The sequence below is a fragment of the Rousettus aegyptiacus genome, unplaced genomic scaffold (genome assembly GCF_014176215.1).
Source record: "Rousettus aegyptiacus isolate mRouAeg1 unplaced genomic scaffold, mRouAeg1.p scaffold_m13_p_12, whole genome shotgun sequence".
NCBI classification, from domain to species: Eukaryota; Metazoa; Chordata; class Mammalia; order Chiroptera; family Pteropodidae; genus Rousettus; species Rousettus aegyptiacus.
In genome coordinates, this window is record NW_023416287.1 from 8,401,494 (window position 1) to 8,637,800 (window position 236,307).

General features: G+C 41.3%; 5 protein-coding genes, 2 long non-coding RNA genes, 3 other non-coding genes and 6 pseudogenes across 18 annotated transcripts; 7 read left to right on the plus strand and 9 right to left on the minus strand.

The window, feature by feature from the left end:
* The first annotated feature begins 1,097 nt into the window (after window positions 1-1,097).
* Window positions 1,098-1,216, plus strand: LOC118610539 (annotated as a pseudogene).
* Window positions 1,217-2,198: 982 nt separating this feature from the next.
* LOC107510325 lies at window positions 2,199-5,596 on the minus strand. 3 transcript variants are annotated; one of them, XR_001596784.2, is made up of 5 exons: window positions 5,463-5,596; window positions 5,031-5,140; window positions 3,560-3,624; window positions 3,115-3,194; window positions 2,199-2,330 (listed from the first exon to the last, which is right to left on the minus strand). It is a non-coding gene; the product is annotated as an uncharacterized LOC107510325 (long non-coding RNA). The 3 variants fall into 3 exon arrangements; XR_004953560.1 differs by having other exon boundaries at window positions 2,199-3,194; XR_004953561.1 differs by having other exon boundaries at window positions 2,199-3,194; window positions 3,560-3,638.
* On the minus strand, window positions 3,330-3,422 carry LOC118610187. The gene has a single exon (XR_004953840.1). It is a non-coding gene; the product is annotated as a small nucleolar SNORD12/SNORD106 (small nucleolar RNA).
* Window positions 3,700-3,790, minus strand: LOC118610186. The gene has a single exon (XR_004953839.1). It is a non-coding gene; the product is annotated as a small nucleolar SNORD12/SNORD106 (small nucleolar RNA).
* LOC118610185 lies at window positions 5,214-5,304 on the minus strand. The gene has a single exon (XR_004953838.1). It is a non-coding gene; the product is annotated as a small nucleolar SNORD12/SNORD106 (small nucleolar RNA).
* Window positions 5,597-5,754: 158 nt separating the features above from the next.
* On the plus strand, window positions 5,755-29,600 carry ZNFX1 (zinc finger NFX1-type containing 1). Its single transcript, XM_016143722.2, has 14 exons — window positions 5,755-6,141; window positions 8,228-8,342; window positions 10,440-12,248; window positions 16,407-16,538; window positions 17,903-18,051; window positions 18,672-18,821; window positions 19,861-19,975; window positions 21,225-21,475; window positions 22,652-22,791; window positions 23,461-23,615; window positions 23,992-24,137; window positions 24,950-25,060; window positions 25,369-25,464; window positions 26,123-29,600. The coding sequence occupies exons 2-14, from the start codon at window positions 8,282-8,284 to the stop codon at window positions 28,562-28,564; spliced, it is 5,757 nt and encodes a 1,918-aa protein (XP_015999208.2). The 5' UTR covers window positions 5,755-6,141; window positions 8,228-8,281; the 3' UTR covers window positions 28,565-29,600.
* LOC118610390 lies at window positions 20,753-20,871 on the plus strand (annotated as a pseudogene).
* A 936-nt stretch (window positions 29,601-30,536) lies between the features above and the next one.
* On the minus strand, window positions 30,537-47,046 carry DDX27 (DEAD-box helicase 27). Its single transcript, XM_016143723.2, has 21 exons — window positions 46,892-47,046; window positions 45,131-45,277; window positions 43,562-43,621; window positions 43,142-43,307; window positions 42,553-42,599; window positions 42,334-42,420; window positions 41,555-41,660; window positions 40,871-41,044; window positions 40,063-40,213; window positions 38,421-38,520; window positions 38,137-38,278; window positions 37,123-37,276; window positions 36,207-36,288; window positions 35,929-36,106; window positions 34,477-34,583; window positions 34,165-34,267; window positions 32,786-32,880; window positions 32,567-32,690; window positions 31,955-32,042; window positions 31,265-31,339; window positions 30,537-30,977 (listed from the first exon to the last, which is right to left on the minus strand). Exons 1-21 carry the CDS (start codon window positions 46,979-46,981, stop codon window positions 30,959-30,961), a joined length of 2,295 nt encoding a protein of 764 aa, XP_015999209.2. The 5' UTR covers window positions 46,982-47,046; the 3' UTR covers window positions 30,537-30,958.
* Window positions 47,047-47,239: 193 nt separating this feature from the next.
* STAU1 (staufen double-stranded RNA binding protein 1) lies at window positions 47,240-99,056 on the plus strand. Of its 6 annotated transcripts, XM_016143721.2 has the most exons (16): window positions 53,394-53,601; window positions 62,499-62,570; window positions 68,494-68,781; window positions 70,386-70,510; window positions 73,564-73,723; window positions 75,614-75,752; window positions 76,720-76,885; window positions 86,257-86,355; window positions 90,121-90,351; window positions 91,447-91,590; window positions 93,399-93,545; window positions 94,775-94,850; window positions 95,078-95,397; window positions 95,996-96,118; window positions 96,875-96,960; window positions 97,491-99,056. In XM_016143721.2, exons 3-16 carry the CDS (start codon window positions 68,577-68,579, stop codon window positions 97,504-97,506), a joined length of 2,037 nt encoding a protein of 678 aa, XP_015999207.2. In that variant the 5' UTR covers window positions 53,394-53,601; window positions 62,499-62,570; window positions 68,494-68,576; the 3' UTR covers window positions 97,507-99,056. The 6 variants fall into 6 exon arrangements, with proteins under 6 accessions (XP_015999204.1, XP_015999207.2, XP_015999198.1 ...); XM_016143712.2 differs by lacking the exons at window positions 70,386-70,510; window positions 73,564-73,723 and having other exon boundaries at window positions 53,397-53,601; XM_016143714.2 differs by lacking the exons at window positions 70,386-70,510; window positions 73,564-73,723 and having other exon boundaries at window positions 53,397-53,601; window positions 90,139-90,351.
* Window positions 99,057-100,960: 1,904 nt separating this feature from the next.
* Window positions 100,961-110,214, plus strand: LOC118609980. The gene is made up of 2 exons (XR_004953562.1): window positions 100,961-104,288; window positions 109,389-110,214. It is a non-coding gene; the product is annotated as an uncharacterized LOC118609980 (long non-coding RNA).
* On the minus strand, window positions 105,553-105,671 carry LOC118610213 (annotated as a pseudogene).
* CSE1L (chromosome segregation 1 like) lies at window positions 110,194-145,439 on the minus strand. Its single transcript, XM_016143711.2, has 25 exons — window positions 145,316-145,439; window positions 136,721-136,816; window positions 133,893-134,035; window positions 132,076-132,177; window positions 131,855-132,000; window positions 131,413-131,503; window positions 129,775-129,882; window positions 128,302-128,394; window positions 126,321-126,488; window positions 126,080-126,209; window positions 124,935-125,000; window positions 124,363-124,565; window positions 123,868-123,952; window positions 122,617-122,678; window positions 119,493-119,629; window positions 118,311-118,414; window positions 116,416-116,513; window positions 115,083-115,233; window positions 114,734-114,942; window positions 114,245-114,342; window positions 114,064-114,149; window positions 113,642-113,723; window positions 112,273-112,419; window positions 111,291-111,522; window positions 110,194-110,619 (listed from the first exon to the last, which is right to left on the minus strand). The coding sequence occupies exons 2-25, from the start codon at window positions 136,803-136,805 to the stop codon at window positions 110,530-110,532; spliced, it is 2,916 nt and encodes a 971-aa protein (XP_015999197.1). The 5' UTR covers window positions 136,806-136,816; window positions 145,316-145,439; the 3' UTR covers window positions 110,194-110,529.
* A 7,217-nt stretch (window positions 145,440-152,656) lies between these two features.
* On the minus strand, window positions 152,657-152,775 carry LOC118610136 (annotated as a pseudogene).
* A 1,260-nt stretch (window positions 152,776-154,035) lies between these two features.
* ARFGEF2 (ADP ribosylation factor guanine nucleotide exchange factor 2) lies at window positions 154,036-235,847 on the minus strand. Of its 2 annotated transcripts, none has more exons than XM_016143710.2 (39): window positions 235,553-235,847; window positions 220,577-220,607; window positions 219,823-219,946; window positions 212,607-212,753; window positions 211,309-211,488; window positions 210,714-210,948; window positions 206,506-206,574; window positions 204,936-205,087; window positions 202,494-202,624; window positions 200,992-201,226; window positions 200,353-200,452; window positions 199,462-199,601; window positions 198,230-198,338; window positions 197,465-197,648; window positions 195,684-195,795; window positions 194,994-195,199; window positions 192,350-192,434; window positions 192,078-192,249; window positions 191,318-191,469; window positions 190,154-190,282; window positions 189,021-189,179; window positions 186,922-187,069; window positions 185,651-185,750; window positions 183,719-183,759; window positions 183,457-183,626; window positions 179,816-179,967; window positions 177,319-177,491; window positions 175,229-175,389; window positions 173,711-173,841; window positions 173,452-173,581; window positions 170,270-170,405; window positions 169,439-169,577; window positions 169,280-169,334; window positions 168,127-168,241; window positions 165,174-165,304; window positions 161,036-161,204; window positions 159,938-160,076; window positions 158,222-158,339; window positions 154,036-157,698 (listed from the first exon to the last, which is right to left on the minus strand). In XM_016143710.2, the coding sequence occupies exons 1-39, from the start codon at window positions 235,671-235,673 to the stop codon at window positions 157,522-157,524; spliced, it is 5,358 nt and encodes a 1,785-aa protein (XP_015999196.2). In that variant the 5' UTR covers window positions 235,674-235,847; the 3' UTR covers window positions 154,036-157,521. The 2 variants fall into 2 exon arrangements, with proteins under 2 accessions (XP_015999196.2, XP_036085199.1); XM_036229306.1 differs by having other exon boundaries at window positions 204,936-205,084; window positions 235,553-235,826.
* On the plus strand, window positions 162,627-163,396 carry LOC107510311 (annotated as a pseudogene).
* On the plus strand, window positions 166,329-166,457 carry LOC118610641 (annotated as a pseudogene).
* Window positions 235,848-236,307: the final 460 nt, after the last annotated feature.

Consider the following 236,307-nt stretch of genomic DNA (forward strand, 5'->3'; position numbering starts at 1 on the left):
GGTCTTTACTGAGCATCTTTATTGAGTTTTCATGCTAGATATTTTTCATACTTATCCAGTGAAGCATCTTTATGAGTTCCATTTTGCAGTTAAGAAAACTCAGGCAAGGAAAGATTACATGATTTCCCAAAGGTCACACAGCTGGGAAGTGATTGATCCCAGGATGCCAATCCACGTGAGTTTTGTATACCGGGGACTGATTCTCACACACGCAATGCCCTTTTCCCTAGCAACACTCTGGTTCCCATGGCTTTTCCTGCAACTTTTCTTAGCTGGAAAATCTGAACAGAGCATGGTTTTGTATTTTAGTATTAGCTGTTTTCGTTTCTAAATATCACATAATTTTTATAACACACATTTTTATGTTCTGAAACATAAAAGTCAAAATCTAATAAACTCACAATAAAAATCAGAGACCAGCTCAAAGATTAGTTATTTGAGTGAAATTCTTCTACATATGTCATGGAAAGTTACCTTCTTCTAATGTTGTATTGGGTACTGCTTCTTCTGTATTACCAGAGTTTATTGCTGCCCTTGAACATTTTTTAAGTTGCAGTAAAATATGCACTACATAAAATGTACTATCTTAACATTTTTAAGTGTGTAGTTCAGTAGTGTTAAGTTATGCAACCAATCTCCAGAACTTTCTTACATTGCAGAAGTGAAACTCTATACCCATTAAACAACTCCCCATTTTCTTATTCCCCCAGCCCCAAACACCCTTGTACTTTGTTTCTGAGTTTGACTAACTCTAGGTACCTCGTGTAAGTGGAATCAAACATTTTTTTGTCCTTTTGTGACTGGCTTATTTTAAGGATAATGTCTTCAAGGCTATCCAGTGTAGCATGTTTTAGAATTTCTCAGGCTCCATTGCTACAGGATCCGGAAAGCTCACCCACCTGCAATGTCCATGTCCAGCTGCCTTCCCCTTCCTAGCCTAGCCTCAGAGTGGAGGCTTTCCCCACAGGCTGGAGAAATGTGTGCCCACAGCACCTCCTGCAGACAAGCCCTGGAAGGGACCCCAGCTCCACCTTGTGTGGTCACATTAGGAGTGAGACAGGCAAAATCTAGAAAAAAGGTAGATTAAGAGAAAAGCCTATGGTGGCCATGCCACTCTGAACAGGCCAGATCCCGCCTGATCTCGGAAGCTAAGCAGGGCCAGGCCTGGTTAGTACTTGGATGGGAGACCACCTAGGAAGACCAGGTGCTGTAGGCAAAAAAAAAAAAAAAAAGGGGGGATTGTAAACCAGCAAAGTCCTTGCAACCTGTGAGGTCAACCAAGGGTTGTCTTGCCTAAAAAAAAAAAAGCATTTGAGGTCCATACTCCTTTATTACTCTTCGAAACATCCCCATAAGGTGGATATCATTGTATTTTTTTTGAATTGAAGCTAAGATACGAATCACTTGTCCAGTCACATAGCTAATAGAACAGCAGAGCCAGGATTCAAACTCAAGACTCAAGTCTGATTGAGTCCACATTTTTAGTGTTTTTACAATTATTGTACAGCAAAACTGACTTTTTGTAATCTTTCAGTCTGAGTTGCTATATGTACTAGTTGGTTCCTTTGCATTAATACTTAGCCCACGCCAAGTGTTACACTAAGCATTTTGACATAGCTCATTTGATCCTCACAGCAACCCCTAGAGTAAGGTAATGTTAAGCCCATTGTATAGATGGAGTTCTGAAGCCAAGAAATGGCGGAAGTCACAAGCTGCCTGCCAGGAGCCAGGACTAATGCCAGGCTTGGAGCCATTTGTAACTGTTCCTAGCCAAGGAGGTGAAGGGGAAACAATACCAGCCCTGGCTGGAATTCTGGAACGGTCTGTGGGTCCCACCTTTAACCACAACTTCCCAGAAATGCTTCATTTACACAGCTAGTAAGGGTCTGAAGCCTAGAAATTAGGGACCCGATATTAAGTTCAAATCCCTTCTCATCACTTCCAAGGCATGTGACCTCAAGTAAATCACTAATCCTTGTTTTCTTATCTATACAATGTGATAGTAATGAACAATGTTGAAGTAGTTATCACACTTCAGTGATGAACTAAACACTCAATGAGCATTTTCCCATCTCAACGTGAAGAATGTTTTCTCTCTGGATATGAATCATCCCTACTCCTGGAGTTTAACCTCTGTAGACATTTGTTACTTATTATCCATGTTCAGTGTTTATGTTCAATGACCAAATTCAAGAGCATTTTACTTAAAGGATTCTTTATTTTCCTTCTCCAGATAGAAAAGCTACAGTTTTATTATGCTTTCTTAGGAAAAAACAGGGTCAATCTTTTTCAAGAGATCTTCTATTCCAATGCCACTGGTGAAAAAAATCCTTAAAAAGAAAAAAGGTAGATTACAATCAGCACTTCATTCTGATATTAAAGTACGATTTGCCTGGAATATGGTAGCATCTGGTTAAAACTTCAGAAACTACACGATGGATATTCAATTACCAAGCCAAAAAGACTTACAATCTCAAAACAAGCTGTGTTTTACACCCCACTGAAGCCTGTATGTTCTATCTATAATGTTAAAATGTTCAACCTCAATCTAAATCCTAATTACAGGAAAAAGTCAAGAGCAGACAAATCTAGAGGCACAAAGGTGTCTGTTGTTTCTAAAGGGACATTAACACCAATGCAATGTATAAGAGACGGGATGTTTGAATATGAAGTGGATAAGCAGAAATTAGGAAAATATTCTTAGCTGTTTAAGGGTCAGTTATGTGGCAGAACAGTTTAGGGATCAAGGGTCACGAAAGCAACTTTTAAATAACAAAAACTATTCATTTATATAGACAAACATTATAAATTTAGGGTAATGAGTAGTTTTTGACAAGCTGAAAGGATAAAGTGGGTATTGCTCTGTTCAAAAAATGGGAGCAGAAATTGTAGACAATCTTTTTCTCTTTCTTGTAAGACCTAGTAGTAGCAATAGGTCAACTGTCTCCTGTTGAGGACTTAATTCTCCCTTCCTGTTTTATATGCCCAATTTGGAACTAGATCCCCAGATTACTGCCAAGTGGTCAAACACATCACCTCTCTACCCTGTGCACATTCAATAATAATTTTATTAGGAGTTTGACACCGGGATAAAACCATTCGCAGAAACCTCACCTGTTACAGGATAGACTGAACCAAGCCAAGGGGTTGATCAGGCTGCATCAACCTACTTATTGGCTCCCAGGACTCCCAACCTGTAGGAAGTTAACAGATGAAGCCAAGATAAATTATCTGAATGCTAAGAAAACAAGCTAACAAATGAAAAAACAAACACAAAAAATCCACTTAGAATGCGGTCTGTTAATGGTAAACAAAACATTATTTCTGGGGCCAATGCATCAGACAAAAACTGGCTAGTGGTTTAGTTAGATCAACAGGGTCGATCTGATGGGGAAAAAAGTTATGTCATCAGCTGCGATGGCCGTATTTGAATCAGAAAATAGAGCACAAGGGAGATAATCCCATATTTAAAAGCAAAGCAGTTACTACCTTCTCCATTCTCCAGACCCTGTCTATTCAGCCACGCAGGCATGGGCACTCAGACATGTACATCACTTACCAATCCTCTGCCACTCCTGGATTCATCCTGCTTCCTTCAAAGGCTGCTTTTCGCCAACAGTAAACCTGAGAAGAAAACACTGAAACATAAGCTCCAATTAACTAGATGCTCAAAGAATGAGGGGACAAGGAACTGCTCAAGCTGGCATATCAGACAGAAACTGGCTTAGAGAAGTTAGATCAACATGGTCGATCTGTCGGGGAAAAAAGTTCAGTCATCACATATGCCAGTAGGAAGCTCTTGTCCTCTAAAGAGCCCTGAACCAAGAATGAGATCTGGTTGGTCTGTTTCTATTCACTCAATTTTCAAGCACTTCTCGGTCCTGTTTGTTGGCAATAAGAAAATAGCAGCTAAGACCAATATCTCTGCTTTATGCCTGGCAAGGGCTGTGGGGAAACGTTCATGGAAACGAGAAGTGACCACAGGGTTCTGGTCGAAGTGTAGGTTACATTTTAATATAAGATGTTACCACTAAAAATCTTGGACAGCGAAGTTTAAGGAAAACATGTCCCCAAGAAGTCCTGGACTTGAGAATGAGTTAGGAACATGGGAATTAATTTGAGTGACTAGGTCAACAGAAATACACAATTGACATTCCTTTTAAAAAATGCTATCACATTATCCATCCATTTCAACATTTCCATGCACAAGAAAGCTGTTTTATCAAGGTGCTTTGAAAGGCATTTGACAACACCTATTCACTTTGTGAAAGAAGAGGGTTATGGAATAAACCTGACAAGCTCAGAGGGCCACGTGGCAGGCCTAACAGGCTGAGTAACAAAGATAGTGGTTAGTCCTGTCCCAGACCTATGGCTTCCTTAGCAAAGGTCAATCTTTAAATTAGCCGTCCATTGTTCTTATGCATCTAGAATAACAAATCTTTGAATATCAGAGTAATTTTCCAACCCTAAAAGGCACAACTGCTGGCACCAGAGACCCTCGTGACTTGCATACCCTCTTTGCTATGTTAAACTATCCTGCACCTATCAATGTAAAAGAATGTTTCTCCATCTTGCCTTTTATCCAATCCTAGATTTCCCCGACTTCCTTCATCTACCACCAATGGATTTCATGTACCCTCCTTGTCTTCTTTGATTCCAATATATAAAATAAGCTGCAAAACTGTCTTTCTCTGGAGCATTTTCTCAATCTGTTGAGATTTTGCTTCCAGGCATATAGTTGTCAGTTTGGCTCAAAGAAATTTATAAAAATTTTCTACAGGTCTGGACATGTATCTTTTCATTGATGATTGCATTTTAGTAAATTATTTCTCTTAAACCTATTTCACCAGCAACATAAGTCTAATAGGTACATTTTTGGGAATTATAATAAAACGAAGCAACCAGAACACTTCAAAGAATACCTAATATCTAAACAATGCTTAATACAAATTAGCTACCATTAAGTTCGCCTAGCAAAGACGATCCTCAGAGCATGGGTTTCTACAATAGGTCAGGAGACGAATGCTTACCCCAGAGGTCACGATATCGAAGGTTTTAGATGTCTACACGGGGTTCCCTTTAAGGCCCAGCAACGATCCTCTCTTTCAAGATCCATTCTGTGCCCTGTGATCGCGCTAACCTGCGAACCAACGAAGAAGGCATCAATCACCATCTTCCCACGGTCGAAAATGAACGTGGCCGCGCCTCTGGAGGCCGGTATATCAGAACTAACTGGCAAGTATTCAAAGATGTCGGCATGGTCGATATGATGGGGAAAAAAGTGAAGTCATCATTTACACCAGCCAAGGACGCCTTAGGTCTGTACACGAGGCGTGGTTTTCCAGCTCTGACTTCCCTCGGGCCTATGAGGGTCAGAGTAAGGAGCCACGTGCAGGGGCGATGGCAAAGAAGGTAAGAGAGGATCAGAGATCTCGAATAGAAAACAGTAGGCCTCAACTCACCGTACACAGTAGTAGCCCCAGGTTCCCAGGGCGGAACGGCATCGGATGAACAACGGGAACGATACCAAACCGAGCACAACGCGCAGCAGACGCAAAAGAACGACCAGACCCCGGGACCTTCCTTATATAACCATAGAGAACTCTTGCGCCTGCGCACTGGGCCCGAGGCGTTTCCGGTCCCGCGGCGCCTCGCGGGAAAGGTAGTCTGCGAGGCGATCCAATGGTCGTCAAGGCCGCTCTGGCCCCGCCCCTTCCCCGTACACACTGGGCTTCCCGGGCTCGTCGGCCTCGCCGCCATGTCGCGCTTCACACGCATTAAGGAGCCCGCAGGGTCCCCCCGCCTTCGGGGCCGGCTGAGGCCTGCCGCAGCCTTGGGTGCTGTTACCCACTTCCCGCGGTCCCCTCCCCTCAGCCGCGCCCGCTCGAGCCCGCCGCGGGGAGCGGAGGCGACGCCCGCCCGCGCGTCCGCCCGCCCCGGCCTGAGGGCGTAGGCGCCGGCTGTGCCAGGGCCCCTCCCTCTCTTCGCCCCGCCGCGCTCGCCCGCCGGGCTCCTCCCTCCGCCCTGTGTTTGCGGGGAAGGGAAACCGAAAGTGCGCGGCGGCGGGCGGAGCCGCGGAACTGTTTGGGTTCGGACCCCAGTCCTTGTTGGCGGCGGCGACGAGAGGACGCGCCGGTGCCGGTGAGTGACCTCCGGCCCCGCACCTGCTCCTGCCCCCGCGACCCCCAGCGCGCACTGCCCCGCTACTTGCCTGTGCCGGCGTTTCTGCCCCCGCGCCCGGCTCGGCGACCCCGCCACCTCCTCAGCGCTTCCGTCACCCCCTACCGCCCCATCACCTCCTCAGTGCCCCCATTATCCACCCGAGAACCCCTGTCCCCTCTCCTCAGTGCCACCGTTCTCCCCTGACCCTCCGTAAGCGTTCCTGTCACTCCTCACTGCCGGCCACCTCCATCCCCCGCCTCTGCCCCACCGCTGTCGCCCCCTTCACCTTCTCTGCCCCCAGCGCCTCTGTTAGCCACCTAGAGTCCTCTGTCTACACTCCTACCTCCGGCTTCATCATCCAGCTCTCCCCCGCCCCCTTCCCCCACCTCTGCGCTCACTTTCTGCCACAGCCACCCCCTTCATCTTTCTCTGTCCTCACCTCGTTCATCCCCCAGCTTCTACGAAGCAGCCTGAGCACCTAGACTTCCCATCTCTGTTTTCCAGGTCTCCCACCACTTCAGCAAGCACCCCAAGCTGTCTCAGCCCCCTCCTTCCTGAGGCCCCAGACCTCTTCAGCTGTCTCCTGCTCGCCCTGTCACTCCCCACTTCAGCCTTGCCCTGTACATTCTTCATGCCACCGCACAGCCCTGGCTCTTCCTTGGCCCTATAATAGTTCCACCGCAACCCGGTGGGCTCCTGGGTGCCAGAGACTCTTCCAGTCTTTCTTATGCCCTCTCAGGACCCTGGAGACTTCCCCCTGAAACCCAGCTGTGGCTTCTTGTTTCAGTCTCTTTCATCCCACCCTGGTAATTACCATTCTCCTATAATTTGTCCTATAATTTGATCCCTACATCAGCTTGACTGTCACTGATTTTCTTTTTCCTGCCCTTTAGACCTCGATTCCCAAAGAAACCCACTTTAGCTTGCTTTTTCATAGCATTTCCTGTTCTCTACTCTTCCCTTGCCTTTTTTTTTCTTGTTTCTTTTATCCCAGAATATTTCTGAGTTTCTCTTCTAGTGTGTTTCAACAAGAGGAAGTAAGAATTTTCCCCTCAGATAATTTTTTAATTGAAAAAAAAAAAAACCACGTAAATATTGAACCTGTACCATGTGAGCTGAGTTTGATATGATGAAGGCGATTCACCAAAAATATTGCTAGGAGGAAGGGGTCTCCTTTTTCTGATGAGGATAAAAGCTACTCTTTATATAATGCCAAATCTATTCACAGTTTCCAACCATGAATATTTAAAAACTCAATGAGAGGGACCGTCTCAAAAATCCCCATGCTGAGGACTCAGAGTCCTCATTTTTTCCCTAGCCACAGCCCACGTGATGTGTATGAGGTGGATTGAGAAGTTCTCTTAACAGGGCTTCCTCTTCCTTTTATATAGGTTGACTGTCAAAAATCATTAAGGTAAAAGAAACAAGAGAAGAGCTGCAGATTTCTAACTGGTTAAAGAAAAAACATACCATAAATGCTAAGTCTCCTGGTTACTGAAACATAGTTTCTTTTTCCTGATTCAGTAGAGTGGAAGACTTAATCAGTTTGGCTGTAATCCAAAGGGTAGGATAAGGGATAACTGCTCACTAATTATTACAAACTATGGAGTATGATAAGCTATAGAATACTATATAATATAAATACTAAACAGGCTAGTGGGTACTTTTGGCTTAACAAAAAATGTACTTCTCTCTGTCCTGGCAACAATATTTGTTTTATAGAAGAGGAAAACGAAACCTAGCAACTGATTAAGTAACTTGGCTAAAGGCATAAACCAAACAGTAGTTTTGAATAGGCATTAATGATATTCCCTTTACCCTGAGAAAGTGCAAGGATAAAGAAAAGCGGGGAATTTGATCCCTTGAAATCACCTAATTTGTAAATTTAATGTTTTATAATTGGGCGTTCACAGTTGAACACTTGTGTCCATAATTAAAATCTATGTTTAACTCTTAGTTAACAGATCATTAAAACAGAGGCTAAAGGATTGGCTTGATGCTGTTTTAGTTTTTTTTCTGCTAGATGCTATATTTCAAGGCCATTAATAACTCTCAACCTGTGCAGATTTTCAGGTAACTGGAAGTAGTGTGAGTGTGGAATAAATCAGGTGACTCTCAGATGGAGGGCAGAAGACCCTGTCCGGATGCCAGGCCCAGGAATCCCCATACCAACCACAGAGGTGAGCAAGGTTTTCTAACTAATGGAAAGAAAATTGAGTTCCTTATGAATGAGCAGGCCCATCTAAGATTGACTATGTCTCTTAAGTAAACAATGGCTTATTCCTTATCTATAACACAAATGACTAAAACACAGACAGCACTCTCCTTTCCCTAAGAGAGTTGATGAATGGGTGCAGTTCACTTTAACAAAGACAGTGATGAGGTGTCAGAAGTGGAAACTGGTTTAGAGCAGCACTATCCAGTAAAAACATAATGCAAGCCAAAAATGTAATTTAAAATTTTCTAGTAGCATTGTTTAAAAAAAGCAAAAACAAAAAAGTGAAATCCATTTAATTTAATAAAATTTAATAATTTAGTACTTATCAAAGCCAGTATAACCAAATAACATCACTTTGTTATAATTGAATATAGTATTTTATTATAGTACTTTAATAATTTTAATATTTTTATTTACCCCTAGATATGCAAATATTATTTTAAGATGTTACCAGTGTAAAGTTTTTTTAATGAGATATTTAACTTTTTTGGTATTAAGCCTTCAAAAAACTTAGGTTATGTTATACATCTTAATTCAGAGTAGCCACATTTAAGATGCTTAATAGCCACACATAGTTGGTAGCTGTGTATTTGATAGCATGCGTTTAGAGTCCTAGCCACCAAAGGAAAGTTAGTTCTAAAAGTATTACTCTATTGTAGTGATTGTTCTGTTTGCTCGGAACTTTCTAAAACAAAACCAAATGGATTCTTGCTTTTCCCTAAGTTGGCAATGTGTCATTTGAGTTTTAGCTGTGGAACAAATGAGAAGGAACTGTACAATTTTATGAGCTGTGTGAATATTGAAAGAATGAGAAACAATACAATTTTCCACTCTTCCAAAACATCTAGCCTTATAATCAGACCAAAATATTAAAAGCAGGACTTTTTCTGATATCTTGGGAATTTGAAAAGTAAATATGAAAGTAACAGTTATAAAAATTTAAGATTCAGTAGCACAGTGTTTGTATTTTACTGGATATATGTTGCAACATTAAAATCTCTACAAAGTGCAAAACAAGGAAAAACGTACATAAATGGATTTAGCATCTGATGTCATGAAGTGGAACGATCACCTTGAATATGATGTGCATTTGAAACGCATAACATTTTTTATCATCAAATCATTGTGTACCGTCAATATTTTTTGTTTGTTTTTAAGTTCCCCTAGTCATTCTGCAAAGTTGGATCAGCTCCAGAATCAGTTTTAGAGGAAAGGAAAGTGAAAAAAATTGGACTTGAATATGTTGGCCAAAGTCACTTATGAAATGTGTGGTAGTTCAAGGAAGACAAGTTTGGCTTCATTTTCTATGTGAACTGGGTTTGTCACCTCCCTCTCCCCACACCTTCTCTTCTTAGGGTTGGTGGTAGATAAATACCATGTAAATAGACTTGTGCTGCAGAAAGGAGGAAAGTTTGAGTTTCGTTTTTCAATTTCCTAAATCAGAGTTTGAGTTTCATTTTTAAGTTTCCTTCACAGTCTTAGTTAGCTCAAAAACATCTTAGTAAAGGAAGCCCCACCTTTCCCTTTGCCATTTGATACTGGGCAAAGTTTAAGAAGCATTTCTCTTTATAAATGTTTAATTTTTACAACCCCAATACTGAGACTTAGAGAAATTATGCAACTTGGTGAGGAAGTGCCCATGTCAAGACTTGAAATAGGTCTGTTTGGCTCTGAAACTGATGTGCTAACTGTTGTTTGGTACTGGCAAGAAACTAGAAGAAGCAAGCTGATCTTTTTGATCCTCTGAAATAATCCCAGCCTGTGAGGATTAAATGATATACTGCAAATGTTTATCCTCTAGCATATAAGAGCCGGTCAGCAAATGTTTATTCCTTTTCCCTTTGCACTCTCTGAAAAAACAATATTTTAATAGTATGTATGGCAACATAATAATCTATTTTACATTTGTTAAATGACTTGGTAGAAAACCTTTTTTTTCTCCAAATAAAACCTAACCTCCTTAATTGTTTTTGGAAAATGAGAGCATGTTCATTGTTGTCCTACTAGATTTCCTTGCACCTTGATTTTTGTGCTCACCCAGTCTTCCCATTGTGTTTAGGGCCTATGGATGGAGAATTACCCCCAAGAGCTAGAAATCAGGCCAATAATCCACCAGCCAATGCTCTCAGAGGAGGAACCAATGAGCCCAGAAGGTTTCCTAGAGCCAACCACCCCCCTATTCCTTCCCGGCAAAGAGAAGAGAGGTTTGCAGCCATGGGTAGGAACCCACATCAGGAAAGGAGGAACCATGAAAGGCACGGCCATGATGAACCTAGAGGCCAAAGACATGGTCAGGAGAATGATACCAGGCGGAGAAATGGCAACCAGGAGGAAAGGAACCGCAGACCTCCGTGGCCTGATGAAAACTTCCAACAGTGGCGGACCCCCCACCAGAAGCCTGCAGAACAGCCACAGCAAGTGAAGAGACTGGGTTATAAGTTTCTGGAAAGTCTTCTGCAGAAAGACCCCTCCGAGGTGGTCATCACACTTGCCACAAGTTTAGGGCTAAAGGAACTCCTGTCTCATTCTTATATGAAATCCAACTTTCTTGAGCTCATTTGCCAGGTTCTTCGGAAGGCTTGCAGTTCCAGAATGGACCGCCAGAGTGTTCTCCATGTCCTGGGCATATTGAAGAACTCACAATTCCTCAAAGTCTGCCTCCCAGCTTATGTTGTACAGATGGTCACTGAACCTGTCCCTGAAATTCGAAACCGATATCCAGAACACATTAGTAACATCATCTCCCTCCTCCAAGACCTTGTAAGCGTCTTCCCTGCCAGCTCTGTGCAAGAAACTTCCATGCTCATTTCTCTCCTGCCAGCTTCTCTTAATGCTTTGAGAGCCTCTGGGGTTGACATAGAGGAGGAGACAGAGAGGAACCTGGAAAAGGTGCAGACCATCATCGAACATCTGCAGGAAAAGAGGCGAGAGGGCACTTTAAGAGTGGACACCTATACTCTAGTACAGCCTAAAGCAGAAGACCATGTTGAGAGCTACCGGACCATGCCCATTTACCCTACCTACAATGAAGTGCACTTGGATGAGAAACCATTCCTTCGCCCCAACATCATTTCTGGAAAATATGAGAGCACTGCAATTTATCTGGATACCCACTTCCGACTCCTGCGAGAAGATTTTGTCAGACCCCTACGAGAAGGCATTTTGGAACTTCTCCAAAGCTTTGAGGACCAAGGCCTGAGGAAGAGAAAGTTTGATGACATCCGAATCTACTTCGATACCAGGATTATTACTCCCATGTGTTCATCATCAGGCATTGTCTATAAGGTGCAGTTTGACACAAAACCACTGAAGTTTGTTCGCTGGCAGAATTCCAAGCGATTGCTCTATGGGTCCTTAGTGTGCATGTCCAAGGACAATTTCGAGACATTTCTTTTTGCCACTGTGTCTAATCGGGAGCAGGAAGATCTCTGCCGAGGAATTGTTCAACTCTGCTTCAATGAGCAGAGCCAACAACTGCTAGCAGAGGTCCAGCCCTCTGATTCTTTCCTCATGGTGGAGACAACTGCATACTTTGAGGCCTATAGGCATGTCCTAGAAGGACTCCAGGAGATCCAGGAGGAAGATGTTCCCTTCCAGAGGAACATTGTGGACTGTGACTCTTATGTGAGGGAGCCAAGATACTTGTTAATGGGGGGCAGATACGATTTTACTCCCTTAATAAAGAATCCCACTGCCACCAGGAAATCTCTGAAGACTCCCGAGGGCTTGAGACGTCCCAAAGTTAATGTCTTAGACCCTAGCCAGTGGCCCTCCAAAGAAGCCCTGAACCTGGATGACTCTCAGATGGAAGCTTTGCAGTTTGCTCTCACAAGGGAACTGGCTATTATTCAAGGACCTCCTGGAACAGGTAAGAGAATTTTTCAGAGCACATGGTATCAGCACTATAAGATGGGCACTCTAGGTTTCTAGAATGTCTCGATTAGAAACATTCCCCTGAAATAGATCTCAAACTTGTTTATATATAAAGTAGCTGCATATGGTGATTTTCCAGTGGGGACCCATTAGTATGCATAGTAATAAACCCAAATCACAAGGTTAGAAAAGACTGCTAAGGGTCCAACTTTTAAAGATGCATTACCTTTGTTCCATAAGAGGCTATATTAATTTGATTGACTTCATATTACTTTAAATAAGTAATAACAAGTACAGCAGGTACTCGAATAACATCATTTCATTTAACATCATTTTGTCATAACATTGATGAGAAAAACAAATCACTTCCCAGCCAGGGCCACTGTCTGTGTGGAGTTTGCATGGTCTCCTCATGTCTTTGTAAGTTTTCTCCGGGGGCTCCAGTTTCTTCCCGCATCCTAAAGATGTGCACATGAGATTCATTGGCATGTCTGCATTGTCCCAGTCTGAACGTGTATGTTTGCAAGCACGTGTGTGCGTGTGTGTGTGCGTGTGAGCGTGCCATGCAGTGGAAGGACATCCTGTCCCGGATGGGTACCTGTCTTGCACCCTGAACTGCCAGGTTTGGCTCCTGCCACCTGCAACCTGAACTGGAATAAGCGAGTTGGAAGAGAATTCTCTTGTTTTTATTACTCTTTCTTAAATTTACATATAGCTCACATTTATTTCAAAGTTTAATATTAGAAGTGTTTGGGGTCTTTATTTAGAAGCTTGGTGATGTTTTTGTGACCTGAAATATGCTATAGGAACTTTTATTTTTATCAGTTAGCTTATGGTCAAATTGGTATTATATGTCGTTTTGTTTGAGTCTCAGTTTCCAAGAACCTATCAACAACATTAAATGAGGATTTACTGTATGTAATAATAACACTATGTGCCAAGTACTAGGTTGCATGCTTAACATATGCTTAACTTGTTGCATCCTCATAGCAACTCCATGAAGTAAAAACCGTTCCATTTTACAGATGAAAAAACTAAGGCAAAGAGAGGTTGAATAATATATTGAAGTTTACACAGATGTTAAGTGACATACCTAGGACTTGAACTCAGGCAGTCTGGCTCTAGAGTCCTGGTTCCCCTATCTATTACACTCTACTGGATTATCATGGAAATATACCTCCCTACCCCCTTTTCCTCATATGCCACTCTCTAATCCTACTCTGAGGTGATAACAACTATTAGTAATTTGATGTGTATCTTTCCAGATGTTCTCCACAGTTGGCACTGAACTTTGTGTCTGTATGTGTATTTATATACACACATACACACTCTATTTTTTTTAATAACAAAAATGGGATCACACTTATATATACGGGTCTGTAATTTATTTACGTATATACAAAAACAACATGTTACGGACATTTTCACATTCTGTACACCACAGTCACATTTAGAAATGTATCTCACTTCTAATTATGCTTGCATTCACTCTGGGGTTTGAATATACCTTTTTTTTTTTTTTTTGTATTACAGTGCTGTAATAAGTATTCATCTATATCTGTGTTTACCTCTGGGTACTCTGCTTATTATTTCATAATTCTTTTCCTAAAGTGGAAATTCACATTAATTAGTTACCGTAGGTACTGTTAAATTACCCTCCCTAAAGGATATACAAAAAAACCAAACAGAAATGGGAAGAGGTCTCTTTAAAAGACACTGATAAAGTAATGGCAGCTCATGATAAAAAATTAATGTAACAGTTGGAAAGTTCTTTCTGATAAGAAACATCTGTACAATGGAAAAATATACATAATTAAAGTAGTGTTTTGAGGGCTTAAAAAAAAAGGTACCAATTCGTACTCCCACCAAGAAGGAATTAGTTTTCCCATTTTTAAAAATATCCTTTCCAGCATTATTGTATGTTATCAGTCCTTCTTGCTGATCAGCAGTGTTTGCTGATAGGAGGTAAAAATTTTTGGCTTATTAATTTTAATTTTATGTTTTAGTAAGAGTTCACATTTTTTAAATCCCTGTTGACCTCCTCCTACCGTCCTACTCAGTTTCCTTCTCTAAAGCAAACAATGTTATTATCTTCCTATATGTTCTTTTAGAGATAGTGGAATGAATATTTAAGCAAATGCATACTTATATTTCTTTCTGCCCACTTTTCTTGACCCACTATGCTAAAAACAGTCTTCTGCATGTTGTTTGTTCACTTGTAAAATATCTTGGTGACCATTTTATGTTGGTACATAAGTAGTGTCGCACTCTTGTTTACATGACTATACTATATTCCATTGTGTGGGTAGTTCATAATCTCTCTAACCAGTTCCCTGTAGAAATATTTACTACTACAAGTAATGTTTCAGTGAATAGCCTTGTTTATGAATCATTTCGCACACAAACAGAATATAACTGGAAGAGAATTCTTAAGTGATTCATAATTTTAATAGATATTGCCAAATTGCCCTCTGGAAATGTATGTCACAGTGGTTAATTTCTGTTTCTTTAAGAATAAAATTATTGTTTCTTGTATTTTTTAACTATTTATATTACTGCTTTTGTGGATTGCCATTTTAAATTTGTCCCTATTTCTGTTGAATGGCTTGTCTTATGGATTTGTAGGAATTTTTTGTATAGTCAAAATATTTATATTGCAAATAATTTTTCCTAATGTTATGACTTGAATCGGGACTCTTTAGTTCCAAGCATAGTAATCATTTCAGGCTAACTTAAGCCACACACACAGAGTTACTAGGAAAGAGCCTGCCTTTAGAGTATAAGAGAGAAGTAGCAAAGGGGGTCATTTTGAGGTCGAAATCCTAAAAAGTATTCATTCTAAGGGGAAGGAAGCAGTGGGAAGCGATAAATGTTGAATTACAAAGATTTTCTTTCCTCCTAAGGTTCTCTTTATCTATTTAGTTCTTCAAACTAGAAACCTACAAGTTATCCTTTTGTACTCCCCACCCCAGTCAAACCATTTTCAAGTTCACTTCTGAAATTTCTCCCCAGTCTAACTACTTATCTCACCTATACTACTGGAACCAGGGCTCAGTCTTCACTCATCTGGGAAGGATGGTAGGAACCTTTCAACTAGTACATTCCTACTCTCTCTTGCCCTCTCTTACTCAATTGTCACTTCTTCGGGGAAGCCTCTTTTCACCTCAGTGACTAGGCCAGAATCCCAATGATATGTTTTCTTGGTACTGTGTATTTCTCATTTCCCACATTTGTTTTTACATTTATTTGTATGGTTATCCTTCTGTAAGTTTCTGAGGTCCATGAAGATAAGAACCATGACTGTTTTGCTCACTATTTTATTTCTTGCACCTAAACTAGTGCCTGATACCTGTTAGGTACTAAATACATGTCAGTTGTGGTGGGATATGAGGGTTGCGGGGAGGGGAGGAGAAAATCGTTACTTACCATGATATACTGAAATCTTTTATTTTCTTGTATTGCTTCTTCACTCAGCCTTGAGATTTTTGAGAACAGTGGCTGCCTCAGCCCGACTGTAAAAATTTAGCTGTTCGTAGACTTAATTAATTATTAACATATGCTAATGAGCCCATAACTCTAATTCCAGTGTTAATTTCTATGAGTTTTCCCTTCCTAACACAAAGGCAAGTCTACTGTGGAATATTAAAAATCATTTCTAAATAATTTACAACATGAGACTGGAAACAAAATTATATGTCTATTAGTAGAGAATTGGCTAAATAAAATATATCTACAACTGTGAAAAACAAAGAGAGGATGCTTTTTATATATTTATAGAGAACTACCTCTAAGGTACATTATGAAAAAACAAAGATGTAAAACTGAAAATAGTTTGCTACTATTTATATCAAAAAGAAAGGAGAAAAGCTCGAAAAAGACTGTATGTTTGTATTTCTTTTTCTATACAAAGAATGACTGTCTCTGGAAAGTTACACAAGAAACTGGTAATATCGGTTGCTTCTAAGATAGGAACTGAGTGGCTGGAGCAGAGAAAAGCTAGAGGGCTTTTCATAATACACTCATTTGTGCTTCTTGGATTTTAAACCATTTCAGTGTGTCACTTTAAAACTTAAAAAAATAATTTGCTATAATTAATTACTCCTTTTAGTAAGTCTCTTAAGTTTTTTAACTATCCGTTTTTCTTGTTTTCTAGGCAAAACCTATGTGGGTCTAAAAATTGTTCAGGCCCTTCTAACCAATGAGCCCGTTTGGCAAATCAACCTGCAGCAGTTCCCCATCTTGGTTGTGTGTTATACTAATCATGCTTTGGACCAGTTTCTGGAAGGTAATGTCTGTAGGCAAAATTGTTTTCTATCAAGACATTTGTAGTTAAACCATCAGCAATTTCAGAAGCTTCCTATTGTTCTTTGATAAAGCCCATAGTCCTAACTATGACCTGTAAGGCTGTGTGTTGTCTGCTCCAGCCTAACTATGAACCTCATCTCCCTCTTCTCTTGTTCTCCCTAACTCTAACAACACAGAGTATGTTCAATTCATTGCATTTCTTCAGCTTCTCCCTAGGCCCATGCTGTTCCCCCTACCAAAATGTACTTTTTCTAACTCTCTCCATCTTGACCCCATCCAGCCTGGCTGGCTCCAAATCATTCTTAGGTGTCTTTCTTCATGTGGACTTTTCCTATTGCCCCCAGACAAGGTTAAGTCTCCATTTGTATTTTTTCTTCAGAGGTTTAGTACCTATATAACAGTTTAGTTTTACGTGGCTCTACTCTAGACTGTAAACACCATGAGGGTCAGTTTTGTTTCTTGCTATATTCACAAATCCTGGCACATACTGGGCATGGAAAAAATACTGCTTGTGTTAATGCATTAATAAGTATATGTTCTTCCTTTTGCTTAGAATATTATTTTCCATTCTTTTATTTTTTTTCAATTATAGTTGACATATAATACCCATTCTTCTATATCCTCCTTTCACCTAGATTAAATCTTCCTTATTCTTAGAGTCTCAGTTTAAATATTAGATCTTCGAGAATTAGATTCCCACCCATACAAACTAGGTAAGGTCCCCTGTTACATACCTACAGCATCATGTACTTACAGTACTTCACTGCACTTTCACTATTATGATAAATTATTATAATGTATATTCTCTGTCAGCCTGTGTGACATGAGAACAAATTAGAAGCTGAGCATGTTTTCACTGCTATATCTTCAGAACCTAGCAAGTGCCTGGCACATAATAAGTAATCAGTAAATATATACATATGTAGAGTGAATAATAGAGACCATTTACTAAGAGCTTACTTTGTTCCAGGCCTTACCTTGGAGCTATAAAGATATTCTGGTTTATACAGTCTCGAGCCCTATAAGGAAAGTATTACTGTCTTCAAATCACAGATGAAGAAACAGGCTCAAGAATTTGCCCTAGGTTACATAGCAGTAAGTTATAGAGCCAGTAAGTTGGGTCCCTAATTGTCTGATTTTAAAGCCTGTACTCTTAAGCATGATATTTTACTGCTCCACAGGTCACATCAAATCTGGGGCTCATTAATGAGGTAAATTTTCTGTAAGCATCAGTTTGTTCCCTAAGGGACCAACTTAGATAATACCCCAAACACGTATAGCTCTTACCTGAGAGAATCCAGCATAGCTCTTCTCAACTCTGCTGTACTCCACTTCATTCCACAGGCATCTACAAGTGTCAGAAGACCAGCATCGTGCGGGTAGGTGGAAGGAGCAATAGTGAAATCCTGAAGCAGTTCACTCTGAGAGAGCTAAGGAACAAGCGGGAATTCCGCCGAAACCTCCCCATGCACCTCCGAAGGGCCTACATGAGTGTAAGTCCCAGCTTGGGATATCTTAGATAGCTCAAGGGGGAGCTGAACAAGATAACATTGGCTTTATGAGTAGATAGTCCAAGGCGGATCGGGAGGCTCCAAAAAGCTATGAAGGACCTAGGTTCATTCCAACATTATTTTCTGCTCATCCCATGGTGTGACCTTTGCCCTCATAATCCAAGGTGGAGAAAGGACCAAAAAGGTCATATTGCCCCCTCCCACCCCTATCCAGGACCTTGAGGCTACTTCCTCCAAGCCACAAACAGCACTTTGTCTTAAGTTTACTGACCAGGGAAATATCTTTAGCTAGGCAGCACTGTGCCCAACTAAAGCTGTGAGTTGTTACTGAGGAAAATAGAGAGGTCTCCTTGGCCTTCTTTCTGTTGTGTTGTTTCCTCCTTTTCTTGCTGATTGGTAGGGGTCTTTTAGACATTTTAGATAATAACCCTTTGGTCTTAAGACCAGAGTAATGTGATTTGAGAAATTGGTTTTTTCACTGGTCTGTTTATTTACTCTCCTGTCTTGTTATTTCTGTCTGAGTTTCATTTTCCCTCAAGACAGGGAGTGAGTTTGGGGGATAATGATACATCCCCCATCATTTCTTTCCCTCTTCTTGGCAGATCGTGACACAGATGAAGGAGTCAGAGCAAGAGCTGCACGAAGGGGCCCAGACTCTGGAGTGCAGCATGCGTGGCGTGTTACAGGAGCAGCACCTGCAGAAGTACATTTCCCCCCAGCACTGGAAAAGCCTGATGAATGGATCGATACAGGTAGGGGTCATTCTGAGGGACGCAAGCATCTCTCTTGCTTTAAGTATTTGGAAGGAGCCTCCAGCAGAAGCAGCAGTCCAAAGCATTAGCTGTTAGGTGATCTGCCATCATGTTAAAAGTTCCTTTTCAGAGGAGAGGTAGCTGATATACTAGTCAAGAAAAGACTCTGGAGCCAGACTTCTGGGTTTGAATCTTGGTTTTGCTCTGGCCAGGTTACTTAATTTTTCTGTGTCTTTCCTCTTTTATAAAGTGGGGATAATAACATAAAGGTGAACCATATGAAATTGCCAATATTTGTAAATTTGACTTGCAAAAATGGCAGTTTCTTACAGATCAACTTAATTCTTACAAGATTATTATTTGGACAAACAATATTTATAAACCTCTTAATAAGTGTGCTATAAGAGCTTATTAAGTGAAATGATATAATAAGACAGCCTAGCCCATACAGAGAGCCTAGGGGGTAACAGACCTAAGTCATGCAGACTGGTTATGTATCTTGAGCCAGTGTGATTCTCAGGTTCCTCAGCTGTCACATAAAGAATAATACTAATGCCTGCCTTCAAAAGCTATTATGAGAAGTAACTGGCACAATCTCTGTGAAGTGGCTGTCCAGGAACCCAGTGAAATGGTAGCTCTGTTCTCGGTGGGTGAGTGAATTCTAGGGTTATAAACACAAAAGCCTAAAGGGGTCAATCGGGTCCTGTAAATGACTGACATAGGCTATATGTGAGACGTTGGAAAGTAGAGAGGACGGTGGCAAACTGGAAAAGGGGTGGCAGGAACCCATTCCCAGCCTTTTGTTGCTATGCAGGAATATAGGCGTGTTGCTGCCATAACTCCTGATTTTGTCAAGAGAAGCAGGAAGTTTTTATTTTTAAAAGTCTGTGCAAGTCTTGTTAAATGATCCCATTGCCCAAGGGTTGCCAATTTGCAGCCTCTAAATTTTAAGGGAATTACTTTTGAAGCAGGAAAGGAGACCTTTCCTTTACACTGACTATCATAGACTTCCCATGACTTATAATTCTTCCTTCCTCAGGATAGCGAATGGGTTTGCTTCCAGGGCTGGAAGCATTTCATGATGCTGGAGTGGCTGGGTCTGGGTGTCGGTTCTTTCACCCAAAGTGTTGCTTCAGCGGGACCTGAAAATAAAGGTAAGAAGTGCATGTCTTCCTAGAAGCACATTTTAAGGTGTAATATGATAAAGACCAGAAGAGCAAGACTTAAAAGTAATGCCCAGGACATGTAAAGAGTTGTAATCAGAAAAGACAAATAGCTTAACAGGAAAATAGATGAAAGAGTTTTAACAGGTACACCACAAAATAAGAAATCCTATTGGTCAATAAACATATGAAAAGTGCTCATTTGAAACTAGAGGAATTAAAACCACAATGAGATACTATTATGCACCCACCAGATTAGCAAAAGTTTTAGAGTAGTATATAACCCTGCGTTAATAAGAAAGTGGAGTAGTGGGAACTGTGATATAATGTGATCGGGAATATTAATTGGCACAGTCACTTCATGATAATTGGAAGACAACTCAAAATGCAAAATTTGTACAATGCATAGATCAGTTATAGACTATTCAGATAATGAAATATTGTACAACAGTGAAAAGGAATGACTTATAGGATATATGGCAACATGTGAACCTCAAAAACGTGCTGAATGAAAAAGGCAAGTTATAGGAAAGTTTATACAGCGTGATTCTAGTTATATAGAGCTCAAAAAAGTCAAGCCTAAAAAATTTGTTGTTTAGAGTTATATACACGTTATATATTTGGTAAAGTTATTTTTTTAAGGGAGGAAAGAGTAATATAAAATTCAGATTAGAAGGGCTCACAGGGACTTAAAAAAAATTGGTAATTTTCTGCCTCTTAAGTTGGATATTCATTTTATATATTTTTATTTTTTAAATTGTACATTTAGCCAATGGCCATTCTACCCTGAACAAGCCCGATCCCATCTGATCTTGGAAGCTACTCAGGGTCGGGCCTGGTTAGTACTTGGATAGGAGACCATCTAGGAAGACCAGGTGCTGTAGGTGTAAAAATTAAAGGATTGTAAACTGACAGGGCCCTTGCAATCTATGAGGTCAACCAAGGGTTGCCTTGCCTAAAAAATAAAAAAACTGCACATTTACATTGTATATTCTTCTCTGTAGTTGTGTTTTTGACATGAGTAAAACCTTCGAAAGACATAGTTGTATAATTTTTTAAAACGTGACAAAAAAGTATATAAGGAAACCTGTCTTCTCATTCTTCTCAGTGTCCCTCCCTAGAGGTAACCACGTAAACCTCCTTGAGCATGTCTTCATCCATCTCAGCTCTTGTAGGTGCCGTCTTCCATCTTATGGCTTCAAGAGTTTCCATCCCTGTCCTGTGTGTTTTCCTCTCTTAGCTCAGGCAGAAGGGGAAGAGGAGGAGGAAGAAGGGGAAGAGGAGGGTTCACTGATTGAGATCGCAGAGGAAGCCGACCTGATTCAAGCAGACCGGGTGATTGAGGAGGAAGAGGTGGTGAGGCCACAGAGGCGGAAGAAGGAAGAGAATGGAGCTGTTCAGGAATTGGCTAACGTGCTTCTGGCCATGAGGCTAGACAACTATGGCTCTGGGACAGCAGCTGGACAGGAACAAGCCGCAGGAGAGTGGGAGGTAAACTCACTTTCTTATGGCTCCTGAAGACCTTAACAGAATGAGGAACAGAAGTTCAGTTATTACTGCCTAGAGGGTGAGGATAGACTCCTGAAATAGGTTTAGGAGCATCTGTTCTAACCAGAACTACAGCCACTTTTTTCCACCTACTTCTGTTGCAGCATATTCACCTCATTCTCATAATTAGCTGAATTTACCTATTTTATGCTGAAACTCTAATATAAGATGGGTCTGATTCCCAAGAGCATAAAAAATACAGCCCTTAGAGGAGACTTGGCAAGAAATGCCAACTTAGATAGAAAGCAGGTATGCAGATGCTACTCTTGAACTTTCAGAGAAATACAGCACATGGCTCAAATCAAACGCTTGTGGTCTCTGTGCTTGGTGCTTCCATAGATGTTATCTTTTAATAAACTAGAAACTAAAAACTAAATCTACAAGCGAGTCTATGAACATGCTTTAAGATTTCAGAGGATTCAAGTAAAATGGAATGAAACAAGCCATATAGGCAGATGGAATACTTCATTCACCCTGGAATTCGATATTTCTCTTAAAGCCAGAATCACGAATGTCTAGATGTCTGCATATGGACTTCCATCTGCTTCTGCCTTTGGTAGAACCCAGTGGTCCTCAGAATTTACCATGTATTACTATGACAATAGAGGACTGGATACTCAAAATAACATTTTCTGAACTTCACTGTTAACGTAAGGGGCTTTCAAGGACAACTTTGGATGTAGTTTTCACTAGTCCGATGGCTTCGAACCTGATATCTTAGTTCAGTTTAACATCATTATATTTGATGGGTAGGTCATGATCCCATTAGTGCTTTCTGTGTATTTATTCCTTCAGTCAATCCAGCTACCCCCTGAAGAGGCACTATTACTATTTCCCATTTATAAAAGGGATGCTGAGGCTCATAGAGGTTCAATAACTAACTCTAGGTTCCACAACTAATAAGAAGTAGGTGGAGCTTTGATTCTGGGGAAACCAGCTCCAAGGCCCTCACTTAGTCATTATGCAATGTAATATTTGTTGAGAGAATGTGAGACACTTAAAGAACTTCATAAGAAGTGGCAGCCTCTTTTTCTATGTGCTGTGACCCTCCCATCTCAGGCTTAGAACAGGGCCTACTTCTGCTCCGATGGTGACCCTGGCTGGTATTGATTTCTACAGACCCAGCGTAACCAGAAAAAGAAAATGAAGAAGAAAGTGAAGGTTGAGCTTCGCAAACTAAACGCCATGACTGAGGCTGAGGCCAATAAAATCCAGGATGTTTGGCAGCTGGATCTGAATTCTCGCTGGCAGCTTTATAGGTACTGTACCCAACCCCCACCTCTTCTAGCCAACCCATGTAATTTCCCCAGGGGGTTCTTTTTCTGTTCCTAGAATATAACCCCCAGATCTACAACAATGTTAACTAATGATTGATTGAGCACCCCTACTTAGCTGAGCGTTGGGGACACAGTCATGAGATAGAAGACACTTAGTTCTACCCTCAGAGAGTTTAGTCCATTCAAAGAGACAAATTTGTTAATTCCACAAATAAAAATACTAAGAAGAGAAAGAACAAGAAGTGCTAATAACGTTAACGTGGGATCTGAGCTGATCTGAGGTATCCAGGAAAGTGACATTAGAGGAATGACCTGAAAGAGGAGTAGGTATTACCAAGGCTAGCAGGGGAAAGGGAACAGAAGAGAGAGCGGGGATCACAGTGGGTAAAGGCCTTGAGATGGGAGAGAACGTATCTGTTTGAGAAAATTCAAAGAAGGCAGCTAGCATGGCTGTGGTTCAGAGGAATGGAAATTCAGGTTGGAGAGGTGTGCAGGGCCTCATAGGGCTACAGTGAGGAGCGAGGATTTTCTTTGAAGGGTATCAAAAGCCATCGGAAGGTTTTATAGCAGAATAAGTGACAGGATCTGTTTTACTTGTAAAACAAGACTAGAAAATTAGACTTCCTCAACTTGTTTCTTCACATTCTTTAGGCTGTGGCTGCAGATGTACCAGGCCGACACCCGCCGAAAGATCCTTAGCTATGAGCGCCAGTACCACACATCAGCAGAGAGAATGGCTGAGCTGAGACTCCAGGAAGACCTGCACATTTTGAAAGATGCCCAGGTCGTCGGAATGACAACCACAGGTAAGAAAACATGGGGAAATTTACCTGCTCCAGCCATTCACTCCAGATGCCAAACTCCTATCAAATTAGGACAGGAAAGAAAAGCAACTTCAGTAGGTTAGAGGAAAATACCATGAAAAGCTATTGAAAGTAAGCAAGTATACTTAGAGAACGATTGATGAAATTCACTCACTTACTGGTGCATTTGGGACCTCAGCAATGACCAACATGGGCAAGATGCTCTGGAGATGATCCAGCAGCACTTGTTCTTTTATTCAGTAGTCAGCACAGCCCTGGATGGGTGCGAGGGTCAGTTGTCCCAGACTCAGAAGCCCAGAGGCACAGTGGCTTTAGTGCATCATCTCAGAGGAGCCTCTTTCTTCTCTCTTGACTCAAGGTGCTGCCAAATACCGCCAGATTCTGCAGAAGGTGGAGCCTCGTATTGTTATTGTGGAAGAGGCAGCTGAAGTCCTTGAGGCCCACACCATTGCCACATTGAGCAAGGCTTGCCAGCACCTCATTCTGATTGGGGACCACCAGCAGGTAAGGCAGGAGCCCCTGTAAGATAGGCTTGCTCCCTGGATAAGGTGGAATCAATCAGGAAGACCCTGGCCTCTCTGCTTCAGCAGTCCTCAAGTCTGTTAGTGGCTTTCTGTGATCCTCTTTCCCTCACCTCTCACATTCAATCTAAGAGTAGGTGCTCTTAGATGTGGGGTGTATTTTTGAAGTGGCATCGTTCATTTTATCTGTTCTCTTTGCTTTTTTATCCACTGTGGCCTTTTAAGTGGACTGTTACCACAGCATGTTCTCTGTCCCCTTGCTTTCATTTTTGCCAGCCTCTAATCTATTCTTTATAAAGGAGGCAAAGTGGCTTAAAAAAAAGTAAATCAAATCATGTCACTCCCCAGCTTAAAACTCTTTGGTTTCCCATTTCACTTAAAATAAAAATTAAGCTTTTCAAAGTGGCTTACAGTATTCTTAGGCTTCAGCCTGCTTCTCTGACTTTACCTCATACTACCATCTTACTTGCTCACTGTTCCCACCCCGTCCTTGCTGTTCCCTCTCATGGCTGACTTCAAATGACTGGCAGCTGCTTCTATGCTGCCATCAACTCAGATGTCACTGTTCAGAGAGGGCTATCTGAAGAACTTTCTCACCTAGGCACTCTCTCACATCATCTTTATTTCTTGCCCTCGTGGCCCTTGTTACTCTTTTTCCTTATGCCGGGCAGCACCTATACCAGTGCCTGGCACGTAGAGAGCACTTGAAAAACATTTGATGGGTGGGGGGATAGATGGATGGTTGGATAAAATATGTTTTCAATGGAGAATCAACAGCTATGTTTCTCTTCTCAGCTGCGCCCCAGTGCCAACGTGTATGATCTGGCCAAGAATTTCAACCTTGAGGTGTCCCTCTTTGAACGGCTGGTGAAAGTAAACATTCCCTTTGTTCGTCTGAATTACCAGGTGAGAAGCTGGGCCTCTGTTGTTAAGAATGTGTGGGGGAAGGCTCCTGGGAACCTGCCAGTTGATGCAAGCAAGTTCTCATAAAAAGAAAACTGGTTTAGTAATGAAATAACTCTGATGTCAGACTTATTTTCTTTTTTAAGGTACCCCAAGATCAGCCTGGGTTGAGTTTGTGTTGATGAAGGAGCTATTTACATACTGCTCTTTTCTCCCTATTATTTTCAAATGTTACCTCCCCAGCAACCTAATGTTTAGAAAACTGCCCATTTATTCTCTGCCTATGTTTCTAATGACATGTCTTGTTTCAGCATCGCATGCGTCCTGAAATTGCCCGGCTTTTGACGCCCCACATATACCAGGATCTGGAGAATCATCCATCCGTTCTCAAATATGAGAAGATTAAGGTGAGTCTGCCTTACCTGATTGTTCTCTGCTGTTCCTAGTAACCCAGGTGGCTGCATTTTCCTCAGAATTAAAAACAGCTTTCTGAAGGGAGTAGAGCCAGCCTTTTCAAAAGCTGTTATTAAGAGGAGGAATAGTACAGAATTTGAGAATATAGACCTGGGTTTTTGAATCTCAGCCAGTTAGTATCTGTGTAATATTTTGGCAAGTTACATACAAATTCTGAGTGTTAGAGTCTTATTCTGTACATTGAGAGTAATGGTTGCTGCCTCATCACATTATTGTATTGAAGGAGATTATGAGAAGCAGAGTCAGCACAGTAGAGTAGTGCTCATAAGTTGGCCGTTCTCTCATCATCATCCTCATAATGGATGCTTATTCCCTGGACTATAATGGTTGGATTGTGGATGGCTGTTTTAAGTGTTAATATCAGACAAGTATCTTGAAAACTGAAATAAATTCTTTACCCACTTCATTATTTTCCAGTGCCCCAAAACAAACACATGGTGACTAACTCTAGAATTAAAGATTGTGGTACAGAGTATATAAGAAAGCCTTCTAAGGTCCCTTTTTGGAACAGGGTCAGTGGCCAACACACATGAAGGTAGAAAAAACTGCCATGAGTGAACCTTCTAACACGTCACTTCTTTTCCTTTCCAGGGGGTCTCTTCTAACCTTTTCTTTGTAGAACACAACTTTCCTGAACAGGAAATCCAAGAAGGCAAAAGCCACCAGAACCAGCATGAGGCTCGCTTTGTGGTGGAGCTGTGCAAGTATTTCCTGTGCCAGGAATACCTGCCCTCCCAGATCACCATCCTCACTACCTACACTGGGCAGCTGTTCTGCCTGCGCAAATTCATGCCAGCTAAGACATTTGCTGGTGTCAAGGTCCACGTGGTGGACAAATACCAAGGAGAGGAGAATGACATCATCATCCTCTCACTAGTGCGGAGCAATCAGGAAGGGAAAGTGGGTTTTCTCCAGATACCCAACCGCATCTGTGTGGCCTTGTCCCGCGCCAAGAAAGGGATGTACTGCATCGGAAACATGCAGATGCTGGCCAAGGTGCCCTTGTGGAGCAAGATCATCCATACTCTTCGAGAGAACAATCAGATAGGCCAGACACTCCGGCTATGTTGCCAGAACCACCCTGATACACACACTTTAGTATCCAAAGCATCTGACTTCCAAAAAGTGCCCGAAGGAGGCTGCAGCCTACCCTGTGAGTTCCGCCTGGGCTGTGGGCATGTCTGCACCCGTGCCTGTCACCCCTATGATTCCTCGCACAAGGAGTTCCAGTGCATGAAGCCATGCCAGAAGGTCATCTGCCAAGAAGGGCATCGGTGCCCCCGTGTTTGCTTCGAGGAATGTCAGCCTTGTCAGGTGAAGGTACCCAAAATCATTCTTCGGTGCGGGCATGAACAAAAGGTCCCTTGTTCCATGCCTGAGTCAGATTTCTGCTGCCAAGAGCCTTGCCCCAAGATCCTGAAATGTGGGCACAGATGCAGCCACCTATGTGGTGAGGACTGTGCGCGGTTGTGTTCAGCAATGGTTACTGTGAAACTCAAGTGTGGCCACAACCAACAGGTGAAGTGCGGTAATGTGGAAGACCTCAAGTATGACTTGCCAGTCAAGTGCACCACCAAGTGTGGCACCATCTTGGACTGTGGGCATCCTTGCCCCGGCTCTTGTGACAGCTGCTTTGAAGGGCGCTTTCATGAGCGCTGTCAGCAGCCCTGCAAGCGTCTGCTCATCTGTTCACACAAGTGCCAGGAGCCATGCATCGGCGAGTGCCCTCCCTGCCAGCTCACCTGTCAGAACCGCTGTGTCCACAGCCAGTGCAAGAAGAAGTGTGGAGAACTGTGCAGCCCCTGCGTGGAACCCTGTGTTTGGCGCTGCCCGCATTACCGGTGCACCAAACTCTGCTCTGAATCTTGCAACCGACCCCCATGCTACGTGCCTTGTACTAAACTACTGGCTTGTGGCCACCCCTGCATTGGTTTGTGTGGGGAGCCGTGCCCCAAGAAGTGCCGTGTCTGCCACCAAGAAGAAGTCACCCAAATCTTCTTTGGCTTTGAGGATGAACCTGATGCCCGCTTTGTGCAGCTAGAAGACTGCAATCATTTCTTTGAGGTGCAAGCCCTGGACCGCTACATGAATGAGCAGAAAGATGATGAAGTTGCTATCAGATTGAAGGTCTGCCCTATCTGCCAAGTGCCCATCCGCAAAAACCTGAGGTATGGAGCCAGCATCAAAAAGCGGCTCGAAGAAATTGAAATCATCAAGGAAAAGATCCAGGGCTCAGCAGGGGAAATCGCAACCAGCCAGGAACAACTTAAGACCCTGCTGGCGGGGAAGAGCCTCCTCTTCCAGCTGCTTCCTCAAGACTTCATGATGTTGCAGGAGAAGCTGGCCCAGAAAAATCTGTCAGTGAAGGACCTGGGCCTTGTTGAAAATTACATCAACTTCTATGACCACTTGGCTGGACTCTGGGATTCCCTGAAAAAGCTGCATGTCTCAGAGCAAATGAGCGTGAGTCCTCGACTAGACCAGGTCAGTGAGTGGCTAGCCAAGAAACGTTTGAGCTTCACCAGTCAGGAATTGGATGACCTTCAAAGTGAAATCCGGAGACTCACTTACCTGCTGAACCTCCTGACCCGCTGCAAGATGGCAGAGAGGAGAGTGAGTGGTCGCATAGCAGAAGAGGTCTGCAGTGTTCGAAAGATCCTTGAGAGAACATGTAAATTCACCCAGGAGGATGAACAGCTTGTGAAGGAAAAAATGGAAGCCCTGAAAACCACCCTTCCATGCTCTGGCTTGGGCATCTCAGAGGAAGAGCGAGTACAGATCATTAAAGCCATCAACCTTCCTCGTGGCCACTGGTTCAAGTGCCGCAATGGCCACATCTATGCGATTGGTGATTGCGGAGGAGCCATGCAGAGGAGCACATGTCCCGAGTGTAAGGAGGTGATTGGGGGTATAAATCATACTCTGGAAAGGAGCAACGAGCTTGCCCCTGAGATGGATGGAGCCCAGCACGCTGCCTGGTCTGACACGGCCAACAACATGATGAACTTTGAAGAGATACAAAGGATGATGTAGGAAGATGGCACCCTGCTGCCTTTTGCCCCAGCTACCGTATGGCTGGAGTCGGCTCCCTGATGAAGGAACCGATGTTTGTTTTTTATTGCCCTTTAGTCTCAGCACCTCTTTTAAGAATCTACTGTTAAGGCTGGCCTACATTTGTTTCTAGATTGACCCCTGCGCTAGAGTAAGCACTTTACCTCCTCAGCCAAGAGCAGAATTAACAATAGTTCTCTTTTTCTTTCCTGCAAGTTAGTGGGCAGACTCCCTGGAGCATGTTTGGGGCACCTACCTAGGGCTATGTAATGCCATCTCTGGGTCCTGATTTGGTCAGATGTTTTTTTCCTGCAGTGCTCCAGGGGCACAGAGTGTGAGCTCAGTGGAGTAGACTCATGCTAACTGCCGGGCCCTAACTTGCAGACTAACTCTCATTCTGATAAAACAGGCTCAGAGGAGTTGTTTATAAACTGCTTATCTTTTTAAGGAGCACAAGAATCCTTCTTGCCCTTCTCCTGGGGCGCCCTCACTCCAGGAGATGGAGGCATGTAATGACAAAGACTTCACTGACTGTGACCCAGTTACATATGAGAAAAGTGTGACTACCCACAGCTGGTGGCTTATGCAAGAGGCCCTGGCTAACTAAGGAGTGATCCCTATACCCTTTCCTGTGACTTGCACTTTGGGATGCTGGAGGTTTCTTTGCCTACAGTAGGAAAGGTTCAGTAGCAGTTCTGGCTCCCAGGGTCCCTGAATGGAACTAAACTCAACATTTGGTACCAGCAGCACACTGTCTATTGCAGCTTTTGCCTGGGCAGGGTTAGCATGCCAGCAGCTTCTGCAGGCCCAGACCCGTGCCAGAAGCCAGCCCCTCAGGCCCGCTGCCTGCGTATATATTCCCTCAGTGTTCCCTAGAACAGACACTTAGGCATCTCAGGTCTTTCTAATGTTGGCAAGAAAAACGTCCCTTTCCTATGTATGCATTTCTTTTTTTGTCTTTACTATGCACTTTAGCCTATAAAGCCAATTAATAAAAACAGTGATTGAGAAAATTCAATCAGTCCATGTTTGTTCTCGACTGTTAAAAGCAACTCACGCAGCTTGAGGATGGGAATGAAGGTACTGCCTTCAAAGCCATTCATTTGTGATTTGGGTTTTTTTATGTAGCTGGTGAGTCATTTTTACTCATGGTAAAAATTTTTTTAACCTGTACAAAAGGGTGTATATTAGAAGTTTCCTTCCCCAGAGGCAACACTAAGAGCTTCATGAGCCCAACCATACATAATCTATGCATGTGCATTATATAGCCCTTAAGAAAACACAGTTCTGCATTTGGCTTTTTTAGCCTAGTGACCTAGCTTGGGGATCTTTCTGTAGGACTGTACAAACAGGAAGTCTGAACCACATTCCATCATGCAGGTGTGCCACTACCTATTGAATTAGAACTTTCTGTTGGTAACTGTTAGGGGTAGCCAAAATGAAAAGCTTTGCGCACACTCTTCAGTATGGAGTATGTGTTACTAGTAAGATTACATAATTTTTTAGTTTGGGGAGAGAGGTCTATGTGCTCTGTGAAATTATGACTTAAACTACAAACAGTTTTCTCAAGGGGTGTCCCCTAGCTTTCATGTAATTCTCAAAGAGACTTGTGATTCAGAAAAGGATAAGAACCACCATTGTACAGGGTGAAAGCCGGGTGGGGTTTTTTTGTTTGTTTGTTTTTTTTGCACCAAGGAACTAATTTATCTGGGGACTCCTGTCCCTTTTGAGCTTCCATCTCTCCAGTAGCACTTCTACACCATAGTTAAGAGTTAGGGATGGCTTTCAGGTAGACCCTGGTTTCAAAAACCTGAATTTCAACTGTATACTGGAAAGTTACTCCATCTCTCCAAGCCTCTGTTTATCTGCAAAGTGGGGACAATGGTACCTGTCTCACAAGGGTGTAGTGAACTGAATGAGGCAGTGTTAAGTATACAGAATGTCTGGTACACCATTGGTGCTCAATAAATGACAACTTTTAGTTCTAGGACATTAACAGAAGAGAACTTCTAGTAAGAATTCCCTCCACATCCAGCTTCTCTACAAGCACAAAGGTACATTCCAAATAATGTGTCAGTGCCAAGCCTAACAGACGGAGCAGACTGCTACAGAGGGAAGAGACAGGAATAAAATTCACAATCAATTGGTTTCTTCCCCTACCCCCAAAAATACTTCTTCCATTTGGTATATTCTTTATGTGAAAGCTAATCAGCAGGAGGGGGCCTTGACTTTTTTCCTTTTTTTTTTTTAATGTACAAATGACAAAGTTAAACTTTTTTTTTTTTTTTTTAAATAGAGAAAAAAATCAAGCCAGGATGACTTCTCACAAGGACAGGATCTAAGAGCCTCCCCATGAACTTCTTTAGGCCACCATGGCTACTTCCTTCTCTTGTACCTATTAAGAAAATCAGAGGGGGTCAAATATATGGTGATGGAAGAACAGACTTTGGGTGGTGAGCACACAAAGCAATATACAGAAATATGTTATAGAGCCACACACCTGAAATTTATCTAGGTTGTTAAACAGTGTTAACTCTAATAAATTTTAAAAGTTTTTAAAAGCAGCAGACTAAAAGACCAATCTGCAAGACCAGAAAGAGGAAGGAGAAGCTCTTTTCCCATGAAAGGTTTCTTCTCCAATTCCAAAGTCAACCTCTGGCCCTCCAAAACCATAAACATTACCTGGATTTAGATTTAAAGTTTCCTCCTCGTCTCTGGTGGGGCAAGCCCAACTGTTTCCTTTCTTCAAAGGAGGGGCTGTGGGTGAGAGAAATGAGATGATGCTGAAACAGCAAACTGTTGGAAAAATGGGCAAAGCCTCAGCCCCACCTGCCCCAGCTCCCACACGCAGCAGCAGCATCAATGGATGCATCATGTTCAGGTCCCAAGGTTCTAAGCCTGTGTGTTTCCACCTGATGATATGGGTTTGTGGAAGCCAGGGCCCAGCTTTAAAACAAGACTGAAGAGGCCCTCCCCTCATGTCTATAACAAAACCACTTGGGAAGTGTAGTCTATCCACACCCCAACACACGCCCAGGGAACTGGAGAGAGCAGGGGTGGACAACACATTCCTAAAAGCAAACCAGGATCCTTTGGGGTTACATCACACTCCTGAGGGAAAGCTCTATTTCTGAACCCAAAATGTGCCATCTCACTGCCAAGGCAGGAGGGCCTCGCCACCTCTCTCCTCCTGTCCTCACTCGGGAATTCACAGGCTGGTGGTGGGGAGAGGGGGGGTGGGGGGTGGGCATAGGAATTCTTGGAATTATATATTATAAAGCTATAGGTATATGAGAATTGGGAGTGGGGAAGGAAGAGAATCACAGCTTTCATCAAATTTCCAAGAGCTCCATGATGACTTAAAACCCCTACCCAGCTCGATACTGTTTCAAGGCCTTCTTGCTCGTGTTGGTGAGTTCTTCATCAAATACTGATTTCTTCACCTGTTTTTGCTTCTTGGCTGTGCACAGAAAGAATAGGTTAGATATGTCCTCTTTGGCCCAAGCTCCTAAATTCCCTTAGGCTCAGGGAAATGGTTATAAGTTCAGTGGATGCTCTGGCCTGGTGATTTATTGACATGGAGGTGAGACATCAGATCCTTGCAGAAAAGGAATAATCAGAAGTACCAGGTGTGAAGTAACCACTCCAAAGAATGACTGCAGAGTCCAAACTGAAATGGACCACTTGTATGTGAAATGAATCGAAGACCGTCCTCACTTCATTCTTGTTTCTCCAAGTAGTGGTGTCAAGGACTTAGGCTCCAGAGTCACAAAGGCCTGGGTTCAAATTCTAGCTATTCCCACTAAATGCAGGGTCCCTTCACCACGTTGATCCAATAAAGGTATAGCTGTACATACTAGTACATACTTATTACTCAAAAAATGTGCACTATTATCGTCACCCCTCCAATTTTCTCCCTGACCACAAGCACGGGTTTTCGGGAGAACCTTCCTACCCACTTCTATGGGCTCACTGTATGCCTACCAGGGCCTCTCGCGGGCTCGTCCTCAGGCATTGCTCTGGCCCGCTTGGCTCTGCGATTCCTCTTCGCCAGCCGCTCAGCAAACATCTGTGCCTTGAGGATTTCGAACTGGGACCTCTCCTCTGCCTAGGGAGAGAATGACATGTAAGTATTGTAAAGCCTAGGCAGCCCTAACCCATTCCACCGGGCAGGGACCCAATGCCAAAGGGGAGGCCACTCACTGTCATCTCCCCCTTTTTCTTGGCATCCTTCATAAACTTCTTCCTTTTTTTCTTTCCTCTTAAGGCCAGGTCAAACTCCTGCAGAGCCTTAGCAACTGGGATGACAAGAGAGTGTAAGATCTTAGGTATCACTTAATAACTTTTATTAAGCTTACAATAAGAAGTGCACATATTTTAAACTAGTAACTAGGAGCTTAGAATGAGAAGCAGCAGTCACTTCCTAACCTGGTGGTTATCTCCACCTCTTGATTAATCCATTTCAGACATTCATTATCTATTTCCTATTGTGAAAGATGAGGATTTAGTTAACTTATGCCCCTGCACACCTTCCCACACTACAATTATAATTCTATTTTTAATACAGAAATTTAACATACACCCTAATTGTTTCGTGCCATCATATATAAGCAGTATTTCTTAAATTTCTGGTAGAACCTCTTTGGAGGGTAATTTTGTAATCTAACAAAATAATAAATACATGTACCCCTGACCTACAATTCTACCTTTAGGTATTTATCCTGTTAATCAAATATATTTGCTTAATTGTGAAGGGCATCTGTACAAAGTTATTTATTATATAACTTGTTTATGATAGCAAAAGATTAGAAACAACCTCATTGTCCCTCAACAGAAGATAAATTATAATCTACCCATAGCATGGAAGACCACATGGCCATATTCAAAAAGGAAAGAAAAAATAAGGCAGCAATATATACACCTATATAAAAAGATCTCCAAGTCATACAATTGATTTTTTAAAAAGCAAGGTACAGGACAATGTAAATTCATTTGTATTTTTTTTTTAAAGGGAGGAAAGGAATATATAAAAATATCTTGACTTGCTTTTTATTTAATTGTGGCAAAATACATAACATAAAATTTGCCATTTTACCCATTCTTAAGTACAATCAGCAGCATTAATTATATTCACAATATTGGACAACCATTACCATTATCTGTTTCTAAAACTTTTTCATCACCCCAAACAGAAGCTCTGTTTCCTGCCCTAACCTCTGGTAATCACTATTCTATTTTCCGTTCCTATGAATTTACCTATTTAGGGACCTCATAGAAGCAGAATCTTAAATATTTGTCCTTTAGTGTCTGGATTACTTCACTCAGCATGTTTTCACGGTTCACCCTTGCGGCATGCACCAGAACTTCATTATGGCTGAAGAATATTTCATTGTAGGTACACGTTTTGTGTCCCCATTCATCTACTGATGGACATGGGCAGCTTTCACCCTTTTTTGAATAATGCTTCAATTGAACACTATTTGAGTGCCTGTTTTCAATTCTTTTGGGTATTGACCTTAGAGTGGAATTGCTGGGTCCTATGAGTTCTATGTTTAGCTTTTTGAGGAACCTCCCCAACATACTTTTTTCCTTCTTCCTCTCTTCTTTGGTCTGGAACCAGCTCCTCTCAGGCTCGTGGTTTGATGCCTCCTTCCCCTTCTCCAGGAGCCGCTTCGCTGTGTTGATCTGTGGAGACGGCAATAGGGTGCCTGCCATGAAACCTACATCTGACAGTATATAACATGGCAGCTGCGAGAAGCCACTGACGGCAAATTCTTGGGGGCTCTGATGCTATGTGTGGCAGATACAGCATTTCAGAAGGGTTGACCCAGCAGGTGCTGACGCAGCGTGCCCACTGAGCGGCGCTGCACGCAGAGGCCTCCTCATGGCCTCACCTGGGCTTCGGACTGTTGCATCTCTTTTTCCTCGGCCTCTAGTTGCAGAACTGCATACACATCTTTCTCCATTTTCTCAATCTTGTCCCGGAATTTGAGGATGACATCTCGAGGGAAGAGAACAAAAAAAAGATTTTAAAATAAGGGTGAACACTCTATTGCTGATGAGAATAATGTAGATATATCTTGTGACATAGAAAAAATTTTTTAATGTGTTACTTCTCTGCTTAACAGCCGCCCCCCTACCCCCACCCCACACACACACGAAAGGTTTCCTGTTGCTCTCAGAATAGATTCCAAATTCCTAAGCATGGCCCCTGCCCACCTCTCTGACCTTCTATCTCCTCCTGCTCACCATGCCCTGGGTCCTCTGGCCTTCCTTCCCTTTTACTCGCACACCAAGTCTGTTCCTGCCTCACAGGTTTTGTCCTGGTTTTCTCTGCTTAGCACACTCCATCCCCAGACCGCTCATGGCTGCCTCATTCTTGGTATCCAGGACTCATCTCATCTGTTCAGAGGCCTTTCCTGAACAGTTTTCCTAAAGTAGGCACCTCTCCTCCTGTAGTTCTCGGTCACATCTCCTGTTAGCTTATTCATTATGTCTTTCTCCTGCCAGAGAATCAGATATTTTGTGTCCTGCTGTGTCCCCAATATTTATTCTATTCTCTATTCTATTCTATTCTATTCTATTCTATTCTATTCTATTCTATATGTACTATATAGAGAGAATTTATTAGAATCTGCATTTATTCTATAATAGAATAAATAGCACCAGGCACACAGTAATACTCGATAATTGCTTGCTGATTGAATGAATTAAATGACAATGAAACAAATGAAAGAAAAAGACATATAGGAATGGAGAAAGTCAGAAAAAATATGCACCTAGATATTGACAGTGGATAGTTCCGCGACATACAATTACATTTTTGCTCTTATTTTATTTACTAATTTCCAACACTGAATATGTGTTATTTTTGTAACTTAGAAAATAATTTTTTAAAAGGGTGTGCTTTATAATGACTCCTACAGATAAGAATAAAAGGAATGGAAGATACCCAAAAAGAATGAGTGCTGACCTCCTCCCCACACTGTGCCCCTCAAGGATCGGGGGGCTGGGTGAGGGGGAAAGGGAATTAGTGGGGATTTTACCCCAAGAAGAGCCCTTCTCCTCCCAAAGATTGGAAAATACCTATGAATGAGGCACTTGGGGCACAAGTTTATCATTACTCCGTTTTACACACAGAGACTGAAACACAGAGAGGCGAAGTGAGACCTGCCCAGGGTCACTTAACAAGGAAGTAGCAGAGTGAGGTTTCAAATCTGGCTCCTGACTGCAAGGCGCCTGCTCTCATCCACTACCTTTGCCCCTGCCTCATCCCATGGGGAATGATCCTGGACCCCGCCCCACCTCCCCAAACGGCCCTAGCTGCTGCAGCGGTGCCTGCTCACCTTGAGGAAGTATCCGGGCCTTCACAGGGGCCTTGGCAGCTTTCACGATCTCCTTCAGCATCTTCCGCTCCTCTTCTCCCACTAGAGAGACCGAGCGCCCAGCCCTGCCGGCACGTGCTGTTCGCCCCACCCGGTGGACGTAATGCTTGATGGTGTTGGGCATTGTGAAGTTGATTACCTAGAAGGCCAAAGCTGAGCATCAGTCAAACCTGGGAGCTGGGGGAAAAGCAGGCAAAAAGACTCCCACCAAAAGTGCAAGGAAGATGGAGCCTGCTCACTGTTTTGACCCCCTCAATGTCAAGTCCACGGGCTGCAACATCTGTGGCCACCAGGATGTCAATCTGTTCATCCTTAAAGCGCCTGGAAAGAGTCACAAAGAGATGTTCATTCAGATTCCCAGCCCGATGTTCTGCCGGAGTCTGAGGCGGCAGAAAGAACACAAATCCGTTTGGAGTCAAGGCGCAGCTGTCACAGCAGTGACATATCCTAAATGTCACCCATCGGCATTTACACTCCTCCCTGAACAATCCATAAAGGGGAGCAAACGTCATTTTGTGTACATCACCTCAGGCAGTAATTCCTATACGAAAGTCTGGGAACCACAGAGCTAGGCTATCAAAGTAGCACTGGCAAATGTCTTAACATTCAAAACAGCCTTTCTTTAAAAAACGACTCTCAGCTGCCTGCGACAGAGACAGGCGGAGAGTTCCAAAGGGTTCCTCTTTGCCTCCCAGGCTAATTCCATTCTGTGAGAATTAAACAAGGAATCACACGGAAAAGCACAGTGCACAGGACCTGGCAAAGTAAATGGTCAAGAAACAGTGGCTAACTGTGATTCTAAGTGTCGTTCTTTCAGACCAGGTTTGTCCAATGCTCCGGAAAAGCTGTAGGGAACAGAATGTGTGCTGACTGTTCCCAAGTCAGAATTTCCAAGCCACTCCACGGCTCCCACACGCAAGTCCTGGGCACAAGTACCCTCTTCTGCGAGACTACGAAGTCCGGCTTCTGACTGCACCTGAGACAGGACCTTCCGAGGCTTAGACTAAACGCTCTGTGGGGAACTGGGCTACCTGTGTCCACTGCTGTTGCTCTAACGCAACCCCTGGGCGGTACTTTCCCTCTCAAATGGAGAGAGGCCTGTGTGACCTGCCTGAGAAGGTGGGGTGGGAGCCCGGCCCCGACCCCAAACTTTACCGGAGGGCCTCCAGCCGCTGTGTCTGTGACAGGTTGCCATGGAGCTCACCCACCTGCAGCCCCATGAGCCCCAGGAGGATGTGCATGCGGTGGGCCTGCTTCTTGGTCTGGGTGAACAGCATCACGTGGTCAGTGAAGGTTCTTGTCAACAGAGCTGGCAGGGAGAAAAGAGTGAGCCGACAGCCACTTCCAAAACATACTCCCTCCTCGCCTGAGAAGCACTGCTGCGCCTGGCACTGAGAAGAAAGGTGAGGTCTCTGCCCGTGAAGCTCATATTCCAGGGCACAGACAGAGAGGCTGACCGACTCCCAACGGTGATAAATGCTGCGAGACTGCAGGGAGGATGGGAAGGTAGCTTCAAGGCTGGCCTCTCTCACAGGCTGAATGACAAGGCAGGCTCAACCAGATTTGGGGGGAGATTCCAGGCACGGGAAAGAGCAAACAGAAATGCAGGACAAGCTTGGTAGGTTTTAGAAAGTGAAGGCCAAGTTTGGCTAGAGTGCCATTGGCCAAAGGCAACAATGCAGGCAGGGGCCAGTCCCAGAGGGTCTCACAGGACTCGCTAGGGCACCTGGATTTTAGTCTAAAAGCAAAAGAAGAAACCAGAGGGCTTTAAATGAGGAAATAACAGGGGCAAATGGTCGTGTGTAAACAACTGTTTTAAATGATCTGCAGCATGGAGAAAGCATTACCAAGGCACAAGGGCGGAAGGAGCGTGGCCAAGCGGCTGCTGCAATAATCCAGGCAAAGGTGGTGGCCTGAACGAAGGGCCAGAGGGGCAGGTGCGGGGACGTGGTGAGTTCAGCAGAATATAAAGAGGACTGGATGGTGGGAGAGGGGTAAGGCGATGAAAAAAAGGGAGAAGGGACTCAGTGAAAGTGGTGGAGTGGATGAACGGGGAGACGAGATGGAAGAGGCGCCAGGGTGAAACCCGAGAGCTTCGGTGTGGCCCCCAGGAAGCCAAGGGACTCGAGGACCCCACCCTGCCCAGCCCTGCCCTGGGCTTCCTTCCACCTGCCACGATGGCCTCCCGGTCCCCTTCTCGATTCGGCCGGATCCGAATGAACTCCTGCCGCAGGAATGGGGCCACATCCGTGTTGCTGTTCACAAATATCCGGACAGGGTTCTTCAAAGATACAGAAGCCAGATCTTTGACCTGCCAGGCACAAAGACAGGCATGCTCATCAGCCTGCCAAGAGGCAAGCTGTGCTGGCCCCAGGCCACACCTTCTGGCCCAGCCCGGGGTTCTCTGCACTGCCTCTCCATTCACCCCGCCGAGGAGAAACCCCACGGCCCACCTCATCTGTCATCGTGGCTGAGAAGAGCATAGTCTGGCGGTGGTGGGAACACATTCGGATGATCTCCTTCATCTGCTCCTCAAAGTACTCATCCAGCATCCTGGCGAGCAGGGAAGGGAAGGAATCAAGGGAAAAGCCTACGCTCACTTCTGTCACAGTGAAGGGCAGAAAACATCAGACAGGCAAGGGTTTGATGTTGTCGCAGGTTAGGTTTCAGGCTCATTTATTAACTTATTTTATTAGCATTAACATTGTCATTTTACCCTTTCAACAGGATTCACTAAGAGTTATCATTTGGCCACATTCGCTTCATCCCTTTTTTTTTGGCTGAACTATGTGCAAATGAGTTGCAGACATCACAACACCCTACCCCTCCCCCTCGAAATATTTCAGCACGTTCCCTAAGAACAATGACCTTCTCCTACATAACCACAATGTCATTATCACTCGAAGCATTTTAAGTGTTTGAATACCTAAACTACAGTTCATATTTGAATTTTCCTAATTGTCCCCCAAATATCATTTTATAGGTTTTTATTTTTTTAGTACAGGAAGCAAAGTTCCTGTGTTGCATTTGGTGGTCATGTCTCTTTAGTCTCCTTGAATCTAGGAAAGTCCCCTGACCCCGTTCACACTCTAGATTTATCTAATTATTTCCCAGTGACCAGATTTAGTAAGTCATTGCTGGGAGAAAGTGCAGGGGCACACTTCTCTTTCACTCCATCAGGAGACACAGATCGTCATTTTATTTCAGCGCCGCTGATGTGCATTTGATCACGTGGTTAAAGTGGTACCTGCCAGCTCTCTCCACTGGTAAGGAACCTCTCTTCCTCTTTGTAGGTAATAATAATTGGTGAGATAACTTTGATTCCAGGTTTTTTCAACTGACCCAGTCCTTCATCAATTTCTCTACCTATTTCAGGCTCCAGTTGAGAATCAGTTATCACATTTAATTGTTGTGTCTTCTTAAATCTGAAACTTCTATAGCCTTTCCTGGTCTTCTGACACACTGACATGTTTGAAGAATACAATTCCCTTCCCCTTTAAAACCTAAACCAGATCATGTCCCCTTGGCTTAGAATGATCTCCTTTATTTCCTTCAGCCTCAAGAATGGTTCGTTTGCTCTTGGTGAGTCAGTGAATTGGTTATTCAACACTCAATGAGCACCTGCTAGATTCTAGACCTGGCCCTGAGCACTGGGATGGGGCAGCAAGTGACAGGAAGGCGGGCCATCACAAATGTGACATTCCAGGCAAGAGGAGGGACACACCAGCATTCGGGTAACGATGTAGGAGGCAAAGGCCTCTCAGGAAAGGGACAACTGGAGCAGAAACCCGAGGAGGTAAAGGAAGTCAATTCAAGCTGTGGGAATGGCAAATGCAGAAGCCCATACTGGACAAATGCTGACGGGATTCACCGATGGATGTCTCGTAGGCTGTGAAAACGAGGAGATAAGAATGATGCTAAGAACTTTGGCCTGAACGACTGAAAGGAAGGTGTTGCCATTCACTGAGCAGAAAAAGAGCAGGACAATCTGGGCTGAGGATGGGCAAAGGCCCACACGTGAGCAGTTGAACTGGTAATAATAATACAGGGTGGCAGGCTCCTGCCTGGGTCTGGGCCCCACCATATCAGGTGTACCTGTCAGCCTCATCCAGGATGAGCACCTCGATGCTACTCAGGTGAAAGGAAGGGCAGTTGTGGAGGTGATCGATGAGTCGGCCCGGGGTGGCGATGAGGACGTCAGGCGCTGCCCGAAGAGCTGCTTCCTGAGACTTCACGTCCAGGCCGCCTGCAGAGAACAGAGCCCACCAGGCGGCCAGTTCAGTCAGTTACCAGGACTGACTGAGCCCTGCCACCTGCCAGGTCTCACGCCAGATGCAGAGGGAACAGCAGCGAATAAAACTGACTAAGGCTCTGCTGGTGGATTTTACACTATGTTTGGAAAGACGGATTGTTTAATTACAACTGTGCTAAGTGCAAAAATCAAAAAGATGATGACACGAATGCACTTCAGAATAGGACAATTCAAGCATCTAAGAACTGAGAGAAGCAGCTGCAAAACTGATGTCTTTCTACATCACTTTGGACTTCCCATTGCACAGGGAGAGTAAAGTAAAAGCTAGATAACCCCACTGCACAACATCGTCAGAAAAATTCTGCCCCAAATAATATTCGATTCATTATTCATGCAAAGCAGGAATTACATCCTAAATTTATTTAGGACCCAGAAAACTTTTTCCTATAATTTTGAAGTTTCATTCTACGAGACGAGTTAAGTCTCAATCACTCCCACCGCTATCTGCTATGAAAACACATCATCCAGTTTTTAAGTGGATTCAATTGAACAGGCTTTCGTGGTACCCACCACCCTCAGATGGTGGGGCATACCCATCTTCCACCACGTCATAGTCTCTCAGTGGCTGGCAGCCCTCAGCCAGACACTCACCCACGGCCAGGCAGGTAGTGATGTTGCAGAACTGGGCCAGCTGCTTGGTGACGGAGTGTACCTGGATGCCCAGTTCTCGGGTGGGAACCAGCACCAGCACGCGAGTTACAGGAGCCTGGCGCGGTTTGTAGATTAGACGCTCCAAGACGGGCAGTGCAAAAGCAGCAGTTTTACCTGGAGGCAAGGACAGGGAGAAAGCAAGGAGGAGAACTTCAGTCACTTCAAGGTCTGGGTTTTCACCTGAGCACAGAAATATGTACAACAGTCATGGGTCACAGGTTGCAGGGGGTCTGGTGAAGGTCATTTTCACTTAAAACTATCAGGATATCTGTGACCATGACTTCCTGTCTCTGCCATGATAGGCCCCCTTGATAGGAGTAAAAATTTTATAAAAGGAATGTTCAATGCAATGTTCTCTATTAGTGCAGTAAATTATACAGTAGAAATAGTCATGTAATAAAATACTATGCAACCATTTTAAAAGAGTAAAGACCGTTTCGAGAAATAAAAAATACATAGTAAGTTTTTAAAAAAGAGTTACTTAACAGAATATATAGTCTTATTACATTTAAAATTATACTTGTGTATTTACCACAGTAGCCTTTTTGTAGTCAACCCAGAGGCTGTTCTAAGTTGAACATCCTCCTTTTGCGTCCCTTCTCCCCAAGTCTCTATCCTTTTTACCTGTCCCAGTGGCTGCACAGGCACAGATGTCCTTCCCCAACAGCCCCACAGGTATGCACGCCTTCTGAATGGGGGTGGGCTGCTTGAAGTTCATGGCTGTAATGGCCTGAACACAAAGGAGAGGGTTAGGCAGAGAGAGACAGAGTGTGTCAGCGTGAAACAAACCACGTTTCCAAACTAGAGGTAACTACGGAAATCCCTCCCAGTCATCTGATCCACTTTTATTGTGTGTGAGGCCGTGTTCTAGGCAGAGGATACGGCAGTGAAGGAAAGAGATAAAAGCCCCGCCCTCAGGAATCTTACAATCTGGGAGAAAAACCACAGACCAGAAACAAACACATGCCCCATGGAGACGGATGCTAAGGGGAAAACTCCAGCAGTCGAAGCGGCTGGGGAAGGCGGAGGGAGGGAGGGAGTGCAATTTACAGTGGGCTTGTCGTATCATTGAGCAGGGGACACTGAGTGAAAGTCTGGAAGAGGGGAGGAGCAGATTTCTGGAAGAATCTTCCAGATGAGGGGAACGGCGAGTGCAAAGGCCCTGAGGAAGAGGGTGCCTGACCTGTTTGAGGGCCGGTGAGGAGGACAGTGTGGCCAGAGCAGAATGAGTGTGAACAGATCAGCAGAAGGGACCAGAAGAGGCGGGGCTTTACTAGGCAAGATAGAACTTTTTGTTTAAGAGGGTTCTCTCGCAGCTGTGTGGACAACGGAGTTTAGGAGGACAAAGAGCCCAGTTTTGGGGTGACTGCAATAATCGCATAGTTGCCAAAAGAAGCCACTACCTTCAGAAGAGGACGAGAAAGGTTCATATCCTGGAAGGAAAGGTTTTCATCATACTGGGATGCATCTTCAAAAAACCCTCCTGCTTCCTACACCAGAAAATCAAGACAGAATTCAGTGAAAACAAAAACAAAAACAAAGGCCCAAGAAAACAATATGACCTTGAAATCCTTTCAGGTTGCAAAAACAAGCTGCACACTGTTTTCTAAGCCCATGCTCACCTGTCCTTTCTTCTTCTTCTTCTTCCGCTCCTTTACTTTGAGTGTATCTACGGAGAGAAACATAATCAGGGCTCGAACTTATTGAACATTTACAACCTGCTAGACACTGTCCTCACTAAATCCACACAACAACCTGAGGGAGTGACTGTCATTAGCCTCATTTCAGAGATGATGTCACTGCGTGGCAGAGCAGGTAAGTAATTCACCTGAAGTCAGACAGGAAGCAAACCCACTGAGTTCCAGAGGCCAGGCTCCAGACCACTATGCTATCAAATGATGCTTTAGCACTCATTTCTGTAAGAAATACCTATGGAGCACCCACTACGTGGTTAGACCTATCGCCTCAAATAGATTTTGAGTTCCAGAAAGGCTGGCAGCTGTTGAGAGGCTGGAAACGAGGAAAAGAGTACAGTCTGCCTACAAAGTACACCCTGACAAAATCCCAAGAAAAAAAAAGCTAAGAGAAAGTTCGACATGCAGATATTAGATTTATGCTCTGTTTAAAAACGCACAGGAAATCCTACAGAGTCAGGAACAACATGTGCCAATTTCCTGTTGCCGTTTCTGATGGCGCCACTGCATCACCTACCTGCTTTGGTAAGGATGTTCTCATCAGCTGATGAGTACTCAGTCTCTGATTCTTCATCTTCTGAGCCTTCCTCATCTTTCCCTTCAAGGTCTTCCTGCTCCTCCGGTTCAGAACCCTCCTTTGCTTCTTTCTCCTTCTCTGACTTCCCAGACTTGGCTTCTTTATCCTGGAAAGAAAAATTATAATAAAGCAAGGCACCTACCAACTTTGAGAAACCCCAGAACCTATGAAGAACAGTATTATGTTCTCTAGCCTGGGCAGAACGCTGTGTGGATTCTGAGTGAATATTAACAGACACACGGAGAAGCCTGCCTGCACCGGCTGCACTTTAGCTCAGGCTTGAAGAGAAACGGTGGAGTCGTGTTGAGCGTAAAGCTGCGGGCTTAACTGCAAAGAGAAGGAACTGCTCTGGTTTCTCACCTCTGTTTTCCTCTTCTTTCGAACTTTCTCAATCTTCTCATCTAATGTAGTCGCTGCCCTCTGCAGATAAAAATAAAAAGATGAAAAGAATATACCTACGGGCAAAGTTTCTCTAAGGGCTGGGTCTCAGACGTTAATATAGAAAAAGGTTGTCTGTCCAGATTAATCAATCTGTAGATTATTCACAACCAAAAGATATTAAAATAAGTGGTCTATTTGTGTAAAAGCTATAAATTACCTGGAACCAATAAAAACATCTACATTTTGGAAGGTGTTTACTATTTAGAATGATACAATTACCAAACAATGTCACATTATATGTGAATATTACTTAGAAAAACTCTTTCCCTTAGCAGACATAACTTAGCTTATTAATTAAAATGCTGAAATCTGATCAAATTCAGGTAATGCTGGATAGCGCTAAAACTTTAGAAAGGGTAAGTAATGGCAGGTCCCCTTTATGCATCCTCAAAACACCCTAAAATGCTATGGCACTTACCATGATTACTGGTAACTGTTATTACTTGTCTAGTTATTTTCTATCAAGCTAGACTATAAGCTTTATAAGATCAAGTTTTTTGTTACATTGGGTCCATGTGAATAGAATAGGAAAAAAAATCCTCTTTTTCAGATGACCTTGAAAAGACAACACTGTTTTATTTCAATCAGAACAAGTTCCAGCAGGGTCTGAATTAAACTGCTCTGAGGAGGCAATATTTCTTTTTGAAGTACATGAAACAGAAAATAATTTTCATGCATTTTCTGGCCTGTTAACCATATTTAAAGAAAAACATGGGATCTTGGCAAATAAGCAGATGACAATGACATCTGTGGCAGCTCTGGCTGTGCTTGCTGTGTAGGTACCAGTGACCCTAAACATGAGGTCATATGAAATTACCTGGCAAATGACAGAATGACAATATCTGTGAAGAGTCTAGCTATCAAAAATACCACTACGAAGGGTGTTTGCTAGATTGTTCTCTGTTATAAAAGTTTCTAATATTCGAAACAAGGAGTGAACACCTAAAAAAGAGACCCTTTTTAACATAGCTATGTCCATTTTTCTTAAGTCAAGCAATTTACGTGTGATCTTTGATATTCCTAAACCATCGAACCAATATTATCAGGTTTCCTCTAAGACTTTTTTTTCACATTGTAATATTTATAAAATCAAGAAAAGGTGTCTCTTATTCTATACACTGAAGTTAGTGTGAGTTCACAACCCCCTCATCCAGGAAAAACTATCATAGACTTTTTCATGAAGGAATAAAATATTTCTGATACTTTTAAATATCATCTGCAGATCAATGAATGTGTTTGTAACTAAAGTCCACCACAAAACCATTTTGCAACATTTTATACTTGTTTGGTTTCAATCAAGACTGTGGATTTTTTGTGACCACTCCCCCTTATCCCATCAAAACTATATCACATAATTCCGAAGGAGTTCCAGTATCTGCCGAATGTAAGCAGATGGCAAAAGACAGTGAGGTCAGGATTAGAACCCGTAACCCATTGTTCAACCTTAAAAGCCCAAGGCCTGGAACTGCCTATCAGTGTCGGTCTTACCTTCTTCTTGAGCTGGCTCATGACATCAGCCATGGCCCAGCTGCCATCGTACATCCCCTCCTTCTCAGTGAAAAGAAAGTCAGGGTTGAAATCGGCATTACGGGTCTTCTGCAAGGCTTTCTGCTTTCTGCCCAGCACGATGGGCCCCTGAGAAGAGGGAGAAGAAGGGTGATTATGGAAGTAAGATGGAAGAACGCCATAAAAGGAAGAAGAAAATGAGGGTGCCGAATAAGAGAAAAATCTACACAGCAAAAATTGACAGAAGACAATAAGAAACTGACCAACCTACATTTGTTATGGGAGATTTTAACATACCGCTCTCAGTAACTGATTAAGCAGACAAAAAAGAGTAAGTCTGTAGGAGATTTGAACAGCACAATTAATAGGCTTCATTCCAATGAATATATAAAGAACACTGCACCTACCATTAAAAAAAATGAACATTCTTTCTGAGTATACCTGAAATAGTTGCAAAAACTGATCACATAGTGAGTCTTTAAGCAAATCTTCAATAAATTTCAAGAAAAATCAATAATATATACACTCTGTTCTCTGACCACAATTCAATTAAATTAGAAACCAATAATAAAAGGATAACTTTTAAAACCTATACATTTGAAAATTGGAAAGGAAGGAGAACTGATTGGCTGAACTATGGCTTCAGGAGAATAGGTTGAGAAGAAAAAACCTTGAGAACTAAGAAATGCTATGCTGACTTTTTCCCCCTCTACTTGAGTTAAACAATTCAAGTAGGATTTTGACCTAAACTTCATCATTAGTAATGATTATTTATCATTTCTCGGGTACCTAGTTTAACTATTGATACTTGCATAGCACTGCATACTTGAAGTTTTGCATTATCATTTGCCATGTTTGCGTCGGTCCTTTATTTGTGTTTTCCATTCAAGACTTTAAAAGATCATTCTGGCTGCTAAGTGGAGAATACACTAAAGAGGGCCAAGAGAAAGAGTTAGAGACCAGGTATGTTAGTACTGCAGGTGTCAAGGCACAGGATGGCAGTGACCTGGACTAAGATGGAAGCAGTGTGGATGGAAAGGGGGGCAGAAGCTTGAGAGATTTCTGACCTCGCTTTCAGAGCACTGGAGGGGAGTGAGGAGGAAGAAGCTGTCAAGGATAACTCTGAGCATTCTGGCTTGAGATGGTGCAAGTTATGGGACATCCTAATGGAGGTGTCAGTCATCAGGTGAGGTCACGGAGGGGAAAACTCCTGGCTGGATCTTTGAAGGGTGAGCACCTTTTTCATGACACTAATCCCTTTTTAATTGCTATGCTGATTAATGTCTGTCCCCCCACCCTCCATCCTAACATAAGCTTCAGGAGAGTGGTGTCCTTGCCCAGACTGTTCACTGCTATGTCTCGAATGCTTACTACTAGGTGTAGCACATGTAAGTATTGAATACTGGCATAACGAACAAATGGATGACCAAGGTTCCTTAAGCAGGAACCAGGAGCGGCTTCACCTCTGGAACTCTATGACACAGGACCTGGATTAAGCACCATCTCAGTGACTTGACAGAGCTCACCAAGACGAAACGCAATGGCACTGGCACTGGGCGGAAAAGCTAGAGGCAAGCAAACTGCGAAAGATCTTGGGGTCCCGGTGAGAGGCTCTTCTAGGGACACAAGCCAGCCTGGCTCTGGGATGCTGAGGATTTGGGGGCAGAGGAATCTCGGGGATGGGAAGCAGTCAAGGAAACCCGACTGCCAGCCGCTGCGCCCCCAACCCGGATCCGTTCGTACCTCTTCCTCATCTCCGGAGTCAGACTCGGGCTCCACTGGCACCTCGTCATCTTCGCCTATAGTTCCGATGAAACCCAGCTCCTCAAGCATGTTGCCCAAGCAATTACTTCCGGAAATCAGCACCGCGCGCAGGCCAACCTTGCTTTTCCGCGACGCTCTCGTCGTCACTGCTGACATCACTTCCGCTTTGCGGAAGCCCCGGCGGAGCAACCGCGCCCGAACTCTTCGAGTGCGCATGCGGCAACGTGGGGCGTGGCTTCGCGAGTCGAAGTCGAGGGGCGGGGATTTGTTTCAGTCAAATTCCATTGTCTGGTGTTCAGAAAGCAGTGGAACGTTGGAGGATGTTTGCGAGTTGCGAAGAAGTCTAAAGAGGTGCGTGGATAAGCTCTGTCTGTGTATGTTTATGTACAAGAAACCGTGGAAGACAACGCAATAAACGGTTAGCAATGGTTGACTCTGAGGGGTAGAATAAGTGATTTTTATTTTCTTAGATTTTTTTCCCCCCACAGTAAACATTTATTTTTATAAAAAAGACAAATTTATATAAAAATTAAAAATGAGAATACTTAACACTATGGAACATTTACCATGTGCCAAGAATTGATGTAAGTTCTTTTACATGTATTAAGTAATTTAATCCTCACAACAGCCTAAGCAGAAGGTACCATTACTATCATCATTTTATAAAGGAGGACACTGAGTCACAGAGGGGTCCTAAGGTCACAGAGCCAGTTAATAACAGAGCCAAGATTATAACCCAGGCCGTGGCTCCAGGATCCTTAGGAAAGTGGGTCTTAGGCTTGCCAAGAACTTTCCTTCTCATTTCTGCTACGGAAATACTACGTACTCTTAAATGCAGCCTTTGATTATTTCCCCTAGGCAACTTTTCCTAAACAACACCTCCTATATGAAGCCCCCCTAGATTGCCCATCCTTCTTCATTGCTCCTCCATATCAACACTTTTACTTGCAGAAGAATTGTAGTTGTACCACAAGAGTAGGTTCCGTTTTTTTTTTTTAAAGGGATCATTTTAAAATATACAACTCAGTGGCATTTAATTACATTCACAATGTCGTGCAATCATCACTGCTCTATGTTTACAAAACTTTTTAATGGGCTCAAACAGAAACTGTACCGATTAAGCAGTAACCCCCCATTTTCTCACCCCAGTCTTTGGTAAGTTCTTATCTACTTAACTGTCCCTATGAATTTGCCTATTTTAGACATTTCATATAAGTTGAAATATACGACGTTTGTCCTTTTGTGTCTGGCTTATTTTACTTAGCACAGTGTTTTCAAAGTTCATGTGGTAAGATGTATTAGAACTTCATTATCCATTCTTTTGTTGATGAACACGAGCTGTCTCCCACCTTTTGGCTATTGTGAACAATGCTGCAACGAACATTGGCATACAAGGATATATTTGAGTCCCTGTTTTCATTTCTTTTGGGTATATACCTAAGAGTGAAATTGCTGGGGAATATGAAAATTCTATTGCTTCGCTTTTTGAGAAACCACCAAACTGTTTTACACCGTGGCTGCACCATTTTACATTCCCACTAGTAATGTATGAAGGTTCCAGTTTCTCCACATCCTTACTGATACCTCTTATTTTCTATCTTGGTTTTTTTGTTTTTTGTTTTTTTTTTTTTTAATTATAGCCTTAGACCTCTTTTAATGGCAGTTATGGTGGTGGCCAGTTTCATACCCTCGCATCAGATGCAGCCTTGTGAATGAAGAACGCCTACTGCCACTTCATTGAGTATTATTTCCTAGACCAGGATTTCTCTACCTCTGGCGCCACCACCTAGTTCAGGTCACCCTCTTCTCTCAACTGGACATCTGCAATAACTCTACCCTTGCCTCTCTTCAGTCCATTCTCCACACAACAGAGAGATCTTTTAAAAACCCAAATCGTATTGCCTTGGTCCCCTGCTGAAACATTACAATACACTTAGAGTAAAATCCTGACTCCTTCATGTTGGCAGTTTTTTCTAGTCCCTCCCCACTCCAACAGCTTCTGCTGCTACTGTCCGCCTTGTTTCCTACACTCCAGCCATACTGGCTTCTTCCTATTACATGAGACAATCTCCTGCCTTAAGACGTTTGCATTGACTGTTCTCTCTGCCTGGAATGCTGTTCTCTCCACTCGATTAATGTCTGGCTCTTTCCCATCCTCAGGTTTCAGCTCAGATGGCACCTCTTTGGAGAATCCTCTGACCACCCTATAAACCGGCAGTGCCCATCCTGCAGTCTCTATCTCATTCTGCTTTTATTTCCGTTATAGCACTCAGCACTCTGAAAACATTATATTTCTTTATTTGGTGAACTCGTTTATAGTCTGACTAGATGTGAGCTCCAGGAAGGTGTGGGTCATGTCTGTCTTTTTCACTGCTGTATTCCTACTGCTTGGCAGATAGTAGGCATTAGTAAACATGAAGTGAATAAACGAGTGAATGTCCTTATGTGTTTTTAAAATTGTTTTTAGATGTATGTCAAGTCCACATGTCAGTGTTTGCTCAATTCAAATAGATTTCATATCAGCTCTGACTCCCTCCATCCTTACCTGAGCCCTGGAGGACAGGAACCATGTCCAACCCATCCTTGGAGGAGTACTGTAAGTGCACTGTCTATAGTGAAGGACCAGCACTTAAAAATTTCAATCCATTGCAGACTGGTACTTTTGTAAAATATAGTAAAAACGTGGCGATGTCAGTTTGCTAGAAAACTTTCTGAAAACTTATTCTCAATTTCTATAGTTATTTGTCCTGAGCAGGTAATAAACAGTTTACAAATGGGTACCAGTTGCAGTCCACATATAGTTAGTGGGTCTTCTACACTTCAGGGTCATAAAGGATTTTCCTAGGGTTTTTTTCAGTATTTTTATGGTTTCCTTCTTTCCATTTAAATTCTTGATCTATTTGGAATTTTTCCAGGGATAAGATATGAAGTATGGATTTAACTTTGTTTTTTTTTTTTTTATTCCATAGAGGCTACATAGTTGTCTCAAACCATTTATTGAATGAAATCCATTTTATCTTCGGTGATTTGGTATACCTGTTTATTGAATGCCAAGTGCCAACATGTGTTTTTTGAAATTTTTCTTGTCTTCCTCTGATTTGTGGAATTAGACACTAGTACCTAACAGTTTTAATTAGTAAGGCTTTATAGTACATTTACTACTTGATCAGGCATGTTCAGTAATGTTTTCTGTTAATGTTTCCATAAGAATTTTAGACATGGCTCATCTAATTCCAAAACAAAATCCTGTTTATTTTTCTATTGGGCTCTCATCAAATGTCTTAATGATACAGAGTCTTGCTAGGCAAGAACATAGCTTATATTTCTATTTGTTCAAGACTTTCTGTGTCCTTCTGTAGAATTAAAGTTTTTTCTTCACATAGATTATACATTGTTATTATAAAGTTTATGCTTATGAAATTTTTTATGACTTTGTAAATGGGGTCTTCCATTATATCTTCTAAATGTTGTCACCCTAAGATTCTGAAATAGCCTTAGGAGAGCAGTCTGTCTCAAATAATCTTGAGAATTACTCATCTAGACTAGCAAGTAGTTCTCAACCTTATTTTCCCTTGCAACACACAGTATAGGTAACTTTGATATGCACCAATCAATCCAACAGGGATTCAGCAGCTGATGGAAATTTATGTGTACCAGGCACTGTGTTATGGACAGGAGATACCAGAGTGACCAGGATAGCCTGTATGTCTGCCCTCACGGAAAATGATCACGGAGTCCTAGCCAAACAGAGCAACTCAGTAAATAATTGAATATAAGGATGCAAAGTTGTGCTAAGGGGCTGTGAGAACAAAGATAATTCATCAGGTATTAACGTCCATTAACATCCACACCCAAGGCTTCAGTGACCTCTCAGGTGATACTCACACCCGTGTCTCTTTCCTTGCATTTCCTCTGAGATCTAGACCTGCCATTTCCGCTCCCTCATAAGGAGGTAAAGTCTAATTCCCCTGCCCTTGGATCTGTACAGGCTGTGTCTTGCTTATAGCCAATGAACTACAGTGGACGTGGCTCTAGGTGACGTCCAAGACTAAGTCACATAAGGCAGTTCAGTGTGACTCTGCCTTGCTCTCTGGGATACTTACTCGTGAAGCCTTCAGCTGTCATTCCAAGGCAGCTTAAGTATTATTTAACTATTCTGATTCACAGTTAGAGGGCCCCAAGGCTGGCATGCTGTGAGAAACTCAAAGTAGCCCATGCATAGACCATGTTGATAGGCCCGAAGTCTTCATGAAGAGAGAGCAGCCCAGTCAGCGCCCAGGTGCTTTATCTGCCACTGGTCCAACTCCACATTATAGAGACCCCAGGTTAGAAGGACTTAGCCAAATTCTTTCCAGGTTCCTGACCCACATATCTATGACATTATAAAATGATTGTTGTTCTTTTAAGCCATGAAATTTGGGAGTGATTTTTTTTTTTTTTGTAACAATAGTAACTGGAACCTGGACCATGTGCTGTCCTGCCACAGGATTTTGTACATTCTTTCCCTCTACTTGGAATGCTTCCTACACCCTTTCGCCTGGTTACCACCTTCAGACCCTTTGGATCTTTGATAAACTACGATTCTTCAGGTTGCTGTGTCCCTAAACCCTGAAACTAGGGTTTCATAATACCCCATTAACACTCACTGTACCCTTCCTTCCTGTAGTTATCACAGTTGCATTTGGAGATTATCTTTCTTTAGGAAGAAAATGTAACTAACTTAAGATGCCTCTTAAGTTAGTTACACTAAATTCTGTGTTTTCCTTCCCATAAGATGAGTTATATGTATTTGTAATTAGGAATGGGAACATGCAAAGCTCATAAAAGCCCTGTGAGAAGTTGATTTTTATCTAAAAATTATACTTGTTATTTAATGTATCTATTAAAAAATAGAAAAAGAAATGAGCTATCAGCCCACTAAAAGACATGGAGGAAGCTTAAATGCATATTACTAAGTGAAAGAAGCCAATCTGAAAAGACTACATACTGCCCCATTCTACATATATGACGTTCTGGAAAAGGCAAACCTATGGAGATAGTAAGATCAGTGGTTGGGGGAGGGAGAACAGTGCTGTAGGGATGATCACCCCAGAATGACAGGTGATCAGTCACTAATAGGAACAGAGAGTTGCATGGGTTGAACAGAGCATCACACTTAGGACAGCACAATGCTAAAGAGAGTACTAGCACTTTTCAGATGTGGAGTATGAGACAGGGCATCAAACTCTAGGAATTCTCATGACCACTGGGTAAGACAGGAAATTGTTGTTTCTATTTAACTAAGGAGATAAACAGAGGCCTGGCTGTATTGAGATCCAAGTCATAGAATAAAATCCAAAGTCTGGATTAGAAAAAAGAGGAATTACACTGCCTCCTGATGTAGGGAATAAGGGAAGAAAGACTGGACATCATAGGCCCATCACTTGAGTCTCCATGGGTGGTAGTAAAATGGGGCAGGACACCTCTTTTTACCTTTATTCCTTTGAAGACATTAGACAATCTCTTCAAAGCAGGGCCCTAGCTTTGGATTTAGGCAAACCAATGAGTGTGTGATCCAGACTGCTCACAGGTTAGAAAAAAAAAATCATCTTCATCAGAGGGCTGGACAATATCTGAATGTTGCTTAGTACTTTCTTGGACTAAGACACCAAAACACATTGAAAGTCCCTTGTATTTGGTTTCCTGAAATTCAGTTTCCTTTTATTTTCAAGAAGCAAAGTAAGGAGGCTTGGTCCAGAAGAGTCCTTTGTGTCTGGGGCAGGGTCCCAAAGCATTGTTTGGAGAGGTCCCTTCAGTCACAGCATTTCATATTATAAATTTATGCAAATTAAACTATTTCTTTGGAAAGCTTGAGCAATAAATTGAAATTTAGAGACAGAGAAAATAAACTTTGAACAGTGGTGAAGCAGTTCCAGTGTAAGCAGGCGAGAGGAGGCCAGGGCATCTTGTTGCCTTTTAACTCGCTGTAACAGTTACAGATTTTATTTGTTTGTGTTTAGGTCCACTAAGAACCTAAGTTCCACGAGGGCAGGGATTTTTGTCTCTTTTCCACCACAGCCTCAGCTCTTGGAGTAGTGCTTTGCACGTAGCAGGTGTTTAATAAACATTTAGGGACGGCGGAATTGAAGGAAAGAGTAAAAAGAGAAACCGAGGCAGGAGAAGGACGAAGAGGAAAACCAGAAAAACTGACGGGGTGAAGAAAGAAAAAAGGCCTAGCTCCTCTTCGCGCGGACCCCACACCTCCCAGCCGAACTACAACTCCCAGCATGCCCGAAGGCCCAGGGCAGGCCTAAGCTCAAGTGGACCAGGCCCCAGCCTGCTAGGTTCCCGGCGCGCCTTGCGAGCGCAGGCGCTGCTGCAGCGCCTGTTGGGACTTGTAGTCCAGGATGCTGGTGGGGGCTGGGGCGGGGCATGGAGGCTGGCGGGGGCTGGGGGCGGGCACAGGCCCCTCCCCCGTCACTTCCTGCGGGGCTGCGGGCGCCAGAGCGGCTCTTCAGCGTTTGCGCCGGCAGCGGCCGCGTCAGATTCGGCTCGGTCTTCCTCTGACCCCCGGCCCGGCGGCGCCCGCCTTCTTTGAGGCCACTCCGCCTCTTCCCTCCCGCCGTCCCTTCCCCCTCGCCCTTCCTCCTTCCCTTCTTCGCCGCCGCCCAGGACCGCCGGCCGGGGGACGAGCTCCGGGCAGCAGCCAGGTGAGGCGGCCAGACCGGGCCTGGCGGGGCCCGCGCGGGCGCCGCGGCCGCGGGGCGGTGGGCGGCGGGTGGGGCCTAGGCCTCGGTGGGCCCGCGCGCCCTGCCTCCTTCCCCGGGCCTCACCCCCGCCCCTGGGGCCTTCCCAGAGGAGGCGGGTCCTCCTGCGCCCCCAGTGTCGGGGCGCCCCACGGCCTGGACCCCAGTCCATCCACCCCCAGAAACAGGTGCCACGCCGCTTTTCCTCATTCCTCCTCGCGCGCCGGGATGCCGAAGTTATTCCCGGGGCGGGGGCGGAGGGTCCCCGCTTCAAGTCCTTGAAGCCCGGAGCACCTAAATTTCTTCAGCTGGGTCTGTAGCATGGTAGTTAGGAACACCGCCCAGGTGTCCAGCGTGGGTACAAATAACAGCTATGACCCCTTGGGCAAGTCACTTAAACTCTTTGTGTCTTGATTGGAAAGGGGTGAATGCCATCCCTGCCTCTTAAAGCTGTTATGGTTCAGTGAATTGGGGCGCGTAAAACGCTTATCAGAGAGTGCCAGACCCACAGCATGTCCCAATAAACAGTCTACATAATTTATTAGCGTGATGTTAAGGTACAACAGGGTGGGTAGAGTGGACGGAAGTTGACCCGTCTCCCCATTTGGGCTTCCTTAGAGGCAGGAATGCTGAGCGTGCCCACCGTCGGCGCCGGTTTATTGTTTTGGGTTGTTAATATCAGAGAAGGGTGTACGTTTAATTGGGACACTGTAAGTAGGTAATCTGTAAAACATAGTTACTGTTATTTCTGTCTCCGCTGAGCCAGCTGCAAGATTTTCACCAGCTCTTTCAGTATGGTCAACCTTTTCATTTTTCCTATCCGACTTCTTGTTGTCATTTCATTTCTGGGCACGTTGCTGGCAGAAGCTTTTCTTGAATTCAGCAAACCTTTCTGGAGCACTTGGTGTGTGTCATGCTCAGGAGGGGGGCGTACGGAGCTGGAAAATGTCTGTTTTTTTCTTGCGCTGCATCTCTGACTTCTAACTTTTTTTTTTTTTCACTGCAGCTGCTTTAATTCCCTCCGTCCCTGTTGGCCGACTTTCCTTTTAAGCCCTTGCCCCACCTCCGTGTCGCAGTATTGCTTATGTGGAAGTTTTCTTCTGTTCCGGGGAAGATGTGTTCTTCAGTCTGTTCTGCCTCTGTTCTCTGGCTGTGGGGACGTTTTTAAGGTCACTCTTCCCTTTTGCTTGTAGCTTTAATTGTTTAGAGGGTGGTGGAAAGAGAGTTGTTAGACCAGTTTTTTGGTTGATTTCAGGCCTTCAAAAATCAGTGTGCTTACCAAATGTAAATTGCATTGCTGCTTGTCGAAGTAAAACTGAAAATACAGTTAGATTGTAGAGGGAACAGTTTCAGGTGTCCTAGGGACAGGTGGGATTTTTAAAACTGCAAATTGATTTAAGGATACACCTGAGTTTCTCTAGTTCTGTATTTGGTCGTATAGGTGTAACCTTCATTAAGGAATTGCAGCTCATGGAGGTTCAAATTTACAGATGAGTAACGAGTGTGTGTTCACGCTACTGAGTGATCCTCCTGTACATTGGATTGTTTTCGGTAGTAAATTCTTGACTGAACTGAAACTATTTTGATTTATACCCACCTTAATAACACGCATGATGCAAAGTGGCCTCCTTGTTACTGACATTTTCCTAGAATTTTCTGACACATATAGTCTTACCATCCTTTCTAGTTTAAAATCTTTGACTCTTTAAAAAAACACTTAAGCAAACTATACAAGCAACAGAAGACAGAATTGTCTTCTGCCATATTGAAAATTATAGGGAAATGTTTTAATATTGGTATATATAACCCAATTTTTAAAAGCTTTATTATGGAAAACATACAAAAGTCAAATAGTACAGAGAATCCCCACGTATTGGTCACTTAGCTTTGACAATTATTAACTCATAGCCCGGGTCACTCTGTTTCATATAATACTGTCTCCCCCCAAACTGGGTTATTTTGAAATAAATCCTAAACATCATATAATTTTACCAGATTGCCTCAGACTTTTATTCTGTCACAAAATTTACTTTGATTAGAATTACAGTTCTCGTTTTGTTTGTTGGGCTTATTATCTCTTTTACATGAGTACTACATGGCAGGAAAAAATGAGCAACCGAATTAGCTCTTGATTCAGTGCTTACCTCCCTCAAAGTCATATCCAAAATACTTCCTGGCTTCTTTGTGTGCAAAAGCAGCAGTTCTTGAGCTATTAGTATCTATAATTGAAAAACAATAAGAAATATGGATCCTAAACCTGTTTTGGTAGACATCTACCTGTTAAACCATTTTTAATGGAGAATAACTTTGTGTCAAAGTTAAACAACAGTTAATAATTCATAATGAAACTTTCAAAGTTTCTTTACAGTCCTGTGTATTGCTGTTACCTTACGTTAAGAACTAAACAAAGAATATTTGATTTCAAAACTCTGTGGTAGAATTATTTTCCAAAGACTACCTTCCCATTGGCTGTATTTACAAATTTAGGACGTATGAATGCACAGCATAGATGTTTATGTTTTTCTTGTCTAAAAGGAGATCTTTCCTACAATGGAAGTTGACAGGAATATATTTTCATTATTACTTAATTTTCACATTTCTGGTCATGAACAGTTTTCTAGCTTTTAGATCTGTAATACTGTATTTTCAGTTGCATAGGTTTATTTTTGAGCTTGATCAGGTACAGTGAAAGTGTATGTTTTAGTTATTAAAACCTGGGAGATGGGGAAGGGATATGCATACCTCTTAAAATTAACTTAGGAGGGAAAAAAACAATTTGGTGTCTAAGAAAGGACACAAAATGTACTTTATTTAAAAAAAAAAAATGCCTAGTGCTTCCCAGTAGGCTTAAAGTAAAACTTTTAAGTATTTGAAATTATTACCATAAATACAATTTGTTCAGACTAAATTGCTCTCTTTTAAGATTCAGCCAGAAAGTTCATTTAAATACAGATTATCTTAAGTTTGGAAATGAGCATGAGTATTAGAACTCCCCCACCTCCCCACCCCATTCTGAAGTCCAGTCGTTAACATTATTCTGGGTGTAATCATTAAACTTGGGGCTGTCCTGAGTCACTTCATGCTGAATCTCTCCCCAGTGAAAACAGTGAGGAAGGTATTTAACAAAGGAGGTACAGAGTGCGTCTCAGCTTGTAGAGCAACTTTCTCTGATGTTCTTTTACTGGATAAAGCGAGAATGAAATTTATTGGCATAAAGGTGAAACTTTCATGAAAAAAGATATGTTTTTGTAGGATGTCATAAGTCAGTTCCAGGGCCTTGTTTTTATGAACCTCTAAACTGGATCATCTAATTCGTTGTCCTACTTAGTGACACAGAATTGCTCAATTTAGGGAAATGTAAACTTTCAAGTGAGAGCTTTGGGGGTTGCTTTCTTTCTCTCAGAATGGAATTTTGGAGACTTCAGAAGTGTTTAGAGAATTTTGTGACAGATTTTGTTTCACATTAGACCTGTGACAGGTTGTTTTAAATTAACTTCTGGTGATGGGAAACCTTTGTGGTGAAAATCCTTCTGAGCTTTCCCTTAAATAAAATGTCATCAAAATCAAGGCTATAGCATTTGTGCTATTGCCAAAAATATAATTTACAAGGTAGAGCTTTAACTATATGTGAAGACATGTTGGTTGCTATGGTTGGTTTTACCCAACATTATGAAAAATTTCAAATATATAACAAAGTTTAAAGACTTTTATCATACACTTTTATATCTACCACCTGTCCTCTGCCATTAACATTTTTTACTACACTTGTTTTATCACATGTCTATTCTGTCTCTCTTCATTAATCCATTTTATTTTCAATACATTTCAAAGTAAATTGCAACACCATATTAAATACTTAAGCATGTGTATCTACCACAGTTAATAATTTTAAATTGAGACAGTTCTGTATGGTGGTATTCCAAAATCTTTAAAAGCCAAGAGCTTTGTTGATTTTTGTTTTCAATTTTGCTTCGACTCCAGAACTCTTTGCTTTTTAAAGGAAATTGTTTAATGAATTTTTCACTCCAAGGTGTGAATATCGATAAATCAAGTATTGCAAAGCTTGAATAATGTTGACCATATTTTTGTTCTCACTTATTAAGGAGATAATAGGATAATACATAGCTAGGTCGATCTCAACAAATGCCACCAGATAGATGGCTTGGATATCTGTTTTGCCCACAACTTAATGCTCCAAACTAAAAAACCTTATCAAAGAATATTATTATTTAAAAAATGTTAAAATGGTGAAATTATTGCAGATAGCTTAATTTATTTTAAAAATGTTTACGTTCTCATGATAGTGAATAAAGTTGTTGTGAAATTGATTTATGTCACCAGGTAAGTAGAGGTAGAAATAAATTCTTTGTAAACAATTTTCCGGAATTACATACATTCATTTATTTGTTAAAGGAGTATATTCAGGGGGCTCCCTCACAGTGTTTATTGAAAGCAAAAGTAGGGGGAAGGCAGATAGGGATAAAAGGCAGTCAAACATGGTAACAAGGAAATTTAACTTTGTGTGGTGAACACCCATAATGGAGTATACATATGACATTGAACACTTGAAACTTATTTAATTTTATTAACCAGTGTCACCCCAATAATTTAAAAACAAAAATAGAAAAATTTATCCAAGAAAGTATTTGTTTTTGATTAAAATTAGTCTTTTAAATATTAAATTTGTGGCTCATCTGCTTCTCTTAAATCCGGAATATAATTTAGAAGTGTGACGAATTTGTGAGTTTATAATAGTAATGGAAACAAAACAGGCCATTTTATTATAATACGACACAGAGGTCATAATTGTCCTTGGGGTTTTTTGTTTTTTGTTTTTGTTTTTTTTGGTCATGTCTACCAGACTACAAAGTCTAAGAAAATCTATTTAAGTGCCTTACGGTCTTTCCTCTAAATTACAATGATTGCTCATCACATTGATGTTGCTTTAGAACTGGTTGCCCATTGAGTGCGTTGATTTTAGTCAGCTTGTTCTCTCTTCTCATTTAAAAAAATTTTTTTACAAGTGGTATGTAGCTATAAGTTTATGTTTATAGATATTTATGTGACTGAGCACAAGATTAGTGAATTTGCTGGATAATATTTGCTACTATTTATTGAGCTCTTACCATGTGCCAGGTTAGAATTACAGGGTGAGGGTTGTTTGATGCAGGAAAGGAATCTGAAATGTCACATCGAATTTAACATAAAAGCTGCAGTTCATTGAGCTCTTTCTTTGCTCCAAGGGTTAAAGTAGACGATTGGTGTTGTATTTCTGATACTTGTAAAGGTTTGCAGAGGAAGGGCCATAATAGCTGAGACTACTGAGGTTTGTCTGTGAGGCCAGGTAACTGGCATGGGGTCCTGAGCCGTTGAACCACACTTTATCTCTAATTATGCTCATGTGCTTTTTGTTTAGGAAAATTTGTTCCCCTATTCTCCCACCCACCACAGCTAGGATGAATTTTGTTCACTAGAATTTTAGACCAATTTGGAAAAAAAAAAGTCTGGTTCAGTAATTCAGTTTTTAAAAATAAAACCTCTTTGTCATTCCCATGAAATAGTTTGAAGATTTACAGTTTATTTTTGTTTGCTGTAATAGATTGATGCAGTCAAATTAAACTAAAACTTCTAAGCTGATTCAAAGGTTGGGGGTGGTGCTTAGAAGTAAATGGGGAAGGACAGTGTTTCAGTAACCTTTGTGTTGAAGGAGGCTCTCGTTCATGCTGTAATCTTTCATGAAGTGTGTTAAAAATGGTTTATTAACTGCAGACAAGATTGTTTCCAAGAAAATTAATATAATTTAGAATTACGGTATTCTGCTTTATTTGTAAAGAGTTAGCTGAGCTTTAATTAACTTTATAGAGTTGTGTGGTTGTTGCTCTCTTTACTTTCCAGTCATTGCTGGAAACATCTATTTTCTAGCTCACAGTATTGGGAATATTTAATATAACTTTTTGTTTGGTATTGAACTGCCTGCTGAACAATTTATTTTCTTTGAATCAATGGTCTCCTGAATAAGAAGCCTTTAGTTCTCTCCCAAAGCAGTAATCTCTTGCGGCTAGTCTGAAAAGCCTAGATCAATGAAATTAAATGTGCCTTTGGATTTGGGGTTTTAGTGAGATGATGTGTTAGTTTCCATTCTGTGTTTAACCTTAATTGAGGCGACCTTATAGTCCGTAATGGCGTATGTCTTATTAAGCAATAAAAGGTGTTGGAAATGTGTCTTTTCTGGGAATGAAATGAGCTGATAATGCTTCTTAAGTTAGTAACATATTGGCTCTCCTCAGGCATGAGCTTTATGATCTGACCAGATTTTGTCTGATTTTCTTACATTTTTGCTTTTTTGAAGTCCTTGCTTTCTATAGATTAAAATTAACTGAGGCATGAATTTTCTACACTTGCAGATTCCACCCTCATACAAATAGGGCCATTGTCTGCTGATGACATTGTGATTTTGTCCAAAATGCTAGGCAGTCCTTTCCTCTGTCAGAAAAAAAATAATTTATACATAATGATAAGTCTGACTTTGCTTGGAGGCTTATGTTCTTTGTAACGCAGTTTAACGAACCCACTCATTGGGGCTTTATGGCCTTTTACCTAAATGACAGTCAAATGCAGTTAGGTAAATAAGTTTCCTTTTGGTTGTAGTTGAGTGAACCTTTACAACCTGGAACATTTAAAGTGTGACGGCTTTTAGGTAGTAGTTTGCCTATCAACTGAGTATTTATCAATTTAAGCACCAAACATAAAAAAGAATAAAGTAAAAAAAAAATTTTTGGGGGGGGGATAAGTTTTTAAGTTTGCTACATTTTTCTCTTAGTGTGTTTATAACATGGTTTATTAATTTTATGACAGGTACCATTTGCCCTAAGAAAGTGATGTTTAACAGCTAACGTTGGTGTGACATATTACAGCTTACAAGCATTTCATCTACATTACCAGTTAATTCACTCAAGTATCGTATGATTATCATTTTATTAATCGTCTGAAATTGGTCGTGGTCACCCCATTTAATACAGTAAAAGGTTGAAGCCTACAAGTGTGACTTGGCTGGGGTTTATTCACCTGAGCACCAAGGTCGTGACCCCAACTCAGATCCACAATCAAGAATTTTATCCACCACACCCAGACAGCCATGTGCTAGCTGGTTGGCCCTTACTCTAACTCAACATTTTGCAGCTAAGCTCTTTGATGTTCTTTTTGTCTTCCGTAGTTATGAAGTGATATATGTTATAACTGATTTGTTACTACTAATTAAAATGCCACTGTGAATTATTTAAATTTGTGTTGGGTTTAGGGTTATTCCTGTTCAAATGTGAATCCCGTAAGGACAGAGACTACAACTTATTTGTGTGCTCCTCTTTCCCCTGTGCCTAGAATAGTGCCTACAAATAATAGGTGTTCAATAATTATTTTGAGTGAATAAAGTTTTCTTGAGTGGGAAAAAAGAAAGGAAATTTGGCTTAACCCAGTCTTTTTACTTTGCTTCTGCTTGGAGTAAGTACTGTATACATATACTGGTAATAACCATGATGGTTTTGGATTATTATTTTAAAATGGTCGGAGGATTTCAAAAAATGTTTACTCATGGAAGTGTGAATATGTATGTGACTCTCAGCTGTCACTTGTGTAAAGATGTTTGAAATCCTAATGGTTGCAGACTGCTGTTTTTTTTTCCCCTTCCCCTTTTTACTTTGAGTTGTTGACGGTTGTTTCTTACTGTTGTCATGTATTTGTCTGCCATGAGCAGATCTTTTTTTTTTTCCAATCTAATTCTTTAACTTCTGGTTTGGGCTAGAAAACCGCATACCCAAACCTACCATAATTGTTCAGCATAGATAGGTTTGAATTGAGGGAAGTCCATTGGTAAAAGGCTTGCTTGGGTTCTGATGTGTGATCTTAGACATCTGTTTGGGCTGCACAGAGGCTTTTTTTCAGTTCCCTTTTATGCTTGTCTTTTCAATGGGTGAGATTATGGAACAAAGGGTTCTAGATTGGAAGGTTGTTAGTCTAGTACATTGTTTACAAAAAGAACTTGAGTTGTTAAAATCTAGTACATTGTTTACAAAAAGAACTTGAGTTGTTAAAATACCAGAGGATGAATTAGAGCCCATGATTTTCTAGAATCATTTGGACAGTGATCAGCTACTTTTTATTGTTTATTAAGTCACAGTAGCAGTGAGAAATTGAAATGAGCAAAATTTATGTTGTAAAAAAGCAAATAGCATCTCAAGGTAAGGAAATCTATTTGCTACTGACTGCTAGCATTTAAAAAAGGAGACCCTCTAGGTGAACCAGACCTGAGAGTTGGAGAATTAAACTTTTATGCCACTTGAAATCCAGTTCTAATGAATGATTATGATTTGGATTTATTAGAGGTAATGTGCTTTTTCATATTTTGCAATTTAATGTAAGAATATTTATGTACAGAGTGCCTTTTGGTAAAATTTCCTGTGTAATTGTATTTGCATCACCAAGCACATGGCAAGGACATTTACCAATAAAATATTTAGCCAATAGTTAAAAGTTTAAAGATTAGGCTTGTGTAATCAGGCAGTATTTGATGTCCATTTCTTTTCTTTTTTTTTAATTCTTAGGTATCCATCACAGCTCTCTTACTAGGATGTAATTGAGACTGGAAAAGAAAATTTCTGCTGTCTCTTATGTTCGTGTTTCTGCAAAGTACTCTTTATCTAGTTCCCAGGCAGTCTTGTTTTTTGTAGATGCCGTAGTATGCTGCTTCAAGCCGTGACATCATGTTTTCAGAAAGTTCTTTACTTGTAAATTTTAGGTTTCACCAAACTTTAGCAATATGTATCTTCATTTTCAGAAAAAGTAAATTATTATTTCTTATTTTCCAGGAGTTTTCTAACCACATAACCTCTCAGACCTGAACCAAAACAACATTGTTCCTGGAGCACCTCTTTTTTAAGGTACACCTAATTTGACACTGTAATTTCAGGGCTGTTCATAATCTATAATATTTTTAAATTTTACAGTGATCGTGTGGAAAATGACTCTTACATTTGGCTGTAATATTAAAGAAAAGAGATTTTATACAGTTTGGATTTCTTTTTACTCTTGAGATTTAGTTAGAAAGTAATTAAATACAGGTAAATTGTTGGCAAGAATGTAAAACCCGCCAGCCAGCACTGCCCTATACTTTAAATGTAGAGACATGAAAATTGACCACTAAAGTTATTATTAACATCACTTTGTCAGTAAGCATCTTGGTCATAGAAACTTATAGTTGGCCTTTGATTTCTCAGACTGTTTATGTTAAACTTGGTTTTCAAACTTGTGGAAATAATTCAACGTTGTTTTCTGTCATGAGATAGGGTTATGATCAAGTTTCGTTTGCCACTGGTTGCTTGTGATCATTTAGACCAAAAATATTCCTAGGATTTTACAGTCTTTATCAGGCACCGAAAAATACACTACAGGCATTGACACTGCTTTGTGTTTTTTAGTCCTTTCCCTCTAAGAGCTGAAAGCACATGATACTGTATCTCTGAAGTAGTAATTAGTGGACAGTTAACCCAGCTTTCTTTGGGAATGAGGAAGTTGAAGCATAAGGAAATTAGAAAAGTTGTACAAAGCTCAGTGAATGGATTTACACTTATCACACTGAATCTGTGTAATAGTTTTATTTTCAAAGATCCGAATAACTTACCAAGCCTCAGGATTCCTTAAGTGTTTTATCTTTCAGATTGGTATGACTGAGGCTTTGTCAAATATCTTATTACAAAGTGATTTGGGGAAACTGAGGCACTGGGCAGTGAATTGCCAAGAATTGGATATACAGTTGCTATCTGAATTGGGAGTAGAACTGAAAGCCACAAGTTTGGTCTGATTTAACATTGTTGGTTGCTACTTAGCAGCAAGGCTGGTTTCTTAGAAACTGGGTCTTGGCACTGGTTGTTTTGCATGAAGATGATGGTAAATTCAGGCGTGTTTCTGGGTAGATGGCACATGGTTACAGACTACGATTTCCCTTTTCTGAAAGGAAAAGCCCGTTAACTGTCGCTCCCTTCTTATTCAAGAATATGTCACACAGTACTACTCTTAAAAATCTCTGGCTTATCTTGAATTCATTCTGGTTGGTTTAAAACATTTTTCTGTGTGTTTATAAGTTTAGATTTTAAAAATACTTTCGTATTTACAAAAATAATATGTTTGAGCATGGTTATTTGTAAGAATTTCTTGAAGAGGGAAGTTCGATAAGGTTTGAAAGCTAGAAAAGAAATTAAGGTTTGTAGCTTATTAGACTGAGAGGTAAATGTTTTTTTCACTTTAGTACACAGTGTGGTGTGATGGTATTTCTAAGATGAACAATTAATAATGAATTCTCTTAGGAAGTGTTTCTTTAAATGGACCACCCAATGGGTACATTTGTGTGGAAAGAAAAGCCTCCATTGCCCAGTTGGCACTGGGCCAAGTGTGAGACAGGGGCCACATTCACTCGTTTGTATTGGATGCAAAGGTCTTGAACAGCCTGGGTTGTTTCCAGGCATTATTTCTGGCTGATTTGATTGTCTTGTAAGTGATTGTGCCTCCTCAGGGCTGTCTGTCCTGTGTCTTTTCTCTCGAGCACCAAGCACATAGTGGTCTTTTTTCCCCCCTTCTTTTAAGTAGTTTGGTCATATTTCTTTTAAAGAACATTTTAGTATTGGATATTACTTGCTTGACATTGTCTTTTTGGAAATGATTATGTAGGATGATAGTGACTGCCATGTTTCTATACTTGTGGGTGCCTTGTTTACAGGAGTTTGGATAATCATTGGAGTCAATGAATAGCTGTTTCCAGGGGACAGGGGATGGCGGGAGGTGGCGGGGAGTGAGTTTACTTAGAGAAAACATACAACCACATTGCAACTAGGAAAATGTATCAGAAAAGGATCTGGCAAGTAACTGTTGAGTGTAAAGGTATTTTAGGACTATTATAGGAAAAGTGGTTTATTCCTTAACTTTTTTGTTGTTGTTGGCAATCTTTGAGAGCAGAGCCTCAAACTAAAGAAAACAGATGAATAGATTTACAGTTGGTTGCTTAAAGATCTCTCTGTCTTTGAAGAAAATATTTAACAAATAGAGTCTCACTGGAGAATGTACAGTCTGCCATGTAAGGGTTTGCATGTAATTAATACTTAATAAATTTTTATTGAATATTGAATAGATATATCTTAAAATTGCTGTTGATATTGCTAATGCTTTCTCATGGGAAGGAACTGGAGTACTCCTTTGTATCTGTGTACCATACTACATAAGATTTAATGAAGGGCTTTGATTGCATGGGAGAGATTTAGTGAAGTGTTTATGGCTATCTTAAAATCTTGTCCAGTTTTGGGATGACTCCTTTTCTTTCTTTTTTTTTAAGCACTTCTTGTCTGGAAACATCACTTATTAGATGGCAAATGATATGTCAAATATGCAAAAGTATACTTACTTCATTATAAATTATGGGTTAATCCACTTAAAAATTAGATACAAAAAATGATTTTTTTCCCATAATTGCTGAAGTAGTTGTTTCATTCTACAGTAATTTAAGTCTGTTAGTTGAAAGTGAGTCAGACTAAGGAGTACTGCAAATAGTCGTCTAAACTATTGCTACAAGGGTCTGCCTTCTCGTGTATGGTCTAGTCTTGGTAAATTCACTGCTGAGTGAGGAATATGCATTTTGTACCTAATCACTTTTTAGTACATCATGTATAATTTTTAAAAATGTTTTTGTAGAGTTCATGTGCCCATATTCCTCTTCTCTACAACCCATTAAAAAGTACTTGGCACTTGTAAAATGGAAGATGTCAGCCAAGGTGAGACTTTTTTTAAAAAAAAGTTTTTTCGTGTCACCAAGCCAAAGTTAGAACCCTGGAGGGGTGGGGGAGACTTGGAATTAGGAGTTTTTCAAAAAAGAGGTACCCATAATTCTGTCACTCCTGTTGGTGTTGTAGTGCTATGTACTCCATAAATTTAGGATTTGAGAATAAGGTGAATGTTTTCCTAAGTTGCTGTCTAAAGCTCTTCAAATAGGAAAAAACCATGGCCCCCATCTGTGCTGGAGGCAGGAGGCAGAGAAATAGCAGGACACAGGCCTAACAGTCAGAGGTGTTTCCAGTGCTCGGGAAAACTGAGGAGCCTTTGTTTCACACTTTCGACCTAACTTTACTTTGTGTAAAATATTATTCTATAAGAAGACTCCAACAAAGCATTTTGATCTCTCTCTTCAGTCCCTAATTTATCTGGTGGAAAATAATCCTTAAAGGTAAGTTTAAAGGAAAAAAACAATTTCAGTTAAGGATTTAATCTTCAGGACAAAGTACTTTTGAGCAATAGGTTCTAAATTTATACAGAAGTAATAACTCCAAAATTCCATAATTCCCCTGAACGTTGCTGTGAACTGTATAAATAGCAGTAGTGAAAAGCCTTATTTGTTCTTTGAGTTATGTGGGTAAACAACATATTTACCCCTGTCCGTAACTGTGATTGCTGCCTGCCTTCTCTTTGGGAGAGGAGCATCTGTTTGGGTAAATACTAAGCATCAGTTTTTTAGAGTCTTTTGAGATGAAAAGATTTTCTTTTCCTGTCTAAGAATATAAGCTACTTGTTATATTAGTAAGACTTTATTTTGTGGGTTAGTATATGCTGGAAACAACATCTCTGGCCCCTCTCTCCATTAGATACTAGTAGGTCCTCCTACTTGCCAGTCGTGACAACCAAGTAATGTTTCCAGACATGGTCACATGCCCTTGGGGAGCCAAATTACCCCCCTTTAAAATACTGCTTTAGATTCCCTTTTCAGGCCTAAGGATACACAGAAGTGTTAAATACCAAATGACTAAAAATATATTAGCAGATGAGTATTGTTCATTGACTTTTACTATTGGTCATGTTGTTGGAAATTAAAAATTTGTAAACAGCCTTGTTAGGAGGATTTAGCACTTTTTTATTTGTAGTTTCGAACTGCTTGTTTCAACCAATTTTTATAAAGACATAACTCCTCCAGGTGAACTTGCAGTTAACATTTTTTGGGGACAGTCTTAATTAAAAGCCTGTTCCCTTTCTCCACTTCCAGAAAACCTATGCATTTACGTCTCTGATGGAAATACTGGCTGTGGGCCTGCCCGTAGACTGCCTTAGCCAAAAAGATCCCTGTGGGGCCCCCTCCCTTTCTAAATTTAGTTCATTCATTCAGTCTCAGACTCTCAGAGCCACCCAGGGCGGAGTCGAGTTGCTCCTTCTGGGATACAGGCAAACTCTGAAACAAACACTTTGCTTTGGCTATTTTTTGACCTGTGACCTGTGATTGGTATCCTGAAGTTGTGAGTACACTGTAAATGACTTTTTTTCTTCTTTTGGTAGAAAAATGCCCTCAAGGCCACACTTAGAAAGAGGAAAGGGGTGAGTAAAAGCAGGAGGGAGAAGATTGAGAGGGAAATATTTCTATTTTGGCAACTGAAGGAAATGAAAGCAAGGAAACAAGGTCATAGCTGACTTTAAACGGTTCTGGACTTGTTTTCTGGACACTGGCAGCTCGTCTGGGAAGACCATTATCTAGATCTTCAGCGGAGCTCTGTTATTTTGCTCCGATTCCAAGAGTAAACAAGGAACCTCTGCAGTATCGGGCGATTTTGTTGAATAGGGAAATGTTTATGCCTCTATGATCCAACGTTGTATTTCAGCTGGGGTTTTGCTTTGTTGTGAGTTTTGCGGTCCTGTTTTTGCTCTCAGCAAGAGAGAATAATGTGCCAGGACTCTTCAAGTAACTTAATTGCTTTGGTCATTCATCTCTTTCTAGAAGTCCAACTTTCATTAAAAATTGTTTTGAGACTTGTATAAGGTTAGAATGACAGACGATTACTCTCATAAAAGTTCTAATTTGTTAGCTTGCTTGTTTCTTTTTGGTTGGCTATTTCTGTTCTTTGTTGCTACTGGTTATTTTTGAGTACTTTTGCCTTCAGTATTTTCAGCTTTTTGAAGGATGGGCATGAAAATGAGCAGAATTATCCTTAATTTTTGACTTGTGGAGAAATTGAAATGTAATATTTAGAAATAATGCCTTTGGAGCTTACAAGCCGCAGTAAACCAATTTTCTCTGCTTTCCAGGTTCTACCCCCACCAGCCACAGCAATAAAATTGTCAGTCTGAAATTCGTTCCTCTCTCATACATCTTCTTCACTCTTCCTTTTAATAGTACAAATACTATAGTATAGTCTTTGCTAGTCAGATAATTTCTCAGCATCGAGAGCAGTGATGTGGGTGCAACAGTTTTCTGGTTTGGGGTCCGTAACTAAATGAGATCATCTCAGACCTCTAAGAAAACCATTATAAGGGAAAAAAACAAGTGAGAAATTCTTCAGTCAACTTAAAGGAAAGTTCTAAAGGTGCCACTCTGAGCACCAGGCGCTTAAATAGAAACCGTGTTTACATTCGCTTACTAATGATGTTACAACCCAGTTTGCTTTCAGCTGCTTATAATTCTGAGGCTAGAAGCCTTTACCATATTCCATATACTATGGAAAAACTGCTCCGTATTTTTAAATTTGCATTTTGAATATAAGCTGCAGTTTGTAATTCTTAATATTCAACAATAAATATTACACTTTACTGATTTCTTCATAAAATGAACATGCAGAGCATGTGGGTGTTGTAAGTCATTTAAAAACACTGTGAGCAAGTCACAGGGCCAGGAACCTTACTGTATACCAAGGATAAACGCAGTTTTGATACATCAACATAGCTACATGCTAATTCGGGCTATTTTCATACTTGAGTAGGTGACACCAATTTTGACTGAATATTGGCAATTACATATCTCCTCTATAATTTACCTTTTTATTTTCTTTCCCTTACAACTTTTAGGTAGAACTTTAGACTTCATAGCACTGAATTAACCTGCACTGAAAGCTGTTTACCTGCACTTGTCACTTTTGTTCAAAGTGACCATGTCTCAAGTTCAAGTGCACGTTCAGAACCCATCTGTTGCTCTCTCAGGGAGCCAAATATTGAACAAGAACCAGCCTCTCCTCTCACAGCCTTTGATGAGTATTCCTTCTACTGCTAGCTCTCTGCCCTCTGAAAATGCAGGTAGACCTATTCAAAACTCTGCTTTACCCTCTGCATCTATTACATCCACCAGTGCAGCTGCAGGTAAGCGTATGAATCCAAGTGTCTTCTGTTTCAAATGTTTTCTCAGCCTGTTTTCCAAATTGATAAGTAGATTGCAGATGTAGAGAGCTCTCATATTCACTTTCAAGAAGCAGACGAAAGATTAGCACTCAAGCTTCTTTATCCCAGATATCAAACACTTGGTTGTGTATTGGGTTGATGGAGCCCTTAGTTGATAGCATTTCAAAGTGTGAAAAAGAGAGGTGAAAACTAAACTATGAAGACATGTCTATTATAAAGTGATGGCTGGCAGAGAGAATTGAAAAATAAATACCACTTTGGATATTTATCGTTATATGGGAAAATTCTGCTTTTAAAATTATTTCCCAGAATGGACAAAGAACACTTACAGTTGTAAGCCCCCTTTTTGTATGTAAGATTTTATCCCAAGCAGGGGGCAGCCAGATTTATTGGCAAGCAAAAGAGTGCATTAACATTCTTTAATTGTTATTTTGAATAAGTTTCAGTTGTAGAGTTTCCAAAGGTAGTTCAGAGGTCATATTGAGTACTAATTAGAGATTTAACAAAGAAACAGATTTTTTAAAAGGAAATAAGTTTTAGGAGCATTCAAGTCTGATTATTAGGAAACTAGAAATGAACTAAATCTGCTCATTGATTAGAAAAGACTTTGAAACACCAGAATAAAACTAAAAACAGTATTCTGCTCCCCACCCCCAAGTAGCAAAACCAGTTAAATGGAGTGTAGCCTGGGTGTCTCCATGCCAGAGTCACCTTACAAGAAATTCCTCTCAGCCCCTTATATTTGACAATTTCCCTTTAATCTCATTTCCTTTACTTCGTAAATCTGTTTTTAGAGTGTTAGCTTGTCCCATTTTCAGCCGCATGGCTTTATCACACTTCCTCTAGACTTCTTTGGACTGGCTCACCAGGTAGCAGTCTTGACTGGTCATCGTCTCTAGAGCTTCCCTTTTCCCCACATTTGTCATTTGAGATTGTCTTAAAAGCCAGTGGCGCTATTTCAGTTCTCTGGGATTTATTGCTTTTTCTTCTAATGTGTTCTTATAGCCACATCCTATTGACTTTGTAAAACTCCTGCCCATGAAGGCTATTTTATTTTACTTCTATAATTTTCAGAAATAGTTAAGGTCTGAGGATGGCAGCCTCTGGAGGACTCACAGGAATGAGAAGTGTGTGGAAAACGACAGTCATTGTTTGAGAAATGGGATTGGCATGTTGAGTTTGTGAAATAACGAACAGGGTAGAGCTGACAGCTGTTGTGGTAACCAGTGTGTCTCTGCTCAGAAGATCTTGTTATTCCCTTGGTCGGTTATAATAGCATTGCTTCATCCGCTTTCAGATCTTGCTTGCCTGCTGTGGTTTAGTTATTATCCTGACTTCTACTCTCTCTATTAAAGACACCCTCTCCTAGGTTACCTGGCCTCATCTGGTTCAGAAAAGAGCCCAGCTGTCTTCAGGCATGTTCCCCCAGTGTGGTTTGAAGTTTCGCATCACCGCTGCTCTGTATCCTTAGACCTTTAGTTTTTCCCTCTTTTTTCATATCCCTGGGAGAGCAGCAGTCTGCATACCGCTAGTTGACTTCAATGGTCTTATATATTATTTTTCAGTTCCTTCTAACATGGCACACCCCAAAGAGAAAACCCCAATGTGTCTTGTGAATGAGTTAGCCCGTTTCAGCAAGATTCAGCCTGAGTATAAGCTTTTGCGTGAGCAAGGTCCAGCTCACTGTAAGGTAAATATTGTCCATACTGCTCGTGCACATATAACCCACCAGCAATGTTTTCTGTCTTTTTATACTATTGCAAGTGGTGTCGCTATTCAAAACACATATTTTCAAACTCCTGAAGTTGTCTTAAAGAGATGCAAAAGTATAGATTTTTGGCGAGTTGCTGCTTTTTTCATCTTTGTAGAATAGGTCAAATTAAAGATATGCTTTTATATGGAATATTTGGCTTTTAAAGCTTCAGTTGGTATGTCATGGTTTAGGATTCTGAATAGAGATAATTCCCAAGCAACGGTGAATGATTTCCTATGAGTTTCCCAGGCTCTGGGCCTCCTGACTACACCCTGTCTCTAGTTCCTTTCCTGCTTGTTTGCACATGCACCTTAGACATGGCAGGGAGAGAGGTGAACGGGAAATTATTTTTGCCACTTTTAGCAATCAGATAAAGGGTTTGAAGATGAGAGGTAGAAGTCAGTCTCAGAATGTTTTAGATTGTTTCTGGTGTCAATTATATTTGTCATTCCTCTTACCTTAGAGAATGAAAGACTGACTGTAATTTGAATTTTCACTATTTATTATTCAGTTTTTTATGCTCGTTCAATATCAGTGCTAATGTACATCTTGAAACATAAGTGTTTGCATATCTGGCTTTGTCTTTTGCAGGTGTACTATGAAAAGATATGAGAAAAAAGGAATTTGTCCTCTATTTCTGATCTTAGCCTTACAGATACATAATATAATTAAGGTTGAGTTGTCTCTTTATGCCTCATTTTTCTTGATATGCAAACCTCAAGCCTCAAATGATACCAAGTTTCTCTTTTCATTTGACTAAAAGAAACATGAGCCACTGTCATAAATAGGCACCATAGTGTAGCTCGGTTAGGTGGATTGGCCTTTGGATTCAGACAGATCTGGGTTTGAATCCTGGCTTCTAATAGCTATGTGACCTTGGGCAGATTACTACCTTTTTTGAACCCCAGGTTCCTCATTTATAAAATGAGGATAATAATACCTACCAAATAGGTCTATTGTGAATATTCAGTAAGAAGAATATATGTTAAAGTCTGGAGCACAATGCCTGGCATTTAGTAAATGCTTAAGAAATGGTAGCTATTATTATTAAGCGTTTAAGAATTATGCATTTAAGAAAAACAGGAATTTCCCACTCACATGAAGCTAGTTTTAACATTATTCTAAAGCATAATTTGAAATGTTTCTTTACTTTTAGGAGACAATTAGTCATTTTTTATAACTGTTTTGTTCCTTCTGCAGGATTTTTTTTTTTGCAGAGCTTAACTTTGGGATTCCGTTCATTAACCGTACTGATATTTTTAAAATGTGTACTTTGTCACTTTAGTACTTTAGGTAATATGGCTATGTGTTCCATCTATAACTGCATTTTTTTTTTTAACCTGCTATGTGTTCCATCTATAACTGCATTTTTTTTTTTAACCTGCAAGTCATTCAAAGAGGAAAAGTTATTCCCTTCTAGGTGACTGTTAGACTATTTAAAAAGTCAGAGGTCTGGTGGACTTCTAATTCTATCCAAACCGGGATTCTAACCTCACTACCAGCCCTCCACACAGAAAGCAGCAGAGCGTAAAAGCGCCGGATGGGGAAAGTCTTGGAGAACGGCAAGACTGTTAATGAAATTAACTCTGAATTATTTTTTTATTATTATTTCTAGCATTTTCCCCTTCAGTGTCTTTTCACGAAAGGATCATGAGCATGGCCCAGGGGCCGCACGGCACTGCAGGCTTCTGCTCTTTGACCTCTCAGGCTGGGCAAGGTTTTGAGTTCATGCTGTTGGTGATTAGATGAGTAACTTTGTGAACTGCAGCATAAATACAGGAGACACCCTATGTTTCAGAGGGGATGAGAAAGTCTTTAAGTCTTTCTAGTAGAAGCTGAGCACTAAGGGAATCCTGAAGTTAAGACCTATAAGAAAAATCAGCTATAAAGACAAGTCACCTCCATCCCTTAGGCACCAAATTTAAATGACCTAAACATAGTGAAATCAACATTTCTCATGTAAATTATTCTAAATGAAATAAAGTCATATTCAGTGATAAAATCAGAAAAATAAAAACTCTAAAGTAGTGAGCCTCAAATTTTGGAGCGCATCAGGATCACTTTGGGAGCTTATTAAAGTTACACATACTTAGACGCCCTGTGTGTTAGTCGAAAACCCTGGGCATGTGTATCTTACCTGGCTTCCTCAGTTATTCTTCAGATGCACTCGAAAGTTAACAAATCACTGTACTGTGATGGGTTACGGTTTTTTTTACAGGGTATTCTGTACTGATTAATATTAACATAACCTAATTTTAAGAATGGAGTGGAGGTACCTTAATACTTAAAATGGGGGTAACAAAAGCTTGCCATCATTAGCATTTGTTGAGAACAAAATTAGTTAGCTGTTTTGGATTTTAGAATGGAGTTCAGCAACGTTTTTTAGACCTTTTCTTGCTGCGTATCTGATTTTCTTCTGAAAGTGGAGGCAGCGTCTGAACAGTGCAGTCTTGGGAAAGTGCAAGGCGGCATTTTAGAACCTGGCCGAGATTCCGAAATTTATTCAAGTGTTTGTCCTTCTGGGGTTACATTTTCAGACAAGAGTCCACAAACACATTACAACATCAAAACAAATATTGTCTTAATTCGTATGATGTACTGCTATATGCCTAAATAAAGTGTGCTAAATTTCTTCCTTGAGAAGTAATTGGAAGACAGTTTCTATTTGGTGACTTCCGAATAATCAGTGTCTAATGTTTTAATATATAAGAAAACATTTGTACTTACCTCTGTACTTACCTCCATCTTGTAAAGCATTTTTTCATGGAATGCTATGCATTTTTAGTCAATCACACACACACACACACACACACACACGTACACACGTATATTTGTGTTTATAAAAACAACAAAAGGGATAAAGGGTTAAATTACCAATATAATGACCAGGCCTTTTTAATTATGACCATAAAATATGTTCAAGCCCCAAGTGGCATATTACAGTTAACATCAGGTTTTATGAATTGAGAGCTCACAATTTTCATTTGTAGGTGTCTACAAAAGTACAGCTAACACTCGGAGATCAGCACTGGGAAGCTGAAGGAACTAGTATTAAAAAAGCCCAACACACAGCTGCTGCCAAAGCTTTGGAAGGAACAAAATTTCCTAAACCCATAGTCCACCCTTTTTGTAGCGAAGGAAGGAATCCAGGTATTATGCGTGGGCCAAGACAGGTTCCTTTCAAAAGCGTGTCTAGAGGTACCCGTGTAGTATGTACGTGAATTCTTTCTTAACCGACTTGATTTTGAAAGCACAGATTCTGCACTACCAGTGGCAAATGCGTATCCTTATTTTACAGCAGTGGTTCCCAACCTGTGATCTCTCGATTCCTGACCTTCTAGATAGGTGGTCATGGGAGGTGGGTGGCTATCCCAGACGATTTCTAAGATTTCAGAAAAGCTTAATGAAAACGCGTTTTTTTTCTCTTAATAAGGTTATACAGATTGCCAAAAATGTAGGTTTTTAGCTGTAATCGGTTTGACTCAGTGTGGTAATGTTGATTATCACACATTGATCAGAAATTCTGATTGTCAGTTATATGTCTCCTAGTCTTTAAAAAGAATGAGAAAAAGAACTTAAATATTTATTACTTAAATACAAATCAGTAGATAATATCTCTTCAAACAAGGGAATCAGATGAGGAGAATACTAATAAAGAAGAAGAGTGTCTGCTGAAAGGTTGGGAACCACTGACCCGGTGGCCTGGGGTAGGTGGCTGTTTTAACAGAGTTACCCCTCAGGTGTTAAGTCCCAGGCCTTTTGTATCTGGGAAGACCTCGGTCACTCTTTCTTGTTGCTTTTGATTTCTTTGTGGTATTTTGTCGTCAAATTCATTCTCTACTGCAGGTAAATTTTATGGGTCTTAAAGTGATTCGGGTTATATTTTAAATGCAACTATGTGAATTCTGTAAAATAATTCTGATGTTAGGTAGAGAGACATTGGTTACTCATGTGATCCTCTGATTTTGCAAACCCAGAGGTATTCTGATAAATAAATTTGATTTATGCACTAAATTTAGACCAGTTGTACAGAACCAAGTCATTTTTATTTTCCTTCATCTACTTCTTAAAGAGGCATTTTAAAGTAGGTTTTTGCATGCATTTAAATTGAACTTTGCCATCGCTAGTGTTGTTCTGTGTTTGATATGAAAGTGGGGTTTTTTTAAATATGATTGTGCGCCGATACTAATCTTTCCAGGCTCTTTATCTTTTTAAATGGTTTTTACAGGTTTATGAATTGGATGAACTTCGAGGGGAAAAATGGAAAATTAAAAACGTGTATTTTCTAAAGTTGATAATATTGAGATAACCCAAGATATACTTGCTCTTGTTGTATGTGGAAACAACTCATTTTCTTAACGAATATCACTATAGGTCAAATCTTATCGTAAATACTGAGAATGGAAATATCTGAATATCTTGTGGGTCTGTACTTCTCTAGATAGAATTTAGTTGCCCTCCTTCTCAGTGATTATCCACCTGTCTTCGTAGCAATCCTGTTGTATTGTAGTATTTTTTAATGGGGCGAGAGTTGTGTCCCTCAAGCTTAGCACAGTGCTTTGCATCCAGTTAGTACTTAATAAATGCATTGTTCTATGAAACCGTACAGATCTACTACTCAGTGTAAGCCAATAACTCAGTAAGTCAGTACAACCAAACTTATATCAGTTCAGTATTTCCAAACAATGAAATGATTTGGGCAGTCACCTGGGATTTTTTAATCATGGAAGTTGACATGTATTGGAACTTGTTTCTGACAATTAGAATATATGGCTTTCACCAATAACGTTTTGTGTTAAATCGCTGCTCCCTCTACTAGCCTTTGCAGTATATTTTGTGCTGTTGACTGTTTTAGTATCTAGAAATCATTGCAGATTCTTGGATTTCCTGAACTGACGCCTAGCAGTGCAGTACTTAGATCCTTTCATGAAGTACATCATGAATCCAGTTAGTAGAAAGCATACTGTTCTTTTTGGTTTTAGTGACTGTCATTGTCATGTCAGAAAGAAAACAGTTCTTTGTGTTAATTCTGTGTTGCAGACAGCATAACCCCTACTGTAGAACTAAATGCACTGTGCATGAAACTTGGAAAAAAACCAATGTATAAACCCGTTGATCCTTACTCTCGGATGCAGTCCACCTATAACTACAACATGCGAGGAGGTGCTTATCCCCCAAGGTATGTGTGTGTTTTAAATACAGGTAAAAATATATCTAATCTTTTACATTGAATGATAAAATTTATAGATCGTGGAACACATGACGATTTGGTCATCTTTGGCCTGCCACATGCTGAAGTCATTCTTCATTGTGTTGATGTCTTTGGAATGTGTCTTGATGCTCTTTTGTTTCTCGTCGTTGAAAGGGCCTGAGCACGTCCTCACCAGCAGTATGGCTTATGCTCTCAAGCAGTCTGGTTAAAGATTGCCCTTGTAACTGCTTTGTGTAACCGAGTCGTATTTAAATATGATTCCCGCAACACCATGATTCTCAGCATCTATAGATTTCCTGACAATTATCTACTGGGTGCTTTTTGACATTTAAACTTATGTGCTTTGTTAATAGCCTTGGCGTACAGGTGCAGTAAAATATTAATTGAAACTTGAAAATGCCATCTGTTAAAAATCTCCTGCCTTCAGTCATAAGACATTAGTGGGTAGACTGATTGATGATCAGAATGGAAGTCTTCATTTCCCAGCCCTATTTGAGTCCGGAGTGCGGGGATTGGGGGGGCACCAAAGCCATTTTAAAATACAAACTCTGAAGTGGAAGAAACTGGCATCTGCCAAGCTGTAGGCTGTTGGAATTTCCAGAAATGAGGGTCTGTTCCAAAAGTTTTCCATATAGAAATTCCCAGCCTTTTCTGGAGATACACAAGTGTGAATCTTTATGAGAAAGTAGAGCAAGTTAAGTTTTCTGTCTCAGCTAAAGCCTCATCCATTTTAGATTTTGTAAATACTGTGTGGCAGTTGTAATCCAGAGTAAATCTTGAAACCTCTGGATATACCAATGAGGACCCGTCATTGGCAGGCAAACCTGGCGCAGTTTGAGCCTATAATGAAGGAAATACCTGGAACTTTCCAGAGAATGTATGGGTGACTTACCAGTCTGAGACTATAATTTTTCTCACCCCCTTTTATTTTTAGGTACTTTTACCCATTTCCAGTACCACCCTTACTTTATCAAGTTGAACTTTCCGTGGGAGGACAGCAATTTAACGGGAAAGGAAAGACGAGACAGGCTGCAAAACACGACGCTGCTGCGAAGGCTTTGAGGATCCTGCAGAATGAGCCCCCGCCCGAGAGGCTGGAGGTGAGGAGAGAGCAGAGCCGAGGCCCCTGACACGGTGGGCGGAGCGGGAGGGCGGCGCGTGAAAGACGTCATCTCAACTGCTTTTTCTAAGAAGATGCACTGAGAGTTGTCCATAATTTTTGTTATTTGACAGTTTACAGGGTTTTATCCCTGTAGCTTTCTCGTCTTTTTTCTCCCTTTTTAAAAACCTTCTCAGCAACAAAGTCAGATGCTTTCTTTTTCATTCTATGGCATAGTTTTGAGTGAACATATTAGGAAGATTGTGACTCAGTTGAGATGCGAAGAACATGCATCAATGAGTTCTTTAGCACCAAGATTATGTTTGTCAGGATCTGCTGTGATTTACGGTACCAGGTTAGAGAATTTTCTGAACCCATTTATGACCAGCCACCCTTTATTATATCGAAGTGTCAGTTCTCTATTGCTGCATAATAAACCATCACAAAACTTAGCAGCTTTAACACCTACAGGCGTTTATTTTGTTCACGCATCTGCAGTTTAGGCAGGGCTTGGCAGGGAGAGCTTGTCTCTGCTCCACATAGCTTTGGATGAGGCAGCTCTGCAGGGGGCTGGAGGATCCACTTTCAAGATGGGTCCCTCAAATGGCTGGAAAGTCATTACCGGCTGTTGTCTGGGAACTGAGTGGGGGGCTAGCCCAGAGGCCCCAGGTCCTCTCTTAGTTAACCTGTGTAAAGCCTGCTAATACAACTCACAGGGGGTGCTGGCTGGATTCCAAGAGTGAGCAGCTGGAAGACAGGAAATGGAAGCAGCTGCCAATCTCTTAAGCTTTGGGCCCAGAAATCAGCACCATATTGCTTCCATTTTCTACAGCAGCGGTCCCCAACCTTTTTGGCACGAGGGACCAGTGCTCCTATGAGAGTCTAATGCTTTATGATCTGAGGTGGAGCTGAGGCGGTGATGCTGACGCTGGGGAGCGGCCGTAAATGCAGATGAAGCTTTGCTCACTCACCAGTTACTTCCTGCTATGCAGTCCTGTTCCTTACAGGTCATGGACCGGTACCATTCTGCATCCTGGGGGTTGGGGAACCCCTGTTCTATGAATCAAGCAGACACAGAGCCCAGATTCAAAAGGAGATATAGATCTCACCTTTTTTTTAAATTCAGGTAAAATTCACATAATATAAATTCACTATCTTAATCATTTTAAGCCTACAATTCATTGGCCTTTAATATATTCACAGTAGTAAGAACCCCACTTCTGGAAGAGAAGAGTATCAGAATTTGAGGGCCATGTTTTAAAATTACCACAGTTGGAAAAGGATTTTCACTCTTTGTGACTACATAGGAATGTGGGTCTTAGGAAATCAGTGACTACATGTCAATGAGGGCCAGACCATTAGTGAATATCCCTGGGAAGGCACAGTCTTAACCACCAAAGGTCCAGAAGAAACCTGCTAAATAGAAAGGTCGATTTCATGATTCTGTTGAATCACTATACAAAAACCCACTTGAAAATACCCCTGGAAAGCATTTATTTTTCCTTCTCAAGAAACCAGGTCACAAAGAATAAAAAGATCTTACACATGGTCTAAAAGTGTGACGCTTGGCAGGTGCTTGGTGAGGTCCGTTGTGTTTGGCTGTCCACCTCTGGGTGCTCCAACTCGAGATGGTGCCCTGTAGCTCCGGCTCAGGATGGCCGCACGGGTGGGTTTTAGTTTTGTCTTGTGACAGTGCATTTCCATCTTGCAGTGTAATCACACATTTTAACAGACATTCTGTTTCCGGGATCCACTGAGGACCAAGTGAAAGAGAATAGACTGTAACTTAGAAGAGGAGAATTTAGTGAACTTAAAAAGGATGAGCTTTTCAGTGGTAAGATTTGGTAAAACACCATCTGAGTCATTTTGGAGGTTTTTCATTTTTTGACCTGACTTTGGTGCTAACCTAATTAGAGGCAGATGGAGTAGGTATGTCTCAGTTTCTTTTGGCCAGCAATTGTTAAAAGATCACTGAACACTGGTATGTGTGCTGTCCGCTTCAGAATCACTTGAAAAGGTAAAAAAAAATTCCTTGGCCCAACTCAACAGGATTCTAATACAGTCGGTCAAGGGTGGGTCCCAGGAGTCTGTTTTGCTTTTTTTTTCTTTTTTAACACGCTCTCGGAGTAATTCTAAAGCAGGCTCAGGGTTTGGGAATCACAGGTTCTAAGTACATCAGTGCTTCCCAGGCAATTCCCCCATCTTAGTCCTCTTGGGAAGTACTCACTAGAGCAGCATGGTCGGTTCAGGCCGCAGGCAAAGGCTGTAGTAGACACCTCCTGGGCTCATCTCACGTCCATAGGTGGTTCGCCAGGAGTAACGTTCACATCTGCTTGTGCCCCTTGCTTCCTGAACTCTTTGCCCTTTTTCTGGCTCTGTAAGGTTTGAAGTAGAGACACTGCCCTTCAGAAATGGCTCAAAAACTGCCCTTAACAGTGCTTCTGCAATGAGAAGCATTGACTAGGATAAGATTTTTTCTTCAAAGTAATAAATGAAACACTTGACCTTCTGCTTAAACGAGCTGCCCCTGATTTACCAGGCCCTCTGGCAGGTGGGTAGTAGGGGATAAAGAGACATTTTCAGACACTAACTTTAATCACAATTAATGCATATGAATCCTATAAACTTTAACATTTTTTTTTTTAAAACATGATTTATAAGTTTACCACTTGTAGAGAATCACTATAAACATTTTGGTGAATGTCAGAATGTCAGTATATATACAAGTAAATACATACACCTACCTCTTTCACAAAAATGAGATGGTATTGTACAGAAATCATTTTTTTTTTCCCACTGAAGTGTGTATTATGGATATGTTATCATGCCATTTACTTACAATTCCACGGAGTACTCAGATTCACCATGTATCTAAGCACATTTTAAAGGCTGCGATGTGTTTCGTTGTGTGCACATTCCAGTTTATTTTTTCAACAGAGGCTTAATTATTTAGGTTGTTTGCAGTTTTTCCAGTTATAAACTAGGTAGTGAAGAACATTGTTGTAGTTATAACTTGGTGTATGTCCATGACTGCTTTTGTGAGCCACAGTTCTAGAAGTGGAATTGCGTAGTCACGTATGTGGCCAGGTTCCCCACTGGGAAGATGGTACCCTTTCAGACCTTTGCCAATAGGGTGTGTGTGAGCAGCTTGTTTGCCCTGGGCCTGCCAGCATTGGAAACTGTCATGTTAAAACAAATTATCCTTTCTGCGGTTAACGATTTTAAAGCATATTGTGTGACGGTGGATCAATTCATCTTCTCTGCAACATAGCCAATCAAGGCAGCTGTTTCTATCTACAAGGCAGATAGAGTCTGGTCCCTTGAGGACAGGTATTGGTGCTGCAGAGCTTAGCTGAATGGAGCTGATGGACCTTAACATTAGTCACATCAAAAAGTGCAGTGAGTACCAGGATGGAAAAGTGGCAAGAGTTATGAGAGTATGAAGTGGCTCAGAGTGGAGTGATGGTGGTGTGTGTATTTAGAGTTCTCTCTGAGGAAGTCCTTTAAGCCGATGCACAAAGGAGCAGAGGAAGGACGTGCATTCCCAGCCAAGGGAGTACCTTGTGCAAAGGTTCTGAGTTGGGAAAATACTATTTTATTTTTAATCTAAGGCTTGTACTAATAAAGGATGAGCTATCCAGTGAGCTGTTTGGAGTAAAATGGTTATATATCCAGTATCTGTAATAGAGAAAAACAGGAACTAGCCTAAATGTCCATCATTAGTAGGGAAGTGATTAGAGGGTTACATACATCCAGGGGAGTAACAGGGTGGTAAATCTGTGTGCACAGGCATGAAAAGGGGTCCACAATCTAATGAGGCGGGGGCAGGATTCCGAGCTGTCGTTATGTGTATAGTGTGGTCCTGATTGTGTTTAAGTAAACAAAATGCCATGTGTGTGCATGCACACTTGCGCACTCACGGTTTCTATCTTGAAGGTTATTTCATACTTTAAAAGTAGTTTTCTCTTGGTGGTAGACAATAAACTTTTTTTAAAAAATCGTTCTGTTTGAAGTTTCTTCCTGGTCTTGAGTCCTTATCTTCCTTTGAGCCAGGGACGTATTTAGGTAGAACTGAAATTGGAGGCCTTAATTCTCTCACGATCAGGGCCATTGGGCTCATTTTTCATTTTTGAGCTTTTATTTCAAGCTCTATATGGATTTATAGTGCGTGACTTTCTTTTTTAGAGATCTCAAAAACAACAAAGAAACATGCTTTTTAAAATAGAACATAACGCATTTTATCTTACAGTGATCATGTGGGTGGGTCCTTTGGAAACCTTTGTAAATTTTTACGTTATGGAATCTTAATTTTCCTATGTTTTGAAACATTTTTGCCGTTCGTCATGCTATATACCCTTTCAGCACTATTTATCATACATTTTCCAAATATGCTTAGCAAGGCTAACTTAATAAGAAAATGAGAGAACGATGAAATCCCTAGGTGGATGACACAGTGGTAAAATAATTGTCATTATCACATCATCCTTTAACGTTCTTATTGCTATTGCGTTGCTTAATGTATTACATTGCCGTTCAAGAAAATACAAAAGAAGACAAGAGGCACCATCTTTTTTTACTCTACTTTTAGCTTTCATTGAACCCAGGTGAGAATTAGGAATTTTTCTTTTTCCATTCGTACTGGTAAAGAGAAGAAAATTGTCGGAGGAAGACATTTCATCAGACAAATCAAAAGATGAGTGCAAAGAGACAGATAGTATCTCTCTAGACTAATGGTGAGATTGAATGTTTAAAATCTCAGGCTGTGAATATTCAGATGATTGATACCTTAGATAAGTTTTCCCAAATTCAAGAATTGGCAAGTGGATAATATATTTCTGTGGTATGAAAAGGAAATGTGTCTTCTCTTCTGGTCAGTCATTCAACAGGAAGGACTGTCACACAATATTTTGTGACACAAACCTGGACCATCTTATTTTCATTTTTTTAAAAAGTATATGTGACAACATTTTTTCATCCTTAATGATGATTTGCCACCAGAATTCATTACTTTATCACTTACTGTCCATAAAATAAATGGACAGATACAAAAGGAGGTGTAGATACAAAGGTGATCAGAAGAAAATAGATGAAACAACCATAAAAAAATCGTTAGATTGATCCTTCTTTGGGGGTTTATAAATCTACAAATGAAGCATTTTGTTTTTATGGAACAAAGAAGATGGCTGTTCTCGCCAACAAAATTGAGTCAGGTTCAAAAGTAGTGTGTTTTGACAATACCAGTACAAGGAGAATCAGAGTCATGACAAGCTAGAACCTATTGGAGATTAACTCGAAGTTTGGCATCATTACAAGTGGGCTGTGCTCCCGGCTCAGGCATGCCAGCCGATGAGCAGTTAGTTGCATTTTAAAAGACCTTGCCCATTTCAGATACATGTGCCATCCAAACTATAAAGCTAGAGTAAAGATTTGGGTTTTCTATTTTATATTCTTATTAAATTTCAATGAAATAGTTTTTGTTATCATTTATTCTATATATTGTAAAATGACTTGAAATATAGAAAAACAAAAAGGGTCTCTTGGAGCCAGATGGTTAATGGTGATGACTATTTTTTCCTGGCATACTGAGGGTTAAGCATGGTTCAGAGTGTGTTTTTCTTTTCTTAATGTTGCCTAGATTTTATTGCTGAACCATACACTATGGGGTTGATGTTAACAGTAATTCCCACTTCATGAAGGTAAGACTAAGGGCCTACTACACTTTCCCCGTCTTACTGAGAATGGCATTTGTGGATTTGTTTGAAGTCATTTGCTGCTTCCCCCATTGCGACATTCTGTCCAATCCAGATAATATCAAAATTATTTATGTAAAAGAGCAACATAATCTCACTTCCAAATAAATGTATATCTTCATTTCCTGTTTTGCATCTTTATTTTTACTGGCTGCTTTGTCCCTATTGAAATTCCTTTGGAAGCAATGGCTTAGAGCAGTGAATCTCAACTCTAGGTGCTAGTAAAATCACCTGAGGACTTAAAATATATATAAAATATACGGTAAATAAAATGGATATTCAGGCCCTACCTGCAAAAACTTAGATTTGCTTGTCTGGAGTGGGTCTCTGACATCTGTCTTTGTAAAAGTCCCAAGTGATTCTAATGCTGCTGTGGTTGAGAGCCACTGGCTAGAGTTTAGAATTTAGCAGTAAACCATTGTTTTCTCTTAAGATTTATGTGAAACTTCAGTGTATAAAGTAGAAAAGTAGCATTTTACTGGTGTTAACTTAAAAGTTTGTATTTTATAATATTTGTTAAGGCAATCAGTTAAAATATGCAATTTTCACAACACAGAATATATTGTTTTTGTCCATTAGAAAAAAATATGTCTGGGAAAGATACAGTCTCATTTTAGAATAGTGATTAATTCTGCCATGGAAAGGAGAGTGAGAAGATCTTCATCATGTTCCTTAAAACAGAAAAATTCAATGTCAATAGTGCTTAACGTTGACATTTGTTAAACCCAGCACAGTTGCCTGTTACATTATTATCCTTACTTTTCTGTATGTTTGAAATAGGTCATAATTAAATATAAAAAAACTAGTTGGGCTGGTATAATGAACAAAAAAATTGAAAATTGGGGTATATGCATGGTAATTAATGTCTTACATCAGTCTCAGCACCTAATTTATTTCCAAATTTTGTCCTGGTTGTACTTAAGGAGAACATTCTCATTGACACAATTACCCAGCATGCGAGTGGACTGTTTTTTTTGTTTGTTTTTTCGATTTAACTCATTTATTTTTTAAAAAAAAACTGGATACTCTTCAAATAAACAACTGTCAAAAAACTTTGTTGTGCACAAAAATGGGTTAATCTATTAGCACAAGTTAATATGTTAACAGTCTCCTGTGTGTTAATATTTGGTGTGAAGCACATACTTTTTTGTTGCTTTAAGAAACATTCAAGATAAATATATATATGTAACATAAAGGTTACCATTTTAACCATTTTTATGGGTGCAGTTCTGTGGTATTAGTATATTCCCGATGTTGTGAAACTTTCACCACTATTCGTTTTCAGAACTTTCTCATCTCACATAGAAACTCTGTACTCCAGCCCCTAACCCCTTCTCGTGGTAACATATATTCTACTACTGTCTATGCACCGCCCATCGTAGATACTTCATTAAGTGGTTGTCTTTCATGTTTGGCTTATTTCCTTTATAATGTTTTCAAGTTTCATATATGTGGTAGCATGTTTAAGAATTTCATTCCTTTTTAAGGCTGAATAATATTCCCTTGTATGGGTATTCCACATTTTGCTTACTCGTTCATCCGTTGATGGGTGTTTGGGTTGTTTTTACCTTTTAGCTGTTGTGAATAATACTGCCGCGAACATTGGTGTATAAGTATCTGAGTTCTGTCTTGTCTTTTGAGTGTATCTCGAAGTGGAATTGCTGGATCATGTTGTAATTCTACATTTAACTTTTTGTGGAACCACCACGCTATTTTTCGCAGAGACCGTACCATTTTGCATTTTCACCAGCAACATAAAAGGGTTCCAATTTCTTTTCATCCTCATCAGCACTCGCTATTTTCCGTGGCCATTCTTATGGGAGTGAAGTTTTTCATTGTGGTTTCGATTTGCATTTCCCTAATGGTTAATGATGTTGAACATGGTTTCACATGCTTATTGGCTGTTTGTATATCTTCTTTGGAGACCTGTCTATTCAAATCCTTTCCCCATTTTTGAATTGGATGGTTGTCTTGAGTTTAGGAGTTCTTTTTTTATACTCTAGACAGTAATTCTTTACCAGATGTATGATTTTCAAATATTTTCTCCCATTCTGTGGGTCGTTTTTATTCTCTTGATAGTGTCCTTTGATACACAACAGTTTTTAATTTTGATGTCGTACAATTTATCTTTTTTTCGCTTTGGTTGCCTGTGCTTTTGATATTATATCTAAGAAATCATTGTTAAATCCAGTGACATGAAGCTTTCCCCCAATATTTTCTTGTTAGAGTTTATAATTTTAGGTCTTTGATCCATTTTGAGTTAATTTTCGTAAGTGATGTAAGGGTCCAAATTCATTTTTTTTGTTTTGTAAGCGAATATTCGATTTTCCCAGCACCATTTATCAAACATACTTACCTTTAAGTATTTTGTACAAGTTTAAAATCTATTTAACAAATACATTTCAAATGCATTTCGAACCAAATCTCTGTGGAACTCAAGCCTTATTAAGGCACCTTGCTTGAAGATTTCCGCTTTAAGGATTCACTCATAAATAGGCAGGCCAGGCCCTCTTTCTCCTTCGGATTTAAACAATAAGAATAAAGGTGTGTTTAGCCTAATAAACCAGAAATGCTATGCAAATAGCTTTGGCCAGGCAGAGGGTGAAGTGAAACCAGATTGGAAAAAAAACGTGTCATGGGACAGAAGTAATTATAAATAATATCCGGGATAAATTTACTTTTTCAGGATTATATTCTTAATTGCATTCATTTTTTTTTTAACTTTGAGTTTTATTTCTTTTAACTATAGATTGAAGTAATGGTCCAGTGTAGGTATAGGATCGACCTGATAAACGTAAGGAAATGCACAGCAGTTAAAATCGTGGATGGCAGGCCCATATACCTTGCCCATTTAGCAGTTTCAGCCCCTGTGCTGTTGGATAGTTCTAATCTTGGAAATAGGATTTTACAAATTTTTTGACTAAAGCGTCCCAATAATATGAGGAAAAGCACACTTGTCATGTTAGGGAGGCACTGAGCTTATCTAGTTTCTCCTATTATCACTGGAGCACAGTGCAGAATCATGTTATCAGCGTGCAGAGAGAAGGTCTCTGTCCCTCTTTAGTTCCAACCCTGGCTGGAGGACTGTAAATGAATCTTGTTACAAAGCCTTTGTTCAGAGGACTTTATGAGTTTGCACCTTGCCTTTTTTGCTGGCAGCAATTAAGTATGAGATACATGGCAGTTTCCAGGGACTTTGTGTCCAGCGAAAAAACCTGCATACTTAGGTGGAGAGACCTATATTTGAGCTTGGTATGTCCCACATGGGTCTGTCTGTGTTTTGACGTTTTCCAAAATGCGGCTCGCCGGTCCTCAAGTAGGGCTTGGGAAGTGACTGTTCCTGAGCAGCGTGGCATCTCACTGCAGCACAGTAAGGCCGATTCGTACCCAGAGGTCTGCTATGTGTGCATTGTCTATGGTGGATTTATGAGCTACACTCTGACCCAAGTTTGATAGGACACTTGTTTTTTTTTTTAACCTTTTAAATTCACTGACACATGTTACACGTGTGGCCTTGTATACTGGTTTAGCGCTCAATCCGTCAGTAATGGTCATCATCGCAGCTGGGATGTTGACAGTTATTTAATAAGAGTTAACAACTAAGCAACTATTCTTTCTTTAGGTGAATGGAAGAGAATCAGAAGAAGAAAATCTCAATAAATCAGAAATAAGTCAAGTGTTCGAGATTGCACTTAAACGGAACTTGCCTGTGAATTTTGAGGTAAGCTTATTTTACACGTAGAACTCTATATTATAAAAAGCTGTGGGCATTCATCATTGGAATTATATTTTTTTCTTCATAACATTAGTAATCACATATATATGAATTTTTAAATTTAAGATTCAAATTTATATTTAGCAAAGCAATATTCTCTTCTAAGAGTTACTAACCTAGGGCGACCATAGGTCTCTAGATGGTCCATGGATGGCCGCGGGAGCTTTGTGAACCTCCTAAAATGGGCCAAAGAATATTGTCATATGTTCACATCTGTATTCTTCTAGAGAAGGTCTGTTATTTTCATAAGACTGGCAAAAGTATCTTTTACCCCAAATATTAAGAATTTTCTGAAGTGGTCCCTAAAAATCTTAACAGTAGTTTTTTTAAAAGACATAGATTTTGTTGTTGTCCAGTGTCTGCCCTGCCCACCCACTTAATAATTTCACTTGTTATTGGAGACTTTATGGTCTAAAATTAATAACTAATGCTCATTAGTGAAAATGGAAAATGAGATACATTTAGCATGCATTTCCTTCAAAGACACAGTGAGTCTAAATAGACTAGGCAGGTAAGGGAGAATTTTAAAAATGTTTTGTATAGTAGTCTGATGCATGACAAATTATTTCTTTTGATTTCCATGCTTGGTTATGCAAGGTTATGTTTTAATATACGATGCAGATTTGTTTCTCAGTTCTTTGGCCTTTCAGAGTTATAAAGAGTATATATTTAGTTTTCCAAAGAGCTTTAAACTCATACATTATTACTTTAGGCAAATGTAATTTGCAGTGGGACATCTGCTTAAAAACAATCGAAAGTGATTTATAAATTTCTTTCGTAGCATTTTCGCAATTATGAATGATTCCCAGATTTCATACCTGACTTTCAGAAAATATATACCTTCTTATGTTATGTACTCTAGCACCCTAAACTGGCTCCTGAGTTCAGTCCTTAATCTGTCAGCTGAGTGACCATAATTTCAGACCTACAGCTTGGTGCTTAGCTGTGTACCGCGGGGCACAGGTAGGGGTGAGGAGTTGCAATTGGATCACAGGGCCACCCTGCATCCTCCCACATCCATCACTGCCCCGTCCTGGCAGGAAGGACCAGGTTTATATTATTCCCCTTCTGGAGTGCCGAGCACCAAATGGGTCTAGGGATGGTATCCTCTTACTTGGTACTTCACCCCTTCCCAGCTTTTCTCCTTCTGTTGGGGGTGGGGCGTGGGGATTGAGGAGCTGATAAGATGGGACCTAACAGAATGACAGGGCTAGTGGTTGGGTGGGAGCTTCACCCCAAGAAGCCCCGAGGTCTCTCTGAGCACCTATTGCAGGAAAAAGAAGTTTTCTTTCTCTCCTCTTCCTGAGGGATTATTAGTAGGGCATGAGAATGGATTTTCAGACATTGGAGAAAGTGGTACCAAGATTGTGCGAGTCAGAGATGCCTGGCGTCCTGAGTCACCAGGGTTAAAGAGATGACTGCTGGGGCCAGGACCCTGTATCCCTGTGAAGCCTGCCGCCCTGCCCGAGAGTCACAGAGCTCGCTGGAACCTCAGCGAGGGATCGCCATTTTAGGCTTGGCTCTGTGGGATTTGGGGGCCAGATTGCTTCCATCCCACTTGCACTTTTGTTTAGGTTTCAGACTCGGCTTGCAGATTCGTGTGCAGGAATATGTAACATACAGCAGGGAATTGTTAAGTGGTCACGTAGAAGAAATTGCGGAGTGCCCTCTGGTGGTATATATCTTTTAAAGTAATAATTTAAAACATTCCAGTTTGTGTTCAAACGGTTTGTGGCATTACGTTTGTTAATGTGAGTACTTCTATCAGAGGTTTATATAACTTCCATTAGTGAGTTGAGCAAGGGCTTCCATTTCCCCCCGTCAGTTCTGTGTCTTGCACCTGGAAGGTTGCCTGGCAATATATTGGATGCTCAGGAAATAAATATTTATTGTCTAAATGAAGAGAATAGTTTTTTGTTTTTGTTAGAAAAATATATACAACTTGATTTTTTTTTTTTTAAATACTTAGTTTTGGTTAGAAATGTGAGGGTGTTGATACAGCCACTGGGAGGCAGTTGTGACTTGTAAGTACATACTAGGTTCAACTCCATCTATAAGGTGACGGAATTGTGATGAGTAGATACTGAAGTGCTTGCTGAGGGGCTGGGGCGGAGCTGTGGATTCGAAGTTTGCCATTGGAGTGGCTGCTCTCAATTTTCGTGTGTGATCTGAGGACATGGAAAGCTCTGTTCATGAGGGAGCATTTCGGAATCACAGCCCTCAGTGTGGGGTGTGGGGGGTAAGGGTGGCCTGGGGCAGCTCTCTGATGTCAGTCTGCAGATGCCTTTGCAGGTTGGGCCCTTCCCTCAGGGCAGACAAGGCCACTCTCCAAGGTGCTTCTTGTCATTCTGAAAGTCCTCTATTTTACTTTTAAATGTTGTCTTCTAATGAGCAGTTTTTAAGTTTCAAGCATTCTCATTTTATTTTCTTTATGGTTGGTGTCCTTTGTGTTCTAGAACTCTGCCAGCCTCATAGTATGAATTTTTCTCCTGAAAGCTTCGCAGTTTTAGCTTTCACATTTAGTTCAGTGTTCTAGTTCTAGTTAATTTTTGTTTGTGGCTGAGTTCAAGATCATGGGTTAGTTTTTTCCCATGTGGATATCTAGTTGCTCCAATACCAGTTTTTAAAAAAAGACTTTGAATTTCCTTTGGTGTGTTTGCCAAAAAATCAAGAGACTATATGTGTGCAAGTCTGTTTTTGCATTCTGTCTGTTTTATGGATCCGTTTGCTCATCCTTCAACAATAACATGATGTCATGGTTGTTGAAACTTTATAGGAAGTCTCGAAATCTGGTCGCGTCAGGCCTAGTTCTTTCCAGGGGTGTCTTGGCTAATATAGTAGGTAGGATTCGGTATTTATTTTCCTCCTTTGTGAGTATGTAATCACTCTGATATCCAGTTAGGTTTCTGTTCATAGTCCCTGTATTTATTGACTTTTATATTTTTAATATGTAAAACACTAAATGATTCCAGAAGTCAAAACTCTACAAAAAGATACATTCAGAAGTGTCATGTCATCCCCTCTCTGCCCTAATTCCTCTCTCCTGCTGTAGAGAACTAATTTTATTGGTTTCTGCTTTATCCTTCCTATGTTTCTTTTGGCAAAAATTATATATAAAAACGTGACTATGTATGTGTGTGTATATATATAAATATATGTAAAACCCCCTTTTTAACACAAAAGCTAGGGTGCCATATACACTCCTATGCAGTTTGCTTTTTTTACTTACTGTGTGCTAGAAATCACTCTCGGTGCTCTGGTTTTTTCATTCTTTTTTACAGCTACACAGCAGCCAATATTTAATAAGGTCAATCTTGGCTGGAGGCTCAGACCAAATATTAAACTTGAACTCTTTGTGCTACAATTATTTTGGGGTTTTGCTGGGCCAACTTCCTTTCTGCCATTTGCAGTGGATCACTACACTCGGGACAGTCTGTGAGCCATTCTAACGGGAGAGTGGGTGTGGAAAATGTCTCCCTATTCCATGCCTCGCTGCTTTAGACTCATCAGACCCAAGAGCATTAACACGGTTGAAAAATAAGAAGAAAAGAAACAGCATTCAGTATTATTACTGTTTCCTTTGTCAGCGTTCACACTCCGTTCCTGTAGTGGGTTTTGTTTGTAATTCCCCCTCACCTGTTTCACGCGAAGCCGCGTGCTTACCAGCGCGCCCCGCAGCTTGTGATAAGTGTCTGTCATGCTTTCACTCAGTCTTTCCCTCTGAAACAGGTTGCCCGGGAGAGTGGCCCTCCCCACATGAAGAGCTTTGTGACCAAGGTGTCAGTTGGGGAGTTTGTGGGGGAAGGTGAAGGGAAGAGCAAGAAGATTTCAAAGAAAAACGCTGCTATAGCTGTTCTTGAGGAGCTGAAGAAGTTACCGCCCCTGCCTCCAGTTGAGCGGGTGAAGCCCAGGATCAAAAAGAAAACAAAACCCATAGTCAGGGTAAGACCCTTTCTGAATGAACAGGATGTTTTCATTGCCCACAGACGGTCTGGAGCTTAGAAGGCTGACCGGAGAGAAAGGGGACGGGAGACCCTCTGCAGGGGCCACCTGCGTAGTTCCCCTGGGAGCCCCAGGTTAGGCGGATGAGGACACTGAGCTGGGTTCAGTGGGGGCACCCACGGGCGTGTGCACACCTTTGTGGAAGAGGGTGTCTTCACAGCCCTGTGACCACGTGCAGTGCCCATGTGCGGGGCGGGCGGCCACCCTCCTTTCTCCGTCGCTGACCACCGCGCAGAGTTCCACGTGTGAGGACAACCGGGCCGGGGAAACAGGGCCGGGCCAGCATAGGAGCGAGGCGCGTCACAGCGCACCTGCTCTGCCTGCGGGTTTCTGAGTGCTGCCGATGGACCCGCCAGAATTACACTCCTCCTCCACAGCCCCACCTTCCCGTGCCCCCAAGGAAGGGACAGGAGTGCATTTGGGGACGTTTGTGAAAGTGTTGTCAGTATAGTTTCACGCTATATCAAGATCCGAATTTTTCTTACATACAAGTTAGCATACGACGCATGCGAAAGCATACTTTGCAGTTCCCTTTTTTTCATTTACTCTGTCCTGGAAATCACTCCTTGTCAGAGAGCGGGTGACGACTATGGCCGCTGTGGGGTTCTTTCCATGTGACATCGGCTTGAATTTTTTTTTTAATGGTTTCTGGAATTTGAATCATTGAGAAAACTGGGAACCCATCTTATATTACAGACTTTGGGGAAGTTTTAGGAATAGTGTTCTATGTTTTTTGCCTCTTCATTGTCAAATATAAAATTTGTCATTAAGCAGACGTTCCAGCGATGCTTGCCTACTCATGCAGTGTTAATGTTGGTTTGCGAAGAAGACCTTAAAATCACCTCAGAGCAGTCAGTCATAGAAAATCATGAAGCATCTTTCAATTTAAAAATCATTTGAAGAAGATGAGATTAATTCTGAGCCATTAGATCAATATCAAAGTAACTCTTGTCATGTCCTGATCTCTGAATTGGCAGAGAAGGTCCTTTCTGTAACTAAACATGGCACACGGTTTCTACATTAATTGTTCCTCAGGTACAGAGTGGCCCAGAATATGGCCAGGTGATGAACCCAATTAGCAGACTGGCCCAGATCCAACAGGCCAAAAAGGAGAAGGAGCCAGAGTACACACTCCTCACAGAAAGAGGCCTCCCGCGCCGCAGGGAGTTCGTGATGCAGGTGGGTCAGTGGGGGTGACGGCCGGCCCTTCTCCGGCTTCATCCCGTCTCAGAGCCTGCCGAGTGCTGGGGGCTGGACGCCTTCGGAGCAGGCCACGTCCAGCGTGTTGGTCCGTGGGGCCGCTCCCTGACGTCAGCATTGTTGATCCTGAGCCCATGCGGCTCACGGTAACTCGGCGCCGTGCAGCACGTGCGTGGGCACACCGAGCAGGGAGGTGCTCGGACACAAGGCGCCAGTTTGGAGGTGGGACTGCGGGCGAATTTTTTTCTTCTTTACATATGCTCGAAGGTTTGTATTTTTTTCAGAAGATAAATTTTATAAGTTATATCAAAGGATCTTTTTATGCTCCTCCTAATTCTCCTATAGAATCGAGTCTAGGTTGGTGCTTCCTTAGATTGGGATGACACTTCAGGTTGGTATAGGGAGTTTCTCTTCTTCGTGTATTAAAGTTATTCATATGGGTAGCTTAATTTACTCGTGATTTGAATTTAATAGTGTTCTCTGGTGAAAACCAGAATATTTAACTCTTATGTAGCAGTTTATAAGTTAGAGCATCGTCACTAAGCCTGATGTCAGAAGGCAAGAAGAGTGATGATCCCTTCATTCTCTGAGAGGAAACCGCAGCTTGCTGAGAGGGTCAGTCATTTGCCCAAGGTCGATGGCTGATGGATGGCCAGGTCGTGATTCAACTGCAGGGCCCTCTTCACAGGCCAGGGAGGGTTTCCTCGACTCTCACTTTCGTGACTCGGGGCCTTTGGTTTTGGTCTGCCATCAAGACCAGCTGGTTTAACAGCCAGTTCTTAGGAGGGGGCAGCATGGTGGGAGGGGAGACCGGCACGCGTAAACACGTACGTAGATGTCTCATAAATTTCACTTATAGAAAGAATGTGTAGCACACAACTTATAGATACACATAACGTGTAATAAAATGCTCTGTAACTTCAGTGTGACTATCACTAACAATAACATGAGAAATCAGACTCTACGTAAATGCTTTATTACATACATCCAGGCTGCTCGTGTCATTGACAAATAAGTCTCGTTCTAGCATGAGTATTGGTTATTTTTATTTACATTAACAAGATGAAAGTAAGACAGAGACATGTTGGAACTTCACTTGTTTAAATATGAGTGATTTCTCTGCTGAATCAGGTAATTTTCAAAGACCGGAAGAATGTTTCAATTTTTGTGTGGGGACAGTGTCATGGCTGCTGAGACTTGACACACTTTTAAGCTTAATCTGCTTTATTAACCTTTTCTCTGTCACTTAGGTCTAGAATAGACAACAAGGCAACTTAATTCTTGCTCTCTAGTATTTGCAGAATTTTGTGGTATATATACCCCCACCATGGCCATTTTCAAGCTCTCAGAAGTGACAGCTGGTCATGGAGCTGGGGTGAGATGAACAGCAGCACACAATTATCTAATATTTCTACCATACAAAGGCATCAGGTGGAAAGAACGTCAAAAGCATAGATAATTGTAAAAAGTAGGCGAATTAGAAAGTAATGAGTTTTAAGTATTCGTTACCTCTTTTATTTAAATTAAATAATGACATAAAAATCATTTAATTATAAGCTTCTATAACTTACTGTTTAATAACAGCTATCTTTAACAACTAGCTCTCTCAATTCCTGAATATTCACCAACCCGCTCTCACAGGCTGGTGCAGGCCAGCTGCCGGCCACCACTGACAAGCCATCTGGGCTTCTGACCACTGCCAGCTGCTTCTGCCAGCATGTCAGTTCCTGACCGGTCTTTACTCTGAAGGTTTAGGCCCCGACCTGAGTCCTGCCTTCTTTATGCAGGTGAAGGTGGGAAATCACACAGCAGAAGGAACAGGCACCAATAAGAAGGTGGCCAAACGCAACGCCGCCGAGAACATGCTGGAGATCCTTGGTTTCAAAGTCGCGCAGTCTCAGCCCGCCAAACCAGCCCTCAAATCAGAGGAGAAGGTGACAGCTCCGGGCTCCGTGTCTCTTGCTCTCTAATTGCGAGACGACTGTCTCCCCTCATCCTGAGGGACTCTGCGCCTCCAGGGCCAAGCTTCAGGGCAAGGCTTCGTCCTGGCAGTGAAGCCGCCCTGCTGAGCAGCGTCCGTAACGGGGTCAGAACGGGCGTCCTGCCCGTGGCTGCGAGTGCGGCTCCGGGTTAAGTCTCTGCTTTGGGGTGCTTTGCTGGGGGGCAGCGTGCTTCTCTCCATTTGTGGGATGATGGGTAATTGAGCTCGAAGTTAATGAATGTGTGACTCTCTGTCATTTGCGCTCCTAGGTGGCGGCCTACGTAAAAGATTCCTCAGCTTAGGCTTTCATAGTGGAGCCAGCTGCAGTTTTTCTGGGGTGCTGAGCCAGTGTGACTTCAGGGTCAGAGCCAAATCCGTAGTTTAGATTTGAGATTTTTTTCTTTATAAATTCAATACTAGATAAAAATAATCCCATCTTAAAGATTTTACTTGTGCCAAGACTCGTGAACAGTGTCCTCAGCGAAAGCTCTAACTGACCTTGTGTCCATTCGCCAAATGTTCCTGTCGAGATGACCTTGAGAGACCCAGGATGGAGTCACCTCTGCCACTTGTACCAGCAAGCGAGCAGTGGCATCCGCTATGGCCACGTGGTTAATAACTGGGAGCCCAAACACTCATCAGAGAACCTGCGTAGATCCCGGACTCGCCTTTTGGGTTTTCATCCCCAAATCTTACATTCATAAGCATTCTTACCTTCTCAGAAAGGAAACCTTGTGTTTAACAAAGTTTTTATCTAGTAATAGTCCTTCTAAATTTCTTATCTTTGGAAATGTCATCTTATCTTTTAATGGGATGTTAGCTCCAGGAAATACATTTTGTTTAGCTTCAATCTAAAAGCTGCTTTCCCCACCTCGGGCTCTACCAGTCCAGTGTCCCTGGCTCCTTCTGAGCCGATGTTCCCCTCTCTTCCCGTGAGTGCAGGGCGGGGGCTCAGCACTCAGTGTGGTGCGCTTCGCTGGATGCTCTTGACGGACAGCCGTGTGTGCGCGAGCGCGCTGGGAGAGAGCTGGGGCCTCTGGCCCTGGCTTCGGTGGGGGAGGAAGCAAACCAGCGGTCAGGCTTTGGGGGAGGGCTTTCTGCCGATTGCCTTTTTTTAGACAGCAGAAACTAATTTTATAACAGTTTGATTTATGCTCATGCCCCCTTTTTCTTTTTTTTAAGACACCCATAAAGAAACCAGGGGATGGAAGAAAAGTAACCTTTTTTGAACCTGGCTCTGGGGATGAAAGCGGGACTAGTAAGTGTGATGTTAATATCATCTTGATCTGCAGGTGATTCTGGGATTTGCTTGGTTCCTGGTAATAGCCAGTGCCCGGTGAACGAGTTACAATGTGCAGTGCTTGGCTCTGCGTCATCCCTGTGCCTGTGTGTGCACTGAGGGAGGCCCGGCGTGGGGTTTTATAATGTCTTTCCAGGCGGTCAGTGCGTGTGGCCCTGCATTGATTTGTCTGTGTCCCTCCCTAGGCAATAAAGAAGATGAGTTTAGGATGCCTTATCTTAGTCATCAGCAGCTGCCGGCTGGAATTCTTCCCATGGTGCCCGAGGTTGCCCAGGCTGTGGGTGTCAGTCAAGGACATCACACCAAAGATTTCACCAGGGCAGCTCCGAACCCTGCCAAGGCCACGGTAACTGCCATGATAGCCCGTGAATTGTTGTATGGGGGCACCTCGCCCACAGCCGAGACCATTTTAAAGAATAACATCTCTTCAGGCCACGTACCCCACGGACCTCTCACAAGACCCTCTGAGCAATTGGACTATCTTTCCAGAGTCCAGGGATTCCAGGTAACTGCTAGGCCTGAGCTGTGTGGTCTGTACCTCAGGGCAGTCGTCTTTGGGTTTCTTCCAGAAAATGAAGTTTGCAGCTTGCTTTTTAAATCAGGTTCTTCGTCTAGGGGGGTGAATGGAGGAAGCATGCTTTAGAAGAAGGGTAGGGACGCATAGAAAGTATTACAAGCCCGTATGGTAAGAGAAAATCCTTGAGCTTTGATAATAAAGTTTTATTAAAGTCCTTGCTAACCATAGTGATAACAAGGCCTCTAATCTAGTAGTGATTATAATGAGGATCGCAGTGAGAACAGATTTGTTGTGCTGGCTGATATCTGCTTGATAGGGAAAGAGGTAGCTTCTTTCAGACCAGAGTTTTTGAGTAGACATTTAGGTTCCTGGAAGATTCTGGAAGCTGCAGCCCTCGGCGCCCCTCAGCACCAGGCCCCTCTGACAGTCTCTTGTGCTAACGGGGCAGGAGTTGGTGTAGCCACATCAGGCCGAGACCAGGGAGGGAGAAGCGTCATCACCCTGGTTGCTGGGTCCAGAGCCACAGCCTGTGCCCATTGGTGCTTGCTGCTCCCCTACCCTCCCTCAGTTTCCTTTTCTCCTTCAGGTTGAGTACAAAGACTTCCCAAAAAACAACAAGAATGAGTTTGTATCTCTTATCAACTGCTCCTCTCAGCCACCTCTGATCAGCCACGGTATCGGAAAGGATGTGGAGTCCTGCCACGATATGGTACGTCCTCCCGCACAGCGGGCCTGGCTCCGGCCTGTTCCTGGCCTCGGGCGGATAGGTAAAGGAGCCACGCATAGACTTCGAGAACGGTTGGTCGTTTTGTAGATTTCATGTTTCTCGAGGCTTCTTAAGTTTATTGGATCGATTGCTCATTCTGCTGATCAGAACTCATCAGCTTTAGCCAACCCTTCCCTTGCCCATGCTGCCCTGGGGTGGGGCGTGGGGGGCGCGTGGATCCCGGAACTCCTCCGGATTCCATATTCGGTTCACCTCTTACTGGAGCAAGGCATCGCAGGCCCACGTTCTGGCAGCTGTAGAAAACCTCTTATTTTGGTATTCTGTTCAAATGAAATTATTGTTCTAATAAGTACTAAAACTGATAGGAATTTATTAAAATAATTTTACATAAACTAGTATATTCACCTGATGAAATATAATGCATCCATCAAATTAAAAAATGTCTCTGAAGATAATGTATTCTAACAAGGAAACACGAAAAGTTTTTATTTTAAAGCAGGATTAAAATTTGTACAGTCCATTACCACAAGGTTAAAAATACTAGAAGGGAATAAATATAAGATTAACAGAGATTGTAATTTGATGAGATAACCATAATGACTTTTTAATTTTAAATTAGAAATTCAAACATTAAGAAAAAGTTTATTTAGCGGAAGCACCTGATTTGTTGGGCATAGAATCCATGCTGTGGTCCCGAGCGGTGGCCATGCTGTGACTTTTCTTTCATCCTCCTCCTAGGCTGCACTGAACATTTTAAAGTTGCTGTCTGAGTTGGACCAACAGAATACAGAGATGCCAAGAACAGGAAACGGACCAGTGTCTGTGTGAGTGAGCGCACGTACGCGGGAAGCTTTCTTTTGCTCGTTTGCATTAAGCCCAAGCTGTCTGCTCAGCTCAGTAGCGATACACTTGCCTTGGTCGCTTTCTGTCTCTTTCCCCTGAAAGATTTCCAAGTTTGGGGCATAGCAGAGCACTCCACTATTTTTTTTTTTTTAAGTTAAAGTTTGAATAGGTAATATATTTATATGATTCTGAAATTAAAATTATTCCATCTCATTCTCCCCACTCCTACCCAGAGGTCACATTTTTATTAGTTATTTTATGTCTTTCCTATGTTTATGCAAATATAATCATATTTCTAATTTTCTTCCTTTTCCCCCAGAGATAACATACTTATATATACATTCTCCTTGCTTTTTTTACTTGACAGTATATCCAGTGAAAACTTTACTGTAATCCAGTTATCAAAAACTTCTCAATGTCTGCTAATTTCTTTTTGTTTTTGACAAAAAATGTGGACTTAATTCTTTTAAATTTTAAAATAGGTGTTATTTTCATTTTTTCTTCTTTAAAGGTGTGGGAGGTGCTGAACCTTTTCTGGCCACGAACCATTATAAAGCCCCCAACATATACTGAAAATACTGAAACTGCTTTGAAAATTTGGAATTTCTGATACCTCCAGTGGGCCGAGAGACACGATGGGTGAAGGACTGGAGACAGCAGTGGTGACGGAGGCGGGGACACAGGCGGCGGCCGTGGCTGTGCTCGCATGTGCTGTGGTTTGTCCCCACACAGCAGCGGCTGCCGTGGGGGAAGGTGGGGGCTGCCAAGCAGCCCCGGCTTAATTGGGAAACCAGCAGGTCCGTGCCCCGGGCACCTCGGTGCTTGGTTTTGGGTTTTATTTGTTGTTGTCGTTTGTTTTGTTTTGTTTTGCTGTGTGAAAGAAGAAACAGAAAACAGAAAGCATGACCCTTTCTCAAGCTGGCTCACTCAAAACACTTGGGACAAACCCTGGACACCACGCCGAAGAGAGGCCTTAGTCTGGCCAGCCCCAGAGCTGAGAGCACCAGAGAAAAATCCAGTGCTTCCCGCTCAGCACAAGCTAACCTGCCTCGCGTGCTGTGGCCCACCACCTCCCGTGGCTCCCACACCATCACCACTGCTTTCTCTTTCAAAAGAGACATGTATTCTTAGTTTCATTATTTTCTTTTGATTGAAATGACACTATAAATATTCATTTGAGAGTTTCTCAATTGTATCTAGTTACATAGCACAGTTTAGAAACTTTTCTGAGACTGACTTTATCAGTAATCTAACCGGCAAAGATCATATCCACGCGTATGTGGCTATACATTTTTATTTTATCGGACTAACCCAGGACCATTTCAGTGATGCAAATTGTGTGCCCTCTGGTTTAACTGAAACAGTTCTGGACTTCTCAGAAACCTTGATGAAGTCTCCCACAGTTGTATAAATTGGACAATTTAGGAATTTTAAACTTAAAATGATCATTTGGTTTCTTTTTCATTTTTGTTAATGCAACGGAACTTAAACAAATGAACTTCGATCTTTGTTTTAAAGATTATTTAAAAAAAAAATTGTATATACATACGGCTCTTGAGGACACTTGGCTTTCACTACACTACGGGATATGATCTCCATGTAGTACATATAAAAGTGCAGATTGATCTTCCTCGAGTGCTTTATACTGTCGATTACATCTCCATGTAGGGCTGAAGAGAATGACCCATGTTTATCTCTCAAACTGTGTTGCTTCTGATGTCGTGTTGCTGTGCACAGAACTGTGTGCGGCGGGGTCCTGTGTGTGGTCCAGATGAAAAGCACGGTGGCCTTGCGAGTTGAGTACTGCTTCGATTCATTGTTTACGCTGGAACTTTTTTCTCCCCATGGAATGTAAGTAAAACGTAGTGTTTGTCACCAATAAATGGTAATACTAAATTTTTTTTGTTAATTTATTCTCAAATGCCACTACTGCTAGGTTGGGTCCTCTCCCAACCTGCCCCCTACCCTTTTTTTAAGAAGAAAACTTTGTAATGCTTGTGATTCCATTTGGGCAATATTCTGAAGATCTGAAATAACTTTATATCAAACCATTGATCAATAAACAGCTACTAATGAATTTTTGGTCCTGTTGAGCAGTAACTAAAGAAGTAAGGGAAGATGTGAGTCAGGGCACAGAAGCACGGCGTGGGGGGCATCGCTGCCCGGAGGTGTGGGCACTGGGCGAAGGGAGGTGCCTCATCCGAACCCAGCGTCGCCACCTCAAGGCATGGCACAGAGGAGACCGTCAGCTCTGCGAGTCTCCTCACGTCCCGCGGCTGCTCTCGGAGGAGTAAGGGGAGGCGTCGCGCCCTAGCCCGGCCCAGGAGGGGCTTAGTGGTTTTCTCTCTTAATTTTAAGAGATGTATCGTGAAGGTAAAACCAGCCCGTGAATTGGTCTGTCAGAGTAACCGAAGGTGATCAGGAGGTTGTGGAAAATGCCGTGGAGTAGAGGACATTCAACACTGCAAGGATAAAGGGACGTTTCCTTTCCCTAAGCCTAGATTCAGCCATTTGTCCAGGGAGCCCTGGTCCCCTTTCATGACAGGTCACCAAGATCCAGGTGCTCTGAGCACTCATGGGTATGGCGGGGGTGTTGTTCCTAGGCCCTCTGAGCAGACAGCTAGGGAACACGTCTCTGTGTGTGTGCACACATCTGTTGATTTGTAGATACGTTTAAAAGCTACATGTGTACTGATACCTCTAGCCCTTCCAGGTTCTTCACAGCCCGCTCCCTTCTGTTTTTAGTACTTTCTCCAACATGGAGATTGTAGCCAATCTCCCAGCCTTACAGCCATCTCCTGCACTTGCCACCTCTGCCTTGTCTGCTGAGGGTGTACTGCTCGGCCCACCTCTCCCCTCCTCTCTGCCTCACGTGCCCACTGGTGGCAGCAGGTACGGTCTCAGAAGTCAGAACTTGTAGTAGTCTGTCCGCAGTTGGCCCTCATCCACAGCACTCCAGAAGGGACGAGTGCCACTTAACATAGGAACGTTGTTAGGGTTTCCAGGTTTCTTTGATAAAAAGGTTTTTGAAGGTGATATATCTCTGGCTGCTTTGGAAAGATGTCCGGATGGGACATCCTTGAATGTCCTTAGAGAGTAAACTTTCAAACTAGCCTTGCTCATGGGAGGCCCCGTAGCTGTCATCTGCTGAAGACTCACTCTCTGCAATACCTCTGCCTGTCTCTGGACTCTGAGAGAACTGCCTGGGAATCGAGAGTTTGCACCGAGTTTTACCCCAGCATGATCTCTTTAGGAGTTGCAAGAACCTTTGGGCCAAGACTGCGTACTTCTGCCTTTGGGACAATATGTGTAGTCCTGGTTCTCAGCCTGCAGGCAGAAAAGCAGGCAGTAAGGCACCTGAGAGGCAGGCCTGAAATAATCAACGGGGCCGTGAGTCAGCCCCGGTAAGACTGGACGTTAGGATTTGGTCCTCAGAGGTGGTGGCTCCTTCTGGTCCTTGGCACAGATGAGCTTGGGATTCCATTACACTGTAGCCGGTGTGGACATTGTCAAGTTCCTCTTGCCACAAGACTTTGAGCGAAGATGGTTTCCCTATGGCAGGGTTTTTTGTTTGCTTTTTAAAGGCTTTTGTGAGCCAGAGGAATGAACGGGGGCGCTCCTAGAAAAACGTGTCACTTCTGAATCCAGGTTTCCTTACATAGCTCCCTGAGCTAATTCATGTGTGCGGCTTCGCAGGGTGAATGCGGTGACAGCTGCCCTGGCCTGGATCCCAAGGTCTGGTAGACATGGGGGGGAGTCTGGGATTGGTGCAGTCAAGGGAGATGGGCCGTTCCCAAGCAGCAGTGTGCTGCCGCGGGCTGCGCGAGTGCTCACGTGTGCTCAGCAGAACCCGGCCACCCAGGGAATGAGGAAATAAGCTCAAGCTTGGAGATGTGTAGCTTTTCCTTTGCATGTAACAGCTTTAGAAACGTCCATCACTACCACCTTTTTTTTTTTTTTTTTTTTTTTTTTTTTTTTTTTTTTTTTTTTTTTTTTTTGCCTACAGCACCTGGTTGTCTTAGGTGGTCTGCCATCCAAGTACTAACCAGGCCTGACCCTGCTTAGCTTCTGAGATAGACGAGATGGGGCGTGCTCAGGGCGGCATGGCTGTAGACCCATCACTACATCTTTGATTTAAGGGCGTAAATGTCTGTGTGCCCTTAAAAACAAGAAAAACTTAAAATTCCTAAATCAATAAATAATGATTCGTCAAGCACTTAAGCATTGCCGATTGGCAGAGACAAGTTGGCCAATTTTCTTAAATAGGCTTTTAAAGAAATGTTTTTTTTTAAGAGACAAAAGCTAACTCAAAGATAGGAGGGAGGTTTTGATTCCTGAAAGCAGCATTTATTTTCTTGGAATTTGTCACTTTGTGTATAAAATATACTTGTGAAACTATAATTTTTAAAACATGTTCTAATCAGAATTCTTTGTACTTTAAATGTCATCTCAATTTTTATTAGCAAAAATTATAATTTAAGAAATTTGTACCGTTGTGCTTAACACATGCTTAATAACTCAAGTTTAATATTTTAAAAATATTTCCTTTGTACATTCTTTCACAAATTATTCATCAAAACCTACCTTGAAGGGAACACTCACTAGTCCTGGTTTTTTGTAAATTGTGAAAAATTTGGAAGGACCTCCACACTCTCCATCCAGATGCAAATCTTATTTTTTCCACCCCCTCCCACGTGCGTGTCTTTCGCAGTTGTGTGCCGTGCATGTGCTGTGGTCCGTCCGGTGAGGGGCTGAGCTGGGCGGAACGCTCTGAACCGCCTGGAGCCTGGTCAGATGCAGGCGGGATCCCGTCTTCAGCCGTCATGAATGTCTCCACTTCCTTTGGCTGCAGTAGAGGCAGCAACGGGGTCTCCCTCACTCTGACCTTTGACATTGTTGAACTTAAATGCATTAGCAGGAAGTTGGTACCATTTTGGAGTGAGGAGCTTTCGGAATGCTGCGTCGTTTCAGACTGTTCTGAGTATCTGCCTTTTTAATCACGTATTTGCTCTGGCTGCCACAAGGCCTCCCCAGGAAACGGCCTGAGAGTCACTGTGTTTTGGAAGGCCGCTTGGCCCTGGTTTTCTGTGCAAATACCCCTAAAGGTATGTCTGGCTGGTGTCTCTGTCCTGTATGCCAAGCATCTGCTCACCCGGTTGACTGTCAGAACAGCACTGGTAATGCGGGAATGCATACCTGAAAATTCTCCTCTGGGCTCTAGTGGTGTCTCTGTCCGATTGGCTCCTTGGATTCATGGTCAGGAACATTGTAAGCATGGTCGAAGGCCCAATCAGACCCCAGCTAAGAAAACTGGAAACGCTCAAACCTCCCCTGGCCCAGGGACCATACTGATTTGGGGCCGTGTAGCACGGCTGAGCTTGGGAAGTTAGGGCTTAGAAAGAAGTTCATGGGCACCCGTCTGTCCCCTGAAAGCCCCCAAGGGCAAGTGGCCCCAGACCTAGCCCAACTCTTTCCAAGGTTGTTTTACAACCTGTTTTGTTCACTTGGCCAGGGAGCGTTTTCCCAGGGCCCCGCCTGCGGGCAGTGTGGTCGACGTGGGTGTGGATGAGACTGCAGTGTGGCAAAGGGCATGTGAATAAATAGAGCACCTCATCAGCGGCCCAGGTGCTGCGACGCAGGTGGGTGACGCCTTACATTTGCCAGAGGAGGAGTCACAACCAAGGCTGGGCGGAGCCTTGTGAGCGAGCAAGGCCGTGTGAGCTCAGCACGCTCTGGAGCCGGCGGGGCCGCCGAGAACTCAAGTCACTTCACTTCTCCGAGCCTTCACTTCCCTGTCTGCAAGTTGGAAAATAATGTATCTCACTAGGCTGAGACAACTTACGTAGGTAGCTTCTCAGAGTGCCCAGTGCTCTAAGTGCTTAGTAAACACCTTCTGTTGTTCTTAGGGCCCAGGGACCCTCAGAAGCCGGCTGCTCCCCGTCGGCCTTCAGTCACCACTCGGGGGAGTCGTACTCCTCAGGCCCTCTCCCTCCTCCTGTCTAGCTCTGGGGCACCTCTCCTTGGAACACAGATCCCAGTCCACTGCCAAGTCTCCCAAGAAAAAGCGTGGAGGCATGTTCCATAACAAGAACCTGCAGCCGTCTCGGCCGTGGTTGGGGGGCATGGTCGAGCGCTGGCCGAGGCAGTGCGGCGCCTGACGGGCCCTGCCTGCCGTAGCTCTTCTGTCCACCACACTCTGTGCACAACCGAAGCTGCTAATTTCATGTATTTAACATGTGATCCCCTTTCATTTTGGAGGCCATGAAGCTTCAGACCCCAACAGTGTTCACAGCTTTCGCCACATCTGTGCGTGTCTTCTTGATCGATTCTGATGCAGTAGGTCTGGGGCTCACAAATGTGCATTTCTTTTCTTACAAGGTTCTAGGCGATGATGCTGGTGCTCTGAGAACCAGTGTCCTAGCAGTAACATCCGTGAAGTTGCTAGTGGTTTTTTTCCTGCGTGTTCCTTCACATGGCACCACAGGTCGCTGGACTCGTGCTGAGAAATGCTGCCTTTGGCTAAACGGAGGGCAGCTCTGGCCGTGGTGTTTCAGACACATCTCAACTGGCCCTGGAGACCCCTGTCCCAGCCCAGAGCCAGCCTGTCTTTAGGACCGAAGGCGAGTGTCTGAGCAGCCTGTTAGGACACTGAGGAGGACTGGGTCCGTGGCTTGAGACAGGAAGTTGGGAGCTGAGAGGCTGGGTGTTCACGTGGCTGGGGTTTAGGGACGCGCAACCTGCGGCAGTCTGCTTAGTTCGTGGACCCAACCCTGCTTCTCCTGGGGAAGTTTTTTAAAAAGGGTGTTCTTATTTTTCAGTTACAGTTGATATACAATGTTAGTTTTAGGCGTGCAACATAGTGATTAGACATATAACCCATCTGTCACCACACATAGTCGTAGTCACCGTATGGTGACTGAACATTGCCTACATTCCCTGTGCCGCACTTCGCATCCCTGTGGCTGTTTTGGTAACTGGCCGTTGGTTCGTCCCAATCCCTTCACCTTTTTTACCCAGCTCCTCAGCCCCTCCTGTTTGTTCTCTGTGTCTGTGAGTTTGTTTATTCATTTTGTTTCTTAAATTCCAGACAGAAGTGAAATCATGCCGTATTTGTAGTCTCCGGGCCCAGTGGAGATGTGTCTGCAGCACCACGGCCAGAGCTGCCCTCCGTTTAGCCAAAGGCAGCATTTCTCAGCACGAGTCCGGCGACCTGCGGTGCCACCTGAGGGAACACTGACAGTTGTGTGTTTTCTGTCTGGCATTCCACTTAGCACAATACCTTCTAGGTCCATCCATGTCGATGCAAATGGTAAGATTTCACTCGTTTTTATGGATGGGTAATATTAACATGGTATGGACCACATCTTCCTTATCTATTTGTCTGTTTATGGGCACTGAGGTTGCTTTCGTATCTTGGCTATTGTAAATAATGCTGCCATGAACACAGGGGTGTGTATATCTTTTCAAATTAGTGTTCTGGATTCCTTTGGATAAATATCCAGAAGTGGAATTGCTGCGTCATATAGTTCTATTTTTAACTTTTTGAGGGAACTGCATACTGTTTTCCATAGTGGCTGCACCAATTTACAATCCCACCGACGATGCACAAGGGTTCCCCTTTCTCTACATTCTTGCCAGAACTCGTTGATTTGTTGATAACAACTCTGTCAAGTGTGGTCTCTCATTGTGGTTTTAATGTGCATTTCCCTGATGATTAGTGACATTGAGCATCTTTTTTTGTATGTCTGTTGGCCATTTGTATGTCCTCTTTGGAGAAATGTCTACTCAGGTTCTCTGCCCATTTTTTTAATCAGATTGTCTGTCTTGTATTAGGTTGTATGAGTTCTTTATATATTTTGGTTATCAACCTCTTATTGAATGGATCATTGGTGAATATTTTCTCCATTCAGTAGGTTGTCTTTTCATTTTGTTGATTTTTTTTCCTCTGCTGTGCAAGAACTTTTTAGTTTGATGTCCCATTTTTTTCTTCTGTTTTCCTTGCTGGGAAACAAAGCATTTGTCAAAATGCTTTTTCTGCGTCTGTTGATATGATTATATATTTTTATCCTTCATTTTATGTGGTGTATCTCTTTGTTTTGTGGACATTGAACCAACCTTTCATCCCAAGAATATATCCCACTTTTGCTGAATTTGGTTTACTATAATTTTGTTGAGGATTTTTGGATCTATGTTCATAAGAGACATTTGGCCTATAATTTTCTTTTGTAATGTCTTTGGTATTGGTATCAGGGTAGCCGGTCTCATAAAATGACTTTGGGAGCCTTTCTTCTGCTTCAATTTTTTGGAATAGTTTGAGAAGGATAAGTGTTAATTCTCCTTTGAATGTTTGTTAAAATTCACCTGTGAGCTGTTTTGTCCATGACTTTTGTTGGGAGTTTTTTAAATTACTGATTCAATTTTGTTAGCAGTATTGGTCTGTTCAGATTATATGTTGTTTTTTTTTTTTTTTTCCGATTTGTTTGTTTTAGGTGAGGCAACCTTTGGTTGACCTCACAGATTGCAAGGACCTTGTCAGTTTACAATCTCTTATTTTTTTATTTTATCTTTTACGCCTACAGCAGCACCTGGTCTTCCTAAGCGGTCTCCCATCCAAGTACTAACCAGACCCAACCCTGCTTAGCTTCTGAGATCAGATGGGATCAGGCTTCTTCAGGGTGGCATGACCGTAGACTTGTTTTTTTCAGATTTATACTTGGAAGTTTGTGTTTCTAGAAATTTTTCATTTCTTCCAGGTTGTCCAATGTAATCGTAGCATTTTCTTATAATCCTTTGTATTTCTATGGTGTTGGCTGTCGCTTCAAGATTTTATTTGGGTGCTCTTTTTTTCTTGAGTCTGGCAAAAGGTTGGTCAATTCACATCTTTTCAAAGAACCCTGTTTCATTGATAATTTGGGCTTTTTGAGACTTTATTTCCGCTCTGATCGTTATTATTTTCTTCCTTTACTCACTGGGTTTTGTTCATTTTCTAGTTCCTTTCCATGTAAGGTTAGATCGCTTTGAGATTTTCCTTGTTTCTTGAGGCAGGCCTGTATTGCTGTTAATCTTCCTCTTATAGCTGTTTTGGCTGTGTCCAGTAGATTTTTGATACGTCTTCATTTCTTTCCAAGGTATCTTTTGATTTCTTCCTAGGTCTCTGTTAACCCATTCAGTTTAGTAGCATGTTATTTCTAATTTCATACCATTGAAGAAGATGCTTGATGATTTCATTCTTAAATTTATTGAGATTTGTTTTATGGCCCAACGTGTGCTCTGTCATGGAAAACATTCTATGTGCACTTAAAAAGAATGTATTCTGCTTTTGGGTGAAAAGTTCTAAAAATGTTAGTTAAGTCCATGTGGTCAACATGTCATTTAAGGCCACTGTTGATTTTCTATCTGGATGATCTACCCATTGTCAGTGGGGTGATAAACTCCCATTATTGCATTACTGTCGATCTCTCCCTTTATGTCCATCAGAATTTGCTTTATATATTTAGGTGCTCCTACTTGGGGTGAGAGGTGTTTATGAGAGTTATATCCTCTTGTTGGATTGATCCTTTATTATGAAATATCCTTGTCTCTTGTTACAGTTTTTGTTTTAAAGTTTGTTTTGTTTAAGTATTGCTACCCCAGCTTTCTTTTTTAAATTTCCATTTGCATGAAATATACTTTTCCATCCCTTTCCGTCTGCATCTTTTTATCTGAAGACTCTTGTAGACACCATATGTACAGGCTGCCCCCTCCCCCCAATTGAATCAGCCACCCTGTCTTGATTGGAGCATTTAATCCATTTATCTTTAAAGTAATTATTGATAGTTATATAGTTATTGCCAACTTATAGTTTTTGTAGTTTTTTTTCTCTTGCTCTCTTTTATGTTGATTACTTTCTATAGGGTTATTTTTGGATACCTTTCTATTTCTTGTATCTTGACTTTTGGTTTGTGATTACCATGCGCTTCAATTCATGCCAGGCTATGTTTATAGCAATCTATTTAATTTTAAATTGATGGTCACTTAAGTTCGAACACATTCTAAAGTCGCTACCATTTTTACTCACCTCCCGCACATTTGTCATGTTTTACTTCTGTGCATCCCTTCATTTACTGTTGTAACTACACATATTTTCCTATTTTTGCCTTTTAACTTTTGTACTAGATTTATAGTTGGTTGATCTTTTACTGAGTGTTTGCCTTTGTCAATGAGAATTTTCCTTTCCTGTATTATTTTTGATCATTTCTACTTACAGAAGCCCCTTTAGCATTTCTTTTAATGACGATTTAGTGGTGATGAACTCATAGCTTTTCCTTGTCGGAGAAGCTCTCTCCTTTGATTCTAAATCATAGTCTTGCTGGGTGAAGCAATCTGGGTTGTAGGTCCGCCTCCCCCTACCCCCCCCCCCCCGCCCACATCATACTATGAATACTTCGTGCGAATCCTTTCCAGCCTGCAAAGTTTAAGAAATCAGCCCACAGTCTTATAGGAGGTGCTCCCATGTAGGTAACTGCTTTTCTCTTTTAAGATTCTTTGTCTTTAACCTTTGACATTTTAATTATGATGTGTCTGATGTGGGCCTGTTTGTTTGGGTTCATCTTGCTTGGGACTCTGTACTTCTTGGACTTGTATATTTCCTTTGCCAAGTTAGGGAAATTGTCAGTCATTTCTTCAAATAGGTTTTCGATTCCTTGCTCACTCTCCTCCTTGTGGTAACCATATGGTATTACGCTTGATGGCCCAGAGAGCCCTTTAATTCATTGTTTGTTTGCACTGTTCTGAGTTGGTTTTTCTGCTACACTTTCTTCCAAATCGCTGAGTCAATCCTCTGCTTCATCTGATGTTGATTCCCTCTAATGTATTCATTTATGATTGGTTCCTTTTTAGGTTTCTATCTCTTTATTGAAGTTCTGAGTTCACCTACTCTTCCCCTAAGTTCTTTGAGCATCCTTATAGCTAGTATTTTGAACTCTGTATCTGGTAGATTGTCCCTATTTATTTCTTTTTCTTGAGTTTTGTCCTGCTCTTCCATTTGGGACATGTCTCCTTGTCTTGCCTGCCTCCCTTTGTTTGTTTTTATTTATTAGGTAGCTCTGCTGTGTCTCCTGGTTTGGGCAGAGTGGCCTTATGTAGATGTCCTGTGGGGCCCAGTAGCAGAGTCTCCCTTTTCACCTGTGCCCGGTGCTCAAGTGGTGTCCCTTGTGTTGTAGTTGAATCTCGATTCCTGTTGCCCCATCAGTGGGTGGGACTGACTTTCAAGCTGACTGGCTGTGAGGGCTGGCCACGACTCGAGTGGACAAGCTGGTGTGTGGGGGCTGACCCCATATAGCAGAGGTTGCTTTAGCAGGGTTCAACCTTCACATGTGTCTTTTTAGTGCTGGTTGGGTGGTGCTCTGAAGGCAGCCACGGGGTGTGCTGATTCTTGACTGTCACAGGAAGGGCCCTGGTACACCCTGTGTGTCTGGCTTAGGCCACCTGCTCAGAGCTGGAGTTATCTGGCTGCTTGCCACTGGTGCTGGGCTTAGGGCTGCCTGAGAGAGTCTCTGCTGCGATCTGAGGCTGGCTGCCACTAGTTCTGGGCTTCGTACCCTGTGGCAGGTACCCCATGTCCTGAGATTGTGGCCACAGCTGAAGCCACGTTTGGGGCTGCTTAGCAAGAGGTACAGGGTACTCCGAGGCCAGCTGCTACCTGATTTGGGTTTGCGAGAGATTTTGGGAAAGTCTGCAGTGCCCATCAAGGGAGGCCGCTTGTGTGGAAAAGTCACAGGAAGTGGCTAGGGTTGCACGTGACTGGAGTCTCGGGGAAACAGGTAGGGAGGTGGAGGGAGGGATCAGTGTTAGGTTAATGGAGACCTCAGAGTGGCACTTGCCTGCTCAGGCCTGCCAGTGCTTTGGTCCCCTGGAGGTGGAACTGTCTGTCCTGACCTTCTAGGTCTCGCCCAGAAGCTTCGATCCTTCCCCATACGCCCCTGGCGGTTTTCACACTGCTGCCTCGGCACTGCAGCCTGTGCCGGGTGCGTTTATGGGTGAAGTGAGTGTACACAGGCCACTCAAGAACACCGGGGCCTCCAGCAGCCTCTGTCACATGGATGCAGTCCCTACTGGTCTTCACAGCCGCACATTACAGGGATGATTCTGGCACCAGTGCCCCCGCCTGGGGAGCCAGGCGTGGCGCTGCGACCCCTCGTTCCTCAGCTGAAACATGCCTCCCCGTCCTTAACCAGCATACCATCTGCGTGGATGGGATCTCCCTGCTTCACCCTCACCAGTCATGTCACGGCTGCTGCTTGCTTTATATCCTTAGTAACAGGACTTCTGTTCACGCAGTCTTCAGGTGGTGGTCCTATCATTTAGGTTGTGGGAAGAGGCAAGCAGTGTTTACCTACTTCACCATCTTTACTGAACGTCTTCCTCTAAGGTCTTGCAGCCTCACTGATGGGCCAAGGTGCTCAGCAGGCACCTCTCATTCCAGCCTGAGATCAGTAATCACAACAAAGGCAGCTCTCTGTGTAGGTATGGCTTCAGCTTAACTTTGGGCCTTAGGAGGGGGGCTGTCCAGCATTCTTAGGACACTAATTCTGCTCTGTCTGGGAGTGGCAGGGCCTGTGTTCTCAACTGAGGTTTGCTGATGGCTCCTGGAAGCAGGAATCAAACCATTTCTCCCTCCAGATGCAGAAGGGTGGGTTCTGCTCACGAGGAGATGAGCCATTTTCCCAGTGCAACGTAAGTAAACCTCTGCAATGGGTAGACACTTTTTCCCTGATCTGTCTGTTGTGACTTACATGCTGCCAAGCTTCTCTTTTATAAGGGAGGAAACCCCAAAATAGGTAAATTTATACACTTCATGGCTCTTTTCTCCTGCCACACATAAGCTTTGTAACAGCAGCCTTTACCACCGATCATGCAGCAACTTCAAAGAAGGGGTTCCCTTTGTAAAAAGACAGTGAATTACTTAGAAATAAGGATTTTATGGATTCCATGAGGGGAAAAGGAAAAATTTTAGGAAATTCTTCATTATAAAAGTTTCAGAACACCAAAAACCTGTCCTTAAGATGTTCTTACATATTTTAGGGCTTTTTTTTTTTTTATTGCTGATTACACGTTTAAAACTATGAAATGTGCACTTCTTGGCAAGGTCACACGAGAAATTCCATTTCCAAATAAAAGCTTAAGGAAACAGACAAAATTACAAAGGACAAGAAAAACACAAACTCTCAACAACCAAAAAAAAAAAAAAAGATTTAGTAACAGAAAAGTCTCCAATGTCCATCAAAATTGACAGTGCAAATGTTCAACTCAAAGCAATGTCATATGCTGGACTATTAATACTTGCCCCTTGATGCAAATTGGAAAAGTTACCCACTTGTATTTATGATCACACAAACCTCCTAATTTGTTCAAGGTTCAGCTTAAAGCAACATTTAATATTCTTTACAAGATGGAATTTGTGACAAGTTCAAAAGGAAAACTTGCTTTATTTTATGCAGCTAGGTGTGCTCGGAAGTCTACCTGATTTCCCCAGAAACCATTCTGGACTTGGTCAAATCACTAAACACAGTTCAAAGCAGTGTCACACTGGCCGCCTGAAGGTATCCTTGGAGATACTGGAGCGCTTCTGCATTGAGGCTCGTGCTCACCATTGATGGAACCTACAAGAAACGGGAGACACACAGACCAAGTGTTGGACATCCTAACACAAACCCCATCACCTCGAGGACTGCTGCCACCACTCTGGGAATAGCCGTCTGTCACCTGTAACTGTTAAAGGAATTCCCAACTACCTCAACTGCTTTTATGCATTCAAAAATGGAAAGGTTGAAAAAGAAGATCAGTAAGGAATTACTACTGTTCAGTGTGGTAGAGGAATCGTGGTTACGATGTTACCATCTAAGGCTTGCTCTAAAACTCTCTCGCAAAGAAAGAAAAGATCGGCAGAATACTGGTAATTACAGAAGGCTGGCACATGAGGGTTCACTGTACTGTTTCCTACAGATGTCTGAAGTTTAATAAAACTATCTTAAAACTCTAGGCGGTGCCGACTATACAGTCACTAGGTTTACTCTCTCTATTCCATTATTTACTTTGAGTATTCTGTAGTTAAAAAAATTTCTAGTCAAAGGGCTTTATTCCAATTTACTCCTAAAATCATTTGCTTAAAATATTTTTGTAGCACATTATACACAAAAAAAGGACCTATCATTTTACCTAAAGAAAAATAAGCCTTGATAACTCAGTGGGGTGTTTGGCTATGCTGACCAATGACAGCGGGCCCCCGCGCTGCCATCTCCCCTTCCTGTGAAGGCCTCCACCAGGCACTTACCCTTCCTGGACAGGCAGTCGACAGTTTGTGAAGTGACTGTGCCAGGTGAATCTTGGGGTTGTTCACCATTTGACCTACAGGATCATGCTCTTTTCTCCCAGCAAACGCCAACTGTGAGAAGGCAGTCTGGTAGCCTGGTGTATCTTCTATGTCAATAAAATGTTCTTCATCAGGAATGGTATCATCTTCGGGTAACTCAAAAAGGCCAATCAGAGACTGCAGTAAAGGAGTCCTGGATCGGAAGAAAGCAAGAAGACGAAAAGATTACTTTGAATGCTTAAAGAATAAAGAGCAATTCCTCAGAAACACAATATAGACTCAATCTCAGGAGTTTAAGGGGCTGTTGAAATTAAGATTGACATCAATGCTTATGTTTATACAGAAACCATTTTTCAATTCTTTTTGGCCACAGCACCCCATCTGCAGCTCTGAGGATGAAAACTACTCCAACCTCAGCTCTCAAGGTGGCTATGTGATCCAAGCCTGGCTAATAAGAAGGTGCTATGACTTGAGCAAAATCAAGGAGATTCAATGCCAGAAGTTAGAAGAAATAAGCCTCAAATTGTCAGATGGCCATATGGAAGGGGCTGCCTGAGTGAAACCAGTCAGAGAAGGAGGGGCAGGGGGGCAGGGGAAGCCAGGCCCGTGAGACACCGAGCGCAGGCATGTGAGATCCTCTCTCAGCCTGTTCAGTTTCTTCTCTTAAAAGACTTCAGCCCGTTTACTTGCGCATCTGCCATAAAAGTCTTAGAGACCAGGAATTCTCACCAAGCCCCTCAATAATCAGGAATCAGGAAAAAAGATCTTTTGAGGTCCAGAAGGATCCATAAGTCATATCTTGGATCTGATGGCTGCTAGTGGATGGAGAAGCCAAAATCAGAACCCCATTCTTTTTGATCTCAAGAGAGTAAGCTTGGTTAATTTTTCAGCTGTAAGGGAAGGAAGCTGTAATGCCTTTTAGACATTAGAATGGAGTGCTTACCATAGCTTGGTATACTCAGTGTCCATCATTGGGGGACATTCTGTTAGTAATTTGGTTATGCCAACTGCACAAATCTTTTTCTCTACATTTCCAGATACTTTTTGAATTTCAGGAATAATGATTTTTTCCAAAACCATTCCAAACATTCTGTTAAAGCAAAACAAACCCTAGTCAATATTAGACTACCACTATAATTAAACAGTGAAGTGCTTACTAGATGTTATTTATACTTGGTGACTCCTTAAGAATATAACAAAATCCCAAATAACAAGGCTGCTGTATTTAGTCAACTGAATGGAAGAGACCTAGAGATGACAAAATAACAAAAACATCAAACCTCTACCCTGTGGACAATTGCCATCATCTTTTGCGAACAATACCCAAGCCTACACTCAAGTAGAATCTTTGCAGCCACTTTTTGGTCTTGTATTATTTAAAACTTAAGAAATCTTTTAAAATTTAGAATTAGAAAACAGAGATAAGCAAGAGCAATAAGAAAATAAGAATCATCACCCTACTGTTCATCAATACCTAGTTTTAACATTTTTGTTTGATCAACTTCCCAACTTCTTTGTTTACACACCTATAACCATGTAAATGGTAATGGCTTTATTAAAAGTATTACTTCACCAAGCATTTGATGTTGTTGCAAACACCCTACATGTAACACTTTCATAATTTAAAATGATGCAAATGTCTCAGTTTACACAATAAATTCTTTGAAATAGTGGGAATCGAAGACAGTGGCCACTTTAATGCTCTACAGAAAGATCACGCCAGTTTGGGCACCCACTAGCAGTGCATGCAAACTGGTTTCCTCACAATCTCTACTGCCAGGAAAGCATAATTTCTGGTACTGTTCTTCAGATTAATTCATTCAATGTTTACATTTTATTCAATGTGGAATTTTTGACACAATACAGACACAGGGATCTAACTTGTTTTTTCTCCAAAGAGTTGTCCCCTATCATTTCTTTGTAGCCTTCCTTTCCCTGCTAAATGGGGAATGACACCTAACTACATTCTTTGCATATACACTAAGTTAAAAGCAAAGTTTCATCCAAACTTTTCTCATTGGAAAAACCATGCTATTGGCCTTCATAAAGGCAGGCTCCGGAGACACCCCCAGCCATCTCCCAGCACAGAGGACACTGGCTGCGAGAAGGCCAGGTGGGGAGCAGCGCTGGGAAGGAGGAAAACGTTTACAAAGATTTCCTTCTTTATGGCCCAACACCCCAACATTTTGAAAGCCATAAAGGTACTATCTGTCCCTCACCAAGAACTATGAAGGCATGTATAAAACAGAGATACTGATTTATGGTAAAAGTCAAATTTTCACTCTTAACAAGAAAATATAACGAATACTTACTTTGGTTGTATGCCATCAAATATTTCTTGTAGTGCCAGCGCCCCGTATTTTATGCAATACAAATTAATAAAGACTAAGAAACCTGTCGAAAGGAGATGCAGATCATCAATACAGAGGACTCGATGCACTAAATAAACGTGATTTATGAAGTATCTAACTTAAGCATTTTAACAAAATTTTTGCCTTTCTAGTACAGGCACAAAGTCTGATTTATATTTTTTATATTTGTTAAAAACATTTTGATAGCTAAACTTACTAACCTTTGGAACACAGTTTATTTGAAGCTGGTATTTATTGTTTGAAGAATACAAACATTTTAAAGCATTTTATGTAACTGATAAAAGATTTACATGTAACTACAAAGCATAATGGTTTTAGCTACTTCGTTATTTCTGAAGGAACATCCAAATGATTTTACTTACTCTTAATAAACTTCGTTGTTTTGGAATTTTGAAGTCTTTGGAATAGCAGAATGAAGATTTGCTTCCTATATTGGTCAACTGACTCTCTAAAGAATTGGAATAAAAGGAACAACATAAATTCGCCATTTTTCTGGTGACAGAATCCTTGATTAAATGTACAGTGAGGCACATTTATACTTACGGAGGCATGTGCTCTATTATACTGTTTAGAAGATAAAAGCCTTGGTGGTCATTGGCTTTGGATGCAATCAGCTTCTGGAAGACACCTAACAACCCAGGCTACGACAGATCGGATCAAAGAATAATAAGTTAAAGAGGCAAGGATTCATTATTCCAAAAGTTCAACAGGTGATATACGTTGTAAGAGAGTCCATGCTTTATTAACCCAACTCGCAATTTCTCTAGTTCTTACTTCTGAAGTGTAGAGGGGGAAAAATCCCACCACAATAAGCCCTGAAAGTTATGTTCTTGAAATTAATCTGTTTGGCTCTAATTTTTTTTTTTCCTATCATGGAAATAACTAAAGTTTACCTAATTCTGATACGCATTAATATTTCCTATTAATTACTTACCTTTTTACTAAACTTATTTTTAAAAGTTTTTTAGAATCTGCCATCCCTAGTTTCCCTCAGTTACCTTATACAGTTACATCAAAATAAATCCAACTCACGATCTTGTCAGGCGCAGCGCTGGCTATCGTGTTTGAGCCGCGTTCTAAGAATGCCTGGAGAAGCCGCACTAGAGCAGGGATGTTTCCTGTTCTTTCCCAAAGCACTGGCTGAAGGAGATGAGGGAACAAAGCCATGTAGGAAGACGGAATATCATTTTTGTGTGTTTCCAGGAGCAAAGACATTACTTGAAAGACATATGGAATAAACTCTGTTGACCAAAGGAAAAACAGAGCTGTCAGCATTAGAATCAATGGTTCTGACACACAAAGGCACACCTTTTTCATGCAGGCTGAATTTTATAACCACTTTAATTTTATTCAGTTGGAAAGTAAACTTCCTTTAACTTACCTTGTACATCATTTTGCAAAATTTCAGTAAACACGAGAAACAAAGCCTCTTCAAAATTTACAACAGCAGCAGGGTTGGCTTTGCAAGTTATTCTTATGGATAAACATATTGCTTCAAACATGTAGTGATTAAAGTGAGGTTTGCTTGGGTTCTGAAATTAAAAAAAATCTTATTACCATAATAATCCAAGTAACTATATTAAAATACATCGAGATGCTATCTTTTTAAAAATCACTATTAAGTAAAAGCACCAATTACACTAAAAGGCCTGCATATGTTACAATTTTACATAGACTTTAAAATTCAGAAAACAATACTCAATACCTGTTTGAATTTTCTTTTGAATGAGCAAAAGTCTACTGTGAGGAAAATACTTTAGTCACACGGAGGTGACTAAACAACTGCCTCAGCTGCCAGTCCCCTAAGGCATTTGTGCCAAACCCAGCACTCCTACAGCCTGCTCCGTGCACAGGGGTGGGAAAACTGAGCAGGGACACTCGCCTTGTGTGGGGCCGGACGCAGACCTTAACCCCTGTGGGCTTCAATGTCTGCCCACAGTGACAGTCCATATAGAAATCAGTAGTTTTCAATTTTCGTTTCAAGCAACAAAACCCCATTTGCCTTCAAACGAATCCTTGGCCGGCTACCATATACAGCTGATGAAACTCGGAAGATGAGGGGTAGGGAGGGAGACAGACACGGGAGGGGACCCTGCTTCTCTTGAAATTCCCCAAGGCCTAAAGTAGTCCAAGACTCACACCCAGAACTCAGTGGGGAAATCATTACTGTTCTCTGAGCTCCCTCCAGTACTTCTGTGAATCCACCTCCTTTTCAAGTTATCAGGAATAAGCACCTAACAAGGGATTTTGTCAGCCTTCATTTTTTATTTTCTAAAACTTAGTATATTTAAATATGATTCAAAATATCTGTAAAATTTTTGATCAAAGGAGTAATAAACTATTTTTTGGAAAAGAACAGTTACATTTTGTAGAAGTCTTAATAGCCTCTTTTGTGTCTATTTGGTACAAGAGCCTATTCACCTAAAATCATTTCAGATCATCTATACTTGCTCATTTTTTTTCAATGAAAATGTTATTTTTTTAATGAGAATAAACACATTTTAAAGTTTCTGACCCTACACTTAAAGGTCGGTGGTGCCATGTCTCCAATCGAATGTCATTCCCACACTTTCGAAAATGTATATTAAATGTTGGTGTTGGGTCAGAAAGAATTCAAAGACCTTTTCCTAAGTTTGAGCTACTGCCAGGGAGCCCTGAGCTCAAACAGTTTGTGACATAAGTTAAAAAAAAAAAAAAAAAACTGGTTCTGTTACCTTACTAACAGCTAACAGCTTCTGTGTAAGCTGAGTGATCAGAGTAGGGATGTAGGGGATTATGGCTTCTTGTAGGAGGGAAAAACTTCTCATGATAGCTGTAAAATACAAAAACAGTAACAACAAATAGTTTAGTTAAATTTCAGAACACAAGAATTATGGTGGGAAAGGGGGGCAGGAAGCCCAATGATTCATCAACAAAAAATTTAAAACCCTTAACAAGCCCCAGATAGCTCTCTACATTTACAATAATCTCAATTTCCCTTCCTTTTAAAATTAGGCCAAAGACTGGCAACAAAATTTAGCTGAGAAATACTGAGTATTTCCAGAGGGCTTGAGGCTTAAAGCAACAGGCCCCAACCTTTTTGGCACCAGGGACTGGTGCTCCCGCGAGAATCTAACGCCTGATGGTCTGAGGTGCAGCTGAGAAGGTGGTGATAAAGCTGGCTGGGGAGCAGCTGCCAATACAGATGAAGCTTCGCTCCGCCAGCCGCTGATCTCCTGCTCTGTGGCCCGGTTCCTCACAGGCCATGGACTAGTATCTGTCCACAGCCCGGGGATTGAGGACCCCTGGCTTAAAGAATTAAAAAATGGACAATAAAAAAATAAAATTAAGTGACTAAACCAGAAGAAGTGCTATTTCGAATATCTCACTTAGAAATCAGTGGCGGGAAATATTTAGGCCTAGCCTACTAGAAACATGATGGCAGCCTACTGAAACGAGAAGGCCACCACCTGCCCATCCACCCGGAAAAGAGAGATTAGGAACCTACGAAAAATCCAAAAATACATAGAAAGCTATGGAGAGTCCATGTTGCAAAAATAATACTCATTAAAAGATGGCTACAAACATTTGGCCTAGGAGATAAATACATTAAGGTAAAAAGGTATGATAGCCATTTCTGCACAAACAGAATAATGTTTACTAAGTAGAACACCTACTACATTCCAGGCACAGGGAATAAAGTTATCTTCCCTGGCCTCCTACATGACGTTTCCTCTATCTGAGCCAACTAGCTGCCACCTACCCCTCACCTCACCTCAGCACCACTCCTTAGAGAAAGCCCTTCCCTGAGCTGGGCTAGGAGTTAGGAGGATGGGCCGGTGTCCCTCCTCCAGGCTGGCACAGGCTCCTTTCACCACTCACACAACAGTGTCTGAGAAGGTGATTACATCCTGGGTGCTCTTACATACCCAAGGGACACAACAACACAGACCAGTTAGCTGTTTCATAGGGATGGACATTACACAGTAGTTATCACACCTCACAACTATAAGTATAGTGCTGAAAACACAAACATACACCTAAATACACACACATACATATAAACACATGTACACACACACACATTCACACCCCGGGGGTCCTGACCCAGGACAGAGGCATTCGGGATGGTTTCTTGGAAAAGCATTTCCTATGAATCTGACACTGTGCCAGGCTCTTAGAATGCAACAGTGAATAAATTGATTGTCCCTTAAGCCAGAGCTGTCACCAAGACATTTTCCTAATGTAGCACCTGGCAGATGGTTACAGCTGCCTGTGTCCTAGGCATTAAGTCTATGAAGGCAGGGTCTGTGTGGGGCCTTAACAAGATACCCGGGTTTCACGCCAAGACCTAACATGCAATAAATGTTGTCTGACCTGATCTTTGCCCTCAAGAAATTCAATCTAGAAAGGAAAAAAAGAGTTAGCTACTTTTTTTTTAGTAAGGAATTCTCCATCGTTAGGGTAAAACTTTTTCCTAAAAACTGTTAACAGTAAATAAAATAATATTCTTCATTTAAAAATATCTAGACCTACCTAATTCTTGGCAAACAGTATACAACAACTCAGTGTTTACCCTTGTAATCTGAGATTAGTTACTTATAGTCTGTACATCAGGGAAACGGCCTACCTTTCATAATATATTCATTTTCTGAAGAGCCAGGAAGTGTGAGAGCTTTGAAAAGGTTTGTTAGCAGAATCTCAACAAACGGTGCGATTTCTGCAGCTGTAAAGCTATAGATGAAAAAACAGCTTTCAGTCACTACCAACTCTTGAGCTTGTCACTTTGGAATATCCTTGGCAACTACTAAATCACACTTCTTGGCATAAAAGTGAGCCATCTCCCGCCACGGACAATCAGCAGACAGCTTAGGAAAGTAATTTTTACATGTCCTCATGTTAAGTTCCTGAGAAGGCACATCTGGGACCAAACACAATTAAACAAACCAAAACCCAGGCGAACCCAACACCATCCAGAGCTGTTAAGGTCATCCTTGGTTCACATCGCCATCAAGAACAGAACTCAGACTCTCACGGGTCTCAGTCATCTATTATTCCTGGAGGTGGAGCAGATTCAAAACTGTTTTCTGCATACATTCTAGGCCTGAAGACGGGTACTGGCTTGACTCACCTCAAAGGATGTCCATTCAACCCTTAATTGGCCACTGAGAATATCTGCATTTCAAGTTCTTGATGAAGAAAACCTAGAATTGTTTTCCATGTCTTACCCAAAGCTCAGTTTCGAGAAATAACATTGTTGAAGTATGGCCTGAAAGACACGCAGACCACCCGTTCCTCTACATGTTATCTTTGGATCAGGCCAGAAGAGCTACTTGGACCCTAGAAAATTATTTCCACTCAGCTACGTCGTAGCTCAGCACTTGGTAAGGTTACGAAGAGTCGGGTGAAAATGACCGTCACACGCTGCTGCCACCGCGCAGTACTCCCTTAACGAAGGCCCGTTCCGGGACGCCTTCTGAGCAGCGGTTTTAAGTTTACTCTCATGGACATTGTGCAAATTTGAACTCAACATATTTCCCTCTTTGCCTTGGTTTCTAGGAGAGTCCACGTAAAATTCAGGAGTTTCTTTAACTACTGTACAGGATCCTCTGACACACATTTCTGTTTATTAAGTATTCTGTTATGCTGCCTCAAATCCTTTTGGAATGAGACATAGTATAAGTAAGTTAAAAATACACATTTTTCTAGCTACTAATGAAATTATGAATACATTCAGAGATATCCCTGGCCACTACAAAATAGTACCACCCCAAGCTAAAAACACAGAAACTACTTAGAATCCAATACTTACAGAGTGGCATTGTTGGGCCCCCTCATGGTAAAAAGCCTCTCGAGAGCATGTGCTGCGTAAGTATGAACAACAATACTTTCAGCCTGCAGATGATTAATCAAGAGAGGAATAGAGACTAGAAGATGCTCTTTTGGTACCTGAAAAACACAATAATGTACATAATGCTATCTTTGAGTAAAAGACAACTGGAAGAAAAGGGCTTGCTTATTTTGAAAAGGGTTTGTTTGTTTGTTTGTTTTAAATAGCTATTACAATGGGAAATGATATGGTTGAGAAATTAAAACTTCTACCCCAACATAATGGTTCAATTCATATTCACTTTTCCAGTTCTCTAAGCATAGAAACTATGAATAAGGTAAAATCTTGTAGATAAATGAACATATCATAAAATAATACTGTCATGGAAGAGACTAAAATTTCATTAATCTCAAGAATTACACTTTTCCCTAACGAGTATTTCTTAGAAAAGTTATTCAAGCTCTTTGTGTCTCATTTTCTCTTCAAAAAAGGAAAAAAAGAGGGAAGGGCTAATATTAATCTTCATTAAAAGCCTCTAAAAATTTAGAATATTTACTAGTTGTTAAAATAGAACACCTTCATAAGGTTGCATGTAACTTTGGTAAATATTTCCTAGACACATAAAAATTATACATTGAGAAATTAAAAAATCATCCACAGGAAATAAACTGTTACATTCTTACAATAGAATACCACACGGCTATTAAAAATGAACTATAACACATCTAAATAACCCTAAAACAAAGCACACAAAAAAACAAGATATGTGGATCAATACTGAGAGCATGATTATCAGTTATATAAGTTTTAAACCTACAGAGTATTATAGAATTTTTGTGGAAACAAATATGTAGTAAAACCATAAAGACTTACATGGGTATTAAACACTAAAAATTACGACCAACAATCAGATAGAAATATGAGCAAAAGAATAGGAATAAATAATTCACTGAAATTAAAATGCCCATTAACTGGAAAGGCATGCAGTGGAACTCAAAATAAGAGAAGACAAATTAAAACTGCAATAAAATACCATTTCACATCTATGAGACTGGCCAAAATCCGACATGCTCTATTGGGAAAATAGACACTCACGTGCAATTTTTAAAGAAATGTAACATGATATGACCCCTATGGAGACAAATCTAGCAAATCCATGTTTACTCTCTAATCTAACAATCCTACTTCCAGGAATTTACCACAAAGTTACAGAGGCAAAAACACTAAGTAATCTATATACAAGGCCATTAAAAGCATTATTTAAAATAATTAGTATTATTTAAAAGAGTGAAAATAGAAAACACCCAGAATATCTACCAATGGGAGGACTGGTTGAGTAAACCACAGACAAACAACCAGTGTAGTACTATGGCTATTAATTAAATAACAACATCGACGACAACAAAAAAATCTAAAAATACTCTTATGGATGGCATCCACGAGTAAGTGAAAAAAGCAAGGTAAAAATCAGTGTGTTTAGTATAGTCTCCTCTGTGTTAAAGGAGGGAAATGTACATAGAATAGGTATTAGGTTGCATTTTCAAAAAATAAATGGAACAAACCAAAACTCAGTGAAAAATGGTTACCTGTAAGAAGAGGGAGGGAGCAAGGAGGAAAGCGAGACCTTCTGAACATGCTTTGCTTTACACCGTCCGACACTGGAGGCACGTGAAGTGACCCCTCTCACGCTCTCCCCCACCCCCACCGCAAAAAAAAAAAAAAACCTGTCTATCAATTTTGTGGCAAAAATGCACAAATAATTTCAAGTTGCTTTAAACAGTACTTTTGACTATATGTACTTAATGGGATAATACTCTAAGGGTATAAAAACCACAAAAAAATCAAACTGCACTGAGCAGTAATAATACTGGTACTGTAATTTATTTCCTGGCTCTCTCCTGTTAAAAAGCCTAGGACCAAGACCAGCTCATCAGCAGCATCCCTAGCACCGAGGTGATGGTCTTTGAACAAGGTTTTCCACCTCCGAGAGCAGCTAATTCAGGTGTGGAGCATGAAATGTACCCGGAATATTTTGATTCCAGATCATGTTTAAGTTTCCTCAGTTGTCTTTAAAACATCATTTTATAGTGATTTTATTAAAAATTAAGATGCAAACAGGGGGCACATATTGCTTATGGCTGATCATAAAAAAAAGGGAAGCCATTAAAGGCTCCTGAGTTTATGTCAAAAGGGTACAGGACTCTATATAATGGGGCCTCTGCTGGACAAAACATGGTTTTGGTAAACAAAACATCAAAGAGAATAACTAGAACAGCAAAAACAAACAAACAAACAAACAAACAAACAAACAAACAAACAAACCCTGATGCATCATCTCCAGAAGTTGGTAAGACACTAACTTGTTAACTCTGAAAACTGATGAAGGGGAAAAACCCACAACTGTTTATCCAGCTTTTCTCATACAGACTAATAATTCAAACATCTATAAGACAGTTGGGGTGGTTTCACAAAAGGGGAGATATACTAAAAACCACTTAAGTATACATTTTTAAATGGTGAATTTTTTACTAGGTAAAGTGTATCTTGATTGAAAAATATGTCAGTGGCAAAAAATTATTCTTCGCCTTAATCTACCGATCACTCTTAATGTCACTAAAAGTGGACAACCAGACATGGTATACATCCTAATAAAACGAAACAAAGTACTCCTATGACGAATTCTTGCCCCCCCCAAAGGAAATCAAAATCTAATCAAGCCCACCAGATTTATCAATTTAGAAATACAGGGAATAGAAGAACATAATCTATACTATGAGGATGCAATCAGCCAAAAGTAGAATGTGAGAAACTCTACAAGATAAATGACTAATTTGTCCTACAAATAACAGGCATAAAAAAGGGGAGGAAATTTCTGTTGTACATTAAGATATATGAGACATAATCAACTATAAGCAATGTCTGCAAACAGTATGCATCTTAATTTTTAATAAAAATCACTATTAAATAACATTTCTAAGACAACTGAGGAAAATTAAGCATGATGTGGACGTCAAATATAATTGCACAAAAGAAGGCTAGAGAAGCTGGCATAAAACAAAACTCTTGAGAGTAGTGGCATATAATGTATAAATAAAAAGTTACTTACTTGATTCCTAAAAATCATAATGTATTTGATACCATCAGCTTTAAGGACAGGAAATTCATTCACTATTAAAAGAAATAAGTCAAAATTATGGAAGTGCTAAGGATTATTGTTCCCAAATTGGCTGCAAATTTTTTTTATCAGATTTTTTAAATATGGTTTTGGTAACCAAAATGGCAAGTAACTGAAACCTAGTTAATTATAAAATGATCTACGTAGCTATTAATTTTGGTAAAATTATAAATAATGTAATATTTTCCCCTAAACCAAAGGTCCCCAACCTTTTTGGCACCAGGGACTGGTGCTCCTATGAGACTCTAATACCTGATGATCCGAGGTGGAGCTGAGGCGGCTGCAGATACAGATGAAGCTTCGCTCCCTCATCTGCCAGCTGCTCACCTCCTGCTGCGTGGCAGGTTCCTGACAAACCAGGGACCAGTTTGGTCTGCCACCCAGGGGTTAGGGACCCCTGCCCTAACCTTTAAGTTGCATTACAAATAAACATGTATTACTTGTATAACTGAATAAAAATGATTCAGACCATGAAATGATGACCATATCATCTTCCCAGAAATGAAGCTAAGCTGAATCAAGAGCATATTTCTCTGGCTGGGATTTACTTTAAATTGCTTTAGTGGTGGGAAAATAAATTAATGAAAAGGATAGAATATTGGCCAATCGTTAAAAATTCTTGCTGCTAGATAATATTAACTTGGAAGATAATTCCATTATTTTCCCTATCTTTGTATATTTAAATTTTCCATATAGAAAGCTTTAAAAAATGGAATATTTATGTAGCCTGGTCAATATTTTTACCAACATAGGAAATTATCTTTAATATTCATCAGTTTCAAGTACTTTAAATTTACTTCAATTTTTAAGAATTCTTTTTTCAAATGAGAAGGAAAAGGAAACCAAAGTTTAATTCCTAGAATATATACCAAGAAAACAAAAGGCTGAGTTGCTATTTTGTCTTACTTGTTCCTATTTTCCTTCTACAGAAGCAATGTTTTCTTTATAGAAAGTTAATTTCACCTGGACAAAATCTGGGGGAACCATCTGAGATTTTATTCAATAAAAGAAATGTCTGCAACAGGAATTAGGAACCAAATGTTTTCAGTATTATAGTGATGTAGAGCCCCTATTATGACTTTTGCTATACTGTTACTTATTTTGTAATATAAAATAACATTGCAAATAAAATTTCCAGGTATAGTGTTATAAATTGTATAAACATTTTTTCAGAAAACTCACCATTAGCCGATTTTAAATCAGGGAGAATGTGATTCACAAAGAACTCAGTCAGGTTTACAAGTTCATTCGCTTGTGTAATTCCATGCTGAAAAATAAATTTATAGCAGGGTAAAATAACATGAAATACCTGTATATATCTACCACATTGGAAATTCAGGCAACTTTAGAAAATCAGGCCAAAAATGGAGATGGACACCTCAAAACACAAACTGCTTAAAAATAAGATTATTTTAATAGACAATAAAGAAACTTGACTAAATTAAAGAACACTGAGTCTCACTCAGCTAAGAGAAGAAGTGTGCCATCTGTCAAATTTTGGTCCACAAGAAACTCAGGTGCCTAACACATCAACATAAAGTCATCTTCGGAGACTACATGAATTCTAATCAGAACTAACAGGCTATCTAGCAGAGCAGGCTGTATCATCAGAAATATGTTATTTCTGTATTATCGACAACTCTGTTTTAGAAACAAAACTATAACGACAAAAATCACCTTCTGCGTTTGGGCTTTTGATGCCAGAGATGTCACTAGGTAAATGGCTGCATCTTTGTGTTTCCAATTGACAGATGGATTTTTTGCATATTCCTGCAGCATGGAATTTACATAACCAGAGAAGATTCCCGTCACAGGTCCCTCAAAAAACTTGCATAATCCTCGTACTAGATCACAAGCAGCCCTGCGTCTAGTATCAATATCTACAAAATCAAAGGGAAATATATAGTGAGAGAAAGAAACCACCACCAACTGATCGACTCTCTAAGAAAACAAACTGCTGTACCTATCAGCAATATAAACAATGAAAATTTTTTTTCACAAGGAACACAAAATGAGAATGAAACTATAGTCACAGTAGTATGATAAACATTAATGAGTATGTTAAGAAAGAGAAGACAAATGATCAACTGATATAGCTCATATAAGAGCTGCTTTTCAAAGTGTATAAGTTGAGCCACTTGAAATGACATGTTAATCCTATTTCCCACTCCTCTTCATATTTACCAGAAAGGGAGCAATTTTAAAACGGGCTTGCCAAGAGAATGACAGTTAAAAACCAAAACACGTACCAGATCCTTCCAAGTCTCTTCTTATGTATTCCTCAGAATTATCTTCAAAGGCCTCTTCATCAGCCGCTACAAAGAGAGATGACATGTCAGACAGCCCCTCAAAAGACTTGACGACCACTGTAATTTTGCAGCTGAGTATGCAGAAAAGTATGCAGAATGGCCAAGTTTTACAGCAAAGTGTTCTTTCCCAGCACGACAACTTCATATATTATTATTTATTTATTTAGAGCAGCAAATGCTGCCCTGAAAGGTTAGGTAATAGGTAGTTCAAACAGCTGTGATACCAGCTCACCTGCTCTAATGTGACAGCGTCCCCAGAATTGGACTTCACCACCAACTTTCAAAAGTAAGTGTTGGAAACCAATCTAGGGATACCAACTTTTTATTTGCCAGATAAGGACATTAAAACAAACAAACAAGCTAACAACTATAATCGCCATTATTTCACCACCAAGAAAGTAGGACAGACAATATCAGAATAAAGATCTGTCCTTTATTAGTTTTATAAAAACATAAAAGGAAATAAAACCTCACACTATATTGACCTTTGTTTCCCCATTTTGTTTGAGATCAATCATGTGAGAACCAGTGATCTAATGGCTGCTGATACAGAACACACTTCCTTCCACATTTAATACTTGCTCTTCCCAATTGTAAGGAAAGACATTCTGTACACCAATACAGACTCTCAGGATTATCTTAACCGTAAGCACAAATGAAGTGGGCTTCTACTCTTATTTAAAGTTATCGATCGCTTCTAGTCTCAAGTCAACTGTCTAAAAACAGCTATTTGCTTTCATGAAATACTAAATCAAAATCGAATTATTTCCTAAGTTGAGAACCTGGATAGTTTACTTTCTTCTCAATATAATAGGATTTTTAAAGTCTTATTTATTATTTCTATGAAAAAAACCCCCACAGTGCACGAAAAGCTCGTCACAGCAGCACTCATTTCACAAATACCTTTTATATCACATTTTCTGTCTCAGTTTAGAAAATACACAATAAATGACCTTCGAGAAGTAGCAATTAAAAAAATTAGAACATGTCACAAAAAGCAATAAGGACATGACTTCATTAGATTTATGTGCTTTAAAAACAAGATTTTGACTCCTTGAAAAAGCTTTACACTTCGTCATAATCACCTCTAAACTCCATGTTAGGCACAATGACCTTTTCGCAGATGCTTGTCAGTGTGCTCTGGTCCTCAAACAGATTCTTGTAGTGAGGTCGCTCACAAACTGAAGCCAAAAATTGAATGGCATTACTTACCAACTGCAATAAAACATACACAAAAAGCATATTTTAAGAAGCAAAACGGAACTGTTTATTTCTGGGGGGAGGGTCAGGAGGGGAATATCTTAATTATTATCTCCACCATCTTACCAAGTCATATTTAACCTCTTGACCTGTTGTAACTAGTAAATTCCAGATGGCTGTGACAAAACGAGGCAGGTACCGTTGAAATTCTTCATCATACTTTTGTGCATACAGTGCAGCATTATCACAAATCTGCGATTTTAAGAGTTCCAATAAGCCTGCTTCCTCTTCATCCTCACATGAGAAAACAGAAAACTCAAACATATAACTTTAATGCTACCATTAATAGAGAGTAGCTTAATTCCTGAACTCTAAAAATTTAAATCCAAAGCCAAGTGTTGTAAACCACATCTACACCATTGCCAATTTATTTTCTTAGTCTTTCAAATAAATAAAAGATGAAATACTTCTCATGCATTAACCACTGAGAGCAGCTCTCAAACGTTTTCAAGTTAAATAAAACCTTTTCTTCTGCTTGAATTATAAAATATTCATATATTAAATAGAAAATAATATAATTCCTACAGAAACCTGAACAGTAAACATTACATCGCACCTTCCTTTTTAACACAGCTGGTTGTAGTGTCTTCTGTCTCCCAAAAAGTTCTTATTTCAAATATATTGAGATGTGGCCACCCCCTCACACCCCCCCAATAGAGTAATGCTATAGGATTCTCACAAATAGTATTTTGGCTATAACGATAATATAATGATCTAAATCGAGGGTCAGCAAAACTATGGCCTGCAGGTCTGCTGCCTATTTGTGTAAGTAAAGTTTTATTAAAGCCATGTTCATTCCTTTTTTTCACTTATACCACTTACAGTATTGCCTATGGCTGCTTTCAACTACAAATGCAGAGTCAGGCAGCTGGAATAGAAACTGTATAGCTCACGAAGCGAAAAATATTTACTACCTGTACCAACACGTGAAAAGTTTGTCAAACCCAATCTAAACCATGACAGTGGTTTATACAATAATCTCTAATATAATAGCAATCCACGAACACCTTTTGAGCTGTATTATGTGCCAAGGAACTCAAATTTAGAAGAGATAAAAACTTCCCAACAACCAGTTCCTCAAGCTATAAATACAGAGGATGTTACAGTGAGATGACCCAAGGGAAGTACATGGTTAAATGGACAAACAGCTCCCTCCAAGATTTCTCTGTGAAAAACTTCCTTTAGTATAAATGTGAAGACAAGCTTTGTCTTGAGGTAGGGTTTTTTCCTAGTGGTCTAACAGAATTACATTATGGAAGCCTTTTTGTTTTCTGTTTTTTACTTAATAAATTTCAGAGACAAAATTTGCTGTACACTCACAGGAATGATGCTCTCTCTGCACCCCACTCCTTTAAACTGATGTGAATCATCAATTATAATTTTTATTATATCCAGTGCTGAAGTTTAATATTTTACTTTTATATTTCTGTTTCTTGGGCAAGAGGTAGGTCATAAATACACAGAATAAGTGCTATATGTTGAAAAGCATGTTACAAAACTCAGATCGGAAAATTTATACATCATAAACTTTTATCTGTCCCCTATTTCCTACACAATAGATGACTTTTTAAAAAGAGCCTATTATTACAGAGGTTTATGTTTTCTTAGTACCTTCAGTGACAAATAATTTTCTATTTCATAAATGTTCACAATGTGAATAATACCTTACTTTCAATAATGTGATGAAATAGCCTTATCCATAAATTGTGACCTAAGCCAGGTCCACAATAAAATTAATTTTCTATACTACAAATAACTAAATATGAAACATCCCACATAATCGAATTATTATTTGCATTCTTTGAATTTTATCTATTAACAATGTAAGAGTAAATAATTTTTAAGGAACCAGAATGCTAAATGTTCTCAAATAACTTTTATTTCATTTTCTGAAGTCTAATGAACTATCCCCTACAAGGTTTTCAGAGAGCACACAAATAATGTTTTTAATTAAAAAAAAAAAATTGAGATAATTGACATAACATATTTCAAATGATTCTTAACTTCGACAAAAGGCTACGCAGGAAACATTTTAAACAATACTTACATCAGTTTGTAGAAGCTTATTATCTAATGTCAAGAGAGTATGAAAATTGTTCATCCAAGTTTCCATATTATCTTCAAAAAATTCAGGGAGATCCTAAAGAATAAATGCTGACTTAAGGCTTTTGATTAAAACAAGTATGCTATCTACACGCTTTCCCCACCGCACCGAACATTTTCCTCATGCCTACAGAACCTACGCTTCTCAACCTGCACCAACCATTACCTACTTGACAAGAATTCTCTACTCAACTAGGTCTGGCTGCTGAATTCTGACCTCTGTCTCTTTATATGCTTTTAAAGGAGGCCACCTCTATTTCCTGTCCCAATCTAAATTTAGTTATTCCTTCAAGGTCCAGCTAAGACTATGAAAAGCCTTTCCTTACAAAAGTCAGTGCTTACCAATATATATATATTTTTTCTGAACCACTGTATTTAGTATAAAACGACCACCAATTCGGAATTGCTGTCCTACAGTTAATGACCTCCTGTGGCATAGTACTGCCTTCTTAATGAGGGACAAGCCCCCAAGGGTAAAGATTATGTCTCTTTCTCTTGGTGTCCCTGATTATGCCTAACCAGTTATTAAGAGCTTCACTGTACCTGACTTCTAGGAAACAATTCAAAAGAAGATATAAGCAAAACTAGTATCCGTTAATTAAGAGTTCCTCAAAGTGTCCAGCTGAACAGTGCTGTGGGTGTACCATTTGGGGCTGTTCCTCTCCTATTCTACCTATTCTTTTTGTTGGATGTGCTCCCTAACACTGTCAGTGTAGTCATACTGCAAGGATTAAGTCCAGGTATTTGGTTTGAGCTCTGAGCAATGGAAAGGCCGGATCCTCCCTCCTGCGTCTCAGTATAGTAACCTGTACCAATAAGACCCCCTGCTGGTTCCTGGAGCCCCGAATCTTAATGATTCAAAAAATAAAGAATGACTGGAGGCCACTGTCAGTACTAACAAGGTGACCAGGCCATTTTTCTGCTCTAAGACCATGGCCATTTCCTCTGAAATGTTGTTGGTTCTTGTACCTTCCAAGCCTAGTTCTTTAATTTTTTGTCTCCCAGATATGCTTCCATTAAAAGCCTTTTTCATATAGGCTAACCTCCGATCTAATCAAAACATGGCTCCCCCAGTGTTAAGAGCCACTTAAATGAGGAAGGCCAGAGAAAGTAATCTCTCAGTGTTCTCAATAAGAGTATAGAAGGTGACCCTCCAAAACAGTAACTTAGAATGTGGGGTGCCCCTAACTCACGGGTATATAAGAGAATGCTACTCTTCCCCATGAAACATCCACTATCATGTCTAGGAACTACCATAAAGTAGAAACTATTGGTAGATAAAGAAGGAAGGGAGTCAGGAAAAAACTAATTTCTTTCAGAAAAATCAATGCTGGCTGGCACAGAGTCTTCAAGTGAAAAACTATATATTTGACAACAAAAAATAAGAACCAAAAGTTGGAAATAAAACAAAACTTACCTGAAAATTTAAACTGTAGAACAGTTTTGAGATCAGGATTAGGGAAGAAAAAAGGATCCTCAGGGCAGAGGCATCATTTGCATGAGTACTGCAGAGTTCAATAGTGGCCTTGGAGGGGAAATCAGGAACACAGTTTAGTGCTACAAAGCCTCAGTCAAACAGCTTCGCACTAGGCTCAGACTATCAACATTTCTTCTCTAAGATTTGGCTTCTAAACTGCAGTACAGAGTCATTTAAGAGATTTTGGGAAATATTTTAAAGTATATATTTTGAAACGCCTATCATGGCACTACTAAAAAGTCTGATATTTTGGACTAGATCCTTCCACTCTCCTCTGCGCCTACATATAAATATATCGCACAAAACTGTCTTTATATGCTCTCAATAATTCTCCTGCCACTTAGCACTTAGGTTGTTGCTAATTATTTTATTACTCTAACAGCAATAAATAGGCTATCTATAAACCGTTGTGCACACCTTTTCATAAGTTGAGATTCTAGAAGTGTATTAACAAAGCAGAACAGTATGCTATGAGCATGGGTTTTGAAAGCCAGACAGACCTAAATATAACCCACAATGAACTTTACTTTGACCAAGTTATTTTGCTGAGCCCCAATCTCCTCATCCGAATAAGAATAATGCCTGCCTCATAGAATGATAATTAAATGATAAAAATCTACACAAATGGTCCTATTACTTTGTGTACAACTACTATGTAAGACACTTGACAAATGTTACTTCCTATATACTAAAGTTAGGAAAAATGAATATTAGGGTTTTCTTGAAATGTCAGACTTCAGAAAGCTCGTACCGTTTATAGTCCGATGGACAGACCACCAGAATGTTCATTTCACTGCACTCTGGCTAAGATTTTCAAATCATTAAAAAGAAATAAAAATCTTTGCCAATCCAATAGGTGGGAAAAATTGACCAAATTTCACCCAATTATTTTTTTAAATAAAAATGTACCATCAGTAAGACATCTTAACCATGAAATCTCCTGTGTACACTCTACATTTTAGGAAAGTCATGAATATCATACAACTCTCCTTTTGAAAACAGGAAGTGAGCACGGTTTCTAGAGTCAGCAAAATTAGATCTGAGGCCTGGTTCTCTTTTTTTAGTAGCTTGTGTGATAGTGAACCCTCTTTCCTTATCTGGGAAAAATGGTTAACAATACACCTCTTTTGAAATTTGACAGCATTCTCACAAAGAAGAACATGTTTAGGAAAGTAACCTGTGCATCACAAGACAATGCACAAAATATTAATTATAAACTACATAAACAGGTTAATCAAAATGTGGGTCTATTCCTTTAGAAACACATATTCAAATGTTAGAGAGAAGCAACATGCCTGAAATTTGCTTTTAAATCTTCCTACAAAATAGGGGGCAGGGAGGAAACAAAATTTTAAAAATAAAACATTAGTAACTGTTAAACTTGTATAATAGATGCACAGAAGTTCATTATATATTACCATCTGCTCTATTTCTGTATAGGTTTGAAATTTTTCAAAATAAATGCTGCTCTAAATATTACCCAGCAAATAAGTTTTCAAAGTATTCTCTTAAAATTTATACAAATATTTAAGAAATTTTAAAAAAGAAATTTTAAAATACTAAGATATAATTCCATACCTTAAATAGATTAGTCAAAGGCAAAGCAAAGGCATCCAAAACAAGTTTAATTTCAGTCCATAACTCGTTTGACTTAAATTCATGTCGGTATCTAGAAAATTAAGGTAAAATAGGTAAGTTCTAAGTTTTTGTTTAATGACTTTAAGTCTTCAAGGACCAGGTTAGATGAAAAACTGGCTAAGCAGTTTTCTGAAATTCAAAGGAAATTCCTGGTTTTCTTTTTAAAGGAATCAAGTGCAGTTTAAGAACACTAGATATTTCACAAGAAATATAAAATAAACAAGCAGTCAAAAAGAAATACACAGAATAACGAATTGAGAGGCTTATGTTCTAGGATTACCATATTCAAAGAAATGACAATAGTCACAAAAATGTAACTGTTTACATGAGCAAAAACATTTGAAAACAAGTATTTTTAAAATATGAATTTATACACCAATACCTTTTAAATAAAGAATGTGCCGTACGAAGGACTCCATTAATTACATGGAAATCTCCACTCTGAAAGCGATTCACCATTTCTGTCAACAAGTCAGGCCATTTCTGAGGGAAATCTTCTCTGCCAATAATGCTAATGGCATCACTTAACTGGGGGAGAGGAAAAAAATAATTAGATGAAAGCTCTACAAACAAGACTACCTAAAAAGCAGGGCCCTACCTTACCTGCTTCTGAATTTGCTCTGGACTGCTAAGCATCAAGTGCACTATGTTGGCTTTAATGGCTACTCGGTCAGCTTCGCAAATTTTGTTTGGTTCATCTTCAACCTAAAAGCAAAACATCCATAAGCAAGTAACATAAAAGCCATGTCCATGACCAAGTGGGTCTGTAGATAAAACAAAACCTCTTCTTATTTCCTGGTTCCCTAAGAAAAACATAGAGGAAGGCAAGGTCCTTCTTCTACATGAATGGGTCTCAGTTTCCTTTAATAATTTGATGAAAGCATGAACCCTTTCCACAGAAAAATGTACGTTCAATCCTAAATGCAAATACTGTAATACAAATTAATGAACTTCTGACTCTTTAATGCCAACAAAACTGTTGTATATGTTAACTAATCAGAAAATGTAATTTAAAATCTTTATATATGAGGCTTAGCCCATATTCCTCTTCAAAAGCCTCAATTTTGACTGCTATATCGAGTCAAAGGTCTTTTCAATGAAAGTCTCGACTATTAGGGTTTGAATGCATCCAGGGCTACATCACCCAAAAAGGTTCTGGAAGCCTCACTAGTTTTACAAATCGAGATGGAGGGAGAGGGCTAGCCCTTCCACAAGATGAAGGAATCTTTAAGCATCCTCTGATTCACCAAGTCACTTATCCATATGTGGTAAACACTTGATGATACAAGCTTAAAAACAATATTTACTATTTTTAAATTATTTTATGGAATAAGGGAAGTTTTAAATAAATATTTAAGCAGATTTAAGGTTGACTTTTTAGAAACATTGACCATTATTGTCACCCATGATACTTTCTAAATATCATTACTGCTATCGCGGCAAAGCAATTCTCATTCTTCTCTTTATCCTAAGCCAGGGTTTCCTCAGCCTTGGAATCACTGATATTTGGGGGCAGATAAATCTTTGTTGTAGGGATTGTCATGTAAATTGTAGGGTAGTTACCAATATCCTAGCTTCTAGCCACTCCATACCAGTTAACATCCATTCTCCCCACCCCCAAGCTGTGACAACCAAAATGTCAACAACAGAGAACCGCTATCTAAGTGAAGGAAATGGTTCTTAATTTATAATTTTACATCTGTAGCACAATAAAATTCACCTCACAATTAGTATATATTTCCATATCCCACAAGGCACAGGGCACAATCCCTTATCAAAACTTCAAAATAAATTATTTTGCGTTCTACAATTTATATGCATAATGCAGTTTTCCAGCTTTATATAATTTCCCCCAGTATACAACAGGATTTGCTTCGATAATTCATTTAGATTGTGTTTTCCCATGTCTCTTCAGTAGACAATGAGCTAAACTTCAACCATAATGGAGGCTAAAACCAAGTCTCATAACCCTCTAGCAACCTGGGTCATGAAGTAGAAGTAATCTATATGAATTTAAATCAAACAACAGGAACTTTGGAAAAGGGTCTTGTTTGTTAGTTCTTTCAGATTTTCTACGTAGACAATCATGCCACCTGTGAACAGAGACATTTTATGTCTTTCTTCCTGATCGGTATACCTTTTATTTCCTTTTCTTTTTCCATTAGCAAAGACTTCCAGTACAACATTGAAAAAAAGGGGTGTGAGGGAACATCCTTGTTTTGTATCTAATCTTAGAGGGAAAGCTTCAAGTTTCTCACCATTAAGTAGGATGTTAGCTGTAGGTATTTTATAGATAATATTTTGTTGAGGAGGGTTGTTTCATTTTATCTTTAACCTGTGTCTGAACCTTACACGAGTACTGCATGTATAAATCTTACAAACATACAGGGCATTAAACTATGTATTCACAAAATACTTACAATTCTCCAGTTTCTTTTAATATAGTTCTTGAATGTTACTGAAGCACACACTTTGATAACATTATCCTGGGACTTCTCCAATAATGTTAAAAGCAACAGTGGGTAATTCTGATTTCCTTCTACAGATTCAAGAAACTTCTCAGCTGTAAAAGAATTTCCATGTAAGAAGATCTGCTATTATAACCAAATCTTTCCACTCTGTGTTTATGTGAACTATATATATCTGTTTGAAGCATCAAAAAATGGACAAATTAGAATGTTTTCCTTAGGGAGCCTATCAAGGATCTACTGGGCCTCTCACTTTTCTTATCTATTAAATAGACTATATAAGATATTACATTAAATTTACATAATACCCCAGTTTTCAAATCACTTTACCACCCATTAAGTCACCTGATTTTCACAAGCCTATTAAGTGGTCTGACTGGAAGATCATCCCATTTGAAGGAGAATCTGCTTCTCAGATTTTATGACTTTAGGGCAAAAGTTATTGACTCTGTCTTGTTCCAGAAGGATTATTATTAGTACTATTAGTAATGGTAGTAATATTTCCTTTATAGTACTACTGTGGTTAAAATTAAGTAATTCATGTTAACATATATTATTTTGAATTACATGGGTCTGGTGCTCGACTCACACATATTTCATTAAGCTGTCACTACTACCCAGGAAGGTCACTGAGATTAAGCAACTTAGCTGGAAAATTCATGTCACTGAGAAAGTTTTAGTCAAGTCCTTATTCTACCATACTAGCCCTGAGTTTTCTTCCCAAATTAAATATTTCCGATACCAGCAATAAATTTATAGATTTTACCCACATATTTACACTCGTTATACTTAGGAATATTAAATCGCTTGGTTTACTAATTACACAGTGACTGTTTATAGTACTTCTAATTTTTTTCCTTCTTAAGCTTCATAAAGCAACGGCCATTTGAAGGTTCTAATATGTATTTAAAAAGGTCTGTTAGCATCTATTATTGTCTATAATAATATAATTTAACCTTTCTTCTTTCTAAACTGAGTCCTAGAGTTTAATTTCCACCCGCAAACCTTCCCTGCTTTGTGTCCACTGTGTCTTTTTTGAAAGATGAGAAGTACAGAACTGAAAAATGTGTTTCAGTAGAGAACACCCTGGTTTTGTATGAGTCTATCAGGGCTTTGACTGTTTCCTTAGTAGTCAGCATTTTGTACAGGGCAACACAGTATCCACGATTTGAGGAAAAGCCCATACAGATTGCCAGATCTCTTTCCTAAACTGTAATATCCTGGAAGCAACTGTCTCATAAGTTTAAGTCTAATTATTCCTTTCTGTGTTCATATCCCTCAATTTCTCATAGAATGTTCACAATGACATGTTCCTACACACTCAAGGAGCCTCGGAACGTCTTCCAGTTCATCTATACCACCACTGCATCTCAATAACCAAGGGAGCATAGTGATATCTGTAAGCTGGGATCCACTACATATTTCCACGTCCAGACCATTTTATAAAGATGTTAAGTCAGTCTACTACCAATCCCTGAGAAATGTTATGTTCATAACTCTTCTCAGAAACATCCACTTATTCCTATACTCTGTCCTGAATTCATAAAACAGCAGCATCTTCACCTCACAAAGGTACAATTATTGAAAATTATTTTTAACAGACATTGTTGGCAGAGGCTTTCTGGGCAAGTCTAAGAAGATTAGAGCCATTAATTTCCCTTTATCCGAGAACACATTACTTCTGTAAGCACTGATGGGAAGATCACAACTTTCACTCTCAGAAATGAGAGGCTTTTCTAAAACAAGATGAACACATTAGCCTGTTTATAATTCTATTTATTACTTATAAAATGTACATATAACACACACGCATGCATTCGCTTGTGTCTTCGTGCGATCCTTCCAAAATCTTCTTCATGAGCATGTACATTAGTAAATCTCAAAGAAGGTGGTTAAGAGGATTTCTGGTTAATATGGATTACATCAAGGATCATCAACTGACTACTCACAAGACATACCTGGGCCCCCCACAATATTTAAAGAAATACTCTGGTTTGTATGTGTTTCAAAATTGTTTGAAGTTACTAGTTGCTATCATTTAAAAATGAAGACATGTCATATAAACAGCCTTATTTTTCAAGTAAATCTGGAAATCTGATCTTGCAAAACTAGTCTGAATCCCTCAAAGTTAGCTGGGTCCAAATAATATGAGCCCCTTAACCAAGACATATAGTCACAGGATATTATTACCAGTCCCTACTTGGCCTGCCTCCCTTCATCTACCTCCACATCTGACTCCTTTAGGCATCTGATCTTGCGATTCTAAGTTTACACTAAGTTTCTAATGGAAACTGGTCATATTCAGGAGGAAAGGAGGAAGAAAGGAACCCTAGGCCTTAAAATATATTAATTAAATCAAACCAACACAGAGATTAAGAGACAGTGTCTGATTACCTGGTTTTATTCATTTAATCACTTTTTAGGCAATTAACGCTCCATCTCTATGCCCTAATTATTACATCTCTAAAGGCAGGTGTGGGGAATTTCAAAAAAGTGAAGAGACAAAGCATTCTAAACATACTAGTACATCTTATTCCAGAAGATGCCAAATAAAAGCTATTTTCCTCAAAAAAACAAACTTAAAAAAAAAAACTACCATGTTATAACAATTTTAAACAGCTAACCACACACTTTATGATTACAGAATGAAAAATAAACTATGTCTGAGAGTCCAAGTGTAAATCTTTCCTTTTTTTTAAATTTACAAACAGGCAGACCACATAAAGGTTTCCCTCACCTGTACTGTATATCAAGCACAAGATAATATTTATTCTCTTTACCTGGACGTCTGATGGTAGGATCTGGATCAAGAGTTTTCTTTAAATATTCTGTTAGCGTTTGCAAATTTGCATCGCTGAGCTCCATTGCAACAGAACCTAAAACAAAAAGAGGGTAACTAGTCACAGTAACTTGCATAAAAGAATCCTTTTATATTATTGGTCTTCCCCTCTCTGAAATTCATCCATTTGTTATGGTTAAGGTATGGGCTATAAGTCTGACTCCACTAAGATGGGCTTTTGGAAACAATGGTGAGATAATTTTGAGACAAAGGAGAAGAAAAAACATACCATGATTTCGAATAAAAAAAAGACACCAAAAAGCCATGTTGAAGAATTGATCAGAGGCACCATAAAGTTTATCTAATTTAAAATGCTATAAAACAAAGCAAACAAAAAGGGTCAAAAAAAAAAAATCACTAAATTTTTTTGTAAAACCCTGCCATAAGAAATTAAAATTTTAAATGATAAATAAGGATCCCATAGAAATTTAAGATTAAGAAAACTAGAATAAATTCCTCTGTGTACAACATACAACCACAGCTATTGACAACAAACTAAATGGGGCTGAGAATTTGTCCCTGGGAAGATAATTTTGGGGTTCCGAAGATAGCAGCTGTGATTATAATTAAAAAGCAACTTTCTACCCTAAAAGCAAAGGCAACGAAAGCAAAAATAAACAAGTGGAACTACATCACACTAAAAAGCTTTTGCAGAGCAAAGGAAACCATTGGCAAAATGAAAAGGTTACCTATTTGGAAGGGAGAATTTGTAAATCATATATCTGATAAGGAGTTAATATCCAAAATACAAAGAACCCATACAATTCGGGGGGGGGGGGATAAAACAATCCAATTAAAAAATGGGCAAAGGTTCTGAAGAGACGTTTTTCCAAAAAAGGCATATACATGGCCAACAAGAAGAAGAAAAGTGCTCAACATCACAGATCATCAGGGAAATGCAAATCAAAACTATGAGCTCTCACCTAATACCTGTTAGAATGGCTACTCTCAAAAAGACAAGAAATAGGTGTTGGTGAGGATACGAAGAAAAGGGAACCCTTGTGTACCGGTTGGTGCAGATGTAAATTGGCGCAGCCACTACGCAAAACGGTATAAAGGTTCCACAAAAATTTTAAAATCGGACTGCCACATAATCCAGCAATTCTACTTCTGGGTATTTATGTAAAGTAAAGAAAACACTAACTCAAAAAGATATTTGCACCCCCATGTTTATTGCAGCATTATGAACAATAGCCAAGGCATGGAAGGAACTTAAGTGTCCATGAAAGATGAACAAAGAAAAGTGGCATACATAATGGAGTATTATTCCAATACACAATGGAGTATTATTCAGCCACACAAAAAAGGAACTCCTTCCATTTGTGACAACATGGATGGACCTTGAGGGCATTATGCTCAGTGAAATAAGTCAAACAAAGACAAATACTGTATGATCTCATTTATACGTGATATCTTAAAAAAAAAAAAAATTTCCCTAACTCACAGATACAGAGAATATATTGCTGGTTGAAGAACGTGTGAAAGGGGATCAAAAAGTACAACCTTTCAGTTATAAAATAAGTCAAGGGGACGTAATAACAGCACGGTGACAGGTCAATAGTGTAATATATATTTGAAAGTGCTAAGAGAGTAAATCTTAAAAATTCTGATCATAAGAAAAAAATCTGTAAATATGTTTGATGATGGATGCTAACTACTTATTGTGGTAATCATTTTGCAATATGTACATAAAACTGGATCACTGATATATAGCTAAAACTAATAATGTCAATTATACCTTAATAAAAAAGCAACTTAATATTCAAAAACTATATAAAAATCACAGAATATGCTATGAATGACCAAAAAAAAAAATTTCACACTGAATATATTACAAATTACGAGCTAAATAAATGGCTTATATAAATATAACCAATAACAAGGCTAAGACATATACACACAAAATAGCACATACATAAAGATTACAAGTGTGTATACACGTGCATACCACTGCCAACAGACCAAACTGTTTGAGAAGGCTACAAATGGGACTTTCCTGTCTCCAAGTTGCTGGCGAGTAGATAAAAATGTGATACTGAATTTTCTTTTTCAGAGGTAGGGGGGACAGATGTTCTAAAATTGGATTGTGGTGATGGATACAACTGCATAAATTTACTAACACCAAACGGTATACTTAAAATGAATAAATTCACGGTAAGTTATACCTCAATAAAGCTATTTTTAAAAATCCCACTTCTGCTTAGATCCCAATAGGCAACACTTAGGGACAAAGCTCCTAGAGAACCTGAGGATATGTAGCCTTTTCAGGCGATCATGCACATTACTCTGAGGCCTCTATGACAGAGAAGAGAAAACGTAAGCACATAATGATTTTGGTAAAATGTAAGAAATCTAAGTGGAAAAGAGGTCAATATACTATAAATCAAATTATTTTTTAAAATTTACATACACCCAAATGTACAGGAAAAACTAAAAATATACTCTAAAAAGTAAATGGGGGTAATGTGTACATGACGGATACAGGGGATTTTTATTCTCTTCATAGTCTTTTAGATTTTTCTAATATCTTCCACCTATATGTATTACATTTACTCTCAGAAAGTTATCGATCAAACTCAGGCTCTCAAAGGAACTTACAAACTAGTTAGAAGACAAGACACAACTGAAATACAGATTTGTAATCCCTTTCCTTTCAGGCAGCTAAATAAAAGGCCTGAGGCTATAAATTTAGTCTTTATTTCACTTAATAAGTAAATTTGTTTTTTTTTGCAGGGTGCTATCCCAAGCCCCACTGGGGATGTTGCGCAATCCACAGTGTGTGCACCCAAAAAACAATTCTGAATTATGAAACATTTTTGTCCCCAGGAGTACAAGTGCCAAATGGATCACAAAGACAGCAACTTAACTGCTAAGAGGTTAAGAAGAGTCACTAGGTATTCCATGGTTCAAGACGCCCCAGAGGCTGTGAGTCTTAAGTTGAACTTGAAGGATATGTAGATTTGGAGAGGCAAAATACAACAAGGAACCACCTCATATAGGAAATAGTGTGAGCAAAGTGACAGACATGGGAAGAGTACACAGCTCCTTTGAGGAACAGTGGACCTAGAAACTGAGATCAGATCATACAGGTTCCTCAACACTGAGCTGAGGAAGTTCATGATTTAATGTACAACAGGAAGCCACTAAAGTTTTTTTGAAATGAGTAAAAACTTAATGAAAGTCGAATGTAGGACCTTTGGGCTGGCAATGGTTTGCAGAATGGAGCTGAGGAAGAGAACATATGTAAGGACACTTCTGAAATGTGAAAGGTCACATTTATGAACTAGGCACAGTACTAGGTGTTTTATATGCTTCTTATTTCACATACTAACCATTTTCTTTACAAGGAAGAAGAATCGGAGAGATTAACTAACTTGCCTCAAGTCAAACATAATTAATAAAGATTAGATTAAATCAGTCTGACACTATCTAAACCTCTTCCTGCTACCCAAGGCTCTCAGGTAGGAATATAGGCAGAGGACTGAACTAGAGAAGCACTAGGAACAGCAATAAAAAAGGATGATGTGAAAAAGGACAGCCATATGAGAACTAGGGAGAGGAAGAAGTCAAAGATAACTCTGAGATTTTGAATAAGACGTACGAGAAAAACGAAAAAACCAAAACCCTTCATCTCACACTTTGGAGTGGGGGGGGGGGGGGGAGAAAAGCCTATAATGAAAAGGGCTATACATGGTTAATGCTGTGCTTGTGCAGAGTACTCCTCCACAGCCAGAAACCACACCTTCTAAGGATAAAATCTGTTTGAAGTAATCTGTATTTTCCTTACTACAATCCTTTCCCTTAATTAGGAAACATTCTTATCATAAGTCAATATTCTGACTGACTGAATAGACTCCACCACTTCCCTTTGACCCAGGGCAAACCACTCTATGGGCATGAGCATCAAACCCCACTCAACCACACATGTAATTTATCCAAGAGGCTACTCTTTCTGGGTTTTATATCAAAACTTTGGAAAATGCTACACATTATAATCCCCCTTGTTGGAGATTCACTTTAAAGGCTTAAGGAACTCCAACAGTAAGTTAAACATTGTTTAACTGAGTTCCCCCCATTACTTGGCCACAGAACCACTTTATTATGGAACACATTCTGGAAAGTAGTGATATAATCAATTCATTTCCCATTCTTTTTTTCTTTGAAATGCTGACTCTGAAATCATGAAAGTTTGCTGTTGCAAAGCAAAATCACTTATATCAGTGTATATAAGTTAAAAAAAAAAAAAAAAAACGCCTGGTCTTTGCCACATACAAATTTATTCTACCCTTTGTGATTTATGCAAAGCAGCATGTTAGGAACTCTTGTGTGGGGGGACAGAAGTTTTGCTGAGTTTTAATACGCTCTTCAATAAATCTTCATTTTATTTTATGTTTTATAGCACTGTACATATCTAAACCAAAATCTCTTAAGTTCCTCATAATTATCGGTACTAAAGAGCCAAACTCCTTACCATGACAAAGAGCCTCACGTAATCTGGCACCTCTCAATTTCGTCTAATACCACTCTTTGCTTTATGTTCCAGCCACAAAGCCTTCTTTCTGTTCCTTGAACCAGCCAAGACAGTTCTCCCTGCCTGTAATACTGCTCTTCCATCCAGTTTGACATCAGGCATCACTGTCAGCTGTCAGCTCCTCAAAAGGGCCTTCCACGATTATCAACCTCATCTCTGTCACATTGTTAACAGGATTAATTCTTATCTGAAATACCTCTGACTTGCTATTTCTCATTTGTAAACCCCTTAGGGCAGAGACTCTGTCTTTGTCTCTATATGCCCAAACCTTCAACATCGTCTGGCACATAGCAGACATTCGTTAAACATCTGTTGCTTTAACTAATGGATGAGTCAATATGTCAGTCATTCAGCTAAAACATATATATTCCCGCTCTGGATTGGAGACTATTCTTTGAGGATCAGTTATTACAGTCCCAACAGAACCTAAGAATTCAGTTATATCTGTCAGATAAACAAATGACCAACTTGCCTGCCATAGTTAATTTCTGTTCATTCAAAAGAGCTTCAAGAAAGAAGCGTATTTGAAACCTGTCCTGTATTACTGTTTGTTATGGATGGCAGTGCTCACACTTTTGTTCCAGGGCTTTGCACTTACTGTCCCATTTGCCTGGACAGCTTTGTCCCTGGAGAGCTGCATGGCTCACTGCCCACTTCATTCAGGCTTCTTTTCAAACGTCATCTCTTTTCAGAGATGCCTTCCTGGACCATCCTATCTAAAAAATCACCCACCTCGGCCACTCTCTGTTCCTTACACTATTTTTCCAAGTAAATTTTATCAGGTATATTAATTTGCTTTCTTGTTTACTGTGCTTCTCTCTCCACTAGACTGTAAGCTCCATGAGCAGGTACTTTTGTGTTCTGTTCAGTGCAATTCCCCTGGACACCTACCATATAACTGTTGTACTATTTTCAAAAGCTACATACTCCTGACTAATTTTTCCATCAAAAGCACTATCATTCTTCACATTTATTCTGCTCAACTGTAAAAACAAGAAGAGGTAGAGACAACTGACTGTAAGATCACATGACAGAATAACCCTAAAATGACAAAGCGAAGGTGTTAGGGTAGGACTATTTTTAAATTAAAAAAAAGTGTTGGAAAAAAAGTGTGGGGGGGGGGAACACCTATATAAATATGCATACTACTCTGAAAGTTAAAATATTACACGGCTCCTAGAATTTTAATATTAGATAAGGGACTAAATATTTGTCAACAAATCCTTTTTATATCTCCTTAGTGATCATGTCTATAAAACCAAATTGTAAGCTCACCCTTGATTTGGGAAAGTATGACAAATCAGGTAATTTCAGAGAATGCGCCACAGGTATTCACAATGTATCAGCAAGCTCTAGGTCTAATTAAGTTATCCTATTTGTTAACAGGTGAAGATGTTCTCACACTTTAAAATATTAGCAATATATAAATGAAAAAAGTGTTACTGATTTTAAAACACTCAAACTAGAAATGGAAAATCTATTATTTTGTCTTTAAATGAGGGATATACTTTACTTTTTCCACAAAGCTATCTTTGGAAATTTCTAACAATACGCCATAAAAATAAATAAGTAAATAAAACCATGTACCACAATAAATCAACGATAACAGACTTATCTAAATTCCAAGTTCTTCCTGTTGAATGAATGGCTGGACCTAAGTCTAGCCTCTTTCCCACAGGCCCTATTGAAGACTTTTGGGAAAAAAGCTCTGCTTTCCAATGCCTTCTCACAGACACATGATATAAGCTGGTCCCAGATGTGTGCTTTTTTCTTAGATATTTCCTCCACTTTAGAACACCATTCCTAAGGCTTTACATTTGAGGAAAGGGAAAAATATCCAATGAATGAAAACTATCCAGCATATGCACATCAAGAACATACCCCAACATCTCAATCCACCCTCTGCTTTCTAATCAAAGGAACATATCACTTAGAATTAAATCCAAATCCTTTATGTTGCCTACCAAGCTCTATGTGATCTGGTCCCTCTCTCTTCTTCACATACTACTCTGGCAAAATGGGTTTTCCTCAAACATTCCACTATTCCAAGCTTGTTCCTGTCCTTGAGCTTGTGTACTTTCTAGTCACCTTTGCGCTTTCTATCCCCTCTGCCTGGAATATTCTGTCCCCTCATCTTGCCATGGCTAGTCTCAGCTCAAATGTCACCTCTTCAGACAAGCCTTCTTCAGCGGTCACATCAGTCTCACTTACCATTGTCTGAATTTATCTAATTCATTTATTTGTATTCTTATTTCTTTCCCCCACTAGAACAGAAGCTCCCCAAGGGAAGGAACCTTGTCCATTTTTATTTCTTCACTGTATTCCCAATGATCAACTGGCAGCTCAATAAAGTTATTAAATGAAAAAGAGAATAAATTAATTCCAAAGCAAGAACACTGCTCTCAAACCCATCCAATCCTGTATAGGATGTGGTTTCCTTTTGTCCCATCCCCCAACTAGCAGAATTCAAGTAACAAGCAAAGTAGAGAGAATGAAAGATAAGGGGTCTTAAGAGGGAAAAGCCTAAGGTAGATCAAAAGTCTCAACAATCATCCAAAAACTGGAGAGACACACAGAAAAAGACCAAAAAATCAACTATGGGGGCCCAAGGGGAAAAGAAAAAGAGCTCTGGTAAGATCTAACAGTAAAAGTCCCCTTCTGTGCCCTCGAGGAAAAATAATGTGCACCTGCCATATGGCAAGCATGGCCACCTACATACGGCAGTAAACAAACAAACAAAAACAAAAACAAAGGTAAGGTCCTTGTTCTCAAAGTTTACCTCCCAGCAGTTGAGAAAGACATGTAACAAGTAAACTATCAACTATAAACGAGTAAACTATACTTACAGATAATAAGCAATGCAATTAAGTAAATAAAACTAAGCTGATGTGCGATGAAGAGTTGAAGGAAAGCGGGCCTTCGACAGGTTGGTCAAAGCAAGCCTAAACTGAGTGAAACCTGGGAGGACAGAGAGTCAGCCTTGCAAAGACCTAATGTTGGTAATTTCCAAGCAAACGAAAGGCCCGTCCAAAGGCTTTGTGGTGGCCATGAGCTTGAGACATTTAAGAAAAAGGTCAGGTCGGTATGGCTACCGTGGCTAAAAAGAAGAGATGGGTGGAAGAGGCAAACGATGGTCACCTCAGGTGGAGCTTTGCAAACCACAGCTGTAACTCAGTGGATCTTCACATTCACTTTACGAGGTAGATTATGTTTTGAACCCCACTTTGCAGATAAAGAAATGGAGGCTCGGCCAGGTGAAGTGAATAGCCGTAAATGACGTTCCTTGGGGAGAAGCTAAATCTGGAACGAACAAAGCCCATGCTCCTAATTAATACATCACAGCGGTTCCCTCCAGGGGGAGACCCCCTACCCCATGTCACAGGGCAGATGCACCGACGCCCAGGAGCATGGACTAGAACTTAATCCTCACAAACAACTCAGCAAAGTGAGACACGAGGCCCAGTTTACAGTCGGGGAGAATGAAGCAAGGGAAGTTAAGCTCCCCGTGCTCCTTAGGAAAGTGAATCCAGGGAAAAGGCAGACGGAATTCCCCGTCCGGCGGCCCCGCAGGCCGCGCCGCCGCTCTCCGCTCACGTTGCGGGTGGCCCGGGACGCTAAGAACGGACACGCGGGCGTGACCAATGAGAGGCGGCCTTCCCAAGGGGCACAGCGACGGCGCGGCCAATCAGCGCGGCGCTAGAGGAGAAGGGGCGGGTGCTCGGACTGCTCAGTTAGGCTGCGCCGCGGCCGCCCTCGCCCCTCACAGGCCCGGGGGCTGCCAGGTCTGGGCCCAAGGCCTGGGACCACGCGAGATGAGGCGAGACCCGTAGCGAAGGCCAAGAGCTTACCCAAAGCTCTACCCGAGACACAGGCCCAGATTCCGCTCTCGCCCAAAGGCGCGGTCCTTGCTTCCCAGCGCTCGGAAGTGCACAGGGAGCGCCTCATCCCTCCCCCAGCGGGATTCCCAGAGGCCACCCTGCCAGGCCGTGCATGCCCCAGCCCTACCTCGTGGGAATACGGGAACGGAGGAGAAAAATCTCAGCCGCAGACTGTAGCCGTCACTATCTACTCTTGCTGCCGCTCCACCTCACATTCAAACCCCGGCAAAATGGCGCGGCAGCGAGGCTGCGGCCGGGGCGCATGCGTGAATAGGTAGAGAGGCAAGGGGCGGGGCCAAAAGCGCTCGCGCCCCACCCAAGTTCGAATGGCCAATCTCAGGCTCGAATGACCCTCCTCAGTGTTTGCGCTGACGTCACAAGCGACAATGCCCTTTGGCTCGAACCATTCTAACGTGCATCATAATCCCCATTTTCCTGAGACGAATACAGATTTAGTGAGTGGCTGGCTGCTGGATTGTGACCTATTTTAATGTCAAGGCTTGATATCAGGCACGAAGTAAGTCATATAACTTTTGAACAAACTGCCCAGGTCTGTAGTATAACGGAAGAGAACTTACTGCCCCTCATGGAGCCTATGTTTTAAAGAGAGAAATGGAATAAACAAGATAATATAAGATCTCGATAAGTGCTACAAGGAGAAAATAAAAAAACAATATGGCAGGCAGTGACTTGGAAGGTCAATGGGATGGTCAGAGACAATTGATTTGAATTTCAACAGGAGACAGCTGTGTGAAAATCAGCCAGGAAAGCATTTCAGGAGGAGGGGATGCCAATAGCAAAGGCTCTGAGTCAGGAATGAACTAGATTGTGGCTTAATAAAGTGGAGCATGTCGGGAGATGAAATCAGGCCAGCCTAGGCCAAAGTTAGGACAGCCTACACTTAAGATGACTGTGCCTCAAGTGCATGACCACCAAATTTATATTTTAAAAGGACCGCCAGCTGCCGCTTGGAGAATGGACTGTATCGGGAGGTAAGAGCTTGAAGCAGGGAGACCAGTAAGAAGGCTGTTGGCGGTCTCCAGGAAGGATATGTTAATGGCCTGGACTAGGGTGCATAGCAGTGCATAGGTAGAGAAGTGGACAGCCTTAGGATATATTTTAGAGGTAGAACCCTTAGGCTCTCATGATACATTGAGTGTGGGAAAGAGAAGAACCAATGGTGGCTTACGGAAATCCCAGCCCTCAGTTTTGGCCACCTCCTCTGCCTCCCTCAACAGGCCCAGTTGTCTCTCCACCCTGAGCCCATTCCTTGGAATCGCTAGCTTGCTACTCCTGGGACTGAAAGGTATATTCTTTTGGTCATCATTTGAGGAAACAAATATAAGAACATAAAATTATATAGGCACAGAGAACCGCAGAGCTCTCGGCATATAATGACTTGGTCTAAACCTCTGCACTACAGGATGACAAAACTGCTGCATGGCTTCCAGCGCACGAGCTCCTGGTCCTAGGGTAATTGAAGCACAGGGAGGTTAAACTCAGTGCTGCCAGAGGGATTTTCTGTTTTTCTAGCCAACAGCTGAGGCCGGGCCCCAACCTTCCTTAATTATATATAGCACTGAAAGTGTGATGCTGAGTGGTGGGGGGAGAGGTAAGGGGAGGGGAGGAAGTGATGCTAAAAAGGGCTTAAAACTGTGAGCTCTTCCTCTTCCCTTTGAGATGTATATGTATCTTCTATAATTCAAGAGTGTCTTTCTCCAGGACCTGAAAGTCATTACTTTGAAATGTAATCATTAGAAAGGTAGATCCTCTGCCTCCCAGTCTGTGTGGGAGGCTGGTACTCTAATTTTGGTAATTGCCAGCTAGCAGACATAGCTAGCCTAATCACTTTGACACTGACCAACCCTTTGTAACTTTTCGCTTGGGACCCTGCTCTCTCCCCGTGTTCTCTGCTCCCTCATTTTCCATTTAAAATGCCCAACCACATCTGCCCAAGTCAGAATGGAAGTCAGCTCTTTCACCCAGTGTCAGTAGTTACTGAATAAAATGTTTTCACCACTTTAACAATGTCCAGCTGTGTTTATCTTTGCACCCTAGCTACAAACACGTAAAAGCAATTCCGATGGATAAAATGTAAAGAGTTGCTGTTAGTGAAACGTGTATGGATATATCTTTCTGGTAAAATCACTCAACATCTCTTATCATAGCCACAAGATCTGGCCCCTGCCAACCTGTAAGACCTCATCACCTTCTTCCCTCCTGCCTTCCACTCTCTCAGCTCAGCTGCCCCGCCTTCCTTTCCAAGTTCCAAACCTATTCCCACCTCGGAGCATTCATACTCGCTCTTCTCTCTGCCTGGAATGCTTTTCTTCTAGATCCTGAATGACTGGCTCCCCTCCTGCCTCAGTCAGATTCTAGCTCAAATGTCTCCTCCCCAAAGAGGCCTTCTACCCCGTCTGAAATTACCCACTCTCCACCACCCAATAATGTGACATTTGGCGTTGCCAGATTAGAAAAGGAAATACAAGACACCCAGTTTAATGTGAATTTCAGAAAAGCAATGCATAATTTTTTCGTAAATATGGCATTGGATACACTTATACTTAAAAACACATTCACGTTGAATGAAGTGGCCTGTATTTTATCTGGCAGCTCTAGCTCCATTATATCATTCCATTTTCTTCATAGCATTTATCACTTCTGCAATTGTCTCTTTGTTGTTCCCCCCACCCCCTGACTAAGGACCCTATTAAAATAAGGACTTTACCTTCTTCACCCCAACACCTAGCGCAGAGTAACTGTTCAATAAATATTTGTTGAATGTTGAAAGAAATGTCCGATGTAAATAGGTGAATCCACTGAGAAAGGTATAAGTTATTAGGACATTGGTGAAAAGATGTATTTTTACCATTGTAGCAATAGTACAAGTGATCCCTTTAATCATACTAATCTGCTCTCCTGGACATTTTCCTCCGGTCCAGGTAAGAACCACCCTTGATGACTTAACAGTTTTCCATCTGAGAGCTAATCGTGAGAAGGCTGGCAGGCACCTTGCGTAGGTCTGGCATCTCTGCAGGAAGCCCTCACACTGTGCCAAGATTACCATGTCTGTGGACAAAGCTCCACCGATGTCTCTCCTCTCAATCTTTGCAGCCACAAGAACCAAGTAGGAAAGGGGCATGGAAAGGCTCGCATGCCCGCCCTTTCCACTCTCCACGGGGCATGGGCGATACCTGGATTCCCTTGCGAACCCCCATCCCCACACCCCACCATAAACACACACTCTTAGGTTTGCCAAAACTGCTAATGTACCATATCGGAATCCAAAGTAATCTAGCCACTTTGAGGAGCAAGAACTAAGTACAAGTAGACCTCGGAGACGTGGCAGGTTGGGTCCCAGACCACCAAAGCAAGTATCACAATACATACAATGAGTTATAGCATTTTTGCTGGGGAAGGTCTTGCTTTTAATTTGTAAAAAAAAAAAAATTGCAACACCTGTGAAGCCCAATAAAGTGAAGCACAATGAAACAAACCGTGCCCTATGCATGTAGTTTTTTTTCTTTTCCATCCCTGATAAAACAATCTGTCTAGTGTACGAAAAGACTTCCTGAAAAGACGAATTATCTATGGCGTGCTCCGCAAGCGAGAAAATTTTACCTTTTATTTGGAGTCAAAACCGCATGGACATATCTGGCTGTGCTTGAAAAGAACAAGCCCTTTTTGGGTTCGATGTCACTTTTCAAGTCCACCAACATGCAGAAGAGCGTTGATAGCTACAACTGAGAAGTGTCCCATTGTGGTCTCTTAACCTTTTTTGAAACGGAGGCAACTTTCTTTTCGAACATGGCAAAAAAAAAAATCACACACTACAAAAACAGCATTTGGTCTTTCACTGATTAGGACATCAGCTATAGGTAATATATTGAACATTTATGTCCTCTACGCCCTTATATTTAAAATGTTTCTTATCTGATGTTCTCTGAGAGGCATGTGAGTCTCCCATCATGATTCTAGCTTTGTCATTGTTAGAGTACTTCAGTGGGCTTTGGGTTTCTATTTTGAAGCTATTAGGTATTTAAAGGTTCATGCCATTTCTTTTTGATAGTCTTCCATTCGACAGTGAGTTTTATTCAAAAGCTTATTAGCTTGATATATGTTTTAAATATTTACTTATCGCATGCGAGCCGACATTCGTTTTCCGTCCCAGAGCCGGCAGATGTCAGTACTGTGCTGTGTTCTCCGCCCACTGGCGCCGATGCCCTAGGTCAGCAGTTCCTAGCCTTTTTGGCAGCAGTGACTATGATTCCGTGAGAATTTATTGCCTGACGTTCTGAGATGGAGCTGAGGCCTTGATGCGGCGCTGGAGGGTGGCTGTGAATACACATGAAGCTTCGATGGCCCTCTGCTTACCTCTTGCTGTGTGGTCTGGTTCCTAACAGATACGGGTCCGTGGCCCACGCAGAGGTTGGGGACCCCTGCCCTAGGTGATCTACATCTGTCTGCTATCCAACATATGAAAACAGGCCTTCCCTTGTGGGAGATGCCTCCTTAGGGAGGGACTGAAGGGAGCATCAGGGACGCAGTGGAGGAAAGGGATGGGGACAGGCGCTAATGGCTCTCAAGCACTGAAAGGCGGTATGGGCAGTGTTTAAGAGGCAGCATCTAGAGCCAGACTGCAGCCTTCAAATCTAGCTGCGTGGCCTTAAGCAAGATCACTGACCTCTCTGAGCCCCAGGTACTCGTCTATAAAAACTGGGGTGTGATGATAATAGTACGTACCTTATGGAGTGCTTGTGAGAATTACAGGGGACAAAGGGCTGGCACATGAAGAATCCAGTAAATAGTCATTATCACCGTTATCATTCTGCTGCTAGGTGCCATCACAGAAATTAAGGAAAAAAAAAAAAAAAAAAAAGCTGGCCAACATTTGTAATGAATGGCAAGAGCATATAAAATGATCAATAGGGAAGCCCGGCTGGGGGAATAAACTTTTCTTTCTCTCTTCCTTTGGTGGAGTGGGAGGGGGAAATAAGACCAGAGTCCGGGGAATGTGGAGCCCCAAAACCAGAGCCCTTTGGGCGCCCACAGCCTATGGAATCAAGGGCTTAGCACCTTCCAGAACTCTCTGAGGGAAGCAGGTACCCAGGGTTGATTTACAGCATGGCGGGGATGTAGGGGAAGTGGGTCTTCGGGCGGCAGCTTCCTCTTCAAGCTGAGCAAGGCAAATGGAGAGTGGAATTGCCAGTTACCCAGGAAGGCACAGGTAATGATCTATTGTCTCCAAATTTGTGAACAGTCTTGTGATCATCCTAGAATTTCCACTGAAAAAAAAGAATCCCTACATTCTTTCACCAAAAATTCACTGAGTACCCCCTATGTGTCTGATACCATGTTCCACCTGGTAAGATTGTCATAAAGAAAACGAACAGCTATAATTCCTGCCCTCACGTGCTTACATCCTAGCTGGGGGAGACGGGCCTCAAACGGACCACTGCGGATGCCAGTAGGCTCTGCGGAGTCATGAAGTAGGCAACTAAAGAGTTAACATTCGCTGGAGCCCGGGAGTGGTGGAACCAACTAGCCTTGGGATGATCTAGGAGAAGAGCATTCCAGGCAGTGGGAACCAAAGCAAAGGCCCTGAGGCAGGACCGAGTGTAGAGTGTAAACTCCTAAGAAGTCATGAATTGGTGACTTTTGAGGTGGGCAGTAAAGTGGAAAAATAAAGGCAGTTTATGAACTGGTGGGAGAGAGGTGAGAGGGGGAAAGGAGAAACCGAGGGCTCACTGGCTCAGCGTCAGCACCTGCTCACTTCCTCTGACATTGTCTCTGGGGCTCGCGGGTCCTTTCCTTGACTCCTAGATATTCACACTAGCCATGGCGAGATCCAAGGGATGACCCTACAAGGCTAGTGTAAGAGATCTGGCAAATATTGTTTCTAAGTTAGGTGTTCACAACGCCCAGTGTTCAACTTACAAATGGGCATTGGAATGCAGGTTCCTCAGAGACCAGCTCTACATTCTGCTGGGCACCCTGCTTGGTTTCCCCGCCCCTTCCCCCAGATTAACTGGTGACAGCAAGAGGCAGTGTGTTTGGCGTGATGGTGATAAGTGTGTGCTCTGAAGAAGACAGGGTCTGGGTCTGAGTTTGGCTACACCATTTCTCAACTTTGTGATCCAGGTACGCAGCCTCAGTGGGCATCCCTGGACCTCAGTTATCTTGACTGAAAAATGGGCATCTAATACTACTATCTACTTCACAGGGTTGTTGTGAGGTTTAAAGAACTTCCTGTGTGAAAAGCATTTAGTGTCTGGAGCACAGTAAACCAAAAGTACATGTTAGTTCTTTGAAATGTTAGTTCTTTAAAAAGTTATATAGCCTGCTGATTGCTCACGTCCAGAGGGGCAGAAAGATAGCACAAACCCTTCTGTACAAGAGGTTCTTCCTTCCAGCTTCCATGATTTGTGCTCTGGCCTCTCCTACTGGTAGTGCTTGGTAGTTTGCCTGCTGCAAAATCTATATGCCATTATTTGAGCTCAAATTCACTCAAGAAGTTTACTAGAACACGTGTAATTATTAGACATAAATCAAGATCAATTCTTTAAGCAAATCTTAATTAGGTTAATAAAAAGGAGGCTCTAGAACTTTATGAAAAGATCGGTATCTCTGGGAAAGATGAAAATTGACTATTATTATAAAATTATCCTTAAAGACTCAATCTTCAGTTGCTCAACAGATAAAATTGGCTTTTGTCTGGAAACAGGCATTAAAGAAAAATACTAGCTCTTCCTGTAAACAGCCAGAGGTGACCTCTGAATATGGTTTGCGATTCACTTGACCTAGAAAACCCTACAAAATCACGCAAATCAAGAGGTTCAAATCATCGTGTTCACATTAAGAACGCTTGTGGAACTATGCAGGCTATCAAGGGTATGTATATCTGAACAGCCAGAAAGTATCTGAAGGATGTCACTTTACAGAAGCAATGGTGCCATTCCATTGTTACAATGGTGGAGTTGGTAGGTGTGCCCAGGCTAAATAGTGGGGCTGGACTTGGGGTCAGTGGCCCCAAAAGTGTGAATCTTTGTTACACATGCTTCAAAGTGCGAGAGGAATGCTGAACTTAAGGGTTTGGATGTAGACTGTCTGGTCTCTGAGCACATCCAGGTGAACAAAGCTCCCAAGATATAGCGCAGAACATACAGAGCTTGTGGGCGGGCGAACCCCTACATGCGCTCCTCCCGCCACACTGAGATGATCCTCACTGAAAAAGACCAGACGGTTCCTAAACCAGAAGAGGAGGTTGCACAGAAGAAAAAGATATCCCGGAAAGAAAAACTTATGGTCCAGGAATAAGTTCAGCATAAAATAAATGTTAATAAAAGTTTTTAAAAAATGAAAATATTTTTTGCTGGAATCCTTGGTGAGTCCCCACCTTTTCTCCTCCTCCTTTTGCTGTGGGCATGTAGCTGTGTTTACTAAGCTGGACACTCTTTTCTGTTAAAAACATCTACAGCACCTGGTCTTCCTAGGTGGTCTCCCAGCCAAGTACTAACCAGGTCCGACCCTGCTTAGCTTCCAAGATCAGATGAGACTGGGCACAGTCACGGTGGCATGGCCATAGACTGGACACCCTTAAGACATGATACAAATAACTGACCCAAGGACAATTTAGCAAATTTCTTAAACTGGACAGCAAGCAAGTTATACAGATTTGCAAAAATTTCAGGGAACCACTCTGGTCCTTTGAAAGAAGAAATGTACTTTTGCCTAAAATATGTTTCAATCTATTGGCCAAGTACAAATACAGCATAATGCTGAAATTACCTTTCAAAATGCTTAAATAAGTAGCGCCGTAAATAAGGTGGAGCTGGCCCTTCCCACCCAGTGGCCTCGGCACACTCTCCATCGAGTGGGTGAAGCGGAAGTGACCAAAGAAAGCTGAAAGCATCTGCCACAGACGAACTTCCAGGTCCCACGATACCAAGTCACTGTCGTGGTCACTTTAGTTTTCTACCTCAGCGCTACCGACGTCGGGGCTGTGTAATTACCCATGATGGCGGCTGTTTAGCAGCACCCCCGGCCTCTGTTAACGAGATGTCAGTAGCAAATCCCTGCTCCTCCGACTCCAGTTGTGACAACCAAAAAAGTCTCCAGATGTTGCTAAGTGTCCCTTGGGGGCCAGACTGAAAGCCACTAGTTGGTACAGGCTGAAAACTACTGCTCTAGATAAAACACAGGCACTACCTGCTCTGAAGAGACAGACTCGAAGCCTTTCTGAGAGACAGGGCTGTCCTGGTCCTCACCAGAAGCACCTGAAATGTAGAACCGCACAGAAGCTTCACTCCAGTGAGTTAATAAAGATGACAATGTATTAGTTAATATCAGCAGTGGAATATTTTAAGTATGATAATGATTTACAACTTGGGACTATTTCAGAAAGAATGGATTTTGAATTTGGAGGCGGTAAAGCCAAGCCTAGAGTTTACCGTCTTCATATGTGGGCACCCTGTGCGACCTCAGAATGGCCTCCCAGCCAGCGACCAGTGGGCTACCCTGGGAGTGTTCCCTGTCATCTAGACCTCAGTACCAACCGGCAAGAGGGAATTTATGTCTTTTCCTGAGAACTCATGCACTGATCAAACTAGTGAACAAGTGAAGGTAGATTCAAGAGATAAGAATCTTAAATTAGATTTTTTTCCCCTTTTATGTGGAGCAGGGGAAAAAAAAAAGAGGGGAATCTTATTCTAAAAAATCAAAACCCATACTAATATTCTCCCATTAATAATTACATACTTGCTGTAAGTTTATACCTTCTGTAAGAATAAACTAACTCAAAACTCTGGCTTGATCTCTATATATATTAATTACTACATTACAAACAGCTTTACTTTTTAAAACTTTATTGATTTATGACCTGATTAAAGCATGGGATATTTTAACAGTATTATACATAATATTTTCACATAGAAAACTTTACATAGCATTTCATATTATATAATTCTGCTTATTCTTTCAAAAATGTATACATCCATTGGGCAAGGAATGCTTTTCATTAAATTACCAATATTAAATGCACTTAATCATTGTGTATAGATTAAACAAAAGTAGCTACTAACTTTTAGGCATTTTAAGGATGTAAAACATATATTTTGCACATAAAGAAATATTTGACACAAATATGCAGATAAAATTTTTTAAAAAATTAGAACAGAAAAACTATACTTTTGATGAGTGTCTTATTGTTTGAGAGCAAGGATTTCCAGATATAATCACTCTTTTAAATATTCAGCTTTGGTTTTTTTGTTTCTCAAACTACAAAGCTGCTGATAGCAAAACTCCAGGATTTCACTTGAGTTCAAGCTACGTGTACTTTAACACAAATACTGAAACGGAAATCAGAGAATGAAGAGAATCCAGCTTCTGTTTAAACAAATATCCATTTGCATCGTAACAACAAACATTTGAATGAGATGGTCATACTTGCATTTCTCAACAGGTTCCCTTAATAACTATTAAAGATTACTAAATGTATAGCCATAATCACAAAAGGACAACAAAAAAGTGGGCTTTATTTATTTATTTTTTGCATTTTGTACAAAAGTCACCTGGTCAGAGGAAAATGTTGTGTTTCCAGATATTACACAATTTCCATAACATATGTTCTTTGGTTGTATGCAAGAAGTATCAGGGAAAAAGTGTATTTGACTCTAAAGATGGATATTAGAAATAAAATTTCCCATCCGTTTGTTGTTAAGATACCAAAGCTGGTGATTTCCATTAAGGACAATAAGGAAAAACAAAATTGCTCAAAGCAGCAGTATTGTAACAAATAAAAACTTCTCCAGAGACCCAGCACATATGATCAACATTTAAAGCATTCTGAGAAAGAAATAAGGCCTTGGAAATGCTTCACTCTCCCCAGGACTTTGTTAGTAAACGGCCTGGCCCGCTGCTGCAGCCACACACACACCGTTTTTCACTAGTGTTTGAGTGGCACGAGCCACTTTTACCATGAGACAGAACAGATTTACTCACAAAGTGGAATTTAGGCTGAATGGCTTATTATTGGAGGTAAGGGATTTCCTCTGTATGTCATGGTCTGCCGACAAAAAAAAAAATTACCCTAAATGGTTTTCCATCCGGTTTTCAAAGGTCCATGCTGGTACAATTCAAATGCTTCATTCAGAAACCTGAATTGTTTAAAAGACAAAGCTAAAAATAAATTAAAACCTGAATGTTTCAGCAAGTAAGAAAATAACTGATGCATTTTTCACCCTGCAGGAGGAGGCAAAAATTAAAGAGAAGGCAGGAATATACTGGAAAAGTCTTGTAGTCACATTCGATGAAAAAAATGTCACATGACAACTTCAGAAGGAAAGGAAAAATCACAATGAGGGATGCAGCTGTACAGAAAATGTAATGAACATGCGTATTCCTCGTCTACACCTTTCGTACACATGGTGATGGAGACGACTGACTTACTGAGGTTGTGATGAACCACAGTACCAGGGAGTAAGTCTCAGAGCGTAGCTTCCACGTTTCAGTATAAAGACGTAACGGAGTCAGGCCAAGTCAGGCAAATGTGCTAACATTTTCCATTCACAATAAGATACTCTTTCGCGGTCCCTTCCTGCTAAATTATACAGCTCCTCTTAAATGTATATAAATAATGTAAAAACATAAACCTGCTCTTTTTTTTTCTTTGGTAAAGAAATGAAAACACTTTTGGGGAAAGAAAAAAGTAGACAGTACTGCTGGCCCAAACCAAACATTTCTCAAGGCCGTTAAAAACAAAAAAATGTAAGAAATTGGTTTCTTAGTAAACAAAAGCACCAGAAATCCTTCTCTATAAAGAAAAAATATCTAATTTTATAGATAGGTTCCCAACTTACTAACTTCTAAGGCACCAGAGTTGACATCAATACAACCCAATTTACAGGACTAAAGGGCATAGGTAGAAGTCTGAATGTTTTAATAACTCTGTGTAACACTTCTTCTAACGCTGAATGCTGCCCGAGGCGAGCAGTGGGTGAGAGGGCAGAGAATGAATTCTGTGTTCTTTTTCTCGCTGACTCGGAATAAATTAAGCTTCCAAATATACGGCTTGCAGGCTTCTGGCCGTATTTGTATACTGCCTACCTTTACATAAGCTGCATCAGAATTCATTTCTACTGCAGCTTAGAGTATTGCACCATCATTAACATAAAAAGGGCCTCAGAATCTAACCTTCCCAAAGAATTCAGCTCCTAGGCTCCAATTAACAGATGCACTGGGCAAACGCCACCTCCCGCCGTGGTCACAGTTCAGCTATACTGGCCCGCTACGGCACAGGTCTATTCTGGTCCAACTCATGACGTGTGGCCGAGGAGGCTTAGGGAGCAGCCCTTCTCTCGAGGGCCCTTTAATGGGGCCTGTGCAAAGCAGGGATACTAACAATTGATACACTCACTATTCTGAGATAAAAAATAAAAGGTTTACTCAAATATAAATTAACTCTGTTAAATTACTATATCATATATTAGATTTCAGGGTGTGTGAGATGGACAATGTATTCTGGAAATTTTAATCTAATACCCATCCACCACAAATACTTACTTCAAGGAAGGCTAATAATCTTCATTCAATTTTTTACTTTTTCCTATAGACGTTTTCTCCCCACGTCACTAAAACAGGGAGTCTCAGGAGGCACTACATTTTTTTTTAACCTTACAAGCTCTTAATTCTAACTTAATTACTAAACTCTGCCTTCAATCAATATTCAATAACTTTTTGCGAAATACTTAAAAAATGACTCAGACATAAACAAAACGGGAAAAAACACCTTCTGTCCCCTACCTTCCCTCAAACTAATCTAACTACAGCTGACTCACAACTGACAAAAACACTCAAACTTCTCTAACACACTCAAACAACAACAAAAAACCCAGCATATTTTAGGTGGCACTTAGCCATTACAAGAAATTTTATTAACATACTCTCTAATAATCACGAACCTATACAGCTATGTTCAGCATTTTCAAGGAGAGCGACTTCCTCTGATGAAACGTTTACGGACAGTCATGGGACTCTGCTAGAAAATGACGGCGTATGCAGTGACAGATTTGACAGACAGTTCAATCAGTAAAATGGAATGACAGAGATGAAACAGACTCCCCACCTACTGTGTTAACTGGGTAAGCGACAGTTTAATGAAATACCACAACGCCTTAGTTAGGAACTCTGATGGGACCAGCGTAGAGGCCATCTTTATCCAGGCCATGCTGAGCTCCAAGATGCTGACTCCTTATTTCTATGATCTGATCCTTCAAGAGATGTGCCAGGCAGAGGTGGCATGGTGAACGTTCTGCAAAGAAGCAGCAGTGGCCCGGGCTACCACACTGGTGACAGGGTCCCTTGTACCTGTGATGGCTCTTCTGGAATCCATATTTTGTACACAACACCTATTCGTAGGAAGAACTTCCGCAGAACTGCTCGGAGCTCAGGAATCAGGTCAAACTGCATAATTTCACACAAGTAGGGATAGTACATTGAAGCATGTGCTTTAAACTTCAGATAGGAAAGAAGGAGAGAGATAAAATTAGACATGAAATTATTTTTTGTTACTAGTTTTTCAAAAGTATTCATCTCACCCCGGAACTTCTTGCAATATTGGTACTTTTTCTTGCTAGTAGAAAGATGGTGCAATAAAATCTGCCAATTAAAATTTCTTTTAATTATATTTAACTCCAAACACAAATTATTGTAAAGCAAGTTCCCAGTTCTAAACCAGTGTTTCCCAATCTCAACCCTCTCTTCCAACAAAGTCACAGTGAAAACCATCATAGCTGTTTAATAGCAAGCAATATGCATGGTTTCAATTTCAGCCTTTCTCAACAGGGATTCTTTGAGAGAAAAAGCCCCAATAACCTAATTGTTTATAATAAACTAACTTCTCCCTAATGCATCTAGAATGGTGCTAGTTATGTAATTATCCTCAGAATAACTGAGAAAATAGTAACCTCTAACTCTAAGAAAAAAGCCAACCGAAACCTATGTCCTAGTGGAGCCATTACAGTTTACTTGTTTATACCTTTTCGTCACTTATTTTGAGGGTTTTCGTTAGAAGTAACAGCAGGAGACTTGTCCAGGCCTCTCGATGGCTTTCAGAGTTCACTGTGATGAAATAGGCAAGAGCCTCACTGCATACACTAGAAGAATCAGAGAAGGGGAGGCACATCAAACAAAAGCTTAACAGCTCACATTCTACAGAGTGGGGACTTCTGATTCTTGCAATGAGTGTTTACTGCGCACCTGCTCATCTTGAACAAACTGCCAAGCCTGTTTCCTCCACTGTACAATGGGGATAAGTAACTGTACCAAACTCAAGAGGCTGTTGTGAAGATTAAATACAATGAGTATGTTGAGCGTTAGCCGAGCTCAGACCTGGCACGTAGCTAGGGCTCCATCAGTGTGCAGCACAAGCACTTCCTATCCAGTTACACTCTGCCTTTTTCCGCTCATATCACATACAGCTGCTCATTCTTTAAAAAATCTTATGCTAACAACTTCACATTTATGTATCTTCTTTAGAGAAACTTCGTAAGAGTACGTAGGAAATTCTCCTTTGGACTTGATTTAAGTTAACGTGAGCTACTGGTGTCCCCTTTAATTCCTTTTCCAGTCTGTGACTTGTTGGTCATACATTCACAATGTAAGACAACTGAACAGTTCATAAAGTTATAAAGGAGAAAAAAATGCCATAAGTCCATCATCTTAAGGAACACATGACATTTTGGCACATTTCTTTCCACTTTTTTTTGTTCATGATTAAAAAAAATTATTGAAAATTTTAAGTACATATAGCTTTACATCCTGGGTTTCTGTTGTGGTGGTGGTGGTGGTGGTGGTGAAACTTTGATTTTCATGTCAAGGAAAATTACTTTTTAAAAACTTCATTTTTAATGGCTGCGTGATATAATTCTATCGTGAAGTGATACCATAACTTACCCATTTCACAGTTGAGCTGTTTCACATTTTTTCTCTTTATAAGTAAGTCTGCAATGAATATTCTGTGTAGGAATCCTGGCTCCTATTTCTAAGATATTTTCTTAAACAGATTCCATAATAGTGGACTTACTGACTCAAAGAAAGAGACTAAACATTTTAAGGCGCCTGATATACGATGCCATGTGACTCCCGGAGAGGTCCTGTCACCGTACACTCCCCGCCAGCAGTGCTGGAAAGCACACATCCCATCACGCAGGTGCACAGGAACAGCACGCGCCTTACTGCTTTTCGATCTTAAAGGAGTAAAGGGAGGCCCAGACATAAGTATCTTGCTCGGTTGCCCAAAAAGCTGGTGGCAAAGATCGACTTCAGTCTGGGGATCTCTCATGGGCGCCCCACTGTGTCCCCATTGCTGCATTTCTGCATAATCAAAGTAAGTACGCCCTGGTATCCGTGTGATCCTAATACGGTCCTCTTGAAAAGGAGGAATGATGGGATGTTAGAGCTGACAGTGCTCTGAAAACGTAGCAAGGACTTCACTCCAGGCCTGCTGACTCTGAGCGTTCACTGCCCTTGTTTCTGTACCTTTAGAAACTTAGGAATGAAAGAAATCAGGTCTCACATCAAGAAGAGTAAAACAGGAAAGTCACCCCACAGAGGGAAAGAACACAAAGGAAAACAGTTTGAGAGCGCCTCGGTGTGCAGGGATTTTTCTCCTACCCTTCTCAATTCACGGCACTGTTGTGATGCATTTTGTGTATTACAGATAAGAAATTTAGTCAGAAACCAATTTTCTTACTTTAAAAGTCGCTGCTGTATTTCTTCCCAGGAATCCCTGCGGTTTTCATCGACATACATGCGGAACAGGATCCTTAAACAACAGGCCAGGCTGCTGGTTTCTTGTTTTAGAAGATTGGGTTTGGACTTGCCCTTAAAACCTAGAGATAGGATAGGCCATGTCTAAGTTAATACTGAGAAATCATATGGGAATCTAAGCTAGTTATTTTAGGCACTACTGAAACATCGCACATTCTTCATACAGCAAACGAAGGCAGTTATGACAGCTTGTCCTCTGTATAAGACACACTTGACTCCTCACTGCCCTAAACTGTTCTCCACTTAAGACTCTGCGATCTGGCTGGTGAAGCCATTTGTTGCATCTTCTCGAGTGTGACAGCTCTTAAGAATTCTAGCATGTTGCAAGGTGGTTTTTTTTTTTTTCATAAAGCACATAAAAGAACACATTTTCTTAAACAAAGCATTACCAATCAATCACAGAGATGTGTGAACCATGCTCATAAGCAAAATCTTATTATAGGCAAAGACATAAAATGTCTAGATATTTTAAAGTCATAGAGAAAAATGAGATTTTAAAATTGGGGGTTAAAATAGGCATTTGGGGATAAAATTAAAGTAATGGTAACAATACAAAAATTGTATCAAGTATGACTTTTGTGCAAAGTTAAAAAAAAAAATGAGCCTCTCACCATGAACCCAGGATTTGTGTATTTATTTTTGGAGGTGGGGAAGAGAGAACCCCTAAAAGTCTCAGAAAATATAGGAATGCTTTCTGTTTCTCCTAGCCTACCATACTTAATATGTCATATTTAACTACATAATTTTACTCTAATGTAAAATTTATTGACTTGATACACAAATTCAATTCTCTAACTTTCAATGTTTTTCCATCAAATATTTACTGAGAATCTCCCATGCCAGGAGATTCCCGGTACTGGGATGAAATCTATCTAGCATCTCCTTTCTTTCTCCTTCAAGCATGGAAATATCTGGTAAATTATTCCAGCTATGTTTACAGTATCAGGGATCTCTCAAAGGCTTTAATGCTTCAGAATGATGACCAGTGCGGCCACCTGTCCTACCTGCTGTGTGTCCTTACCTGCTCTCCACAGGACGGTCCGCTGCTCATAATTGGAGTTGAAGGTTTTTGAGAATGAATGGGACTCCTGCAAGCAGTCCAACAGTTTGAAGAGATGCTGGGAAGACATACACTTATACATGCCTTGATCCTCCGTCTCTATGTGGATATCTGCATCCAGCGTGTCTTGCTAGAAAAGGGAGGATGGGAGAACCAAGTAAAGAAGATGGAGTAGTTGCTGACATTGTAATATCAGGTAAGGATAGTCATAACTCTCTAAAAGCCGTCCTCTGTACAAGATACACTTTGTTCCTCAACACCCTGAACTATTTTCCTTCTAGACTCTGCTCACTGGCTAGTGAGAGAATACACTAAGCTCTTGAATGATGGTGGGCTTTGCTGGCCAGAGTTCCAGTTTTGTCAGCATTGCTTTTATTTCATGAACGGAAGTATGTATTTCTCCAATTATTTCACTACAGGATTGCAATGTCCTCTTTTTATTTCATAAAGAAATTGAAAAATGAGAAAATTAAACTGCAGTATATGTGAGAGAAGATGTAAGTTTCAAAACATACCCATTGAAAGACAGAAAATGTTAAGCAAAGCCCAAGCAGCATCTTTAGCTTCATCAGGTGATTAATGAACTTAATAAGTTCAATAACTATGTTTTTGAATGTAAAAAAAATAATTCATAAAAATGTGTGAAATGCTAGAAATTTTTATTGAACACGATGCCTAAAATGGGAGACATAACTAGGGATTTTATATTTCTTACGCCCGCTAGGAATGGACTCCATCCTCCTTGTAAGCCAGAGATTACAAAAGGACAAAAGGGGCAGTTTGCAATACTCTCCTAATGAATCTATAGATTCACCACAATCCCAAGGGCCTAATATCAAAATCCCAGCTGACTTGTTTGCAGAAACGGACAAGCTGATCCTAAAATTCATATGGAAATACAAGTGACACGGAACAGCCAAAATGATCTTGAAAAAAGAGTATCCTAGATCTTGCTTCCCAGCAATGTCATCGGTTTGGCTCAAATAAACTCTTATAAAAATTGGGGGTGAGAGGAAGCAGCACAAAATTGGAAGACTCACACTTTCGAATTTCAAAACTTGACAAAGAGCCACAGTAATCAAGACAATGTGGAACTGGCATAAAGACGGATGTAGAGATCAGTGGAACAGAACTGAGAGTCCAGAAACAAATCCTTGTATTTATGGTCAAGTAATTTTCACCATGGGTACCAGAACAATTTACTGGGGAAAAGGCAGTCCTTACAAGAAACTGTGCTGGGAGAACTGGATATCTACGTGCAAAAGCATGCAGGTAAACTCTGTCTCCCACCACATAGAAAAATTAACACAAAAATGGGTCAGAGACCTAAACGTACGAGCCAAAATTATAAAACTGTCAAGAGAAAATATAGGCCTAAATCTTTGTGACCTTGAATTAGGGAATGTTTTCTTAGACATAACACCAAAAGTCCAAGTGACTAAAGAAAAACAGTAATTTGAACTTAATCAAAATTAAAAACTTATGTGCTTCAAAGGACGCAACTGAGAAACCGCAAAGACACCACAGAGAATGGGAGAAAATAGTTGCGAACATGTCTGGTAAGGGCCTAATATCAAGAATATAGAAGGGGTCCCCCTAGTCCCAGTCGTGTCTGGCTGCCCTACTCCAAAAGGTGACTGTTGCTTGCAGTGATGTGCACACAGGACAAGGAACATCCAAGACACCTGATCCCAGAGCTTTTCAAACAGTGTTAATCTTTGGGCTGGGTCACCGAGACTGGAGGAGGCGTTAGCTTGAAGCATGGCAATGAAATCTTCATTGCTCCTTCAGGAGGGTGAAAGGAACAACTCAGCCTGAAGACATGTCTGTTTGTGACGTCAATGGACAGGACATAGCGGACCTGTGCCACGTGAGAATGGGGGAAAAAGCCAGAGCACTCCTCTTTTTGTGAGTTACACAATGAGGAGAGGGCAGAGTGATCCACACCCACTCCAAAGCTGTTGTCATGGCCACCCTTCTCTTTCCAGGACGGTAGTTTAAGATTATACATCAAGAAATGATAAAAGGAATAAGGAATCGCATCTCAGGAGGGTATTACAGATATGATAATATGCTGGTGGTACCCATTACTGAGAATACACCTGAGGAGAAAGACCTCAAAGAATGAACGGCTCGTGCAGTGAACCAACACCCAGACTCCTGTGGAGTACTGGTCAGACATCAGAGGCTACGTCTGGGAGAAACGTGGGTGCAAGCTAAAACCCTGTGTGAGTGTTGTGACTGTTTGATACTGCTGTATCAATGAAGAAAGTGGGACTGGCTCCTTCAGAGCTTCCGGCTGGATAAAATGGAACTGTATAAGCCAAATGGAAGTTTATATGGAGAGACGAAGCTTACCTTAATTATTGAAACTTGACCATTTTTTAAAAATAAATTGAAAATTTCCATGACGCTATTACTTTGTCACTATGATCACCCTGCATCTCTTCTGACACTGGATGATATTTGGTTAAATTCTTGTAATTTTAAATGACAGTGCAGCGGAATACTACTTTTATCATGAAAAATAAATAATATATGAAAACTCTTACAATTCAATGACAAAAAGATAAATAACCCAATTTAAAAGTAGACAAAGGATTTGAATAGTCTTTCTCCAAAGATACAGAAATGGCCAAGAAACACAAAAGATGCTCAATATCATCAGTCATTAGGGAAATGGAAATCAAAAACACAATGAGATACCACTTCGCACCCACTGGGATGACCAAAAAATTTTTTAAAAAGATAATAAACACCACTGGTGAGGAAGTGGAGAACTGAAACCTTCACACACTGTTGATGGGAATGTAAAATAGTTCTGCTGCTTTGGGAATGGTCTGTCAGTTCCCCAAAACGGTAAAACACAGTACCATGGGACCCGCCCCGCAATGTCACTCTCAGATATATCCTCGAGAGAATTAAAAACATGTCCAAATGAAAACTTGTGTATAAATGTCCATAGTAGAATTATTCATAACAGCCAGACAATGGAAACAATCCAAATCTTACCAACTGATGAATGGATAAACAAAATGTGGGATAAGCCATACAATGGAATATTGATCAGTTTTTTATAGAATAATGAAGCACAGATACATGCTACGATATGGATGAACCTAGAAAATATGCAAAGTTAAAGGAGCCAGACACCAAAGCTCACATGTGATTCCATTAATATGAAATATCCACATTAGGCGAATCCATAGAGATCAAAAATCGATTGGTTGTTGCCAGAGGCTGGAGTGAGATGGAATGGGAAGTGACTGCTGCTGGCTAGGGCACCCCCTTCTGCAGTGAAAAAAATTTCCTGCAATTAGACAGTGGTGATGTTTGCACAACTTTCTGAATACATTAAATATTAAACACTTAAAAAACAAAGAAACGATAAAAGACAGCCTTTGGGCTGGATCTGGCCCACAGATGTATTTTGTTCATCAGTAATTACTGCATTTAATAAACAGGTGATTTCCAATGTGAAAAAAATCTTGATTCTGGCTCCTCTTGAAAAACTGGAAGACTGTCAAGACTAGATCCTCCGACAGTGACACGCCTTGGAGCTGGGAGCTCCTGCCACAGTCCCACCCAGCCTGCTGCACACTCACAGGACCTGAGAGCCCCCGAGGCACTTAAGTTTGCAATAAGGTACTGTCCATATTTTGGACACTCGATTCTCTGTGTCCAAGAATACTGTGTACACAGAGACTGCATATACAAAACAAAAAAGTCAACTTTCTTAAGGAAGACTGGTATCTTTACCCACATACATTTCCCTCTCACTTATGGCAAAATTATGAGGAAAAGTCCTTGTGATTAACAGCACTCGAGGTGAGGGGAGGCATCTGAGCAGTGGTATACTGGTATTCTGGGGAATGAAAAAAAAAAAGAAGTCCTGATGTTTAGTGTTTGCTGGTTTCTGTGGTATAAATACTCCCATCATGGCCAACTTCATGCTATCGATATGATGTTGAACACACGGTTGGGAAGAGATGAGCGTGATGGGCTCTTGCGAGCCAGTGCAGGCTGGCTCCAGCACACCACTGCGTGTGAGCGACCTCCCCGCAGACAAGGATGCCCTTCTCAGGCCTGCTCTTATTACCTGGGCAGCAACCATGTGCTCTGCATCTTCCTTTTTGCTCGTTGCAGGGTAGAACACGATGTTGTCAATGGTCTGTATCAATTCCAACTGGACCACACACTTGATGAGGAGGCTGGCAAACAGTTTCTGATCTACATTAGATGATAAAGATTAACTCTAATAATGATTCAGCCAGTAGTGGATAAATATTTGCTGTGCCCAGCATAGTTCTTAATGCTGTGGCTGGCCAAAATGAATAAATTTGACAAAAATCTTTGCTCCCATGGCAGAGAAAGACAATAAACAAGATATTTATGTGTAAGTTAGAATATGTCACATGAGGAGGACATAAGGTAGGAGTGGAGATAAGGTAGGGGTGGTGGCAGGGTGGGATGCAAGTTTAAACAAGCTGGTCTCTCTGAAAACGTGACATTTGAGCAAGGACCTAAAGAAGGGGAGGGAGCAAGCTATGTAAGTCCCATAAACCCCAGCCGGTTTGTCTGCCAACCGATGGGCCACTCCTGCAGACCAGCTCTAGACTGTGTCCTAGCCACAGGTGGCCACAGGTTCCTGCAGTGGCCAGAATCTCCAAAACTGATCTGAATCTCAGTCTTGAGAGGTGGAGCTCATGTAACTTCTCAGTTTTGGATCACTCTCCCTCTGCCCTGGCGGTAGTACTGCTTTCTCCATTTTCTACTTTCACAACCCTCAAGAGTCCTCTTCTACCTCTTTCAGTGATTAGCCACCTCTGACTAGTTAACAATTCTTTATGTAGAATTCTCCCTGTTCAAATTACTGGTGTGGCTTCTGCCAGCTGACCAGACTCTGACTAGTGTCACATCCATCTTTTCTTCTCAATCCCTGGACCCAGGGACAGCCCATGTCAGGCACTTCAAAAGTGTTGGTTGATGTGACTACAGTAAAAGCAGAGATTTCTTATTCAACTTATTGTTATAGAATCAGAATGTGGAAAACATTAAATGAAGTGTTTAGTGATGGCAAGCAAGGAGATTGGGTCATTTTCAAGTTTTTGAAAGCGGCTGTGAAATTATGTGTATAAAAAAATCTCCAGGCAGAATTGGCTTTAATTAAAAAACAATTCGGTGGAGTTGCAATGTTATAACTTATGTCACTTCAATTACACCATCTTGGACCAAAAATTAAAAGGAGGAAAGAGTCTGTGGCTATGCTAAACACACCCTGAACACACCCCATTAAGCCCATCTGATCTCGGAAGCTAAGCAGGGTTGGGCCTGGTTAGTACTTGGATGGGAGACCACCCAGGAACATCGGGTGCTGTAGGCTTTAAAAAAAAAAAAAAAAAAAAAACCAGAGAGAAAAGAAAAGGAAGAAAAGAAAACAGTGCAGAGATTCTGCCTGCTGCTCCACTCACTGGGCTTAAGCCCAGACGGGAGGCTGAGACGGCAGACGGGGAGAAACGCACTGTTGCTGGGGGATGGCGGGAGTCTCGAGTCCCAGGCCTCTCCCAGGAGACAGATGTTGTGCTACTGAGAATGGCTCTACAGGTGCCCCCTACACACGAGCCAACTTCTTCAACTGGAGCTGATGAGGAAACGGAGCCCATGTTCTCACAGGACACTGGAAGGAAACTAGAGAAACTGGCTGTGATGCGGTCACCGAGGAATCGCGCATCAGCCTCCAACGTGGGCCCTCTCGAATGGGTTTCAAAGGCGATTATGTTTTATGCCTTTGAAAGATACTGGTGACCACGCATGGCTTTGTCTAGCGGGCTGCTTGGGAGGTTAACATCAGTGTGAACACCAACAGCCTGGCACGTTGGCGAGGGGGTGCGCCTGCTATGGTGAAAAACGACGGGGCACGTGGACTTGACAAAGACCAGACTCACACCAGGACAGTTCTGGTTTCTCGGTCAGCCAACAGTGTGTCTGAATCCCAACTCTAGGACATATTGTGAGTCATGTCAACAGTCTAAGTCCCAGTTCACTCAAATCTAAAACAGCACCTTCATGAGTCACACACATGAAGCACATTATACGGTGCCTGACTCACAGTGACAGACAAATCTATTTTTTTAAATGACAGATAGTAAAACATGCCATAAGCAACATTAGGACACAAATGGGTAAAAGTAATTTGAAACTCATATCCAGAAAAGGGATCTCTAACACATAAAAGTCCCACCCCCCAAACCAAAAAAAAAAAAAAAAAAAAAAAAAGAGCAACAATCAATACAAAATGAGTAAAGATTATGAAGAGGAAACAAATAGTTCTTAAACACACGAAAAATGGCTGTTTCAGTCGTAATTAGAAGGCTGCAAATTAAAAAGACTCCAAATATACCAAATATTACCTAGGTGTTCCCGAAAATCATGTGAACAGGCACAACCTTAATGGTCAGCATTCTGGGAATTATCTGTCAAAATGGCTAACGCGCTGAGATCTGTTAACCCAGCAAACCTATTTCAGAAAATTTCTTGTACAGATAAATGCACAAGTGACACATATATTAGGTGTTTCGATGTAGTATTGATTATAACAAAAATAACTGGGAATAATATAAATATTCATTAGTAGCAACCCAATTACGCAAATAACAGTACATCTACAGCCTTGAATAATATCCAATAGCATAAAAAAAAGCCCTTTAGGTACTGATTTTGAATGACTGCTAAGATATACTAAGTGAAAAAAGAATAATGCATAGTATTCTACAATTCACATACAAAGGAGAGAATTCATAAATAAATATAGATATATTTGTGTGTATATATGGTTATGCATTTCTTGCATATGAACAGTTGTCTCTAGAAAGGAACATAAAAAACTGGTGACCTGGCTGGCACAGGGAAGCGACTGGCAGTCTGAGGCACAGGAGTGGAAGAAAGACTTATCACGTTTACCTTTTTGTACTTTTGAATATCTGAATCACATAAATGTGTTACCTATTTAGAATAAATAAAAATAAATGAAAACAATAAAAAAGTGGCCTTACTTGCATATGATCTGCCTTTCCAGCTTTCATCGGTCGGGTTAGAAAGTTGGCTCTGGCCCCTCTCAGAGGCATTTTTATCTATGCTGCTTAAAGACTGGCGGTCTAGATCCACATCCTGAAAATAAACCAGAGAGAAATACAATGTTCACTACTCTTCATCCACGATTCAGTACCTGGGCAGAAAGCTTCCTGTTTTAACACTGGGCCCACCCTGAATTTAAGTGTCTTGCTTAGCTTGAAGTAAAATTATACTGCATGTTTAATGTGGCACTTCTCTGAGGCTGCACAGAAGAGATTATGAATGTTAATTATTTCTCTCCCTCCATTAAAACTTCACGTTCTCTTATTCTAATTTAGAGGGCATTTCTTGACATATATGATTTAACGATGAGTGTGACCGATTTTTAATGAGATCAAGTTAAAAAATAAACTAGCACAATAGATAGCTTTTTCTTTTTACGTTGACAGCAGAAGACGGAGTTAAAAAGCAGAACGTGTTTAAATAATGGGCTTCACTGTTAAGTTGTTATATCCCAAATGCCTTTTAAAACCTAATGGCCTTATAGTTATTTGGGAATAGAAGTTAGTATTACAAACCACCTTGTAAACCAAAGAATTTTTAAGTGAGACTTGAATGAGAACTTAGTGTGACTTCACACAAAAAATAAAAACTAATTCATTAGTGGAGAGGAGAACACTCTTTATATAAGGTAATTATACTATAGTGGTATTTATATCAGTGAAATACTAAAACTGACCCGTCCAACAAGGGAGAATTCACTAATTAAAATAATGTGCGGCCATTAAAAAGGCTGTTCTCGGAGAATATTTAAGAATATGGATAAATGCTCACAATATTAATACATTATGTGCCAAGCGAGGCCAAGTTTCAAACGTGTGAGTTACATGTTCACAGTCATATAAAGAAAAAACTTGAAATGCTTTGTGGTTTTTATTGAGGTGACTTATTTTCTTAACACTTTTATGCACTTTCAAAAACTATGTTAATGAACATATATAGTTTTTAGATATTATAACTTTATAACTTTTTCTACTTACTTCCTATCAGGAAAGCACGACGCTTTGGGCTGCTTAATTTTTACTATAATATGAGATCAGATAAAACAGAATCAAAAAAAAAAAAATGTCTTACTAAATGTTTTTCTGATGAATCTTCCTCCATTCCTACAGGCTTCCATGTCAGCAAACTTGAGGGAATGCAAGAGAAGAAAAATGACCAAAAAGGCAACCCAGAGTTTTCAGACATACATCGAACATAAAAATAAATAACAATAATCACATTAACACTTACACATGTGGGATGGTTGTTTTGAAAATATCCAACATACAATTGCACGTTTCATCCCAGACATCGGGACTGAATTTCTCTCCATTTGATATTACTAAGTTTTCTAAGCAATTTGTACCTGATCGAGCCAACTGCTCATTATCTGCAAAATAAAACAGCATCTATCATTAAACTTCAACTGCTGTTTTGATTCCAACCACATCACTGATACCTCATATTGTGAGGTGGAGACTATGAACTGGTGGCTTTGTAGGCTTTCAATTAATGAAGCATTGCTACAGACAGTGTTAAAATTTTAAGTTTAAGTAGGCTATAAAGAGGTAAAAGTATTCATCATTATTGCTAGGGATGGAAGGTTAACATTTTGCTACCTAATTAACTGGGTTCTTGTATGAGAAATGGTAAAAGAAGATAAACTTTTGTTATATCGGTATCAACTGTTTTATCATTTTTTAAAAAACTGAGTCGCTTTTTGAAAAACTTAACTAAATTAAGACTGGTCTTAAGACAAAACTAACTATGGGACCCGAGTCTAACGTGTTATGTGGGTATTTTTCCTAACATATTAAAATAAACACGTAAGTACTCAAACAAAAATGTTCACTGATGAAGCTATTGATCTTAGCATTTAGTACATTTAGAAACATTTTATTATAGAAAATTTGAAACATATAAAAGTAGAAATCATAGTATAATATACAAAGGTACACTATCTTTTAAAATATAACTGCATCCTACTTTAAAGAATGCTTTACAAACTGACTTGGTTGGGAGACCGTTTTTATAGCGTTAAGGACTACATCAAGACAAATGATGTCTCGAGACACAAAGTACCTTGTTTGACACACCACTGCAACTGTGCAAATACATCAGAAAGAAGAACTTCGTTCAAAGCTTCATAAAACTGGGTAAATACATCACAAATAGCATAAAGTGCATGATTGCAAGTTGTTGTCATCCACTCAGATTTCTGGAAAATCAAGAAAAAATAAGCATGTTTAGAAGCCACTCTCCCTGCAGTGAGATGGGCGCTCCCACACATCACTGACACACTGTTCTGGAAAGCCATTTGGCAGGATGTATCAACGGTCTTAAAAACGTTCGCATGCAATAATGCAGTTAACACTTTTAGGAATGAACCCTAAAGAAATAACCAAGGATTTGAGGGTGAAGGTTATGCTTATCTCAGTGGTATTTATATACTGTAAATGGCAGATATAAACTAATATCCAGCAACGTGGTGATTAAACTGAATACATCCATACAAAATAACATTAAACAGTCATTAGAAGTGTTACTTTAAAAAGTTTTAATGATTTAGAAAAGATGAATATGAGATTATGCTAAATACATTGTACATAAAAATTTTAATATTAAAAATGATGCTGAATACTTTTCCAAAGAAAATATAGAAATGGCCGACAGCTACATGACAAAGTACTCAAACTCAACATCATTAATCATTAGGAAAATGTAAATCAAAACCACAATGAGATATCACCTTACACCTGTTAGAATGGCTATCAACAAAAAAACGATAAATGCTGGTGAGGATGTGGAGAAAAGGGAACACTTATATACTGTTGGTGGGACAGTAAATTGGTATAACCACTATGGAAAACAGTGCCGAGGCTTCTCAAAACATTACAAATAGAACTACCACACGATCCAATGGATTCTACTTGTAGGTATACATCTGAAAGAAAGAGAAACACTATGCTGAAGAAATACCTGCCCCCCCCCCATGTCTGTAGCATCATATTTACGATAGCCAAGACGTGGAAAAAACCTAAATGTTCATCAACAGATGACTGGATTGGGTAAAGAAAATGTGGATATATACACAACAAAATATTATAGTCATAAAAAAGAAAGGAATCCTGCCACATGTGACAACATGATTGGACCCTGTGCTACGTGAAATAAGTCAGACAGAGAAAGGCAAATACTGCATGATGTCACCTTTACGTAGAATCTCTAAAAAAATCCAAAAAACCAAACTCACAGAAAAGGAGATCAGGTTTATGGTTACCAGAGGTGGTAGGTGGGGAGGGGAGGAAATGGATGAAAGTCAAAAAGTGCGGACTTCCGGTTATAAGACAAACAAGTACGGGGAATGTGAGGTACAGCATGGCGACTACAGTTAGCATTGTTGTATGGTGTATCTGAAAGTTGCCAAGAGAGCGGATCCTAAAAGCTCTAATCACAAGGAAAACAAATTTTTTTCTGTTTTCCTTTGTATCTAATCATGAGAACTTTGAGGATATGAACTAAATTGACTGTTGATAATTCCACAATATGTATAAGTCAAGTCATTACGTTGTACACCTTACACAGTGCAGTATGTCAGTCATAGTCGATAAAGCTGAAAAACTGCCATAACATAACCAAAAACAAATCTATACTGAGAGATTTATGCAACCTAAAAAAGGGAAAGATTGCTAAGCAAGATTCCCAAACTAGAAACCATAAGGAAAAAAACTGATAGATTTGGTTACTTACAAGTTAAAACATTCCAAAACAAAAAAGAAATGAGAATAACTAATTGGGCAAAATCATCTGCAATTTATTTAAGTATATACTGTATTATTTTTATATAAAAAAAACCCTCATAAATCAGTAAGAAAAAAATGAATGACCCAACAGATGGGCTAAGAATATGAAAAGGCAATTTATAAAAGAAGTGTAAATGAACAGTGACGTGAAGGAAAATGTGCAACCTCAATAACCATTTAACTTTTTTAACCTGATACTTTGGCCTATCAAATTAATGATTAAATAAAATATGAAGAGCCGGAGTGGGTGTGGAGAAGCAGGAACTCTCATGAACTGCTGGCAGAACCGTGACGGGAGCTGTGAGTGTTATTTAGAGGTCGACTTAGAAGTACTATCAAAGACCTTAGTAATATCCAAGCCTCAAATCTAAGTCACCACTTGTCCTAAATAACAAAAGAAATAACAGTAAAAGTGTACCTGCAAAAACGTGCCATTTCAGGGCTGTCTAAAGAAGGAATTGGAAACAATTTTGCACCGAATATGGAAAAGCTAGGAATGTTTTGAAGCTCTTAAAAGCGCTGTAGAAGACAAGTTACAGTTGTGGAAAAACACTCACGTACTAAGTTAAAAAAGCAATTTATGGCATAAGTGGTGTGATTCCATTTTTATAAGAAGAAAAAAGGTGTATCTCACACACACAGAAGCATGTGAAGGGGTTAACGGTGGTTACCTATGGAAGACTTGGAACTGTGGGTGTTCAAATTTTTTGTTTCTCTGTTTTCTGATTTGTTTTAAAATGAAGAACAACTTTAATTACTTTAAAATAAGATTAGAAAACTATCTATGCTATGATCTCAACCATATTTAATTCAGTAAAAGACAGGGAAATTTGCCAAAACATTAACTCTAGTTTCTGAATAGTAAAATGAATTTTCTGTACATTCCTGATATTCCATAAAAAGCATATGCTACTTTTAAACCAGGGAAAAGAAGAGAATAGTGTTCCTAAAAGAAGGTAAAAAAGTTACTCTCCCACCTAAAAACCTCGAGCTAGGGCATCTTCTCCCTACCCCTCTACCTGCAGAGGAAAAATAACAAAGACAGCTGAAGTCATCGAATATCCTTTAAAAAAACAACTGTTGACATCATCTCCGACTGAGCCTTCATTAAAAACCCTTGTAAAGGGACCAGAGTCACCCTCCTTTCTACTGACTTTTCAGAAGTTGATGCGAACCAAACAGATAGGAAGAACTTGCTGAACAGGCAGCTTCGATGCCTGAGGGCCAAGTAGGCAGAGCTTGGTGATTTACTTCTTCTCACTGGTCCCCAGGTAAGAGTGAGTCTTAGTACTAGCTGAAACTGGGAGAGTGCCAGGAAGGGCGTTTCCATTTTAACACACACCGTGAGCGGCTCTGTACTTCAGATTTCCTGCGGATGACAATGCGACCCCGAGAAGCAGACAGAGGCCAGAGAGGCCTGTCTCCCATCTCGCCCAGGGCAGCGTTCTGGTCATCACCCACCTCTGACTGTTGCTCAGGGAGTTTCATGTTGTCGAAAATCCTGAACACGATCCTGAACAGGTCCTGCCACCAGTGCTTTTCAAAGGTGTGGCCATAGCTCTTCATGATCTCGAACATGACCGTGAGTCCTCTGGAGGAAACAAAGCCAGGTGCAGAAGAGGGAACAGCGTGAGGGAAGAGAACAGAGAAGAGAGGGGGAGAGCAAGTGACTGAGACACGTTCAGTGGTGACGGGCACTGCCCTGGGACCCGGTGGTTACCTTGTCCGCACATCCAGCTTGCATCTGTTAATGATGCAGGACAGCTCGAACAGGATGGGGAACCAGCCTCGGACCCAGACTCTGTCACCAGGAGCCACGTTCATGTCGTCGCTTGTGTATTCTTGTAGTACCTATAATGAAAGTCCCCTCTCAGATGCAGACTATGCAAACGAAAGGGAGGAACTGAAAGGGAAGCAAAGGGAAGGGCCCCCTGCACGTTTCCTCTCCCAGAAACATGAGCAAGGATCTGCAATGGCGGAACCCAAAGAGACAGAGACGAGCCTGTCGCAAAGGCACAGCAGCAGTTTCCCTGTTGGGACCTATGGACCTTTGTGGGGTTTAGAATAAGTTGATGGGCCACATCACAAGAGCCCTGGGGGCAGGAAGTGTTGCATTAAGAAGTGTGTTAGCAAAATATCCAGGATGATTCGGTATCTTAGGCCTTCCTGGAATGTTACTATAATACATACTACTAAAAACAGCAGCATCGGCTACTACTTCTGAGTCCTTGCAATGGACCAGGAACTGTGACGGTGCTCTATGTGAGTGAACAAGTCTCACAACAATCCTGTGAGGCAGGTAGAAATAATGGTCCCATTTTACGGGTAAGTCAACTGAGGCAACACGAGGTTAGGCACGCTGCTCAAGGTCATGCAGCTAGGAGCTGGCAGTCTTTCCATTCTGGATGTGAAACCCCATCTCCGGGGACAGAGCCCTCTGCTCTGTAACCGCTCTTGAAGTGGTGTTGTCTATTGTAATGTCACTTCTTTATCAGCTCTGGTTATCTAAAATTAGACAATTTCTCTGTGCTTCAGTTAACTGCACAAGGGAGATAAAATTACCCATCTGATAGGTCTGATGTGGGGGTTAAGTAAACCACACAGACAGTACCTAGAATGGTGCCTGACATGTGACAAGTGCACGGTCAGCAATAGCTCTCATCACATCTTAATGCGCTGTTGCAGGGACCAGACAGACATGTCATTTTAGGGGTTTACGGTTTTGTACAGAATGCTGTAAAAAGACACCTGTTTAGCCCCTCATGGTTTTGTTGTGCTTGCTTCCACCCAATTTCACTGTTTTGAGACTGTCATTTAGAGCAGGCTTCTTTAAAATGGTGAGACATAAAAGAAAAACTCCTAACATTTCTGGGAGAAAACGAGATGACTTTTGAATGTGGTTTCTCAAGCCATGTCACAATGGCATACTGTCATTTCCTAAAAGGGAGGTTTGTTTTTTCTCAAACAGAAAGGTGCTTCTTCAGCTCTGCCCAAACTCAAAGCTAACGTATTATCTTCTACAAAACAATTTGTGGGCCACCATATAAAAGTTCAATAGGATAAAATAAACAATTTCATACACACGAAACACAGAAAAGATATAATCCCTGCAAAGGCAGCCTTTTGAAAACGACACCAGCTTTAGGGCAAACAAACACGTTTCTTTGCCAGGAGCCAGGGTTCTGGCCCCATGACTCCTCTCCCCCACGGCCCGGGCGTGCGAGGAGAGGAAACGTACCCGAGGCCTCTCCGAGACGTACTTCCCGCAGAAGCGGATGAGCCGGATCGCCTCCATGCTAGTGTCAGGGAAGGCGGCGTTGCAGGCAAACTCCGACAAGCACTTCACGGCGTCTTGAAAGGAATCGATGGCTGCAGGGAAATGGTGCTGGAAAATAGTTGCTGGGGAGACAAGGGCACGTTTATTTTTATAAGAACTGGATTTAGAATGGGGATTGCGCGCGCGCACACACACACACACTCCAGAGATGATTACTTTCATGAAAATCTAAGAAAAGCATGTCAGTATCTATAAAAGACAGAGTTTCTTATTAAATTATTCAGGAAAAAGTGTACTGAGTACAGTTTGGGCAGAACTGGTTCGTTAGCCTAAGAAATGATATAAAGGCCCAGATATTAATTCATTCAGTAAACCTTTGAATGCCAACTATGTGCAAAGCACGGCTTTGGGCCCTGGAGACAGAGAAGTGACCAGTCACCATTGGATGCTCATGTTCCAATGCGCAAGACAGACAATCATCTAAATCAATACATAATCTCAGGGCGGCTGAGTGCTGGGTGAGACAGAAGAGAGGCTGCTTAGGTGGGTGGTCAGGGAAGGCCCCGGGAAGATCCTGAGGAGTGTCCCTCACGCAGTGAGGAGGGCAGGTCATGAGAAAACCAGGTTTCTTCAGAGTGCCGAGGCGTCCATTTAACTTAAGCAACTGGAGAATGGGGCTCGAGGAACCACAAAGATATGAAAGCTGATCTGTGTGCAAGGTCAGCCCACAGCGGTCTGCCGGACGGAAGCTGAGCACCCAGCAAAACTCCGGCCCCAGCTCTATGATCCCTTAATTCTCTGGTTGTTTCCACCTTAAGACCACACCTCACGCTACCTTGCTGAATGGACTCGTGTGAAGACAAGGTGAGACAAGGAAGGTCAATGAGTTAAAAGTGAAAGGCATTTAGAAACCAAAGGTTTTTAAAACCCTCCAAACATCACCTAAGAGAAAAATATGAGTGGTGAGAAGCTTACAGAAAGTTAAAAAAGACCACAAAAAGATCAAAGCTGGTCCAATCCCTTACAATTTTCACGATGACCAAGACCAGTAAACATCTTGTTGAGACCAGAGGCAGGACCAGGGACTGTGGTCAGTCCAGGGTAGAGGCACACTGTGAACCCTGCTCCACGACCTCCTCGCTACATGCCCTCAGGCAGGTTTTTCTACTTTACTTTTCTGTGCCTCAGTTTCCTCTTCAGTAAAAAGGGGGAAAACAATGGTATAGTCACTTTCCGTTACTCATGGTAGTTGTGTCTACAGAGTTACAGGGAACAGAGTAAGCGAATCCTGGACCACTGCTCCCATGGAAAGACAGGGTTAGGGTCCTGAGAGCCTCTGTCATAATATTTCGACCAATCAATACACAACCTTATTTTATGTGTGTTTCTATTTAAAAATACTTTATTTAATATATATTATGTATTCAGCAACAATGAACTCATGGCCGACAGCGCTGTAAGTCATGCCTGTACAAGTTTATCTAAAACATGTATTTTCTGCATAAGGCACATCACAGCCTCCCTGCGCTCAGGGTCACTGGACGGCACGTTAACGTCGGGCTTCAGGGCCATTTTAAATGGTGAAGTCTCCAACAAAAAGACAGAAATGTAAGAAATACAGCGGTGAGTACAGCGCAGAAAGGGTCCTTGTTTATTTACAGGAAGAGAGCTGACACGAGACAGCAGAGCATTGCGTTGTTCGCCCTCCGCTGGGAACGTGCGCCTTGGGTGACTTAGGTTCACTGCTCTGTGCGTGTGCATGTCCACAAATGACCACAAAAGCACCGGGGTTACTGATTTTGGGTTTACACACAAATTTTAACAAGTACGTGAATTCACAAAAATGGAATCTACAAACGATGGGCGTTGACTGTCACCTCCTTCATAGGGTTGTTGTGCTCATGTCAAGAACTGAGAGCACCACCCGGCATATTATTACACCACGGCATAGGTAAAACAAGACAGCCCCATTCGGGAGCGAAAGACAGAAGAGAAGCAGCCACTCTTTTAGACTTCCAGGTGGGACGCTAAAAGGGCACAGAGCCACTTACTGACGATGTGGCCCGTGGTCTGGAAGGCCAGCTCCACGATGTTCCCATCATGATCTGAGGCTGCCTGGTGGAACACGGCAAAGATGTTCTTCCAGCCTGAGCGAATATTGGCCGCCTGCGAGTTCACCATCTGGGCCACACAGCGGATCACCATGTCCCGGATGGTCGGAGACCTGAGGAAGGAATGCGGTGGCCATGTCATCTGTACTTTGGACCGTGGGGACACATAAACACTGCTCATCATGTAGAAGCAGCACTTTATATATACATATATATATATATATATATTTTTTTTTTTTTTAAAGCACGTAGTAATCCATATTCACTTTTTAAAAATCAGACACAACACAAAGAAAAAAAGACAATCGCTGTGGCAGACAGTTAGTTGCCTACTCAGCAGCCATCCTGCCACCTCCTTGATAACAACTCTGATCTCACACAGGTAGCAACATGCCCGACTAAAGGAAACCCATCATGAACTGTGTAAGACAACATGGCGATCTTGTCTCATGTGCCAGGTCCGCAATTTCCCAGCCTCCTTTGCCCTAGAGGAGCTACATGACCTGCTCTGACTAATTAGATGTACGAAAACATCCATGGATGGGAAGGGAGGTTTCTGGGAAGGTTTTGCTTTTGTCCTAAAAGGACTACACACGGCAGACTCTGCCCCCTTTCCTCTTATTCTCATTCTGAACACGGCATACAGGCTGGAGCTGGAGTCTCTGTCCAACAATCACAAAACAACAGGCTCAAGGATGAAAAGCAGCCCTGTGGATGGCCAAAGGGACGAAAAGAACCTGGGTTCCTCATGACAATTTGGGCTACAGAACCAAAGTTGGGACTGCCTGCCTCTGACTTGTTAACTAAACAATACTCAGCCTTGTGGCTTAAGTCACTGTTGATTTTTCTGGCCCAAAACATTGAGACTAAATACACTCATAATTCTACCCAAAGATTACCATTCTTAAAATCTTAGTGCATGCATCTCCTCTTAGATTTTTGGGCAAGAATATACATGTAAACACATAAACATGGATATAATTTAAGATGCAATACTTTAAATTGAATTATTACAAAACAAAACTGGAGACAGGAAAAATGGCCCATTTTCTTAAGCAGCTGCAAGTTTCAACATGGTGTTACCTGAACATCTGTAACAGACTAGCACTATGTCTTGCAACCTATTAAGACATACACAGTAATGGGGGTGAACTCTATTATCTTACAAATTCCAAGAAGCAAGGTTACACAAACCTACTGCTTCTATAGTATTAGCTTCGAAAGTCATTAGCGTGGCTTTGGGATTACAGACTTGACTTGCAAATTTCATCTGGTTAAGGATAACATTCATGTTTGTCTGCTGGACCCATACTAACTGATAATAGGAAAGGTCATTTAGAGAAGGCAAGGAGAAAGTTAAAAACGAGTTAAAAATTAACTAAAAGACCACAAAGTAAATATGCCACCTACAGATAATGGAGTACTGGTTACATTCCCAGGTGACTTTAATACCTAATAAAAATGAATTCATTGTTTTCTCCCCATGGGGAAAAAGCAGCTTATTGACAAGAACTAAACATATTCATTAAAATGGTTTTTGTCTGATTTTTAAAAGTAATATGACAGTAAACGTTTTGGAAAATGTAGAAAAAACATAATGAAAAAATTTTTTTATACAATGGCATAATATTTCATATGGAAACATATCTTTATTACTACACTCTGTACAATTCCATAACCTGCCCTTTTCGCTAAATTATTAACCATTCCCCATGTTATAAACTTTGTGAACATTTTTAACCACTGCACAATATTCTATGCTGTGGCTATACCAACATTTACCTCTATCCCCTTATCTTGACTGACTAAGCATTTGTCTGTTTATCTATCCCACTGGAATATAAACAGGGCTTTACTTTTTAATTTTATGACGGAAAATTTCGAGCATGTATAACAGCAGAGCAGACAGGGCAATGAACACCCATATACCCACCACGCTGCTGCAGCCACGCTCGAACCAGGGCCAGATGAAAACTGGGAGTTTTGACAGTTTTCTTTATTGCTGTACGCTTGGCACCTAGCACCTGGCAGATGGCAGGCCTCAATAAATACGGGCCAAGCGAATGAATGAAGAGGGTGACCGCTTCAGAGGGATAGTGGTCCTGACCTCTCTTACTACCTCCCTGGGGCAGAAATGCCGGGTCGTGCAACCCGTGACCTTGTTGGAGGCTGCAGTGGCGCTTTCTCTGCATCAGCCTCAGCAAGGCCATGTGAACGCATTTCTACTAGCTGCAGTGGTGTAATCTGTCCTATGAAAAAGGTTACACACAGATCTTAGGATGACTTACTTAGAGACAACAGATGTGCACCACGGCCCGTTCGTTTTATTTGCTTCCACCAACAAGGGAGAAAATTAATTGTGTAACTAGTGGTAGCAGGTCTTACTAGGCTTCCAATGGGGAGTCAAACCAAAGGTCTTTCAGAATAATGCACGTACCTGTTTTTCTTCATGATATGCTCAAAGGGCCTCAGAAAATCTTTCTGGAAACGGAAGTTGGCTAATTCTCCCTTCTCAAGAAACTTCATGGAGAGCTGCCTTAAGGAGTCAACGGCAAAGATGGCCACATCTTCGTTACGGTTACAGCCAACCTGAGCAGAAACAGGAAGTGAGGTAAAACAGGCTCCGTGCAACGATTGCGGATGTGGGGTTCTGAACCTCAAAAATAGACAGACTGCCTTCAAAACACACTCTGGGAAAACGTACCTAAGGACGGAAATACATGGAATTTTGTGGCTATGACCTGCGTGACTTTGTTCTAAGTTTAATGATGAAAGATTTTTAATGAAAAATGCTTTCAAAATGTGTTATTTATTTAAAATTGTGGCAAAACACACATAAAATGTAACCATCATAAGCATTTTTAAGTGCACAGTTCAGTAGTGTTAGGCAGTCACACCGCTATGCAACCAACCTGCAGAACTTTCTTCTTGCAAAACAGAAACTCTATATCCTTAATTTCTATAACTCTATACCTTTCAATTTCCATGGTTTACCTACTTGTAGGGACTGGAATTACGGCTGTATATTTGGTGTTTCTCGGACTTCTCCCTCAGGAAGAACCCTCCAAAGCAGAGCAAGGGAACGTTCCCCACCAGAACCCCTGCCAAGGGAGCTGGGCCATCGTACAGGAGGCCTACTCCAAGGGAGAAACTCCACTGACGTGGGGTCTGACCCAAAAATGCTTTATTTTTAACAAAAGCCATGCTGCAGTATAACTTATAATAAAAAAAAGGGAAACATCAATTGGAAAATGGCTACATAATGGTATGCTTATATACATGGAATAACATCTGGCAGTTCAAAAGAAAAAATAAATTCAGCCTCAAAACAAAGAAGGAAATTCTGTCACGTGACATGACATGGATGAACCGGGAGGATCTTATTTTCCTTATTTTAAGGAAAATAAGCCAGTCACGAGAAGACAATATTGCATCCCACTTAGATGAGGTACCTAGAGTCGTCAAATTCATACGGACAGAGAGCAGAATGGTGGCTGCCAGGCACCGGGGACAGGGAGGGCTGTGTAACGGGGCCAGAATTTCGGTTCTGCAAGATGGGAAGAGCTCTGGAGACTGTGCACAACAGTGTTAACACACTTAACACTACCGAGCTTTTGTTATGTATGTTTTCTAATTAAAAAGTAATAAGTTCACATATGATAACATAGTCAAGTCTTTAAGATTCCTTGCTAAGTGGAAGAAGCAAGTTACAAAATGATATATGTAATATTATTGGTTTTTTGAAATGTAAAACAAAATAGGGCAATTTTACCTCCATTTCCGTGAGCATCTACACATGTAAGTGTATAGAAAAATGTCTGGAAAGACATATGCCAAACTGGTAAGAACAATTAGCTTTGGGGAGGGTCTTATTGGGGGTGGTGATGGTCAATGATGTTTCAGCTGTAACTATTTTTAGGATGTTCACGTAATGCCCATGTACTTAGAGACTAATAAAAATAAATCCCCCTCCTAAAAATCCAGAAGGATTCAGGAATTCCTGCTTTGGGAATACACGCCATGCTCATTGTGCAGCTTCGTACAACCCAGGATATGTGTCCTAGTTTTGAAGAGAAACACGTGACCGTTGCAATGACTCTGCTGGAATCCTGAGAGCTAAGAGCAGCTGTACTCAGCCACCCATCCAGTTCCTGAAACCCACGAGACTGTCATGCGCTCCGGTTCCCACCGGGGAGCAGAACATGTGAGGTGGTGGAAAGAACGAAGGGCTCAGAGTGAACAACTGAGTTTCCCACGACTTTGTGCTTCATGGCCCTGATTAGACGGAACGGACGTTTGTAATGAAGTTGACAACCATGAAATGTCTAATTATTATCTGCCAGCCTATGTCCCCGACTTGCCATGAGTGACCCATAAATAACTGAGAATTGGTATGTAAAGAGTCTTGATAACAGAATTACAGGTGGGAAAAGTAAATTATACAAACTGATAATTTTGTCCATGGTTTACTTACTTGTAGGGAAAGTCCCACTGAACATGAAATCTAGACTTTGTAAAGTTGAGAAATGTTTACCAAAACACTTTTGGATAATCATTTCTGAGAGAAAAAAGAATTCCACAGCTGTTAACACTAAAGATCTGTGGAAGAAATGAGCAATGTTTGTTTGAGTTAAGCTGTCACTGGCTTGGATGAGAATGAGAGGTAGTCATGGTAACGGTTCACATTACCTTTCTCAAGCAAGTTCATGTCAATCGTGTCAACTGGTCCACTAAGAACTGATTCACCCAGAACAGTGGGAAAGATGGTTGCTGAGTGCGTTGATTACTTTGGACCAGCATTACCACTCACTTAACACACAGCTGCTCTGGCTCATCTGCAGGCTCTCGTGAAAAGTCACCTCAAGACAGGCCTGACATACTGCACTGCCTGACCTTTTACCATCTGAAAACGTGGGTGAGCTCCACAAGGGCAGGGACCTCACCTAACCACTGCCTGGTACAAGGCACTCAGACAGTTTGTTAAACAGATGGTATGACGTACCTTACATTGAGCTGATAAGAAAACAAAGTAAACAAAGAGCTCTGATTAGCTGATGTACCAAGTCAGTTACATGTGACAGTGCCTCACTTTGGTGGGGTCCTGGCACAGGCTAGCAGCTGCCATGGGAACCGGCAGGGCACAACTCTTCCTAACCTGTGTTCAGTGGCATCACACCGCTAGCTTAAATCGGTTATGGTGGGTTCTTCCACCACAGAAATGCAGACGCGACTAATTGTTCCTCAGCATTCTATCCCAATGGTGGACTTCGTCTTTTTATGATTTTCTTCTATTCGATGTAGAGAAAGCAGTTTTCCTTTGGATAAAGCGCTTTCTACTAACACTACTTTTAAGCCTCTGTATTACAACTCTTTATCTCCAGACCTGAGAAAAATTTTTTTTAGATAATGAAATGTGTTTTGGTAGGAAACAGTGTTATTAAGCTGTTACTTTTCCCTTTTGAAGCAAATGACATGACAGATACATACATGTAATAAATAATATATTCTTCTAATTTTTTTCTATTTGGTCACTATATGTGTGGACGTGTCCATATGGATTTAATGAAACCTCTAGTGGAGAGAAAGAAGTTCAGTCTAGTTTTCGCTCAGTACTGGTCAGTTTCAGAACACAAAGGCCTCCAGCTTGTTTCCCATTTAAAAGTAAATGCTACTTTCCTCAACGATGGTTTCAGAAGTGTGGTGGCGACGAAAGTCAGAATCTACTAGTGAAACCATATGGACTATAACTGAACCTTTGGTCATTCAGAAAGCACAGGATTTCATTATGCTTTCAGACACCAATATGTTTATCCTGTGACTACAATGATCTTTGTGGTGTTAGCCTACATTCTGGATATGGGACATTAAAGTGTTTTCAACACCACTGGATTTTTAATTCATTCTCCATGAGTTCAATCAATCGACGTGTAAGTATGTAATTACTTCTACCAAGAGGTCCTTGACTCCACAGGGAAAATGAACTGTAGGTACCTCAACCCTCGATCACTTCTTTTTTGAATTTAGTTGCTTGCCTTTTTTTGGACAGCGAAGGAGTGGTTTTTGAATTTGAAGAATTACCTTATTGAAGTGATCCCCAATCACATGCCATATTCGGGACCACTGCAGCCGGATCCGATTCATGTTGTAGTATGAGATCTCCACAATCTTCTGCAAGCTGAACATGCGGGGATGATGCGGGGAAGCCAGCTCATCCATGGACACGGCACACAGCCAACGGACAAAGTCAACTACAGACCCAACGACACGTGCGAGGCCTCGTTAGTAATGGCCAGGCACGACATGAGCTTCTGCAGTCGTCACAGGGGAGTCAAATACATACCGATTGCATTTCCATCCAGTCTGGTAGATCCAGTAAAAATTCTAGGAAGATAATTCCAGACATAATAATATAAAAATTAGATTTAAAAGCCCAAGTTTCCATTTCAAACACTTAGATTCTAAGGCAAAAAGACAACATTTTAGGCTTGGCGTCTCCGCTAAAATAAACGATGAGGTATCAGAGGCACAGACTGGTCAAAGAACTGAGCTGAGAACAGCAGTGTCTATACTGACAGAAGGAGAGGCGATGCCTCGGAACTAACAGCAGGTGACGCCACGACAGGGCCGGTGCCAGAATGAGAACCTCCGGAAATCCGCGGCTCGTAAGAGCAACGCCAATACTCGCAAACAATTACCCAAGTCGCCTTTTTCAGAACGGAACTTTAGAAATTAGCGAAGCCTTATAAGAATGTTTATTCAAGAAAAATGGCTGCACCTCAGTATGAATAGTGAACATCGTGGCTTATTTCCATTACCCTCTGCCTGGCTCCACACTAGAAAATATTCATTTAACACAAAAGAAGGTAGTAAAGATGGAGGAATATGGGAACAAAAAAGATATATATTTAAAAACAGCGAAATATTATATATAAATCCTCCCTTCTCAGAAATTACATTAAACGTAAAGAGATTAAACACTTCAATCCAAAGAAAGAGATTGGCAGAATGAACTAAATAAGCGTGGTCCAAACAGATGCTTTCTAAAGAGGCTCACTTTAGAGTCAAAGACACAAATAAGCTGAAAGTAAAAGCATAGGAAAAGATATACGTGCAAACGGTAATCAAGAGAACTAGAGGGGCTGCACTAAGATCAGACGAAAGACACTTAAAAAAAAAATCACTACTTGAGACAAAGAGCATTTTATAATGATAAAAAGCTTAATCTATCAAGAAAGCACAACAATTATAAACACATATGCATCTAACGACAGAGCCCCAAACTGTGAGGCAATAAAAGACAGAATTAAAAGGAAGAAACAGATAGTTCTACAGTATCTGGAACTGGCAAATCTTTGTAGACAGAAAGTAGATTAGTGGTCACAGGGACTGCTACTGTCCACTATCTTCTAAGGCAGAAAAACAGGAAAGAAATAAGTTTGGAAAAATAAACACCATGTTCTATTAGCCCAAACCTAATTGAAAAAAGTGTAGAAAACCCATCGAAAGTACGTTGCAGACGGTATCTCTGTTGGAGAGAAGGCAGAAGCAACAGAAGCAAGATAATCAAAATATGCTGATAAAAATTTAAAAATCGAGAGGATTGCTCTGAGAGCAATGCGACTGTGTCAAAAATTTTATACTGCTATCTCAAAACTGTCTATATTTAACACACTGGGACAGGTCCTTAACTAAAGGAACAGCAGTGGATGTGATTACTCCCTATGCAAAATCAACAATGCTTTCAAGAGTTTATTGGTTTTAAGAAAATTCATATTTTAAGCATTAGTACCTAATGAATGTCTTCAAATAAGAACATCCATGTTTCTCCTGTTTCAAGTGGACAGAAATAATGGAAAGATACTGAGGAAAACGAAATAGCAGCTGTTAACCTGGCCAACTGTTGCTCATGGGTAGGCTTTATATCCTAAAACATTCTTTGAATTTTTTAAAAAAGTCATTTCTACTAAGGAAACAAGGTAATTTAAAACATCAGCACGAGCAAAAATTCTTGTTTCTGACATAATTTGGTCACAGTGTTAAAGTTTTAATTTTTTTAAAAAGGTCATGATGCAATTCGAAGTCAAAATTCAGATGAATGCGAAGGTTACTAGTAGTTGTGGATCATGTGTGCTTTTAATCTTTCTTAGTTTGAGTGATCTAGAACTGACAACATTTTAAACAGTCAAACGCATCGGAAATCACTCACACCCAGTAATTATAGAGGATGCCAAGCCGCTGGCAGTCCAGCTTCGCTGAAGGACAAATCCATTACCTGTCGACAGCTACGACCACACTCTGCGAGCTGGTCTCACCAACCGATTCCTGGAAGCTGGCCATCTGCCTTTTATCCACTCCGCCACTCACCAAATTACCTGAAACACAATGTGCAAAATCAACAATGCTTCAAAAACAGTCATGTATTTAGAACAAAGCATCCTGTGCCATCGATATGCAGAGACAAGAGACAGAAATGAGAATGGTCTACAGATGAAAACCCCCTCAACTGATGACGGAATAAAATCAAATTTAGGTTTTGGTGTCTGTCTTTTAAAATGCATTCTTATTACAAGCTTCCTTGCTTGTATCAACCATCTCCCTTTCTTGATAGTCTTTAATATTTTTATAGTATTAGATGCCTATATTAAGTAAAACAGATTTAATCGATACTAACCCAGAACTTCTAGAACATGTACTGGCTTACACCTGCTGACTGTGCGGTGTGCTTTCCAGGATTTCACTCCAGTCATCTTCGCATGCACCCTAAGAAGTAGATGCTACTACAGCCCTCCCCACTTTCATGGACTCCATGCTTCTGTTATAGTCTATTATTCCAACCACTGTACGTGGGACCTAGGAGCCTGCTCTCTGCAATCAGATGGCCTGGGTCTGAAACCTACCTCTGCCACTTCCTTGCTCAAGTCACTTCACCCTCTTTGCCTCACTCTACTCATTTACAAAATGGAGATAATACTAGTCCCAAGCTCGCTGAGCTGTTACAACGATTAAATGGATTAAAAATATATAATTATATAAACTAAGAGCTTAGAATGTGGTCTGGCACATTTGTTTGCCCTACTTAATATTATTATTGTGATGTATCACCAACAAGAGAGTCTTGCAATCCAATATATAGCCATTAATAATTCTACTTTCATAAGAATATCATTTAAGAAAAGCCCCCCAAATGAACACGGAAGAGACATTGACTCTACCTTTTGAAATCTAGAGATACACATACCCACTCCTCTAATAGCAGGTACTAAAGCTGTAGCCTTTCTAAGCAGATGGCTTGCCCCCTCATTATAGTTACATATATAGAAAGAAAAGTAACGCGACCTGCTGACTTTGATAAAATTGGCGTTTATCGATAGTTTAATCACAATTAAGATTGCTGGAGCAGCACTTCCACTTCCGTTAACAAACGTACTGTCAGCCGGCACACAAGGAGGAGACGGTACGTGACAGTCCCGATGAGACAGGAAGTGCTGCATTCCGGTTAACGTGAGAATCCACGATGGCCAGCTGTGGGGCCCGGTGTCTTACCCAGGCCAAGGCCCATGAACTCTTCTCCTGCCAACGTGTGGCCCTTCAGGCTCCCCTCTCTTTCACGCCCAGACCCAGACAGGTAGCGGGTCTTCACACCGGTTCCTATCAGCTGAGCGAGCTCCAGCTGACTGATGCATTTCAAGATCTAATAAAAAGGCATGAAGAAATGAGTTCCTACTTCATAGCCTGAAGAGAGCACTGTAATCTTTAACTAGTCACGTCAGAGTTCTTTGAAATACACAGCTTTTCAGGTGAGGATAAAATCTGAGGGTCTTAGTATGGCTTCTAGTCCCGGAGAGACAACCTAGAGTGTGGGTATGAATGACAGATATATTTCACTTTTTTAAAAAAAGGGGGGAGGGTAGAGAAAAAGAGCAAAGGAAGAGCTGGTATTATGAAGTTATGCCATACAGATGTTTAACTGTGCAAATTTAAAAACTGATCAATAAAGTATTTGACTAAAGCAGGGGGTCCCACTCGCCGTGCCACTCACCAAGGACACTATCTCGTCTGACTTAGCCATTCCAGCTCCCTTCTGCTCTACGCAACACACCACCCTCCATACTGCTCCTTTGGCTTGACATACTTAGCCTTACCCCAGGGCCTTTGCACTTGCTTTTCCTCATACTTGGAACATGTTCCTTATGCTCTTCCCCATGGCTCACTCCTTAGATTCCCAGCTGACAAGCGTCCCTCAAAGAGACCTTCCTTGACCACCCTGAGATTATACATCGTCCCCATCACCAGCCCCTGATCATATAATTTTTTCTCAGCACTTAACACTTTTCGACACTATACCATATAATTGTTTGTTCTCTGCCTTGACTGCCAACAGACCATTAACTCCATCTTGTTCACTGCTGACTCTCCAGCATTTAAGAGTTAGTGATTATTACTTGGTTAACTGAATGAACGAGAATGCACCCTAGAACGGGTGTGCGATGGGAGAAAAGACTGCATCTTCTAGCCCTATGGGGTGGTTCTGCTGCGTGAAAGCATTTGCCTGCACACAAACCCCTCTCGCCTGGAGCTTATCTGAAGAAACAGAAATTGTTTTTATTTTTTCAAATCCTATTCTCTGTGTACGTTTGGCACAAGGGACGATGCCTCACAATGTTTTACGATAACTTTTTATTTAATATAGTATTGTCATCTTTCCACAGTATTAGTCTTTAATAATGTCTTTGTCTTTTTTCTCTAAAGTCTCTTTTACTCCATAGGTCCCCCATCCATCTGCTATTTTTCTTGCAATTTGTTTGTTTGCTCTGAGGATCTGTCAGATCCTAGCATTTGCAGACTGCATTCTCATGATATTGTTTACTTTTTTCCTATGAAGTAGATGCTTAAACTGACTCGGGTGTGAGTCATAGGTGAAAACATTTCTTAGCTGGTACTGCTGACTTTCATCATGGAGCACGTGATGCCTAAGTGGGGGTCTCTCCTCTCAGTAACTTTAGGTGGCCACATAACATTCTAAGGAGTGGTGTACCACATTTTTTTCAAAACAATCTCTCATTGTTAGAGTGTTTTTAATCCAATCTTTTCCCTAAAACAACTAAAATTTCAATGACCTTTCAAACGCGTTTGTACACTTAAATGATTATGTCCATAGGTGAGAATCTTAGGATATTGTTTAAATAAACGTGAACCCACTGTCAATGTTCCTAATGACTCATTGTAAATGTTGACCATTTCTTTTTAGATACAGTTAGGAGAGAAATCAGGCTCCTGGCTTTGTCCTAAATCTACTCACTGACAGTAAGAGCTCCCGGGAGGTGCATAGGGACCTGGGGAAAGTGGCACTAAGCTGGGAAGAAAGTCACTGCAACAGAAGTGCACTTCCCTGCAGACACCGGCCACCGGGTGTGGGAGCACTTCGCAAGGTGGCACATCTGAACACATTTCACTCACCACAGCCCCTGAGAGTCTGGCTTTCAGATACACGACGCATTTGTGGATGACAGAAAACACAGTTAGTGTTAGGCTTGACTTCAAGAAAAATGGAAATGACCAAAGAGAGGCTGACACTGAGTAATAGGAATGCCAGGAATCACCCTAAGAAAAGGCAATTACCAGGCTTTCAAAGAGACACACACCTCATGCCAGGAATTTCCAAGGTAGTTGCCATCGGTATGAGCCACTGTAATAAGAGTCTTTATGGTATCGATGTTTTTCTGCTTCATCTCCGTGATGCTGGAGCTGGCCGTCAGCAGGGAGAAGCGAGCAAGGGCCTGAACATAGGCATCTCGTTCCAGCTGTGATGGAAGCAAGAGAGAGCAGTGAGACCCCACCCTTAGCACGACCGTCTTCACATTTGTGGAACTGGCACACTGGGCTTCTCCGACACCTTCTATACACATATCGACAGGCCTTGTGCACATTTACATGCCAATAATTCCATGCTGGTGTCCTCCTCCAACGGGAACATCCCACTGAGGCTCCCTACACACCACATGTTTGGGAACTAACCCGTCTCCTTTCCAACTGACGTCACACTTGTGTTCCTGTTCCGTTCCCTTTGGAGGAAGCGGGGGAGGAATCTGTTGAATGCTAAGATTGTCACATAAATTCTATTATCTCCAACAATCTTGAGAGGTGGGTCTATTTTCTCAAGTTTATAAATGTCTTGGAGAGAAGTTAGCTGGGCCAGTGTCACATGGGTAGAGAAGCAGCAGGGCTGAGTACTGAAACCCAGATGGTCTGATGTCTAAGCCTACGGTCTTGGAACAAAAGAAAATGTCTAACTGTAAAATAAATGGAAACAGAAGATTGAGTTTTTCAAAATAAATAGGTGCAGATTCTTACTAATGCAGGAAATGAATGGGACTGATAATGTACTGATTTTGTAACAGTTAGAGAACTGTGTTATATTTGCTTGAATTTTCCAAGATTCAAAACGTTCACCGACATATTTGTTTTGTATTGGACTATTTACTTCCTCCAGAGAAGACCTGGAAATAAGGGAAATTATAATAACAAGTGATATTTAACATTTTAAGCACCGGGGCAGGCAAGTTAGGCAGGTCAAGTCCAATCAAGTAGCTTGGGCTTTCAAAGAAATAAAGTTGTTCAATCTTACAACCTTTCAAAGAAGGTTTTAATCCAAAATTCTATTTTCCCCCTAATGAGGTTGTTGCATGAGTAAGGAGTTTGCCTGATAGTTTCTAGGTTTTGCCAAATCTAAAAGAACACGGCCCATCAGCATCTCTGGAGCGTTGCTCACACCCACCTGCATTCCAAAGATGCAGGCGATCCGGATTGCACATCGGATGCCTTCCAAACACAGTGAGGCCACTTCAGTATCATCACAGTTTTGCAGTCCAATGCTGTAGGCTGCCAACAGTGGCGTCCACACCAGCTACCAAGGAAGGAAGGTTTCAATTATGTCTAGAATTTCAGTGTACAAAGAGCACTTAGAGGTCACACTGTTAGTTATGAGCACAATCAGGATGCAAAATTCATTGCTATTTTGGTTTCAGTCTATTCCATTCACAATGTAAAATAGTTCCTCCTAAACTGTTGTCAACTATCACTATAGAAATGCCATTTACTAAACGTAGAGTTCAAAAGGAAGGATGGTAAATATGTGGGCTAGTGTGCCACCGCTAAGCCTACCTATGCTTATGGCAGACATCACTAATCAGAGTCCCATTCTCCCTGCTGAGTCTATTCAGGGCTGGAGAATCCTTCTTTATACAACAGAGCAGGCAGCCATTATCAATCAGAGGTTGACGTGCAAAATAAAATCGATAAGCAACTTATATTCTATAAACTTAGTTTACTTGAAAAATTCCTAATTCAGTTTCTTAGACTTAATTTTCCTCCAACTTTCTTGTGAATTCCCTGAGAAGCTCATAAAAATCTAGAATTGATCAACTAGTATCTTTTCTAGATGTTTTAAAAACAAAAAGGCCTCAGGATATTGTCTTTCACATCCACCTAGTCTTATCTGATAAACTAGCCCTGAGGCCACTGAGGTGAGATGTCACAATAAAACTGTCTCTTTGCCTGAATAATTATTAATTCATTCAATTCCCCCAGTAGCCCTTACAGCAACCCTGTATTTGTCCCCGCTTTACAGATGATGAACAGAGGGAGGCTGAGAAACCTGACCAAGGTCCCAGAGCTACAAAGTGCTAAAGGCGGGTTCCAGCCCAGACATTCTCCAGCCCAGCACGCGCTCTATGATCCAAACCAGTGCTGACGTATGCCCAGCATCGTCAGAGGGTTTCTAGGGAGGACCTGCTGTAGTTACTGTCCAGAAAGCAACCCCCAGACCTGGCCCTTCCTCTCCTCAGCTTCTTCGCCACTACAAACTTGCTGGTTAGCTTCTGGCTGGCTGGTCAGCTCTAGAACTGGGCTTAGCCGAGTCTCGACGTTTCAGCACGCTCACCTTGAACATCGGCCGGACGTGGTCCAAGTGGGTGGCACTCGTAAACGGGGCTTTGGCATGGCTCACAGCCTCCATCAGAGCCTTGGCTGTCTTAGCCATTTGCTCCATCTCCAAATTGTACAGCAGCCGTCGCTGCTTTTCACTAGCTACACCTACAGAGAAAGAAGAGAATGACAGTGGCTAACGCTCACCGAGTGCTTGCTAAGCACCAGGCACTGCTTCAGAAGGTTCACAAGGATTAGGTTATGAATTCTCCCAACCGCCTCATGGGCCTGTCGTAAATATTACCATCTTACTGATGGGAAAATGAGACGCAGAGTGGTTAAGACACTTGCTCAGGCTTGTACAGCTAGTAAGTAGTAGAGCTGGGACTTGAACCCAAGCAGTGTGGCTCTAGAGCCTGCCCTCTAAACCACTATACTCTGCTGCCTCTCAAACAAAGAAACTGACAGCTTCAGAGGCGCCTTGACTAATGGAATTTGAACCAAGGTCAGCACGATCACCACTGATATTAAAGCAAAGTTCTAAAGATCATTTTTGGGGAGTAATTTAGCTATCAGATGATTTTAAATTCCCTCTTGTAACTAATCACAAATCTAGCAAGAAGATTGGTGATATGAGAGAGCCAACATCATAATAATTAATGATATTTCTTATTCAGGTATCTAAATGTGCAAATTAATCATCATGGGGCTCAATCATGCATTCTGATACACTTGAAAATTGTAATGAGTAGAAATAATTTGCCTTTAGACCTTACTCTGCTTAGTAGATTTGGTTGCAATCGTATGCTCTTTTGTTTCTTTCATTGCAATTTTCTTGCCTTCTATCTCTTCGTAGATGCTCGAGAGATATTCCTCTGGTAGATCTTTACTGTCATTGATGCCCCGATTCATTTTAATATACTGTTCTTTTGTCATTTTATTTTTTACCTGAAATTTCAAAAAATTTAAAAAACCACTTAGAAAACATCAATGGCCCAAATAAAGCCACTTGTTTGGCTACATTATATAAATCATTAAAATATTTTACCTGAGGGCTGTGCAAGTCCGTAGTTAGCATAATAATCGAATATGCTAAGACATACGCAGTGTCGGCACTAGCGAACAGAGTTTGCCTGGAAGGAAAGAGTCCAGATGTCAGAATGTGCATGGAGATGTAGCTGGACGGCCCAGTGCTAATGGAGACACGCTGTGCTGAAAGCAGGCTGCCTGCCCCATGGGACGCCAAGCTAGTCAACAGTTTTCAAGTTTTCTTCATCATCGACTGATAATTAATGACCCAGAGTGTGGAGAAAGCTTATTAAGAATATGGGTCAGCTTTAGATTTCTTTGAATAAAGCAGTTTCAAGTCAGTTTTTAGCCTCCAGGGCCAGAGACGAGGATGCAGCAAGCGAGGCGCCCTCACTTCTGGTGTCGACCCTGCAGGGCATGACCCCAGAGTGAGGCCCTTTACAATCTGCACCCTTAGTGCCTCGTTTGCCTCACTCTGGTCCTGTTCCTGAGAGCATCTTGGTGCTAGGCACTGTGTAAAAGGATGACTAAAACTGCTGTCTAGTTATTGGTTATTTACGGCTTACATTATCCACTATAATACTGAACAGTACTAATACAAAGAAAACATTTATGTGTTACAAACAAAATGCTGGTGGAGACTGCCTTTCTTTGTCCTAGGCAAGTAAATAAAGACAAAAACCTGTAGATGCACAACCTCATGATATGTGAGGCTAAACCTAGAAAAACTGGTCTGTCCAAAGCGCCCCCAACAGAAAAGGGAGAAATTTGGAAGAACACATGAAAGCTCTGCATTCTCATGTGAAATTTAATTGAGTCAAATGTTTACTGATTAAGGGAACCAGACCAAGGTCTCCACAGGGGAGCCAGGCAGACCTCGGAGATGCTGCACGTTCAAGTTCCAGACCGCCCAAATAATGTCACCTAAGTTTTCTGGTTTCTGAGTGCATATAAAAGTTATGTTTACACTATACCGTAGTCTATCCTAAAGTATGTAATGACAGCATTAAAAATGTATATGTCTTAATTAAAAATATTGCATTGCTAAAAAGTGCTAACCATTGTCTGCGCCTTCAGCAAGTCGTAATCTTTCTGCTGGTGGAGAGTGGAAGGTCTTGCCTCGATGATGGCTACTGATCAGGGTAGCTACTGATCAGGTGGCTGCTGATGGCTGGTGTGGCTGTGGCAATTTCTTAGCTGTCTGGCACAAGAAGCCTAGCTTTTGGTCTATCTTGGCTTTTGACATGCCTTCCTCACTTAGCTTAATCATTTCGAGCTTTTGATTTACGGAGAGATGTGTGGCTCTCCTTTTCACTTGGATACTCGGAGGCTATTGTAGGGTGATGAATTGGCCTCACTGCAATATTGTTGTGTCTCAGGGAATCGGGAGGCCCAAGAAGAAGAGGGATGCGGGAATGGTCAGCTGGTGGACCAGTCAGAACACATACATTTATTAAGTTTTGCTGTCTTCTATGAGTGTGGCTCATGGTATTCCAAAACAATTATAATAGTAATATCTAAGATCACTGATCACAGATCACATAACAAACACAATACTAATGTAAAAGTGTGAAATACTATAGATTAGCAAAATGTGACAGAGACCCAAAGTGAGTAAGTGCCATTGCAAAAATGGCGCTGACAGACTTGCTCAACACGGGGTTGCCACAATCTTTAATTTATAAAAAACACATTATCTGCCAAGTGCAATAAACGAGGTACACTTGTATGTTATGATGTCTTCACAGCAACGTCTAGAATCTATTAGGTTAAAATGACCAGATGCTGCCTTTACTGACCATGCCATCTCACGGGGACAGCCTGCCGTGCACATGGAGGATCGGGACCAGTTAATATGAAAACCAAGCTGACTTGAGAGGCAAAACTGTTATCAAAATATTTCTACTGAACAGTTCCACATCACGTTCATGGTACAGTCATATGTTCAGTGGAAAGAGTATGAGCTTCTGCGTTAGACAAACTCATATTTAATCCTGGCTCCTTACTAGCTGGTTAATTCTGGACACATTGCTCATTCTCCCTGAGTGTGTTTCCTCATCTATAAAACAGGGATACTATTCCCAGGCTTACCATTAATTAAATAAAATGCATGTAAAACTCATGGCACGGTTGACACACGGGAGGTGTCTAATAAAGGTCAGCTCTTTTTTCAATTTCTACTTACTACGAAAATATGAACTACCTATCAAAAAAGGCCCCAAGGTGGAATCATGTACTTGGGCGGGTTTTACAGCTACACAGCCATTTTTGTAACCTGCTCAACAGTATATAATTAAAGAAAATGAAAATCCTAGCGATCTACCCACATATTAAATCAGGGAAGAGGTGTCCAACTGCCTCTCCTAAATCCACAAAACTACTCTTTTTATCATTAATAGTGTGGGCTCTAGCTGGGATCTTCGGCAAGTTCCTTAGCCTCTTAGGTCCTCAATCTCATTGCTTGTAGAAAGGGGACACCAATAGCTGCTTTGAGGTCTTATATGAGATAATCCCTTAGCACAGTGCCTGGCACATGATGAACAGAAACTTTAGTTGCTTGGCACAGACTTAGAAAGATTAAATTCAGCCCCCAACCAAACTAAGGTTAGTGTTCTAACATGGGCCAAAGGGTGATGTGGAAGGTACTCAGACACGATGCTCACCCCTGGTTGCACTCTATGTATCTTGCAGCAAACTTCTCCATTAACCGATCGATCTTCTGGGCTTCCCCAGGTAGGCGGAAACCTTCTAGAAATGCCCGCAGGGCTGAGACGAACTCCTTCTCACAGAAGTCAAGCTGGTCTACGTAGGCATACATCACCTCCTTGTTGAACCTCGTGCTATCTCCCAGAAAATCACCTACTTGGGTCTGAAACATACATACGCACTCACATCTACAAATTGTCAAATAGGAACGCACAGCGAAGCATACTTCAGTCAAAGGGGGAAGGCAGAATGCCCGAGCTCTAAACACCGAGAACAGGCCAAACTGCTAGAAAAGTTAGGTGGCTCCCTGTGCCTGGCACAAGAGACTTAAAAATGGAGGCATGCTGGGGCACACCCAGGAGGGAAGTTAGCGGCAGACGGGCAGCCAGAAGAAGAGTTTCTGGCCGTCGAGGCACAATTCCAGCTCTGTTACCATCCCGTCAAATACACAACCTGTCAGGAGGCTACGTTATTCCCTTCGAAAAACTTTTTGGAACTCTGGCCAAAGGGATGAGTAGGACTATTGTAGGCAGAGGTGTGAACAACAGTCACTGCACTCAGGGTCAGACAATCTCTAGATTAAAAGGTGGTCAGGTCTCAGAATCACCTGACAGAACCCACAGCAGGTGCCCAACCCCCAGTCTTACAGAATCGAGGCGCTCCTCCTGGTGCAGGAATTGGGCAATCTCTTCAACTGATGTTCCCAGCATGCCCTGCTCCTGGAGAAACTGGATCCCTCTCTTGGGTTTCTTGTTGAACCTGTTTCAAGAAAATGTGGCACATGGGTTGCTCATTTCAAAATTGAAAGGACAGAAATAGCTAGCATTTGAGGCAAGTTGTAATAATAGCATAAACAAGTCATCATATATCAGCTAGGAAGGTCCTCTGTGTGGCTTTTCTGAATTCCACCTTCGATTTCTGACCTAGCCATGGCAAAGTCTGCTGGTTGTCACCCAATATACACTCTCCCCTTCTCCAACGCTAATAAAACCCTAGATGTGTAGCTGGGCATACAACTATCTGGAATAAAAACTATATTTCCCTGCTTCCCCTAAACAAAGAACAGCCGTGTGATAAAGTTCTGGCCAGTAAGGATGAGCTGAAGTAGTGTGGGTATATCTAGAAAAGATCCTTAAAGCTGACTTGGCTGGGAGGTATACTCTTTTTGCCCTTTCCCCTTTCTTCCCAAGAATATATGTGTGATAACTGGTGCTCCAGCAGTCATCTTAAACCAGGAGGCAACAATGAAGATGAAAATTGTGTTAGGGACAATGAAGCAGAAAGATAACAGTAGCCTGGATCACTTATGTCCATAAGAGCCGCTCTAACAGCCCTAGTCTGTTATTTTGTATTTCCTGTTAAAGGAAGCAAACTTTTAACTATTGTCAATTCAACTTGTTATTTAGCACTGGAGAACGACATTCATATATAAGCATGAACTGTGGCAAGGGCTGTGAAGGAAGGACATGAACAGGGTGCAAGAAGAGAGAATAACTTGGGATTTGCTCAGGTAGTGTGGTCACAGAAATCCTCTGAGGAAGATTTCCTCTGAAGGAGGAAAAAGACCCAAGAGTATTCTAGGTAGGGGGCACAATAGCAAAAACAGCTTGAAGTGTCCAAAGGACTTAAATGCATCATGTGACTAAGGGTATTGGCAGGAGATGAGGTTAGCAAGGGGAAGGCCAGAGGCTGCATCAGGCTGTGATGAGAAAATGGGAAACCAGGAATGATTTTAGGCAGAGGCGTGATAAGGTCTGATTTGTTTTAAAAAGGTTACTTTAGCTGTTGTGGGGAGAACAGACTGGAGGAATGCAGGGATGGTGAGAGTGGAAATAAAGAGATCAACATTTCAATTATTCAAAACTTGGACAGACTATGAGATTGTGTGTGCATTTTTGTGTGTATAAGACTAGAAAGCAAACATTAAAATTTACCAATGATTATAAGAATAATGATATAGTTATATGGGAGAATGTCGTTATTTTTCAAAGATGTAAGGCTGAAGTTTTGTGATGGCTACAAATTACTTTCAAAAGGTTCAGAAAAAACATACATAGATAACACAGCAAATGTCAATTTCTCTGTATGCTGAAAATATATAGTTGGGAAAAAAATGTTACCAATGGTAATTTCTTCTAGGTAGTAATTTTATGAGCAATTTTAACATTCTCACTTTATACTTTTCTGCATTTTCTAAACTGTTTTTTCTCATTAGGACAAAAAAAAGACCATGTACCAACCACACAAAGCTATTAAATTTCTCTCGCTCTCACACACACAACTCACTCAATCAGGCTTAGCTGCAAGTGCCAGCACTGGCCTTTTGTAATAGGCATTTCTCCTTGAGGAGTCAGTCCCAGGTTCCCAGAGAAGATGTGGCTTTGTCAGAGGCCCCAAGAGATTCAGCTAGAGTAGCAGCCACACTCACAGCTCAATGCCATGTTCAATGATCTCCTTTTGTTGCTTGATGACCTCAAACTGCTCTGGATCATCCTGGATAGCTGTCTGGGTCCCTGAGGACACTGTGGACTCCATGGACGTCACGCTGCTCCGTCTCATCATGTCAAGGCCTTTCCCATCCCCCATTTCCTGATCTGTGGGCCTCTCCTGACCTACAATAACATAAAAGCAAAGAAAACTAAATCAGCAGGTGGGACGCAGACACAGCCAAGCTCAGGTCTGGCTCTGCAATTCCCTATCCTAGACCTAGAACGATAAAGTTTGTATTGTAAGGATAAGAAGCACAAAATCTTAACTAAAAATTTACTTTTTTGTTGAACTTGATAAGCTAATTCTAAAAATGCAAATAAAAGTGTGAAAGTGCAAAAACAGTCAAGACCCTTATCTGGTGCAAGAATAGACAAATCAATAGAACAGAATAAAAAATTCAGAAACAGACTTATGCACACAGGGGACTTCGGTATATCATAAAGGTGGTGCTTCAAATCAGTGAGGGAAGGAGAGACTGCTAAAAAAATGTTGGAGCAACTGGCTCTCCATTTGGAAAAATGAAGTTAGAGCACAACTCATACTATTCCTTCCCACAATTCCAGATGGATAAAAAAGCAGAACCTGTAAAACACTATGGAGTCCTGCTAATTCCAAGACAACTATATGACGCCAACTTTCCCAACAGCCGTAAGTAAGTAGCCTGCTGTGAGTGGAGGTGGCAGCAGCAGCAGTGTTCTCTCACCAAGGCTGGTCTGGTGGTTGGGATTCACATAGAGGTCCTTGCTCCACTCCACCATGCACTTGAGAATGGACACGAGGCACTCCAGGCCTTTCTTCCTCAAGCTGAGCTCCTGAAGGACAAAAGTGGCCCGGCACAGAGACTTAACAGACGAACTGAGAGCAGACACCTACAGGGCTCTTAGGGAATCCCGTGAGGATGTGAGAGAATCACTGACATCCAGTGCTGTTAAGTAAAACCCAAGGGAAAGTTAAGCACTGAGACAAGTACTAAGGGCCCATTGCAAAAACCGGAAACTCTCTAAAGATGTTCATTGCAAACTCTCTAGCTGCAAAACTATGGGATGTTCGCTTTCCTAGAAGTGTTATCTAGATTTTTTTAAAAAGCTCTCATTCACTGCTTGTATAATTTGAAAACACACTTTCCTTTTTTTTTTTTAACCAATAGGGTCTTAACCATGACACATCCCCCCCACCCAAAAGAAAAAGAATCATGTTATCCAGCAAATGAATGACTCTGGACACATTCTTATCTCTAAACACCCACAAATGTGCTCCATTTTAAGGTTCACTCTACAGTAAAAATCCTGATTTTTTTTAAAAAGTAACATTTTGTAAATAAAAAAATTGAATGTGAATTGCAGACAATCTAAAAAATGCAACTAATTTAGGCACAAACAGCATCTGAGGTGGCACAATCTCTCCATAACTCTAATGACAGTATGAACCTTCTTCTAGAAAAACTGCCCATACACCAAATTCCTACACACAATTCAGGCAGCTCACAAACCTTCCAACCAGTTCATTCAGAGACGTCAGGTAAAGGATCTTATTCTTTGTAGGCCCTCTAAGAGGCGATCTAACAAGAGCTAACCTTCTCCGACTTTTCCAGAGCCTGGGATCTTGTTTTAACATGATATTTGACAAGGTGACTGCGAGTGAACTTACTCCCCACAGGTCTCATCACCTTCTCAGGGAGACTACTCTGATGACACCATTAAAAGCGACACCGCCGCCACCTCCAGCATGCCCTCTCTAGCATCCGGCTTCCTTTTTCACGGTCTGCTTAGAAGTGTGGCGCCAGCAACGACTGCGCGCACGTACAGGCATTCGTTCGTGTTTTGTTCACTGCTGTATCCCCAGCACCAAGGACAGTGCCTGGCACAGGGTGGCGCTTGAAAATGTTTATTGAAATGAATGATTTTAAAGATAAGTGAGTGTTCTTAGTGCTTTTACCTGCAGAGGTGTCATTCCCAGCTCATGTCCACTTCTTCCCTGAGCGATTTTGGATAAATCGTTTACGAGGCGCTCAAAAATATTAGCAGCATTTAAATCACAGTCGTAGTTGACATAAATATCTACAACACACTGGGCATCTTGGAAAACAACATACAGATATTAGAAATTCTAAATGAACACAAAGAGCAGTTATATCTTCTTAAACGAGATTCCTTTGTCAACAATTGTCCCAGTGAACTACTGACTCGGGTAGACAAATCTCACCCAGGAAACACATGTCGGAGGGCCAAGGAAGTTGGAAGGCTCTCTTTCTAGGTTTTGGCACTCACTGACACCTCAGGCAGCTCATTCTCCACTCCAGGCTCACTTTCCTCATCAAAAAAGGAGTAATAATTGCCCAATCCACCTCTTTAAGTTATGTAACTCTTGTGGAATTACCTTTGATGACAACAAGTGGGATGCTCTCTTTATAGACGCACGATTGTGTGGTGTAAGATAAATCTAGGTTTATCTCAGCACCCAATCAAGGGTTTGCAGCACCAAAACCTCAGACACTGTGAGTAACAAAGCCCATCTGGCTTATAGGTAGGCTGACCAGGGGTCCCAGTTTTCCAGAATCTGGGCATTTCCCAGGACACAGAACTTTCAGTGCCAATACCCAGACATCCAGAGCAAACCAGACAGCGTTGGTCATCCTCTAAAGGAGGACAGGCAGGCGGGACTAGTCATTAGGTTAGCGTTAGGCCATAGGTAATGATTTTTCCAGCACTTCATTAAAACTCTAAAAGGAAAAGTTAAAGGTCTCCATCTGGAATTTGGAAAATAAAAGCATCAAGGATGTTTTTGGGCAAGTCAAGGGATGAGCACCCTCAGGGCAAAAGAAAATACCTGCACAGATCCTTGTCAGAGTCTGAATGACCATCCACCTGTGCTCGAAAGAACTCGTAGATGTTTCTAAAATGTTCAGGAAAATCTCTTTGAAAAAGACCTGTATGACATGAAGACAAAGGAGGGAGGACACCAATAAATAGTTTAAATTGGGCCCAAAAACTCCAAAGCCTTTAGAGGACAGGCAGATCCTACAAGTGAAGGAGCCTACGTAGGAGGAAGAGTGGTGGGCACGCGTCGTTGAGTCACCTCGGAACCCTGGCTATGTGGGAGCAGCTGGGAGGGTAGGGCCACAGTGAACTAGAGAACATGGGCCCTGTGAGAAGGAGCAGCTGCTCCTGAGTTAACTGCCAAGAGCTGCCATGCGGAAACGTAGGACCGGTGTTGTGATTTTTCGGGAGGAATGAGAAATCTGAGTTTTCATGTAGAATCTGATTTTTCAAGTTGGCAATTATTCAAGGTATTTCAAAGAATTTCTAGACTAAACAAACACGTCTAGGGGGCTGAGCCCAGCATACAGATCATGCATACCTTTAATAAAAGGTATGCAAGATTTTGACGCAGCGACATTTTATGAGACGGTAACTCATCTGGTGTAAACGTCATAAAATAAAAAAGAAATCGATTTGGAGTCCGTACCTCTATCTGCATTTTCAAGTGCATTTTAAAATTTGAAAGGAGAGTAAGAAAAATGGCCAGAGAGAGCTCGAAGACATCAGGCACTGAAGAGACGCCGTTTTTGGACAATGCCACGCAGAGATATTGCTTGATTGCGTTGATGAACATCTCGTGCGTCCTGAAGACTGGGCCGGCGTTCTGCAACACGGACAGGAGCAGCTGCAGGGAAACCACTTTGGAGCGCAGTTCGTGGGACCTGGCGAAGAAAACAAAAAGCGACGATGAGCTAAAAGATAGCATTTAAAAAGCATGTTTCTTGAGAAGGCCTCACTCCTCTACCAGTAAGAATTTTCTGAGAAGCCATTGAGTTAAGAATTAGCAACAGCACTCAAAAGTCAAGAGCGTGAGGGCAGATGGCACAAGGAGGGTCCTCTTAGAACCTGCAGATCCTGTGACGGCAAGAGCTGCCAGCTCCTTCTCTTTTTCTCTCTGCCATAAAGTAGAGAATACAGCAGGAGCAAAATAAAAGTGCCAAGTGACTCTGGAGAGCTGGTTCTGCAGCTAACGTGACAGAACAACTGCTTCGCAGCACTCGTGGAGAATAAGACATCTGACCCATGCTGCCTTCACAGTGACGATGATGCTCTTTACCCACCAGCCTCATGCCCCCAACCCTGCCCACGGGGATGGTAAGAAATGGCAAATTTTCACAAACCATTTCCCTAATGGATTTCGTATTCTCAACAGAAGAGTTGGGCACTGTTATTAAGGACTAATAATAATAATGATGGTAATAAGAGTGACTTATAAAACTCTTATAAAGTGCAAGGCCCTGGACTCGGGACGTCACTGTGTTATTTTATTTAATGGGTCCTATAAGGTGATTCTCCATAGTTTCACTTTTTGATGAGGTTCAGAAATTCACACAGCCATGAAGCTGGTCTCAAGCAGAGGAGCCAGGCTGGATGCAGGTCTCTGGCTCCAAAGCCCCTGCTTTGGCTCCATGGCACTGACGTCTTTACCGCAGTTCATTAACTACAAAGAAAGGTTTGGCTTCTCCGAGTTGAATCTGGGCTTAACTCTGTATCTATGAAGCAGAGGTTTCCAACCAGAACAGAAAACTGAGCTTTGCTCACATCCTGCCTCTGCCCTCATCAGTAGTTAAATCCATTAGTCAGTAAAAAGAGGGAGCATGTTCCTTGTGATGATTATTTTTAGCATATAAACCCAAGGAAAGCAAAACTGGGCAAAATCTTGGTTTAGTGGGGACAGAGACAATTCATTATGAAAGGATTAACATCCTTAGCATACAATAAGTTCTTATAATTCATTAAGGAAGTATGGAAACCTTCCTCCCAAAAGAAAAACAGGCAAAAAATAATTGTTTGAAAAGTTGTAAAAGCATCCTGAGTAAATTCCTGCACGCACACCAAGCAGGGGCCAAGGCCTTGGGGTTTCCTGGAGCCCTAAGGCCCTCCCAGATCACCTGGGTTATGGTCCGCCAAGAGCTGCTGTCTGCTTACTTTGGATCTGGGGGGCCTTCACCAAGGGGTTTCATGGACAGCTTGCAAAGGGAGCGAAACACAAGGAAGGCATCCTTCTGCAGAATGTGAGAGAACCTAGTGGCCACCTGATGTCCCTGCGCGTCTGATTCCTGAGATTAGAGAGAAATGAGAAAATACAAAGGGTCAAAACAAAAGGATAACTCTTTTCATGAATAAGGAATGTAATTAGCTCATGGAAATGTAAATTCTTTTATTTACTCAATGGGGAAGTGAGGGATGTGGCACAGGGAGAATATGGCAACACGGGAGCTATGGAGGAGTCATTAAAGCAATTTTAGAACCTCCTTGTCCTTCAAAAAGTGGGTATGGGTGGTTTAAAAGGACAAATGAGCAAACGTCAAATCACGAATGAAAACAAATTAAAAAACTAAAACAAATATAGGTAGTTATTTATATTAGCTTGGGTGAAAAGGTATTTTGAAGAATAATATTGCAGGATAAGTGGGGGAAAAAATAAGTGTTTTAAACTAAACTTCTTTAAATAAGACATATTTAAAGACAAAAAAATATTTGTAACATATGACAAGGATTAATATTCCCAACATACAAAAAGTTCTTATAATTCATTAAGGAAATATGAAAACCCTCCTCCCGAATGAAAAAGAAGCCAAAAAAAAAAAAAAAAAAGTAAAGAATTCACCAAAAAATGCAAATGACAAATAAACCTAAATAACCTTAGTACTAATCATTAAGACAGGATATTTCTCCCATCAGCCTAGCAAAGATCTGAATGGATGCTATCGCCCGGTTTTAATGAGGGAATGGGAAAATGAGAACTGAGAGCCTACAGGTGGGCAGAGATTTGAGTATTACCTTCCCAGCAGGCTAATTTGGTGTTAAGGATCAAAAGCCTTAAAGCTTCCAACTCTTGACCCAGCAATACCACTTGCAGGGATTTATCCTAAAGAAAGAATTAAGGATGTGCACAAGATTTATCTATAAGGATGTTTATTATAGAACTGTTGTTTCCTGTGATAAAACTGAAATAACCTAAAAGCCTAGTGGCTAAACAGATTACAGTAATCCATATGATTGAATTTTACATGGTCATTAAAAAGGTTAGTTAGATCTATATATACTGATGTAGAAAGATGTCTGTGAGAAAGTGCTGAGTGAACAAAACGAGTTAGCCTAGTACATGATGAGTCCTTCATATGGATTTACGTACATTCCTATGTGCATTCTAAACGAGAATAACATAACCACGAGGGGGCTGCTACAGACTGACTGTGTCCTCCCCAAATTCAGACGCTGAAACCTAATCACCAGGGTGATGGTATTTGGAGGCTGGGGCTCTGGGAGGTGATTAGGTCATGAAGGTGGAGCCCTCATGAATGGGATTAGTGCCCTCATAAAAGGCCCCTGAGCGCTCCCTCACCCCTTCTGCCATGTGAGGACACAGTGAAAAGGTGGCCATGAACCGGGAAGCAGACCCTCATCAGATACCAAAACTTTGGTGCCTTGATCTTGGACTTCCCAGCCTCCAGAATGTGAGAAATAAATTTCTGTTGTTTCTAAGTCACCCAGTCTATCGTATTCTGCTGTAGCAAACTGAAGAGACTAAGAAAGGGGCGAAAATTGGTTCTTGCAGGGGAGGGTAGGAAAAAATCTTATTCTTTTTATGTATAAAACACATATACATAAAGTACATAAACAGTTATCTAGTTTATCAGTAACTTTAAAATTTCACGAAGGGCAGGCGGTGATTAAGGAAAAGAAATATCTAAAAAGTCTCCTTGAAGGGGCGATAACAGAATGGTCCAGAGACATTTGTGAAAAGGTGCAGAGAGTTCATGTGGGATGTTAACGTTATATTAATTCCTGTTTTGAATATTTATACAGAATCATTTCAAGAGAATAATAAAGCTGTTTAGAACATAATGTGGTGGACATACCTATGACCTTGAAACAAATGTTAATATTACGCACTGGTTAAAAAGTAGGTTACAAAATAGCATGTATATGTGTTATTCCATTTAAGTAAAAAAACATGTGAGCAGGAGGAAAACTGACAAGGATATAAAATAAAATGTTAACAAAGGTTATCTCTGGGTTATGGGATATTGGAGGACTTTCACTTGCCTATTTCTTCTTTCTCTATATTTTCTTATTTTTCTACAATGAATGTATATTATTTTGAGAGAGAGAAAAAAAGGAACAGGAAATGTAAGTTTTAAAAATCTTAATAAATAGGGTTTGATAACAATGTTACATACAACCAACATCAGCACAATACAAGAATGAAACCTACTAACACGAAGAATATGAGGCCAGGGCTGTGACACTAATAACTGAATAGGGCTTGCTGGTTTTCACTCGCTTCTTCTAATAGATTTAATTCTGCATCTTTTAAAAAGGTAAACATCGAAATGAGTCTGTATAAGAGGATCATCAACATACCAGATTATCCGCTGATGACAAGGACTGCCTGTCGTCCGCTATCCCATTGGTCTGCGGGTTTTCGTCAACTGCTGGCGGAGCAGTACACTCTTGGCACTCCAGTTCGCCTAGGACCCGCTCGGGTTCCGTTAGACCGTGCTTTTGTGCTGCTTCTTAAAACACAAGTGCAAACGTCATTCCCGCATTAGTAGTTATACTAAAAGGCTGCCTGACACCAGGAAGAAGTTATTCACATAACCTTGCAGGTACTGATTTTTCCCCTTTCCCTGTGCCACTACACGTGGCTGACATAATGCTGGAAAAGGCTTGGCCAAAGTAGTGCTTGGGCTTTACAGGTGTCTGTTACCCACAGCCTCACTGCCAGGGGGCTTGGTTCATACTGTTGTCCATGTCAGTGGTGCCTCCAGAATTGTGTAATACAGGAGCCCCGCCTACCCCTGCCCTCTTCCGAAACAGATAAGCCGCTAAACAGGAAAAGTGCAGATTTTTAAAAGAGGACAACTAAGATAGGGGTTAGAGAAGAAGAGCCATGTAAATGAAAGGGTTGGACAGTTATGACAGAAAACCTTAGTCACAGGAAAAAAAATAGACCTGAGCTTCCAGGCAGCCATGTAAAAAACGGAAAGATAAAGAATTAAATAGATTTCATTATTAAATGAAAGAAAGCATATCTGATGATTAGCAGAAGAGCCGAACCCTATGAGGAATTAACCATGTGGATCTTTACATATGTAAGGAACACCAAAGAACTAAATAAGCATGGTCTTCAATAATGGTTTTACAAAGCATGTATGTATTCATTCAACAAATATTTATCAAGTGCCTATGATGTGCCAAGCTCTGTGACAGAGGCTGGGAGATACAGCTATGAACAAGACAGATGAATGTTCATTATGTGAGGACTTCTTATATTGGCTCCAGAAAAAAATTTAAGGGTATGAAATAAAATTATTCCATTTTAAAGATATTTCTAAGAGGAGTTAAATAATGAAATCTATGCATATAGCTTGATAGCACCCCAAATTAACAAAAGGATAAGGTTTAGAGCAGTGGGTCAAACTGCTTTGACAATAAACTTCGATGGGCAAAAACAAAAAATCACCCGATAGTCATTCTGAGCTATACAAGTTTAATTCCACTGAAACCACACCATACAACTGAGAGCGTTATGAACAAAGTCTAACAAAATGAACAAGCTTCCCAGTGCATCTGATACCTGCTGATATACAGACTGTCCTGACATGTCAATGGCCAGCCATGATTCAGCAGCAATGGACACCACCTAGGGCTCATGCCCACACCTGGAAAAACCTGGATGCATACGGAAGTGGTACTTCCGTGTCTCCGCGTGCACTGAACCCTAACATCACCAGACTGTGCTTGAACCCAGCCAGAACAGAATAAAAGCAATCACTAAAAACAAGTAACTTTTGAATTCCATATGAAAGACATGGCCAGACTCCGCTCCTGTGGATTTCTTGGAGGTAGGGCACTCCACCACCAAAACATCAAGCTAAAGGCTTTTTTGGAGGAATGCGGTAGAATGAAAGGCTGGGTTCTCGGTTCTTACCTTTAACAGCGGATGTGACCACATCTTCTAAGATCTCCTTTACCATCTCCTGGGCTCCGTCATCAGTCCCTACACATACACCCAAATACACAAACACAAATAGAAACACATACATGTGGGCATTTCCAGAGGAAAACGGGCGGGGGGAGGAGGAGGTTTTGTCTATGTTCTTTAGAGTCACATTTCACAAGGCGAAGGGTACAAATAAGTACTCTCAGGGCCAAAATTGACTGTGCCACCAGAAGACACATCCTATGAAATCTGGAAACTCCTAAGCAGCATCTGCTATGATTTCAAGTTTCCTTTTGTGGAACACGAAAACCCCTGTGGCTTATACGCTCGCTCTTCCTTCCTAAGTCAAGTCACAGTTGCTCTAAGTCCCAAGGCCCTCGTCGCCACCCCCATTGGAGCCAGGAAATGGGTTTTATCCAGCTATGGTTTCTCTTGTGTTTTCACCTCAGGGACCACAGGATCTTAGGAAGTGACTGCCTTCTGCTGCCCACACTGTAAACCCAGAACTTCGCGTGAGATTTCTGATGTGAAAGTTGAAGATTTACCAAACTTTAAATGGAATTATTCTCTCAAATGTCGACTGTTTAAGTGGAAGAGCTTTGGCACCATTTGTTTTTGTAGAAAACTAGTTCTGGGAGAATAGTAAACAGCCTTTGACAGGACTTTTGGAAGTAAACATTACTGATTTATAAAACATCAGCACATTGACCAAAAAGGCCACCACGTTAAATAAACAAAATCAAAATAACCCTTAAATTCTTCCTTAAAGATTTCCAATGAAGCCACTATTTTTATGAGTCTGTGCCTGGTCCGCAAGGTTTTCCAGATCAACACGAAGTATGTTCATTTCCCCTGGGCACTTAACCCACCACAGCTATTTATTTATTTAATATGGAAAACAGGCTAACTGCATCCCACTGCCCTGTTCCCAGCACCTTCACATCAGAGTACCATCTGCAATAGTTATTTTTCTGCAAACTAACTCATATTTTTAAGCTGACACTTATTTGAAAGACAATAACAGCAGACACGCAGCTCTAAGTGCAGACGCTACTCTTATTGGATTCTCACAAACCTGCAGGGAGGTCCTAGTTGTATTCTCATTTTACAGATGAGGAAACTGAGGCTTGGAGAGGTCGAAGATTTTGTTCAAGGTCACAGAGCTACTAAATGGTGGAGTCATGATCTGAACCGAGGCTGTCTGATAAGAACCACCATGTTGGCTGAAGGAGGGCCGATTTTCTGTTTTATAGCACTTAAAGAGTTATTTTTCCCTTAAAGAAGATGCGAGAAGAGAATGTGAACTAAGAAATTTGTAAATGCAAAGGTAAGTGTGTACCTATAATAGCTAGATATTAGCTATATAAAGGCTAAGGTCTAATGTTGGGAGTTAAAAAGTCAGAATCTTAAAAATGAACTTAAAAAAAAGGAAGTGGTTTGCTAATAAGTACATAATTTCTTTTGGGTGTGATGAAAATGTTCCAAAATTAATTATGGTGATTGTTGCATAACACTGAACATACTAAAAAGAACTGAACATAAATGGGTGAATTTATGGCAATATGAACTGTATCTCAATTTTTTTTTTTTTTTAAACTGACAGGACAAATGGGCAAATGGGGTGACATTCCCCGGGGAAGGCTGTTAGCTATGCCCCAAAATTCACATAAGCATGCCTTAGGCTCAAAAAATCTCATTTCTGTGAATTTACAAAGAGTCATCTGATCCACTTCTTGGACGGGTTAAGACTGACGAATTGACTTTTAATATATCAATTTGGGATGAAAAAGTACCAAGGGGAAAGAAATGCTCAGGTCTGTCTGTGAATTGTCTCCACTAGCACAAATTCTGCTGGGAGGCAAATTATCTCAGGAAGACCGTGGGGAGGGCTTCTGGTTAGTTACAATGGAAAATGTATGTGGACTGCCGGGCACAGCGACAGGCTAGTTAGGGATGGCTCTACGATGGTGACCACTACAGGAGGGCTGGATGTGTTGTCTCTATCACAGAGGCGCCAGAGCCCAGGCCTCTCACTGGGCCTCGACAGCCTGGTACTCCCGCCCCGGGCCCTGTCACTGCCATCTGCCTCTCAGGCCGTCCTATCTGCTTGGCTTCCAAGGCTCCTCAACCTCTTCTTCTTCTGGAGTTATTCTTTCTTTAGAGCCACATCTTGAGAACTGGAAGCCATTTACTCTTTTTAAGGGTAATGGCGTACCTCTGTTCTGATTTATTATTTGCAGGTTTGCTATTTGATTCTCACGTGGAATCTGACTCCCACATTCTTGGGAGAAGCCTCATGGAGTACAAGTACTGGCAACAAAATCCACAGCAACATACGAACTGCAAAACTATAGTCTAGAAATGAAGTATTTTCCCATCTATTAAAAGAAAAATGTATTTACTGAGTGTCTGCCATGCGTATTGGGCACCATTCCAGGTGTTAGATATATAGCAGTGAACAGGGCAGCCTAGGTCTCAGAACAAGTAAACATTAACTCTGTGATTTCAGGTAGAGATAAGCACTGTGAAGAAAAGAGGATGATGGGAAAGGGTGATCTGTTTGAACTGAGAGACTTGAAGATAAAGGGGGAGGGGGTAGGGAAGGGACAGGAAGTACAAAGGTACCAAGGGTAAGCATGGCACTTTTAAAAACCAGAAACACTGCACTGCGCAGCAAACAAAGGGGGAAGAGGTGTAGGAAGGGGATAAAGAGGTGGGCAGGGGCCCAGCTAGTGAGCATGGTGCCTGGTACAGCGACTGGCTAACTAGGGGTGGCTGCGTGATGGTGACTATCATGAAACAACCTTTACATGGCCTCAGCAGCCATGGGGGCAGAGCCGGCACAGATTTCACTCTCGAGTGGGATAGGATTGGAAATTATCAAAAGGAGTTAAGCAGGGGAGGGCCGTGATCTAATTCATCCTTTAGAGATCACTTTGACTGCCGTGTAGAACTGGGCTGTAGTAGAAGCACTTCCATGAAGCTCAAGAGACCTGCTCTTATGTCTGCACAGCTATGCTTACTCTAGTGTGTTTAAATATTAATATTTATTGACTGAGTACAGCCTGATAAGGGTTACAGTAAAAAACTGGTCCTTGCCCTGAGAGTTAAGATGACAAAGATGATGACGGAGATAGAGGGAAGGCCAGGAGTGTCTGAGCACCTTCCCTAAGACACAGGACAGAAGGGCTGCGTAGACAGCAATGCTGTGCTCACCCTGAAACACATGCAATTCTTAGGGACAACTTTCTCTTTTGCCCCCCTCACAAGCGAAATGGTACAGCACGACATTCCAGCAACAACACTGGTATGCTCCCATACGTGCCAAGCACTCTGGGGAATCATAAAGGGACAAAAGCTGCTCAAATCTGTGCAATCCAATAGGGAACAAACTACCAACAGAAATCGTTAATATGACATAAGGCGACATGAGATCGATTATAAAGGTGGGTCAGATATTTCATGCAGAACTACTAGCTACAGTGAAAAGCACTTGGTAAGGTACATTCCTGAAAAAATTATGAATTTTGGATCTGGTTCAAACGAATTGCCCAAGGAGGGATGCAAACATTCAATCTTATGACAACCCAATCCAAGATTTCATGCCTAATATTTTATTTACTTTAAGACTATAGTCAGGTAGGAAAAATCTCTTTCATTTAAAACAAACGAAAACAAAAATATTCTCAGTCATGTAGTAAGAAAACAAAGCTATCGGTCTGTAGGTCCATGTTTGTGTCCACCCACCTGCCCACCTCCTTGCTCCTTCCACAGATGTCTATGACTGGCTACTAACTGCCAGGCAGTGGGCAAGACATGGAGATCCTGTGGATACATGACAGATGAGGTCTTTGTTGTCCTCTGGGAGGATAAGACAGGCAGTAAATGACTAACCACCCAACCAATTAACCACTAGGGGGTAAGTGCTCCAAATGGAACCCACTGCATTGAAGTTGACATCAAGAAGCAGTAACTAGGCACATTCCAGGAACTACGTGGAGAACACTACACAGCTGACCATGGGGCACTGGCCATCACGCCTCGCTAGCTGTGAAAAGCAAAGGGGGAGTCAGGCGGAAGGCCCAGAAATAAATGAGCTGCAGTCAGAGGTTTCCTGCAGATGCCACCACACTCCTTTACTGTGCCCGACATAGATTCCCTCTTGCAGCTGGAAAAGGACAGCACACGGGGTGTACCTGATAGTGATGAGCCTCGTTCTCTGGGTGCATCTCCGTTCTCCGAGATCACTTTTCCAGGACCGCTCCTGGCATGTTCACCGTTGGTTAAATCCGTCTTTTCGGGAGTTGTTGGTTTGCTTTGTGCCTGGCTCTGCTTCAGACGATTGAACTTTGGGGACCCTAGTGCAGCCTGGGTCACAGGGGACTGGGGTTTCAACTGGACTGGTTTTTCCAATTCTTTGGCCTCCTGTAACTAGAAGGCAACGAAAAAGGGATTCAACCTAAAAGGTCCCAGAATTTTGATAAGGAACAGAAAATACACCAGTCTCTTGCTTAAAAAATTTCCAAAGAGGATAAAATTCTGAAAAAGAAATAAATTCTTTCAACAAATTCAAAGAAAATTCTGAATGCAAATTTCAAAAGCCATGGTAGACTCTCTCCCTATAAGCAAGAACAAAAACGGAGTGTAAAGATTCACAGGAAGAAGGGATAAACTTTAAAATGGTAGTGAATCTCCACCAGGTACCAAGGTATCTTCACACAACACCAGGTATCATCACAACATGGGACGATAGCCTCCTGCCCCCAGCAGCTGATGACTGCCACCACTCACCACTTGGTTTTCCATGCGGGTGAAAATGACATTCAGCATCTGAGTAAGGGTAGCCTTGGCAGTGGTTTGATTGATGAGATTTTTGCTGGCCAAATAGATATTGTAACATGTCCTAACCGTCTGTAGGATAGTGCCCTCATGAATTTCAATGTGTGGGGACGTCACCGCAGTCAGAAGAGCCTAAAACAAAAATCCGAAACCTTCACCTTCATGAACACCCACCTCCCCGTCTGTCCTACCACAGCCAAACTTTTCGACAGGATTTGACTTTGTTTTTGTTTGGTTTGGTTTGATAAATTTTAAGAAGGTGGCTTTACAAACTAAATTTGATGATTAGTATCAAGAGATGACTCACTATTGCTCAAAGTTTAAAAGCAATTATTAACTCCGTAAAATCCAAATTATTTGAAGTAATTAAGCTGTACTGAAGTGGGCTTTCCATCAGCTTTTTTTTTTTTAGGCGAGGCAACCTTTGGCTGACTTCACAGATTGCAAGGACCTTGTCAGCTTACAATCTCTCATTTTTTAAATTTTTACTCCTACAGCACTTGGTCTTCCTAGGTGGTCTCCTATCCAAGTACTAACCAGGCCTGACCCTGCTTAGCTTCCAAGATCAGACAGGATAGTACTTGTTCAGGGTGGCATGGCCACAGACAGTTTACTTTTTAAAAAGCCAAAAATATATACTCCTCTTGGGAGTGTATGTCCTCTATGTTAACCATAAAATATACATGTTTCGATGGTAGGGTCAGTTTCCCAATTCCTGGTGGGTTTTCAAGAGAACTTTAGGAAAGGTACAGCTAACACAGAGCCATCCCTTACAAAGCTAACACATTCAGTACTTAAGATGAGAAAGGTTAGCTATACCCACCCTGATCCTATTCTCCCACAAGCCCCATGCCAAACCATTCCTGGCAGCAGAAATGGACCAGGGAAATGGAATGGGGGGCAAATTGGTGATAAAAGTATCACCAGGAGCCTGCTGAGAAATGGCAGACTGGAAATCCAGAATTTCAAAGGGAAAGACCAGAAGACTTCAAGCTGATTTAATTCATAAGCAATTTACATTGCTATTAGTGGAACCGTTGCTCTGAAAACACACCTGGTTCCACTCTTCTTGTCTTAGCCCACGCTAATAAATTCTGACACTTTACAGAAGATCTAAGTGATGCTTACATTTTTCTGTTCCATCTCAGCACCACCTGAGACAACTAACACATGGTAAATCAGACATCCACACTCCCAAAGGGGACCAGTTTCTAATTTAGAATCCAGACCAGGCAAACAAACGGAAATACCTTAATTATTTGTAACTGAACTCCTTCATCAGTCTGAGGGCCCTGAAAACAATTGCAAATGGTTTCAACGATCCTGTCAATCAGCCGTTTCCCAGGAGCGCCACTGTCCGGGGCGTTGCCAGTGATGTGCCCATATGCGATGAGTTTCTAAACACAGAAAGAACAGAGAAGAGAAGTTTCTGCTTGCTGGGGACTGAGGCCGCCCACTGCAGCAGACGACAAGCATGATCTTTAACTCCTAGTTCCCACAGATCCCTCTGCGCCTCGGGGCAGGGTGAGCAGAGTCACCCTGAGATTGCGGCGCTGGTTCTGTCTCCCCACAGCGGAAGAACCCCATGATGGTGAGGCAGTACCTAATGGGAGAGGCGAGGTGTAGATCAGCCCCCAGTACACAACTATGTGTGAACAATTGAAGGATTAAAAACAATACATAATAGAACTGAAAAGTACTCAGTGGTTGCCTAGAGCTGGGGGAATTAGAGGGAAATGGAGAGTGAGTGCTGATAAAGTGTTTTTTCTGAGGTGATTAAAATGGTCTAAAATTAGATTGTGGTGATAGTTCCAAAACTCTGCCAATATACAGAAATCGATGAATTGCACACTTTAAGTGGGTGAATTGTATACACAGGAATTATGTCTCGAGCTGTTAAAAATACCATATATGTATATTGTTTTCTTTAAATGGAAAGAGAAAAAACTAATGATAACATGTTTCGTATGCGAAGGAACTAAGCAGCTGTGGGCAGGGGCGAGACTAAGACACTTAACACTACATTCTCATTCTTTCTGAATGTTGAATCACATCCGTCTATTTTCTATGCTAAAAATTAAAGTAAAAATACTAACTGAATTCTGCACCTACATTATCAAACAGGTCATGTCCCCCACGTGGCTGAAGAGATGAGTGGTTGCTTGGGCCATATCCTCACAACCAGGTGACAGATTGATTTGGACAGGGGCTGCCTTTCAGAGGCAGCCTGCCTAGGCTGCCTCACTGGTGACCTGGATTTCACCATGAAGAATAGGAGAGCTGAAAGGGAGCTCAAAGGTCAGGGCGCAGGATGACTTCTAAGCCTGGCTGAGATTCAGAATCACCTGAGGGAATGCATTAAAAATACAGACTCTTGAACCTCAACCCAGACCTACAGAACCAGAATTTCTAAAGCGGAGCCCAGGAATCAGTGTTTTTCTCCAAGCTATGCAGGCTATTTTGATGGTCAACCAGATAAAGGAAGCATTCATCTGACATAATCCCTCTGGGATACAGGAATTCTGAGGCATCCTCCTTCCAGGGACTTAGCTAAGACACTTAAAAATGCTGTCCTGTTTCTTATCCTTTTTGGTTTCTAGTTTCTCACATTTTTGCCTCTGCCACACAAAGTGACTCAAGCTCCTGAGGTTATCCACAGTGCTGCCACCATTGTGGTACAAAGGCCTGCCCCCCTGCAGAGGCCTGACACCAATTCTCAGTGGCTTTACCCCATCATTAGTTATGAAGGAGCCACCATTCAATAAGCGGAAAGAAAAACTAGGAGAGTGGCTGAGGGTAGAAATACGATACTGCTGGGTTGAGTGGCTGAATGAGCAGCAGAGAGGCCTGCACACACTCTGCTGATCAAGTCCAATCCCAGAGATCTCCGGACAGGGGCAGGGTAGGGGATCAAAGAACAAATCAAGATGCCTTTACGTCATCTCTTCTTACTGCTGCTGCATATGTAAGCTTGCTAAGAGGGCGGCACTAGCTAGCTGGTAAGTGAGCTCTGATTTCTGACATTACTCCTTACTCTTAATGTACTCAAGTCCGTTTTGAGACTGGGTATGAGTGGGATGGCCTATGAACTCCTAAAATGTGAATACTGAAAAGCAGGCTCAACCAGGAAGGGCGTTGGTGCTCAGGAGAAGATAACTACCATGCCTGCCAGTGCTTTAATGGAACCTCATATGTGGGGCCTTTAAGCCACTCATCTATGATCTCATATTGGTGGAGCATTCGTTATATTCTTGGGAGCTGCATCTTTCTATAAGTCTACTGAAGCTGAACCAAGAAAGAAGGCATACACTGACTTTCACAGATTACGATTCCATGAAAGATTTTGAGGACATGAGGAAGGCTGGTATCTATCAAAGTGCATGCAAAGGGATTTTGGAATGTAAAGAATTTCTTTGGGTTGAGTTCCATGGAAGTTTGTCACTGACCTGTGTTCCTGAACTATGAAATATGAATATTTGAGCTAAGGAATAGTTTCTCTTGATAAACGAACAATTAACAAATACTGTGGACAGTAAACAAGAGTAAAAAAATAAAAATGAATGAAAATAGGCCCCACGGAACCCAACACTGATGCTGCAAAGCAAACATGGAGGTGAATTACTGCATGTTCAAATACAAAAAAAGATCGAAAGTATTCTCCCCTCTACAGGCTCCTTAAAGGACACATTACCCTCCAAATTGAAAAGGCTTTTAAGTTCTGATTTCACTTCCTCGTCTGTGCAGTGAGACAGGGCCAGCAGAAAGCAGGGTTCCTGAGACTTGGGGTCTTTCCAGTTCTGCCTTCTCACCCTTCCTTGTGCCAATATTTTTCTAGGTTCCAGGGTACAAGAGTGAGTAAGACAGTCCTTTTGCTCATAGGGTTTATATTCTCCAGGGGAGGGGGAGCAGATCGAAGCTAAAAGTCCTGGCTGGGACCCATAGTGCAGAGGCCTGTTTTTTGACACTGACCTGTGTGATTTGTAGACATATTGGAAAAAACAAATTTTATCTCATTTTTGAAAAATAAAAATTATGTGTGTATATGTAAGTATTTTTGTAAATGTACAGAAAAAAGCCTGGAACCACATCTGAGGTCCAGCGGCATGAGCATGCTTGGCAAGCTCCCTCGGGGATAAGGGAGTGAAGTGCGGAGCTACCGGCCGGTCTGAGCAGAGGATAACATGGGGTGATGCATTTCTAAAGGCTTCCCCTTGTTCCTGTGTGGAGAATAAGCTGGTGGGCAACAGGAGTGGAAGCAGCGGACCAGTAAGGCTGCCTCAGGTGTCCAGGAGGGAGATACTGGTGGCCTGGACTTTGGGGAGTGGGGGATGAGTGGGGGTGGTGACAGGGGTGGAGAGCAGAAGTTCTACCTCATTCCTTCCTGATGCACTGAGGGGATGGGAAGAGGACAGAGGAGGGAGGCCCTTGGGAAGCTGGCTCACTGATACTTGTGTACAAGGAGGCTGTATGCACAGGGATGTTCACTGCAACCCTATTTGTTAATGTCCTTCTATAGGGAAGGGATAAATAAAATAGTGGCATTCATATATGGGATATTCAAAAGAAATGTCCTATATTTGCCTGCAGCAATACAGCTAGATCTTAAAAAGACACTGCTGAATATAAAAAGCTGCAGACAAATTTGTACAAGTGATACTATTTATGTAACGAAAATATAAAAAGAAAGAAAATTACGCGTCTAAAAATGAAACTGGGTTTGGGGCTAGTGGTACAAGGGACTTCAGCCTTATCTGTAAAGTCCTAAAAAAGTTTCAACTAAGAATGCAGTCATGTAAAACTTATCTAATTACAAACAGATTTTTAAATGTACGTGAAAAAATTCAAAGTTTCCTAGAAATGAGAGATAAAAGACAATGCTTGTGGTATATACGAGCAAGACAGCTTAAACCAGGAGTTTACTACAACCTTCACTGGGCTGTAAAAAGAAAATATCAGAACTCCATTTCTATCTACTTTTTAATTTTATCTTTTTAAACATCCTATTTTTATATGTTTTATAATACACATAACAACAGTACTACACATATATGATCTTACAATTGAAAAAGCATGAGTATGTTGAGAGGATATTCCTAAAAGCATTTTGTTATTGATACATGCCCGGGGAAACCTGGAGATCACTCACTAGCTTAGAAAAGACTGAGCGCCAATACTCCTCTCCCCAGTCCCAGCCTTGTGGCAGACCAGGTGCTGAAGGAGAGGAACATCGAGCACCTTTACCATTTGCTAGAAGTGAGCAGAGGGGAAGACCAGGCTTCTCCCCGCAGGGAGGGGAAACTGAGCAACTTTGCTGACACAAACCCAGAAGCACCTGTACTATCCATTCACCGCTCCAAGATCAAAGACGCCGCCTTTAAATGCAGAATGTGAATGTGTCTGCAACGGGCTCCATTCCTGCCCAAACCAGCCATTACCCCTAGATGCTGGCCTTTCATTTCCAAGACAGAAGTCACTTCCCCCACCCCAGGAAGTCAGTCAAACAGGTTTTGCAAGGAAAACCACCAAGAGGAAATGAAATTTTCATTCAGTATTCCAGGGAGCACCCAGCCACTTTCTATGTCATAAAAAGGACGGCGCATTTTATGTTTTGTATACCAACCCACAAAATCCCACAGTGTACCTACTAAACCACAGAGAACTTCCATTCTAAAAAAAAAAAAAAAAAACAGAGCTAACCATACGTCATAAACCTCAAGACAATTTACAACTCAAATCAGACATCAATGTTTCCATTAGGAATCATACACAGAGTTCCAGAAACAGACTATTTCTAGGAAAACAGAGCACATTTTTAATTAAAGAGGCCAGAACTACAGGGTAATAGTTAAGAGTGGGGGTTGACAACCTCCCACTACATAGTAAATATTTAGACTTTGTAGTTCATATAATCTCTGTTCTACCTACTCTACTCAGCCACAGTAGTAGGAAAGCAGCCATAGATAATATATAAATGAACGGTATAGCTGTTGCTATGGACTGAACGTCTTTATTTTGCCTGATTCCCAGGTTGAAGCCCTAACCCCGATGTGATGGTATTAGGAGGTGCAGCCTTTTGGAAGTTTAGATGAGGTCAGGAGGGTGGGTCGTCAGGTGTGATTAGTGCCCTATAAGAAGAGACACCAGATAGCTAGTGTGCTTCCTCCACCCAGTGAGGACACTGAGAATTTGGCTATCTACAAACCAGGAAGAGAGCTTTCACCAGGAACTAAATCAGCTGATGCCTTGATCTTGGACTCCGTGGTCACCAGAACTGTGGGAAATAAATCTCTTGTTTAAGCCGCCCAGGCTGCAGTATTTATTACATTAGCCCAAGTAGATTAGGACACCTGTGTTCCAATAAAACTTTATTTACAAAAGCAGGTGACAGGCCAGATTTGCTCCATGGCTATAGTTCAAGGACTCCTGATTAAGAACACAAACATGGGATGAGGAAGTCCTACTCAATTCCATCGCTTCCTGACCAGGAACTTGGCTGGGCTGGTCACTATTCTGCAAGCCTCAGTTTCCTCGATTCGGAAATAAGGATGAGAGTAAGTACCCCAGAGGGCTGCTGGGAAGATTTAACTTGATGATGTGGATAAGCAGTTGGCACGGGGTCCGGCATAGGTTGAGTGCTCAAGACATGTTAGCCACTGTTCCTAGTATGCCAATAATGTTAACTACTCGTACCAGCTTCAAAACTCAACCTTAACACGAGGAGAAAACAATTATATTAAATGTATGCCAAATTTTCTCAGAAATTGTTTTACAGCAACAAATATTTTAAAATAGAAGTAGGATGTGAGCCTGCCATTTAAAAATTTTTGGCTCATTTTAAGTTTCACAGAGGACAATCTGTACAGAATTACACTGACTGAAAAAATGACTTTTCATCTGGAAGAGTGGCTTCTGTGAAGAAACTGTCATCGATTTTCAAGCATAGATATATCGAAGGAGAGAGATTATTAGAGTAAATATTAGACTAGAGATGCCAAAAATGTGGCATGCCCACCACCACTTGGCAGTCCTGTGCCTCAGCAGACATCACCAATCAACCACGGCACTTTCTCAAGAAACCTAGATGAGGCTTCATGTAGCTTCAGAGACCTTTTCAACACAGCTTCTAAGCAGTCGTAATATAGAATCTAGTCACTATTCGTGTTCTAGAAATTTCAGATAAACTGAGGATCTCTTTAATTTTAAAAAATGTATCATTGACGTAGGCTGCCCACTGGGGTTAAGAATAAATATTCTCTGAGGTAACGAGAAACCTGAGGAGTAGATCCTAAGGAAAAATACAGAAATGCTGGACCAGGAATTAAGAAATCCGATTTGTAGTCTTATTTCCATCTCCTACTGTCTGTCTGTCACTGGACAAGTCACCCTAACTTCTCCACTCCTGATTCCTCATTAGTAAAAGGTAATTTATAATAAGGTTATTGGTGGTCTAAATATAGCCTCTCTTCCTTGTTCACAGATTTTGTATTTGTAAATGTGCCCACTCACTAAAATTTATTTATAAGCAGAAAATCAATATTTGTGGTGTTTTGTGGTCATTTGCAGACATGTGCAGAGCAGTGAAAAATCTGAATCATCCGATGCACAGGTTCCCAGCTGAGGTACAACAAGGAGACACTCTACGTTCTTGTCTCAGCTCTCGTACTGTAGAGCAGTGTCCTTCTTGTGGTCTATTTAGTGCCATTTTTTGCATTTTTGTCCTTTCTGTTAGTGATTTTGCCCCCAAGCTGAAGTGCTGTCTAGTGCAAGAAGGCAATGAAAAATTATGTGTGTTAGGTAAGATTTTTTCTTTATGGAGAAAGTATGTGTATTAGATAAATTTTTTGTCCAGGCATATGTTATAATGCTGCTGACTCTGAATTCAATGTTAATGAATCAATAAGATATATTTAATGAGATATCTTTAAATAGTAACATACCAAGAACAGTTACATTTGATCAGCTGACAAACGTGTTGAGACCAGAGGCTCGAAGGACCCTACCCCTATATTTTCCCTAGGAACAATGGCTCAGAATTCACTAAATCAGTGTTTGCGACAGCTTTACAGAACATTACTACACATAATGAGATTTGATTTTATTTATTTTTCTACTTGATTTAAAGAATTTTAATGCCATCAAAAAAGAGGCTAAATAAAAATACCTTATTGCCCACATGTAGGAAATATTCCAATTAATGCTAACGGCTTCATTTAGAAAAACATACATAAGAGATATCAATAAAATATTTCTAGGAAAACAAATTCTTTTTTTAGCTAAAGAGGTCAGTCCCCTCTTCTCTTCCTGCCCTCATGAGACCTCTGTAAAGAAGCTGAAATGCTCCTTTTCCCATCACCCCACAGAGCATTCTGAGCGGTGGCGGGGATCATAAGCGTAGCTCCTACGAAAGGATAACCTGTGACCTACAGAGACACCCTACCCTTTATACAGTAAGTTTAAATGTGGTACCTGCAAGCAGTCGAGGGACGTGCTGACCACCCGTGGGGACTTGGACTGGCAAGCTAGCTCAAATGGAAGGAAATACTTGTCAGCTTCAATGAAGTTTGCCTTTGGAGGTGCAGCAGCGCCAAGCCTAGGAAAAAAAGCAGGAGGGCCAGAGAGAGGAAATAAAATAACCAAAAGCTTGCTTTCCCTGCACCTCACTCTAACCTCCCATCCCATTTGCAATCATTTAATTAAAAGCGCCTGCAAACTGTCTGTGGGGCTAAACAATGAAATGTTAGCATATGCATTAGGACAAAACACTAACATGCCACATGCAGACGGCAAGGTCTCTGATCAGCAGGCTGGACTGAATCTTGACACTGGCCACGTCAGAGCTCTATTTCTGAAACGTGACTAACTGGCTTCATTACTGTGACGATGAGGAGCTGTCCCTCATGGGACAAGCTGTCCTCCTGCTTAAAGCAGCATGACATACAAGAGACAAGGGTTTTGCCTCTTCTGTCAGGAAATGGTACAACAGCATTAACTTTATCTTCCTTATCCTTTCCTCCAAATACAGTAACTGAGCCAGTAATCTGCTCGCCTAGCATCAGTTCAGACACACACGGAATTCTGCAATGTGCCCAACACTGGATGGGGGGCGGTGTGCTACCCGAGGATCAGAAATATGAGAAAATACGGGGAGAAAAGGGTTCCCATGGCCACTGCCTGATCCCTTAAAACTGTATTTTGGCAAGGAGAAAGTGCCCCAGCTTACCTCTGCTTTTCTATTTCTGCTTTAATTTCATCTGTAAGGAAGAAAGAAAGGCCTGTTAGGACTATGCAATGTTTATACAAAAGAAAACTTGACTAAAAGATATTCAGAAACAATTAAAAAGAATGTTTATAAGATTTTAAAGTATAGAAATGTTGATATGAGCTGCTAAAAAATGATTATAACAGCTAACATATAGCAGTTGCTATGTGCTAGGCACTGTTCTAAGTACTTTAAATGTTTTAACTTGTTTCATCCTCACTACGGTCCCGTGAGGTAGGCACCATCTTCACCTTATATAGAGCAGGACTTCTCAACCTCGGCACTGCAGGATGCTTTGCAGCATCTCTGGTCTGTACCCATTCGATGCCAGCAGCGCTGCCCCGCCCCGCAGTCTTGAAAACCAAAAATGTCTCCAGACATTGTCAAGCGCCTCCTGGGGCAAAACTGCTTCTGTTGAGAACTGCTATTTAGATGAGGAAATCAAAGCACAGGAAGGTTAGGTACCTTGGATCCTGTTACCTATCAGGAGCTGGGGAACCAGAATTGGAACCCAAGCATTTTGGCCTCACAGTCCACATTTTAGCGACTCTCCTATTCTGCAAAATGTTAAGGCTAGTTATCATAATAGCGTGGTAATACAATAACATCTCAACTGCGTGAAAATAAGCATGGAAATCTAGAAACAAATATAATAAAATATTGAAAGTTGTCTAAGTAATGGGATGATGATTTTTTTCTCTTTTTTCACATATTCTATGCTAAGCATATTTACTTTCTTTTTCTAAACAGCAAATGCTTTTTTAAAAACTGTGGTAAATAGAAGATAAAATTTGTCATCTTAACCATTTTTAAGTACACGATTCAGGGGCATTAAGTACATTCATGTGTGCTAAGGCAATATAATTTTTATGAATTAAAATTAACTTAAAAATCTTTATCATGGAGGTTACAACTAGCAGTTAAGGTTATGGAAATAAAGTGTCATTATTCAGAAATCACAACCCCAAAGAGACAATCTTATTTCCAGGAGAACAAGGTTTTGTGCCACTGAAGCAACAGAACACCTATGTAAACAGGCCGAACTCCCCCCCACCTGCTCATTCAAACGTGTGCCTAAATGTTGGGCTCAATGTACTACCCAAGCAGGCCAGGGCAGCAGGTCTGCCCCGAATGCCATGAATCCCAGTAATCTCCAAAACACCAGGCTTCTCTCCATGATCTCTTGAGAGCCAGTGGTTTGGATATGGCATTAGTTATCCTAGCAACCCCAGAACACAGATCTGGAAGTTATGCATTTCCTTTTCTTGGACTCTATTCTAGACTGACCTTTAGGATGTTAAAACTGAATACTGGGACTCACCAGAGGTGGCAAATTCTAACCTTCAGGCCAGTCTTTCAATGTCTTCATACTACACACAGAAAACAGGCGAGAAACACCCAGATGACGAATACCAAGCATTTTGCTCATGGACCATTAGGCCTGTGACACATGGGTTTTTACTTAGTTTATTTTTATTTTTATTTTTTATGGTGACAGTGGTTAATAAAATCCAGTAAGTTTCAGCTGTGCATTTTAACAGTAAGGCATATATACATATACATACACACGCACACACACACGCACACACAATTGTGTGTCCACCTCCCATAGTTAGATTTCTTTCTGTCACCACATACTTGATCCCTTTTACTCCACCTACCTCCCCTCTCCCCCCCCCCCCACCCTCTGGTAACCACTAGTCCATGGTCCATATCCACGAGTCTCTGTTTGTCCTGTTCGTTTGTTGCTTTTAGGTTTATATCCCACATATAATTGATATCATGTGGTTTTCAACTTTTTCTGTCTGGTTTATTCCACTTAGCATGATTATCTCGAGGTCTACCCCTGTTCTTGCAAATAGCAGTATTTCATCTCTTATGGCTCAGTAATATTCCATTGTATGTATGCACCACAGCTGCCCTACCCAATCATTTACCATGGGGCACTTCATTTGCTTCTGTGTCCTGGCCACCGTGAATAATGCTGCTATGAACATCGCTGTGCAAATATCTTTTCAGATATGAGTTTTTAAGTCTTTGGGGTAAATATCCAATAGAGGGATTGCTGGATCATATGGCAGATCAATTCTTAGTTTTCTGAGGAACCTCCATACTGTTTTCCATAGTGGCTGTACCAATTTGCAGTCCCATCAGCAGTGTATGAGGGTTCTTTTTTCTCCACATCTTCTCCAACATTTATTACTTGTCCTGTTGATAACAGCTATTCTAACAGATGTGAGACGGTATCTCATTGTGGTTTTGATTTGCATTTCCCTAATAGCTAACGACGTTGAGCATCTTTTCATGTTTGCTGGCCATTTGTATGTCTTCTGGGAAGAAGTGTCTGTTTGCGTCCTCTGCCCATTTTTTGATTGGATTGTGTGTTTTTTTTTGTTGTTGTTATTGAGTTGTATAGTTTGGATATGAGGCCCTTATCAGAGGCATTGCTTGGAAATACATTTTCCCATGCAGATGGTTGTCGCTTTACCTTGTTGACAGTTTCTTTTGCTATGCAGAAGCTTTTCAATTTGATGTAGTCCCATTCATTTATTTTTGCTTTTACTCCCCTTGCCTTTGAGGCCAAATTCATAAAATCCCCTTTAAGTCCAAGGTCTGTGAGTTTAGTTCCTATGTTTTCTTCTATGCATTTTATTGTTTCTGGTCTTATATTCAGGTCCATAATCCATTTTGAGTTAATCTTGGTGTGTGGTGATAGATAAATCTAGTTTCATTCTTTTGCAGGTGGCTTTCCAGTTTTCCCAGCACCATTTATTAAAGAGACTTTCCTTCCTGTGTTTTTGGCTTTTTTGTCAAAAATTACTTGCCCATATAAACATGGGTTTATTTCTGGACTCTCAATTCAGTTCCACTGGTCTGTGTGTCTGTTTTTCTGCCAATACCATGTCATTTTGATTACTGTCACTTTGTAGTATAATTTGAAGTCAGGCAGAGTGAGGCCTCTAGCCTCGTTCTTTTTTCTCAGGATGGCTTTGATAATTTGGAGTTTTTTGTGCTTTCATACAAATCTGATGATTTTTGACACATGGTTTGTTAGAGAGCTTGGTGGCTTGGTTCCTGCCTTTCACAGACAAGAATCCATAAGGAAATAGTTCTGGCTTCCTCTAGCTGAGGGCCTCAGGCTGTGGGAGTAGCCTAGGAAATCCAGCCCATAAGGCTGGTAGCTAAGCTTTCAGCTTTCAGAAATCTATATCCATAATGTCAAGGCTCTGATTAGTGGTGAAATAACCTGTCACTGTGTGACATGCCAGAGGGGCACTGCTGCTCAAACCCCAAAGTATGGTTTCCTTCCAATTAGGGTTATCTTGTTAGGCTTAAGCTTAGATGTTAAATGTATCTGAAGCAATCAGACCTTTGCTAGATGACCTCTAAGCTTAAACACAATCTGTTCTGGAATGCCACTGGTGCCCAACCCAGCAATCTGCGAATCCATCACCAGGACCACTACTGACTAAGGCACCCCCAGGATGATAAAAACGAGTGCAAGGGTTATATGCTCAAAGGTCTATGGGAGCCAGGCAGGGAGCCTCAAGGAGAGACACGAGTGGGCGTGAGACATTAAAGGCAGGGAGAGTCCCCCACCACCACACACGCACAACAGGGCAAAGGGTGCAGCGGCAGCACCTCAGCCCCAGCTGACTGGTACCTCTAGAGACCCTGAGCCTAGAGGTACCAGCTGTCCTGATTTTTCCAGAGGTCAAAATCACTGGCTGTAAAAAAGTAACTGCAGAGGATAAAAAAAGGTTTTTAAAGACTATGATCAGTACTGTGAGGACAAAACGGCCAAGTTTTGTACAAGCTAGATGTAGCTCGGCCAAAGAACAACTAAGGAGCCAGAGGGCCAGAGTTCAAGGCCAAACTCCTCTAAATTTTACAGATGAAAAACAAGACCCAGAGAGGTTAGAAGGTAGTTAAGTGGTAAAGTGGGGACTTGCACCCAGAAAATTGGGTTCCAGAACCCGTGTTAAAAACCTCTTGGGTACCTTGACTCTCAATTAAGCATGCAGAATTACTCTGCACACTATAAATGCAGAACAGTATAAATGTTGGTTCGGCTACCACTAAGACAAACTGTGAATGCCACAAAGCACCGGTGTCTATACCACTCTGCGAGCCCCATCTGGCCTGTGGGAGGCTATTTATAACCAGTCTGGAATCCCCTCTCTTGGCTAGCTGCAGGACCACAGCAGGTGCGCCCTGGGCTTCCAATGAGAATGGACGAGGGCCAGAGCGACGTGCAGCATCGGCAGTGAGCTTGGAGCAGGGCCCTCCACAGTGCGCAGGAAAGAGACGCCCAGGCGGCCACTGTACGAGGCCAAGACGCCACTGTGGCTGCGAACCGTGTGCTCACAGATTTTCTTTAGTTTTATTACTTTATACTTCAGTATCAGCACAAGAATTAGGACTTTTTGCACTCCCTGAGCCACCTTTTTAAAGAAAAAATGTGAAAAATCCTCTCCGCTCAGCACAGCAGGGGTCCAGGTGATGGGAAGCCCAGGGAGAGAAGGGGGTGTGGCCTGAGCAGCCCTCCCTCATAACAGGTCACACTCACTGGCTGCTGTTTGAGGATAGAGAGAGGAGGGTGGCCACAAGAGAGGCAGAGAAGCCGATCAGGAAGCTACTGCTAATAACCCAGCAGCAACAATAGGGGCTTGGACCAGGGTGGAGGCTATAGGGGTAGAGAGAAGTACTAGTCTGAACCCTATGGAAGTGCCATTTTTACAGTCAAATATTAGCAGTTTCATATGGTCTGACCTAACAGGTGGATTCTGGATGTGTCTGGATAATACAATATTTTTTCCATTAAAAATAGGTAGAACATAAAAATGGAAAAGGTGTGTGGCAGAAAGCTTGACACAGCCTGGTATGGTGGAAAGAAAAGAAATAGGTTTGTGATTGAGGCAGAATTAGGTTCAAGTCCTGGCATGGACGTCTATTAGCTAAATGATGCTGGTGGGTTATTAAACCTCCCTGAATCAGGATTTCCTACTCTAAAAAATCGTAAAAGGCAGCCCCATGTGCTCCAGAGACTGTGACTTGGCAGCAGGGTGCAGGTAATTCTCTTGACAACGCAGTGTCTGGCATACAGCAGGTGGTCAATAAATGTCAGTTCTCTCGTTCTTATCTTAAAACAGGAGTTAGCAACAGTGCAAAATCTTTAGTGCCCCTGGTGAACCAAACAAAACCAAGGGAAAGAAGACAAGGAGTGGAACCCGAATCATCATCATAAAAGCTGACATTCAATAGGGGCAGGGGCCCATTCAGTCCTCGCCACAACCCACAGAGATGAGAGCTCTTATCCATAACTGTTACACAGAGAGCTGAAGTCACCTGCCCACAGTCACAGCCAGGAAGCGCTATTGCAAAGTCAGGATTCACACTCAGGCTAGCTGCCCCAGAGCAGGCACTCCAGAACCCCTCGAGGAGGAGAAGGAGGAGGAGGAGGAGGAGGAGGAGGAGGAGGAGGAGGAGGAGGAGGAGGAGGAAGAGGAGCAGATGGTGGGGCACACCTGCTCAGTTTACTGCTTCCCAACTAACTGGGCAATCAGCAGAGATAAACGAGCAGGCCGGAAAGCAGGAGACCTGAGCGGGGTGGGGCAGCTTCAGCTGAAAAGCCACACTGTCTTCCTGGGAAATCCCTTCTGGGCGTCACTGCCATCCATGAACCTCTTGGGTCACACCTCCACATTCATCAGCGACTCGGACACCAGGTCACATTCTCTGCTCCACTCCCAAGCTGAGTCAGACAATGACCTTCGCAAACCTCTATAATGCTATTACTGGTCGGGTCCCCCAAAGTCTCACAACGCCTCTTCGAACCTTCACCTCTCCTTGCGCATCTGACCTGCCACACCGCTCTCTTCCAAGCTGCCTCTGATTCCTTTAACAATCCCTCCAGTGACCTCCTCTTCCACTCCTGGCGTGGCTGGTCACACCATGAATCTTGGACCCATGTGAAAACGTGGCACTTCCAGCCCCTTCCTGCTCTCTGCCCACGACTGCTCCCAGCAGGGCCTTTCTTTGGCCTGTCAGACTTTGACAAGGCTAATACGTCAGCCTTCCTCTGTTTTCACTTTCCAGGATGGATTACATTAGCAGAATTGTTCAGAATGATAGGGAACCAACAGTCCTGACTTCCGGAAAAATCCCAAACTTAGATTACACTACCTTTTGACCTGTCTCCACCTATTAACCAGACCTCTGACAAAAGGCCAAGTTGGTAGGTCTCTAAAGCCATAATCACCACCCACGAAAGGAACCCTACACACTGCCGCTTAAGCCCATCTCGGCTACCTCCTGCAATGACCGCTGAACATCCCTCCGCCCTCCTCAAATGCCCCCTCTCTCCCTCCTAATCGGGACCATTCCTCTGCACTCACCGCCGATGGAGCGGCCCCTACTTCACACGGAGATCAGGAGCTGCCACAAGGAGACCCTCGACTTTCTGTCAGCGAACCTACGGAACGACATGCCCCCAAAGCCGCCCTCCACTGTCCTGCTGGAAGACAGTCGGTGTCCAATCCCCTCAGCTCTGTCGTCACCCACCCCACCTGCCTTCACAGGAACTCTGCGCCCTCCAGACCGTGCGGGATCGCATCGCCCCCACCTGGACCACCGTAACTGCTTCTCGCCTGGTCTCACTGCTTCGGTTCTTACTGTCGTTCCACCTAACATTTTTTTCTCCTCAGAGCAGCCAGAGAGATTTCCTTAGAATGTAAATCAGATTCCATCTGCTCAAACCAGATTATCCACAACCCTTATAATATATATCAGATTATATCTGCTCCTCTGCTCAAAACTCTCCACTGGCGTCTCCTCTCACTCTGAGTAAAATCCAAAATCTTGACCTTGGCCTCCAAGCCTTTGTAAGGTCTGGGCCCCTGCTAGTCCTCTGATCTCACCTTTTACCACCTGCCTCTGGCCTACCTGTTGGGTGTTTCTGTTACAGGGCCTTTGCTCTTGCTTTTCCTGCTGCCTAGAATGCCCTCCCTCACTTCTTTCAGATCACTGTTCGAATGCCACCTCGTCAGAGTCCTTCCCTCACACCTAAACCTGTCACCCCCACCTGTCATTCTGTATCTCCTTACTTGCTTTATTTTTTCACTATACTCTTATTTTTCTAATCTTTCTTCACAGTATTTACTACCCTTGACATATATAACTTCATTTATTATCTGTCTTCCTCACTAGAATATAAACTCTGTAACGAGAGATTTCTGTCTGTTCTCTTCACTGCTGAATTCCTAGCACCTAGGAATTCCCAGGCATGGAGGAGGCTCTGAATATTTGTTGATCAAACAGTGCTATCTCCTTCCTGCATTAACCTCTCCCTCAGTTGGCTCCCTTCTCAATAATATTTAAACAAGTTCAAGTCTCTTCTACCTTTAAATAAAGGGGAAAAAAGCCCTAAAACAATAAACCTTCCCTGACCCATCCCTCATCCTCCCCTTCACAGCCGAATGACAGGCAACCAACAGTCCTGACTTCTGGAAAAATCCTGGGAAGGAGCTGTCTGTGCTCCTTGTCTATTTCCTCACCTCCCACTCATGCCTCGACCCACTGCAGCCTGGCTTCCCCTTCACCGCACCACCTAAACCGTTCAAGCTCAGGTCACCAGTGACCCACATGTCTCTCAATCTGATAGGCATTTTTCCAGTCTCTATCTCACTTGACCTCCCCGCAGCATTTGACCTTACCGACCTTGCCCTCCTTGAGATGTTCTCTACTCTGGTTTCATAAGCACACATTCTCCTTGTGGGCCCTCTGACTCTGGCTGGCCCATCTCTTCTCCATTTCCTTTGTAGACTCAGCCTCCTCTGCCCAGCCAGAGCAGGCTGGGGCTCCTCGGACCCGGGCCGAGGCCCCCCTGCCTTTCCTTCTCTGTATACTCTCCCTCCAGGTCATCTCATCCTCACCTACACATCCGATTCCCACCTAGACTATGATGACTCCCAAATCTCGATTCCCAGCCCAGGCTTGTCTTAGGAAACTCAGGCTCATTTACCTATCCACTTCCTATTCCACCTGTCTAATCGAATGCTCAAAGGCAGGTGATACTCAGCATATCTAAGTCCCACCTGTGATCAACTCCTTCCCACTACCTCTCCCTAGATGGTTTCCCACACTCCCATCTTAAAGAATAGCGCCAACATCCACCCAGTTGGGGGAGTCAGAAACTTAATAGTCAGTCTTACCAACCCTCTTTCTCACGTTCTTACCCAACCCGCCACCAGGTTTTGTTAGCTTTACCTTCTAAACCAGTGGGAAATTCTCTCATTTTGCTCTATTTCTATTGTCACCACTCTGAAGTCCAGGCCACCAACATCTCCCACCTAGATGACAGCGATCCCTCTCGTCTCCCTCTAAGATGTTCTGAATACAATGGCCCGAGTGATCTTTCCAAAGTATAAACCTGGTCACCCCATCACCTTCTTCCCCACTTAGAACTCTTCAGTGTTGTCTCACTGCTTTTGGCCTAACAGTCAAACTCCTCGCCATGACTTCCAAGGCCCTGCATGGTGGAGCCCTGGGTCACTTCTCCTACCTTATGCCCAAACCCTCTTCCTCTCATTTTTTCTTTCAAATTAAAAAAAAAAAAAAGAAAAATTTTTTTTGCGATAACAGTAAATTTGCGCGCAGTTGGATCTTTTCATTTCCTTAACAGCTGTACTCCTTGCTGCCATAGGAGTCAGTTCACAGTACTAATCACATGCCCTTTCCTATGCTGCCAAAATGCCTCTCATCCCCCAAGCTACTTTATTCTTATTCATCATTCTAATCTCAAGACTTCCTCGGGGAAGTTGTTCAACCCCCTTTCAGGACCTGTTTCTGGTTACTCTCCTTCACAGCACCCAGAGACAGGATCATTTGAACAATGCCCTTCTTCCTAATTAGCTGCAAACTCAGTAAGAACTGGGTCCTTGTTTGTTCTGTTTCCCTTGCATGGTGACATCAGGTGTGACGCCCAAATAAGTATCTTCCGAATGAATGTCAACCTGTTTTAGTCAACAAACAAATGAACTACATAAAGAATAAATATGCACCGATCACTCCCGAGGACTGAAGGAAATTTTAAGAATTTTATGTCCTAGCACAAGAAGGCTAAAACCTAATAAAATACCTAATAAAAAAAAAAGCTAAAAGATTCATTTACAACCAAGACAGTAAACCAAAAGAAGCTCCTTATAGGAAGACTCCAGGAATGAATTAATAAGCATAAAACTCTTTTCTAAGATACCCTGGTGTTAAGAAAGTCAGTATTTTCCTGGCAGGCCTCTAAGCCGGTGAAAGCGGTGAGAACTAAATACAGTGCTGCGCTATTTATATGAGACTCCAGGTACTTGCTGATGAAGCACATGTTTTTCACCAGTTCACTCTTTTCCATAAAGAATGGTCTTACTGTTTTCACCAGCACAGCTTACAAAGTCTCCCCTGAGATTTACAAGATTTACAGGACACAGCTCTAAATTCATCCAACCACATGAATCACTGGTGTCGAATGTCAGAGCAAAAAGGTCCATAAACCAAGGAACAGGGGAGACACAGAAGAGCAAGCATTCGGTTCTTTCTTCAAATATGGCACGCCAACGCACCTGAATTTTAGAAGGTCACTGTGCCAGGTACTGTGTCGGTTACCTTACTGCACTAGTTCACTTAACCTTTACAATAATCCTGTGACAGGTATTATCATCACAGGAAACTGAGGCTCAAAGAAGCTATATTATTAGCCCAGGTTCACAGTACTAATCAACAAGCAAAGTTTCTAACTCAGATCTCAATGAACTTTCTGCCAATCCAATAAGTAAATGCTTCTACATAACCAAAATCCAATTTTTAGATGCAGCTTCTTCTAGACAGATGACCTCCCCCTGAAGAACTATCACAAAGCTTTTTAACAAAATGTTAATCTATCAGGGTCCTGAGTCCCGTTATTTCTCAAAACTTTTATAATTTACAGCACTCATAAACAAAATCAAAACCAAAGTACTAGAACTTGCTAAAATTAAAGATTTTATTCCGTCCTTCAATTTAAAGCCTTACTTTATTTGCTATGTCAATTTAGGGATATTTTTGATATTTTTCAAATTCTGCACTTAGGTTCATCCTAATGGTGAGAATAGTTATTTCATACACATCAAAATTAGAACAACATCACATGGCAGAAAAATCAATTTACCATATATCACGGGGATGTGTAAATGCTGAATTTTTTTTTTTTTTTAGGTGAAGTTACGCTTGGTTGACCTCACAGATGGCAAGGACCTTGTCAACTTACAATCCCTAATTTTTTTTTTTAAATTTTTTACGCCTACAGCACCTGATACGCCGAACGTTTCTGCATATTAATACATAACTAAGATTTATGAACGCACTCCTTTAATTGGATACTTCCCAATGACATGTAAATAAATTCAAATCTTTTCTACCTTAAAAAACAAAACGAAACCAAACCCTCCCATGAGCCATCATAACTCCGCCTCCCCTTCACACCGCAGCCAAACTCGGGGACAGAGTTGCCTGTGCTCCCTATTTCCTCACCTCCCACTCACGCCTCGACCCACTCCCGTCTGGTTTCCACCTGCACCGTGCCACCAAAACAGCTCAAGCCAAGATCACCAAAGATCCATATGTCTCTCACTCCATATACTGAACTGTTAAGAGCATCAAATCTAAAAATGAATTTTATGATTTATACGTCAGGATAGAGTGTGTTGTAGCTGTTTCCCATCTGGCTGTGCAGATGTGGGCGAGTTGCTCTCTGAGCCTTGGTTTCCGGCTGCCTGCTGTACCCCAAAATGGACACCAATTCCATGTCACAAAGCCAGAATTAATAAGAAGTTTACTGCTGATGAAGAGAGATGTTATAAATCAGAAAACTCTAATAACTCGAATGAAGCTTATGAGAACCCAGCTCTTTACCCTCATTTCTGTCTTCCAGTTAGTCCTTAAATTAAAGTAAACTAAAGACATATTCAGTAAAAAGCTGCAGGAAAAAAGCCGTGATTTTTTCACTAGAGGCTTTCAAATATACCTCAAAATTCCACTATAGAAAATACGGTCTCTATACATACTGAATGGCTTACTTACTAAAACGTCACTGCATAAAAACTTCACTGAAGTATGACTGTGTAAAGGCTCCATTGAGTATTTTATATACAATAAAAGAGCTTGTATATGTTGGAGCAATGCAGCCTGGTAGTAACGGTTAAGATCTTGGGCTCTCGTGCCAGACTGCCCATGTTCACACCCCGGCTTCGCTGCTTACTGGCTGAGTTATGCCGGCCCACTTCTCTGGGCCTCCATGCGGATAACAACGATAAGAACTAAACTGCATGTAAAGCATATGGCGCTGTGCCTGGAACATAAGAAATGCTCAGTACAGGAGAGATATCATATAGCTATTACACAACATGTGATTTTAAAAAGTCACTCAATCGGGTGCCTTCATTAATGGTAATGTAGATTCAGCAACTATAATAAATGAGCCACTCTGGTGAGGGTTATGGATAACAGGGAGAGGCTGTGCACGTGTGGGGGCAGGGGGCATGTGCTAATTCTCTGTACCTTTGTGCAATTTTGCTGTGAATCTAAAAACTGCTCTAAAAAACAAACTCTATTTTTTACAAGTCACTCAATTTCATATGAAAAACATAGGTATGTTGACTATTCTTTTCATATTTTCTAGATAATGACCAAGAATAATGATGGCTAGCAATTAGAGCATTTAACATATGTATAAATTAATATGTAATTTATAGATATTAAATTATTAAGTAAGATACTGCATCTCCTATCTTACATATATGAAAAAAGTATTGTTAAGACAATTCGGTTAAAGTTTTTCAGATTTTGAGACAAATTTTTCAATATAAAAACACTCAGATTATCTTGCCAAGCCTCAAAACTCCATATAGCTTTAGCGTAGAAATTTAAATTAAGGAGTGATTATGGGAGAAAATGGCTCTTAAACATAACAGTCATGACAGAGAAATTTATTAATGTACTTATGTTCCCAAACTGAGGTTTAAAAGCTTCAATCCTACTAACACATAAAGCTACCTTAACAAGGTAAAGAGCCACAATGTCCTTAGGGCGATGAATACTCTAGAAGGCTCTTTTGATTTCTACAGATAAAGGCTAGAAGGACACAATCTCTAACTGGGCAGTTTCTATCTATGCATTTGGAATTTAGTGCAGATGAAGCCCTGAGATTACTCCAAACCTTTCCATCTTGATCATCGCTATTTTTACAAGGGACAGTAACCCTTGTCTTGAATGAGCTTAGCAAGTTAACACTCCAGTAAACGCCTTTTAGTCGTGTAATTAATTTCGTATTTATTACATCGACAAACCAAATAGAGCAATAAGTCATTCCTGAATGAGGGACCAATGTAAGTTAAGAACGTCAAAGCAGAGCACATAGTTTCTGTGGTTTGTCGCAGCTTAAAATAATAAAAAGAAATAAAAGCAGCAAGCCTTTACAAAGTACCTACTACATGCCAAGTTCTCTGCACATGTCGACTAACTTTATAATAACTCCATGAGGAAGGTAGAAGATCTGTCCAAGATCACAATGATAGCAACTGGAAGGCAAGGTATTTGCGCCCGGGCAGTCTTGAGTTCAAAGCACTCACTCCAACCCCTACTATAACTGCAGCTCCTATGCCCTCCAACTAAAAATCATGGACACATATCATAGAAGCTGTTTCTGTTAAGTGCTCTCTCATTCAAGCATTTCAACTTTCAGCAGTTATTTACAGTTCCTCTTTTCAAAATTAATGATAATCCACATATGATAACTTCTAAAATACTAGCTGCATTGCAACACTTTTTATACACAGGCTCATCTCAGTTGCTTATACTGGACACGGGACTATGCCTTGAGATGCAGAGCGAAATCTCATCAGGTACTTTGCTATATATTTTTCACTGTTTATAAGTAAAAGTAGTCATTTTTATTGACACACAATTACTCTCTTCAACAAGATGGCCAGTTTAACTTAACACTATGCATAGTTTCTCTTGTAATAGTTCTCATTACTCATTTTGATAATGATGAGCCACCATGTCCAATTGCTATTCATTTAACCTGTGGTCAAATTACTTCCTTTATAAGCTATATCTTACAATTCACTAAAACACTGAAAGCGCATTCCACATTTGGGTTGGAAAAATCCAAACAGAGATATGATCCAAAAATATCTAAAAATATCTCAACATTATGGCCCTATATGACCCTATATAACAATTTGATAAGTTCCAACAATGTGATGTACAATTTGGTGACAATTATATGTTAAGTTTTCTGAGGAATGAAAACTTTTCTGCCAAATAACTATTTTGAAACATCTGCAACTCTTAAAGTAATAACTGAGAGGATAGAATCCAGGCAGATTTCAAAATGGAGTTTTAAGTATCAGGCTTTTGCCTAACTGCTTTGTAGTGCTTATCCAGCATTCCTGATAAAATAATATCCAACAGTACGCCTTGGTATTCTGAATAGAAGAGCTTTACAAATCTAAGTCTCAGTAAATTCCTCCAAGATTATTTAAGCAACAACAACCTCTGTATCAATAGTTCTTGACCCTTGAGGGAATCTCAGACCCTTATGAGAATCTGAAGAAAGCCAGGGGCCGTCTCCCAAGAGAAATGCAAAGTTCACAAGCCCATTCCCAGGCCCTAAGAGACAAATCCCAGCATTGTGCCCTGCACCAAATGAAGGGAGAAAGGCCATGGCCAACTCTGTGACAGAAAATCAAACTTTCCATTTACTCAACTTGTTAGGGAAAACAGGTCTTTTTACAGATTCCAAACCGAAGGCATTGGGGCGATGAATTAACTTGAAGCTAGATCCAGTCAAATGTATTGATCCTCATCACCCAGGGCAATCTTTTCCCCCAAATTCTGCAAGGATACTTCTTGACTTTCAGTACTCAGCTCTAATGTCACCTTCTTAAAAAGGATTACTTTCTTGACACTCTATCAAAAGCAGTCCTCAGGCTTTCAATATCACATCTTGCTCCTTTATTTTCACAAAAGTTTTTATTAGTATTCAAAAATGTCTCATTAATCTCTTATTTACTTGTTTCCCCTATTAGAGTTACGTTCCATACCCTCAGCACCTATCACAGTGCTTTATACACAATGGACATTTTGATAAATATTTGTTGAATGAATGAAACTCAAAGATAGTTTAGATGTTGATGCTGGAACCAACCACTAAGATTTTAATTAGCTATGAGTTATCGGTCTTTCTCTTTCCATAAACTGTAGGTCCATTCGATTAGCATCTATAATGTGCCAGGCACTGTTGTAGGTGCAGGGGATCCAGAAGTGAATAAAACAGACAAGTATTGCCCTCACAGAGCTTCTATTTTAGTACACCGCCCAGAGTCAGATACCCTGCACACTACAACACCTGGGAAGTACTAGCTAATCCTCTACACTCTTTCCTTGAAGGAGTTACAGGAGATCCCCAAATAAGAGGAAAACATTCTCCAATCCCGCACTACCAAAGCAAGCCTCAGGGGTTTCCCTAAATCAGCTCTTCGCACCTGTCCTGCTCACATAGGGAAACCCTAACAACCAAAATGAGGGTAAAGAAAAAACTTAGGGCAAGAACTACTGCCTCTGAGGGTGGTGAGGGGAGGAACCAGGAAACAAAACCGCAAGGAGTCGTGGCAAGTGCCCTGGGCTGGGTGGTTGGAGAGCCAGCCTAGCTGCCACCAACTTGCTAGGTGACCTTGGGCCAGTCTCGAGGTGCCAGCGCATCAGTTCCCCCGGGTATACTAAGGGGGCTGGGTGGGTGGGATTCGGGGAGAAGGGAGGCGGAGTCCAGGAGGCCGGGCTGAGGACAAGTGGGGGTAACGGCCGACGTGGGGAGGCCGGCGCGGAGCCGGGCCGGAGCGGCTCACCCACCGAGCGCCACCTGGCAGGCCCTGCGTAGCTGGGAGTGCTGGGGCCGCTTCACCTCCTTGTCGGCTAAGATCTTCTCCAGGGCCCGGGACACGAACATGCTCTTGGTCTGGCTCTCCTGCATGGCCCTGGGCCAGCGGGGGCTGGTAGCCCCGCGGGCGGGCGGCGCGAGCGAGCGGGCAAGCGAAGCTGCGGGCCCGGCGTCCCGGCCGGCACCGGCCGCGTCCGTCCGCACCGCCCCGTCAGGAAGCGACGCCGCGGCCCCACGGCGCCGCCATGTTGGAGCGCGTCACGTGACCACGTGACTGAAGGGGCCGCTACGGCTGCCGCGCGTCCATCGACCCCGTGACCTTCCGAGGGGCGGGGCATACGTCCGGGGCGGGGCCTACGTCTGGGGCGGGGCGGGGCGGGGCCAGGTGAGCGACGGGAGTCTCAAAGGTGGAGGAAAGAAGAGGGTCAGGGGAGCGAGTGGACGTGGGCGAAAGCGGGAGGGAAGGAGGTGAACGGGAGGACGGGTGGTGATGAGGCTGAGAGGAGCGACGGTGAGAAAGAGGCAGTGAGGAGCGTGAAAATGGAAATAGGGTGAGCGATGAGGAAGGAGAGAAGCCAGGAGAGGAAGAAAGGAAAGAGAAAGAGAATTTTGGAAAAAAGAATTGGTAACAGAATGAGAGAGGTGATAAATGGGCAAGAGGAGGAGGTGAGGAAGAAAGGAAGCTAGGGCGTTAGAAGAAGATGTTAGGTGGTTAGAGATGCGGGGA

Coding starts and splice junctions, on each gene's coding strand:
- ZNFX1 (XM_016143722.2), top strand. CDS start 8,282: ATGGAGGGCAGAAGACCCTGTCCGGATGCCAGGCCCAGGAATCCCCAT. Junction 19,976..21,224: donor AGCGGGACCTGAAAATAAAG/GTAAGAAGTGCA, acceptor TTCCTCTCTTAG/CTCAGGCAGAAGGGGAAGAG. Junction 22,792..23,460: donor TCTCGCTGGCAGCTTTATAG/GTACTGTACCCA, acceptor CACATTCTTTAG/GCTGTGGCTGCAGATGTACC.
- DDX27 (XM_016143723.2), bottom strand. CDS start 46,981: ATGCTTGAGGAGCTGGGTTTCATCGGAACTATAGGCGAAGATGACGAG. Junction 43,308..43,561: donor GAAAGAAGAGGAAAACAGAG/GTGAGAAACCAG, acceptor TTTTCTTTCCAG/GATAAAGAAGCCAAGTCTGG. Junction 36,107..36,206: donor ACATTGAGGGGGTCAAAACA/GTGAGCAGGCTC, acceptor TTGGCCTTCTAG/GTAATCAACTTCACAATGCC.
- STAU1 (XM_016143721.2), top strand. CDS start 68,577: ATGTCTCAAGTTCAAGTGCACGTTCAGAACCCATCTGTTGCTCTCTCA. Junction 91,591..93,398: donor GCAGGGAGTTCGTGATGCAG/GTGGGTCAGTGG, acceptor TTCTTTATGCAG/GTGAAGGTGGGAAATCACAC. Junction 93,546..94,774: donor CCCTCAAATCAGAGGAGAAG/GTGACAGCTCCG, acceptor CTTTTTTTTAAG/ACACCCATAAAGAAACCAGG.
- CSE1L (XM_016143711.2), bottom strand. CDS start 136,805: ATGGAGCTCAGCGATGCAAATTTGCAAACGCTAACAGAATATTTAAAG. Junction 134,036..136,720: donor TCCTACCATCAGACGTCCAG/GTAAAGAGAATA, acceptor ATTCTTTTACAG/CTGAGAAGTTTCTTGAATCT. Junction 131,504..131,854: donor GCACATTCTTTATTTAAAAG/GTATTGGTGTAT, acceptor TTAATTTTCTAG/ATACCGACATGAATTTAAGT.
- ARFGEF2 (XM_016143710.2), bottom strand. CDS start 235,673: ATGCAGGAGAGCCAGACCAAGAGCATGTTCGTGTCCCGGGCCCTGGAG. Junction 219,947..220,576: donor GCAGAAATAGAAAAGCAGAG/GTAAGCTGGGGC, acceptor TTTTTTTCCTAG/GCTTGGCGCTGCTGCACCTC. Junction 192,250..192,349: donor CGGACTTGCACAGCCCTCAG/GTAAAATATTTT, acceptor TTGAAATTTCAG/GTAAAAAATAAAATGACAAA.